This window comes from Cryptomeria japonica, chromosome 2 (genome assembly GCF_030272615.1).
Source record: "Cryptomeria japonica chromosome 2, Sugi_1.0, whole genome shotgun sequence".
NCBI lineage: Eukaryota > Viridiplantae > Streptophyta > Pinopsida > Cupressales > Cupressaceae > Cryptomeria > Cryptomeria japonica.
Window position 1 is genome coordinate 9,932,142 of NC_081406.1, and position 288,358 is coordinate 10,220,499.

The 288,358-nt window shown below is 38.1% G+C and overlaps 3 protein-coding genes across 29 annotated transcripts; 2 read left to right on the forward strand and 1 right to left on the reverse strand.

The window, feature by feature from the left end:
• The first annotated feature begins 19,225 nt into the window (after nt 1–19,225).
• On the forward strand, nt 19,226–233,862 carry LOC131053546 (uncharacterized). 27 transcript variants are annotated; one of them, XM_059213893.1, is made up of 13 exons: nt 19,228–19,729; nt 80,813–80,912; nt 84,013–84,121; nt 98,352–98,440; nt 120,682–120,738; nt 120,885–120,993; nt 121,093–121,194; nt 121,339–121,403; nt 124,621–124,724; nt 124,802–124,899; nt 135,590–135,644; nt 208,761–208,844; nt 233,623–233,862. In XM_059213893.1, exons 1-13 carry the CDS (start codon nt 19,672–19,674, stop codon nt 233,736–233,738), a joined length of 1,146 nt encoding a protein of 381 aa, XP_059069876.1. In that variant the 5' UTR covers nt 19,228–19,671; the 3' UTR covers nt 233,739–233,862. The 27 variants fall into 27 exon arrangements, 24 of the variants coding, with proteins under 24 accessions (XP_059069879.1, XP_059069876.1, XP_059069889.1 ...); XM_059213908.1 differs by lacking the exon at nt 233,623–233,862 and adding an exon at nt 232,888–232,906 and having other exon boundaries at nt 19,242–19,729; XM_059213910.1 differs by lacking the exon at nt 233,623–233,862 and adding an exon at nt 232,051–232,159 and having other exon boundaries at nt 19,242–19,729.
• LOC131053544 (uncharacterized) lies at nt 198,843–201,917 on the forward strand. Its single transcript, XM_057988156.2, has 6 exons — nt 198,843–199,546; nt 199,642–199,874; nt 199,969–200,121; nt 200,222–200,622; nt 200,776–201,181; nt 201,305–201,917. The coding sequence occupies exons 1-6, from the start codon at nt 198,951–198,953 to the stop codon at nt 201,808–201,810; spliced, it is 2,295 nt and encodes a 764-aa protein (XP_057844139.2). The 5' UTR covers nt 198,843–198,950; the 3' UTR covers nt 201,811–201,917.
• A 122-nt stretch (nt 233,863–233,984) lies between the features above and the next one.
• Nucleotides 233,985–237,132, reverse strand: LOC131053559 (protein SHOOT GRAVITROPISM 6). The gene has a single exon (XM_057988181.2). It carries the CDS (start codon nt 236,748–236,750, stop codon nt 234,321–234,323), a length of 2,430 nt encoding a protein of 809 aa, XP_057844164.2. The 5' UTR covers nt 236,751–237,132; the 3' UTR covers nt 233,985–234,320.
• Nucleotides 237,133–288,358: the final 51,226 nt, after the last annotated feature.

Below are 288,358 nucleotides of genomic sequence, written 5' to 3' on the forward strand. Positions count from 1 at the left end.
ACTAACCTTGACTCTAACTCTCAAAGTCATATCAAGCATTTAATGCTTATTCCCTCCCCTCTCAACCTATCTCACATTGACACTTGTCATCCTAGGATTGGGTTGAAAGCCCTCACATGGATTTGAAATCATTCAATCCTGACCCTTGTTGAGATTACTCAATCTCAACCATTCATTGCTCCATTTTTCCTATAAATAGAGCCCATTTCTTCATAATCCAGATCCTGAAAACTTGTATGCATTTAACCTATAGGCATTTTAGAGAGCATTTAGCATAGCAAACTAAAATCTTGTTGTTTTTGGGTTAAAATCAAACATTTTATTATCATCTAGTATTTTAGTTTTTCATTTTACATTAAGAGCAATATTTCAATCTCAAACCTCCATAAGCATCCATAGTGCAAAAAGCTGCTGAGAGCTACACTATTTTGGAACTTGGAGAGGAGAGGAACAAAGGAGAACGAGCTAAGAGCATGCTAAGAGGCATTTGGAGATGCCTCATTATCTTTGTTTCGTTTGTTAGATATATTAGCATGATTTTAGCATCTCCTTTGATATGCCTGTTTAGATTAGCTTTTGGTTAACTAACACTAACGATTTTCTGGTTTCTTGTGTTGTTGGTCATTTGCTAACCTTGTCCATTTTGCAGAGCATCATTTATATATAGTTATGTATATATATAAGTATAGTTGTATATCTGCGGAATTCTATAAGTATGAATAATTCTGGTGTTGTATAGTTATATAAATAGATATTAGACCAGGAAAAAAATGATATACATGCATATATGTATAAATTTTCTGGAAACAACATAGAGTTCAACACATTTTTAAGTAATGAGTATGAGTGCAAATAACTTATGTCAGGAGGGAAAACTTTCAAAGAGATAAGAGGTAGATGTAAGAAATGTACATATAGATATTTATAGAAGCAGCCTTGTGTTCGTAAAACGTAATTATTTGTATATCTAAAACTATTAAATATGTAAATTAGCTAATGGTATAATTGTATTGTAAATTGAAAGTTTAATAATCCGAAAAGATGCATTATAATTCCAAGCCTGTGTACTTAGGCGGCCAATTTCTGCAAGTAGTGCACGACACTCAGCTTTGAAGTCAACAAGAGCAACTTTATTGACTGTCACTTTCATCTTTGTTTTTGAATTATATGTCTCAGTGGAAACCAGCAGTGTGAATGAATAGTGACGTGACAATAGTCTCTTAATCATTGATGAAATTGTCTCTATTGTTGTTATATCATTTTGTAGTGCACAAAGTTGTTTTGCAGTTTTGTGTAGCAAGTGAATGCTACCCTCATCAAATGCAGTGGCCCATAGAGTACCTGTGGCATCTTGTAACTTTAGTGGCAAAAGGTAACTATAATTACAGTCTTGCATAGTCATTTGACATCTAGAGCAGAACTAAGAATCATCAACTTGCTGTGTACATTTTTTCTTGCCAGGCCTTCCATTAACCATTAGTGGAAAGGCTGCGTAATAGAAATTTTGGTCAATTACGTTTACAAAGTGCAGAACGACTAGCAAAGTTGTCTGAATTGTTTCTGGTTTGATGCTCATCCGTTCACGGATTGAAGAAATAGTCATTCTACTATATTTACCATCTATGTGGATAGTTTCTACAACAAAGGATACAACAAGCAAAGGGTCCTTTCCTCTTAACGTTAGAAGCTCTGCTTTTGGAAAAGTTGGGTTGATATGTAATGTGGTTGCAGTTGTTATGTTTATAAGCTTCCCATTGAAATAGCCAACACGAGCATTACGTGAAGCAAGGATAACCACACTATCATTGCTCAACATATTTTTCAATTCTAGGCCATTTTGTTCTGTCATTGGACCCCATAGGTTGATGTCAGTTGTGGAATTAGATAGATCACTAATTTTCACAACACGTTTGTGTGTTTGACTACCATATTTCCTGTGTATTGGAATGATATCTCCAACATATAGAACAAGGCCAATTATGTCAACCAACGTGTTATTTTTTAGATGAAACAATTCATTAATGGGTGTGAAATGAGGACCTTGTTGATCTACTTGTTCTTCATTGGTGCAGCGTTTCAGTATGGATGCATCAGACAAGGTGAGACTGTTTAGTTTGTTGTACCTTACATTTGCCTCCTTAATAGATCCCTTTGAAATAAGATAATGTGAACCTATGTCCACACGGTTAGAGTGTAACTTAGCTATCTCATCAAAACATGTAATTCTAATTTCAGAACCTTCACAATCAACAATGTCAAAGCTAAACACATGACCATTTTTTGTAGCTATGCTATATGCCTTAATAGGTCATTTATGAGTAACTCTTCCTTTGATTGTCCATTTATTTTGGTATGGATTCAAAGTTTTGATAGGACTTATATTTTCAGAAGTTGTTGTTTGCGGGGATGGCAATTTAGTGGCAAATTGAAGAGATCGTTTAGATGTTGATGGTCTGTCCCCAGACATCATTTCTGGTTCTTGTTCTTTGAACAGGTATACTGGTTTACCAAAGAACGGGCAATCACTTTGTTTCACTTCCAGACTAAGTATTAAAATAGTCCTGTGAAAACAAAAGAATTCTTTTTAAATTACTGTTCATTATACATAAACAAAATTAAAAAAAAATGAAACATTTTGTATTTAATAACCATAGTTGATTTCCTACTTTGTGTTCCATATGTATCGGCATGTATAACTCGATAAATGGACTATTGTGCCTATTTTTAGAATATCTGAATCTATCAGAGTAGCATATTTAGAAGGCAAAATCGCCAACTGCATGTATGTGCCATCAAATAACACTAATATATGTCTGTCAGTATCATCTGTGTTGTTCTGCATTTTCTGAAATGACAAAACTTGTAGCAATGCTGAAGGAAGGTCATCCCCAACATTGATAGATTGGATTGCAAAAGGGGTAGGGACATACTCTTGGGTTTTTGCCTACAAAAAATAATATGAATATAGAGGATTTAATTTTAACGGCAAGCAGCTTATATATTTCATTACTTGTTAATGTAAAGCTTGTGTTAGTAAAGTATGTAATCAAGCTATGTTATCTATACAGTATGCATTTACTTTTGCACTATTCTATGAAAAAAAGATGGTATGGAAAAGAGAGATGAATTGTCCCAAAAAAGAGCATAAAAACTTTGTATTTTGAAAAGCTTTGATAATTTAGCTTACTAAATTATCAATGGTGGAGTGGTCTATCGATTCAAAAGTGGCTGCTAAAGATGTCATTGTGCATATATACCTTTTGAGAATTAAAAGTAAATTATAAGCATGATGAATTGTAATTATATCAGAATTCAATCACAACATGATGTAAGCTTATCAAAGGTATATATGGACAAGTAGAGCAAAATTAACTGAGTTTAGAGTAACGTTGTTACAATTTATTTTTTGTTTCAAATGGTAATGACTTGATCATAATGTGATTGAAACATGCATTGAAAATGATAATTGGGCATATGCTGATAAGCTTAAAAAATATAAAGTATGACATCATGATTTACATATTTGAGAGCATATTAACAAAATATGAGTGCATCTCATCAAAGATCTTTGAAAATATGGGATGCTTCAGTCTGTTTTGAATCTTAACCAAAATATGAATGTAACTTTTCAAACATTGAATAATTACAACAACATGGGATCAAGCCAAGCAACCCATCCAAGCTCGTTATCAGTCCATTTAAATACTCTGTCCCCTAACGTGAAACCAATCATTGGATCATCTAATTGTTCAGTACTTGGTATTGGTAAAGGTGCTAATTCAATACTATGTATGCTTGTTACAACAATACAAGATGTAGAGAGGTCAACTGTTGTTTGGTTTGGTGATTTATGTTCGTAGTGGGCAATTATCTTTCTGAGGTTGCTCTTTAACTTGTTGCTTTCTTGCAATATGCTTTCAATTACATTGTTGATGTTCTTTGTTGTTTTCAATCTTCTATCCATTCTGAAATTTGATTGTGTTAGTGTGGCTGTTTTCTGTTGGAATGATAGAGTGGAAATGCATTACTAAAAAAAGTGAACATACAAGAATAATACAACAAATCTTTAAGTAGATCACATTTTCTTTTTTGTGAATCATAATGAATTTACTATTAACTGATTATTAAAACTTGTAATAATTAGGTTAATACTTTAAGTATTGTAAATTGACCAATGAGTCAAGTTACAAAGCTTTCACTTTGCAAGACAAGTGCTTAGTTGCATCTATTTTAGAGTATGTGTATATATATATATCCATATGTATCTATACAGCTATACATGTATATATCAATGTACATACACATATACATATAGATCTGATATATATACATCTATATCAATATAAATACATGCATATATATTTAAGTATGGGCATGAATGCTTTCACTCTGCAAGGTAACTATTCGATTTTATAGTTTAAAGGGTCTGTGACATGAATATAATAACAAAATTAAATATACTTGTAGATTTGGATGACAAGGAAAACATTAAAGAGAGCATCACTTCAAAAATGAGAATTTATTATTAGTAAACTAAAGAACGTACCTTTGTTATGTAATAAGGTGGCAACAAAAGCATAATTATAGACATCAATTGCAATATATTAATGTTCTAAATATGGAACATTTGTTAGTGGTTATTTATCGTGGCAATTAAAAGCCTTCATGTGCACAAAGTCAGTTATCTGATTTGTGTGAGTTTGGCCATATATTTTGTCAAGCAACGTTGTGTTTAATGTTTTCCTATGCGAGATGTCTATCCTGCTATGAAAACATTTTTGATTTGTGTGTATTCTGTTGTAGGTTAAAAGGGTTTTACTTTGTGCTGACATGTGCCTCGGTTGCGGTCGTCTCCGTGTGTGCGCTCTGTTTCCAAAGCGATGCTGTCTTTAATGATTTCATCCCCAAGGCTATGCACGAATGTCGACGTTCTTTATGGCTGCTTGCAACCCTAAAATCTAATTTGTTTTGTTGTTGTCAGCAATATTTCAAATTGCAATTTTTCGCTCTAGAAATTTTCGCATAAGGTTGTTAGGTTTTGTTCTCGTTGTGACAGTTTTACTGGGCTTCTTTGTGAGTTTGACAACGTGAATGGTTTCAATTTGAAAGGTAAGGTTTCATTTTATTTAAATGTGTTTGTTTGCTTGCAGGATTGTTGCTTTGTTTCTGTTGTTTAACTGTTTGTGCGGGTGGGTACTTCCAGTTTGCAAGGCATTTTCGAGGGTACTCACTCAGTTTGAAGCTGTGAATGGTTTGAATTTGCAAGGTAAATATTGGTTATATTTATATTCATTTTTCTTTTGTAATGCATTTTTTTGGAATCTGTTGTGCAAATTTTTGGAAATAGCTTTTGTTTTATTATTTTTTGTTTGTTTGTTTTGTAATGCATTTTTTTTTATATTTTGCTTATTTTCTCCTCCCGTGTGCTTGCAGAGTTGTGGCTTTGTTTATGTTGTTTAAGTGTTTGTGGGCGTGGCTACTTCCAGTTTAATTGTTGTAGGCAATATTTCCCTCTGCAAATTTTCAGATGAGGTTGTATATAGTCGCGGAGTTAGGTTTTGTTCTGGTTGCGATTGTTTTATTGGGTTTCTTTGTGAGCTTCACGCCATGAATGGTTCAAATTTGCAACGTAAACTTTGGTTTTATTTAAATTCTTTTTTGTTTTGTAATGCATTTTTTTATAGTCTGCTTATTTTCTCCTTCCGTGTCCTTGTAGGGTTGTCACTTCATTTAACTGTTTGTGCACGTATACTGTGCTTTTTTGTGTGTGTGTTGCACTTGTAGGGTTCTAAGTTTCTTATGGGCATTTGAAACTATAAAATGTAATGTCTTTTGTTGTTGTTGTAAGTATTTCGCTCTGTAAATTTTCTTGTAACATTCGATTTAGTTGTCAAGTTAGGTTTTCGTTTGGCTGTGAGTGTTTACTTGATGGGGTTTGTAAGCTGCTCATTGCAACGTAACTGTTTTCTTGTTGTTGTAAGTATTTTACTCTGCAAGGTAACTGTTTACTAATGTTCATGTTGTAGTGGTGTTAATTTACAAGGGTATATATGTGATTACTGCTGTGTGCACACGAAGGCTTTTATTCACTAAGATAAATTGATATATATATATATATATATATATATATATATATATATATGTACATCATGTTTATATATATGGACATGTATATATATAATTATATATATATATAGAAGTGTTGGCACTATAAAAATTCCTTGATGCTTGCAGGCTTGCTACTTTATTTATGTTATTTAACTATTTGTGTGTGTGACTACTTTCAGACTACAAGATAGAGTACTCCATGTATATATACATACACACATGTCTATATGTACATACATGCATATATGTGTGTGTGTGTGTGTACATAGACATATATCAACACTACAATGCATTCTAAGAAAAACTATCATATATATATGTACATCATGTGTATATATATGTACATGTGTATATGCATACATATATATGTATATAGATTTATATACATATGTCAGTAATCTAACAATTTGTTAATCTTTGCACACATAAAGAACATCGACATTCTTGCACAGCCTCGGGGAGGAAATCATTAAAGACATCGTTGTTTCAGAAACAGAGCACACACATGGAGACGACCACAAACAAGGCACATGTCACCACGCGACCAAGGTAATGAACACGGGTGTACTGGAGGGACAACAAACAGTTAAATAACATAAACAAAGTCACAACCCTGCAAGTACACCACACACAAAAAATAAACACCGTATAAAATAAAGCACTACAAATTAGAAAAACTTGAAATTCAATACTGAACATTCGGTGAAAATTTTCACAACAAAATATTCTTGAGAACAACAAAAGAAATTACATTGTAGGGTTGCAAGCGCGCATAAAGAACATTGGCATTAGTGCAGACAATAAAAATATCTGCAGAATCCAAAACCAAACTAAAATTCTTTTAACCTAGACCAGAATTTAATCGCCAACAGAATGCTCAAAACCTAAATACCTCTCAAAGTGAACAGAGACGTTGCAGACTCAAAGTAATCACGTCCACAAACAGTTAAATAACATAACCAAAGTAATAACCCTGCAACGACACCACGACCAAAAATAAGGACAGTATCAAATAATGCATTATGAATTTTGAAAACTTAAAAAATAAACTAAACAAGTACTTGGCAACGTAAAACCATTAACGACAAGAACCTCAGAAACAAGCCGAACAAAATAGTCCGCATTCGTGCACATCAGCAAGGACGAAAAGATTAAAACAAAGTAAGAAACTTAAATCAATAAATATCTGCAAACAACAAAACCCAACTAAAACCCTTTTAACCTACAACTACACCAAACCACGAAATAAGCAGACTATAAAAAAATGCATTACAAAACAAAAAAGAATCTAACTAAAACTAGAACTTACCTTGCAAATTCAAACCATTCAATCAGAGCCAGAACAAAACCTAACTCGACAACTATATCCAAAGTTATGCAAAAATGCCTTGGAAACTGGCAGTAGTCACACCCACAAATAGTTAAATAACATAGACAAAGTAACAACCCTGCAAGCAAACGGAACAAGAAAATAAGCACACTATAAAAAAAAAGCATTACAAAACCAATTTAAAAAAAACAAAAACCAGAGCTTACCTTAAAAATTCAAACCATTCACGGAGTGAAGGTCACAAAGGAGCCCAATAAAACAATCACAACTAGAACAAAACCTAACTCGACGACTATATGCAACTTTATGTGAAAATTTGTAGACCAAAATATTGCCGACAACAACAAAACAAATTAGATTTAGGGTTCTAAGTGGCTATAAAGAATCTAAATAAAACGCGAACTGATGGGATGGGGTTTGGGATAGCTAGCCTAGTCTATGCTCTTAGATCCTTTCCTTGGATCACCAGGTGTTCTAACCACACCCTAGGGTCTCTAGGACTTCCCCTGCTTGTGGAATCCCCTGACCTTGCCCAATCCACCCACCAACAACTTGAATTGCTTCTCCTAAGGTCTCACCTACTCATGAAACTTAAAGAACCCTTACTTAGGCTAATAAGGGTTTGGCTTGTACCACACCTTCTGAGGTCCTAGCAAGGATAGGACAGGTCTAAGACATGATTTTCCACCCACTCATGTTCCTCCAAGAGGTTTCCAACATCCAACTCCTTACCGATTTCACTATTTTGTCTTTTTCCTACAAAATAGGGCTACAAGGAATGTGCCCAATTAGGCCTCCTATCCGGACTTTTAGGGCTCCCTCTTGCAAACGATGCATATGCTTGTGAAACTTCCCAAAAGACCTGCTATTCATTTGGCAAGGGCTATGGTGTAGGAGCACCCTTCCAAGCTCTCCCTCCTCCTTGTTTTGTTGGTATTATGCTTCTTATGAAGCCATTGTATATAAAATAATGAGCCAAGTGCTCATAGGTCCTAGTTAGGGTCCTAGAGGAGATCTTAGGGGTCATAAGTCAAGATTGAGATTTTCTTGAAAATGGAGGGTATGTGTGTCTTTGTGGTGTCCTTAGGTTGGCCCAATGTGGGTTTAGGAGTCATGAAAAGCAACATTGAGAAAGTTGCTCAAAAGTTGCAAAAGTTGCATGACAACTTTTAAAAGTTGTCAAGCAACATTTCCACCAGGAGGTCTAAATCCTTAGTTTGGCGTGGACAACCCTAATATGGGCACACAAATCGAGGTAAATGTGGGTATTTGCAAACCCTAAGTTAATGGGTTGGATGTTAGAGATTGTACGACCCAAGCAAGAAAAGCTTGACTGTGACTGTTTGTTTGTTACCAGTCAGTTTGAATGAAGCTACCGAGCAAGTTAATGGATTGGTTTGCATGTAAGATTGTGTGGAGTGTCTTCTATGGTGTAAATATATTCATTGTGAGCAATTAGATTAGGTTTTTATTTGCAAGTTTAGTGTGTTTGTAAATAGTTTGTAAACTATCTTTTCTTTGTCCAGTTTTAGACTGTTTTGGGCAAATGAAGTCATAACTCCATTCCCCATTGTGGAATCACCATGAAACTATGGGGAATGGAAGTGAAAACCCTGTACTATAGTCCCATGCAAGCAGGGCCCTTGGAAATGCAAGGAGGCCAAACAAAGACCCACTCCTAGGCGAGACTGGATAGTGCCCGGCTAGGAGAGGTCAAGTTCCAGAGGTCTTGAAGAGCAAGGTTGGTCAGAGGAGAGTGCACCCTTTGGAGAAGGTGCAGAGGAGTGAGTGAAGCATCATTGGTGTGAAGGAGGAGCCTCCACCAATCCAAACAGGGTGGGTAAAACTCAAAACACTCACTGTGACCCTGGCAGACCCTAAAAACCCTCACAAAAAACCCTTGAAAACCTTAAAATCCACCTAGGATAGTGTACGAACACTTGGAGGCCTAAAACCTAGAAAATCCTCGAGTCCTTGCCAAATGAATGGCAGTCCATTTTGGGAGTTTGGGTTGTTTGTGCATTGTTTGTGAGAGGGAGCCCTAAAGGACCAGGTAGGAGGCCTAATTGGTCCTAATCCTTGTAGCCCTATTTGAAGGCAAAAACACAAAATAGTGAAATCGGTAAGGGGTTGGAATATTGAAACCTCTTGGGGGCACATGAGTGGGTGGAAAAACCATGAAGTTGACCTGATATAACCTTGCTAAGACCTTGGAAAGTATGGAACAAGCCTAGCCCTTATTAGCCATAGTAAGGGGTTTTGAGTCTCATGAGTAGGTGAGACCTTAGGAGTAGCATTGCAACTCATTGGTGGGTGGATTGGACAAGGTCAGGGGATTCCTCAAGCAAAGGAAGTCCTAGAGGCCCTAGGGTGTGAGGAGAACACCAGGTGATCCAAGAGAAGGATCCAAATGCATAGACTAGGCTAGTCTATCCCTAACCCCATCCCATCAAGCTCAAGGATTTTTTTGGTTTTGGGCCTCCAAGTGTCCGTACACTGCCCTAGGTGGATTTTAAGGTTTTTAAGGGTTTTAAAGAGGGTTTTTAGGCCTGCCAGTGTCACAGTGTAGGTTTGATGTTCTTGCCACCTTGTCTGGATTGGTGGAAGCTCCTCCTTCTCACCAATGGTGCTCCACACACCCTTCTACAACTCCTCCAAAGGGTACCTCCTCCTCTGACCTACCTTGCTCTCCAAGACCTCTGCAACTTAAACCTTCCTGGCCGGGCACTGTCCAGTCTCGCCTAAAAGTGGGTCTTTAGATGGCCTCCCTGCATCTTCAAGGGCACTTCTTGCTTTGAAGTATTGTACAGGGTCTGTATTCCTATTCCCCATGGTTTCATGGTGATTCCACAATGGGGAAAGGAGTTAACAACCCATTTTCTCAAAATAGTCCAAAACTAGATAATGAGAAGCAAATTTACAATGTATTTACAAACACACAACACCTGCAAATCAAAACCTAATCTAAATGCTCAAAATGGAAGTAAATACACCATATAAGACTCTCAAAATAGTTTTTCTTGAAAATCAATCCATTAACAATCTTTCCTTACTCCATTTGTGCCGACTGGTAACAAAATTGCAGTCACAGTCAAGTCACTTTTCTTGGGCCGTACAACAATTGACATCCAACCCATTATCTTAGGGTTTGCAACTACTTATACTACCCTTTCTTTGGTTTGTGTGCCCATATTAGGGTTGTCCATGCTAAACTAAAGATCTTGACCTAATAGGTGGAAAAGTTGCTTGACAACTTTGAAACGTTGTCATGCAACTTGTGCAACTTCTGAACAACTTTCTCAATGTTGCTTTTCTTGACTCCTAGACCCACATTGGGCTAACCTAAGGACACCACCATGGTAAGAAGGACCCTAAACACCTCAAAGGCACACATACCTTCTACTTTCAAGAAAAACTCAACTTTGACTGATGACCCTAGGACCTCAACTAGGACCTAAACTAGGACCAATGAGCACATGGCTCTTATTGTATATACAATGGCTTCTTAAAAGAAGCAAGAACACAATCAAAATCAAATGTTGGGAGCCCTTTGAAGGGTGCTCCTGCACCATACTCCCCCTCTGCAACAAACTAAGGAATTAGGGGAGTGAGAAGAGCTGGATCAATGCCAAGCTTCTTGAACTTGCTCTCTTCAACCCAAGTAGCTTTAGACACAGGTTGACCTGCCCACTTCACCAAGTGCTCCATGTAGACCTGGTGTCTAGTAGACTTCTTCACCCTTGACTCCAAGATTTCCTCTGCTATGGCTGCTTCACTTGAGGTAAGACGGTCACATCCAAGTCTTGTAGTACCTTGGCTTGATTCTTAGTGTGCCCTACCATCTCACCCTTGTACATGATCAGATTAGCAACATTGAAGACTGGTGAAATGGCTAAGTCTGAAGGAAGATCAACCTTGTAGGCGTTCTCACCATATTTTGACAAAATTCTACAAGGTTCTACCCTCTTCATTTGCAGTTTGGTAGGCTTGCCACTTTGCATCCTAGCTTTGCTCAAATGGACCATCACATAGTCACCCACCTTAAACTAAACCTCTCTCCTTTTCTCATCCACTTTTGCTTTCAGTTTTTGAGTAGACTCTAGGATGGCTTTCTTGACCCGTTCTTGGACTTCCTTGATGGTTTGAGTGAAGTCCTCTACTTGCCCACTCTTCATCTCCATGGAACCAAGTTCCCTGAGTTCACACACTCCCCTTGGGTGTCTGCCATAGACAACCTCAAAAGGACCTCTTCTAGTGGTCCTATTTACACTGTCATTATATGCATACTTTGCTTGTGGAATGACTAGATCCCATGTTTGTCCATACTCCTTGGTTAGACACCTCAATAAGTTGCCTAACACCTTATTGATGACTTCAGTTTGACCATCAGTTTGTGGATGGTAAGCTAAGCTAAATGATAAATTAGTTCCTAGTCTCCTCCACAAAGTTTGCCAAAAATGTTGTTGTCCCTATCTGAAACAATGCTTAATGGGAGTCCATGAATCCTTACAATCTCCTTAAAGAAGAGATGTGCAACATAGCTAGCATCATGTGTAGTTTTACATGGAATGAAATGGCTCATCTTGAAAAATCTATCTACTACCACATAGATGTTGTCCATACCTGTCTCTGTCTTGGGGAGTCCTACTACAAAGTCCATGCTTACACATTCCCAAGGCCTATTAGGGACCGGTAATGGTTGATAGAGGCCTGCATTACTTGATCCTCCTTTTGCTCTTTGACACACACCACATTGCTCCACATACCTTTTCACATCTCTTGGCAACTTGGGCCAATAGTAGTACCTCTGTACTAAATCCAAGGTTTTGTTGACTCCAAAGTGTCCACTGAGACTACTATTGTGTTTTTCATGGATGAGGTTTTCTCTCATGGATCCTCTAGGCACACATAACTGATTACCTTTGAACAAGAGACCATTTTGGAGAGTGTAATCTACATACTCACCATGAAAATGGTTCTCAAAATCCTTGCAAACCTTGTAGGCTGATGAGAAGTCTTCATCTCCTTCATAAAGGTCCTTGAAACCTTCTATTCCTATGCTTTGCAATTGTAACTCTTGAATTGTCAACAACTTCCTGCTTAAAGCATCTACCACCTTGTTGAGTTGCCCCTTTTTATGCTTGATGGTGAAGGTGAAGGATTGGAGGTATTCCATCCATTTCAAATGTCTATTGCTAAGCTTCTCTTGAGTGTTAATGTAACTCAACGCCTGGTTATCTATGAACACCACAAATTCCTTTAGGAGTAGGTAATGCCTCCATTTTTTTAGAGATTGCAATAATGCATACAACTCTAGGTCATAGGTTGAGTACTTCTTCTTTTCTTCTCTGAACTTCTCACTGAAAAATGCCACAGGTCTTTCCTCTTGACTCAATACACCCCCTACTGCAATTCCACTTGCATCACACTCCAATGTGAATAGCTTGTCAAAAGTAGGTAAGAGTAGGATGGGTTTTGTGGCTACTTCTTGCTTCAACAATTGGAATGCTTTATCAGCCTATTCAGTCCATCTGAACTTAGTTTTAAGGCCTCCTTTTATGGTGTCAAGGACTGGTGCACATATGCCATTGAAGTTCCTCACAAACTTTCTATAGAATTGGCCTACGCCATGGAAACTCCTAACTTCAGTCCCTGTTCTAGGGGCAGGCCAATTCAAGATTGCCTCCACTTTGCTTGGATCCATCTTCAAGGTTCCCTTAGACACCACAAATCCCAAGTAGACCAGCTCTTGCTTCAAGAAGTCACACTTCTCTAGGTTGATTGATAACTTCTCTTCATGCAACCTCTCTAAGACTAACCTCAAATGCTCAAGGTGCTCCTCTTTGGTTCTGCTATAGATGAGAATGTCATCTAGGTACACCACCACAAACCTGCCTATGAAGTCTTTTAACACCTCATTCATCAACCTCAGGAAGGTGCTTGGGGCATTGGTGAGTCCAAATGGCATCACAAGCCATTCATATAATCCTTCTGTGGTCTTGAAAGCGGTCTTCCACTCATCTCCCTCCTTAATTCTAATCTGGTGATAACCACTTTTAAGGTCCAACTTGGTAAAATACATAGCACCTCCTAAACAGTCCATCAAATCCTCTATTCTAGGAATAGGAAACCTATACCTTATGGTGATCCTATTGATTGCCCTTGAATCAGTGCAAAGTCTCCACTTGCCTCCCTTCTTTGATGCTAGCACTATTGGGACTGCACATGGGCTGATGCTCTTCTTGATCAATCCTTGTTCCAACAACTTCTGCACTTGCCTTGCCACCTCCTTGGTTTGGTCAGGTGTGAGCTTATATGCAGCTTTGTTAGGTAGGGATGCACTGGGAACAAAGTCTATTTGTTGGCTTATAGACCTTCTTGGTGGGAGTGTTGTAGGTGCTCCATTACTCACTATGTCCTTATACTCTTGCAACATTTGCTTCACCTCCTTGGGTACCTCTGCCTGCAACTTGTCTTCCTCCTCCTTTGGCTTCACAAAGATGGCACACCCCACTATCTCCTCCTCATGTAGCAAGTGTAAGAACTCTTTACCAGTAGCCAATAAGACACTAGGTGTTCTTGAGGTTCCCTCTTCATTCTTTGTCAAAGACTGAATCTTAAAGGTTTTGCTGTCCTTCTTGAAGGAAATGGAGTTCTCCTCTCCATCATAGATCACCTTCCTATCAAATTGCCAGGGTCTACCTAGTAATAGGTGACAGGCATCCATGGGTAACACATCACAAAGGATCTTATCCTTGTATCCTCCAATAGAGAACTCTACCCAAGTCTGTTCATTGACAAGCACACTCTGCTCTTGATTCAACCATGTCACCTTATATGGGTTAGTGTGGGGTATTCTTGTGAGTTTCAACTTCTTGGTTGCCTCCTCTGATAGTATGTTATCAGTTGACCCTGAATCAACTATCACCTTGCAAACTTTACCAAGGATCTTGCATCTTACCCTAAATAGTGCTCTCCTATGCTTAGGTTCATTCTTAACTGGTTGGCTTATCAAGACCCTATTGAACATTAGATTTTCTCCAATCTCTGATTCAATATGGTCCACCTCAGTTGTCTTGCTGCTTGAAAAGTCTTCATGTGCATAAGCAACCCTCTTTCCACTGTTTGATGAGGTAGGCTTGTTAGGGCATCTATAGGCCGGGTGTCCCAATTGTCCACAGTTGTAACATTTCATGTTTGCAAAGTAGTAGTTACCCCTGCCGGTACCTCTACCCCTACTTGGACCCCCTTGTGCACCTCTTCCTCTAGAATGGCCTCCTCTGAGATTGGTTTCACTGCTATGTTCAATCAACTTGGCTTCTCCTTGGTTCCTTTGCTCATTTGCCTTGCTTTGGTAACCACCTCGGTGATTCATTTGTTCTCTACCTCTGCCTCTACCCCTGTTATTAGAGTCTCCTTTCCTTTTGTTCCTCTCTTCCACCTTGGCAGCAAGCTGATGACATTTGGATCTAAGACAAAGCTTTTGAAATTCTTCGGTGTAGGAGGTCACATCAAGGTCTTTTTGCTTCAATCCTTGTCTCTTCTTATGAAGTTGGACTTCATAATCCTCTGGTAAGTAGTTCTCCTTGATCTTACTCACCATGGCCTTCCAATTTGCAATAGGTAGCTTCCCCATGCTAACTCTCTCTTCTTGCAGGTACTTCCACCACGTCAAAGCTGCTCCCCTTAATCTTGATTTGGCAACCTTAACCTTTTGAGCTTCTGTCACTCCCTCACACTCAAAGTGGTTCTCCATACCCTCAATCCATTCCATGATAGTGTCAATGTCCATCCTTCCACTGAAATGTGGCAATCCTTCAAAAGCTTTGGTGTTCAAAGCCTTAATAGCCTTTACAAAAGGTTCTTCATTGAACAAGGGATCTGGTTCAGGTATAATGTCATCTATATCTATAGTTTTATTGCCTTTGTCCTTGGTGTCTTCACCCCAAGGTCCACGTGTCCTCTGATCGACCACTTCCTACAGCTTATCCCTTATCTTGCTCATAGCTTCTTCAAGGAGTCTATTCTTCTCCTTTTTCTCTTCTACCTCCCTAGCTAGCTCTGCATTAGTGACCATTCTGCTCTCCCCTACTGATTCACTAGAATACAGAGACATGCACGGTCCACCAAATCTTTAACTTGCTCTGATACCAATCTGATAGGATGGGGTTTGGGATAGACTAGCCTAGTCTATGCTCCTAGATCCTTTCCTTGGATCACTAGGTGTTCTAACCACACCCTAGGGTCTCTAGGACTTCCCCTGCTTGTGGAATCCCCTGACCTTGCCCAATCCACCCACCAACAACTTGAATTGCTTCTCCTAAGGTCTCACCTACTCATGAAACTCAAAGAACCCTTACTTAGGCTAATAAGGGTTTGGCTTGTACCACACCTTCTGAGGTCCTGGCAAGGATAGGACAAGTCTAAGACATGATTTTCCACCCGCTCATGTGCCCCCAAGAGGTTTCCAACATCCAACTCCTTACTGATTTCACTATTTTGTTATTTTCCTACAAAATAGGGCTACAAGGAATGTGCCCAATTAGGCCTCCTATCCGGACTTTTAAGGCTCCCTCTTGCAAATGATGCATATGCTTGTGAAACTTCCCAAAAGACCTGCTATTCATTTGGCAAGGGCTCTAGGATTTTTCTAGTTTTGGGCCTCCAAGTGTCCGTACACTGCCCTAGGTGGATTTTAAGGTTTTTAAGGGTTTTAAAGAGGGTTTTTAGGTCTGCCAGTGTCACAGTGTAGGTTTGATGTTCTTGCCACCTTGTCTGGATTGGTGGAAGCTCCTCCTTCTCACTAGTGGTGCTCCACACACCCTTCTACAACTCCTCCAAAGGGTACCTCCTCCTCTGACCTACCTTGCTCTCCCAGACCTCTGCAACTTAACCCTTCCTAGCCGGCCACTGTCCAGTCTCACCTAGGAGTGAGTCTTTAGATGGTCTCCCTGCATCTTCAAGGGCCCTGCTTGCTTTGAAGTATTGTACAGGGTCTGTACTCCTATTCCCCATGGTTTCATGGTGATTCCACAATGGGGAAAGGAGTTAACAACCCATTTTCTCAAAACAGTCCAAAACTGGACAGTGAGAAGCAAATCTACAAAGTATTTACAAACACACGACACCTGCAAATCAAAACTTAATCCAAATGCTCAAAATGGAAGTAAATACACCATATAAGACTCTCAACACAGTTTTGCTCGAAAATCAATCCATTAACAATCTTTCCTTACTCCATTTGTGCCGACTGGTAACAAAATTGCAGTCACAGTCAAGCCACTTTTCTTGGGCCGTACAACAACTGACATCCAACCCATTATCTTAAGGTTTGTAACTACTTATACTACCCTTTTCTTGGTTTGTGTGCCCATATTACGGTTGTCTACGCTAAACTAAAGATCTTGACCTACTAGGTGGAAAAGTTGCTTGACAACTTTGAGAAGTTGTCATGCAACTTGTGCAACTTTTGAGCAACTTTCTCAATGTTGCTTTTCTTGACTCCTAGACCCACATTGGGCTAACCTAAAGACACCACCATGCTAAGAAGGACCCTAAAAACCTCAAAGGCACACATACCCTCTACTTTCAAGAAAAACTCAACTTTGACTGATGACCCTAGGACCTCAACTAGGACCAATGAGCACATGGCTCTTATTGTATATACAATGGCTTCTTAAAAGAAGCAAGAACACAATCAAATGGTGGGAGCCCTTTGAAGGGTGCTCCTGCACCACGAACTTACCTTGCAAATTCAAACAGTTAATGAACATAAACAAATAAACAACCCTGCAAGCACACAGAAGCAGAAAATAACTAGAGTATAGATTTAATCCATTACAAAAGCAAAACAAATTTAAATAAAGTTTTCACATTGCAAATTCAAACCATTCAAGTTGTGAAGCTCACAAAGGAGCCCAATAAAACAGACACAACCAGAATAAAACCTAAGTCAACGACTCTAAACTGAGAGAGCACCGTCGAAAATTCCTTGCAAACTGGAAGTAGCCACCCCCACAAACAGTTAAACAACAGAGATAAAACAACAACCCTACAAGCAGATGGAAGGAGAAAATAAGCAGACTATAAACAAAATGCATTACAAAATAAAAACACATTTAAATAAAACAAAACCTTACCTTCAAATTCAAACCATTCATGTTGTCAAACTCACAAAGAAGCCCAGTAAAACAGTCACAACGAGAACAAAACCTAACCAGTAAAACAGTGATAACGAGAACAAAACCTAACAACCTTATTGCAAAATTTTCAGAGCGAAAATTGCAGAGTGCAAAAAACGGGAACTTACCTTGCAAATTCAAACAGTTAAAGAATATAAATAAACAAACAACCCAGCAACCACACGGAAGCAGAAAATAAGTAGAGTATAGATTTAATCGATTACAAAACCCAAACAAATTTAAATAAAGTTCCTACATTGCAAATTCAAACCATTCAAGCCGTGAAGCTCACAAAGGAGCCGAATAAAACAACGACCGAACTTACCTTGCAAATTCAAAGCATGCACGACGTGAAACTCACAAAGCAGCCTCAAAAATGCCTGCCAAACTGGAAGTAGCCATGCTCACAAATAGTTAAACAACATAAACAAAGCCACAACCCTGCAAGCACATGGGAGGAGAAAATAAGCATATAAAAAAAATGCATTACAAAACAATTTAAAAAAAAACAAAAACGTAAGCTATTTCCAAAAAAATGCATTACAAAACGAGAAAGAATATACATATAACCAGAATTTACCTTGCAAATGCTAACCATTCACGGCTTGAAACTGACAAAGTACTATCGAAAATTCCTTGCAAATTGGAAGTAGCTACCCCCACAAACAGTTAAACAACAAAGACAAAGCAACAACCCTGCAAGCAGACGGAAAGAGAAAATAAGAAGACTATAAATAAAATGTATTACAAAAGAAAAACACATTTAAATAAAATGAAACCTCACCTTCAAATTCAAACCATTCACACTCTCAAACTCACAAAGAAGCCCAGTAAAACAGTCACAACGAGAACAAAACCTAACCAGAAAGTAGCCACACCCACAAACAGTTAAACAACATAAACAAAGTCACAACCCTGCAAGCACACAGGAGGAGAAAATAAGCATATAAAAAAAATGCATTACAAAACAAAACTAAATTTAAATAAAATGAAAGCTATTTCCAAAAAAATGCATTACAAAACGAGAAAGAATATACATATAACCAGAATTTGCCTTGCAAATGCTAACCATTCACGACTTGAAATTGACAAAGCACCGTCGAAAATTCCTTACAAACTGGAAGTAGCCACCTCCACAAACAGTTAAACAACAGAGACAAAGCAACAACCCTGCAAGCAGACGGAAGAAGAAAATAAGCAAACTATAAACAAAATACATTACAAAAGAAAAATAGATTTAAATAAAATGAAACTTTACCTTCAAATTCAAACCATTCACACTGTCAAACTCACAAAGAAGCCCAATAAAATAGTCACAACGAGAACAAAAACTAACCAGTAAAACAGTCACAACGAGAACAAAACCTAAGAACCTTATGCGAAAATTTCGAGAGTGAAAATTGCAGACTGAAATATTGCCCACAACAACAAAACAAATTAGATTTTAGGGTTGCAAGCAGCCATAAAGAACGTCGACATTCGTGCAGAGCCTCGGGGACAAAATCATAGACAACGTCGCTTCAGAAACAGAGCGCATGCACGGAGACGACCACCAACGGACGCACACGTCAACAAGCGGGCCGGACAATCAACACGCGCGGACCGGAGGGAGAACACCGACGACAAGGTATTCCAGCGGCCAGAGGGAGAACGCCGATTGGAATTCCGGCGGCTTGCAATTTTCCGGGCGCTTTCGCCCAGTAAAAGCCTATCGGCTTTAAAAAACATTTACTCGATGAGTGCTCAAAATACAAGAATACTGAGCCAAATAATGATTGGACGAACATACACTAAAAGTTTGAGGGAAATGATGAATGACTGTTCGAGTAAAATCGACAATCCCTTACCCTTTTCTTTAATTAACTTTCCAAATTCCTATATCCACTACTTTATATTGAGAGTAGAGTATGCGCAATTATTTTATAAATTCAAATAATCACTCGGCTACCTTCATGGCCGGACGAAAAAAAAAAGACTCGCAATTTCAATTGTAGCATTACACAGACCACTGGAATAGCGCAGTGAAGCAGGCCGTTTTCTTATCAACAGAAGATGGGCATCCCTTACTTCAGCTTGGCACCTGGACTGAATGTCTCAAAGCTTTGCCTTGGTATTCTCAATACCGTTGTTCTTTTGTTAATTCATCGCTTTTGTAACTCTTATTGTAGGTTATGGCATGAATATTGGTTAAATGGCCGCCCTCTCACTGTCCACTACAGTTATCATTTATACTGCAAATCTCTATTATGTTTCATAATTTCCTTTGTCCTGCCTTCTGTCTGACACCTTGATAAATTATGCATTTATCAAATTTCTTAAGGTGGTTATGTTGATGCTATTTATATAGACCTGTTAAGGACGCAACATAGTAACTTAGTTTTATTATACTGGGATGTTTTAGCACTAGACTATCGACCCTTGTGCTGTAGGAGAGTAGATTGTTATTCCAATTGTCAATGACCAAATTGTTGTGTAAGCGGAAGTATAAACCCAGAAAAATTAAAATATTTCAGTATAAATTAGTTGTTCATATATAACGATGAAAATAAAATAGAAAAGTAGAATAATAGACAAGACACAGATTAAGTAGTAAAACCTTGACAAATGTATGGGCAAGGTATCCGTATTCTTATTGCTCAATAAAATTAATTACAATGTTCACAATTGCTGCTATTATAATTTCTCTGTCTTTAAGGCAACAAAGATAAATAGAATATTTTCAAGATAACAGCCATCATCAAATTTAGAATAAACTAGTTTTTTTCTTTAAAGAATCTGGGAATTATTTTTTGAGGAAAAAACTATTTTTTCATACGATAAGATTTGATTTGTTTTATTCTTTAATTGTTGCCATTATCCAACAATCTCCACCTTGACAACAATTTACCTTCCACTTCAGCTTCTCTACTAGTACTAGTTCTGTAAACGTTTCTGCATAGTATTCTGGTGTATGAACTTTCTCAGGAGTTAGTCCACCTCCATCAGTAACCCATCTTACAAAATGGTATTTAATTGCAATATGCTTGGTCCTACTGTGATAAGTTGGATAAAATGAATAACACTTGGATTATCACAAAATATTTTGCACTTTTTCAAACTCACCCAAAAGAACCTTTAACCAAATTGCCTATTTACATGCATGTGAGACAGTCATATACTCTATCTTAGTTGTGGATAAAGGCTAAAGCTATTGTTTCCTGAAGTTTCAACATCCAACAAATAGGTCCTCCTACAAGAGTAAAGACATGACCCAAAGTAGATCTCGTTTTGTTCAAATCACCTGCAAAATCTGAATCAACATAACCACACACTGAATCACTACAATCATTATAGGTGATACAATAATCACTTGTGCCTCTAAGATAATGAAGCAGCCATTTCATTGTTGCCCAATGCTCTTCACTTGGATTAGCAATGTATCTACTGACAACACCAACTACATGTGAAATACATGGTCTTGTACGTATAATCGCATACATTAAACTTCCTATTGCATTAGCATATGGTACATGAGACATAATCCTTTTCTTCTTCATTACTAGGACATAAACTTGAAGAAAGCTTAAAATGGGAAGCTAAAGGGATATTTACTGTTTTCACATTTTGCATACCAAATCTTATTCTTCTTCACATATTTCTGTTGCGATAACCAAAACTTACCATGTTTTCTTCTCCGTGTATTTCTATGCCCAAAATTTGTTTTTCTGCTTCTAGATCCTTCATATCAAATGTCCTAGCCAAATGAGCCTTTAAATTGCTAATTTCAGGCTTCAGCCATGCTTTTGCTTGTTCTTGTAAAGTTTTGGTTCACCATGAAGGAATTAAACTTCTTGTCCCATTGTCTGGGGGACTGCTTCAGGCCATACAATGACTTCTTGAGTTTGTAAACAAATTTTTTGTTGCAATCTTGAACAAACCTTTTGACTATTCCATATATATGTATATCTCCTTATCCAAATCTCCATGTAAAAAAGTTGTTTTAACATCTAGAAGCTCTAACTCAAAGATCAAATAATGCAACTAATGCTGATACACCTTGAATAGAAACAAGCTTTGGGAAACTAACCCTTTGGCCACCAACATTCCGACTAGTAAGTGCTGAACATGGAATCAAGCTGTTGGGGATGCTAATGGTGCAAAAGGTGATTATTAGGACCCAATAGTTCCTCCTGAATTTTGTGGTCATCTAGTTGTAGAAGAAAGCATATGATGCATTACTTGGGAGAGGATGGCCGGTAGCAATCAAAGCCGATGACAACTGGAAAAAGAATACAATCTCCATTGCAAGCAAGGGTCAGAAGTATGTAATTGATTTAAAGAACCAAGCCCTAGTGATGAAGTGGCTTCCTCGGATTTGTCAGATCTAGACTTCGGAGAAGAATGGACAGAGAGTCAAGGTGCGATGGAACCGATCGACAAAGGAATTTTGGAGTTACAATCATGCTTAGAGGATGAAACAAATTCCCTCTGTGGCCTATTTCAGTGGCAAATGGAGGATTATGAGGTATTTTCGCCAATGTGTGATTTTTTGGAAGCTACAACGCTCAATGAAGAACAACCAATGAAAGCATGCAAAATAACAAATGATACATTCGAGAGTACAAAGAGAAAAATAATTAACTCAGAACGTACAAATACTTGTCAAGGGAAATCAACTTCATTAAAAATTTACAGAAAAAGAAAAAGAAAATTACAAAATGATTATGAAATTATGAAGAAAAAGACAAAATAATATTTAAATATCAAATGTCGAGGAAAATTATAAGAAAGCCAATCATAAAGTACAACCACTTTATTAGCAAGTGGTACGACATCATAAAATAAAGCACCACTTAGCCAAAGGGATAAGTTATACCAAGCCGTTAATCATTCCTTACACCATATGACCATCACGACTAATTGTAAACAACCTCTCTACAACATTAGGCGGCAATATATTGAAGTCGTACATCGCATATGGTCACAACACTCAAATCCTTACACCATACAACAAGTTGCCTTTGGCATCGTACGACAGTCAAAGCTATTCTTGTACAATGACATATCACTTCCAACCACATTCATTGTATTGTTTGGCAATAGATGGATTCCCTTACCACTCAATGTGTCTTTCCTTCATAGTATGGCGAAGTGGATTCTTCATGAAACACTAGTCTTTATTGTGTTGGATCCATTGGCTAAACACTCCAAAATATGTATTTTTTGGCTTTGTCAGCATTACTTTTTGCCTCTTAAAAAATCAAAAAATGATGTGCGCTATGATAATCTGTTGGGTTTTGAAGGTCTGGATTTGGGCTTGGCATTGGGGGTTCTACTCCTCAATCTCGCCTTGTATTGACCCTGTGAGGGGTGTTGCCCCTTGACCTCATTGGGGGCATTGCCCATAGAATCCTGTTGGGGACACTGCCCCTTGACCCTATTGGGGGCGTTGCCCCCAGACCCCCATCACATCATTTGATTTTTCAAGCACAATGCAAGTTTGAGTTTGCAAAGTACAAGTCATTGTCTATAGTGTACATTATTCATATTAGACTTCCCTCATGCTACTTGATGTTTAGTTGTTGTCTGGAAGATGATTTTTTCTTTTTGGGGGGATGATGTAGTTAACATACAATGTCTATTGTTATGTTCAATAACACTAGTTATCTCACTATGTATTAATTGTTCATATTTAGTGTTTGTCGGCTTTGGGAAGTTATAAGCATTGGTTGGTTGATGGTTGTATTCCTCTTGGCAATCATCGAGTTCTTTAAATATATTGTCTATTGTCAAAGAAAGTAGTATTATCTAGTCAAATCAACTCCAATCCCTAGCTGACCATCTCTAGTCTTCTTTTGTAATAATTTCATGTGTGAATAAAGATATATTTTACTTATGTATCTAGTATGCATTGTCATCTTTATTATTTATTTATGTATTTAATTTATCAAATAGAGCAGTAAACAAAGACAAGGTGTGGGAGAAACACGTGGGATTAGATGGAGGAAGTGGAGGTAGAATCAAAAGAAGTCCGGAGGTGCAAATAAGTTCACAAGGAAGAAGGGGGGAAGAATGAAGGTAATCTTCCAAAACTAGACATGGGATTTGGAGAATGAATAAAGGAAGAAATCTAGTTCCACACCAAAATTTTGCAAAGGGGAAAAGATGGGAGATTGAAGATTTGCAAGAATAGAAGGGAGGTTCGTATGTCTAGTGGAGTGCTGCACTGGAGGAAATGGGGAACATAGTAGGGTGATGAGAATGTGGGGAATGAGTGTAGAAGTGGATAAAAGGATCGAAGGTGATAGAAATGTTTGAATCCACATCAAGATCTGCAAAAGGGTGAACCGAAGGGGAATAAGGGCTTGAAGGACCATGGAAAACTTTTATGTAAGATTGGACATTGGATGACTAGGAAACATTCAGATGTCCACCAAAAAGTTGCAACTTCACAAGAATAATAGAAAATAACTAGAATGCTCCTAGGATTAGACTCTTTTAGGATTTTTACAATTTCCAACACATTGGTTATAAGTGATTTGAATAATGAAGTCAAATGCACAAAGGGTGCCTAGACCAAGCAAATTTAAACACTACAAAGTTGGGCACCAATAGGAAGGATGCTCATCATTAATGGTAACTTGTAATGTCCCCTGTCTAGGCCTAGATTTGGTGACTGCTAGCCTATCCCTCGGGTTCCCGTAGGCTAATATGGTTGGTTAGGGAATTCCATGGTTCTGGGAGCTGTTGTTGTTTTATTCCTTCAGCATTTTCATGGTTGGCTTTGAGCTCGGTTTTCAATATGTTTCACAGTGATGCTTTTTGGAAGCATTTTCAGTCACTCAACTTGAGGTCCACATTTCTTCGAGCCCATATCTATATATGGTAAGTCACCATTTTGGCCTCAATCACATTTGTTGTGGTTTTTGTAAATTAAACGTGTGATTTTAAATAAATGCTTATAACATAATTTTTTTCTAATGTTTCCACTTAAGCATTTTATTTAATATTCTATGGTGACTTTGGAGTTGGCACCCAAGGAAAAGATTAAATGAAATTTTTAATAAAATTATGTGCATGCTTGTTTTGGGCATGGTTTTTGGGAGGCATAACTTTATTAAATTAAAATTTTATTCTCCACAATGGTGCATTGGAGATTGTGAAATGTAAAAGGTTATTTTGAGCTCATTTCTCGCATGCATGAAAATTTGGAGTAGAAGGATATGCTGTTGGTTTTCTTGTAGAACTTCGTGAAAACAAAACCCTTCATGGAGAATATCATCTCCGGAGGTCAAAGATCCATCCTGGGTGACTGCTAATATATATGGTATTTTAAGGGAATGATTCTCAATTTTTGGATTGTATGCAAAATATGGTGTATTTTGGTGCTGGTTTCTTTCATTGGGTTAGGCGTAGTGTTTTCTTGTAGTAGGTTGAGGGTTAAAAAAATTGAAGGATTTTCAAAGTGGCATCTGAATGATATTTTGCTAGGTGATTTTCATACACCGAGTGTGACATTGGTTTGTGTTAGCATTTTTCTGTTGCTTGAGCCGATACTACCATTGGAGGGATAAGCACCCTTGCATCCCCTTATTTTTTTTGTTTTGCTTATTGAGTTTTGAGAATGTTTGCTAGAGAGAATAGAAGAATAGAAAGAGCTGATTTCTATTGCAACAAATATAAAGGAAATGCTTGCAATTTTTACTTAAAAATTTAAAATCAATCATAAACTGAAAGTACAATACAAAGACAAAACTGAAGATACCTAGATGGATAAATCTGATTAAAAGCATAAATACAACATACCCATTTTCTGGTAATGAAAATAAATGACTGCAGTAATAATAACCGACAAGTACAAGTTCCCAAAACCCTAGGTTCTTCACCAAAATACTCCAAATTGGTACGGTGGGTCTAGAAGTGTCAAAAAGAAGCCAAGATCTTCAGTGAATGCAGATATCAGCTCCTTAAACTCCAATGGCTGTCCTAGAATCCTCATGTTGACCCTCAAGAAGTGGTACGGCTGGCTGGAAATCATACAACCAGCAAGGGAGAAGATACAACCAGCAAAATAAAAATTTAACTCTCAGTCTTCTTCAAAATTGTTCTCTTCAAATCTGATATTCAATAAGCTATGCAAATCTGAAAATGTAAACTCCAATATGCCCAAATGTGACCTTTGAATGAAATCGCCAAATTATTCTCTGGATTGTATCTCTCAACAACATGGAGAATGTTGCCTGCAAGGGTTTTTGTCGACACAAACCAAAGATAAAGAAGCAATCTCCTCCAAATAGAAGCAATATCAACAAATCGAACTCTAACACATCCTCAAATGAGAGCCCCAATTCTCCTTTTATTTTAGTTTGCTTTTTGGTTGATTTTTTCAAAAAAGTACTTTTTTTGCCTTTTCACTATTTTTCAAAACAAAACACTTTTTTTGCTCTTTCGTTGCTTTTTTTCGAAAAAGCACTCTTTGCTATTTTTTCAGAAAAACACTTATTTGTTTTTTCATTGCTTTATTGAAAATGTGCTTTTTTGCTACTTTTTCATTTTTTCCTTTTTATTTAATAAAAGTCACTTCCTTTTTAATCTCCCAATGTAATAAAGGCCCATCCATTAAAATAAATTACCTTTAATTTAATAACTGGTCTCTATAGTCTCTTCTGTTAATGCATGATAGCCTCGGTAAGATAAATGATTGAATGAGAGATAAATGAAGTCTCTCATTCAAACATTTATTATCGTGAGGGGGCATGATCAAGTGATGTCTTGATCAGCCATGTCCAAAAGACATGGCCGGTCAAGGCATCGCTTGACCGTACCCATACCACTACATATACCAAATGAAATGTGTGAGAATGGACATTGAAATAAAAAATACTCCTCCTCTCCTGCAACATAAAAGAAGACAATCAGATTTATACAACAATTCAGTGATAGATGATACATAGAACAAGATAAATTTTAATTCTGATCCACAATATTAACATGGTATCAGAGCCAGGTTTCCTTCTATAAAGCCTAACCGCCTGAAGGAAGATCCGATTAAGATCAGATTGATATCTACTTGAAAGTCTCGAATATGGCCACATTGCAAGAACTTGTCCTCTCAAACTTAAACTACAAGTGTCCCTTGCCGAAGTCAGAAATTCAGACGTATGCTCAGAAAAATATGTTCTCTAGAAGAAACTCAAGATACCTTGTGATTGAGAGGGAGCTTACTAATCAAGATTGGGCACTTCTGAGGTAAAAATTGTAAATATTGATTATTATTATTAATACTAATAATTATTTTATGGGCCCTGTGTAAATCATAAGGAAGTGACGACTTCCAAATGATTTCCACTTGTATTGTGTTATTGGAAGGTGACGATCTTACAATAACTCAAGATTGTGGATAGAATCGCCGACTGAGGCAATCCACGTAAAAGCTTGTGGATAGAATCGCCGACTGAGGCAATCCACACAAAAGCTCATGGATAAAATCGCCGACTGAGGCAATCCACATAAGAGCTTGTGGATAGAATTGCCGACTGAGGCAATACACGTAAGAGCTTGTGGATAGAATCGCCGACTGAGGCAATCCACACAAAACCTCATGGATAGAATCGCCGACTGAGGCAATCCACGTAAGAGCTCATGGATAGAATTGCCGACTGAGGCAATCCACGTGAGAGCTCATGGATAGAATCGCCGACTGAGGTAATCCACACAAGAGCTTGTGGATAGAATCGCCGACTGAGGCAATCCACACAAGAGCTTATGGATAGAATCGTCGACAGAGGCAATCCACTCAAGAGTTTGTGAATAGAATCGCCGACAGAGGCAATTCACATCTTGAAACTATGGTCCCAAGATAAGCATCATACGATTTATGAATATTGCTCCCAATACCTTTTACATTTATCTTACCTAGCTAAGAGGGAGTGTTAATGCATGATAGCCTCGGTAAGATAAATGATTGAATGAGAGATAAATGAAGTCTCTATTCAAACATTTATTATCGTGAGGGGGCATGATCAAGTGATGTCTTGATCGGCCATGTCCAAAAGACATGGCTGGTCAAGGCATCGCTTGACCGTACCCAGCCCACTACATATACCAAATGAAATGTGTGAGAATGGACATTGAAATAAAAAATGCTCCTCCTCTCCTGCAACATAAAAGAAGACAATCAGATTTATACAACAATTCAGTGATAGATAATACATAGAACAAGATAAATTTTAATTCTGATCCATAAAATTAACATCTTCATTTAATAAATTAAAATAATGATAAATTTAAAGCTTTAATTAATTAAAAGTTTAGTTCTTTTATTTAAAACCCTTGGATTATATAAAACGCTGAAATAGTCATCAAAATTGGACCCATTGACAATACAAAATAGTAACTCTGCCAACCAGCCTAGTAGGTGTTCGAAATTGACTTACTAAAAATATAAGTATTGGAAGACTAACTCAAAATCACTCTAGAAAAAGGCATTCTGCTCGTAATCTCGATGGGAGTTTAACTAACCATGAAATATTGTCAAACTACTGGATAAACCTATGTTACTCGGGGACGCATCCCCAATATTTTTTTTAGGTGTCCTCGTCTTGGGGATGTCCCGGGGACAGGGGACTCCTAGGGGACGTCCCCATAAATTCTACATATAGACAATGAATTCTCACAATGAATTTTATTAGCAATTTGACTTTGACTCTCAATTTAACAAAATTTGCCATAAGAACAATGCTAGTTCTTATATGTTAAGGTTCTAAAATGTATATGTGCATGTTTTATCCATGTTTTCATATGAATGTTTTAAATTTCCTTATATATTTTCATTTTCCCTATTTTTATATAGCCATCCCCTTTGCTGTCCCCTAGTCGTCCCCTTTGTTGTCCCCTAGCCATTCCCAAAATTGAAAAAAAAAATCACTGTCCTAGAAACGCGTACCCCCGTCCCTTGCCGCCGTCCCTTGCCGTCCCCGTCCCAGAAACTTGGGGTAACATAGGGATAAACCCTTCCAAAGTTCCCTGACCCTATCTTAATAGCCTACAGGAACCAACTGAATAGGCTAAAGGTCTACCAATTCAACTGGTTAGGAAGGGGACATTATAATTTTTTCCTTCCCAAAATTGCTTGCCCTCAAGAAATCTCAGCTCTAGATTCTGCAAAATCTGTTTATTCTCCCACACGATATCCTCTACTAGCAAGTTCTTCCATTTGACCAAAAATTCTCTAATGATCCTCTTCTGACGAGTCTACTCTCTAGTATCAATGATGGCCTTTGGAATCAATATCAACTTCCTCTCCTCATCCAATGGTGGCAATTCAGATGAGGGAACCACGTTATGCCCGAGTGCCTTCTTGAGCCTGGATACATGAAACACATTGTGAACTCTACTGCTAGTTGCCAACTCAAGCTCATAGGCAACCTCTCCTACTCGTTGAGACACTCTAAATGGACCATAGAATTTGGGTTTGAGCTTCTTTGCTCCACTCTTCTTAATAGTAGATTGTCTGTACCGTTGCAATCTGTTGTGACGTTTTCACACATCGCCCCATTGCAAATGGGGACCCTTGCTTTTTTTTGCTTTTTAGGGTTTGTCTCTTTAGGTTTTTTAGGGTTTTGTCGGTTAGCCTTTGCATTTTGAGTGCTGTCGGGGTGATCACATGGATAGCAAGTCCGGCTTGAGTGAGGTCCTGATCCTGAAATTTGGCTAAGTCTGGAATGTCCTGATCCTGAAATTTGACTAAGTCTGGAAACTGAAAAACCTCAAAAAACTAGATTTTGCAATATAACTCTTGGAGGTCTGAAACCACTCTCAAACATCCTGAAAGTATATATGGAATATAACTTAAAGTATAAGTGACATTTCCTTCTTTCTTATACTTAAATGTTATATTCCATTAAAATTGTCCTGATAGAGAGATCGAAAAGTCAAATTTCGCTCCTGTCCTTCTCCAAGGGTCCAGAGCGAAAAGCGCTCCTGTCCCTCTCCAAGGGTCCAAGGCGAATCGCTCGTGTCCCTCACCAAGGGTCCAGAGCGAAAAAGCTTAGTGGAGTCATTCCTGACCTTGTTTGGACAAATTGAGACATCAAAGGCATGGTGAAGGACGAAATGAGCATGATAGAGCATCCAGACTTGATCAAAAACAATGAAATGATGAAGTTTTTGCCTAGAAGGTCAAATTCGCTCCTGTCCCTCAGGAAGGGACCAGAGCGATATTGAATATATTGACCAATTCATGCAAAAATCACGTTAAGTCAAGACTTTACAAGGTCGTAAAAGGCTCAAGGCGTCCTTTGAAGGTCATATACCAAGGTGTTGAACGTTAAAATGCTACCAATTTGTACAAAAGGCCTATATCGCTCCTGTCCTTTGGACAAGGACCAAAGCGATTTTCATTAAAACACTCATGCTCCTTCAAAATCAAGACAATGCAAGGATAGGCGAGGTAAAGAACACCATTTGGAAAGCAATGAATGAAGAACAAAGATCAAAAGTTTACCAATTTGAGCCAGGACATAAGGATCGCTCCTGTCCCTCACCAAGGGACCAGGGCGATATTTGCTAGAACACTTGTTATCCTTTGAAGATCACGTCAAAGCAAAGTTGCACAAAGTTTAAAACATCATTTGGAAGGCGATACAAAGGAGGAGAACGTTAAAATGTTACCAATTTGAGCTTGAAATGGAGAAAACATCAAGATCGCTCCTGTCCCTCTCCAAGGGACCAGGGCGATGAGGTTTGAATCTTCCCACTTTTCCAATTTTTGCGCTAAACAAACATTTTGAATTTATTTAAATGCTAGAAAATTCGATAATTTGAAAAAATTCAATTAAAATAGCATTTAAAATTAGCGCATGGGCCTTTATTAATTAATTTTTGCCTTTTAAAAATCGAGCTTATTTAAAATTATAGGCATTAAAGTTAATTAATTATAAAATCAAGTTGAGCGCTGGGGTTTATTTTGTCAAGGTCGGCCATTCTTATTTATTTAAAATCGTTTTAATTGCCTCATTTTATCAAAGTCGGCCTAGAGGTAATTGTGAGAGGTGAGCGCTTATAAAAGGAGGTGTTTATTTCATTTTTAAATCATTATTCAAGCATCCTCTTTCATATGCGATTTGAAGTATACAAAGGAAGTGCGGAATTATCATTCAAGAGGAGGAGCGAATTTCAAAGGGAAGGCACAAGCATTATCAAAGGAGTTCGAGTTTCAAGTTAGGCGAACTTGCCAAGGACATTGAAGATCACATCAAAGACCCCAAGGGTGACGAAGTTGATAGGAAGGACGTTCGCTTGAAGATCACGTGGAAAAGGCTTCAAACGTTAATTTTGCCTAGGCAAATTCCTCATTTTGCATTCTAGAGTTAGCTCTCAAGAGAGGTATGGCGATATTGATTTATTGTTTTGATTTTGAACGTTGATCGTCATAGCTTAAATTTTAAATTTTGAAATTTTGAATTCCAGTAGCCCAATCGTTTTTTAGGAAATGATAATTCAAAGACTTATCATGATGTTTCCTAAAATTATTCTCTAATCTAGTTATTCATTGCAAAATCATGTTACTAATTTTGAAATGTTGTGTAGGCATCAAATGGAGATCTCATCAAGGAAAATCAAGTCGGATCAAGGACGGTCTTCGCCGAGACGATCAAGCAAGGACAGGGGTGACCTTTTTCAATCCAGCGTTCCAAGGCGAGGTACATCATCATCCTGCACATCAAGGACAAAAGGAGTTAGAACAAGAGTTAATTAAAGATAGCCTCTCAACGACATCAAATTGAATATCTAGTAAGCTATAAGTGTCAGATGAGGTGGCATCCTAGTCATCATGTCTCCAATCAGTGAGGTCCACCTCAGCATGTCCGGATTCAATGTACTTAACTCATGGAAGGTGGCACAAACTCCGATGTACCTACCCCGGCTATCCATTGGTCGATTTTTCTAGAGGGGACATGTGTCCAAGCAATACAATTATTTCATTGGTCAAGCATTAAATGTTATGCAATGGTTGTAACAAACCCTAATTAGGGTTTTCATTGTAAAATCTTGGCCATTGATCTCGAATTGATCTAAGCCATCGAATTGTATTGTGGGCACTATATAAGCCCTGGCATTTCATTTGTAAAGGCTAATGAGCAATAGCTAGAGAGTTAGAAGATAGAAAGTAGTTAGAAGGTGATTAAAATAGTAATTAGAGTAGAATAGGAGGACAAGGCAAGAAATTGTTGCCATTGATTGTAAACAAACTCCATTTTCATTGAAGTAATGGTGAAGTGTGTCGTTTCTTGCAATTTGCATGGTTTCTTGTTGAGTCTTCAATCCTAGATGGTAGATGATTAGATGAATGGAGGAAATGCGATTGATTAATGGTGGAATTCGTATATCCATACTACTAGCAATTTGTTGATTGCAGACTTGCCTTGTGTAGTCAACTGGAATCGTTCAGCTTAAGCTCAATTTCAATTTGTCGCTTCTTCATTGATATGCATCAACTTGATGGTGTCTATGCTTGCAGTGATGATTTGAACATCATAAAGCTTCCCTTAGAAGATCGCACTAGCCTTGTGGAGATGGTCCATTGATGTCAAAACAAGACCTAGTTAGAGTTTCATCAAAAACTCAAATCATTGCTCCTACATTCTTAGTATTAGGATTAGATCTTCTCTTCGCCCTTATCCTTTTTCCATTTTTTCAAATCTAAGTTAGTCAGAGCCTGTGTTCCAGCAAAGCAGATCGGAAGTTCAATCATCAAATGTAAGTCCCCTTGTGATTCCAGCAAATCACATCATACCACGGCGAGCTTATCCACACGTAGAGACCCTACATCAAAGAACCTTGGAGTCATCCTGATTGATCCTTTTTCGCGATATCTTCAGCAATCAGAGGCTTTATTCAAGAGAGGATAAGGTACCCTTGGGTATTTTATTCTGTGTATGATTGTGTACAAAATACACGTCAACACAATCTCAAATAAGCCATGCCCCCAACCTCAAAACTGCACTCTATATGTTGATCAACATACAACTTCTACTGATTTTGTGTAATGTCCCACCCTAATTTGGAACGCAAAACAACTATAGAACTGATAACAACCTGCTTGTTCTTTGTATTATTATTTGTTTGATTGATTTTATCTTTCAAAACTAGATAGAAGTTCCAGAAGGGTTTTGTGTATTGTGTTTGCAATGTTTTTTGGATTGATAATAGTAAACAACAATATTCTTGCAACAAATGACAGTTCTGAAAATAACATAAAAAACTTATGGAACCTGAGAACTTAATTCTTATATTTCTTTATAGTTTCAAAGTTACAAAATTTGCTGCAAAAGAGAATGACCTAGTTTAGAAATAGGTCATACAAATCAGATTGAAGCATGCCTAATAAGGGCCTTTAGCCTTTGAAACTTGATGAAGGGAAGCTCCAAACAACTGTCTTGCTGGTTAAAATTTTAAATCACCAAGCTAGCAGTCACATAGGATACTCAGTGTTAAAGTTTGGATCAGATTAGATATGTGAGTAGTTTTAATTTATTTCTAATGCTTGGTTCACAACTGAACTATATGACAATGAACTCTATGTGCAGGTTGCTGCTTATATGAAGAGAACACAACTTAATTCATAAAGTATTTGTAGGACTGTAAATGAAGGAGATCGATGTCTAATGGCTTGCACTTTCGATTTCTGTCATTACCTATTAGAATCGAACTCCATCATAATATATATCTCACGGTATAGGCATGTCAATGAATAGACACGCCTCTACGTATGTGGAGACATGTCGATGAATAGACATGTCTCCACTCATTGAGATGCCTCTCAACATACCAAAACAATTAACCGATTTGCAAGACAACGATTCTCATAATCGTTTGTTATTGATTAACACAGTTAACGATTCTCATAATCGTTGGTTATTATTGTTATCTGCAGGTAACGATTCACGTAATCGTTTTGGTAAGGAGATCGACTATAGTCGATATACACAGTGATAAATGATATCAAACTATTTAATGTGGAGAATCGATTTATATTGATCATTCCATTTGATCAATATAATCGATACTTATGATCATATAGATACGGTGCTCATATTCAATTTGGTATAAACAATGTGATTTATATAAATCGATATTACTTATCGATTTAACATGAATCTAATCTCAATGATTTATCAACAACATGATTAATCATTTAATATTTCAATCATAAATTATGTATATATAAATATTCATATATATAATAATAATAACACTTAATGTTATTACATATATTAATATGTATATATTCATATCAATAAATCATTAATCATACTGATGATATAATCAGCATTACTTATACATATGATTTTATGAGATTACTCCGACTGAAGCTATAAATCATCAACACTCAGAAAATACCAAGTTGGCAGCCACATAGGTCACTTAGAAAATCATTTGCAGCTCTCTCAAAACTGCCCCTTCCAGAAAGATTAATGATTTCTTTCATTTCCTTCACTTCAATTCATCTTACAAGGTAAAAATACATTACTCCACCTTCAACTACGCCATAGGAATCAATGTTTTGGCTTCACACAAGGAGAAAATAGGTGGTTTGAGGAATTTCGCTCTGGACCCTTTGGAAGGGTCAGGAGCAAAATTCTTTCTTTGCTTGTTTTCTCTTACTTAGCTCCATTCTTCTCACTTTGTTCTACCTTGACTCTCCCTTTGGATCCTTCTCTCATGCTTGCAACACTTTGTTTGACCTCAAAATGGCTTGCTAGGAGAAATTCGCTAAAAATCATGGCCAGGGATAGGACCTATTTAGGTTTTTGCTCTGGACCCTTTGGAAGGGTCAGGAGTGAAATCTTTGTTCTAGCTCAAAATCTTGATCATTGGTGGCCACAAGCCATTCAAATGCATGTCTAAGGGTCTCTCCAAGTTCAATCCACCCTGATCCACACTTGGCTTGACACAAAATGTAAGGAAAAGAGAGATTTTGGGAATTTCGCTCTGGACCCTTTGGAAGGGTCAGGAGCAAAATCCATGTTCTAGGCTTGACTCTTCATTGCTTCAACTTTCCAAACCACCTCAAAAGGCAAGGACACATCATCTCACTTCCATCCACGCCATAAAAACCAAGGATTTGACCTTCTCCAAGGGAAAAATAGGTGTTTGCATGAATTTCGCTCTGGACCCTTTGGAAAGGTTAGGAGCGAAATTCAAGATTTAGGCTTGATTCTTCATTCCCTTAGCCCTCATTCACTTCCTAAGGCAAAAACATGTTGATTTACTTCCAAATACGCCCAAGGGACTAAGATCTTGGTCCAAACAAGGAAGAAATGGGTGTCTTCTTGGAATTTCGCTCGGGACCCTTTGGAAGGGTCAAGACCGAACTTCTTGACTAAGGTTGATTTCACACTCCATTGCTTCTCTTTGCCTTCAAGCTTGATCAAACTCACTTCTCCTCACAATAATCAAATCCATCTGCCATCCTTTGAGCTCAAAACAAGGTCGTTTTCATCATTTTAGGCAAGATAAGGGGTCAAACTAAGGATTTCGCTCTGGACCTAGGCCAAGGACAGGACCTATAGGGAATTTCGCTCTAGACCCTTTGGAAGGGTCAGGAGCGAAATTCTCCTTTTGGGTTGATTTCTACCACTTCATCACCTCAAACCTCTTCTCAAAGGCAAATATGCATCAAAGCCTCCTCAACCATGCCTCAAAAATCCAAAACTTGGCCATATCAAAGAGCAAAATAAAGGAAAAGTGAATTTCGCTCTGGACCCTTTGGAAGGGTTAGGAGTGAAATTCTCATTTTAGGCTCATTTTCACCCTTTTCCTCCCTTCTTTGGCTTGGATATAACTTACTAGGCCTCTCCTGATCATCCTCCAGTCCAAGTTAGCATTCACTTCAAGGTTTTGTGAAGAAAAAGGGTCTCATATGAATTTCGCTTTGGACCCTTTGGAAGGGTCAAGAGCGAAATTCCTCCTTATGCTCAAATCCTGACTTCATTTTCATATTTCTTTACTCCAAATAAGTGTTTTGCCCTCAATAATGCCTGGGAATGAGTTAGTTCTAAGTTCGGATCAAAGTAGAATGTCCTATAGAGGAATTCGCTCTGGACCCTTTGGAAGGGTCAGGAGCGAAATTTGACATTTTGGTCTCTCCGTCAGGATTCATATATGGAATATAACATTTATACTTTAAGTTATATTCCATATATACTGTCAAGATGTTTGAGAGTGGTTTCGGACCTCCAGGAGTTAGAATGCAAAATCTAGTTTTTGGAGGATTCTTCAATTTTCCAGACTTAGTCAAATTTCAGGATCAGGATGACATTCTAGACTTAGCCAAATTTCAGGACATTTGAAGATCAGGATGACATTCCAGACTTCATCACTCACCAATTTGACCTAACTCAGATCTTCAAAGATGATATTCACTCACCAAGCTTCATTGACCTCCTGAAACTCAAACAAGACACAATTAGCAACAAGAGCAAAACTTTGTCCTAAGGAAGACTTTCAAAGATGACCCTAACTCGGAGCATCCACTGACTCACCCTTTAGCTAAAACAGAGCTTGCTATCTTAGCGATCCCTCTAGCAACACTTAGCATGCAAAGGCTAATAGACAAAACCCTAAAAGACCTAGAAAAACAAACCCCAGAAAGCAAAAAGTAGGGGTCCCCATTTACAATGGGGCGATGTGTGAATATGTCACAACACAACACTAGGCTGATTTGGGTCATATTGCTGGCCAGAGGTGGTCGGCTCATTCTGCACCACTAAAGTTTGGACAAATGTTCCATTTTGGCATGCACCTTGGTTGTGTGGTTGATTGCATGGTTGACACCAATCTTGCTCCTGGGCGAGGTTGTTTTGCATTGGAACCATTGCTTTTGAGTTGCTTGCAGCTGTGGGGTTTGTTGTCCTCATTTTTGTTTTAAAAAATGATGGACCATTACATAAAATTTTTGTAATAAAATGAAAATTTTACTCTATGGCATGCTTCCCGAGGCAAAATTTCGCCTTATCCCTGGACTGGACTAATCCTTAGTCCATCCTTGAACCATGTTTCAAATTTCATCGTATTTTGGGTTCGTTTGCTATGGTTTTCCTTCAATTTCGAGTTTTTTCTCCCTGACCGTAGGTGGAAATTTTTTCTTAAGTTGCAAGTTTTATGTTTTCCTTTGTTTTAGTGTTTGTAGTGAAATTTTTAGTTAATTACAAGTGCACTTTATGAAAAATAGAACTTGGAACTTACTTTTTATTTTCCCCTTGTTGCTTTTTGGATTTTTAAGTCATTGTAGGAACTTTTTAGACATATTACAAGTGAACTTTAAATTATAAAGTTTAAATAAAACTTGTAATTCTTTTAAAAAGTTCCACTTAAGTGATTTTAAGTTATGGTAGGGGTTTTTCTCGTCCATTACAAGTTTTATAAAATCGCTTTTACTTGTAATAGGGATTTTATTTTCCTAAGTTTTTTTCTCAAGTTGTTTTTCAAGTCACTTGTAAAGGGAATTTATTTTCCCCATTACAAGTTCTTTTTTTTAAGTTAAGTTATTAAAACTTTTTGAGGGGATTTTATTTTCCTTTTACAAGTTATTATGACTTGTATTCCTCTCTCATAAACCCGATTTTGCCTTGTGCAATGAAAAGTGACATTTTAAACATGTAATATGAAGAAAGAAACCCGATTTTCACTATTACATGCAAATTCGAACTTGTTGCATTTCTCCAAGAACCCGACCAGCTTCTTAGGCGATTTTTTTGAGAGTTTCCACCAATTTTGTGGAGCTTTTTTAGGAAGAAGAAGGCGTTTTGAATTCTTATGCTATTTTCATGCATTTTGAAACTCCTTTCATGCCATTTGGAAGACGACGTTGCTGGTTTGAAGGCGTTTTAATAGCAACACGTGTTTGCCAAAATACCAAGATTTTGTCTTGCAAAATGTCACGAATCTCTTCTCTCTCATATTGTTTTGCCTTCTCAACCTTAGGCGTTGAGATTTACGGGAGATTTGACCAATTCTTTTGCCATTTTGCAAGGCGTTTTTGCTACTAAAAACGTTTTAAAAAAACGTGGCTAGGGTTTTGAAGTTCGATTGGTTGCTTATTCAAGGGTTTTAAGTCTTCATCACAAGGATTATTGCATTTCCTTGGAAGAGCATTTGGATTGAAGCAAGGTATGATTTCTTTTCTTTTTGTTTTTATTTTCTTGTCTTCTTGTTTTTATTTTCTTGCTTAATCTTTGTATATATGTTAGTTTTGCCTTAAAATCGGTTTTGTGAGAGAGATTTTCCCCTTTGCAAAGCAATTTGTGAATTGCATTGATCTTCCCCATTTTCCCTCTTTACTTGCATTCGGGATTTTAAATCCCGATTACAAGTAGGATGAAAATAATTGATCTTCCCTTATGGTTAGAATATTTTAACCATGTTTTGTTGAAATTCCAAGTTTCAAAGATGAAAAATACCCATTCTTTCAAAATTGGGTTTTTAGAACCGGATTACATGCTGAGAGTTCTTCCCATTTTCTTGAAGATGATATTCCCAAAATCTTTCCATTTTCATCCATACTTTTTGCCTTTATCCGTACATATCATTCCTGTCATTTCCCGCATGTCAAGATCTCATTTTCACCCATTTCTCTATTTTCCCTTTTTACAAGTATACTTGCATTCGGGTTTCAAAAGTCCAATTGCATGTTTGTCCTTTCCCACTTGTATACTTGTAAAACTTTCCTTAAGATCCGAAATTGGTCAAGACCAAGTTTCAAGCATTCCCATTTATTTCCCATCTTTCTCTCACAAAGTTGTGAAGTACAAAGGTGTTCTTCCCATTTGAAGAAGAAAATTTTTTAGTTGCAGCTGATTTTGATGTTGCTTTAATACTTTTAAGTCTTCATCGCAGCATACCATGTTGTTCTTCAATGTCAGATTTACCATCACCTTCCATTCCAAAGAAGATGAAGTATAAATATGACAAGTACCAGAATTAAGTTTCCCCTTCACAAGTTTCCTCTCCTTTGGATCATATCAAGGATACGAAAATAGGGCATGTTGACATTTCAGAATTCGTCAAAAGGGTAGAGGATCTGCAGGATAGTAACATGCAGCGTTTGTTGGACAACCACATTCACCATGCTTCCTCTTTTTCGGTGGTTGCCCTAGAGCCTGAATTTGTCCTTGCTTGTGCTCATCATTTTGACAAGGAGACAAGAACCATTAGAAATGATGATGGGGAGGCAATAATTCGCCTTGATAGAGATACCATTGAGAAAGTCTTCAGAATACTGTCAACACCTGCGTATATGGAGATTTCCAAGGATAGTGCAGCTGAGTACTATGTCAAAAGAGAAAAGGACTGCAAACGCCATATCAACAGGTGGATTCATGAGCCACGAGCCGCTTTCACAAGGTGGGCTAAGTTATACCGTTGTGACTTCAGGTGGGAAATTGAAGACATCGTTACTCTCCTCAGTAGAATGTTGGGTCTTGATTATTCTAATGTTTTTGAGCCTTGGATCTATCAGTTTATCATGTTCATAAGGCAATCCCATCACATTTCATGGGGAGAGATTATCAGTGATGCTTTGTGCGAACAACTTGCAACAATCCCTACCACTATGACATTTTATATGATTTCATACTTCGTGTATTTGACAACATCACTTAGACATTTCCCTGGTCTTTCTACCAAGGGTGATCTCTCGCTTATACCAGTATGGGAGTACTATGATCAGTTGCCCTTGAGACCCAACTTATTACATTTCAGGAGGGTTCAAGATGCATTTTTTGGTTATTTCATGTGCCAATTTGACAAGACTCTAAAGAATAGAAGGGTGTCAGATGAAGCAGGGGAAAGAGTGAATGAGTATGGTTGCTTGTTCCTTCAATTCCCGACTTTTACTTATATGAGAGTCGGATGCTACAGTGGTCAGCCATACATGCTTCCTAGATACTCAACTGATAGGATTATTCTTATGGAGTTGGGAAGACAAATTATGGTTGTGCATGCTCATCAATCTGTCAAACATAAGGTTGGTATGGGGATTTCTACAACTTACCCATTGAAGATTGGCCGGTATTCTCTTGTCACATCCGTGAAAGCCAAAGCCCTGGAGACTGAGATGCAAGAGATTAAACTCAAAAGGTTTAAGTCTAGGGTGGATTTTGATTACCGGGGTATGAAGGAAAAGATCAAATCCTTCGTGCACGTGCATCGTATTGAGGATATTTGGGTAGATCTCCGTATAGAAATGGAGGTTCTCAAGATGGACTACTGCAGGCTCACCCTTGAGCAGATTGTTGATTTGAACCTGGTGGACATTCCACAGGGGATGGTTGATGATGGGAATGTGCTTGATCTAGAATATATCTCACAAAGGGTTGAAGAAGCTCCACTTCCTTTGATTCAATGGTCACATAAGGAATGCACTTCCATTCTTGAGAGATTTCAGCCCATTTTAGCTAACACCAACACTTGGCTCAAAGGTAATGGTGTTAGGCTCACCAAGATCAAGGTTGGAAAAGAAGATGATTCTACGGTACCTCTTGGACGTAAGTCTGAGATTCAGATTGACAATAAGGAAGGTGCATCATCTTCAGGCACAAGGATCAAATTGCAGGTTAGTCGGACAATGGTGCTTCCTCCTAAGGAGGCGACAAGTTGTGGGAAAGAAAAGTCCCAACTTCATGTTCATGTGATTGATCCTGATGATCCAGAAGAAGGACAACAATTAGATGATGCTCCTAGGTCACTAGCTTCGAAGTCATCTCATGAGATTCCCTCCTCAGTTTCCATGGAGCTACCTCTATCTCCTCCTGACACGGTAGTGGATGAGTTTCCTTAGGATGCCGTTCCCATTTCAGCAGTTGAGCCACCTCTTGATCATCAACAAGAGAGTTTGCTGGAAATCTTCGAGGATACTCCTGCATGTATTCAGTTGTCGGAGATTGATACCTCTACTTCTGGCTTTGAGGAGTTTATGAGACAATCTTCATGCCCTTTGGTTACCGAGCAAGCCATGGTTGCCACCCAGACAGATACTTCCCCCAGGATGACCACGGTTGCTCAAACAGAAACAACTTCTCGTTTGCTTGTAGCTGCCACTGAAGGAGAGTTGATGGCTTTACCTCCATGGCTTAGTTCGTTCACTCCCAAGAGGAAGAAGCAGGAAATTTCTCCCGATGCCTTTGATTACCAGCAGCTTAAGCAATCTAGGCCCAAGGTAGCTAAAAGAGCCAAGACAATCTCAAGGGTAACAGTGGACAGTAATAAGATGAAGGTGGCTGAAATTGTTGAGCCTCTTGCAGATAAGCCACGTAAAGAGATGTCAGCTTCTGATTACAAGGTCACAAGGGTGGAATTGGGTAAGCAAACACATGAAGTAGTAAAGCATGATGCCCAGTATTCTGTAGCTTCACTAGTACGGCAGTATGATGAGCTTCTAGCCAAGAAAGACAAGCTAGAAGAAGAGAATAGGCAACTTGTTGCAGCTGTTCATAAGATCACAAACCTTGCTGGTGAAGCAAGTAATCCTTCAAGTTCTACCGAGGCACAAGAATCGATTCAGGGAGTTGAGAGAGCTTCTCAAAAGATACAAGCATTAGAATCTTGGGTTGATCAGTTTTATAATCTATGTGCACAAGTTTTGAAGGAGGTTTCCCAAATGATGGTCAAACTGAAGACCATTGAAGAACAATTGAACCAAGTTTCTGATACTTTCAAACAGAACTTGGAAAAAGTAGAAGACAACTTGACTACTTGGCTTAAAATTCCTTAGCAAAAGTTAAGTGTTCTTCTAGAACATCAGGTAATTCTTTCAAGGGTTGTGTACTTAGAATTTTAGGAGCTCTTGGAGAACAAAGCCCTTGTTCTCAAGTCACTTATTGAAGACATTGATGATTCTATGAGACTGCGAATGGAAGTTTTTGAGGATATGATTTCTCATTGTGAGAAAGCTTCTTGCAACATCATGGATCATGATGGGAAATTATTGGCAGAAAAAGGGTTCTTTCAAATCTACAATTGAAGATCTGCCATGAGTGGAAAAGTGAACCATTTTCAGCTGCATCCATTCGAGTCTTAGTAACTGTTGTGACGTTTTCACACATCGCCCCATTGCAAATGGGGACCCATGTTTTTTGCTTTTTAGGGTTTGTTTTCTAGGTCTTTTAGGGTTTTGTTAGTTAGCCTTTGCATTTTGAGTGCTGTCGGGGAGATCAATAGGATAGCAAGTCTGGCTTGAGTGATGTCCTGATCCTGAAATTTGGCTAAGTCTGGAATGTCCTGATCCTGAAATTTGACTAAGTCTGGAAACTGAAAAACCTCAAAAAACTAGATTTTGCAATATAACTCGTGGAGGTCTAAAACCACTCTCAAACATCCTGAAAGTATATATGGAATATAACTTAAAGTATAAGAAAGAAGAAACATAGAAGGAAATGTATGTTATATTCCATTAAAATTGTCCTGATAGAGAGTTCGAAAAGTCAAATTTCGCTCCTGACCTTCACTGAGGTTCCAGAGCGAAAAGCGCTCCTGTCCCTCTCCAAGGGTCCAAGGCGAATCGCTCATGTCCCTCACCAAGGGTCCAGAGCGAAAAAGCTTAGTGGAGTCATTCCTGACCTTGTTTGGACAAATTGAGACATCAAAGGCATGAAGGAGGACGTAATCAACCCATTGAAGATAGTTTTGAAAATTAACAAGGCATAAATGAGCTCATAAAGGCCAGGGCGCTCCTGTCCCTCTCCAAGGGACCAGAGCGATTTTCCCTCAAGACAAGTTTTTGGCAAAAGGAAGGCAAGTTTCGCGTTTGAGGTGGGTGAAGGAAGACGCAATCGATCCGTTGAAGATAATTTTCGAAGCTAGCGAAACACAAGTGAGCTTATAAATGCAAAATCGCTCCTGTCCCTCTCCCAGGGACCAGGGTGAAAATGGTTCTAAGGAGCATTCGTTCCAAAAATTGAATAGATCAAACTCAAGGTTTCAAGTAAAATGCCATTTTGGACGTCCAGGATGAAGTGTTGAACGTGAAAAACAAGAATTGCAAGGCTAAAGTGTAAGGGCGCTCCTGTCCCTCTCCCAGGGACCAGAGCGATCTTGTTGATGTCCATTATCTTGCCATGCCTAGGCGCCAATATCATCTATGACACATTAAATGCCAATTTCGATAAAACCTTGAAATATTTTTGAAATTAAATTGACATTTAATAAGTGCGCAAAACATTTAATAATTAATTTATGCCTTTAAAAAATCGAAATTTTAATTATTGAGGCATTTGAAATTAATTATTGTTAAATTAAAATTAAAAGATGAAGCGCTTGAGGTATTATTTTTATTCATTTTATCAAGTCGGCCTCTTCTTTTTTTTTAATTTTATTTATTTTTTTGCCTTTACTTGCAAGGTCGGCCTCATGGGTAAGTGGAAGGTGAGCGCTCTATATATTGGAGGTGTTGTTTCACAATTCAAATCATTCAATCATCCTTTCAAGTGCGATTTGGAGAAGCAAGGAAGGAGGTGCGAAATCTAGCTTGTGTGGAGCGAATTTCTACCAAGTGTGGAGGCTAAGGAAGGCGAAATTCATCTTGAAGGCTATTGGAGAGGCGTATTTCTTGCTAGATTGGAGGATAATTTCCAGATTTTTGAAGACATTTGAAGGTGAATTTCCAGATCTTGAAGAAGCTAGTGGAAGATGGAGTTCTTTTCCAAGCTAAAGGGGGCGCATTCTGCTAAAGGGAGTCTTGATCTACATTTTGCCTAGCGAATTCTCCTATTTTTGCATCATTTTTTAGAATTAATTCCCAAGTGGAGGTGTCAAGATGGCGACTCCCAAGCTCGAAAGATCTACAAATCGGAAGACTCTCCTCAAGGAAAATCAAGCCAGATCAAGGACGATCAAGCAAGGACAAGGGCGACCTCCTCCAGCCTAGCATCGACAAGGACGGCCTTCTTTGGACTAACGTCATCAAGGGCGACTTCTCCAATCCAGTATTCCAAGGCGAGGTACATCAATCATCCTGCACATCAAGGACACAAGAAGTTAGAACAAGGGTTCGTTGAAGAAGCAGATAGTTCCAGATGAATTAATTAAAGCTAGCTTCTCAACAACATCAAGTTGAATATTTACCAAGTTACAAGTGTCAGACAAGGTGGCATCCTAGTCATCACTTCTCCAGTCAGTGTGGTCCACCTCAACATGTCCAGATTCAATGTACCTAACCTATGGAAGGTGGCACAAACTCCGATGTACCTACCCCGGCTATCCATTGGTCGATTTTTCCAAAGAGGACATGTGTCCAAGCAATACAATTATTTCATTGGTCAAGCATTAAATGTTATGTAATGGTTGTAACAAACCCTAGTTAGGGTTTTCATTGTAAAATCTTGGCCATCGATCTCGAATTGATCTAAGCCATCGAATTGTATTGAGGGCACTATATAAGCCCTGGCATTTCATTTTGTAAAAGGAATTAGGAATAGTTAGAGAGTTGAAAATAGTTAGAATAGTTAGAGAATAGTTGGAAGCAATTAGAGTAGAGTAGAGAGAGAAGGCAAAGATTGTTGCCAAGATGTTGTTGTAAAAGACTTGTAACTTCATTGAAGAAATGGTGAAATTTATGGGTTGATTCGACAATTTGCATGGTCTTTATACTTCTCATATTTGATTTCATGTTATTAGATGAATGGAAGAAATGTGCTTGATTGATGGTGAAATTCGTATATCCATACTACTAGCAGTTTGTTGATTGCAGACTTGCCTTGCGTAGTCAACTGGAATCATTCAGCTTAAGCTTAACTTCAATTGTCGCTTCTTCATCGATATGCATCAACCTGATGGTGTCTATGCCTGCAGTGATGATTTGAACATCATAAAGCTTTCCTTCGAAGATCGCACTAACCTTGTGGAGATGTTCCTATGATGTCAAAACAAGACTTAGTTAGAATTTCATCAAAAATCATTCATTGCTCTTACATTCTTAGTGTTAGGATTAGATCCTTTCCTCGCCCTCATCTTTTTTCCTTTTTTCAAATCTAAGCTAGTGAAAATCCTGTGTTCCAGCAATATTCAAAGCAAATCAGAAGTTCAGGCATCAAATGTAAGTCCCCTTGTGATTCCAGCAAATCACATCATACCACAAAGAGCTTATCCACACGTAGAGACCCTACATAAAAGAACATTGGAGTCACCCTAACTGATCCTTCTTGCGATATCTTCAGCAGTTAGAGATTTTATTCAAGAGAGGATAAGGTACCCTTGGGTATTTTATTCTGTGTTTGATTGTGTACAAAATACACGTCAACAGTAACTTATCAAGTCTCCTTGTAGGAAATCCAGTCTTCCTTTGAGAAGAATAATGCCACAATCCTTTGTTGCAACGATGTTATTGTGAAAACTATGATTGTGGAAAGAAATACCAATGAACCGAATCCCGATGAACTGCAAGAGATCATCCAGAAGTTCGAAAGATTCATGTCATCTCATGATGCAACTTAAGTGTTTTTCAACACTTAGTTGCATTTTCAAAATTGTAATCTTTTTAGTTGTAGTTTCTCTTTTGACATGTTTACTTGTAAAAATAATGACATTTTTGTAAAATTGCAAGTTAAGTCATTACTTGCGTTTTTGTAATTACAAGTAGACAAGTTACAAGTCAATTTAGAATAGGACTTGTAACTTTGAATAAGTCATAGTTAGTTATTGAATAAGTCTTGGTGGTTGAGAGAATTTCTCAAGTTAGTTGGGATTCTCCCACCTTTTTCTCATGATTCTTCTCCTATAAATACTGGAGGGGGGCTATTGTAATTTGGATCTTTTGGAAAGCAAACAAACACTTTGTCAAATTTGCAACAAAGAAGTCTTTGAGCTTTTATGTGTGAATTTAAGAATTGAGAGAAATAGAAGAAGATTGCTCAAGTGTTGAGTCTTTGTGCTACATTCTTGAGTTTGTGTTCCATATTATCTTTCTTGCAAGTGTTTCATAAAGAGCTTAATCAAATTTGATTTGCAGTCTTTGAGGTGCAAGTATTGGAGGTTAATATAAATTAGAGTAAATATTCTTTTGAGAGGAGTTGTAAGACTTTGTGCTTGCGCTTGTTCGTAAGAGAGTTTAGAAGTAGATTTTGTAAGAAATAGCTGTGAGTCTTTGAGCTCTTACTGTGTTGTGTAAAAAGAATAAGGTATTTCAGCCTTTGTGGTGATATAATTTATTTTGAATATCATTAATATAGAAAAGGGTAGATAGGACCTCATATATTCAAGACTTTGAGCTTGATATTGTTGTCCCGTCCCGAAGGTAGTGATGGAAGTCTTTGAACTTTCAGGAATCTTCATTTCCTTTCTCTCATTTCATTTCAAAAAGTTGTTACTGCTGTTTTATGTTAAATTGCTATCACTTTTCTATGAAGAGAAAAGGATATTCGCTTTCTTGAAAAAAGAAGAAAGACTGTTGTTCCATCCTATTTCAGTTTTAGTTTTAGATAGATAGGGGGAGCCTACCCTTAATTAGGAGGGTTTTACTCACACACTGTGGTTGAAACCACAATTTTTTATATTTCCCCAAGTGTACAAAATTTTCAGCCAACAGGGTTCACACCATTCAAAGGCTTGGCGTTGCTCCATTGGTCTTACCCTTGAAAGGGTGGCCTATTTTGCTGATAGTTCTGATTTTGGGCTTGATAAGGTCTTCTATGCTGGGATTGTTGCCTCTTTAGTGTCACCAACTCATTGCTAAAGATTTGCAATAGAGTCTCGACTTCATGGAGCTCATTAGAGGATGTAGAGGATGTGGATGGTTGACTTGCGGGCACCATGGGGATAGGGGCCAAAGTGGGTTGTTGAGTAGGAGATTCTAAGAAGAGAGGCCTTGGAGCTATCTTCCTAGCCTGTATCAAACAATTTTTTGCCCTTATGGCTATGTCATATGCACCCGGTAGAGAGGCTCCACCCATTGACTGTATCATGACAACTATATCGCTGTTGAGAGCTCTAAGATAATACAAGAAGGCATGATTTGGAGATGGCTTCACTAGAGCAGGAATTCTATTCCATGTCTTATGGAATTTGAAATTGAAATCTCCCACGAACTCATGAGGTGCCCTCTTAATTGTAGTCAACTGCTCCACAAGTGATAGGTGATCACTTTTGTCTTCGAAATGGTTGCACAACCTCTCCCCCAATTCATCCCAATTGTGAATGGAGCTAGAGGACAATCCTCTATACCACTGCAAAGCTTTTCCTTTTAAAGATGTGACTAAGAGTCTGACAGCAACATCATCCTGAGTGACATTATGGACGGAGCAGATGTTCGCAATGTATTGAATGTGCTCAATGGGGGTAGTAGTTGTTTCACCAGTGAAGTATGGTATACTCTTTAACGCAGTCACTGGTATATCATTCCATTGGGTCAAAATAAGAGGACTCCCCCCATTGAAGGCAACAAAAACTTGATTTCTGACCTTGTGAAACAATGGTCTATTGATATGTGTGGTGGGAGCCCTAGATAGTAATGGTCTTGTAAATGGAGGGGTAGAACGAGACCTGGGAGATGGAGTTTTTACAACCTTGACCCCCCTGACTGGTGACAATGAAGGTCTACCTCTCCGCCTTCTAGAGCCTGAAGATGAGAGTTCTTCAAATTGGAAACTACCTCTAGAAGACGCCCTTGTATGAATTCTGGGCATGAAATCCGGAGTTGCAACAAGTCATGAACAAGCAGTGGTCTTGTGAGCAGACTTCAGAACCTGGGGGTTTTGGGGTTCCGGACCTGTGAACTTCGGAACCTGGGGGGTTCTGGAGTTAGGAACTTGGCATGAACAAGAACTGGACTTGTGAGTAGAGTCGCCAAGTGCTTGAGAGATGACTACCTCTAAAGGCTGAGACGCTAAGAACAACACTGAATCCTTAGCATGTGCATCGAAAGTAAGTCCCGTCGGGCGTGCCAAAAACTGTTATCACAAAAGCTTGCACCTTTGTTGAGCTATCAACTCAATAACCTCGTGAAACATGGAAGCCACCCCAAAGTGTGGGACCTTGCGCAAGGGGTTGAATCTCCGGAGAATGATGACTTCCTTCTCAATCCAGGTGCAGGTGTTGAACCAACTCAACTCTTCAAATCTTACTTCGAAACCTATCCTAACAGCTTGCAGAGGAAAAGGGAAGAGATAAATGCTTAAAATGAAAGGAGGTGACGCACCAAGATAAGAGATGCTTCTCTCCCCACCCGAATTGGCACAAAGAATCAACCGAAATACCCAAGAGATGCACAAAATTCAGTTGCTTGAATGACCCCAATGCATGTATGGAGGTTAGAATTTGCTAAATGTCAAAGGGGAGAAGATTTCCCACAAGTCACACTCATAAATAAATTAACATAGCGTATATGAGAGAAGAGCCACAAAACATACACCTATGAGAAGGTAAGGAAACATACACAACATGCATAAGTTGATGGAAGGCAAGAATGATAATTTCAACTCATTCAAAGGCCAATGGCCAAACTTATAGTTGCAGAAATGCAAAAATATATGTCTTCAAGAGAAGTGAAAGAGCATATAATAGCTCAAGCCAGCAGGGAGAGAACCCCTTGCAATAAGGCACAACAACCTTATATAGAAAAACTGGCAGCAAGAGTTATTGGAGCATTAAAAACCTTGAGTGTTGATCACACCATCTAGAAGTGTTGCAAGCTGGAAGGAAGTTAGGAAGACTTCGGAATCTCGGGCTGCCGAAGTTGGAGGGGATCGGGGTTCCGGGAAGGAGAAAGGAGAGGCAGCAAGGGACTTCGGAACCTCGGGGCTCCGGAGTTCCGGGAAAAGAAAAGGGCAAGGGAAAGGAACTTCGGAACCTCGGGGTTCTGGAGTTCCAGGGAACTGGAAAAGGGGCTAAGGAAGGAACTCCGGAACCTCAGGGTTCCGGAGTTTCGGGGGAGAGGGAAAAGGAAGCAAAGGAAGGAACTTCGGAACCTCGGGGTTTCGGAGTTCCGGGGAAGGGAAGAAAGCGAAGGCAGAGGGAAGGAACTTCGGAACCTCAAGGTTTTGGAGTTCCGGGGAGAGAAGAGAGAAGGCAAAGGGAAGGAACTTCTCCCAAAGAAGACAACACTTCACACCTCCTAATTCCACTGCTTTTCTCTTTGATCAACTGGGGCAGGGCTGGTCCATGGATCGTATCTCTGATTGGTTCTTACTGATGGACCAAGGGTGTCATGAAATGACAACAATAACCAACATAACATAACATAACAATGGCTCGAGTTGCCTTGATAGCCTCTTCTATCCTTACGCCCTAATTAGGGTTCCTTTTTCAAATGCCCATTTTATGATTTTAACTTAAGTTTTATTTAATTTCAAATGTGATTAATTTATTATTCTTTCTCCTCAAAGGGTGCCCACTTGAGTCACTTATTATTATTAATATTTCCAAGTCCACTTGGAGTGGTGTACAAGGAAATTGACTTTGTTATAAAGTCATTTTCATAACTATATAAATCTAGCTAATCTCATCATTGGTGGCAACTTGTAATGTCCCCTTAAACTCCTTGATAGTAATCACTCCAAATCTGCAACTCAAAACACATGAAAAACCTCCATATTTGCACATCAAAACTGGAACTTCAATTTCAAGCACAATGATGATCTCTATATGAAACCACTCAATTAGCTAGGGGGTTTTCATCCCCAAAACCAGTAAATCCAAGAAGTTTTTCATCCTCAAGAAGCTTTGGAAGAACTCAAGTTCATTCCAACAACATAAAAATATCATTCACAAGTCTAACTTCACAAATGAACCCACATTGTCCTTATATAGCTTTTTGGGGGAAATATTCAACCAGAATATAATAATTTCTTTTTTTTTTCCCCCCACAAAGACCTTTTAGAAGAATTAATATTATTTTTCCTGTGCAAAGTCTCCCAAGCCTAGGGATCCAACTTTAAACACATCTTAATATCTTTTCAATGATTTATTACATTAAGTTGTCCTTTTAATATTTCCAACATTAGACAACTTAAGTGAATTCATTAAATAATAAGTCAATAGCTTACCCAAGTTGTGGAAAGTGTGCAAATGACATAATTATGGAATTCTGATCACACCATAGTGATATTAGAGTCATAGGACAATGAACCAAAGCAACTAGGTGACTTACTAAAAATAACCTTCTCCTCCAAGAAGTTTGGAGAGCACCCAAAAGGTTGGAAATTGATTTTGAAAGCATCAGGAGGCTCCATATAGCCATTTGAACTCATTGCCAACCAACAACATCTTTGCAAGGCACAACTTGAGAAGTCTAAGAACTTTCAGGTTCTCCCCAACTCACCAAGTAGCTTATGGGAAAACCCAAAAATTGAGCTAAATGCTCACAAATCAATTTGGCTTAAATTTGGGACATTACAAAAGTAGAACACACAATTGAACCATTTTTCAAGTTATAAGGGGAAGCTCCCTAAGGCATAAAACCTAAAACTATAAACATGATTTAGAAGCATGCACACTATGGGATTTCAATGAAGTTTTGTATTAAATGTAAATAATTAATTAACTATGTTTTTGCCTCATAGTTCATACCATAGTTACAAGACTCGGACTCGCTTTGGACTCGGCAAGCTGATTTTTGACTCGGTCTCGGACTCAGCGCCCGGACTTGGCAAAAACTCGGCCAAGACTCGACAAATAGAAAAACCCAAGAAATTCAAAGTTTTTTAACAATTTTAAACTTGTTTCATGTATTTTTTAATAAATAAACCTCAAAGACACAATAATCTCATCAAATAGAAGCTACTTTGAACACACACAATTTTACATTCATCACATAACTATAAATGCAAATTTTAGGCTTGAGTTGAAGGAAATAAGCTAAACGAAATAACACATCAGAAATATAGAGTGTCAAATGTCTACAAAATTCATGTAATATGAAATCCATGTCATCAAAAGTTCAAAATATATATCAACATAAAAGCTAGAGCCTAGAAGTCTAAGGCTCAGAGGAGCCAATATCAGTGATCGCTTAACTCCGCAATTCGAGGCCCAATGCTCACATTCACACTACCACGGACCAATACTTCCAGATCCAGGAAATGGAGGTCGAGGATTTGAAGAACCCTCTCCACCAATGGCTGCCATTTCTTCCATTTGCTTCCTTTTTAATTTGTTTTTCTCTTTAAATTCTTGTAATTGATCTTGCACTTCACGTATAGCCTCAAGGGGTGCTTTTTTGCATAGGTTTGCATCATGGCATTCTATTTGTGCAATGCGATATTTCAACCAGTTAATATCTCCCCCATTATATTTTGTTTTGCAATAAATACATGTTACCTCTTTTTTTTGATCCATGGATGCCATGTTTCCAAGCCTTATCTTGTCTAACTTGGGCACTATTGTGAGGTATTCACACATCGCCTCATTGCAAATGGAGACCCCCACTTTTCGCTTTCTAGGATTAGTCCTCTTTGCTCAGTCCTAAGTTGTCTTAGAGTCCTTGCTAAGAATCTTTGCATTGAAGGGATAAAATTTCTTGAGTAGCTAGAGAATTCATCAATTCAGGTGGAAAGGGATTGAATAAGGAGTCTTCCCTAGGGTCACTTTTGAAGATTAATTTGACATGGACATTGAAGTGACTTAAGAATTGGAAGTTTGGATAGGCAAGGGGAGAGATTGAGCGATGTGTCTACATAGGGTCATGTCCCTTGCTGGAGCAAACTTGCCTTAGACCTGTCCTTTGCCTCAAGATTAGAGCGAATTCCTTCCTTGAGCGTTCTTGAAGGGTAAAAGTTAACACATTTCGTGAAGATTTGGGATATGATCTAGTAGAGTGAAGGAAAATGAAGGATTGAATTTAAGGTTGTTTGAGATCATGTACCTCTCTAAGGACTTAGGGCGAAATTTTGCATTTAGCTTCCGTACCTTGCCAAGGGTCAAGAGCGAATTTGGAGAGTCTTGTCCTTCTAGAGGTCCTAGAGCGAAACGTCCAAGTCTTGTCCTTACCAAGGTCCAAGAGCAATTTTTATCTTCAAGGCCATGTACCTCATCAAGGTCCCAGAGCGAAATCTTTACCTTAACCTTGTCCTCCTAGAGCGAAATTTTGATGTCTTGTCCTTGCCAAGGTCAGAGAGCGAAATTCTTTCAACAAGTCATGTACCTTACCAAGGTCATAGAGCGAATTTTCCATCTAATTCATGTCCTTGCCAAGGTCTTAGGGCGAGAATTTCACCAAGGTCATGTACTTCCCTAAGGAACAAGAGTGAAAATTTTCATCATGAGCGTACCTTGCCAAGGTACAAGGGCGAAATTTTGACTAAGGTGATGTACCTCATCAAGGTCCCAGAGCGAATTTTGTTTTTTAGTCTTGTCCTTCCAAGGGACATGGAGCAAATCTTTTAGACCCTGTCCTTGAGGAGGTCATGGAGCAAAATTCCTTATCAAGAGCCTTGTCCTTCCAATAGACCTAGAACGAACTTGACCCTGTCCTTCCAAGGGACATAGAGCGAATTCCATTTTAAGTCTTGTCCTTAGAAGGGTCTTAGAGCAAATTGCTATATAGGTCCCGTCCTTCCAAAGGACGTGGCACCAAAATTATCACCTTGCCTTAACCTTGCTAAGGGTCCAGAGGGAACTTGAATATGTATCTTGGAGAAGTCTTGAAGCGAACTTTGTTTAGAATTATGAGCATACCTTGCCATGGTCCAAGATCGATCTTTATCATTTGAAGCTGTCCTTCCAAGGGACTTTGAGCGAACAACATTATAGGTTCTGTCCTTGTCAAGGACATAGATTGAATTTTTGTCTTAGGACCCGTCCTCCCAAAGGACAAAGAGCAAACCTCATTTTGAGTCTTAGAAGGGTCTTTGAACGAAATTGTCATAGAGGGCCTTTCCTTGGAAAGGACATAGAGCGAAATGCCTACCTTGAACTTGTCCTTACAAAGGACATAAAGCGAACTGATGTGAAGATGGCGTACCTCCCAAAGGTCATCAAGCAAATTTTTTGATATAGGTCCTATTGTGACCTAATTCACACATCGCCCCATCACAGATGGGGACCCCCTTGTTTTCGCTTTTTTTAGGTTTTGTCCTAGCATTGCATTTTCATAAATCTTCATTTTGAGAGAGTTTAGAGTTAGAGTTTTGAGGTCATCCGGGCCAGATTGAGAATTTATGCTTAGAATTGAATTTGAATGTTGCCAAAGTGTTTAGAAGGTCCGAAGGATGAAAATCGCAATTGCTTTGAGTCATTTCTGACAACCTACTATTTTTAGAAATTTTTGCTTTTTTTGTTTTTTTTTTCTTTTTTGAAACTAGCATATGGGTTTTGTTCTTTGAGCTATTTTATTACTGTCTATTTTTTCGGAATTTGAAAATCTCGCTTCTAGATATAAAAAGCAAGGCTTTGAAAATTTTGCTTTTTTCCTGAGATTATGGTTTTGTTCTTTAGGTCATTCTAATCCTACCCATGTCTTTAGATTCAAAATTTTTTGCTTCTAAGTGTAAATAGAAAGGGTTTGAAAATTTTTGCTTTTTCTGAGATTAGGGTTTTGATCCTCATGCCAAATTATAGCTACCCATGTTCTCAGATTTTGAAAATTATGTCTCCAAGGGTAAAAAGCAGAATGCAAACCCTAATTAGGGTTTCGTTCTAGAATATCAGCTGTAAAATCAGTACCCATGTTCTCAGATTTCAGAAATAAGATTTCTAAGTGCAAAAAGTAGGGTAAAAACCCTAATTAGGGTTTTTGTCTAGATGAACCAGCAAGGTATGAACATGGCATGAACACTATGGAAGGGTTCAAATGTGGCACTGTTGGTGTAAATAATTATTCATCATGGATATTATTACACTTACTTAAGTTTACTTAGGATAATGCATTTCATAGTAGTTTGGATATGAGACACTTGGGTGTTTGTGCCACATTGGGATAGTGTGTGTAGGAGAAATTCCACCTCTTTTGGTGTTGATCTTGTTATTACACTATCATATCCACTTATTGTGGAGTGATAATTCCACCTTCGGTGGGTGATCCACCTCATGTGGAATATTATATTATTTCTCCTACCTACCCACACCTATTTCCTACCTACCCTTGTTTCTTATTGAGCCACATGTCATGTTTGTGTGCTCATACATATCCCTAGCCTTGCCTATATAAGCAGGCTCATCTACATTGTATGTAACAGTTATTGATCATTTTCTATTAATGAGAATACAGTTTATTCTTGTCCCATATTATGTCTCTTTCATGTACATTTCAATGACTTCTTGATCTTGGCAAAATCCAACATGGTATCAGAGCTATTGGAGCTTCATTGATTCGTCTTGAAGAGGCATTATTGTGATGTAAAGAGGCAGATCTGAGGAGCATCGTCATTTGGAGGCGTCCTAGACCAGATCCGACCTCGCCATTGCGTCCGGAAGGCCGTTTCCATGAATTTTGGTTATAAAGTTGGCCTATTTTGGTGAGGAAAATTTTTTTCCCCAATTTGGCTATATCGTACGGATTTTCGAATTTTTACATATTTTTCAAAAAAATTTTTTCATATTCTGAAAATTGTTTGAAAAAATTGAAAAAAAAAAATTCAAAAAAAAAAATTGAAAAATTGAAAAGAGAAATAAAAAAAAAATATATATATATTTGGGGGGTCCGCAGAACCCCCCCCCTTACCCCCGCGTGTTGCAGGTTGTGTGCAGAGAACGTACCTGTTTCTCCGTACTCTGTCTGCAGCTCGCAGTGTACCCCCCGCCGCCGAAGACCCTGCCGCTCCGTCCGTGCGCCGCGTGTACCCTGTCAGCGTCCCGCGCCTCGACCACCGGTTCCCGCAGACGCTGTACCTCCTCCCGGTTCCGCGTACACGACACCGCCCGAGCTCCGCGTGCCGTGTGCAGTCCGTCCACCCTCCGGCGTCCTCGCTCCGCTCGCAGCCGAAGCCCGCCGGCGGCTCCCTAGTCTCTCGCTTCCCTCGGCTCCGCTGCGCCTCCCGTGCAGCTGCTCGGCTCCTAGCACCACGTCCGCTTCCGGCAACCGCTGCGGCCTCCGGCACCGACCACCGCCTCGCCCACGCCGGCAAACAACCCTCCGGCAAGCCACGTCAGCTACACAACCCGCCACGTGGACCGTTAAATAGCTATCCGTATAGACACGCAGATATTACCGTACACACAGTCAGTAGTACGGACCGCCACATCACTCTGCACAGTCAGCATATTTCGTACAGTACGGAACGTACAGTCAGCAGGCCACGTAATCCGTCCGTACGGTACGGACGCCCAGTCAGCCAGGCAGCGAAGTTTTGGCGACGGTCATACGGCCGTCAAATTTAACCTAGTGTTTTGCTGACGTCAGCGCCACATCAGCAGGGTTTGGAAATTTTTTGACCCCCTCTCATTTGCATTTTTGATTTTGCAGTTCAACTTCAAATGGCCATAACTTGCTCATTTTTGCTCCTTTTTGGGTGCAATTTTTTTTGAAATGGGCTAGAATTTCGTGCTCTCCGCAGTGGTGAAAGAATTTTTTGATTTTGATGCACGGATTTTTCAAAAAATGCAGTTTTTGGTGACTGTCCCTGAGTAATCCCAGTTTTTGCAACTTCAGAGGCTTCGTTTGGGGTCATACGACCTCCTTTTCAGGTGCCGTTTTTTTTGAAAGTGCGTATTTTTTCATCTACTTTCACATGATGCTATCAGATTGATGTCATTGTAAGTAGAAATTGTACTTTCAGATCTTGGCCATTTTTGGCTCTCTTGGTACTTGTATATTTGCTTGAATCTCAGTTAGATTCATTGCACTATTGATTGAAGTCTCTTGTATCTCATTTGAGAAGTTGTAAAATTTGCATCATAAGTCCACTTTGCCTTGTTTTGCAAGTGGCTCATTGTAACCGCACTAAGTATAAAGTGCCAAAATCATCACTTTTGGGGGGGTACTTTGATTGATTGAATTTGGGGGGTGTCTCTTGTGCTTTTGTGCTCTTGTGTTCTTTCCTTTTTTGCTGCTATGGGTTCTTCTAGGTTTCCTCTCTTAACTCCACATAATTATGCTACTTGGAAAATTGATGCATGGAGTAAACTTATGGAAAAAGGACTCACTCATTACATTGATGGAACTATTGTTGCTCCAGCTGATCCTAAGGCTGATCCAGTTGGTCACTTAGATTGGCTCACTAAAAATATCATGGCAATTGGTACCTTAAGAAAGTATGTATCAAAGGATCTCATTTTTCATATTGAGAAATGTACTCTAATCAAGGATGCTTGGCAAAAGTTTCAAGACTTGTATGGTCAAGTTGATGAGATTAGGGGATATCAAATTGATAGTGATCTCACCATGTTAGATCCCAAGAACTTTGATACTATACAAGATTATGTCACTAAGGCAAATGAGTTAAGGGCACAACTCAAAGATTGTGGCATTGATAAGAAGGATACTCAATTGATATTCAACTTGATAGGCAAGCTTCCACAAGAATATGCAGCATTTGTTTCTAGTTTCCAAACTCATAGGATGACAATGGGTTCAAGCTACAAAATGCCTACATTTGATGCTTTCAATGAAATGTTGATGATGGAACAAACTAAGTTGATAAGCATGGGCATTCTTAAGACTTCTTCTAAGTCTCAAGCATTGGTGGCAAATCAAGGAAACAAAGGAAATCAAGGAAAGGACAACTCAAACAAGAAGAAATGGCAATCAAAGCCTAAGGAAAAAGCACAATCTTCTCCACAACAAGGAGATTCATCTTCTTCCAAGAAAGATAATTCACCAAAGAGAGAGAGACCTACTTGTGCTTATTGTAAAAAGATTGGTCATGAGGAACATCGTTGCCATACTAAGAAGATTGATGAGCTCACACATATCATCAAAAAGCATAACATTGATTTGCCTAAAGTCTACAAGAAGGATGATTCATCAACTTCCACTTCCTCACATTCAAAAGGAAAAGGGCAAGCATTCATGGCTTCTACAAGTGGAAAGACTCACTCTTTTGGAACAAGAAAAGGACAAGCTCTATGTGCTACAACAAATCATACTTCAGAGAGATGGCTTCTAGATTCAGGGGCTTCTCATCATATGGCATCTTCACAGTCTATGTTCTCTACATTTGAGCCTTGCACCATGCCACAGATTTTGATGGGCAATCATACATACATGGATGTGATTGGGAAAGGATCTATTGACATTGGGGATAACTCCTTCAATGATGTGTTGTGTGTACCCCACTTGACAAACAATCTCCTTTCTATCTATCAAATCACACATGGCGCAACTAAGAGAGTTGTGGAGTTCACACCTGACTCAGTTTTTATTAGAGACATGGAGACTAGAGCTATCATTGCAACTGGGGTGGTTGATCATGCATCTCGGTTATACTCCTTTTCAGATTTTGTTGATGATGATGATTTCACATTTGATGATTCTACACATGTTGATCACACTTATTGTGATGATTCAGATTTTGAGGAGAACTTTGGACACTTGAATTTGGGGATTCTCACATGTAACCCAGTTCTTGAGTCTTGTATTTCATCTTCTCATATTGATATCACATCACCTATTGCACCTGATGATGCAGATAGTGCGACAGTTTTGCCTACATGTGATTCAGTGCAGCAGGATATACATTGTCTTCCAGCTTCAGATTCATGGGATGATTACATGACAGATATTGCAGGTTTGTTTGTGGAATCCTACATTGCAGATTTGGGAGACATCATTGATGACATACATCTTCTCTTTGATGAAGATGATCCTTCTTCGATTGTTGCGAGGGCACACTCTGACCCTCTTGTTCATTCTCTACATGATCATTCTTTCGAGGTTGACATGATTGTGGATACTTATGTACAGCAGTTGGAGGAGGTCTCTTTATTCTTTGAGGAGACACATGAGTCTTTGAACATTGTTCTACATCCATCTCCACTAGATGTTGGAGTTCCTTTTTCAGCAGTATGGCACAGTTTACCATCTTTGGAAGGGGTATCTTTTAGCATCGACATGGGGACACTTGAGCATTTTTCAGAGATTCCTTTCATCATGAGTTTTCTTCATACATCTTCCCTTCATGATTGGGGAGACTTCATGGATACACCTTTGGTTTTGTTTCTTCCTAAGGGGAGGAATGTTGTTCGACGTTCGTGGAGCAGTTTCTTCATACATCGAGCTTCTATCATTGGTGCAGATTCTTCATTGAGGGATGATCACAGTTTGACTTCTCTTCTTCTCTCATATGGGGGGGACTTTTTCCTCACATGGGGTTTTGTTCCTCACATACTTCTTTGAGAGTTTCTTGTATAGCTTTCATCTCTCTTTTTGGGGGAGGGTTTTTTCCCATTGGGTTTTTCTCTCTTTCCCCACTTTGTGAGAGATTTCATTTCATTGGTTTGCATGCATTTGCATTTGTGCATGGGTACCTAACATGGCCTCGTAGCCGGGACCCATCTTGCATTGCTTAGTTGCATTGTAGACTTAAGTGCATTCCCCTAAGTTGCACTTAAGGGGGGTTGTTGGTGTAAATAATTATTCATCATGGATATTATTACACTTACTTAAGTTTACTTAGGATAATGCATTTCATAGTAGTTTGGATATGAGACACTTGGGTGTTTGTGCCACATTGGGATAGTGTGTGTAGGAGAAATTCCACCTCTTTTGGTGTTGATCTTGTTATTACACTATCATATCCACTTATTGTGGAGTGATAATTCCACCTTCGGTGGGTGATCCACCTCATGTGGAATATTATATTATTTCTCCTACCTACCCACACCTATTTCCTACCTACCCTTGTTTCTTATTGAGCCACATGTCATGTTTGTGTGCTCATACATATCCCTAGCCTTGCCTATATAAGCAGGCTCATCTACATTGTATGTAACAGTTATTGATCATTTTCTATTAATGAGAATACAGTTTATTCTTGTCCCATATTATGTCTCTTTCATGTACATTTCAATGACTTCTTGATCTTGGCAAAATCCAACAGGCACATTGAAAATTTCGTTCAGGTTGAAGAAATAAAAAAATGGTGGACAAATTCAAGAAGGCTCAAGGTTAAGCAAGAGGAATGGCAAACGATCAGTTAAAATTAGCTAAGGATGTCAAATGTGGAAGAAGTTTGAGCAGGATCAATTTAAAAATTGTCCAAGAAAAATTGTCCAACAAGTGTTAAACTCCTACCAAGAGTTAACTAACTCATGGCAAGGGTTACTTAACCCCTGCCTAAGGTTAAGCTTATTCATGCACCAAAAATGTCTGACAATTTTCAAAGTGCACCTCTTGTACAAGGAAGAAATTCTTTCCAAGTCAACTTTAAAAACATGGCACTAGGAAGAAATTCTTTCCAAGTCCAGTTTAAAAACATGGCATGAGGAAGATGTGCAAAATTCGCCAAAGCTTGAGAAAGAATGTAGGGCCCACTTAGGCAAAATTGAAGATGGCATAGAATAAAAATGATAGAAATTTCCTAGTTGGCAATAAAAGATGACTTGGTGATAAAAGATGACATGGCATTCCAAGAGAATTAAAGAAGGCAAGTATGATGACTCGGCATTTAAGCAATTAAAGTTAAAAAAAAAATAATTTTTTTGTTTTTGTTTTGGGCATGCCTTCCTCAAATTCGAATTTCTAGGAGATTTAAAACAAATAAAACTTTCTAAAATCACAAATTCCTTCTAGAAGGAAGAATAAAGCATTAAAACTTTTTAAATTTACTTCCTTGTGTGACAAGCAAAAGGTTTAGATAAAGCTTCTAGAAGTCTCCAAGACAACTATAAGACAAGGTTTTATTTCATTAAAGACTTAATGAAATAAAACCTATAAAAGGAAGTTTCATCTCATTAATTCATCTTTCTTCAAAACAAAGATTGAATTCTTCCTAAAATTTGCCAAAGGGAGCAGCTCCAGAGATTGATTAAGTTATCAAATTTGCAGCAGGGTAAGCAAAATTCAACTTTGGATAACAATTTGAAGGTATAGATTCAAGGGTTTGAAGGAAATAAGTTTGATATCCTCTTCAAACTTGCCATTTACAGAAGACCAAGGGTTTGCTGATTAAATTCTGAGTTCACCATTAATCATCCTTGAGTCTACCTTGGGAAAAGAATTCAAATCTGCACATAGACTCCTCAAAAAACTTTAAAATCTGCCCAAAAAAAAAATTCATTCAAGATCGTCTAAGACAGCAAATTGAAAGTGGACTTGCCTAAGGAAGAATAAAATCTTGCCATGTCAAAAAGAAAGTAATCTATATTCACATCATCCAACTGCTGCTATCATGATCAGCAAGGAAGTTTTAATCATCTCCAAACCCTCCTTGGAAGAGAAAGATTGTTCGAGTCTGATATACATGTGATAATCTTCCAAGTTTGAAATAAAGCATGAATTGAAATCTGTTCAAAGATGTGAAAAGTCTGCCTCTCCATATCCAAGGAAGAAACCTTTCCAATATTTGCGAAGGAATGAAACATGTCCAAAGAAACCAAGCACAAAATTTGTCCAATAAATTAAAGATGAAGACATACAAGCATGAAAACTTTTCCATAAAAAATTGACACCATCCAAGTTTGCCAAGGATTGGACAAATAAAGCGTCACATAAAGATGGAATAAATTTTGCCAAAAGGATGTGACAGGAAGACAAATTGTCTGATTCATCCTGAAATTTACCATGGACAGTAAACACAACAACTCCCAAAATTCACTAAGTATAAGGAAAATAGTCCAAGACAAAAGACATGTGACTATCCAAACTTTCCACCAACATGAAACATTGTCCATGATCAAAGGAATGCTTAAAATTCTTCCAAGAAAACAAGATCAAAAGACAAGAAGACATGTAATTGTCCGAACTTTTCAAATCCTAAGGTATAAAGAAATTGTCAAACACAAGTTCAAATCCATTACAATTATCCAAGCATAAATAGAATATGTGAAGATACCTAGCCAGAGACCTGAAATTTGAGGACAAATTTGCCATGCCAAGAGGATAAGATTCTGATCACAATTCACATGAAATCAGACCAGCAAGTTGGAAGATAATTTTATTCTCCAAAATTTTCAAAATTATTATTTGTAACACTTCAGAAAAATTTTCAAAATTCAAAATTTCTAGAAAGTTCTAGAAGATTTGAGAGAGGAAATAAAACTTTACATTTTGGAAAGATTAAAGCAAAAAACAAAAAAAAAATGATAATAATTATTTAAAAAAAAAAAAACTATAAAAATAAAATAAAATAAAACTTCTAAGTTTAGGAATCCAAAATTCTATTAATTCTCAACCTATTCAGTCCATAATTCATTATTCAGGCTGAGAATTTTGGAGAACTCTTCTCTCAAATTTCACGAATTTTGAAGAAGTGGAAATTTCTAAGTATTAGAGGTCAAGAAATCAAAAACTTTCTCAGATTTTAGGACAGATTTTCAGAATCAGAGGTAAATTTCAGTCACAAAGAGGATTAAAAGCCTCAATTTGACTGAATTTCCACACCCTTTTGTCTTAATTTTATCAATTTCTTGGCCAAACCCTTCACTTTTAATCAACTTTTTAAAATTTTAACCCTTTTTCAGGCTGAAAGTGAAATTTTAGGAAAGAGAATTAAAAATCAGAATTAAGTTCTGGAAATAATGTTAAGTTTCATGTGTTTTGCAGATAGCAATGAAGTCCGCCAGCAAGGGAGTGCAACAGGAATCTAAAATCAAGTCAAAATGGAACAGTATCACCGACACAGATCTCGGGCATGTTGATATGGAAGAGTTCAAGAAAAGGATGTACGGATATGATGGATACATTCCTACACTGATTGCTTGCAAGATGATGCACAATGGAATTGTCCAAGCAGCCGGATTTCCACCAACCAAGGAATGTACTGAATTGATTGTTGAATGTGCTTTGCACTATAAAGTACAACCAAGAGAAATTATTGCACCAGATGGAAGAGTTCTGGCTAATCTTTCAGAACTGTCCATCCAAGAGACCTTTGGCATACCAAAGCACAGTAAAACCACCTACAAGACTAAGGCGCGAGCCCAAAAGGTTTATGATAGTCAATCCGAACTTTGTGCTACGAATGTGAATAAGTTTTTGTTGGAAAAGAAGAGACCTTAAGGAAAAGTACCAAAATATTTGTTGCGTCCATTTTTCAAAGAATAATATGGAGATCTCATCCTATTGCTGAATCGAATAATGGGCAGCTCTAAAGGTCAATTGTTCTAAACATGGATGTATTATTTTATGGATGGGATCACTATAGGAAACAAGTTGTTCAACTGGTCACGTATAATCAGTGACAACCTTCATGAGCAGTTGATCAACTTGGAAAGCACAAAGACATTCCACATGAATTCCTACATAATTTATTTGCTGGTAGTCACCTACAGATATTCAGGACTGATTTGTAAGGGCATAATAGGGAGTGGGGAGAATGAGTTCAAGTCATGTGATTGTTATCCTCAACTGCAACTTAAGGATAAAAGTTTTCGAGCCCATGATGCATTCTTAATGTACATCACTAGAACACTGCAAGGAGGTACTCACAACAGACTTCTTCATGAATCAAAAAATTTAATCAACAAGTACGGATCCTAGTTTATCCAGTTTCCAAAGTTCACCTATATCAGAATCCAAGGTTTCACTGGCCGTCCTTACCGATTGCCAATCTACCCAACTAATAGGATGGTCTTGCTAGAAGTTCTTAGACAATTGGAGACATATCAGAGCTTCAGAAAAACAAGGCAGAAGGTAGTTGTACCATTTCCATTCTTTATTGGAAATATGGAAGAATCTTGTTCAGCACAAGCAGCTAAAAGTGCTAGGCTAGAGATGCAGTGGTACCCTTTTACCTTCTACCAATCCAGAGCTAATTTTGACCCTCACCATAACATCAGATCAACGAAGGAAGAAAAATTCAGACATGTAGTGGATATAGAAGACTATTGGGCAAATGTGGAAGATGAATTTGATACCAGAAAAAGAATGTGTTCTAGGTTGTCAGTCAATTTCATTAGGATGACTAGACCTCTCCTTGTGCCCGATCAGCTGGAAGATGACGGAGAACATACTCAACCCGACTTTGATGAGCATGTACCCCTTCCTCATATCAAATGGTCAGAGCCAGATCATGTAGACTTAACTATCCTAATGAAACCAGTCATGAAATATACTAGGTGGTGGGTTGGTCAGCAATGTCAAAGGTTGAATAAGAAAAATGTAACTTTGACTTATAATCTGATGGGAGTAGCAGAAGGATATTCTTAAAATGAAGAAGCAACATAGAGTGCCAGGCCAAGCGAGAATGCTAAAAGGAAAGGGAAGGCAATTGAAATTGAAGAACCTGTTCAGAAAAGGCAGAGAATGGAACCATCTCATTCCGCCGCATCAAAGAATGAGAAATACATATTAAATATTGATGAATCGCTGGTTGAAATAGAATTTCCTTCTCCAGTCCATAAAGAAAATGTAGAACGAGTTCATCAAGAAGATGAACAACCACCATCACCTACTGGCACATAAGTCCTAGAATCTGAGCATGATACATATATTGAAGCAGAAGGAGGGTTTCAAGAAGGAATGATTTCCGCTCTTCGAGGAATTTCACATGAACCAGAAACAAAAGAGGACCAAGAAGTGGAAGGCGTTGAACAACCTACTGTTCCTGCATGGTTGAGGGAAAGATTAAAAATGAACACACAAGTAGTGGAAGAGCCAGAAGAGGATGACATGGCTGATTTCTTAGCCAGGTTAGAGAAAACTGCTGTGAAGAAGCCGGCTAAGAGATATTCTACCATCCAGAGAGACGAAGCAGGCAATCGCACAGTGCAAATAGCAGTGCCTAAAGTAGATAAAGCAAGAGGGGACATTGGTCAACATGAGTTTGAGATCACCACTTTTGACTTGGGACCAACTACAAAGGCCCAAGCAAAGGAAGATCTAGACAATTCAGTCACATCCATAAAGGTGCAGCTCGATGAAGAAACAGAAAAGAAGCAACAATACAAGAAAGAAGTGGAACGTCTAAGAGATTATATTCGACACTTGACTACCAAGCCACTCGATCAAGCAAATCCAGAGACACTCCTACTTTTGGATTCACAACAGGTGATAAAAGGTTTTGAGGAAGATGCAGTAACAGTCAGAGAAACTAAAATTGGATAGAAAGCGTAAAAGAAGAGACAACCAAGTTCATAGAAGGGATCACATCAGCATATGATCAAACTTCTTCTTTGCTTTCGAGGATTGAGACTTTGACAAAAATATGGGCTGATTTTCAGGATGTCCAAGATAGAATCATTCCATCCCTTAGAGAGCTGAGAGGAATCTCATCTCAAGAGTTGGTCAATCAAGGGATAATTGAAGCAGGGGCTACTTATGATTTCCACAGTTGGCTCTGGACACTGATTGCACAAATTGAGGTCTTGGAAGAAGTGAAAGTTGATGCTGATAAAATAGAGAAGCAGATAAGAGCCATTCAGGATAAGACTTGTCTTATAGTTGCAGAAGTACTTGAGAAAGAAACAATCTGAGAGAGGGATATGCTGTTAGATAATTTGGAGATAAAAATACAGGACATCTGCTTTGCCATCTCAAGACCAGTCTTGAAAATCCACCTGGCTGTAATGTCCCGAGCCCATATGGAGGCTATTTGTCGTACGATGGAGTGAACCCGTATGGTGGCTGAGACGTACAGTGACTGGGGTCACCCGAAGGCTTGGTGTCGTACGGTGATTGGTCACCCGTATGGTGGCTGGGAAAGTTGTACGGTGGATGTTGTTCGGCTGTATGAGGTGTACGGTAGTGGCCGTACGGTGGGTGAATACCCGCCGGTAGATGTTGTTTGGCCGTACGGGGTGTACGGTAGGGGTTCGTACGGTGGGTGAATACCTGCCGAGTTCCACCCTCAGAGCTCTCTGGATACTTTGTTAGTTTGATGTTGCATAGAGGCTTGGAATGAATTATTGTTATGCTAGACACAAGAGACTTAGATGAAGAATCGCACATACAAGGAGAAATTATATTGATAAGATTTGCACAACAGATTTCACACTCCAAACAGAAGCAAAATAGGGTGAGGGATGAACCCCACCGAAACTGCGGATACCAAGTAGGGAGGGTCTTTCACCTCCGAAATGGTGGACAACAAAACTCCAACTGGAATTCGCATAAACAAGAAAAGATACGAAATTCACATACCTACAACAATGACTAACTCAACCATATATATGGGCTCCAGGAAGTTTCCCGAAGGGTTACAAACGGGCCGACACCAAAAAAGTTTATAGCTAAGTAATTAATAAAAGGGGCCCGAAATATATTATGAATTATGGGGCCGTACAATAAATTATTTAAATTGACTATTTAATTATATCGGGGACATTACACTGGCTAAAATATCAAATCTTCTTTCCGTCAAAGATTCCTTTTAGAAGCAATAAGTAGATTGGGAAATCACCTTTGCTTTGTGCGTTGATGATTTGGAAGGATTAGAATTCAAAGTCAACACATTGCCACATGTCTACATGGATGAGATTGACCAGATTGTGTCCAGGTTCATCAAATATCAGAAGAAAGGGGTGCAATCCTAAAAAATAGCATCTCATGCCACTTGTCTCCTTTGTAATTGATCTTTGATACTATTTTAGGAAACCCTAATTAGGGTTGTGCTGTTTAAATCTTGACCGTTGATCTTAAATCGATCTCGTCCATTTATTTCTCTTTCAAAACTCTATATAAACCCCTCTCATTCTCTCATTTCATTGTTGTGGAGAGTTTAATGAGATTATTGCATAGAGCTATTTGAGTAATAAACTACGTTACCCCAAGTTTCCAGGACGGGGGGACGAGTTTCCAGGACAGCAAATTTTTTTGCCAAATTTGGGGAGGGGGGGGGACGGCAAAGGGGACGGCTATATAAAATATAGGGAAAATTTAAAATATATAGGAAAATTCTAAATGTTCATATGAAAACATGGATAAAGCATGTGTATGATACTATGAAAATATGAAAACATGGATATAGCATGTGTATGATACTATGAAAACATTTTAGAATGCAAACATCAAACATATAGCATGTGTATGATACTATGAAAACATTTTAGAATGCAAACATCGAACATACAACATTATCAATAGACTCAATAGTCAATACTCAATATGCACTCATAATTCAGAATTTCAATTCATTCACATTGTCAATATGCATATCATAATAGATATTAAAGAAATAACATACAAATGCCCAAAGGCTACACTGCTGCCATATTGTTTCATTGTCAATTGCGATATGGAAATCAAAATAGTACTAAGTAAATACTAAAAACTAAAAAGCAAAGTATAATGCTGCCCCTAATCTGCATCTCCTAACATTGCATCAAAATTAGAGTCCTCTGAGTCTATGCCACTGCCCTGGTCAACGTCCACCTCGTCCAATGGAATCCCAACCAATCCCTGTGGTGTCTCCTCCTCATCAACCTGGGCCACATCTTCGAGATCAACATCCCATCGTAAAGCTGGAGTCTGTCGATACTCTGAAGTCTGACGATCCTGAAGTCGAAGAGCACTATGCACGGCCACTAGCTTCTCCGCTCGTCTAGAGGTAAGTCTATTCCTCTTGATAGAGTGGATAAAGCCATATGTGGACCAATTCCTCTCTGCAATAGAGGAACTAGCAACCTGTGAAAGTAAACGAGTGGCAAGCAATTTCAATTGTGGTGTATCCCTCCCATGCCATGTCCACCATCCAATAGGGTCTCTCTGGGCTAATATAGCTATGTCCAACCTCGCCTGTGGTTTACTCAATGTAGGACCACGAAGATTTGTGAAGTCAAGGAATTGTGCACGAAGTATGGATGCCTGCTCCTCTGTATATATCTTATCAATGGCTCGCGTGAACCCATCTAAAACCTCATCATCGTCACATGGAGGCAACCTTCCATCCTTTGGTGCATACCCTTTGGGATTCAATGCATAGGCTGCCATATGAAGCGGGGTGTTCATTATGTTCCACCTCCATGTCACAATGGGCCTAATATGTTGCTCATAGAACCCCAAAGTAGGATCCTTGGCCAAAATTGTTTGCTTAATCTTCCCAAGCATACTGTCAAATGTCTCATATATCTCTCCAAGACTAGGAGAGTCTGTATTAGCATATCTAATGACATCTACAATAGGTGAGATGACAGAGCAAACATATCTGCAAGTGCAAAGTTCAAAATATTAAAATTAGAATATGAAAATCAGCAATCTAAAACAATCAACAATTTGATAATAAAATCTTTAAATCAGTGATGTCTTACCTCACAGTGGACCACCAATTGTCATCGAGAATCTTTTGTTTGACAGATTTTCCTTCAGTAGAGTTTGATTCCCGCCATCTACCCCACTCAGGATTCACCACCATCAGCTGTAGAGGATCATGCACCTCAAGCATCCTCTCCAACAAGATGAAGTAAATGGCATACCTACATTCATTAAAATAATAAAAAAATTAAGTGGCATATCTATATTTTATTCAATGAGAATTAAATTAAAAAATTAGAAGTTTGATACAAAATTAAGTGGCATTAGCAATTTAGCATACCTTGTTTCAATGGGTTTAAGGAACTCTTTCTTTGAAAATGATCTAAAGAGAGCAAGTGAGGTGTGGTGGTTGCAAATGAACATTTGAATGTCTCTAGCTTCTGCCACCACTTGCTTCACCCAATCTATTTTTCTAATGTCTTTTAATGCATTGTTCAATGCATGAACATAACATGGGGTCCAAAAGATGTGTTTGTAAGCACCCTCCACCATCAAACCTGTTGATTTGCACACACGTGCTGAATCAGTGATCACCTGTACAACATTAGCAGCCCCAACCTCCTCTATGGCATCTCTCAAAATGCCAAATTGGAACTCTGCATCCTTACGCTTCCCTGAACAATCCACAACTTTCAAAAAATAAGAACCAGCAAGGCATGTGACAATGACATTGATGAGTGGCCGATGTCTAACATCAGTCCACCCATCCATCACAATAGAGCAACCTGTCCTCATCCAAGTTCGTTTCATATCCTCCATTAACACATTAACCTTGGAATACTCTCTGTCTAAGAGAGTAGTCCGTAGCTTATGATCTCCAAGGGGTGTGAATGTGGGACCGAAAGAGGCTATATCCATGACCATTTGTTTGAAGTAAGAGGAATGTGCCACATGAAATGGGATGGCATTAGCATAAAAGAATCTACCAACTGATGACTCTGTAGCTTCACGTCCTTTTATATTAAACAAAGCTTCTACCGACCTTCCCTTATCACTACTTACCTTCCTCTTTCCTCTTGTCTCAGTTTGACTACTGCCAATAGTGGATGTCATAGGCCCAGATGCTTGTGAAGATGCAAAAGAAGGTGTTAGGGCTGCCCCACTTTGTTTCCCCATTTCAGTGTCCATATGCAATCTATGACACTCTATCCTCTCCTCATCTGTTAACTTTGGACAAGCTATGACCCCATGACCTGAAACACCCAAGAAGTGAGACTTTACCCTTGTGTAGCTGCCCCTAAATTCTTTCAAACAAACATGACAACCCTACACCCTGCTCCCTCTAGATTTTTTTTTCCCTTCACCACTAGGCCTAGGTGTAGCAAATTGGAGAAGAGGCTTGTCTTTATTAAAAGGGCCCTTTGCATATGTGCTCATAATTATTGAAGGGCATTTAAATATGTTAGGTTGCTGCCCACTACTTCTCTCAGTCTCAGCACTTCCCCCTGTATTTCCACCAACCACTTCCACTTCATTGTCACTATTACTGTCAGTCCCACTGCTGCTCATTGTTTTTTATTTTGATTCTTTGAATGAACTGATAAAAAAAAATAAAATCAGACATTTATCTCATAATGATAATATATCAGATGCTAATTTGCTAAACGATTCTCAGAAATTTTTTAAGTTTACTGTTTTATTAAAAATTTAAAATAGATAATCATAAAACTTAAAAGTTAAAACTATAAATAAAAATAATAAATTTAAAATTTCAACTCTTAGTCTTTATCCACTGGGAATGACTGGTGAATAAACAAAAAACTTAAAAGTCAAAACTAAAAGCCTTAAAAAAAATTTGCATACCTTGCCAAACGTTGCCAATTTGCAGCAACCTGAAGACCAAAAAGAAAGTTGAAATCTAGAGTCCTCCTTAACCCTAGGCGATGGTTATCTCAGACTTGTTCTTTTTTTCCTGCGGAATCACGCCTGCCCCAAAGTCCGCAGCGATTAAAGTAAACTGTAATACACGATAATGAAGTCCGCAATGATTAAAGTAATACACGATATATGATTATATCGTATGATATAATCATATACGATATATGATTTTATCGTATGTGATTATATCATACGATATAATCATATATCGTATGGTATAATCAGAGTAATAAGTCTTTTAAGACTTATGAATTAAATTTATAAATTTATTAAATTATGAATATTTTATTATTTATTTATTTTTATTTTCTATTTATAATTTTAAAATTTAAAATTTATTAATTTTAATTTTTTTAATGTTTGGTATGAATTATGAAACGATAAAACATAGATATAAAAAATTCAAAATTCAAAACCATTAACATTAACAATTAATTTAACAATTTATTATTTAATATTTTATTATTTTAATAATTTATTAATTTAATTTAATTTATTTTGACTATTTTAATATTTTAATTTTATTATTTTAATAATTTAATTTAATTTTATTTAATATAGATAGTTGTATTTTGATTTTATAACTATTCAAATTTAATAATGAAAAAAAATTAAAATTAAAAATTATTAATTAATAGTCATTTTTTTAATTTTTTAATTTTTCAATATAGAGGGTCAATGTTTGAAAAATAATAAATTATAAATATAGATAGTCATATTTTCAATAATTTATTAATTTTTTATAACTATTTTGAAAAAATTGAATTTATAGAGGGGCATATTAGAAAAGTTAAAAAAAATTAAAAAAAATTGAAAATAAATATTTTTCCCTAGCCCTAGATGTGGACGTCCCCAATCTGTCCCCAGCCGTCCCCGGGACGTATAGACGTCCCCCACAACTAGGGCAGCCGTCCCCTAAAAAATCTGGCAATTTGGGGACGGGGGGGGACATCCCCTAGCCGTCCCCAAGTCCCCGAAACGTCCCTGGGACTGGGACGAGGGTTTTCAGGTAGGGGACGCGTCCCCGGGTTTCCCAGGTAATAAAATATTCATTATCAATATTGTTTTGAAATCTTTTTATTGCTAAATGGTTGCATGGATACATACTCTCTTCAACAAATATGTTAGATTTGCTTAAGTAATTTGTTTCAAGTTGTTAGATTAATGATAGATTTGATAGTTTAGATAGGTGAAATCTTGCTCATACTTTTGTTGAATGAATGATTTTCGTTTAACGTGCAAAGTTAGTCGGAGCATTTATGTGGATGTTTAACTTCTACTTAGAATAATATTGTTCAATTGTTAGTATTATTCGAAAGTGTGAAAATTATAAGCACAACCTTAGAAGATTGCACCCGCTCTGCGTAGTTGTCCAAGCATGGCGAAACAGAGTGTCATTACTAAGTTTCACCTAATCTATACCATCTCTTGAGTTCATAGGAATAGTTTAGAAGTAGTATAGAATCCCTTAGCCTTCATCCTTTTTTTATCTTTTTGAAGTCTTAAATCGAAAATCCAAAAAACATAGAGCATAAATTGTTAAATCTGCCTAAGGTCAGCCTATGAAAGATATTGGTTAAAAAACGTAAGTCCCCCTTGAGATTTTCAGCACACACTACCCAAGCAGCTATCCCACTAAAGTCGCTCGTTTGCACATATAGACCTTGGAGTCGCCTTGTGGTCTTCTTGCAATCTTGGCACAAGTAGTGATTTTGTTCAGGAGAGGATAGAGTATCCTTGTGGTATTTTATCTAAGTGTTTGGTATAAGATAAAACGTACACCAAGAGGTCCTATCCTTGGAAAGGACATAGAGTGAACTCTTTCACTTTGACCCTGTCCTTGCTAAGGACATGGAGCAAATTTCCTACCTTGGACCCTGTCCTTGCTAAGGTCCTAGAGCGAATTTCTTGTACCTTCCAAAGGGTCTAGAGCGAATTTTTGCTAAGGTCATGTATGTACCTTGCTGATGGTTCAGAGAAAAATTTGGAATATACCTTGTCAAGGACATTGAGCAAAATTATTCCTAAGGTCTTTTTGAATGCTAATTCAGCATTAACGCGACTAAAACACTTAAGGTTTGAGTAAAGTAAAGGCAAGTGTAAGAGGTTGAATGATAAGTATACACCAAACCATGTCCTTTACTCTTAATTTGAAGCGAAATTTCTATGTACCTTGCCCATGATTTAGACAAAATTCTTTGGAGATATGTATAGTGCCTCCTAATTTGACCTAATTGCACCTATAGCATGAATTTTTGATCAGATATAGAGAAGATCACATAAAATCAGAATGAGGAATTAAGTCAAAATGATAGTATGTAAGGGTTATATACCATGTATGTTTGATGCCCAATTGTTTATTTTGCAGGAGGCAAGGAGAGAGATCAAAAGGGGCTAGGTTGAAAGAAGATCGGAACAAGGATCTCAAGGAGAATATTTCAGCATCAAGAACAAGATACAAGGAAGATGCCCTCAAGAAGCTTCATCGGCAAATACAAAGACATCAAGGAGGAGAAGATCTCAAGATATTGAAATATTGTCACCACACCTTGGAGGCATGCAGAGATCAGAGGAGTGTTAAGGAGAAGTCATACAATCACTCCGAGGTAAGCAAGCAAAGGTGGAAGGACTCAACTACATCAATAATTCCCATCACCACTACTTTGAGCGAGCTAGAGAATGTTGAAGAGATCAATCAAATCAAGACTACGAAGTGCAAGTTAAAGGTGGCGTCCTAGTCATCATCCCAGTCACCATTCACCAATCAGGGAAGGTCTACCTCAGCAAGTCTTGATTCAATGTATCAGATTCACCTATGGATGCACAAACTCCGATGTACCTACCCTTGATATCTATTGGTCCACACTCTCTGAATGTAATTTTCTCATTGGCTAAGGAGAGTTTGTTGTAACAAACCCTAATCAGGGTTTTCATTGTAAAATATGGCCATTGATGGAGAATCAATCTTGGCCCTTCATTGTAAATGAGTTATCTATAAAAGCTCAAGCTCTTCATTGGTAAAGGTTAATAGTTGGAGAATAGCTAATAGCGAATAGTTAGAGAATAGAATAGCAATTAGAATAGAAGTTAGATTAGGAGGGGAAGGTAGAAATTGTTGCCTAAGTTGTAAATGGACTTTATTTTCATTGAAGTTATGGTGAAGTGTGTTGTTTCTTTACAACGTGAATGGTTTCTTGTTGGATCTTCATGTTAGATGGTAAATAATTAGATTGAATGGAGGAATTTGTTGGATGCATTTACGTGGAATCCGCCTATTCCATACCATTAGCCTCGTACTGATTGTAAGTGTGCCTTGTGTGGTCAACTGGAATTATATGAGCTTAACTTCGAATCGTTCTACATTCATTGCTTGTGCATTAACTTGAATGGTGATCAATGTTTGATGGTATTGATTCGAACATCTTTGAAACATAATTAGAAGATTGCACTAAGCTTGTGTCAAATTGTTCTATTTGATGGTGAGACCTTGCCCAGTAGGATTCCATATAGTCATTCATCTATCTTCTTCCATTTTAGGTCCTAGTGTAGATTTCTCAAACCCTATTCCTTTTGCTCTTTTTTATCTTCCAGTCAAGTAGATAGGACCTAAGTTCCAACAAATCAAGCATTCAGGCATTCGAATGTAAGTCCCCTTGTGATTCCAGCATAATCACATCAACCAATGAGCTTATCCACACGTAGTGACCCTACATTCATGAACCTTGGAGTCTTCTCAAGTGATCCTTAAGCGAATCTTCAGCATTTGAGAGATTTTGTTCAAGAGAGGATAAGATACTCTTGGGTATTTTATTTTGTGTTCGCATGTGCCTAAAAACACTTTAACATGCACCACTTCCACTACCGGTAGGCTGAGACATTATGCTGCAATATATTATAAATGGAAAAAATCAGCATAATGTCTCTTATTCTAATTAAGTTAAACTTAAAAATAAATAATAGAAAGAAAAAACAAAACTAGGGTTTCAAGTTCAACTTTCATATTTTTTCCATCAATATAAAATAAAGCAAAAACAAAACAAATGTACAAAAAAATGGAAAATATGAAAGTAAGAAAATAAAAAAATAACAAAAAATGGTACTTGTCTCTATAAATTTGCTAGAAATCTCTTCCAAATCCTTCTTTAACACCTTTAAATGCTTGAATGCAAGCTACAAACTTGCACAAACAATCAAAAATCCTTATCCTCTCTTCAATCTATCTGCTGGTCTGCTCTTCAACGCCTCTATTTTTTTGCTCAAAACCCTCTTTTTCACTCCTTGTGTTTGCAAACAACAAAAATGACTTTGTAGGGTGGGAGACAAAACATATTAACCTTTTGTTTTATTTAAAACAAAGTTATTTTATTTTATTTTTCACTTTTTACATGCTAACTGGGTGGTAGAGTCTAGCCCACGGGACTCGGTGAGTCTGCCAAAACTCGGCCAGACTCAGCCGAGTCCGAGTCCAGAGGCCACTAGCCTCGGCGAGGGCAACCCGCCTCGGGACTCGCAAAGTCTTGTAACTCTGCCTCATACGCAAGTGTTGAATTGTCAACAACAAAAACCTGTAGTGAGATTTTCAGATTTGAGGATAAACTATCAAGCATGAATGTGATGTCCCCATCCAAACCACATGGCACAAAGACCGTTGGTTATAATTTGTGGCTTAATGATGATGATAAAATGGAATAGGTCCAGACTCAAAAGAAAGACACATAATATGTATCACTATGCAGCGATCAGTAATTGTTATTAATAGTTGACAATGCAGAGTCCAAGAGAATATATTACTGTTGTTTGGGAAGAAAGACAATGCCCACATGCAGTTAAATCATAAACAATAAATGTGAAAGGAAGACAATGATTGCTAAGAAAAAATACAATCAAATGAAGGGGAGATATTAAAGTACCAACATTAACGATTTTTCTCAGCAGGTATAGGAAATTGACCTTGCGAATCAATTGATTAGTATTGCTTATAATCAGTGACCAGTCATAAGAAACATTGTGTTAATGTGATAGCTATGGTCGGATCCTTCAGGCCGACATAGCAAATGGAAATGTGTGAATGGCCTATCGGCCTCACACATTTATAAGTTCGATTTAATACTCATCCTTACCGATTTGCAATTCATATTTAATTAAAAGTGATTTAATAATAAACGGCTAATAATGATTATTATTAATCGGTTAGTTCAAACTGATTATTGTTTAATTCGCCACCCTTGGAGAAAGTCACATTAATTGAAGTAGAGCCGACTTTTAATAAGGAGACGTGTTGCTTGGAAGGGGCGGATTGGTTGGAGACACCTACATATGGGTACATATAACTTGGTTCCCTCTCTCCAAGCGAATTGAATCGTGAACATAATAAGCAGATCGAATTATACCTTCAGCAGATCGTCTAAGCAAATCAACATCATCTTCAGCAACATATTTTCAGATCGTGTCAAACCAATTTGCAGTTAGAGTATATTGCTTATCATCAATTGCTCGTGGACTATTATTTGAACAGTTCGGATCTGATTCATCCAGCAGAATAGATCGATCATATCTCATATCTCTTTGTGCAGAGATTGATTATATATTACAAAAGAATCATATTACAGTGCTGTGATTATTGGCTTCAGTTTTGAGCCTGATTGTAACTGAGATCATTCAATTGATAAGGAACTATATTGCTGGGTTTTTTCACCTTCAAGTTGGAAGGTTTTCCCAGGGCATACTCTGTGTATTTTGTGTGAATTTTCTATTTGAATAATCTGATCATTAAATTTTAACACATTGATGGTCAGCATAAACCATAATCTAAATTGCAATCTGGAATACAGCGATGTTAATTAGTTAATGAATAAAACAGTGGTGAATATCCATAAATAAGAATTAATTGTTGGAAGTATATATCAAATGAAATTAACTATTCACTGATTATTATCTTCCATGGGGAGTGATCAACATAATAAGTCAAGTAACACAAGCAGGAGATGCGACCTTTCAACGTTAAGGCCTATTAAAGTAGTGTTGATAATCATTTCAAGGGATATGGATAGGGAAGAGAAACACGCCGATTAAAAGAAATATACAGGGAGAGTATTCAGACATTTACGTAAAAGGAATAAAAAAATATCTTATTTCTTTATCCAGTAAATCACAGAACTACGGCAGTAACCCTTGGCACTAATCGGAACAATACTTATAACAGTGACAGCAACGTATCACTGCAAAGGGGGATTAGGAGGATACTAGAATATAGCGGATATGCTTTGGTCAGCAAGTAAGACAAAGCAATTCATAACATAAGTGATCATAAGCATCCATTAAAGTATCATGCTGTGATATGAGAATAGCCAAGAACTTGATCAAGGATCGTGTAATAATAGGCAGCAATAAGAAGTTGAAAAAAGGACAGTAATCGTACTAAAAGATAAGACATTATTAGTTTGACTAAGGCACAATCAATGAAAGGAATCGACCATCGATTAAGCATCTTTTGACAAGGTGGGACAAGCATCGATTAAATAAAGTCATTAACTTGTATTATTAAGTAATATCAAAGACAATGAGTTAGATGATTGGTCACTGTTGTGACGTTTTCACACATCGCCCCATTGCAAATGGGGACCCCTATTTTTTGCTTTTTAGGGTTTTTTTTTTTAGGTCTTTTAGGGTTTTGTCAGTTGGCTTTTGCATTTTTGAGTGCTGTCGGGGAGATCAATAGGATAGCAGGTCCTGCTGGAGTGAAGTCCTGATCCTGAAAATTTGGCTAAGTCTGAAAGTCCTGATCCTGAAATTTGGCTAAGTCTGGAATGTCCTGATCCTGAAATTTGACTAAGTCTGGAAACTGAAAAACCTCAAAAAACTAGATTTTGCAATATAACTCCTGGAGGTCTGAAACCACTCTCAAACATCCTGAAAGTATATATGGAATATAACTTAAAGTATAAGAAAGAAGAAAGATATTCCATAAAAATTATCCTGATAGAGAGTTCAAAAAGTCAAATTTCGCTCCTGTCCTTCACTGAGGATCCAGAGCGAATTTCGCTCCTGTCCCTCTCCAAGGGACCAAGGCAAAGCGCTCCTGTCCCTCACCAAGGGTCCAGGGCGAAAAGGCTTATTTGAGTCATTCCTGACCTTGTTTGGTCAAATTGGAACATCAAAGGCATGGTGGAGGACAAAATGATCGTGATAGAGCATCCAGATTTGATCAAAGACGATGAAATGATGGAGTTTTCGCCTAGAAGGTCAAAAGTGCTCTTGTCCCTCACTGAGGGACTAGAGCGATTTTCTTTATATGCACAATTTTAGACCTTTTTTGGACATTAACTTTTATTCATAGCATGAAGGAAGGTGAAATCTTCCCTAGCACAGGAATTTTGAGATGAAAAGTGAAAAGATTTGGCCTAGAGGGCAAAATTCGCTCCTGTCCCTCACTGAAGGACCGGAGCTTGAATTCCAAATTTGCATTATCCTTGCAAGATTTAAGTGATTTTGTGATTTGAAGAGGTCAAGGGAAGTATGTTTTGCCCGTTGAATATAACTTGAGTAGGCCACGAAGAAGAGAATCAACCCAAATGGCAATAGGCGCTCCTGTCCCTCTCCAAGGGACCAGAGCGATTTTCTCACAAGACAAATTTCTGGCAAAGGTAAAGCGAGTTTCAAGTTTGAGATGAATGAAGGAAGGCATAATCAGTCCATTGAAGATAATTGTGAAAGTTAGCAAAACATAAGTGAGCTCATAATTGCCAAGGCGCTCCTGTCCCTCACTAAGGGACCAGGGCGAAAAACATATTAACAGGCCTTCCTCCCCAAATTGGGATGAATCAAAGCCAAGGCATGAGATGGCAATGATATTTAAAAATGCCTCAAGGAAGAATGGAGTTGCAATGACCACAAAATTTGATGAAAATGGGCTAGGGCGCTCTTGTCCCTCACCTAGGGACCAGGGCGAAAATGCTTTAAGGCAAGCCCCTTCCAAAGATCACATGATTTAAACTCAAAAGTTCCCAATAAAAATGCCATTTTGAACGCCTAGGATGAAGTTTTGAACGTGGAAACAAGAGATGCAAGGCTTAAAATACAAGAGCGCTCCTGTCCCTTTCCAAGGGACCAGAGCGAAGTTATCAAAATTCATTATTTTTTGCCTTATTTTAGCAAATTGCACTAGATGTCAAGTTCGCCCAAAACTTCGAAATATTTTAAATTTTTTTTAATTAAATTGGCATTTAATGAAAAGCACATAGCATTTAATAACTAATTTTGAGCCTTGGAAAATCGTTTTTTTATTAATTGAGGCATTTCAAAATTAATTATTATTAAATTAAAATTTAAAAAGAAGAGCGCTTGAGGTATCATTTTTTATTGCTTAATTAAGTCGGCCTTCTCCTTTTATTAATCTTTGTTTATTTTTTCCACCGAGTCGGCCTATGGAGAGATGTAGAAGGTGAGCGCTCTATATATTGGAAGGTGTTTTTTCACAATTTAAATCATTCAACCATCCTTTCAAGTGCGAAATTGGAGAGCAATTTGAGGAGCGAAATCCAGAGGAGTGGAGCGAATTTCTACTAAATGTGGAGAAGCTAGTAGAGGGCGAAATTCATCTTGAAAGCTATCGGAGAGGAGAATTTCTTGCTAGATTGGAGGATAAATTCCAGATGTTTTGAAGGTATTTGAAGGCGAATTTCCAGATTTTTGAAGAGGAAGGTGGAGTTCTTTTCCAAGCTAAAGGAGGTGCATTTTATCCAAGGGAGAGCTTTGATCTACACTTTGCCTAGCAAAATTCATCTATTTTTACATCATTTCTTAGAGTTAATTCTCAAGAGGAGGTATGGCAAAATCATCTTGACACCCTTATTCAAGGTTTGATTTTTTTAGACATTTTTTAGAAAAGTCTAAGTATTGCATGGTTAATTAGGAAATGATAACTCAAGATTTATCATGAAGTTTCCTAATTAAAATCTTGAATCTTCCTTTTAAAGTTTAATTTTTAGATTTCAAGATATATTACTAATTTTTAAATGTTGTGTAGGTATCAAGATGGCGACTCCAAAACCCGGAGGATCTACAAGTCGGCAGGTTCTCATCAAGGACGATCAAGCAAGGACAAGGGCGACCTCCTCCAGCCTAGCATCGACAAGGACGGCCTTCTTTGGACTAACGTCATCAAGGGTGACTTCTCCAATCCAGTATTCCAAGGCGAGGTACATCAATCATCCTGCACATCAAGGACACAAGAAGTTAGAACAAGGGTTCGTTGAAGAAGCAGATAGTTCCAGATGAATTAACTAAAGCTAGCTTCTCAACAACATCAAGTTGAATATCTACCAAGTTACAAGTGTCAAACGAGGTGGCATCCTAGTCATCACTTCTCCAGTCAGTGTGGTCCACCTCAGCTTTTCCAGATTCAATGTACCTAACTCATGGAAGGTGGCACAAACTCCGATGTACCTACCCTAGCTATCCATTGGTGGAATTTTCTAGAGAGGACATGTGTCGAAGCAATACAATTTTATCATTGGTCAAGCATTAAATGTTATGTAATGGTTGTAAAAAACCCTAATTAGGGTTTTCATTGTTGAATCTTGGCCATTGATCTCGAATTGATCTAAGCCATCGAATTGTATTGAGGGCACTATATAAGCCCTGGCATTTCATTTGTAAAAGTAGTTAGAAAGAGTTAGAATAGAAATAGTTGGAAGCAGTTAGTAGATAGAGAGTAGTTAGAAGGTGATTAGCTAGTTGATAGAATAGCAATTAAAGTAGAGTAGAGAGAGAAGGCAAAGATTGTTGCCAAGATGTTGTTGTAAAAGACTTGTAACTTCATTGAAGAAATGGTGAAATTTATGGGTCGATTCGACAATTTGCATGGTCTCTATACTTCTCGTATTTGATTTCATGTTATTAGATGAGTGGAAGAAATGTGCTTGATTGATGGTGGAATTCGTATATCCATACTACTAGCAGTTTGTTGATTGCAGACTTACCTTGTGTAGTCAACTGGAATCATTCAGCTTAAGCTTAACTTCAATTGTCGCTTCTTCATTGATATGCATCAACCTGATGGTGTCTATGCCTGCAGTGATGATTTGAACATCATAAAGCTTTCCTTCGAAAATCGCACTAACCTTGTGGAGATGGTCCTGGGATGTCAAAACAAGACTTAGTTAGAATTTCATCAAAGATCATTCATTGCTCTTACATTCTTAGTGTTAGGATTAGATCTTTTCTTCACCCTCATCTTTTTTCCTTTTTTCAAGTCAAAGCTAGTAAGAGCCTGTGTTCCAGCAATATTCAAAGCAAATCAGAAGTTCAGGCATCAAGTGTAAGTCCCCTTGTGATTCCAGCAAATCACATCATACCACAGAGAGCTTATCCACACGTAGAGATCCTACAACGAAGAACCTTGGAGTCATCCTGATTGATCCTTTTTCGCGATATCTTCAGCAATCAGAGGCTTTATTCAAGAGAGGATAAGGTACCCTTGGGTATTTTATTCTGTGTTTGATAGTGTACAAAATACACGTCAACAGTCACCAATGATGCGTAATTAAGCAAGGAGATTGAAATATCGATTAAGCTACATGACGACAATTTATCGATTAAGGGAGGAAAAGTCTCTCTCATCTAATTTGGATAGCTCATCGTGAGCAGAGGCTTTTGGCATGTAGCACTTGCTTAGGGACACGATTATATTTTAAAGACAAATGTCCTCATTATTGATATTACCACTGCAATAATAGTTCATCGTGGAAGAGTATTAAGAGCCATGGTTGAAAGAGGATAGAGAGAAGCCACCTTCAATCATTATCGTGGGAAGGATTATCAAGATCAATCACCAATGATTATCGGCGCCTTAGGGAAGTCTAATAAAGTGATTAAGCAAGTTAGTATCAGCAACTAATAACAAATATTCTACTTAAGGCAGCGACTAAGATGTTAACAACTGTTCATGAGGAGATATGATTAAGTGAAAGTCAGCATCAGACTTAGGCAGACCGGGTTCCAAATAATTTAAGTTAGCAAACAGGAATAGCCATGAGTGATTGAGAGGAGACTTCCAACATAAATTACATGGCCACATTAGAGAATACTATTCAGATAAGTTCTATCTTCCATACTGTTCTTAAATTTCTAAGTTAAAGATTAGTAAAATGTCTTCAGTTTGGGTAAATCTTGTATTAGGGTGCTCTCCTTAAGTTGGAATTGTAGTTTCAGGATCAAATTAAGGAAAATCCCAAATGGGTCAATTACAATGAACAATAAACTCGACTTTCTATTGGCCAAAGTAGAGACCAATATTTGGTTGCAATATAGATATTTAAATGGAAAAACATGGAGGAATGCTAACTATTGGCTAAACTAGAGATCCTTAATTTACATTGATAGGAAATAATCAAACAAGTGAGACATATGATTTTATTAAGGAAATAGTAAAATTGCATTCAAACCTACAATTTAAATAGATAGACTGTGCCTATACAAAGTGATCCAAAACAATCTACTTTCAATTTTCTTTAGAAAATTACAAACATGTAATCATAGTCACACAATCACTTTTGTTGAACAATGGCTTTTGTGGCATAAGTGTGACTTTCACTAATATTCATCAACAAAATTACACTAACTCAGGTATATTGTACCATGCAATACTAACAACATGCTAAAAATCAAAACTCTCACATGAGCTTCTCCCATTTGTAAGCACAAACTAATCTTCAAGTGTAGGTAATAAGAACTTGTCCAGGGTTGTAAAATTTTGCATTAAAAAATAAGGCTTGTTGGACAAGCGCTTGGTATATTGAGGATTGATTTTTTTTCACAGGCACTAGCTCATTTGAGAGTTTTGCCTATTCTCAGTTGATTTTACTAGATCAGAGTCCTTTTTCTCTTACATTGAAGTTAAATAATTTTTAATCTAAGAGTTTGGACATATATATCTCATTTTTTATTTTTAGTGTGAGTTCCCATTTCTTGAATTTCCAGAGTTCAGTTAGGGCTTATAAATCAAAATTTTGTTTTTTAGTTTTTAAACCATAACAATATATTGATGGGAAATTATTGATGCAGGCACCATGACATTTGGGCAGCAGAATTGCTTCCAGGAATCATGTGAGCTTTTGGACAGGGCTTCAGCTGCTGGCATCAATTTCATCGATGCTGCTGAAATGTGAGTATGATTGTGCTTTAATGCTTATTTCGTGGCTATGAAAAAAGTAGAATTTAGTCTAATTCCTGCTTAGACATAAAGTATTTTGAAAGAGAACTAATAAATAGATCAAAGAGGGAGCTTAAGCATAGATTATGTGAGGCTGGTATTGGAGATGACACCCAACTAGGTAGGAGTTAGGACAAATCCTCTTTTTGGGCAAACGAAGGTGAGATTATTGTTCTCTTAGTCTTACTGTTCTTAAGGATGGGGTAAGTCCTCAAAACTAGTGTAAACTCTGGGTTACTGGGATTCTCTGGCATGCAGTATCTTCTGTGTTCCCCTTTGCCATAGGACCTCTCTGCAGCCAAGCTTTGAACTACTACATTCTAATAAGCCTGGGTTAATGTTTGAGCCAAGAGCCTCATTGGCTCCAAAAAGCAAGAAGATTGGTGAATGAATGGGAAGCACGATAGTCTATGCTCTCTGGGTGATTAAGGTTTTGGTCCTGTAACTAACCACCTGTTTTGCATTTTGTCTAGTTGAGTTGGCATACGATTGTCCACTGGGGAATAGAATAGTTCATATGTTAAGCAACAATTAGCAAATCCTTTTGCAAACCAGCAACCTAAACTTATATGGGTCAGGCACCAGGGCATGCATGATAATGGGTTCTTAGGGTAAAGTTTTTGACATCACGAAAGTTACTGAGTTATGATATATTCATAGGCCCTGATATCTGGTGCTATCCCTTCTTCATGGTAGAATGCAAGGGTTGCCCTGCCATACTTTTTAATACATATTAATTTTTTCTTAATGAGTTTAATTAAAACCTAAAAATAAAAATAAGTCATCTCTTTTTTGATGCACTGTATTTATTGTTGACTGTCTGCTTTTATATATGGGTAAATTTCATTTGTCTTCCCAGTCTGCATAGACATTACTTCAGTTCCAGCCTCATAATTATCATATAGTCATAGTTTCTTTTGTAGGCAAATCCTAGCTCCATTGCAAAGTGGTTATAAGGCCCATCAGATTATGCTCATGTTGCAATCCTGTAGAAGAGCTGCATTGATAACATTTAATGTGGCTGCACTTGCTGAAGTCACGGTTTACTTTATATTGGGGGCTTTTGTACATGCAAATCTTGTAAGTTGCAATACCTATTTCTAATTGATAGGCATTGGAAAGGATCACTGTCATGCCCCTGCTCTGTAAAACAGATCACAGTTTTAATAAATGAAATTCAGGCAATAAATTAATGGAACCTTAAAGGGGGCTGACCTTACAAATAATCCTATGCGATGAAATTAAAGGAAATTCAAAAGGCCGACCAAGACTTAAAAGAATATAGTCAAAAGCAAGGGGCCAACTGAGATTAGTTAAAAGGTATTATTAGTGGTGAATAATTAAAGAATAAGAAGCAGCGACTCATTTGTGAAGGGATGTATCCTTTGCAAAAGAAAGGATATCATTACTAAAAAAAAGTTCATAGTAAAAGAGCTGACCAAGGTTAAAAGATACAAAATCAGAAAGGGCCAACCAAGGCTAAGGGGAGTATAATAATTAAGGTCCGACCTAGGTTAAGAACATATAAATATCTACAAGACAGCACTTGAATCAAGAGGGGATGCGTCCCTTGCAAAAGAGATGTTGTTTATGAATATAAGCGACCCTTCACCCAAAAATAAAGATATACAAGGAGAAATATTTCATTGTGGCAAGGGCATGGGAAAAAGGGAAAACATGAACGAAATCATCAGAAATAAAGAATAAATAGCCATTAAGTAAAATTCAGAAAACAGAAAAAGAAATTTTGGATAATTAATTACCTGATTTCCAACAGCAATCATGTTTGGAACCAATGTTAAATGTTTTATAGGAAAATGCAGCAGTACAGGTATTCCCTCATCAAGCACGCCACTCCAAGATGGATGTATTGAAGGTCCTGCCGTACTTGTGGGCCAAGGGGCCAAATGACTTGGAGGCTCATTCCATGCCCTTGGGCTTGTTGGATGAAGACAGTCTCCTGGCATCCTATCAGGCTTTTCCATTGGATTCCTAATATGGTTGGCTATGGGAAATAAGATATGAAACAGATATGAATGATTTTAGGATACTTGATTTTAATAGAGATCATTTGTATGCATAGTTTCTTGATATAAATGCTTTGATGCTGGTTAATACTGTTTATAAGACCTAAATTAGGATTTTCTCTAAATTGGCATTACAATTATGTAATTTTATTATAAAAATTCTATTTGTAAATAAACTGCATTTGTTGAAATTGTTATTGTAGTCAACATACAATGTCTATTATTATGTTTCGATAATATTGGTTATCCAATTATGTATTAATTGTTCGTATTAAATTGTTTGTCATTCTCGGATAGTTATAAGCGTCGGTTGGTTGACTGTTGTGTTCCTGTTGGCAGCCATCGAGCCCTTCAAATATATTGTGTATTGTCATAGAATGTGGTATGATGTAGTCGGATCAACTCGGATCCTTGGCTGATCATCTCTAGTCTTCTTCTGTAATAATTTCATGTGCCAATAGAGACATAGTTTACTCCTGTATCTCGTATGCATTGTCATCTTTATTATTAATTCATGCATTTAATTTATCTGATATAGCAGTAAACAGTTATTTTTGGACAAATCAGGTATATCCCAAAAGGGGACATTACAAGCACATCTATGAACATTGAATATATATGATTTTTGATATGCTGCTTGTTCGTTTATCACTTGCAAGAGCATACGTTTTAGTTAATACTTAAAGGATATGAGTTTTACCTTGGCTAAGTTAATTCATTTATTTGTTAAACTATGCGGTGATTTCCATCTTCCTGTCTTAATTTTCTGCACACCACTTCCATTTTAGACTTGCTGTAGGAATTCACTTGTAGGCACGTTAAAAAGCATTAGTTGGTAATATTGCTAGGTATACTGGATAGCTGTCTATAGATAAATCTTAATAAGTCTGCAATAGTTAGATTGCATATGCAGATTAGAACACAAATATTTATTTAAATTTCTGACAAGATTTTTGAAGTTGTTTTCTTTCTTTATTAGTTTTATGAAACCCTTCTATTGTATCTAATCGATACATATTTTGTAGGTACCCTGTGCCACAACATCCCAATACACAGGGAAAGACTGAAGAGTATATTGGACGTTGGCTTAGGATCCGAAAGCTACCTAGGGACCATTTTGTTTTGGCAACAAAGGTGATTATGATTTTGAAACTCGAAATTTCACATAAGCAAGCTCCATTCTCTAGGAAGTACATAATGCTTAGGAGATAAGTGTCACACATATCCAGCTAGAAGGATGTAATGTCCCCAATTTTAAAAGTGACAAATAATTAAATTAATTTTTATTGTCCAAAAATAAATATTATTTTAAAGGATGACTTATTATCAATTAATTTAATTAATAAGTAAAATTAAATAGTACATGTCACTTTATTATTTAATTGCCCTAAATTCAAATTATTATTCAAGAGGGGGGGCGATTTATTCGCTTTGGCCAATTATTTGTTAATGAGCACTTTATTAGTGTTGTGGGCGCCTATCTTCCCTTGGGCAATTTATGTACAAGGTGATTTACTTTTCAGCCTAAGTAATATATTATTTATGTGGTCGATTCATTAACATTGGGTGACATTTTATAAAGGCTAAGTTAAATTGATATGACTTAAGTGGGTTAGAAGGTGGTATAAATTATTATCGTGACATTGTGAAATCTTACTAATGATGTTGTGAAATCTTATTAATGTCAACTTCTTTATTTAAAGTGAAGCGATTATATTAACTTGGACAATGTTATTATTATATGGGCAATTCGATGAATGAGAAAAGGCAAAAATATAAGACAATATCGGGGGCTTGTGGATATCATTCATTATTCACGATATTATTTTTTTCTCCCCTCTTAAGTGCCCGTAGGCAGTCTTATTTGTACCCGTGGCAGGGAGGGGTTGCGTCCCACCACGGGGTTCCTTCAGTAGGAAGGGGTGTGATGGTGGTCGCAGCCCCAGGGTTGCGACTCCCGTACCACCACTTCCCGCGGGGTGGAACATAATTGGGTTAATACATTAACATTATTCTAATTATTTCTTTATTCAATGAACTTACTAATATATCATTATTATTATTACTTCATTTAATATATTAACATCATTTAATAATTTATTTCTTCATTTAATATATTAACATTATTTAATAATTTATTTCTTCATTTAATATATTTCTAATGAACTTATTAATATATACTATTATCATTATCAATATATTCTTTTAACCTTTGCATAGATTATTTAATTATTATTAATATATTCATACATTTATTGTTGGTAATAATCTTAATAGGGTTTAACGAATGCAAAAATAAAGAGTAAATTTCTATGATACCAAGGTAAGATTTACATCATGTGATACAGTAGAGGGTTATCACAGTTTGTGAACATAAGTCGTGGAACCAAAAATTCTTAAATTCTACAAATTGGGCTTTCTACCAGACCAAGCTTCTTCAGGAGTTTTATCCTTTAAGGCTTTGGTAGGTGTTCTATTAATTAAATAAGTTGCACAAGTCATAGCTTCAGCCCAAAACTTGTAATCCATATTTTTTGCATGCAATACACATCTAGCTATTTCAACAATGGTCCTATGCTTCCGTTTTGCCACACCATTTTGTTGTGGTGTATAAGGAATGGTAAGCTCATGTTTAATTCCAAAAGATTTCAAATAAGCATTAAATACATTATTGACATATTCTCTTCCATTGTCAGTACGAAGAATCTTAATTTTAGAACTAGATTGCCTTTCTACAAACATATGAAATTCAGTAAACACATCAAGCACTTGATCCTTACTATGAAGGAAATATATCCATGTTCTCCTTGAAAAATCATCAACAAAGGTAAGAGCATACCTTGAACCTTGGATGGAGGGATTCTCCATGGGACCCAAGAGATCACTATGAACTAGATGCAATTTACTATATGCCCTCCAAGATTGACCACGAGGAAAGGGTTCCCTATGCATCTTACCACTCATGTAACCATTGCAAACAATTTGAGAAGGAACAATAGTAGGCAATCCATCAACCATCTTTGCTTTTTGCATCAATGAAATATAATAAGAATTGAGATGGCCAAGTCTTTCATGCCATATAGTAAAATCAACAGTAGTAAGCAAGGAATACTTTGTAGAAGCAAATTCATAGAACTTGAATAAGTTATCAGTATCCATTTTAGCAGTAGCAATAACATGATTAGTTTTTGGATCAATGATATAATACATGCCCTTATAAAAGTTAATCTTATAATCTTGACAAAGTTTAGGAACTGAAAGCAAATTTGATTTTAATTCAGGAACATAAAGAACATCATGTAATTTCCCATTAGGAACATTCACATCACCAATAGCTTCAACTTTGCAACTATGATTATTAGCTAATTGATTAGGAATATTGGAAGTATCAGGATGCAAAGATTCAAAACATTCTTTATGAGAAGTAACATGTTGAGATGCACCAGAATCAATAATCCACTCAAGTGGTTGAGAAACATTATAAGTACATGTAAATGCATCACGAGATGAATTACCATTATTATTACCTTTCTTATAATGAGGTTTATGTTGTTGATTATTTTGATTATTTTGGTTCATGGGCTTTTTACCGTTTTGCTTCTTAAAACAATTATTAGTAATATGTCCATCTTTCCCACAATATGTGCAATGGGGTCTTGTTTGAAAATTATTCCTTTGATTATTGTACATATTATTATGATTATTATTATGAGAATTGTTATGATAGGATTTAGAATGAGATTGATAATTAGAAGATTTGTGATTATTATTATGATTATGATTATTATTATTGGATCTAAAATTATTATTATGATTTTGATTTTTAGACATAAAAGCATGTTCACTACTTTTAAGAGTACCAAATTGAATTAATTTAGCTTCCTCTTGACGTAATAAATTACGAAAAATATCATAAGTTAATTGAGTAGCTAAACTAGGAATAGCAAGTTGAGCATGAATATTCGTAATAAATTGTTGAAATTGACGAGGAAGACATTTTTTAAGAATAAGATGAATTAAAAGTAAATCAGCTAGCGTAACTCCTGTTGTCCTCAAAATTCGATTCCCTTCAATGTCCTTAAGATAATATGGTCTAAACTGGGTGCAGAGAAAACATCAAAGATAAGGAAATTCCAGAGACAACATATGACAAGGTTTGATTTAAACCTTCTACACTTCGGGCTTCCTTAGAGCCCAGGTGGGTATACCTTTGTGAATTAACTTCACACTTTCAAACAATAAACCCACAGCAAACCAGTCCAGAAAACCAGTGGATTCATTCACCTTGAAATCAACTGAAAACAATGAATAGAAACTGTACTTAACTTCAGCATTTTTGATCAACAAAGTATGCAATAAACAACCTCGATTAACACCAGTGCCTTATCCAAGGTTACAGAGTCACTTAAATTCAAATAACGCTTCTGAAACAATATATCCTTATGCGTCCCGTCGGCTTGGTTTCCACTAATCCTGATATATGCCTGGCATATACAAGAATTCAATCATTCTAGACTAAGCTATGGTCCTCAAAATTCACAGTTCCCTCCAAAGAATTTACTGGTATGAGTGATCCCGCGTATTTAATTTCCCTTCTAAAGAGAAAAGCTAACTAACACTTATACTGAGATTGCTTTGCAATTCCTTTCAAACTAAACAACCCTGGATTATTTAGAATAAAGACAGTAAATAAATTTGTGAACAAACGTGAAGACAACACATAACTTTTACTCAAAACCGATGGCCTGTATATTGATATTCATTTCAAAGAGTATTACAATAAATTCTGATTCTCCATTAGACTTAGAAAAGCTCAGATAAATTTCTGCAGCGTTTTCTTACAAAATTTTTGTGATCCCTTTCCCTCTAGTCCTGGTATCCATTTATAACAACATGGACGCACAAAGCTTCGGACTTCTCGAGGAGAGTTTGTTACAATTATTTCCAAAATTGATGAGGTTACAATTTTTACGTGAAACAGTTATGCGCTCTTTTCAACCTCTGCAGGCTGTTCAACAGGTTGTTCAGTTGCAACCTCTTCTGGCTTTTCAGGGGTGCTCTCCAACTGCTCCGGATCATGGGTGGAATATTTAACTTCCCACTCATTATATGTCTCTTCTGTCGGCCATGAAAAATTAATCACATCATCTTTACTTTTAGTCAACCTTTTCCAAGAATTTCTCAGTTTGTTGACTTCTGAATTAAGAAAACTATAGTGTGACTTAATTTTTTCTATTTCCTGTATTGTTATAACAAAGAAAGAGGTATCATCAAGATCAATGATTCCCTTTACCCTTGCTGACAATTTGACTTCTATCTCTTTAAGCCATATTTGCTTATCTTTCAACTGATCCGGATTGACAAAAATTCCTGGGAGCAACTCACAAACTTGATCAGTGTATTCCTTCTTAAGTAATTTAACCCTTCTTTCCACATTATTCACTTCTGTTGCCAATTGCAATAAGATCTTAGCGATATCAGAAGTGGATTTGATAATGGGATTAGCTCTTGCTTCATCACAGGATACACACATGAACTCTAGATCTTGCTCCCTAGGCCTCCATCTGTCAAAAATGGGTGTCAAAATGGCCTTATCTCTCCTTAATTCATTCCATATCTCCATGACCCTTCCCACACTATTGTGAAGCAGTGAGGCATTTATAGTATCTGCAAAATTGGAGATTGTGGCTTTTATTTTCTCCTCATACTTCCCTGCATAAAAGGCCTGAGCTTGCTTTAGGTTCTCCAACTCTTGGGGAGTTATCTCAATCATTTGGGAGCTGGAAGGCGCAGGAGATGGTGGGAGCTCAATAATGGGGCTAGTAGGTGGAGGTCTTGCAGGAGAAGAGGCAATCATCAATGTTGAAGACTCACCTTGTTGGTGTTGTCCCATCAGCTGGCTCTGCAATTTGGCAATGATGCTATCCTTGCCTCTTACCTCCTCCTTGACACTGTCATAGGCCTTCAAAACTGTTTCCAATTTAATCTGGAGGGCCTCCTTTTCTTTAGCTTCCTTCTCAGCCACTGCAACACTAAATTTTGCAGTTTCTAGCACAGTGCTAGCAGCCTCTACTACCCCTGTACTCTGTACTCTTTTGACCATCAATCCACCAAGGTGACTTGACCCTGATGTGTCTTTATCTTTCCTGTCCTCATTTCTTTTGAGGGACCACATAACTAGTGCAGCATTGTCCTTACTGAATGTAACCCCTTCCATGGGTTTAGTCTCTTTTCTTACTGCATCTAGCACCAGAGCATCAACAATATTCCATTCTGGTAAAATGAGCACTCCAGCTTGTGCTACTAGATCCCTTCCCTGTTCAGGAGTGATGGTTTTGAATTCTTCCATCATCTCCTGTTTTATTTCTTCTTCCACTGAGGCTGGATCTTTGTTAGGCTGCTCTGCCTTTCTTGTTTCACATCTAGCATTATATGTATCTATATGCTACTTCCAGACAAATTGCATGAATGCTTCAGATGTGACAAAGTTATCATCAGCTAAAAGGGCACTACTGGCCTTCTTTATCTCAGGATCCCACTCCTGACCCTTAAGTTCAGTTGAGGTAATGTCCATTTGTGCTTCAGTGGGCTCTTCTGGCATCCCTTCTTCCACCTCATCATAAGTGTAGGCAATTTCCCCCAAGCTGCCCAACTGCGAGAGGTATTCAGTTGCTGCTTGTTCATCTCCTATGTGGATAGGGGATTGGAATGGGGAATACAAGGGTGTATCTGATTGCACTTCCTTCCCCACCCTTTGCTTCTTTGGGCTGTCCTGGATGTCAATGACATCTTGCACCTTCCTCTTTCCTTTGGATGAAGAGGGCTCCCCTGTTGTAGGCACCAACACACTGTAACCTGATTTCTTATGCAGGGTGTAGTCACCAGGAGGGATTGCTTTAGTGGAAGCTGACTTGCTCAAAATCATTCTAGCCTTTTCAGGGTTGCTCTTAATTACAGCTTCCCTCTTTTCCTTTAGTGTTTGCATCACATCTTCGAAGCAAACAATCAAAAATTTTATTTTTTCTTCCAATGGGAAGAAGCTAGACAATGGGTCATAGCTAGCATCAAATTGATGCACAAAATCCAAGGCTTTTTTGTAAGCCACCCATTTTTCTTTCCTCAACTCCTGTTCATCTAAATCAAATTCATTCCTGATGAGGTCTTCAGGAAAGTGGAATTGATGAGGCCTACCTCTGCATGCTACCTTCTTCCTGAACACACCATTGTAAAAGTCCTCTGGATCAGCACATCTGGACACTGCAGTGGATAAATGGTAGGGTTTGAGGAAATCCTCAAAACAATTCCAGCCTCCCTTTGTAATTACAAATTGATGGGCTATTGTAGCTGTAGGGAAAATAGTCCCTTTACCTCTGCCTGTTAGCTCTGCCTCTTGTAGGCCACCAATTTGTCTAAGGATCTCAACTATTCCCACTTTGAGAGGGACCTGGTATGGTAACAAAAATGGGGTGCCTCTAAAACCAAAAACTCTGAAAACCGTGGAGACTGGATATAAGTACATGTCACCCCAGTTATGAACAATTTTGATGTTCTCTGCGAATTCTTTTGGCCTTAGGAATTCCAGAAGAACCTTGGGGACTCTTGGGTTATCAGAGCAAAGGAGAGTCCTTATTTTGGATGCAAAATATTTATCGAACTTTAGGAAACTAGCATCCTCTCTGTCCCATGACAACACAGTGCTCCATAATTGTACTGGCATCTTCTCTCCTTCCTTCTCTTTTACCAGGTCCATTCCACTGGCAAAATAATCACCACCTTTGAAGAGGAAAAGGTGCATCAAGAGTGAGTACCATCCGAATGGCCTATCCACCTTCCCATTTTTTATTCCTATCAACCCTCCATGGATAGCATCGGCAATATAAGAAGCATAATCAAATGTAATAGCAAGAGAAGGATTCAAAATCTGAACAATCATTAACAAGTAATGATTTGGCATATTTGCTTCAGCATCCTCTCCTAGAACTTGGCAAAGTGCCCAATACATGCCTTTAGCCCTTAAGGTAAACATACTCAATGAAAAAGGCTCTTGTGTGTTGGGCCCTACAACTGCTAACCCTCCTATTTTTAGGAAAAGTTCTTTAAGAGGCCCATTCCTAAGATGACTCTTCTGTGCATTGTACACTTGGGCTAATTGTGTGAAATTTATGGGTTCCAGGAAATTTGTGAACTCATTGAGCCCAAACGCTGTTCTCAATTCCTCTGCCTTGATTTCCACAAGGGTTTTTCCATTAACATCCCGGATGCATCTCGTGACTGAATCATAGTTCACTGCCATTTGGGTTAACAAGTCTGTATCCATGAACACCCTTGGGACTACCAATTTCCCGACATCTAGTTCCCAAATGCTATTTTGAGGAGTAGGAGAATTCCTCATCCCAAATCCGATTCTGAACAGCCCCAACCCAGACAGTCCAACCTGTGGGTCTCTTAACCAATTACCTTTGTCATATAATCCTTCTCCTATCTTCAAACGGGGTGCCCTGGGCACTAACTCTTTGGCCTTTGATGCCTGGTTAGTTGACAATGTCAACTGTTCTAAAAAATCATCACATACACTTCGTTCTAAATAATTAACCTTGTCAGAAAATTCCCTTTTAGGAGCCATTGGAAAATACAAGAAAATGAATACACTCTTAAACAATCCTGCAATACGAGAATGATTTTATCTAAAAGCCACACAAGAATTGCTTCAAAACATGAGAGAACCTGATGCTTGCTTGAAGGAAATTGCTCTGCAACTGAACCGCTTGCTCTGTTTCAGAAAAGGATAACTCTACGTCTGCTCTTCTGCAAAAATCTTTTAAAAGATATCCTTCCTTGGTTGTTAGGAAATCAAATGCTTGTACTCTGGGCCTTAACTATGACATTGATTCCGCATGCTTCGGCCGTCCTTTTAAAATCGAATTCATACGAGAATTCATATTTTAGCTCCAACGGGTCGCAACCTTCCTGCAAGTGTCTCATTGTTAATTTCATTTTGAGGGCTTTGTCTTTAGTCTGGGTCCCGTTATTCTATTGGCTACATAATACCACGCGGCATCTGACCATTGGCTTAGAAAATCCCTTCACATTCTGTTTTGATACTGGCCGAATGCCTCCCTTTATACTGTGACGGGCCCACATTTTCCCTTTTGGCCATGTCATCATCATGACACATGGACGACCCTCGTTAACTCTTGCTATTTCGCGGGCTTAAAGGGGAAGCATTTTACCCTTGCGAAATAGCGCGGGCCGTTGGATCATCCTTCAAGTTGATCACTAATTAATCCTTTGAAAAGGTTCTCAGGAATGGTGGGCCCACGGACACGTCACGGACATATGGCGCCTTGTCACTTTCGGAGCTGACTTGTCAATTTCTCATTTGTCAAGCAGGAACCATAGGGACCCACAGTTTCCTTTTAGACCGCGTGTCATCAAGACACGTGGACGGTCCCTGTTCATTTTCGCTATTTCGCGGCCTTAAGAAGTGAGCACTTTACCCTTGCGAAATAGTGCGGGCCGTTAGATCATATTTCGAATTGATTAGCATTTAAACCCTTCGAAAAGGCTCTCAGACATGGTGGGCCCACGGACACGTAATGGACACCTGGCGCCTTGTCACTTTCGGATCTGACTTGTCATTCTGTCATTTGCTGGAAGGAGCCACGGGGTCTCAATAAATTGTTAAGAGCTGTCCCTGCCAGGTCATCTCCACCTGCGAGCTGACTCATCTTTGGGGCCCACTTTTGAACCTTTAATCCTGACCCGCTGACTGTGGTGACTTGTGCCACGTGTTACCTTTTAATATGCCAGAAGAAAACCACGGGGGCCCCACTTTCTTTGACAGCCACATCCTTTACTTCCTCCGTCATGACACATGGACGGCTGACATTCATTCTCGCTATTTCGCGGCTTTAAAGGGGAAGCATTTTACCCTTGCGAAATAGCGCCAACCGTCGGATCCTTTCCCAAATTGATCGACATTTACTGGGCCCGACACTTTAGAACGAAATAATATAAGGCAAAATTTTTTCAAATAATCAACGTAACCGCCTAGGTTAATAACAAGGGGGGGACACTTCCCACGACCCCGCGACCCATACTTAAGTGAAATAAAGTAACGGCAAAATAGAAACCAGAGGGTTCAAAATAAAAAGATAAGGTCTGAAACTTAAAAAACCCTTAAACCCTCTAGGTTTGAGAATAAAGCTGAAGTACTTGGGGCTACACCCTATTCGAAAATTTTCAAGGCACCACAGCCAATTATAGGGAAAGAAGAACCCAATTTTAAAATAGTGATAACAACTCCTAAACCAGTTAATTGACTATTAATAGAATCAAACTTTAATAAGAATTCATCCATGGTTTTAAAATCCGTATACCTGAGATCTTCGAGTTGATCTTGAAGCTGAATTTTTCGGGATTTATTTGAGCTATCATAAGTTGTTTTTAAAATTTCCCAAGCTTCATACGCTTTTGTACAGTTTCTAGTTAGAACATACAAACCAGGAACCATTGAAATACCAATTAGACCAAGTGCTACCTCATTTTGAGACTTCCATCTATCTTGGTCGACTTGAGGAGCAGTTGAAGCGGGCTCAGAGGTTTTATCAGTAGCAACATCCAAAAGGTGCTTGAAACGAAAAATAAAGGAAATATGTGTTTTCCATGAATGATAATTAGTGCTATTTAATTTAATTTCTGGAATTAATGTAGACATATTTGCAAAATAAATGTGAACAAATAATGGTTAAAATTGAAAATAAATAAAAATTACCCCCTTTGATTAAAAAAACCTCCTTGATTAAAAATTGAACAAAATTTTAATAATTCTTTCTTAAAAAAAAACAATTGCTTTTTAAAAAAAAATATTTATGAAAAGATACTATTTTCAAAGTTTTAATAACAAATTTGAATTTTAAAAAACTTAACTTTTAATTAAAAATATATTAAAACTTAAATCTTCAAATTAAAAACTTTATTAAAAAATTAAATCTTTATTAATAAAATAAAACAAATTATATTAAAAAGTTTAGTTAAAACTTAAAAAAAATTTATAAACTTAAAAAGTGAACATAAAGTAAACTTGTTTTAAATAAACTTTTACTTAACTTTCACTTTTATGATTAAATAAAGGAATCTATACTTTCACATGGAAGATAAATAAAAAAGACTTTTAACTTTTTAATACGTGAAAGTAAGAGGCTTTTTTGAAAACCTTTTTAAAACTTTAATATATGTGAGTGGTAAGAAATAAAGACTCTTAAAAAAACTTAAACTTACGTTGAAAGAATATTTCTAAGCATAGAGACCAATAAAAGAGCACTAACAGAGACGTAACAACAACAAAAGTTGGAAAATAATACATGCAAAAACAGTTACAGAGACGTTAGCACAGCAGACGATATGACAACAAACGTTAATAGTAGATGAAGAAAAACTAGAGGCGTTGCAAATCCTTGTTTAACAAAACTGCAGAGACGTTGAAGCTTGCAGATGTGAAAGGTTTACAAAATTATTTGCAGAAATAGAGTTATATTTTGTAATAACAAAAACTATATTTCAGATTAAAAACAAATGAATGTGAGATGAATGAAATACAATGTAGAACTGCAAACACAAAGATTTATGCCTTTTACAGAGTAGAACCTGCAGAAAATGTTAGACTCGGATATTTTTTGTAAATACACAGAGATTCAATGAAGAAACAATATAAAAATCATTTTTATCAAAAAACTTGCAAGTAAATGAGATGTTAGAACCTGCAAACAAATAGAGAATGCAATTTAATAATAAATCAGTTTTGGCGGCAAGCCGACCAAACAGATTAAGGAGGCTTAGTTTGGCAGTAAACCTTCCAAACTAGTCACAATAAAAAAACTTAAACCAAAGAAATAACTTTGGTGGCATGCCTTCCAAAGCACATTAGCAAAAAAAAATACAGATTTAAAGCAAAAAAAATCTGCACAGAAAAAAATATTAGAGAAAGAACTTCTCTTCTCAAGAATGCCTCCAAGAAGGTGAACTCCACAGAATGGTAACCTTCATCAATCTCAACTTGAAACAAGGATTAGAACCTGCTCTGATACCATGAAAGGAAATACAAGAGCAAGGAAAGAAAAACAAAATCCAAGTAAGTTTATTGATGAAGTAAATGTTACCAAGAGAAATGCAGAAACCTTGGAGCAATCACCCAAATGTGAAGAAGGAGGCACAAGAACTTTTGAAAGGGGAAAAGAAAAGAAAAACCCCATGAGTTATTATGAATGAGGCAATGCCTAAAATGAGAGAGAGAGGGAGAGAGAGAAAGAAACTCTTTACAATAACATCATCAAGGAGAAATGAAAGAGGAGACATCTCTTAAATAGAGATGAGGAGAGGAGTTATAAAGTAACTCCCAAATCTATGAATGCCACCTTTCATAAAATGTGTGTGCCATGTGTCCACATCCTCTTAAGGAGGAAATCTAAAATTCCTTAATAAAGGAAAATAAAAGAAATGACTTGTCCTCACACATGTACAAGAGGACAAATTACATGTAGGGATTCCAAAGGAATATCCCAAATTAAATACAAATAAACCTAAGCCAAGAAAAGATTAAATATTCTAACATTGACAAATATCAAATTTTAAGCGATGTCGGGCTTTATCTTGATGAAGAGGAAAGATGTTTGCATTTAAAATCTCCCTTTGCAAAATTAGGGTTTTAATGCCAGGATTTAAAAGTGTGAGTTTTTGACGTTTCTTTTTCAGCATGTGCTAAGAAGTTTGGGTCTTTTTGACGTTTTGAGAGTTTGAAATTTAAAACACCCCCCTTTTAACCATTATTGGCTATTAGACCCCTTTTGTGAGATTTTACTTCAAGTTAAAATGCCTTTAATCAAACTTCTGGCGCTTCGACCTTTTTGAGAGATTTTATTTTAAAAACTTTGCCTTCATGAATTTCGGACATTTTAAGTGAAATGAGAGATTTTAAGTTGCAATGTCTTCTTTTGGCAATTTCGGACCTTTTAACCATTTTTCGAGATTTTGGATCCACCTAGCACACTCTAAATGTCGGCTGATTTAGTGGTTTTGTGAGATTTTTATCTTTGTTTTGCATACCTTTTCAAAACTTGGGGATTCTGATTAAAACGTGAGATTTTGCTAGATGACCCCCTAAGTTCAGTTTTTTTAATTAAAATGAGCGATTTTGTCTTTACATTTAGAATGCCCCTTCCTTTTAAAATTCAGACAACTTGGGAAAATGTGCGAACTTTACTATGCTTTTAAAAAATGCCCAACCTTGGATGAAATTCGACCCTTTAAACAAAAGGCACGATTTTTAATAACTTTCGACCTCGGCTTTCTTCGGCCAATTTTGTAGTTTGTTGTTTTTGAAGGCTTAATTTGAATTTCGGCCCATTTTACACAACATGTGCGATTTGTTTTAGCCTTCCACATGTCCCTTATGAACTTCGGCCTCTTTAGCCTAAATGTGCGAAGTTTGTTTTAATGCTCCTTTCCTTTGGTTTTAAACCAAATTTCGTGTTTCTAGCACAAAATGTGTGACCTTTTATTGTTTTTGAGTTTAAGCTCTCTCTTTGAAAATTTTGGGTATTTCGCATGAGACGTGCGAATTTGATTCAAATGCATTACAAGTTAATTAAGAAATTTGGGCACTTGCCCTAAAATGCACGACCTCTAAATGGTTCCTCTCCTGCCAAGTTGAAACTTCAGCGATTTGTCTTAGAATTCATGAATTTTGTTTAGGCGTTTTTTGCACGATTTTCATTTGTTTTCTAAACTTCGGGCATTTACCCTTTTTTGTGCGATTTTTAACTTGTTCTCTAACTCGGATTTTAGGGCCAAGTGAGTGGTTGAAAATGGCGAATCTAAGGTATATGCAGAATTATCAACTTGCCCTTGCATTCGAGCTTTCAAAAGAAAATGAGTGACTTCCTTTGCTTTTGATTTTTCACGAAACAACCAACGCCGATCTTCGCATTTGGTGCGTTTTCGTTGCCTTGTATACTTCGAGTTTTTCAGAGGGAAGGAGTGATTTATATTTGGAACACCTTCAAGATTGAACCTCCTCTCTCTCGGGCAGACCAGACTAAATGTAGGATTGATGGAGAATAGGAGAAGGTGAAGTGGAAGGGATGAAAGATGGAGAGGTAGTGGGATGAAGTAGGAGTGAGATGGAAAGATGTAAGGAAATGGAAATGAGGGGAGATGGAAGGGAAGCGATTGGGCTTGGACATCCACTGATAGTGTTGGGAAAGGTAGATCAAAAGCTTTGGAGGGTTGAGGAAATGTTGTACCTCACTTCATCCTAAAGGGAGAGACTTGATCAGTTCCAGAGCAACTACAAATAAAAGGCTAATAGCAAAGACTCGACAATTACCAACGGCTAAGCTAAGACAACTAACCTAGAAAGCAAAAAAGTGGGGCAACCCATTAGCAATGGGGCGGTGTGTGAATAAGTTTGTTTTGAATTCCCTACAATTTTGTCTCCGAAGGAGACTTCACAAAATTGAAAATACTCTGCAAATAACTATGAAATATCAGAGGCGACAACTCCAACAAAATGGATAGGGTAGATAGTTGCACTACCGAAACCATTAAACCTTTAGGGTTTTCGTCCTAAGGTTTTAGCTTTGAGCTCTCCATATCAAAATGAGAAATAAACCAAGCATACCCCAATGAATTCCTAGCTTCCTCTTTTATAGCCATTGGAGATGCCCTTTGATCTTCCTTCTTCATTAACTCTTGATTTTCCCTCCATTTTTATTTAAACTTGAACTTGAGAGAATAATAATAAAGTGACTTCATTAAATTTTCACTCTAATCAACATTAGAGTCACTTTAATACATTATCAATTTAACTAAATAATATTGCCCTTATTATTCACTTTTGAGGGATAATATTAGATAATTACATTAATTAATTCCTTAAACCCTACTATAGCCTATGAGAATTATATAAGCTAATAAGTCCTCCCGGAGCGCTAACGGAAGGGGACATTACATTTTGGTACTTCTTTATTTTGGCAAATTGATAAAAGTTACTTGAGTTGTCTCTACTACTTTTTCATGCCCTTGACAAATTTTGATTCTCTCACATTTTAATTTTGATTTATGCCTTGTTTGATGCATTAAAAGGTATTTTTTATTGGATATGCAATGACAATGAATAAAACCTACAAGCATGGTATTCAAGAACGTGGGGGACAAGAATTTCATAATGACTTTTTAGAGGATAGATGACTTTGGAATGTGCCATGTATTAGAAGAAAATAATTTCATTTCTAAATACTTTTGGGGTTTTTGGATTAACTTTGTTAATCATCTCTTATCATATGGGTATCATTTTTGGTTCAAGCAGGTCACAGGACCATCTGGACAAATGACTTGGATTCGTGATGGACCTAAAAGTCTTGATGCATACAACATTGAAGAAGCTATTGATAATAGGTGAATTCTTGGTTGGATGCCTACTGTTTTTTTTATCTCTAGTTATATGTTGGGAATATGAAATCTAACACATTAAATCTTTACTTCTACTTTTAAATATTTGCTACTTAATCATATTTACGTTTTTTTCTATCACTTATATGATCATTCTTAGAGTTTTGCATTAAATATATATATATATATATATATATATATATATATGTATATGTATGTATGTATGTATATATATGTATATGTATATGTATATGTATGTATATATATATGGATTTTATTTAGTGTGTATATATATATATATTTTGATTTAATACTGATTTTATTTAGTATATATATATTGTGTATGAGATTGCATATTATCATTTTAAATGATTAATGGAACCAAGAATTACCACCTTGCTTGGAGCGCACCCTACTCCATAGGGGAAGGGCGATGGCCATTAAACCCACCACCCTTAACACCACGTGGGGAGTGGTATTAAGTAGGCGCTGACCAAGTATTAGGGAGGTGCTACCTATTGTATGCACCACACATTATGGTGAGCACGTTTTGACACCGCCACCCTTAACATGTACGCCCAAGTAAATATGCAACCTTGTCTTTGACTTAGTCGATCCCATAGGGTTTGGAAAATAATAGTACTCTCAATCCAAGCAAGGGTAAATCCGTGAGTTAAATACATGTTGATATTATTGTTTCAATCCAAGAGAGGGAATACCTTTATCTCTTTAATAGAAAAACCCTGCAAACAAGTTTAGGAAATTAACCTACAAATTATATGATAATTACAAACAACTAACTATGATGATACATAAAATAAAGAATGACTGATTATGATCCATAAAGTAAAGAAAGACTAACTATGATTCATAAAGTAAAGTAGAAAGACTATAAAGTAAAGAAGAACCAATTATTGATGAAACTTAAAGCAATTTGCAATTACATACAACTTTAAATGTATAGATCAGAATATTAGGTCATAACTAAAGGAATCCCAATCATAGCAAGCTAGGATGGGTAACTTGATAGGGTGTCTTTCCGTTCTCCCTCAATCAAGCCACACTTGATAGGGTGTCTTATCAACTGTTCTCCCTCAATCAAGTCACCCTTGATAGGGTGTCGTATCAACCCTTCTCCCTCAATCAAGCCACCTTCTTCTACTCACATGATCCCGCCTGTCACCATGTTGGAGAGGACAAGGATTTCCTCAATATGGTGTCCTAAGTCTAACCCTCTTAAGCCCAAAGGCAGAGCACCTTCACCCCCCTTTGGCCTCATGTGCACCTTGCCATACATATGAGGTGGCGTGCTTAGAGGTGACCCCAACACCGTTCTCCCTATTGCAATCCTTCATTTTCTAACCATGGCTGATTACAATAATCAGACAGAATATATATATATAGTATCATATTATGTCACATATCTGTTATGGGTTGCACACGCTCCCTGTCGCCGACAGGGTCCCCCTTCCCTTTTTTGAGCCTTTCGTCTTCACCCTGTTGAGTTTCGCGCAGAGCATCTCGCGTCCTTTCGAGTGAGTCCGTGACCGGTCCTTGAAGTGATGTCAAAAGAAAATAGCCGATGATTCCATTAGGTTAGTCTAGCCCTCGGGCACAATGCCAAGAGTTTGTTCAAAATTGTGAAATCGCCTTGGATAGGCGTAAGGTGATAGAAGTTGGCGAAGCCCGCCAAGCAAAGAGCAGCGCAACTGAAAATTGCACAAGGACCCAAAGTTATCGTTTTTTTTTCACATAAGAGTGATGAGATAGATTGCATGAGGTTCTTTACGAAGTTTACAGGATTTGAATGAAGGATGATTTTCGCCTGCTGGTGATGAAGGAGGAGCGAATTTCCAAGCGAAATGCCAAGGTTGACAAACTTGCCTAGATGCCCAAGCTCGCACTTCTCGAGGAGAAAGTTAAAATCACCAAAATCGCTCTAAGGGCGAATTTCGGACTTTCAGGCCAAATTGAGAGAAATTTCAAAACTCGTTAAATTCCCAAAATGGGCCAGGGGTCCGAAAATGCCTTAAAATTCACAAAACCTCCAAGAAATCCGAAATTGCGAAACTGGCGAAAACTGGTCCTAGGTTCGAAATTTCACTTAAGTCACCAAAATTGCCTTATGGGCCAAATTTCGGACCCTAAAATTTCAAAAGGTTAGAAAGTCGCCAAAACCGTCCAGGGGGCCGAATTTCTGACCCTGGGGTCAAATTCTCAAAAAATTCAAAAGTTAACAAAACTAGCAAAAGGTTCGAAAATGCCTTTAAGTTTGCAAAAGACCCCCAAAAGGTCCGAAATTCACTTAAGTCATCTAATTTCGGATCCTCGAGCCGAAATTTGAAAATTTGTATGAGTTTGCAAAATATGCCTTAAGGTCTGAAATTTGGATAAGTTGCTGAAATTGTGAAAAGCTCCGAAATTTGCAAAAACGTCTAAAACTCCGAAAATCTTTCAAATCGCAAAAATGCGCTTAAGGTCTGAATTTGTTTTGAAGTTGAAAAAGGGGCCTTAAGGTCCAAAAATTACCTTTCAGTTTGCAAAAACTCCCCCAAGCTCTGAAAATTGGATAAATTTGCCAAAATCGTTAAAGCTCCTAAATTCGCCAAAAGACGTTAAAATCGCGAAATTCCAAAGTGTGCCAATGGTCCGAATTTTATTTTAAGTTGCAAAAAACGATGCATGGTCCGAAGTTCTTTCAAAATCGCAAATGTTAAAGTGTCCAAACTTGTTTTAAAAACCCCGAAAATTGCCTTACGAGCCAAATTTTGGACCCTAAGGGCAAAATGGGAAAATCCATATAAACTTGCAAAAAACGGAAAGCCCTTCCAAAATCACCAAGGTCCGAAGTTTGCACAGGGTGCGTGAGTGCTGAAAATCGCGAATGGAGGGAGTATTGCGTGAGGGTGGAATTAGAGAGTGTAATGGACACCCCAGAATGCCCAAAAACCATACCAATTGCTGCTAGGAATTTTATCAAACAGTTTGCATCCAACTCCTTATTTGTCTGTTTAATGTTTTAAATTCCCTTATGGCTCCGGAAATGAAATGTTGGTTTGTTTTACATGGAATTGAAATCACAGAATATGGACAAGAATGAAACTACAATAATATGCAAACTGAAAATTGAACTACTGCCGATAAGATGTTATTTTCAGATTTTAATAAAATCAAATACATGGCAGATTATCAACTCACTAATTATTCCAGCATTATTGACATAATACTCCAGCAATCATTTTCAATCTTGCTGCTACAGTGACATGAATAGTACCTGCGTGAATAGTACACATGTGAATAGTAACCACGTGAATAGTAACCGCGTGAATAGTGCTTGCGTGAATAGTGTTGCAGCAATATTAATTTGTCTTCAACAGGTCCAATATCTTCATAAAATCATCTCCTCAAAATGGCATAAGCATCGGACGAGTAGGGAAGAAGATATGAACAAACATTAAATCTGCCTGTAGCTGGAAATGGACCCAATCTGCCTGATAATGAAGCTGATAGCAATGGATTCCAAAAGCCAAACCCCAGGGGAATGACGTCTAGAATGTCACAAGAGAGGATAGACGTCCTCTAATGCCAAGAACGGATCTGCAACTCACACATACCAATTCTTCTCATATTCAACATATCTAATGAAGCCACAATCGCTTTCTTTTATTCTTTTTCCAAGGGTCCACTCAACTCTCATGGGCAATGTGGGATAAAAGATGAGCAATATAAAACATATATTAAAATATTCACTTATGTCTCCCTTGGGTACAGATCCCCATAAAATAAATATTAGAGTAACACTTTAATATTTTACAATTAAATTAAATGTTACTCTAATAAAACTTCAGGCATTAAAATGTATTAGCAATCGGACTCCGAATAATGCGAGTGATAGCTCGTCGGAAAGCTCTCACCGAGGAGTATCAAATCCAAACACCAAAACTGGCCTCCACTATGTCCTGCTGACTTACTAAAAATAGTAAGTATGCTTGAAACTGAGTAAATCAACTTCTTTTTGGCCCAAACTGGAAATGACTGGGCCAAAACACTCCAGGATCCCCTTAAACCCTTCGTTAGCCCTCGGGACCATGTAGAACAAGGCTAACGCACACACACTTGGTCAACTGCTAAAGTGGGGACATTACAGTCCGCCCCCCTTGAAATTGCTTGTCCTCAAGCAATCTCAGTCCAGCTTGCTGAATAACCTGCTCACTCTCCCATGTAGAATCCTCCTCCGGCAGGTCTCTCCATCTGACCAAATACTCCTTCACTATCCTGTTTCTAAGCTTCCTCTCTCTGGTCTCCAGAATAGCCTCGGGTACTAACACAAGCTTCCCCTCCTCATCCAAAGGGGGTAAATCTGCAGAAGGCACTACACTCTGACCAGTGGCTTTCTTAAGCCTAGACACATGAAACACATTGTGCACCCGACTGCCCTCTGGAAGCTCAAGCTCATAGGCGACTTCGCCCACTCTGCGAATCACCCTGTAGGGACCATAAAATCTAGGCTTCAACTTTTCAGCTCCGCTCTTCTTGAGCGATGACTGTCTATATGGTTGTAGCCTCAAGTAAACCATATCCCCTACCTCGAAACTGCGCTCAATTCGGTGCTGGTCAATGTACAATTTCTGTTGATTCTGGGCCTGCTGTATATTCTCCTTGAGCACTTTCAGGATGTCCTGACTATCCTGCAATAAGTTTTTGGCTCTGGGCACTTTGCTGTCCCCCAAAACTAAATCCATGAAGCTAGGTGTGTCATAACCATAGAGTGCCATGAAAGGAGTCATCCTGATGGACATATGATAAGTGGTGTTATAACAATACTCTCCCATATGCAACTATCTGACCCAAGCCTTTTGTTGTGCAGTTACATAGTTCCTCATATATCCCTCCACCCATTTATTCACAATCTCTGTTTGCCCATCTGTCTGCGAATGATAACTAGTGCTAGGTGTAAGATCTTTACCACACAACCTAAACAACTCTTGCCAAAAAACACTCATAAACTTACTATCCCGATCACTGACAATGAATCTGGGCAACCCATGTAACCCTGAATATCTCTCTAAAGAAAAGATCTGCCACCTGTGTTGCTGTGTAAATGGACGGAATAGCAAAGAAGTGAGCGAACTTCGTCAAGTGGTCCACCACCACATAAATGCAATCCCTTCCCTACACTCGTGGTAAACCAGTGATGAAGTCCATCAAAATACTTTCCCATTTCCTATCAGGAATGGGCAAGGGCTGTAATAAACCTGCAGGAAATATGTGCTCTCCCTTATTTTGTTGACAAACCGCACACTCCCTGACATACCTCTGAACATCATCCTTGAGCCCTCTCCATGAGAACCGCTCTCGGATCTGCCTGTAGGTCTTGAAGATCCCCGGATGCCCAGCTGTGGGTGCATCATGAAATGCCTTCAATATCACCTCTCTCAAATGTGATGATGGAATCAAATAAACCCTGTCCTGAACTCTGATCAATCCATCTATCACCTCATAGCAATCATCCTGTATAGTACCTGAAATCAATCCAGAAGCCCAAGCATCTCCGACATACTCTGCTATAATCCGATCTCTCCAATCTCCTGAAATCTCTGCCAGAGCACATAAGTGAGGTCTCCGAGATAAGGCATCAGCCACCACGTTTTTCTTACCATTGACAAACTCCTTGTCAAAGTCATAAGCCTGCAATTTAGTAACCCATTTCTGTTGCCGATCATTAAGATCACGCTGGTTCATGAAGTATTTAATACTGTTGTGATCAGATCACAAAACGCCTACCTACCAAATATGATCGGAATTTGGTCAATGCATGCATTATGGCCAACATCTCCCGGTCATAGACAGAACAACTCCTCTCAACTCCCCGGAGCTTCCTACTCTCGAATGCAATGGGATGCTTCTATTGCATCAATACTGCTCCAATCCCATCACCCGATGCATCACAATGAAGCTCAAAAGGCTTCGTGAAATCTGGTAGAGCTAGAACTGGACATGAAGACATTACTTGCTTGAAATGCTCAAAACACCTCTGTGCTGCCCCTGTCCACACGAAGGCCCCCTTCTTGGTGAGATCTGTCAAAGGCACTGCCGTCTGTGAAAAACCCTTAACAAACCTTTTGTAAAATCCACAAAGACCAAAGAATCCCTTAAGCTGTGTGAGGTTCGTAGGAGTAGGCCAATCAACTATAGCTCTAATCTTTTCAGGGTCTACTTGAACTCCATCTGCACTAATAATATGCCCGAGGTATAGTAATTCTGTCATACCAAACTCACACTTAGACTCCTTGGCATACAAAGACTCTCTCTCTAGGATAGATAATACCTCCTCCAAATGCTGTGAATGTTCCTCCCAGGTCTTACTGAAGACCAAGATGTCATCAAAGAAGATCAAGACAAATCTCCTCAACTGCTTCCTGAATACCTGGTTCATACAACTCTGAAATGTAGCGGGTGCATTGGTTAGTCCAAATGGCATAACCATAAACTCAAAGTGGCCATAGTGACATCAGAAGGCAGTTTTCTCAATGTCCTCTACCCTCATCCTAATCTGATGGTATCCAGACCGTAAGTCTATTTTGGTGAAAAAGCATGCTCCATGCAATTCATCAATCAACTCATCAATCCGAGGAATGGGATATCTGTTTTTTATTGTTTTCTTATTCAATGCCCTGTAATCGATGCACATGCGCATTGTCCCATCCTTCTTCTTTACCAGAACTACAGCTGAAGCAAAGGGGCTTTTGCTAGCCCTGATGTGCCCCATTTCCAACAACTCCTTAATTGCCTTCTCTATCTCATCTTTATGTTTCTTAGGATGACGATAGGGAGTGATCATCACTGGTTTGGCTCCCTCCTCGAGCTCAATAACATGCTCTGCACCCCTGTTAGGAGGAACCCCGTGAGGAATATCACTGAATACCTTGGCATGTCTGTCAAGAATCTCCTGTATATCTGGTGGATGACTCTTCACCCGAGGCTCCGGTGAAGTTGGCATAACTAAGCACTCTGTTGCCCACTCTATGTCATTATGCCGAAAAAGTCTCTCCATTCTCCTCAAAGAGACTACCCTGCAACTCCCATCTGAAAGTCCCCTGAGAACAATAGTCCTACCCTCATGCTGAAACCTCATTTCCAACTTCGCTAGGTTGAAAGTGAACTCAACCAGCGATGCCATCCATGTCATACCGAGGATGACGTCGTAATCTCCCATGTCCACAACATAGAAATCATCCTCCAACTCATAGCCATCTCCAAATCTAATGTGAAGATTTGAAACCTTCTGAGTACATAATAGCTTTTGGCCATCAGCCACCATGACTCTAAAACCATCAAGCTCCTCTGTCTGTAAGCCTCTCCTGGCTACCAACTGTGTATCTATAAAGTTATGTGTAGCCCCAGTGTCAATGAGAGATATCACTTTCTGCCCCTGGATAGTACCCCTGACCTTAAATGTGATTGCCTTTTGGGCCCCTGTCAAGCGTGTCAACGATCTATCATCCTTAGGAATGCTGCTCTCCTCTATCGTGTTACCCTCATCTGAATCAGAGTGCTGATCCTCCCCCTCTGACTCTGACTCCTCTGCTGAAAAATACTCCATTTGATTTGCCTTAGCCTTGAGAGGGCATTTATGAGATAAATCCCAAGGCTCTCTACACTGGAAGCACAGTTTCTTCTTTCGAAGTTCATTCAAGGTTTCACTGTCTAGTCCTTTTGATCCTTCTTTGGGTTTGTTATGCTCTTTTTGAAATGGTTTTTTGTCTTTATCCTTGCAGTAGGAAGAATTTGTTGAATGGTATTTTCCTTTGTATACCGAAGGGGCTAAATCTCGTGCCTTTTTAGTTGCTTCTGCTAAGGTGAGTGGATCATGTCCCTTCACCCAACCACGTAATGGATCAGCAAGCCCATCACAAAATAACACCACCAATCTCCTAGGAGAGATATCAGTAACAAGTATAGACAAACGCTGAAACTCGGCGATGTAAGCATCCACAGAACCTAACTGTTTTAACTGTGCTAGCTCCTTGAAATGTAACTCGGGATCCCTAGTGTCAAATCTCTCAATCAATCTTTCTGTGAATTCCTCATAGGATGTAATCTGATTATGCCCTAGAGTCACCATGCCATGATGCCACCATTCATGCGCAACACCGTCCAAATGCATAGCCGCATACTTGATAGCCTCCTCCCCAGGCATAGGATTTAGTTGCAAGTATGTATCTACCTTCTCCACCCAAGCTCGTGCGGTCATCTTCCCTGAAGCATCATAATAAGGCAAGGAAAGTTTTCCAACTTTCTTTGTCAGCTCAAAATTCTGATTCCTCCCTCCTGCTCTAGGCATATGTCTCATCCTCAAGTCCATATAATCTCTGAGGGAAATATCTGCCTGAAACTCGGGTCCACTGGCCTCCCAGTCCCTCCTGAACTGACCCTATAACTCAGTAATTTGCGGTTCATTCACTGGTTGAACCGGATCCCTAGGTGGGAAGGTGGGTAGAAGAGGTCTCGAGCTCGCTGTTCGAGTTGGGCGTGCAACGTGTCTAAAGTTATCCACCTCATTCCCATTGTTGCCATGTCCATTATTACCATTAATGTTATTCTCAGGGCCATTGTTGTTGCCTCGGCCTCCATTATTATCATTGCCCCTATTGTTATTGTTTCCATTGTTGGCATCACCTGGATTAATATTGACGCCCATCTGTCTAGCCATAAGCTGCAACATCATGTCCATTCGCCTATTCTGCTCCTGCTGCATACGTTGCCCTTGCTCTAACGTACCCAGTAACTGTCTGAACATTACCTCCCCCTGATCTGGACCGGTATTCCTATCATCTCGGTCACCCATACTGCTGTCCTGATCAAAGAATATCTCCTCTATGTTTGTATGACTAGATTCTATGTCCACCTGTACGGATGAACTAGACTGCTCGCTCTGTGAGTTCAAATTTCTGTTTTGTCTTGCTTTGGTATGGCGGAAGTTATAAGGCCCCTGTTGCATGCTTAAACATACATGCTTAGCATGTTTTTTAATTCATTAATTTCTGATTTTAGTGTTTTGATATTTCGTCAAACACTTTTCCCTCTATCCGGCTGTTCCAAAGTCACTGTAAGACCTCCACAGGATGGCAGGACTTATAGCTCTGATACCACTGTAATGGACACCCCAGAATGCCCAAAAACCATACCAATTGCTGCTAGGAATTTTATCAAACAGTTTGCATCCAACTCCTTATTTCTCCGTTTAATGTTTTAAATTCCCTTATGGCTCCGGAAATGAAATGTTGGTTTGTTTTACATGGAATTGAAATCACAAAATATGGACAAGAATGAAACTACAATAATATGCAAACTGAAAATTGAACTACTGTTGATAAGATGTTATTTTCAGATTTTAATAAAATCAAATACATGGCAGATTATCAACTCACTAATTATTCCAGCATTATTGACATAATACTCCAGCAATCATTTTCAATCTTGCTGCTACAGTGACATGAATAGTACTCACGTGAATAGTACCCACGTGAATAGTAACCACGTTAATAGTAACCACGTGAATAGTACCCACATGAATAGTAACTGCGCGAATAGTGCTCGTGTGAATAGTGTTGCAGCAATATTAATTTGTCTTCAACAGGGCCAATATCTTCATAAAATCATCTCCTCAAAATGGCATAAGCATCGGACGAGTAGGGAAGAAGATATGAACAAACATTAAATCTGCCTATAGCTAGAAATGGACCCAATCTGCCTGATAATGACGCTGATAGCAATGGATTCCAAAGGCCAAACCCCAAGGGAATGACGTCTAGAATGTCACAAGAGAGGATAGACGTCCTCTAATGCCAAGAACGGATCTGCAACTCACACATACCAATTCTTCTCATATTCAACATATTTAATGAAGCCACAAATGCTTTCTTTTATTCTTTTTCCAAGGGTCCACTCAACTCTCATGGGCAATGTGGGATAAAAGATGAGCAATATAAAACATATATTAAAATATTCACTTATGTCTCCCTTGGGTACAGATCCCCATAAAATAAATATTAGAGTAACACTTTAATATTTTACAATTAAATTAAATGTTACTTTAATAAAACTTCAGGCATTAAAATGTATTAGCAATCGGACTCCGAATAATGCGAGTGATAGCTCGTCGGAAAGCTCTCACCGAGGAGTATCAAATCCAAACACCAAAACTGGCCTCCACTATGTCCTGTTGGCTTACTAAAAATAATAAGTATGCCTGAAATTGAGTAAATCAACTTCGTTTTGACCCAAACTGGAAATGACTAAGCCAAAACACACCAGGATCCCCTTAAACCCTTCGTTAGCCCTCGGGACCATGTAGAACAAGGCTAACGCACACACACTTGGTCAACTGCTAAAGTGGGGACATTATAGAGAGTTTTAAAGTTTGCAAAATCGTCCAAAAATGCCGAACTTAGGCAACAAGCCAAATGGTGCGAAAAGCGCAGTTTAAGTTTGCAAAATCCCTCCATTCCTCCGAAGATCACAGCGCCATAGCTCTGAGGTTCGCCATAAATCCTCAAAATTGCAATGCATAGGGCAAATAAGGAATTCGAAATTTGGAAAACCCCTCCATATTGCCAAATTTCGCATAAGGAAGGATCCCGTTCGATTTTGAAAGGGAAGCCAGAGAGTATAGATTGCATTCAAGGTAAAACGCTGACACAAACCATTCCAAACATTCAGGTTCAGATTACCAATTGCCCAAGGTAAAATCGCTTAGTCTAAAAATGACAAATTCTTTTCAAACAACAACCGCGAAAATTTGAATTGAAGGATAACCGTTGAAATTCCAAAATTTGTAGAACTATCCATTTGTCTTTGCGTAGCAAAGTCGGGCAATTTCTCGCCATCCATTTTCATCAGGTAAGTACGCTTTGTCTCTCTTGATCATCTGAAATGTTTTTTTTTTTTAATTGGATGCATGCCTGTGCAAAATTGATTAGAGTGCTTGAGTCTTCAAAATTCACATTTTTTCCGATTATTAAAGCGTCATTCAAAGCAGTCGAAAATTAGAATTTGCTCTTAAGATTTAACCAGAAATTGCATTTTTTTAAACTTAGGAGAACTTTTTGAGCTTTGTCCCTTCTGGAAATTAATCTAGAAAGTGCTTAAATATAACTTCGCGACCAAAAGCTTCATGAATAAATGTTTTGCTCAATCAAGCTCTCAGCTAGCAATGTCACTCTGTTTCCAATTTAAATTTCGAATTAATCCTTGAATGCTGGAGTGTTCTCTATCTAACCCGCCTTACTTCTTTTGTATCGCCTCGTAATCCGCATCCGGCTGTGCAGGATAAATGCCTAAATCGGCAGTAGAATCATCAAAGACGCCCGCTATAGCTGAGACATCGCGAGCATCCAAATCAGACATCCCACGCAAAGTTGAAAGGATGAAGTATCAGTATCAAAGAGGAGGATTGAGGGAGTCAAAAGTTCAGAGCATCTGGGACAATGTCGGTGATACCGACCTAGGCCATATTGACATCTAGGACTTCAGGAATCGGGTCTTCTCCCCTAACACATATGGCAAGCCTAGACAGATGGTGGAGAGTGGCATCGCCCAAGCGGTGGGATTTCCTCCAGCAGTACAAAACTATGAGTTAGTGGTAGAGGCTGCACGACATTATCAGCCAGGGTCGAGATTAGTGCTCCTCAAGAATATGACTCTCGCCAACTTCACTCCTGAGGCCATTGGCGACGCATTCGACATTCCCTTCCCAAACAATCCCACGACCACGACTATAGATGAAGCACAGGGGGCATATGATATGAATCTGGCCAGATGCAGAACACTGATCAACGAAGAGTGGTACAAGGAGAGAAGGCTTCCAAGCGCCAAAATTGGGAAAAAGACCCCAAGAAGTGACTTTCACAATGAGCATGGGGATATGGTCACATTACTTAGTAGGGTTATGGGACTTCCTAAATCCAACTACTTTGAAGAGTAGATGTTTTATTTCACAGAGCAAGTCTTCGCTGGGAAGTCTAAGTTCGACTGGGCCCAGATCATAAGCGACAACATCCACACTCAGCTGATAGAGCTTGAAACAAATAAATACTTCACTATGACCTCTTACTTGGTCTACATGTTCACCAAGAACCAGCCGCTGCCAGGTTTGATAATGAAAGGTGAAATCGGGAATGGGCCTGGTTAGGTAAAGGTTTATGATTGTTACCCACAGCTGCACTACCAAGATATAGCTCAGAGAGAAAAGAGCAGCCCAGCTTATGCAGTTAGCCAATATGAGCGCGTCAATGACGCCTTCACAATGCGCCTGGTCAGGCTAATGCAGGGAGGATTACACATAAGGCTCTCAAAGCAAGCTACTATTCTAGTACAGAGGTACGGGGCCTGGTCCATCCAGTTCCCAAGGTTCTATATCCGAATAGGGGGCTTTGACGGTGCCCCTCTCGAACTTCCACAGTACTGTTGTGACCATTTCACACATTGCCCCATTAGAATGGGGACCCCCTCTTTTTCTTGAGTTTTTGCTTTCCCTTAGTTAGGTTTTCTCTCTGCTTGCTAGGTTTTGGAGTGAAGTGAGTGGTCGCCTGGAACCTTAGGGTTGCCTTAGTGAAGCCTTTCCTTTCAGGAGAATGAAGATGGTTAGATTGAGGAAAATTTTGGATAGGTCTGAGGTCAGGATAGGTCTGGATTAATGGTTTTCTTGTCAAAGTCCAGTTTTCCTCCCAGTCAGAGCCTATTAAGCGGAGTCAGTGGTCAGAGAGAGATGAGAGTGACGATTTCAGAAATTGGTGAACAAATGCACTTGATGATGATTGAAGGAGTTTTGACTTTTGGGGCATAGATGAAAGGTGGATGCACGTTTGCCTTAAGGAGGAAGTTTTAGACCTTGAGAAAATGAAGATTTTAGCCCAAATGGAGATTTTCGCTCCTGACCCTTCCAAAGGGTCCAGAGCGAAATCTTCCTTTCTTACCTTCCTTTGGCCCTAAAAACCTAGTTGGACATTGCTTAGACCAAGTTGGATGAGGAATTGTCTTGATTATGAAAGGAGGAAGATGATTTGATCAAATTTGGAGGAAAATGAGATGAACAAGGTGAGAAACTAGCCAAGAATAGGGATTTCGCTCCTAACCCTTCCAAAGGGTCCAGAGCGAAAATCCCCTTAAACATCAAATTCTCACTTGTCAAGACTAGGATCATAGCTTCCTTAGGCATAGTAAGGGCAATTTGATACGTTCTAGCCCTAGGGAGTGATTGATGATGGATGAGATGAAGGATTTTGGTCAAGAAGAAGAATTTCGCTCCTGACCCTTCCAAAGGGTCCAGAGCGAAATTCTTGAAAACTCTCATTTTTCCCTTGGCTAAAGTCAGGATTTTGATGGAGACGCATGAGGAAGGATCTATATTTGCCTCCCAAAGAGAATTGGAGTTGAAAAGGTTAAGAGTCAAGCTCAAATCTTGATTTTCGCTCCTGACCCTTCCAAAGGGTCCAGAGCGAAAATCTTTGTAGCCCACATTTTCTTCCCAATTTTGGCTAAGTATTGGTTTCTAAGGCATGTTTGAGGATGAATTGGTGTGTTTTTGCCTTGAGATGGAGTTGATTGGTTTTGAAGAACAAGATTTTGGCCTAAAGGAGAATTTTGCTCCTGACCCTTCCAAAGGGTCCAGAGCGAAATTCATCATAAACTTCATTTGCTACCTTATTTGACCTTGAAACCTTCTTCCTCAGGTGGAAAATGATCTAAGTTTGCTTCTTGAAGTGGTTTGAAGTTGGAAAAGTGAGTGATCAAGCCTAGAATGAGATTTTCGCTCCTGACCCTTCCAAAGGGTGCAGAGCGAAAATCCTCTTAAAGCTCATTTCCTCCCTAGTTTGTTTAAATTTTGATTTGCAGGGTATCTTGAAAGGAAGGATGGACATCTTGTAGCCTTTGGAAATGTTTGGAAGCATTGAAATGTGAAGGATTTTGGACCAAAAGATGAATTTCGCTCCTGGCCCTTCCAAAGGGTCCAGAGCAAAATTCCTAAAAACACTTATTTTTTCATTGGAGGAGGTCAAATCCTTGGTTTCTTATGTTGTGGATGGAAGCGAGATAGCATGCCTTTGCCTCTTGAGGTTGTTTTGAATTGGAGAAATGAAGAATTTAGCCCAAATCTTGATTTTCGCTCCTGACCCTTCCAAAGGGTCCAGAGCGAAAATTTCCCTAGGATGCATTTCCTCCTTTATTTGGCAAAAATTTGATGTCCAAGGCATGATGAGAAGGAAGGATGGACATCTTGTAGCCTTTGGAAATGTTTGGAAGCATTGAAAATGAAGGATTTTAGCCAAAAAAGGAAATTTTGCTCCTGACCCTTCCAAAGGGTCCAGAGTGAAATTCCTTACAAGCCTACTTTTGGACCTTTCTTAGGCTTAAAACTTTGTTCGTAGGGCGAAGAAAGATGAGATTCCGCCTTGCAATGAAGTTTCAAGTTAAAAAAAAATGATGATTTTTGGTCAAGAATGAGATTTTCGCTCTTGACCCTTCCAAAGGGTCCAGAGCAAATTTTCTCAAAACCTCTCTTTGCTATCAACTTTGTGCTAGATCAAGTGTGGGCTAAGGTAAAATCAAGAAGGAGATGTTCCTAAGAGTGACTTCAAGTTGCTAGAAATCATTGAAACTAAAGGAATTGAACCAAAACAAGATTTTCGCTCCTAACCCTTCCAAAGGGTCCAGAGCGAAAATCTTAAAATCACCTTGTTTTCCTTACAAAATCAAGTCAACTTTGACTCTTTATGGTTTGGATGAGTGTGAGGAGAGGTGTTCTTGCCCTATTGAAGTTGATTGAGGACAAATGATGGAGTAAGCTCAAGTCAAGAAATTCGCTCCTGACCCTTCCAAAGGGTCCAGAGCGAAAATCCCAAAATCTACCTATTCCTTTCAAATTTGTGCTAAACCATGCCTAGACCAAGGTGAAAGATGCCCTTGAGATTGCCCTTGAGTTGATTGTTGTCCAGAAATGATGATTTTAGGCCAGAGGAGGAAATTCGCTCCTGACCCTTCCAAAGGATCCAGGGCGAAAATCCTTCAATCACCTATTTTTCCTTGCAAAATGAAGTCACACTTGGGTTGGATGAGAGAAGAGAAGGGTTTCCTTGCCTTGTGAAGTGATTTGAACTTGAAATGATGGAGAAGTGAGCTACAAAATTGGAATTTCGCTCCTGACCCTTCCAAAGGGTCCAGAGCGAAAAACCCTAGAACCACCTTTTTCCTCAAGATTTGAGTGAAGTTAGGCCTAAACAAGGATAAGAGATACCATTTGGATTTTCTTGGATAGACTCTTGACCATCAAAGATGCATATTTTGAGCTAAAATTGGTATTTCGCTCCTGACCCTTCCAAAGGGTCTAGAGCGAAATTCTAGATAGGTCCTGTCCCTGGCTAGGTTATTGAGCAAATTTGACCTTTTAGGCCTTGTAAGGATCAAACCAATACTGCCAAGTTGAGAAGTGGATCCAAAATGAGGGAGTCTAGATAAGTTGAAGTGAAGGAGATTGGAAATTAGGCCTAAAGGGTGAATTTCGCTCCTGACCCTTCCAAAGGGTCCAGAGCGAAATTCCCAAAATGCAATGTTTCCTTCAAGATAGTGTTGAGCCAAGTCAATGGTCAAGGTAAATGGACCTTGGAGATTGCCTTAGATAAGGTTGTTGATCAAACGAAGGTGAGTTTTGACCTAAAAAGTGAAAATCGCCCCTGACCCTTCCAAAGGGTCCAGGGCGAAATCCTTGAGAAAGCCTATCCTTCACCTTGTTTGGGATAGACAAAACACATGAAGGTATGACAAGTCAAGATTGTGAGGAGTGAGTAAGCCTAGGTGAAAATTTCAAATAAACCTTGAAATAATTTAAGCCTCCATCATTCTTTGAACATTTTGGTGCCTATGGAGAATGAGCCTTCATCAAACCTTAATCAAGCTTTAGCATCCACTAAGACTACTCTTATCTTTTCACCAAATTCGCTAAGTAAATCTCATTTGGGGGGCTAAGACAAATTCGCATGAATTAAGACACTTATTAATTGACTAATTAATTTTATAAGCCTTAAAATAAATAAAAAGATCAACCTTAGGCTTTGAAATTAATTTAAAAAAATCAAAAAATTCACATTTTGGCGCCCAAGATTTATTATTTTTACTTATTTATCAAGTCGGCCAAGCTTGTGGAGGGGTTTTTTTAATTTAGTTAAGTCTTTACAAAGTCGGCCTAGAGGCAAAATAGGGTGAGCGCCCTATAAAGGGAAGGTGTTCTTTTGAAATTTTAAATCATTCATTCACTTTCTCTCATGCGAACTTGAAGAGCAGACCTATAAGGCGAATTTCTTACTAGTTAAGGCAAATTTCCAGATCTTGAAGGTTAATTGAAAGCGAATTTCTGATTAAGAAGGCGAAATTGAGCAGATTGAAAGATAATTTCCAGATGTTGGAAGATATTTGAAGACTAGTTGAAGGCGAATTTCTGATTGAGAGGCTGATTGAAGGCGAATTTCCAGATTGAAGGCTCATTGAAGGTTAATTCATCCAAAGGAGGAGTCTAAAATTCAGATCAAACATCTTTGTCTAGCAGATTCCCATTTCCTTTATTCATTTTTCAAAAGTTGATAGCTAAAAATCAAGGAAGAGGTATGTATAATCAGATTTTTTTTGAAAGTTTATTCAAGATTTAGTTTGATTTTCCATAGCAATCTTTTGAAAGTCTAAGTGCAATCTGATTTCAATTCTTAATTAATATTAATTTGAAATTTATCACATTATTTTCAAATTAATATTTAGTTTTCCTTGAAAAGACTTGAATCCCATACCTAAAGGTATTATGCTCAAACCTAACTTTAAGCCTTTTTGTAGGTATCAAATGACGACCCCCAAGGCCAGAGGATCCACTACCCGACAGGCTCTCATCAAGGAGGATCAGAAGAATGATGAATTGGAGACCAGGATCGTGTCCAAATGGAGTAATATTGGAGACACCAATCTAGGAAACTTCAATGTGAAGAAGTTTCGAGAAGCGCCCTACATCGGCAAGCCATCACCCGTCGCGAAGAGGATAATTGAGAGTGGCATCATCAAGGCTGCGGGTTTCCCTCCTACAGTTAAGTGTCATGAGCTGATGATTGAATGTGCCCGACACTATGATTCACATTCAAGGACGATCGTAGCCGAGGATGGAACTGTCTTAGCCTACCTTTCAGAGGAAGCTATAAGTGAAGCCTTTCATCTCCCAGAGCATAGAGACATGATCTACAAGAGCTTGGAAGGAGCTAGGTCTATCTACGAGGATGATTCTGATTCCTGTCTGAACTTCATCAACAAGAATTGGTTGCTCAAAAGTCGACCTCGCTTGAACACGATTCCTAATACGCCGCACAGAATCGACTTCCAAGAAGAATTCAAGAACTTGATAACCTTGCTCAATCGGGTTACGGGTGCTTCTCAAGCTTTCTTCTTTGACAAGTGGATGTTCTTCTTCATACAAGTGATCGTCCAAGGAAAGGGAATGCTTAATTGGGCTAGAATCATTAGCAACAACCTGGACGTGCAGTTGAGAAGGCTAAATCCTACCAAGTCATTCCACATGAGTTCATATGTTATATATGCCTTGATCAGAAGTTTTGAATATGCAGGGCTACCTCACAGAGGAGTTGTTGGGAGAGGACCCGGAGAAATAAGAGTTTGTGATTCTTATGTTCAACTGCATCATCCGCCAAGGAGTGACTACAAGCTAGTCAATGACACCTTCACGATGTATATCACTAGGACATTGCAAGGAGGGATTCACAATCGACTGTCTTTGGACGCATAGGAGCTCATGAAGAAGCATGGTGCATGGTTCATTCAGTTTCCAAAATTCACATACATTAGAGTTCATGGATGTCCTTCACCTCCCTACATGTTGCCGAGATATCCTACAGACAGGATAATATTACTTGAGGTGACTAGACAGTTGGCAGCTTATGCAAAGGCATCAAGACATAAGCATGGAAATGGAATTCCCGTACCCATCCTACTAGGGAACTCAGTTGAAGTATGTCCTAATACTTAAGCCATGGAGGATGCAGAGAAAGAATTATCTCTATATTCATTCACATCCTTTGCCTCAAGGGAGAATTTCGATCCTCATGGTCATATAGAAGAAACAGTCGGGAAGAAGTACAAGCATGAGTTTCAGGTGGAGGACTTTTGGATGAATGTCCAAGATGATGTAGAGGTCAAAAGAAAGATGCATTCCAGGTTACCCTAGGATCTCATCAGGAAATGCAAAATTTACAGAGTAGCCGATGAAGCCCAAGACAGTGGTAGATGCCTCCAATCATCCTATGAGAAGGAAGATAAAGAAGTGAAGATAGATTGGAATGAGCCAGAGGTTTCAGACCTAAGAGCTTTGATGGCTCCCGTTTTATCTTGCACTCGCAGATGGGTGGATGTACAACATCAAAAGTTGAGGGAGCAGAATGTATCCATGACATTCACCTTGGAAACAAAACCAGAAGGAGAGGCAAGTGTGAGTGAGAATACTTCTCATTCCAAAGGTTCAAAGAGAAAAGAAGGACCTGAGAAGAAAGAACCTTCCAAGAAGAAGCAAAAAGTGAATCCTGATCGTCCACCAAGCACGTCTTCTAGGCATGAAAAGGAAGCAAATCAAGGAGAAGATCAGAGGTAGATAGTGTACGAAATTGATGAGTCTATGGAATCCATGGTACAGAATGATAAACAAGGAAAATGACAGACACCTCAGCATTCATCAAGTCAATCTCCCTAGGTTGGTGCTAATGAGCAACAAGAAGAAAAGAATGATGATGAAGCAACATCCCCTTTCAGGGAAGATAGACCTCTGCCTAAAGAAATACAAGTGAGGGAAAGGAAATCTACCATTCCAGATTGGCTAAAAGAGAGGTTGACAAAGGTAGTTGTGGTCGAAGAGGAAGAACAAGTATTTGACTTGGAAAGCCTCATAGGAAATTCTCATGAAGAAATAGAAAAGAAGAAGGCCACAAAGATGTCAAAGGTAATTAGAGATGAGACAGGATCCAGAAAAGTGCAGATAGCTACACTAGTGGTGGACAAGTATGAAGATGAGATTCTAGCAGAAGAATACGATCTGGAAACATTCGATCTTGGTCCACTTACCACCGTGCAAGCCATCGAAGAAGCAACTGATTCACTGAAAGTACTTAATGACAAACTCAGGGAAGAAATGGAAAAGAATAAGAAACTAGAAAAGGAAGTCAGTGCTTGGAGGAATTATTTTAGCCATCTTAATCAACCTTTGAGACGATAGGATCCAGCAATATCTCCTTTGCATGCACTTCCTCTTGAATCAATAAATGAGGCGGAAGGGTAAAGAGCTTGGTCCAACTCATGAGTTCTTGGATTGATGAATCTTACAAGGTTGCCATTGGATTTGCAACAAGGATGATGAAGACGGTCCATCGAGCTATCCAGGTTCTTGAGATCATCCATAATCTATTAGTAACTATGGATGCATTTGCTCACACTAAAGATGTTGTCATCCCGGTCTTGCAAGTGATAAGAAGGACTCCAAGACAGATTCTAGCACAGAGAAGATAATGAATGGAGAAGCCCATAGTCTTCTGCAGTGGTCAACTTTGCTCCAGATAAAGGAAGTTCTTTTCGAAGATATCAGTTCCAGGTGCAGCCAAGTTGAGGGAACTATCTACCTTATTCAAGACAAGGTATTTGAGGTATTGTGTACGATCCTTGGCAGAAGAATTGAGATCGAGACGGATGTAGGCATCCAAGAATTGGAAGACAAGATCAAGATCATCTTTTGCAAAGAGGAGAACACAGTCACCGAAGAGTAGTGAAATCAGATGCATGCTACTATGTTCTTGATTGAGAAAACAAAAGAGCTTGAGCTTGGATGGGAAGCGACCCTTCTCACAGCTTTTGATCAAGTCCTTCACTTGGAAGAATGAATGAAGAATCTTCCTGAGATTCCCATTGCTGAGATTGAGGGAATTACGTCCAGATTCATTGAATATGCAAGAAAAGAGCATAGGAAAGGGAACAAAGTTCTAGATGAAAAGTTGTTATAAAATGATGTGGCAACTTAATTCCTATTGGTCTATGTCTCCTCGTTATTTGTGCCAATTCTTATTGGCTATGGATTGATAATGTTTATCTAAATGGGGACTTTTTTGTAACAAACCCTAATTAGGGTTTAGGTGTCAAAATCTCAGCCATCGATCTTCTTTTGATCTAGGCCGTTCATTGTATTTGAGAGTGCTATATAAGCCCTCACTCATTTCATTTTAAAAAGAGAGGAAAGGTTAGAGAAAAAGTTAGAGAGTTAGAGAGAAATAAGTTTAATATCAATAGTAGAGAAATAAGGTGTGAAGAGGGAAATTTGAACAATTGTTGTTTTATTTGGCTATGAGATCAATAAAATATTGAAGTTATGGTGTTTTATTGCAATCCTTGTGGCTATTTTCATGGTTGTTTATCTTCTTGAATCATAAAATGATTACAATCCCCTCTTCAAAATCTGCCTAAACTCATTATCTTCTCATCAAATCTGAAATAATCTTCTCATATATTGCTCTCTTTAGATTTGGTGTGTATATTTGATTGTCTTTGCACCATAACACACACTTCTCCAACTCTTATACAATGGTTATTTTATACCTTCTCAGCTCCCTTCATATCAAATAGTCACTAGGGGAGAGGGCCGTTTACGTGTGCACCCTAACTTTGCGCTTTTCAATTTCTTATGTGGATATCTCAAATTTCTCTCAATTTTGTACAGCAGTTGACTTGTCAAGCCCCCTACTTAAAAAAATCATTTGAAAGTCCACATGGCCAAATATGATGCCACATCAGCATGCATTTTTGTGAACGTGCCCAAAATGGTCCCAAATTGTGATAAGGCCAGTAGGTGTGCACTAAGTCATGTTTACTTGTGTGCTGATGTGGCATTACATGATTGGTTACTTTTTGAATTTTAGAGGTACTTTTCCAGGGATAAGCATTGGCATGACATTTTGTGGGCACCACTATTTGTCCCATATTGTCCAACTACCATAACATGTATTGGTACCCCTATCACCTATTGGTCCCCCTCCCCTACCACTTTCAAAACAAATTACTTCTCTTTTAGTAATCACACCTCCTCCTTGCAATCTAAAACCTTTGCAACTAATAAATCCTTACCTTTTGACAAATATTTTCTCTGGATAACAAATCGCACCTCTTTATTGATTGTCTTTTCTTTTTAACAAATTGCATTACTTAGTAATCCCACCGTTTGATAATACTTCAATAGATCGCACCTTTTGAAGATTAAGCATGCCACCTTAATGTCTATTGATATAAACATATTAACTACTTTAGCGAATCGCTGCTTTTGTTTTTAGACTAGGACAATTTAAGTTTGTCTTAACTAACCGCTACTTCATGGAAAATAACAAACTGCTGCATACTGTTTGCCACTGTAATATTTGTTAACATATTAAGTACGTTTCCTGTTTAGTCGGTTTGCACATTATGTAGTTGGCTTTATTCTTAATTTGCCACCTTTGCTGTGAAGAGCACTTGAGATTACTGAGAGGAGGTAGTGTGTGAATCAATTTATTAACAAATTTTATCCTTTTAAATTTGATTAAATATTAGTAATGCCTTTTTAAAACTTGATCAACCCATATTGAAGCTATAGCAAATAATGACACCAAAGAACACAAAGTTTACGTGGAAACCCTAATGGCAAAAACCATGACAATAAGTATAATTGCTTAAAAACCTTTGTCAAATTCAAAGGATTGATTGAAAATCATAAAGGTAATTGCTTTAGAATCATTTCTTATACATTTAATTATCCTTATTTTTTATGAACAGTTATGCACCAAATTTTATGTTTTTTTTATGCCCAGGAACAGAAAAAATTATACTACATTTTATTTTATTTTCTCCTAAATTGTGATGGGATCCGTGAACATAATATTCTTAATTAACTGAAAATTTGAAAGTTTCACCAAATGAGAAGTGCACTTCTCATTTTATTTGTTTTCTGCAACTCTGAGCATGGCATATGATGATTTACTGATATTGCATCTCCTACTTTTTGGTTTCCTAATAATGTATGAAATCTTTATCATCCAAACTATGGATGGAGTGTCAAGAAAAGTATTAATAATTGGGTATTTAAATGTTTTGCTCAAGTTCTTTATCATGACTGAAATGTACTTCCGGACATTCTACAGTTTGTTGCGGCTAGGTACTGATTATATTGATCTTTATCAGATCCACTGGCCTGACCGGTTTGTTTTGAACTTCCCTTTTTACTTCATGTATTGGACAATTTCTTTAATTTTTCTGAATATATTTGCATTAGATATAACAAAGTTGTAATATTATAATGTTTTGAACATTTCTTTTAGCTTTCTATTGCATCCATAAATTGCAGCTATGTGCCCATGTTTGGAGAAACTGAGTATGATCCTACACAGCAATATGCGGCAGTGCCAATAGAAGAGCAACTAGAAGCTCTTGGGAGGGCTTTTAATGCTGGGAAGGTATGCATGCAACACGATCAATTTAAGCACCAGTTTACGTTGCTGTTTCAGTATAAGATTATTTTGGTTGGCTTCAATAATGACTATTATGTCTTGCAGATCAGATATGTTGGGGTTAGTAATGAGACACCTTATGGTGTAATGGAGTTTTGCAGGCTTGCTCAACTAGTTCCTCATTACCCAAGAATAGTGTCAATTCAGGTAGGTTTAAGTTGGAGATGATATTAATGTGGTAACAGTCTCCCACGAGACCATAATGTTTGAAACTGATTTTGGTTTCTTGTTAGAAACATCTTAATGATTTTTATTGACTAAATAGAAAGTTCCGTGGGTTGTTGGAAACAGAATGTATACAACTTGCTTTGCAGAAATTTCGACGCAGGTTTAGCAGAATGCTGCCACCATGAGAGGTAGTTCACTTATTTATCCAATGTATTCTTGATTGTGTGTGTAATGAAATAAAGATAATTGAATGATGGAAATATACAGCATAGATTGATATAAATATAAAACATGAGATCCGATGAGAGATGTAAAGAGTGAGTATATAATATGTGTACACAAGGGAGGAGATGTGACTGTAGGGAATCGGGATGCATCCCCTCAAAAAATAGATCTTTATATGTAATAAGTTTTATAAGGAGGTCTCCCTTCCAGAAACGTTTTCTCCTCAAAGCATAGGAAACAAAGGACAAAAAGTCATAAATAACTGGTTATCCCATGAAGCTTCTGCCTTTGGTAAAGTTTTCCATATAAAGTCTTGTTTCATGTTTCTAATATATTTTCTAGTTCTCGAATAATTCTATCATGTTGCAAAACTGGAATCTCAAATTGAATTGGAGATAATTTATTGTTTCAAGTTTCAACCACTGTTTAAATGCAATTTGCTTACAGGGTTATACATGCAGAAAAACCCAATCTCCTTCACATTCCCTCTTGGAAAAATATTGATGTGCTTTCTTCTTTCTATTCACACACTCCATATTTTCTTCAAAAGTCAAATTATTGTTTGACATTATTTTAGAAAATACATCTAGTATAGAGTTTTGCTCGAGAATATTTCCTTGTGTTCAGTGGCACATAACAAGACAGTAAATGGCATCATTTTGGCAGATGTACGATTTGTGGTATTTTACCATCATTTTCACATAACAAGACAGTAAATGGCATCATTTTGGCAGATGTACGCTTTGTAGTATTTTACCATCATTTTACTTGAGGTAACCATTTAAAACGTTGACTTCTTTTACAATATGTAAGACATTGAATATACCCCTGTAAACACTTGTTTACAGCTTCAGTTTGTCCATCTCTTTAGGAGTGATATATGTAACTCAGTCTAAGTCTCTAAGATATCCCCATTTTGGCCACATCTTTTCCTAAAAATTGCTTATGGATGAAGGACTGTGTTCCCAAATGAAAAACCATGGAGTTTGTAAATGTTTTCTACACAAGATTTCACGATACATGGTGTTGAATATGTCTTCTTCATGCCAATAAAATTTGTATATTTCATGACACTATCAAATAAATCTGATCTTTGTTTCTGATATAGGCAACCCATCAATAAATACATTCAAACTTCCTTCTGTTGCTGGTTATGAATGTGCAGTGGTTGCAACAGATCAGGGTATTTTTACGGACTCACTCTTGTTCCTTTGTTAAGGGTCACATTCAGCCACATACTTTTGTAATATTCCCTTTCATACCCTTCCAATAAATTCAATATCGAACATATTAAGGTGATTTCTCAGCTGGAGACTTGTGGCTTTCCTTTTATAACTCTTTTAATAAACTCTAAATTCCAAGGGAGATAAATAACATAACATTTTTAACTCACAATGTGTCTTCTAATAAACTCTAAACTCTAAATTTTAATATTATTCTTTATCCACGATATAACATTTTTCCTTGTAAATACTAGACATTTATTAATATTGTTTATAATATTTTTCTTTTCATCACTTCTTACATAAACAGCCTAAACATCCTTTATCAAATCTGAAATAGTCACTAATATTGTATTAATTTAAACTTCTGATGAGCACACTTATATTGAGAGGGGTGCGAGGGCGAGAGGGAGGGGGGGAAATCCATATTAGACAATCTTCTACATATTAAAATTCAACAACCATAATAAAGCAATCACATAAGATCTAACAATTAGGAAACACAAGATCTACGAGAAAACTCCTTTGGGGAAAAACTACGGAGGAGGATTGCTTGGATCTATTATTAAAATCCAGCCACAACAAAATAAAATATTTTACAAATCTTTGTAGGCACCAACCCATTGGAGACCCCAATCCCCACTACTAAGCACCGACTCAGCAACAGACACCAAACCCAACTCACAGAAGCTGCAAAAACAAAGTTTGAAGCTGCTGAAACAAAAATGGCAGTAGCAGAAGAAGAAATGTAGCAGCCCAAAATGCAATTGGCTGTTACTACTGCAGGCCATGATTAAGTGCATAAGAAACTCATGGAATCTGTTCACATCTTCAAAACCTCCCAGCAACATGAAATAATTGCCACTTGTCATTTGGAACAAAGAATTGAATAGGTTTACAAGTTTAGAACTACCTTTTAGCATACTTCGATCACAACTTTTCCCATTTTAGCAGATGCTAAAATATCACCCTCTAGGATTTCTGCTTGCCTTTCTGCCCAATGAAAACACTCATTTTGTATGAATTTGTCGGCTGGAAACCACTTTTCTTTTAAGGGGGGATGATGTAGCTCGTATAAGTTAACTTATGTTTCAGTTTTTCGGTTGTAACTGAGTTTTTGTTAATTATTTGCTAGCTTGTGGGTAGTTGCTAAGACTTAGTTGTAGGTGGTTGCCGTGTGCTTCTCAAATTTAGAGAAGATAGTTTTATTTTGATAGATGCTTCTTAGTTTTATTTTGATAGATGCTCCTTGATCCACATTTTTTACAAGCACTAACCTAGGTGAATAAAGCAATCAGTGATACTGGTCTACAATCTCTTGCTATGTTGTTTTATATTGTGTTTACATTGTAATGAGTGGTGTTGTTATTTGGTAGTAAACATGGATTTCATTTGAGACTAGCACAGATGCAAATATTAAATTCATCCAATGGACACTTGTAGAAATCCTTCTTGCCTTCCATTTGCATCTCTCATAAGAATACCTGCAAGGCCATATTCTCTTTTAAGGCTTGAATATTTCATCACAAAAAAACTAGGGATTAACTGTAATGAGGTGCATAATGTAGTCAATGCCACGTTTCCATTATTTTAATGTCAGGTTCATAAGATTCAATGAAAATTGATTCTCATAGATCGGTGAAAGTTGAAAATATGTCTTGAATTGACACACATTATCAACAAATTACTTATGAGATTTCACAAATGGAAGCTTTTTGATGTTCACTGTTGACGTGACAATACTGATGTGAGATTACAAATAATGTCTTTGTTGTTTACCCTAAAAGAAATTAGGTAATTTATCTTGATGTGTGCAATCATCAAGCTAGAATGCTTGAATAGAACTATCATAAGGAGTTTAGTGTATGGATGTCGTCAATTTGTGGGGAAGGTTTTGATCAATTGGTGGTAAGTTTGGAAAAATATAATTATTCTAATACATATTTAATTCCTGTAGAGTGAGGTTGTTGGCATACAGTCCTCTAGCAATGGGCCTGCTTTCTGGAAAGTATTTTGCTGCTGATGGAGGTCCAGTTGATGCTCGCTTTAATGTCTTCAAAGGTAAGGGGAAAATGTAAGTAGTGATTTAATCTCTTGTGTTTTGAATGGATGATTTTAAATGTTTTATTTTTTTATAGACTTTGGTATTGCCATTGGAAAAAAACAGGACGATATGCAGAAGGGGAATCACGATACAGTCTATCCAAGAACAGTGTTATTGCTGCAATCAAGGCAAGTATGAGATTTCGTTGCCTTTTGATTATAAAATTCAGTTTGGATATATGCAAAGTTTCTTTGCTGTGACATTTGGAGCAAAATATTTTGTATTCCCCTCATTTTTTTTTTCTGTCGTATGAATGCCCTATACTTTCTGTTTCTGTCTTCTAATATGTAAGGATTTTCATAATATGTCTGAAATTTTTTATTATTTGGCATTTTGAAATAATATTATGCCTATTTTCTCTTTGGTTATCCATTTTGGAACACAAGCACTATTAATGAATGGCAAGTTGCTGCTATGTATAAGCTGGCAACTTGATAATACAAACAAAAACTGTGAAACAAAATAGTAACTAGGTACTGATTTATGTGTAACAAGTTGCATATTATTATGAAAACTGTAATGTCCCTACTAGTTAGAGATCATTGTCCTGCAAAACCGATTGTTAGAACACAACAAAATATATACATAACTAATCTAATTTGCAATTAAAGTTCAATTACTTAATTAACACTAATCACAATTCTTAAAAAGGATACGAGTGCAGCACTGGGACATGTCCTTAGGTGGCTGTGAAGCTCGCCTTCTTGGAACCCATCTTGGTTCCAAGCCATACCAGGAAATCGAAGGTTAATTCGATTCCTGTCTTGGATGTAATTTCTTACACCCAAGCCATCCAGGAAATCAAAGGTTAATTCGATTCCTGTCTTGGATGTAATTTCTTACATGCAAGCCATACCAAGGAAGACCATCATATATGATCAATTCCTTGCCTTGGATGATGCATCTCATCATCCAAGTCTACCAGAGATGACCGGCCATATCCGTCTCTTCTTGGATGAACTTTGTCAACCAAGCCATAACATATATGCATATAGATATTCAGTATATACTGTCTACCAGGGATTATCATAACCCCTGCATTAGACTAAGGGAATTTCTTCCCAATAGCCTCCATCATATAGCCACATCTTTCATATTACATTCTATAATTCATTATCATTTTCATTCCATAATCTACATTTACATATTCCTATATTAACATGTATTCAGTAACATATATTTAGAAAATATTCATTAACATGTTCTCAGGAAGATTCATTAACATACAAAAATTAACATATATTCATGACTATTCATTAATGTATATTCACAAATATTCATTAACATATATCTAGAACTATTCATTAACATGTATTAAAATATTTATTACTATATATGTGTGTGTGTGGCACACACTTCCACACACATATATATATTCTGTGAACCGCAGACATCACTTACCTAGTCGCAGTCTGCAGTCCGTTGTTGAAGCTCTTAGACTGTAGTCCGCTTGCTATCCTCCCATCTCCCTTCCGGTCATATCACTTGTAATGTCCCCTACTAAGTTTTGGCTTGTTTTAACCATAATTAATCCATCTCAACATACTTGGCTTAAACTAAATTGATTAGGAGACAGAACTATCTTTAACATGAATCCAATCAGTGATAGCAAAGAACATAGGCTTCTTCCTGATATAATCTTAAACATTCTATCTGATTTATATACTAATATTTATTATTAATATACATGTAGTTTTATATATATTTATATACATTATTCTTTCTCAGATATTATCATTATATTACTGCAGATGCAGAACTTATAAAACATTATAATTATATTATTATTATTATCTAGATTTATATTACCAAAATATTATCGTTCTTCATATATGAAACATACCTATTAAGCACGTCACCGTTCATGCCACTAAGAAGGGAATACTACCAATGACTTAATGACAGTTCTAATCTGATCTGGACAATCTTGCTGACAATTATTATTTAAATAAATCTATTATCCTTGTCTGACTGGAATATAAATAAAGGAAATTAAATTATATTATCAAATCTTTATGTATTTTCTAATTACTGAAGATATAACTACTTAATATTACCGTCACTGCCTAAAAGCAAAAATTATATTTAGTAGTGTATGGGCAGACAGATCTGTCATGCATCAGATCTGGTCTGCCATTATATAAGAAGTTAAGAATGACTATCATACGTGTTGCAGTCTTGTTAAGTTCTGCATTCAAACATTAATAGACTTCCTATGTTAAGCATACATGTTTCGTCCTTTCCTGTCGTGGCATTTCTTTTTGTTCCTAGTTCCCCCACACGTATCCCCCCTTCAAATGATTATTGATGTCATTTAATATCAATGCTAAGATTGGAGGAGTGGTGACTCTACATCTCACCCTTAATATAAAACTCTTCTTCGCACTCCTTATGGTTAACTATTCAATAATTTGTTAGACGTTGATCTTAGACCTCTCTTTGGCGGCGATATTGGTATTTGCTTAGTTGAGTTGATCGACTAAGACTTAACTAATGATTTAATCATTCTTTATAACATGATATGTAACATGCTTACTTGCTGATCGCTGTAACATTTGCTTGTAGCGATTATGATTGTTTGTTGTTGATTGGTAAGTATATCACTGCAGACATTGAATCCACATCATTTTATTTCAAAAGTTGTTACTGCCGTTTCACGTTAAATTGCTATCACTTTTCTATGAAGAGAAAAGGATATTGGATTTCTTGAAAAAAGAAGAAAGACTGATGTTTCATCCTATTTTAGTTTTGGTATTAGATAGATAGGGGGAGCCTTCCCTTAATTAGGAGATTTTATACTCACACATTGTGGTTGAAGCCACAATTTTGTATATATCCCCAAGTGTACAAAATTTTCAACCAAAAACTTTCTCGATCCATCATTATTCTACAAGACTCCATTCATGGATGCTGAGATCCAACAAGGCTTCTTCAAATGCATGGACAAAATGTTTCCAAACCAGGATAAATTTAATGCAGCTATGTGTTGTGTGTTGCACACACTCCCTGTCACCGACAGGGCCCCCCTCATTTCTTTTCCAGCCTTCGTCCCACTGAGTTTTGAATTAAAATTTTTATCCGCCATTTTCGGGATCCAACAAGTAGTAGTGAAGCAATGAGCTATGTCACCATTAGGAGATGGGGCGTCTGTTAGTTTTAAGCTGCATGGCCTGTGAGTCCTGCGTAGAGAGTCTCGCAATTTGAATGCCCAAAATCAATCTAAGGAAGACTAGTTTTAGCATAAGCCTGAAAAACGGCTAAGTTGGCAAGAATGTCAGTTCCATGGGTTTGCGAAATTCCCTTTAGCCCGAGTTTGAAGAGTGAAGTAAGGCGTCAAACTTTCTAAGTTTTCAACTCCCTCTAAACGCCGAAAATTGCTAAGGCGTTGAAAATGGCGGAGTTTGCAAAAGGTCTTTTTCCCTCGAAAATGGGCAAAGCAAGTGAAAATCGCAAAAGTCAAAGATGAGGTAAAGCGTTATAAACGATAGACTTTTCAAAATGGCCTTTTTTCCTGAAAATCGCGACAACCAACCAAGTAAAAGGCTGTTAAGTTTTAAATTTTGCAAAAGGGTCATTTAGCCCGAAATTGGGCAGACACTAAAAATTTTAAACTTTAAATTTGCAAAAGGGCCTCATGGGCCGAAAATGCAAACCATGAGGCAAAGCTTTATAATCTTAAAACTTTGCAAATAGGCCATTTTGGCTGAAAAATGCAAGCAAGGTGTTCAGGCGTTAAATTGAAAACTTTTCAAAATAGGGTTTAGCCTGAAATGCGCAAGATAAGGAAAATCGCGCAACGTCAGAAACTTTTCAAAGGCCCATTCTACCCCGAAGTTCGTGAAAAGGAGGGGTAGCGATATGGATGGTGTGGTTCCTTTGCTCATCCTTAGTGATCCGGGAGTAGGTCTTGGGCTTTTTCTTACCTTTGGTTTTTATCTCTCCAATGCGAGAGAAGATATCCTCCAAGTTGATAGGCGGCTTGACGGCTGCTTTCCGCTGTGCACGAGCAATTAGCCAGTCTTGAGGGATGGTCTGTCCGGATGTTATGGCCAAATTCCCACTTTGCTCCTTGGAGGTTTCAACTGGCTCACTTCCTATCTGCAATTGATCTGTCATAGAAGGAACAGATGCAGTATCCAGTCCCTTACTCATAGCTGAGTTCTCCCCTACCTCACTGAACAATTGTCGGGTATCCCCTTGAGATGGTTGCTCTTCAGTTTTGTCGGGCTCATGGTTTTCATCCCCCTTTTGCTCTTCCTCAATGGTGGTGTCCTCCTTGCCAGCGCTATTCAATTGTAATTCATGCCGACTCCCCTGTGTGAGCTCACGCTTACTAGCCTCTTGATTAGGCGGAATTTCTCCCTCCTCTTTCTGGGTTTCTCAATCTCTTCTTTTGGTGCACTTGAGGTTCCCTCATCCTCCGAAGACTAGGAATCGAGACTGCCCATCATATGGTATGTAAATTGAATTTCTTCATGGGCTAGTTTCTCAATCTACTGGGATAACCAGTGATCGGTATACCTTCCTGGAGTCGCCATTACTGCCTCAAAATCAGTAATTGGATCCTGAGACCAATCAATGCTCGGCAGGTATTTAACTGCCTCAAACTCTTGGACTTGTAAGCAATTACCATAATCTGTTACCTGATCTGGGACCCGATGGTACTCATAAAGCCGCATTTGCTGCACACTTAGCCTTGAATAGTCACGCCGTCAGACCTCATAGTCATTGGAACAGTTGCTCCAATAATCCTCAATTGATGCCTTCGCTCTGTAGCGCCTGCCATAGGCTCTTTTTGCCAAATTGTCATGATCGAAACACTTCCTTGGGAAATGTTCCTGTAGGCCATAAGATGCTAATTCAGCAATTGACTCATTAGCTTGTACCGAATTCTTGAAATGCACATCGAGGGTACCCAAGATCATGGGGAAGGTGAATCCGGACTGTTTCTTATCTCTGAGTAAGCTGCCCGCTGGATGTGCCTGCTTTGCAACTTCCATAAGGACTATTTTGTTTGTCGGATAGCGTGGAAGTTGGAATGGAGCTCCCATTGATCAAATTAACACAACATTAGGGATTTCCTTATCTCAAGAGGATAGGATTCTTAGCATTTCTATTCTGCGTTGGCCGAATGAAGTCGTAGTTCCGTGACTTTAGACACGTCAACAAGTAGACTCTATAAAATTTTGACACTCTCTTTATTTTGCCAACATGGTCATTAAATTTGTTAAGATTTTAAGATATTCTTACAATATCATCTCCATATAATGTGTTTTTCAGCTCAATGGTGGGCTTGTTTTGGTGACAAACTACCAAATTTTAGGTGGATGGCGGCATGCATTTTGAGCCAAACATGCAGCTCATCCGCTTGTGAGCGTAATTGGAGTGTTTTTGAACACATACAGTCCAAGAAATGCAACCACCTAACACAACAACGGATGAATGAATTGGTGTTTGTTCACCACAACCTCCACTTGAAGCTAGAGAAAGCTCAAGGTAAGAATATTAATATATACTTGTAGTTTGTTGAATTTGTAGTCATTGTGTTTCTTACTTGTATGGCGAAGACTAAGTTCTACATGGGCAAAATCATGAACTATTGAGGAAGACCAGCCAATTGACCTCGATGAGATAGATCGAGAGTCTGAGTGGATTGTTGTTGCTGATGATGATGATACTTTGCTTGAGCTTGAAGATTTTGATCTCATGAGGATGGCCAACATGGATCTTGAATGGATTGCACAAGTTAGGACACACTCTCACTCGGGAGCTTCATCATTAGAGCTTCTTGCCTTCTAGCATGTCATTGGCTATAGTTAATTTTTTGGAATTTTGTACTTATTTACAGGTTGGCTTTGTACAAAGTCACAAACTATATTGTAATCGACATTTGACAACTGTCACCATCTAGATATTATTTATGTTGTATGTTTTGTGCGTTGTAATCAGCAATATGAATATAAACAACGACAATTTTCTAGAATTCATGTGTTGAAGTCTCTATTTTATTCACCTATAATATCTCAATGCTATGGAAATGCCCTTAAATATTAAAAAAATAGTTTTTGATTGTTTTTCTGCAATTTTTTACGTTTTTTTGTAAATCTGATTTTTTCAAAAAGTCTTTTGCTTTTGTTTTGCTGATTAATTCCCCGAAAGATTAATGCTTCTATGGCCTATTTGGTCAACGAGGGCTTGATGTACTTCATCAGGGAGCATTAGGTGTCTAGCTATCTCCTCTCTCTCCCTTAATATGTTCTTCTGATAAAGTCTTCCTTTGTTCTTGACTATGATTATCGCTGACACTTGAGCTTTTACTTCTTGGGAGGCTTGAACTTTGTTAGGAATTCTTCGATTTCTTCGGCAATTTTTCTTAGTTGTCTTTGTCATTCTCCTTGTTCTCTTAGCTGAAGGGATCTCATCGATCCTTTTGTCACTTCATGACTACATGGAATACGTATCCTGTCTTTATTAGGCTACATGGGCATTAATTCTTGGGGGTATGTCTCTTGTTGGTGTCACGTTCTTCCTCTTCCTATTGGTTCCTTTCATTGGACCATTGCAGTATTTGTTGCCTTTGCTACTCTTGATCCCTTTTGGCCTGAAGGTCTTGCAAGATGATAAAATGTGTAATGTCCCTACTTTGAAATAGAATTTAATAATAAATAACAATAATAAAATTAAAATATTAAAAATTAAATTATAATATAAAGAATATAATTAATTAAAATTTAATTAAGTTAATTAATGGTTAAAAGACATGGAAGGAAAAGTTGTGACTCCCTCAACAATAAGATATAAAAGGGAGAAGAGAACCTCATTTGGGAGGGGGATAACTTGGAAATCAGAAGTGCAGATCTGATTTAAATAAGAAGTGCAGGTCTGATTGTGAAAGGTTGTGTCCCTTTCAAAGGGCAGAAATAATGAAGAGTTGCACACTTTCAAAGAGTGTTAATGGTGAAAGGGTGTGTCCCTTGCCAAAGGGCATACATGATGAAGAGGTATGACCTCTCCCTCACATTGAGAGATATAAAGAAAAAGGAATCAAAGCATCCAGTTACATCACCATGGATCAGATCAGATCAGAACTGTTATTAAGTTACAGGCAGTAACATCCTTGTTCTTGGTGGTATGCATGGGATGCTTTTAATAAGTATGCTTAATATATGAAGCCCAATAATCTTCTTATGCAGAATTGATAGTAATATTAATATGGACTGCAATATGTATGACAGTCATATGCAATTTCACATATATATTCATAATACATAAGAAATATTTATATTTATAGTCTAAATCATGTTATTACTGTCCATATTTAAGAAGATGGGAATGAGATGTTCCAAAGAGGGGCAGTCTAAATCCAAGCAATAGGTTAAATCCCAAGATAGGGTGGGGATCAACGACCCATAAGCCTTGAGGGTATAGACTCAAGATAGGTAAGGGCTTGGATCTATAAACTTTGAGGGAACCTATTGTAGTTGGTCTCTAAGCGCTTTGGTAACATACGTAAATCCTTCTCTCTTAAAACTGAAGTAGTAGCAAGGTCTGATATCTATATTAAGAACTATGAATGATGAAATTAATCATCTAATGAGGAAAATAGATAAGCACTTGATAATAACTAATTGAAGAATATCAATCAATTTTAATATATTGAAATAGATCAGGTAGGGGACATTACAAAGGAGTCCAGAGAGAGATTCATAGGGAATCTCTTAGAGACAATATATATATATATATATTGTAGAGGTTAACCATATGCATATGTTAGAGATAGAGAAGCTTGAGCAGGGGTGGGATCTCTGCCAAGCTTTGAGAACATTAATGATTTCACTCATTAATAGAGATCCCAAATAGAGACCTTAGGAGGACGACATCCTGGGTTGCTCCTAATTGAGAAATATTTCTCAATAGAGGGTTGGGTCAATCCAGGTAAGGTCCAACTGAGTATTGTATCCTTTTTTATAGATAACAATAAATTAGTTAACATTATTTGTTAAATATGTAGAATAACGTATAGCATTCTTTCTTATATAATTGCACAAATAAATATATATGTTTAATTATCTTCATATTGTTTGTATAATAACGTTTGTTTGCAGGACTTGAATGCCAAATAATCCAATCCCCAACTAGGAACGTTACAAAATGGTGCGTGATAAGCCTTGGCAGTCAATGCAATAGACAATCAACCTTTTCGTTTATGGTTAGATTGTTCGAGATGGCAACTTGAGGGACTTCTCTCCTGAGAGCTTCCCTTTGAACGTGTTCCTTTAATGAGATGTCCCACAACTTTACCAGCTTTTGTATAAGTTGGTCTTCTTGTTCCTCATTGTCTTGTATTGGTTTGTCTTTGAATTGCTCCATTTCATCGCCATGGTTCTTGTTCATGAGTTATAATTTGCTAAAGTTCAAACCGACAACGAGGCCAAATGTTTACATGGTAATTTTTCTTGGATGATGAATAAAGAGTAAATGGAAAAATAGAATAACAAAAAATAACAATACAATTACTTGCAACAATGTTCCAGAAAGATGTCTTTTTATTCATCATTTATCGTATGTGCAATGGATATAGAAATTTCATGTATGCGATCCCTAACTACGATTACAATAAGAAGTATATATAGCAGATCCAATGTTGGTTGAGAACACCAACTACTAGTAAATACTAACTAACAACCAACTGTTGGCAACGAAATACTTAAATAACAAAATAACTCATTTTATTTATTGACCAACTACAATAGAGTCATAGATCCATTTGCAATGAATTTCTAGATGCAACAAGGATGAAACAAAATGTTGAGAAAGGTGTCTCAACCATGCTCCTAATGTCAAGATTACAAGTGTGATTTTTTGATTAAAAAAAGTCAATATTCATGCTACAAAGTTGTTTTTTGGCCAAAATAAGTATTTTCGGTTGTTTGGCACCATGTTTAGGTGTGTTTGTTGTGTCGATCTTGTCAAAAGTTATTGCCTCTACAAGTTTGCATAGTAAATGTAAAAAGTTGTTGGATGTATAAAATATCTATAAAGGGGAGTTACACTTGTTGAGGAACTTATGATGCATATTATGACACATCAGAAGGAATCTTTGAATAGGGATAATTTCGGGCATCATTTTTTAGATGGTTTTAACTAATTGTTTTCTAATTACCATTTGATGGTTTCATGTATTGTATCTCCTAGGTGGCGTGTGAGTTTTGTAGATATTGTTAAGTAGTCAGAATTTCTCTAGATCTTTGGTTTGTGATAGAATTATGAAGGTTTACTTTGCAAGTGTATTTGGTAGACTTGACGAGTATTAATTATTTTTGTTTGGCAAGTAACTTGCCAAAAAACTTGCAAGTTTTGTTGAGTCTTTGTCAAGTACTCACTAAGTTTTTGGCAATTTAAAAAAAAAAGCTTGATGAGTCCCTACAAAAACAAAAAAAAAGAAACATTTTTTTAAAAAATTTAATAAACAAAAATGTGCACATGAAGTTTTGTTTGGTTTCAAAGGCCTTGGTTTGGGCTTGGTGGTGGGGGCATAGGGGTATTGTCCTTGGATTTTGTGTGGGGCGTTGCCCCTCGACCCAACTAAGGGTGTTGCCTCCAGACCCCCATGAGGGACACTACCCCTCAATCCCATTGGGATCTCCACTCCTAGAACCGCACTAGTTATCAAGATGTTTTCTCATATAAAACATCTGATTACAATGAGGTGATTTGGGAGTGGAGACTAGAATTGGCAACTTAGATAGTTATGTTTAACACTATCATAATATTATTGATCAATGATGAAATATCATATTATCAATATCAAATATTCAAATGTCATTATTACTATAAAATACAATACAACCTTCAGCTTTGCACAAGAAAGCTAGACAACAAATTAGAGATCAATGATTTGGTCGAGTCAAAACTACAAATATACCTTTCAATGTTGAGCGAGGAGCTACAACAAAGTACAAGGATTACAAACTCTATAGAAGTTTTCACTAGACTAGGGAAAAGGAAGACACAAAATGTTGGAACATGCAATTTATGAACTATGATGATGATATTTGAATGCAATCATCATAAATTCATAATAGTTGCCAAGTAATTGTTGTATTGAGATTTTGCATGATGATGCAATTTTATACTCAACTTGTATTCAAATGAATCAAATTTAATAGAAAACACTTTTATACTCATTGGATTTATTTTGTCATTGAATTTTTCCAAAAAAAATACAAAAGTTGTCGATTTTTTTTGCTGAGTCACAAATTTTGGGTCTGCGAAGTCGCAAATTGTGGGCCTGTCGAGTTTTTGCCAATTCCAAGTCTGACATCTATGATTGTAACTATGGTTTATTGACTAATGCATTGAGCTACTTTCAAGTGTGGGGTTTTTTTCCCAAAAGGGTTTTCACCACCCACCTATTTTATGATATATTGTATATTTTATATTGAAATGCGTTTATGCTTTTTGTTATTATTAAAAGATTGAAATTTGCATAACACTTTCCTCAAGATATTGGTATAGGAAGCATTTTTGAGTACCTTGCTTCCTTTCACAAAATACATTTTCAGGAGATTTATTGAAGTTAAGCAACTTTTGTAAGAGTTTTAGCAACATAATTTTGGGTACATAGTTTGGAGTCTCATTTTTTTGTTCCTTAATGGATTAAGTAGAAAGTAGAGATGAGATAAATGTATGCTCTGTTTTCTTAAATTGGTTTGATAGTTTAGGATTTTGTATGATTGAAAGAACATTATGTTAAAATATTGGTATTGTTTTCACTTCCTTCAAATTCACTGAAATTATAAATGTTATTACAATATTGCAGGGATATCTGCAAATAGCCAAAAAATATGGTATTAATCCTGTGGGACTTGCAATAGGTATGGTGCTTTGTTTGCATTTCATTTTTATTGCATTTTGGTTATATCTTAATTTCAACCCTTGAAATCTTGCCTATGGAGTTAAATTTTAAAACATCCTCATGTAATTTCAAAATGATTTTTGCAACTTTTCAAGCAAAAACGTCATGTTATGGTACATGCATGCTCTAATGAGTCCACATAATGAGGAGAATTGCTTAGAGATTGATACTCATGCAAAGAAGGGTCGTTTGAATGTGCATCACAACTAAATCCTTCATCTTCACAGTTTTTAGTCTCTTAACCACAACACATTTCATTAGGTCCTAAGTCTTTTACAAGATTAGATTCTTCTTTGTTGTTAACTGCTTTCTGTGAATGGTATAATAGAGCATCATTTCTTTTCACTGATTTGGCGGCCCATCTCAAGAGACTAAAGTCTTCATTGGATGTATTATTCTTTTCTAATAGTGGTCCATTGCTATGAAGAAGAAAATGAGAAGTTATTTCATTACGAAAAAAAACCATTGTTTAAAGTGTCAGACAATGTTCCAAAGTGAAGGTTTTAAGGAGTTGGACATTCTTTTGAACCTCTTTAGATTTATCGATACTCACACTATGCTTGTCCAACTCCTCAAATTGGCTTTAAATAGTCTAGCGTATACATAAAAACTTTACACTCCGTATTGTATCATCTTTGTAGATAGATTTAATTCCATCTAAATCACTATCATCATCCATGGGGTGATTTTAAATATCATGACCATTTTGTGTAACACTTAAGATGACCAAATTCTTGCTATCTTAGGATGCAAGATTATCTCATGACTAATTTCCTTAGAAACCATTAGATCATGTTCTAGGAGTGGGATTTGATTCTTGAGTGTGAATACACAATCTTGTCTAATCTCGTTAGCTACAACTTTTGTAAGTGATTGAATGATATTTTAGATTTTAATCGAAAAATCCACTTTAGGAATTGATGAAGCAATAATGGCAAAGCCCAACCCTCTTTTTAAGAAGGTGAGAGCTAGTGTTCAATATAGACGCTGGTGTTGGGATTAGCCAAAATCACAATGCACAACAACCTTTGACAAGTGAAACCAAACTAGAACAAATAGCAATATCTATCATATTCAATAAGAGTGTAAGTAATGCAGGTAGAGAGCCTTGCATATATGGACAAGGTAGAGAAGTGAGAAGGTAGGAAACAATGACTGACTACCCCTCCATATATGGGACACTTGTGAGCTCACTTTACAAGTGTCGACAAGTGGCATGTGTGTATGCACTAGGTGTCTCACTAAGTGAGGACATGTCTCAACTAGATGAGTTGAGACAAAAGACTAAATGTTAGTGTTCCACGACTGTTGGGGATGGGGGGACAAAGGGCATAAGTTTGGAGACGACGAGGGGATGGCGGCGGGGCGCCGAGGGGGGGGGGGGGGCAGGATGGTTGTGCTGATATAGTTATACATATACTTATAGTACTTGAAAACGAGTTGTGAAAAGATGTATAACAGTTTAAGAATTATAGTTCAAATGAAACTATAGGAAATTAGTAAAATTATAAAATAGCAAAATTTGAAAATCTAAATGATATGAAGATTTCTTAAATGCTAACTGCTAAATAAAATTTGACAAATGAAATTGTCAAATTGGAGATTATTGTTGGAGATTATTGTTATATTGAAAATATGGATATCTGATATCACAAAGTCTATAGAGATGATTACATGACACATCATTACAATGAGTAGCAAATAGCAATAGCATTACAAAAGATAAAATGGCAAAATTTCAAAACTTAAAATGTAGTGAAGGGAGGCCTCTAATCATCTGCAAACTCCTCATCACTAGAACTGCTGGACTCCCCACGGTCAAGATCCCTCAAGCTAACACAAACCAACCTTGCATCTGAAGTGGTAGGATCATCCTCATCAATGTGTGATGGCTCCTTTGGCTCTACATCCCATCATGCCATTGGACTCTCTTTGTACAAAAGTGTCTTGCAGTCAATGAGACACAAAGCACTATGTACAACCACAAGCTTCTTTACTCTCTTAGAGGTAAGTCTGTTCCTCTTAAGAGAGTGGATGAAGCTATATGTAGACCAATTCCTCTCAGTTGCTGAAGAACTAGAAACCTAGGATAGGATACAGATAGCTAGAGTGGTAGTCAAAGATTTTGACCACGATAATGCCATAGTTTCTATATCCATCTTTGCCGCTTTTGAATAACCCCTAAGAGTGGCAAATTTTGTCCACTCAGTGCGAATTATGCTGGCATGTCTTTAGAATGATACATCCTCTCTATGCACCTAAAGAACCCCGCCTTCACCTCATCATCCTGAATTGGTGTAACTCTACCTGGGCTAGCCTTGTACCACTTAGGATTCAAGGCATAAGCAGCCATATGCAATGGAATGTTGAACTTGTCCCATTTGCGTTGAATGATTGGTCGAATGTTCTCTTTGTAGAATGCTAAAGTAGGGTCCTTCACTCGCACAGTAGTCCTCATCTGGTCAAGCATAGAATTGATGCACTCATACACCTCTCCAAGGTTAGGTGCATCCCAATCCCCATATCTGAGGACCTGGAAAACTAGAGCAATGATGGAGACAGTGTATTTTGTATCAGTCCAAAACACATCTTTCTTCACTATCTCCTTCACCCTTCTCTGTTTCTTAGTCTTGGCCTCGGCCCACCTATTCCACTTTGTTCTCATAACTATGAGTTGCAATGCTTCTTGCAACTCAATCATTCTCTCCAAGAGAATGACATAGGATGCATATTTGGTCTCAACTAGTTTCAAGAACTCTTTTTTCGAGAAGGTCTCGAAGAGTGCATGTGAGGTGTGGTGGTTGCAGATAAACATCAGCAAATCTCTCGCATGCTGACTCCTCCTCCAATCCAATCAATCTTCCGCATGTCCTTGAGTGCATTGTTCATGGCATGCACATAACATGGAGTCCACCAAATATGTCTATAAGCTACCTCAATAAGTTTCCCTACTGCTCTGCACGCATGGGATGCATTTGTCACTACTTAGACCACATTTTGTGGCCCAACCTCCTTAATCATGGAAGCAATAATCGTTTGGGGAATTAATCAGCAAAACAAAAGTATAAGATTTTTTGAAAAAATTGGATTTACAAAAAAAAACGTAAAAAAATTGCAGAAAAACAATCAAAAACTATTTTTTATATATATTTTAGGGCATTTCACAGCATAGAGATATTGTAGGCAAATAAAATAGACACTTCAACACATAAATTGTAGATAATAGATTTACATTGTTTATATTTATATCGCTGATTACGTTGCACAAAACATACCACAACATAAATAATATTTAGATAGTGATAGATGTCAAAATGTCGATTACAATATAGTTTGTGACTTTGTACAAAGTCAATCTGTAAAACCTGTAAATTAAGTACAAAACTCCAAAAAATCAACTGTAGGCAATGACATGCTAGAGGGCAAGAGGCCCCGATGATGAAGCTCCCGGGTGAGAGCCTGTCCTAGCTTGTTCAATCCATTCAGGATCCAAGTTGGCTTCCCTCATGAGATCAAAATCTTCAGTGTCAAGCGGAGGATCATCATGATCATTATCATCATCATCAGCAATCAACTCACACTCTGGATCTATCTCATTGAGGTCAATTGGCGAGTCTTCCTCAGTAGTTCTTGATTTTGCCCATGTAGAAATTAGTCTTTGCCTTCCAAGTGAGAAACACAATGAATAGTGAATACAATTTCAACTACCTGCAACTATATATTAATATTCTCACCTTGAGCTTTCTTTATCTTCAAACGGAGGTTGTGGTGAACAAATACCAAGTCATTTATCCGTTGTTGTGTTTCTTGGAATGTATGTGTTCAAAACACTCCAATTATGCTCACAAGTTGATGAGCTACATGGTTGGGTCAAAATGAGGACTGCGATCCACCTTAAATTTGGTATTTCATCTCCAAAAGAAGCCCACCATTGAGCTGAAAAACACATTATATGGAGATGATATTGTAAGACTAAGAATATCTTGGAATGTATGTGTTCAAAACACTCCAATTATGCTCACAAGTTGATGAGCTACATGGTTGGGTCAAAATGAGGACTGCGATCCACCTTAAATTTGGTATTTCATCTCCAACCACCATTGAGCTGAAAAGCACATTATATGGAGATGATATTGTAAGACTAAGAATATCTTAAAATCTTAACAAACTTAATGACCATGTTGGCAAAATAAAGAGATTGTTAGAAGTTTATAGTGTCTACTTGGTTGGATGGTCTTTCTGCCTTGCAAGGTAGCACTAGAAGAGAGAAAACCCTTAGTCTGCTTGTACACTTCCAACTCTATTGTAGCCGCATCATATTTTTCCATGTTAGGAAACTTTTTATCCATGCACTTGAAGAACCCTCGTTTGATCTTAGCATCAATATCCATGAATGGAGTCCTATAAAATAACAAAGGATTGAGCAAGTATCCTGTAACATGGAGAGGACTATGCATCTGTCCATTCCATCTACTATCAATTATGTCCCACAATGGCATATACCTATCCCTGTTATTTCCCAACTTACTCCTTATCACCTCCTTGGCCCTATCCATGACCTCATACACATATCCCATGCAGGGTTTTACCCCATCCACTAGTCTCAAGACTTTTACTAAAAGCTCTGAAAATTCTACAATTTGTTCAATTGATTCCTAGAAGGTGGTAGAATATATGTACTCTGCCACTGCTATGCCATTTGCTTGAGTTGTGAAGCCAGACTCCATCCATTTAGCTAAAACAAACATTCGCCACAAATTACCTTTTTGTTCACAGTTTCTGTAATGCAAGGAAATATGTTGTGAATCTTGTTACCCCTGGTTGAACTAGCTCCTTGCCTCTTGTAAAAGAGCGGATTATAGCCAAAATCCTCGTGTTATTATAAACAAATTTGGTAACCTTGCGAGCCTTCTGAAATGTCTCCTTAACCCATTCAATTTTTCCAATGTCCTCTAGGGTTAGATCAAGGCGATGTGCTGCACATGTTGTAAAAAACATAGAAGGGTATTTATCTGTCAGAAGTCTCCCAGCAGCAGCACAAGAAACAACATTTTCTATGATTAGTTGGACCACATTTTCTAGCCCGACATCTGTAACTACCGTGTCATACATCTCAAACAATGGAGCTGCAGATTTTATTACATTAAATGCATCCACAGATTTCAAAAACATAGTGCCAATCTCACAAGAGACAAGGAAGTTAATGAGAGTTCAGTTCCTTCTATCTGTCCAGCCATCTGACATAATGGTGCAACCAGTAATAGCCCACTGTAATTGATGCTCTTTAATAACATCTTTAACATCCCACACCGCATCTTAGAGCATATTAGTCCTCAACGACTCATAAGATGGGGCTTGAAACCCAAGACCTACAACTACAATAGCATCTACCATAGGTTGCCGATATGGATTTCTGGAAGCATGGAATGCCGTGTGAGAGGAGTACCAATAAAGACCAATTGCCTTCTTTGCTTGTTCAGTGATAGTTTTCCTCCATCCAGTGCTCTCCAAAGTCGTTAGTGATCCTAGTGTAGTACGAGGTTTGGAAGAAAGTATTAATATTTCCTCCCCCTATGTTTGATCCACGTGCTATAGAATTAGGTGTTGACCCAGATTCCTGAAACCCCCATCTTCACCATCCTCCTCACCCAAATAGTTCCTCATGGTATCTACAGAACTATAACCTAGTTCAACCCCAATTCTCTCCTTTTTGGCCTTATTCTCAACAATCCCTTCAAGAGATTGTTTTGCTTGATAATGAGACATCTGCAAGACATTTTTTGCATATCTCGGTGTTATTTCCTTGTTCTTTTGCCAAATGCAATTTGAAATGATAAATTCCACCACTGACGTCATTTAGACACAAATTGCACTTTACCTTTGTGCTATCGGGAACAGGTGTGCAATGTGTCCACGCAAAGTCTTTTTGACGTGTCATTGTGATTGATAATCAAATCTGCAAAAACATTACACTCAATCTTTAACTTTTGAGGGATCTAGGGTTGGGTTTGTGTACAATAGTTGCATTTGAATTTCATTGACATGGAAAATTGGATGTGTTAATGCAATTGAATATCAAGTTTACAACAAGTGAAGATATGGTAGAAACCTAGCAAAATAGAAATTTCAAAAGTATTTGTAGAACATAGAAAATTTTCAGCTATTGCTACTTATGCCAAATCTACTGCATAGAGATTCCATAGAAATCAATAGAAATATGTTGGCTTGATGATGATTGTAATATATTCATCATATGTTGTCATTGATGAAACACATACACACACATGTTTATATTGTCTACCGGTATAACTTCAAGTTGTTTATACTACAACCGGTATGCTAGAGGTTATACTAAGAGGTTTATCTCTAATCGGTACTTTGTGTCAACCGGTATATGCACAGAAGACAACCAATGAATACACATTAGTTGGCATCAAGATGAAGATCAAGAGGAGATTATAGTCAGGAGATTCAAGGACAACGGTTCATATATTTAACCCCAACCGGTATTAATTGTTCCAACCGGTATTTGTTGATTTTGTGATGAGTTACTACCACCGACTGCTTGGCGGTATTTTTGTGATGAGTTATGATCACTTGTCCAGATACATTGCACCTAGGAAATTGTGTTATGATTTCTTAATGCCGACATGAAATCATAATGTCTATATATTGACATCACAATGAATTATTTGATATAAGTGAAAGTGTTATGTTGTGTGCGAAAGTCAAAAGAGTTAAGTTGCAGAGTATGCAAAAGAGCAGTGTTGAATATGTTTAGAAGGATCTCATCAAGCAAGTATTGTGCTACTCAGACAGATCACAAAAATCCTGTTGTTTTCTAACAATTACAGCAGAATCAAATCCCCTAATCGGGTAAGCTCTAACAAGCTTCAATGTATAAATCCTCTAACAGGGTGATCCATTAGTTTGGATTCAGAAATCCTCCACCGAGGTTACTCCTAACAGCGTACTACCTTTAACAAGGTATACGCTTCTAATCAAGCTTTGGGATATCTAACAAGATTCGCTCCTAGCAGAGCACTTTGTAGACCTTAACCGGTCAGTTATCTATTACTGCAGATAGTTAACTTGTGAGTTCCATCTCACCGTGGTTTTTACCTATTTGGGTTTTCCACGTACAAACACTTGTGTTATGGTGGATGTTTTACTTTTTGTGGATGCTGTTATATCATTTTGGATTGCATGCATTGTGTTTAAAAGTTTTGTTAAGTTCATCTACCGGTTAGTGTTTGAAGTAGTTTTATTTTTGGTGTCACTAATTCACACACCCCCCCCCCCCCCCCACCCCCCCCTCTCAGTGCTTTTCAAGTCCATCAAAATCAATATCACAAAAAACCAAAACAAAGAAATTTTTGATATATGGCTGCAATACCTCCCAAGATATAAAGGAAAGGAATCAAAAGCATCCAGTGGCATCACCATTGATCAGATCAGATCAGAACTGTTATTAAGTTACAGACAGTAACATCCTTGTTCTTGGTGGTATGCATGTGGATGTGCTTAGTATGTATGCTTAATATATGAAGCTTGATAATGTTCTTATGCAGAACTTAATAGTAATACTAATATAGACTGCAATACAGTCATACTTAATCACATTTTTATTGATAATGCATTAAAAGTTAGTGTAGTCATAGCCCATTCCTTAATCATCCGCTATTGCCCCTCATGAGAATAGGTTGGTTTTGTCAAGGAGAGGCTTAGCAATACCTCACAAGATAGGTGAGCCCAAGATGGGTGTTGTCGGCATGAATTGCCTATTGTTATGTTTGATAATATTTGTTATCTGACAAGGTATTAATTAATTGTATTGAGTGAATTGTCAGTCTTGGGTGGTTATGTGTCAGTTGGTTGATGGTTGTGTACCTCTCGGCAACCGTCGGGTCCTTTAATTATGCCATGTACTGTCAAGGAAGGGGGATGGTATTGATGGATCTAGTGTAATCCTTGAGTTAGCCTTAAAAGAAATCGAGTCAGCCTTGAGTGATTCATGTCCGTAGATTCCATCAAAGGTGAGAAGAGGCCATAGGTTGTTCAAGACCAAGCGGTTAGGTGACTTGTCGACCCTCGGCCGGAGGGAGCACAAAGATGAGTCGAAGCCTGGAAGTACTCGAAGTGTTGGGACGCTGGAGGTGGACGTGTAGAGGACGTGCATGTGTCTGAGAGTGCAAGGAAAGCACTGGAACGTAGCGGTCGGAACAGTTCACTCAGGTGCGACACACCTGGAAGTACTCGAAGTGTTGGGGACGTTGAAGGTGGACGTGTAGAGGATGCGTGCGTGGCCGAGAGTGCAGGGAAAGCACCAAAGCATAGCGGTCGAAACAGTCCACCCAGGTCCGACACACAAGGCGAATACACACGCACCTTCCGAGTGAAAATAATGTTGAACACCCAAGAAAAGCAGAAATTGCTGAAGTTCACGGGAGACGGGCCAGAGGACTTGGTACGGCATTGCAAAACATGCATAACCATTTGGGAGGCAAATGGCCAAGATGACAAGGACTACTGGCTAAAGGCATTTCCCGCCACCCTTTGGGGGATCGCCATTGACTGGTACACAGACCTCGATGCCCAACACAAGACGAGATGGAGTGATCTGAAGAAGGCGTTCTAGGAGGAATTCAAACTCTTGAGGGATGATAATGAGATCGTGGCCGAAAAGTATAATACTAAGCAAGGGAAAAATGAGAGTGTACATGCTTACAACCGTAGGCTCAATGAACTGTTGAACAAGATGGAAAACCAGCCAGCCGATGGGTTGAAGAAGAGGTGGTTCACGGAGGGATTGATACCCTCACTGTGCAAGAAGATGAAAGTAGTGCCTCCGTCCTCATACGCCGATGCGTACAATCGAGCGATGGACATCGAGAGAAAAAATAAAACCTCCTCCCAAGAGAAGAGGAAGACCAATGATGATGAGAGCACCGAAGGTAGCAGTGATGAAGAATCCAAAACCGTACGAGCCCTTTGACGGGATATGTTGAGAATGATGAAAGAATTGACGGCTGAGAAAGGAACCAGCAATGAAGGTAATGAACTATGGTGTATTGAGTGCAAAAGGGAGGGGCACACGAAAGCTAATTGTCCTAGAAATATGTTTTGTGAAATTTGCCGAGTGCTGGGGCATTCAATCAAGGAGTGCCCGTACAATTTGAAGATGAGAAGTACACAAGTACTCTTCACACAGGGAGATCCAGCCCATCGAAATCACAGAATGTATCGCCAAGTGGTTATGGAAATCAACGAGGGCGAAACCAAATACAGTACAACTCCAAAGGACGTCCTATCATACAGTGCCGACAATATAGTGAATGGGGACACTTTGCGAGAGACTGCCATAACAGGAAAGACAACATACAATTATTGTGCAAATGGTGTAGACCAAGGGACCATGAAGATACCAACTGCCCGAATTAGAAGGGTATTAATATGTTGGATGTGGAGGAACAAGAGGACGTAGTTTTGGCAATCACAAGAGCACAAACAAAGAAGGCAATGTATTCAAACTCTGGTATGGAAAAGGAACAAGCCGAAGTAGAACAAGTGTTGGCGAAGGAACGAGTAACTTCCAATGGAACTACAAGTATGTCATTGCGGGAGTCAGATAAGAACATAGTCCGGCAGGTGCTACAAACAACCGTACCCATCAAGGTGGCAGACCTTCTTCAAACAATGCCGCAATTGAGAATGGCAATTGCCAACATAGTCAGTGACAACACAATTTTCTAGAACCAATGTAAGCCACACAAGGAGGAACTGACGGGAAAACCATCAGCCGAAGGGAATGAGTGCAGTGATCCAATGTTGTTTACGGTGAGCATTGAGAGGAAGCCGGCGGTCGTCGAGATGGAAATAATGGGGAAGAAGTTGACAAACACCATTGTCGATGGAGGCTCGGGAGTAAATGTACAGCCAAAAGACACATGGAAATGTCTGGGGAAGCCGAAGCTTTGCCCGCCAACCTTCCATTTGGTAGGTTCTGACCAACACGACATCCAGTCGTTGGGAACATTGATGGCACAAAAAGTAATGATTGGGACATAACAATTTTTCTTGGACTTTGTAGTTATCTGGTTACAGAAGAAGGCGTACGATGCACTTCTAGGGAGGGGATGGTTGGTTACTGCCAAGGCGAATCGTAACTGGAAGCGAAACACACTCTCGATCGAGAGTGACGGGAGGAAGCACACCATTGACTTGAGGAACCAGGCGGTGAGTGAAAAATTGGCACCCTTGGACTCTAAGTCTGAGGGTGGAGAGTTAGGTATGGATAGAGGAAGGAAAGGCAGGAAACCTAACGATGAAGGGGTGCTCAAACTAGAAGATTGCTTTGAAGATGAGACGAGCTCTCTTAATGGATTATTCCACTGGCAGATGGAGGATTATGAAGTTTTCCACCCCGACTATAACATGCTACAAATTGGCCAAATTGAGGAAGTACAAAGTCTGTCGTACGATATTCATCTGTGCACATCTGACGTTGGTGTGTCTTGGCTGTACGAATAGTTACCAAGTGAGCTTGTATCGTATGAACAAAGGCTGCCGAATGGGAATGGGGAAGTATCTAAGGTGTATGAAGAAGATTCACAGGGCGAGGATCTGAAATTGGATGTTGTAGAGCCTGGTGGAGATGCCCTGAAGAAGTTAATACTATACGCTAAACGGTTCATATCAACCAAAAGCAATTCGGTCGTACGGTTCAGAGCAGACAAGAGCAAGTTGGCTTCTGAGGGTCCAGGTTGCGTCAACGTGATGAGGTTACCACACGAAGCTAAGAGCCCCAGCTACACCGTACAAACTAGAGAAGCCGAGTGCTAGAGATCCGTACAGTCAAGGGAGAGCCGGGGAAGCAGATTTGACAGTAGGACTAAATCGAGAGAGGGAAGGAACATTCCCATCCAACCACAGGAGAAGTCGAATCCGTACGGTGCAGGTGAAGAAGCAAAAATGCCGTACGTCGTACAGCCAACCAGTATGGTCGACACACAGGTGCATAACACCATTCCGTATGGCAAGGCGAGGAGTCCATATGGCGTATGACAGAGCACCATTCCGTACGACGTAGCTCACCCGTACAGCGTACCTAGTTCAATCAGCCCGTACGACGTAGCTCATCCAACCATTCCGTACGGCACAGTCCATTCATTCGACCCATACGATGTACGACATAAACTACATAGAGAAAAGGGTACGGTGTATGGTGAAACCGTATGACGGATATGGCATAGGAGGCATCGTACGACATACATGGAAGTCGTACGAACATCGTACACGAGGCATCGTACGGTTTATAGGGATATAATCAGGGAGAGGTCGTTCGACCATGCTACAGGTACGACAACCAAAGGCGGATGCCGTACAACAACCAAGAGAAATTCGTACGGACCACAAGAGGAGTACCGTACGGTCAAGGAAGCAATATATCAAAAACTCGAAGGCATCAGCTTTGAGTTGGATGAAGGGAGTCTCAAGCCACACACCTATGCATCGTACAACCAATAGAGAAGCACAAGTCTGTACGAAAGAACAAGTCAGAAAACACAATTCCCGTACGGGAGAATGCACCTTGATCAGTTTGGCCTTGTTCCTGACGTCTTAAAAAAGCAGAAAATTGATGCATGCCATGGAGTTCCATGTGGGTTTGAAGGCTGTAATTTGGTGTCCCAAGAACCTGCGAGGGGTGCTGCCCCTCGACCCTGCAAGGGGCTCTGCCCCTCGACCTCACTGGGGGCATTGCCCCCAGATGCCCGCAAGGGGCGCTGCCCCTTGACCCCGTTGGGGGTGTTGCCCCAAACCCCCATTTGATTTGGCAGGTACACTACAAGTTGGGGTTGTCCCATCGAAGTCGCTGTTCGTCGTTAGTCTTCCCGAATATTACTCAATGTTTGCTTGTCGTCTGGAAGACGACTTTTTCTTTTGGGGGGATGATGTTGTCGGCATAAATTGCCTATTGTTATGTTTGATAATATTTGTTATCCGACAAGGTATTAATTAATTATATTGAGTGGGTTGTTAGTCTTGGGTGGTTATCTGTTAGTTGGTTGATGGTTGTGTACCTCTCGGCAACCGTCGGGTCCTTTAATTATGCCATGTACTGTCAAGGAAGGGGGATGGTATTGTCAGATCTAGTGTAATCCTTGGCCGACCATCTTTGGTCTCTTCTTTGTAATAATTGAATGTGCGAATAAAGATATATTTTCTGCTGTGTCTGGTATGCATTGTCATGTACATTATTATTTCCTGTACTTAATTTACCAGTTGTACCAACAAACAATGGGATATGGACAAAGTCTTGAAACCTTGAGGGAGCCTACTTGTAGACTGGTTTCCAAGCGCCCTATGACAAGTAATTCCCCATCCTTTGTTAGGATTGATGATTAGGAAAGAAGTAAGGATCCAGGCTTAAGTATAGTAACTGTCAAATGTATTATGAATCCTAACTGTTCCTTAATTTTAATAATCTGATTTAAGACATAATAATGCATAGTCATTGGGAATTGGCCTTTACTTATGAATTGTTTTCTATCACAAAAAACCAAAACAAGGAAATTCTTAAGTAATATGGTTGAGTAGGTAGGGTTTTAGTGGTAGGTTACCCAATTTTATAAAAAATATTAAACTCTATTTTCTGTATAATCTTTACGTAAAGTAAAAATCATATTAAACTCAATAAATTAATGCAGAAAATAGAGTTTAATATGATTTTTATTATATAGAAAACAGAGTAAAAATATCTTCTATATTTAATATATATTTGTTGTATAAATTTATACAGCAAATATATATTAAATTTATACAGTGGCTATATACAAAAAAATTCTATAGTAAATATATTAAAAATATATACAAAATCATTTCGATGTCATTCATAAATTTATAGAGATATACAATATATATTTTGTGTATAAATTTATACAACAAATTATATAAATTTTTTTTGATGCCATTCATTCATATATAGAAAATTTTCTTTAAAAAAACCTGGTAGTTGGCAATGGCGTGCGACCTAGCAGTGGCTCTTCTTCCCATCAGTGGCAATGGCGTGCGACTTGGTAGTGGCTATTCTTCCCGTCAGTGGCTCCCGTCCTCCAAATTCTGCCTCTGAAACCCTTCACGCAGCATATTTATAAAAAAATTTCACCTTTATTTTTACTTTCTGCGACGTTTAGCGTTTTCGCGGGTTTTTCTTCCACATTGGTGATTTTTTACCGATTAATCGCACGTGGGTTTTCCAAATTTTTCACAATTACACGCGATAAAATCGTTGACTGCGTTGACCGATTAAAACTCGATTTTTTCGTGGAATTGATCAGCTAGGCCCGTGATCAACGATTAATCAGGTATAATCGCGATTTTTTGCAGAGTGTTGCTTCTTTGTCCTCAATAGCCTCCATGAGGACCTCAAACTAAAAATCAGCATCTTTGCGATGCCCTGCAGAATCAATTGCTCTGAGAAAGTATGGGCCCTCTGCACTTGTGACCATGATGTTGATGAGTGGACAATGGCTAATGTCCGTCCACTCATCCATAACTATGTTGCACCCAGAGGCCACCCAAGATGCCTTCATCTTCTCATCAAAACATTGATCTTGGAATAACTCTTATCCAAGATCATGGTCCTCAATTTGGTCTCACCTGGTGGCACATATGATGGTCCTCCCTTCGTCACCATCGACATCATCTCCCTATAATAAGGAGACTGAGCTACATGAAATGGGATGGCATTGGCAAAGAAGAACCTGCCAATGGAATTATCTATATCATCCTTTAGCTGCACATTAAACAAATCAGTTATGGGATTACTTAGCATCTTGCGTTTCCTTGCCCCCTTAGCCTCTCGTGATTCGACCATGGCACTAGAAGTGGAAATTAATGAAGGTCGAGACATCACTCCTCTCATCTGCAATGTATGAGAAGAAGTATGTTGCACTTGCAGGCTTTGTTGAAGGGCCGCCTTAGCAGACAAATTAGTAGAGGTTGCAATTGCACTGCCATCTAGAATGCCCCAAAGCTTGTTGATGTCAATTCTTATTCTATGTTTTTAGCTTCTTCCAAAAAGCGACATGGATCCACACCTTTTCCTTCAAAAAAGGAAGTGTGCATTCGCTCTAGTGATGCTACCAAACCATGTAAGACCACAAATTTTGCATTGCCACTTCCTTGTTCCCCCACCTGTACTTGATGTGCCTTGTATTTTTGAAGCAAACTGTTTTAGAGGAGATTTAGGATCATAAGGACCCCTAGCTTACTTTGCCAATATGCCATGGAACTAGATTGGGCTCCAGAATAAATCCATGGTCACCCCCCTCAGCCTCAGGTTCATAATCGGAATCATTTCCACTATGAGAATGGATTTCCATCTCATCCTTACTCATGATGAGAGCTCATTGTCATAGTGACACTGCATTTCACAAAATAAAAATAAATTCAATAAGCATGTAGTTTCAGCCTAGTTTAACAAACTTCAATTTTGAAAACAAAATTAAAAATTTGATGTTGAATCTTGAGGGCATAATGATGAATGGTTCATTCATCATTTTTCCCTCAAGATCCTACATCAATTCTGATTTTGAAATGAATCAAAGAAAAATGAAGTTCAAAAAACAAAAAAATTAAGAAAATTGAAAATCAGAAAATAAAACAAACAAAAAACAAGAAATAACTTACCTTTTGCTTGAAAAATCTCTCCAAAATGTTGTAGAATCCTCTTCCTCCTCTTCTTCTTGCTCCTTTTCACTCTTACATTTGCAGTCACTCTTTTCACTCCAATCACTATTTTCTAAGTTTTTTCTCCTCTTCACCCTGCTGGTAAAAAAAAAGTAGAAATATGAGTAAAATCACTAATATTAGGGGTTTTTTAATGCATAGGGGGCATGGGTGGGGCCCACATCAATTTAGGTTAAACCTTCAACCTATAAAAATCATTCAAAAGTAATTTAAAAAAAAATTCCGACGCATTTTTGTTTGCTTGGATGGGAGACTTTTGCACCTCTCCCCGCCCCTCGAGAGACGCCTGGACGTCTCCAAGGAGTCCCTAAGTGGAGAGTTAAGTAATGTGGATAAAAATATCTCTAGATGGGCTAATAGATAACTAGTTTGATGATGAAGAGTACTCCCCAAACAAACTCAAACACAACAAAAATAGAGAAATAGAGAGATAAATGCTTAACAATGCATAGATGGATAACGGGTGAAGATGATTACAAATGTACATATGCCTTGCTTATATAGGCAAGAGATGATGAGGTAGGTACAACTACCTTTGATACAAAATTAAATGCATGATGCAATACAACAAATGCCTAATGCAAATATTAGATAATGAGATATGACCTCATATCTTCTAAAATGCCACCTAGGATAACTAGCATGATCCTATGAACTTTACTAAATGAGAAGTTACAAAGGTAACTCTATGATAACTAACTTATGCCAACTAAGCCTAAGCAAGCTTAACGTTTAAATGACAGTTACTCTTTCATGTAAATGACATTTACTCTCGCATGTAATTGACATTTATTCTAACAATATTTTTTCCTCTCTCCTTTTTTTTGAAAATTATATTTGCCATTGAACATAGGCCACAAATATTAAATAATTTTAACCCCCTATGTCCCCTTGGACACTTTCCTAGTTACATGGAGGCCTATGGATTCTTTTATTTTATTCACCTAACCTTATCATCAAGTTAAAATAACAATATTTTTGGGTGATACGGAATTGCCCTATACCCGTGGATATTCTTGCATCATTTGATAAATTCACTATTTACACCAACAATTGGAAGGTTAATGATAGTCTTATTTTCCCGATTTTCAATGATATTGGGGAACATGTAGTTGGACCTTGTGATGTCCCCATCTTAATTTTAAGCTAACACTTTCCTAGTTACATGGAGACCTATGGATTCTTTTTTTATTATTCACCTAACCTTATCATCAAATTAAAATAACAATATTTTTGGGTGATACGGGATTGCCCTATACCCGTGGATACTCTTGCATTATTTGGTAAATTCACTATTTACACCAACAATTGGAAGGTTAATGATAGTCTTATTTTCCCGATTTTCAATGATATTGGGGAACATGTAGTTGGACCTTGTGATGTCCCCATCTTAATTTTAAGCTAACACTTTCCTAGTTACATGGAGACCTATGGATTCTTTTTTTATTATTCACCTAACCTTATCATCAAATTAAAATAACAATATTTTTGGGTGATACGGGATTGCCCTATACCCGTGGATACTCTTGCATTATTTGGTAAATTCACTATTTACACCAACAATTGGAAGGTTAATGATAGTCTTATTTTCCCAATCTTCAATAATATTGGGGGACATGTAGTTGGACCTTGTGATGTCCCCATCTTAATTTTAAGCTAACCTTTAAAAGTATATGTTTAGGGGTGGTAGTCTTGAATCTCTAAGTAGTTATAGTTTAGGAATAAAGATAAGAAACCATGAAGTCTTATAAATAAGACGGTTTCCATAACATTAGTTTTCTTATTCCTTAGAATAAAATAAAGGCAAGAAGATGATAAAAAAAAAAAAACATTACCAAGGATTCATGAAAAGATAACTAGTAGTCATACCTCCAATGGGAAGATTTTCGTTGATGGACCTTCATACACCTACAATAAAATAGTTAGTATCATAGTATAAACACTTGCAAGCATCTATGGAACATAAGAGGAATCTAAAAAATACACATCCGCCAAACATGAGGACTACAATCATCTGCACACCTGCTCACAATCATGCCATTCTATACATGAATTCCGAAGGATCAGTGCATAAAAGGATAAGGTCATGAGAAAATGATCTACGGCTGGAGTGTATAACTAGGATTGACAAACATGTAATCAGATATCTGATATTCATATTTATGTATTACGAATCTGTATTACTGAATTGTGATCAGCTTGGAACGGGATGAAGAAAGAACAAATAATATAATCAATATATGAAGACATCAAACCAGATCGAAGATGTCTATCTACAGTCCCAAATATACATGAGGATGCCGATGACTATACATTGATAGAGCTGTATATTCAATATAATCAGATGAGACATCCATAATTCGATTGAGGCATACATCTTTGCTGAAGGAGGATCCGATCATAATAGTACTATTCATTGGCACCGATTTCTATTTAACAATAATATTGCTTATGTTCAAGGGAGAACCAAATGATAACCAGTTTGGATCACTCTTAAAGAGCTAACGCCACAGGCACATTATCGGGAGCACAGATTAATCGTTTCGTATGAGAGACAGCCCCTCTGTTGCAAGCATCATTTGATCATATCAGACATAGAAGCATTTTAAAATTGCATAAGTATATCAGTATATCAGACACAGCAATTATTGCTATAAGCAATAAGCAGAATTGATTGCACGGATTGGAAACAGCAACTATATCGCTATAAGTGATAATTAAGGATCAAACATTGCATGTGATGAGAGTTATACCAGAGATAGCAATTCGTATTGCTATAAGCAATACCATTATATCTCATTGCATAGTTATATTGCTATATTGGACATTCAATTTACATCCCTTATCAATATAGGTGAAAGGGAAAGTTTAAGACATACTATTCACTTAGCATTCATTTATATTGATTATAATAGAAAAAGCAAGTGACATTAATTGATTCATACCATTGATTATATAATTCATGTTATAATTTGATATTATAAAGTTTCGTAAGTTTAAGAACTTGGAGTAGTTGTCTGTTAAGGACTAATAATCCTAGAAGGGATTGTCTGTTAAGGACTAATAATCCTAGAAGGGACATTACAAGTGGTATCAGAGCTAGCATTCCTGTCAGCCTGTGAATGTTTATAAGTGATAAAGAATTAAAAACCTATCAACACAAGAAGTCAGGCCAAGACAACAAAAACAACCAAGAAGGAACAAGCATGGGTGACAAAGATATTGGTAGGAAGATGGATCAATTCTTTACCGAACAAAGAAATACTCAACAAAGAATGGCTCAGTTACTTGACATGCTCACACAAACAGTAATTAGCATCTCAGCAAATAATAATTATAATAATAATAATAATATTCCAAGGAGGGAACAAAGGACAATCAACCAATGGAAGTCCAAGCCATAGGAAACCCACAAAGAGTTCCCGACTCATGATACCAACCTTTATACCAAGGATTGAACCGCAAGAAGAAAATGGACCTTCATGAGTAGATCTCCAAGATCAATTCCGACAAGATTGGGTAGATGGAGAACTCCAAACCAAAATGTCATTAAAAGATTACAGGGATTTAAGAATGAGGCATTTACCAAGGAAAGGCAATCGAGAAAACTATTCTGATCTAAAGCATAAGGTGGGAAAACTCAACATTCAATATTATGATGGAAATACTACAGCCAGGTCATGGGTGCAAAAGTCAAACACCTACTTCCAACTAAACCCAATGGCCGACGAAGAAGCCATCAAGTATGCAGCCGTACATCTAGATGGAGTAGCACATGAATGGTGGTATCATGGAATGACCACCATGGGTCATGCAAGAATCACATCTTATATGGAGTTTACGGAAAGACTCATTGAAAGATTTGATAGCAAAGGTCCCGAACTACATTTTAAAGAATTGGCGCAACTCAAACAAAAGGGATCCATAGACAATCACATAATGGAGTTCTAGAGGCTATCAGTCCTTGTCATCGAAATCTTCGAAAGGCATCTCATAGTCCTATTCATGGATGGATTGATGGATTTTCTTAGAGGATGGGTAAAGGCCCTCAATCCTAGGACCTTATAAGAGGCAATAAAGAAATCTAGGGACATGGACCCTGGGACAAACAAAGCCAAGCCACCCTACAAGGAAATTCCAAAGCCCAAGGAGCAACTCAATACACCATTCAAACGGAGGCTCCTAGAAGAAACCAGCTAGATGAAGCAACTCGTCAAGGACTAGGAAGGAAGAAACTATGCTTCGCATGCAAGGAGGCATGGGAACCCGGTCATAGATGAATGGGGAAAGGAAAGATCCATTATATTGAAGACCAAATAGTGACGGGGAAGAAGATGATAGCCTAGATAACAGTGAATTAGAGGATGAAGCTAGACCCCCGCCTCCACCAAGGAAGAATAGTACCGTATCCATCATTATGGGAGGTTATGATCCTTCCACATTTAAAGCCCAAGGATACCTACACATACATCCCATTATCATCCTTATCAATAGTGGAGCTACACGCAACTTTATAAACTCCTCTCTCCTATGAACACACAAGATATCCACTTATGAGCAAAGAGGATTCCCTATAGTCTTGGCAAATGGATCAAATGTAAAGTGCCACACCATAGCACGAAGGCTGTAAATCACCATTGGAAATCAAATGATGTTTGGCATGTTGTCCTCATTTTTGTTTTAAAAAATAAAGGACCATTACATAAATTTTTTGTCAAAAATGAAAATTTTACTCTATGGCACGCTTCCCGAGGCATAATTTCGCTTCGCCCTTGGAATGTCTTAATCTTCAGTCCATCCTCGAACCATGTTTCAAATTTCATCACGTTCTGGGTTCGTTTGCTATGTCTTTCCTTCAATTTTGTGTTTTTTTTCCCTGACTGCAAGTGGGAAATTTTCCTTGAATTGCAAGTTTTAATGATTTTCTTTGTTTGTCTTTGTAGGGAAATTTTTGGCTAATTACAAGTGCATTTTATCGAAAAAAGAACTTGTAACTTAACTTTTTATTTCCCACTTGATGCTTTTTGACTTTTTAAGTCATAATAGGGATTTTTTGGATAAGTTACAAGTTAATTTTAAATTGCATATTTAAAAGTCACTTGTAATTCTTTTGTAAAACCCCTATTTTAGTGTCTTTTTCTTGTAATGGGGATTTTATTCCCCTATTACATGTGTTGAGTTATTAAAACTTGTAGGGATTTTATTTTCCCTTTACAAGTTATTTATAACTTGCATATCTTTCTCCAAAACCCGATTTTGCTTAGAAATGGTATAAAGTAACAATTTTAAACTTGCTATTATGCCCAAAAAACCCGATTTTCTCCATAAAGTGTAAATTGAGGAATTTTAAACTTATAATTGGATTTCCAAAACCTGATTTTGCCTTGTTGGGAATTAAAGCCCGATTTTCTCTATTGCATCTAAAATGAAACTTGCATTCCTTTTCCAAAAACCCGACCAGCTAAAGGAAGGCGATTTTGTTGGAAATTCGAAGAATTTTTTGTGGACATCTTTTGGGAGACAAAAGGCATTTGGGATTCTTCCCTATTTTCATGCATTTGTAAACACATATCACGCCATTTGGGATGTACGATTGCTGGTTTTTTGGGGTTGAATAAGCAAACACTTTTTTTGCTAAAACCGCAATTTTCTCTCCCAAGTTGCCACGTATCTCCAATCTCCTAAGTCGTTTTTGCTTGCTATGCTAAGGTGTTGGGGTTTGATGGAGGTTTGACCACTTCTTGTGCCATTAAGTTTGCTTTTGGTTCCACGTTTTGCTGCCCAAGGCATTTTGATAAAACGTGGCTAGGGTTTTGGAATGAGATTAATCTCTATTTAAGAGATTTTCTCCCTTCTTTCAAAGATTGATCATCTTTTTGAAGAGGCATTTCAGTTTGAAGCAAGGTATGATTTCTTTTCTTTTCTTGTTTCATTTTTTTGTTTTCTTGTCTTCTTGTTTTTCCTTTCTAGTTGTAAATTTTTGTATATGTTTATTTTGGCCCAAAAGTCGGTTTTGTGAGAGATTTTCCCTTTGTAAAGCAATTTTTGAATTGCATTGTTCTTCCCCATTTTCCCTCTTTACTTGTATTCAGAATTTTAAATCCCGATTACAAGTTGGATGAAAATAATTGTTCTTCCCTTATGGTTATAAGGATTTAACCATCTTCTAGTGAAATTCCAAGTTGCAAAGATGAAAAATACCCATCCTTCCAAAATCGGGATTTTAGAATCGGATTGCATGTCCAAAGTTCTTCCAATTTTCTTGAAAATGACATTCTCAAAATCTTCCCATTTTTATCCATCCATATTGCCCATACCCATACATTCCGTTCACGTCATTTCCCACAAGTCTAATTCTTATTTTTCACTCATTTCTCCATTTTCCGTTTTACAAGTATACTTGCATTTGGGTTTTAAAAATCCGATTGCATGTGCACTCTTCCCAACTTGTATACTTGTAAAATTTTCCTCAAGATCCGAAATTGGTCAAAGTCAAATTTCCACCATTCCCATTTATTTCCCATCTTTCTCTCACAAAATCATGAAGTGCAAGGGTTGAAGTTCTTCCCATTTGAAGAAGGAAAAATGTTAGTTGCAACTGATTATGATGTTGCCCTAACACTTTTAGTCTTCATCGCAGTAGACCAGGATATCCTTCAATATCAAATTCACCATCCTCTCCTATTCCAAAGAAGATGAAGTATAAATATGACAAGTGCCAAAATGAAGTTTCACCTTCACAAGTTTCCTCTCCTTTGGATCGCATAAAAGACACGGAGATAGGGCATGTGGACATCTCAAAATTTGTCAAGAGAGTGGAGGATCCACAACATAGTAATATGCAGCAGTTGTTGGACAGTCACATCCATCACGCATCCTCTTTCTCAGTGGCTGCCCTAGAACTTGAATTTGTTCTCGCTTGCGTCCATCGCTTTGACAAGGAGACAAGAACCATTGAAAATGATGATAGCGAGACAATAATCCATCTTGATGCAGATACAATTGAGAAAGTCTTCAGAATACCACCAACACCTGTTTATATGGAAATTTCAAAGGATAGTGCAGCTGAGTACTATGTCAAGAGGGAAAAGGACTGCAAGCGTCATATTAACAGGTAGATTCATGAGCCACGAGCCGCCTTCTCAAGGTGGGCTAAGTTGTACTGCTGTGACTTTAAGTGGGAAATTGGAGACATCATAACTCTCCTCAGCAGTATGATGGGTCTTGAACACGCTAATATTTTTTAACCCTGGATGTATCAGTTTACCATGTTCATAAGGCAATCCCATCATATATCATGTGGAGAGATTATCAGTGATGCTTTGTGCGAGCAACTTGCAGCAGTCCCTACAACCATGACTTTCTACATGAATTCATACTTAGTATATTTGGCAGCGTCACTCAGACATTTCCCTGGTCTTTCTACCAAGGGTGATCGCTTGCTTATACCTATGTGGGAATATTATGATCAGCTGCCTTTGAGACCCAACAGATTGCATTTCAGAAGAGTTCAAGATGCATTCTTTGGTTACTTCATGTGCCAGTTTGACAAGACTCTAAAGAACAGAAGGGTGTCAGATGAGGCATGGGAAAGAGTGAATGAATATGGGTGCTTGCTTCTTCAATTCCCGATCTTTACCTATATGAGAGTCGGAAGCTATAGTGGGTAGCCATACACGCTCCCTAGATACCCGACTGATATGATCATTCTTATGGAGTTGGGAAGACAGAACATGGCTGTGCATGCTCATCAGTTTGTCATACATAAGGTTGGAATGGAGATTTCTACAACAAACCCATTGAAGATAGGCTGGTATTCTCTTATTAGATCCGTCAAAGCCAAAGGTATGGAGACTGAGATGCAAGAGATTAAACTCAAAAGGTTTAAGTCTAGGGTGGATTTTGATTACCGGGGTATGAAGGAAAAGATCAAATCCTTCGTGCACGTGCATCGTATTGAGGATATCTGGGTAGATCTCCATACAAAAATGGAGGTTCTCAAGATGGACTACTGTAGGCTTACCGTTGAGTAGGTTATTGATCTAAACCTAGTGGACATTCCGCAAGGAATGATTGATGATGGTTATGCGCTCGATCCAGAGTACGTCTCACGAAGGGTTGAGGAAGCCCCCCTTCCTTTAATTCAATGGTCGCATAAAGAATGCACGCCCATTCTTGAAAGATTTCAGCCTATCCTGGCTAACACCAACACTTGGCTCAAAGGTAATGGTGTTAGACTCATCAAGATCAAGGTTGGGAAGAGAGATGACTCTACAGGGCCTCTTGGATGTAAGTCTGAGATTCAGATTGACAACTAGGAAGGTGCATCATCTTTAGGCACCGGGATCAAATTGTGGGTTAGTCGAGTAGTAGGGCTTCCTCCTGAGGAGGCGATAGTTCGAAGAAAGGAAAAGTCCCGGTTTCATGTTCATGTGATTGATCCTGATAACCCAGAAGAAGAACAACAATCAGAAGATGCTCCTAAGTCTCTAGCTTCGGACTCACCTCATGAGATTCCTTCCTTAGTTTCCATTGAGATGCCTCTTTCTCCTCCTGACATAATAGTGGAAGAGTCTCCTCAGAATGTCGTTCCTATTTCAGCAGTTGAGCCGCCTCCTAATCATCAACAAGAGGGTTTGCTGGAAATTCTTGAGGATACTCCTGCATGTATCCAGTTATCAAAGATTGATACCTCTACTTCTGGCTTTGAAGAATTTATGAGGCAATCTTCATGCCTATTGGTTACTGAGCAAACCATGGTCGCCATCCAAACAGATACTCCTCCCAGGCCACGGTTGTTCAAACAGAAATTGCTTCTCCTTCGCCTTCGACAGCTACTAGAGGAGAACTAGTCGTTTTGCTTCCATGGCTTAGTTCTTTTACCCCAAAGAGGAAGAAGCAGGAAATCTCTCCTGATGTCTTTGACTATCAGCAACTCAAGCAGTCTAGGCCCAACGTTGCTAAAAAGGCCAAGATAATTTCAAGAGTAACTGTTGATATCAATAAGATGAAAGTGGCTGAAATTGTTGAGCCCCTTGCGAATAAGCCATGTGAGGAAATGCAAGTTACTGATTACAAGGTTACAAGTATAGAATTGGGAAAACAGATGCATGAGGTGGTCAAACAAAATGCCCAACAATCCGTAGCCTCACTAGTGCAGCGGTATGATGAACTTCTAGAAAAGAAAGACAAGCTAGAAGAGGAGAATCGAGAACTTGTTGTAGTTGTTCACAAAATTACAAGACCTGCTGGTGAAGGGAGTAATCCTACAAGTTCTTCCGGTTCCCAAGAGTAACTTCGGGGAGTTGAAAGAGTTGCCCAGAAAGTACAAGCATTGGATTCTTGGGTGGATCAACTTCATGATCTGTGTGCACAAGTGCTGAAAGACATTTTCCGAATGATGTCTAAGTTGGAGACCATTTAAGAAAAATTGAATCATGCCTCCAACACTTTCAAACAGAATTTGGAAAGGGTTGAAGGTAATTTGACAATTTGGTGAACCATGCCCCAACAACAGTTGAGTGTTCTTCAGGAGCATGCCATTATTCCTTCCAGGGTCATGTACTTGGAATTTGAAGAACTTCTGGAGATTAAAGCCCTTGTTCTCAAATTCCTCATCGAGGAGATTGATGATGCAATGAGATTGCGGGGTGAGGTATTTCAAGGTATTTTTTCCCATTGTGAGAAAGCCTCTTGCAACATAATAAGTCAGAATGGAGAGCTGATATCGGAAGAAGAAGTTCTTGCAGATTTACAAATGAGGATTCATAATGAATGGAGGAGTGAACAATTCTCGGCTGCTTCAATTCAGGTTCTGATGAAACATCAAATCTTTTTGCACGAAATCCAGTCAATCTTGGAGAAGAACAACTCTATGCTTCTTCGATGCCATGATACCATTTTGAAGACCATGGTTGTTGCCAAGAACACCCACGAACCGAATCCTGCTGAGCTACGAATGATCATCCAGAAGTTCGAAGGATTCATGTCTTCACATGCTGCAGCTTAAGTGTTTTTCAACACTTAGTTGTATTTTTCCAGATTTGTAATCTCTAAGTTGTAATTTTGTTTTGACAAGTTACATGTAAAAACCTTTTATAAATTCTCAGTCAAGTCTTTACTTGCACTTTTGTAATTACATGTAAAGCAACTACAAGCTGTGTTCAGTTAGGATTGTAGTTGGAATAAGTCTTAGTTAGTTATTGAATAAGTCTTGGTGGTTGAGAGAATCTCTCAAGTTAGTTAGGATCCTCCCACCTTTTTCTCAAGGCTCCTCTTCTATAAATACTTGAGGGGTCTATTGTAATCTTTATCTTTTGGGAAAGCAAGCAAAAACTTTGCCAAATTTACAACAAAGAAGTCTTTGAGCTTTCATGTGTGAATTCAAGAATTGAAAGAAATAGAAGGAAATTGCTCAAGATTTGAGTATTTGTGCTACATTCTTGAGTTCGTATTCTATATTATCTTTCTTGCAAGCGTTCCTTCAAAGAATTTAATCGAATTTGATTTGCAGTCTTTGTGCTGCAAGTATTTGAGGTTAATATAAATTAGAATAAATATTCTTTTGAGAGGAGCTGCAAGTCTTTGTGCTTTCACTTGTTCTTAAGAGAATTTAGGAGCAGATTTTGTGAAAAATAGCTGAGTCTTTGAGCTTATACTACTTCCCATTGTTTTATGTAGAAAAGAATAAGATATTTCAGTCTTTGAGCTGTTATAATTTGTTCTTGATAGCGTTAGTATAGAAAATGATATTGGCTTTCTTGAAAGAAGAAGAAAGACTGCTGTCCCATCCCATTTTATTTTTAAAAAGTTGTAGTTAGATAGGGGGAGCCTTCCCTTAATTAGGAGAGTTTTACTCACACACTGTGGTTGAAACCACAATTTTGTATATTTCCCCAAGTATACAAAATTTTCAACCAACATGGTGCAAGGGAAGAAAATCACATGGAACAATGTGTATTAGGGGGGTGGGATCCTTTGTATTACCAAGGTAAATATAGTTGTGGGAGGAAGTAAACAATCGGGGATATGTTGTGACGTATTCACACATCGCCCCATTGCAAATGGGGACCCCTACTTTTTTTTGCTTTCTGGGGTTTGCTTTCTAGGTTTTTAGGGTTTGTTTGTTAGCCTTTGCATTTTGAGTGTTGCCAGAGGGATCAATGGATAGCAGGCTTTGCTCGAGCGAAGATGAGTCAGTAGATGGGTTTCTTTCCAAGTCTTCTTTAAGCTTGGTTTTGCTGGTGATGTCCAGTTTGAGTTTGAGGAAGTTAGTGAGTGGTTGAGCAAATTTAGCTAAGACAGGGAAGGAATGAATCAAGATCTAGCCTAGAACAAAGTCAAGCCAGTTTGAGGGTGAATCGAGCCAAGAATGTAAATTTCGCTCCTGACCCTTCCAAAGGGTCCAGAGCGAAATTCATATTTCCTCTATTTTGCTTCTTAGCTTGACCAAGTTAGGAACTTCTAAGGCATGGTTTGGTAGGTTTTGATACATATTTGCCTTGAAGAGGAATTTTTGGACCTCAAGATGATGAAAGCTAGCCTGAAATGAGGATTTCGCTCCTGACCCTTCCAAAGGGTCCAGAGCGAAATCCTCCCGTTTTGCCTTCCTTTGGCCTTAAAACCTAGTTTGACCTTGCCTGGACCTAGTTGAGTGATGGAATATCTTGATAGTGAAAGAAGGAAGTTGATTTGATCAAGTTTGGTGGAGAATGAAGTGAACTTAAGTGAGAAGCTAGCCAAGAGTGGGATTTTCGCTCCTGACCCTTCCAAAGGGTCCAGAGCGAAAATCCCCTTAAACATCAAATTCTCACTTGTCAAGGCTAGGACCATAGCTTCCTTAGGCATAGTAAGGGCAATTTGATACGTTCTAGCCCTAGGGAGTGATTGATGGTGGATGAGATGAAGGATTTTGGTCAAAAAGTGATTTTCGCTCTTGACCCTTCCAGAGCAAAATTCTTGAAAACTCTCATTTTTCCCTTAACTAAAGTCAGGATCTTGATGGAGATGCGTGAAGAAGGATCTATGTTTGCCTCTCAAAGAGAATTGGAGTTGAAAAGGTCAAGAATCAAGCCCAAAACATGATTTTCGCTCCTGACCCTTCCAAAGGGTCCAGAGCGAAAATCTTGGCAGCTTTCATTTCCTTCCCAGTTTTGGCTAAGTGTTGGTTTCTAGGGCATGTTGGGGGATGAATTGGTATGTTCTTGCCTTGAGATGGAGTTGATTGATTTTGAAGAACAAGATTTTGGCCTAAAGGAGAATTTTGCTCCTGACCCTTCCAAAGGGTCTAGAGCGAAATTCATCATAAACTTCATTTGCTACCTTGTTTGACCTTGAAACCTTCTTCCTTAGGTGGAAAATGATCTAAGTTTGCTTCTTGAAGTTGTTTGAAGTTTGAAAAGTAAGTAATCTAGCCTAGAATGAGATTTTTGCTCCTGACCCTTCCAAAGGGTCCAGAGTGAAAATCCTCTTAAAGCTCATTCCCTCCTAAGTTTGACCAAATTTTGATTTGCAGGGTATCTCGAAGGGAAGGATGGACATCTTGTGGCATTTGGAAATGTTTGAAAGCATTGAAATGTAAAGGATTTTGGACCAAAAGATAAATTTCGCTCCTGACCCTTCCAAAGGGTCCAGAGCGAAATTCCTAAAAACACATATTTTTCCATTGAAGGAGGCTTAGTCCTTGGTTTTTTATGGCGTGGATGGAAGTGAGATAGCATGTCTTTGCCTCTTGAGGTTGTTTTGAATTGGAGAAATGAAGGATTTAGCCCAAATCAAGATTTTCGCTCCTGACCCTTCCAAAGGGTCCAGAGCGAAAATCTCCCTAGGATGCATTTCCTCCTTTATTTGGCAAAAATTTGATGTCCAAGGCATGATGAGAAGGAGAATGAACATGATCTTGCCTTTAAGAGTGTTTGGTAGCTATGAAACTGAAGGATTTTAGTCAAGAAAGGAAATTTCGCTCCTGACCCTTCCAAAGGGTCCAGAGCGAAATTCCTTACAAGCCTACCTTTTGACCTTTCTTAGGCTTAAAACCTTGTTCCTAGGGCGAAGAAAGGTGAGATTCTACCTTGCAATGAAGTTTCAAGTTGAAAGAATGATGATTTTTGGTCAAGAATGAGATTTTCGCTCCTGACCCTTCCAAAGGGTCCAAAGCGAATTTTCTCAAAACCTCTCTTTGCTATCAATTTTGTGCTAGATGAGTGAGGGCTAAGGTAAAATCAAGAAGGAGATGCCCCTGAGAGTGACTTCAAGTTGCTAGAAATCATTGAAGTTGAAAGAATTGAGCCAAGTTAAGATTTTCGCTCCTAATCCTTCCAAAGGGTCTAGGGCGAAAATTCTTTAATCACCTTTTCTCCTTGCAAAATCAAGTCAAACTTGGGTTGGATGAGAGAAGAGAGGTGTTTCCTTGCCTTGTGAGGTGAATTCAAGATGAAATGATGGATGAACATGCTAGAAAACTTGAAAATCGCTCCTGACCCTTCCAAAGGGTCCAGGGCGAAATTGTGCAAAACCTATCTTTTCCCTCAATTTTATGCCAAATCTAGTGTGGATCAGGATCAAAGAAGGCCCTAGGAATGACTTTGACTGATCAATGATTATCAAATTTGAAGGAATTGAGCCAAAAAGTGATTTTCGCACCTGACCCTTCCAAAGGGTCCAGAGCGAAAATCTTAAAACCACCTATTTTCCTTGCAAGTCTAGTCAAACGTTAGGGTTTCATGGCTTGGATGGGTGCGAGGAGACATGTTCTTGCCTTTTGAAGTTAATTGGTGTTGAAAAATGATGGAAATTAGCCCAAACCAAGGATTTCGCTCCTGACCCTTCGAAAGGGTCTAGAGTGAAAATCTTAGGATCACCTACTTTCTTTGCAAGACAAGTCAAAATTTTGATTTTTAGGGCCTAGTTAGGAGTGAGGCAATGTGTCCTTAGTCTTGGAGGTGAATTCAAGTTGAAATGATCGAGGAATGAGCCTAAAACAAGATTTTCACTCCTGACCCTTCCAAAGGGCCGAGAGCGAAATTCCAAAATCCATCTATTCCTTTCATATTTGTGCCCAGCAAGGCCTAGACAAAGATGGTAGAAGCCCTTGAGATTGCCCTTGAATGGATTGTTGTCTCCAAAGTGATGATTTTGGGCTAGAGAAAAAAATTTCGCTCCTGACCCTTCCAAAGGATCCAAGGCAAAATCCATTATAAGTCTTGTCCCTGGCCATGATTTCTACCGAAATTCTCTTTTCTAGTCATTTTGAAGTCAAACAAAATATTGCAAACTTGGGAGAGAGATCCAAGGATGAGATTCCAAGTATAGAAAGTGAGAGAAATGGAGTTGAATGAAGGAAGGCAAGCATAGAGATAAATTCGCTCTTGACCCTTCCAAAGGGTCCAGAGCGAAAAGTACTAAAACCATCCTTTTTCCCAAATTTTGAATAAGTCAGGCCTAGACTAGGGTGAGAGAAGCTATTTGGAATGCCTTGGAAGGATTTTTGATCATTAAAAATGCAAACTTTGGTCTAAAATTAGAATTTCGCTCCTAACCCTTCCAAAGGGTCCAGAGCGAAATTCTTCAGTCTACCTATTTCCTCCTGGTGTCAAGTCAAGACTTTGAGTCCTAAGGCGTGGTTGAGGTTGAAATGATGTTTCTTCGCCCTGCAAGATGAATTGAAGTGAAGGAGATGAGGAATTAAGACCTAAAACTTGAATTTTGCTCTTGACCCTTCCAAAGGGTCCAGAGCGAAATTCCCAAGTTCACCTAAATTGCTCACAATGACGATCAAGAAATGGATTCCCAGACTTTGGTGGAGAAAAGACTAGCATATGCTCACCTTCCGGAAGATTTTGGAGTGAAGAAATGGGGTAATTGAGGCCTAATCAAGAAAATCGCTCCTAACCCTTCCAGAGGGTCCAGGGCGAAATTCTTATAGGGCCTGTCCCCGGGAAGAATCTTGAACAAACTTCATTTTAATATCTTTTGTTGATGATTTAAGGTGTAAAATACTATGTTGAAATGAATATATTATGTGTCCTTAATTATCTTATGGTTTGTCTTGCAAATGAAGGAAGACCAGGCCAGATCAAGGACGACCTCCACAAGACCAGGCCAGGGCAAGGACGACCACTTCCAATCCAACATCATCGAGGACGACCACTTCCAGCCTAGCATCATCAAGGACGACCTCTTCCAGTCCAGCATTTGAAGGAAAGGTACACCATCCATCCTGCACATCAAAGACAAAGGAGGTTGAAGCAAGGGTCCGTTGGAGAAGCAGATAGTTTCAGAAGAGTTAATTAAAATTACCTTCTCAGCATCATCAAATTGAGCATCTACCAGGTTACAAGTGTCTGACAAGGTGGCATCCTAGTCATCACTCCTCCAGTCAGATTGGTCCATCTCAGTGTATCCAGATTCAATGTACCTGACTCCTCAAAGATGACACAAACTTCGATGTACCTAGCCCGGTTATCCATTGGTCGAATATTTCAGAGAAGACGTGTCCAAATAATGCAATTATTTCATTTGCCAGAATTGAGTTTGTTGTAACAAACCCTAATTAGGGTTTTCATTGTAAAATCTTGGCCATAGATCTCAAGTTGATCTAAGCCATTGAATTGTATCAAGGGCGATATATAAGTCCTGACTCCTCATTTGTAAAGGCTAATAGTTAGTCAGTAGTTAGAAATAGTGAATAGTTAGTTGATAGAATAGCAATTAGAGTAGAATAGAAAGAGAAGGAAAAGATTGTTGCCAAGATGTTGTTGTAAAAGACTTGTAAAACTTCATTGAAGAAATGGTGAAATCTATGGGTTGATTCAACAATTTGCATGGTCTCTATCATAGATGAAAAACTCGGATTTTGCAATAACTCGGCAAGGCCAAAAAATTTTAAAAACTCGGGACTCGCCAAAACTCGGCAAAAAACTCGGCAAAACTCGGCAACTTTATCGAACATTTGAAAATACATTTTTTTTTTATATATAATTCAAAAACACACATTTACACCAAATTTGTATAACATATATGATTTCCATGATATATAAATCAAATTTTTTTGGTAATACATAGCAACAAATGCAAGTATCATAGCATAAACCAAAAACCAAGTGCAACATATGTATAAGAGTTCAATACATATCAACGTATCATAGTGACAGTCTCATAGAGTTATAGAGTCATAGACCACAAAACAAGAACCTCTGAAATTCTGATTACATATCAAGTTCAAAGTTTGGTATCAATGAAATTATGAAAATAAGAAATCATAAATTGCGTCTACGACTAAAGCTCAAAATAGATTGTGGCCGCTGGGTGGGTGGTGCTGAAGTAGTGGCAACATCCTCAACACTAACAGGTGCCTCTTCTGCATGATCAACCTCCTGCTCCTCCTCACGTGCTGCCACTTCCGCATCCCATTCCTCTCCTGCCCTCTCCAACTCACTCAGCTGCTCATTAGTAAGGAATGGATCCAAATCATTATCAACATCATCAGGAGAAGCAACCCATTCTGCTGCATATGGATCAATGTCATCCAAGTCAAGTGCTTCATGTGAATCTTGCCCTAGCACCTTCTTCTCATGTAATCGAATGTTGTACCGCACATAGACAAGATCATTCAAGCGTTGTTGAGTCAACCTATTGCGCTTTTTTGTGTGGATGTTCTCAAAAACACTCCAGTTGCGCTCACAACCAGAAGCACTACAAGGCTGTGATAATATGCGGATGGCAAGCTTTTGAAGATTAGGCGTTGTGGCACCATAATCTTCCCACCACAAATCTGCAAGGATACAAAATGTGATTTATAACTTGTAAAGATTTCAATAATCTTAAAGAGAGAAATAAATGGTAAAAATTAAACATATGTTTTTTTTTACCTGGTCGTAAGGTGGCTCTCCTACGTTTGCAATCAGGTGAAGAAAACAATTCTCCTAAGGCCTTCTTATAACTCTGCAACTCATCAAGTATCAGGTCTCGAAGGATCTCATCATCAACTAATCTCCGAATGCATGTGTCAAGGCCAATTCTAACCTCTGCATCTGCTTTGAAACTCGGAGAGTAAAAAAACTTGGGATTCAAGAAGTAGGCAGCAGCATGAATATGTTGGTGGAGTTGATGGTTCCACCTCCGATCAATTATGCGCCATATGGGTTCATACTTGGTCTTGTTTGACCCATACAAGTGTTGAATCGCCTCTTTGGTCTTATCCATGGCCTCATATAGATACCCCATGGAGTTATGATCCCCATCCACCATTCGTAGCACCCTCACCAACGGTTCCGACACCTAGATATAAAAAATCTAACAAAATCAGCAGATTGAAATATTAGAAAATTAAATAATAAATCATCAATTAAAGTTTCAAAACTTACATTGATGATCTCCTCCACCATCTTGGCAAAATTAGTATCAAAAATGGCAATCACAACCTTCTCTGCTTCAGGCTTTGTAGCATAAGGACTCCCCAACCATCTTTCACTCACGAACATCCGCTTCAGGTTGGGCAATGTAGCAAGTATGCTCTGCAAGGTGAGGAAATTGGTAGCAAAGCGTGTGACCCCCGACCGCACAAGATCCTTACCTTCAGTGTGTTCTCTCATAAGATTCAGGACCCATGTGTGATTGTAGATGTATTTGGTGATATTCCTTCCATCTTCAACCACTTTCTTTACCCAACTTAGTTTCCCTATGTCCTCAAGGAGCAAGTCAAGACAATGGGCAGCACAAGGGCTCCAAAATAATGTCGGATGTCTAGCCATTAGAAGTTTGCCGGCTGCCACATATGCAGCTGCATTATCAGTCACAACTTGGATGACATTCTGCACTCCCACATCCATCACCACTTCATCCAACATGTTGCACAAGGTCTCCGCATTCTTCACTTCATTGGAGGCATCAATTGATTTTAAAAATACTAACTGTCCTCCTGAAGCAACTAGAAAGTTGATGAGTGTCCTGTTCCTACCATCTGTCCATCCATCAGAAAGAATGGTGCAGCCATTCTTTTCCCAAATAGTCCTTTGCTCTTCCACTAATGCATGAGTGTTTTGGACCTCATCCTGCAATAACGGTCCACTTACCTCGTAACGGCTTGGGGATTTGAACCCCTTACCTGCCACAGTCAACGCGGTGACCAATTGGTTCCAAGATGGACTAGAAATAGCATTGAACGGAACATCGTTGTAGATAAAAAATCTAGCACACGCCACCTTGGCTTGTTGGTGAGCCTCTTTATTCCATGCAGTGCCAAGCAATCCAGGTTGTGCACCAGGAGTGTTACGTGGAATAAAGAAGTTTTCCATGTTGCTGTCCAAAGTTCCCTTTGCTCCTATCCGTGGCCCAAGGGAAGAACCAGATGTCCCCACATCTGTATGTGACCCCATGGAACTCAAATCTGCCCTTGGGGCTGCCATTGCCTTTGCTGTTCTCTTTTTTGTTGCCTTCCTTTGATCATATGCTTCAAGCGTTGCTATTGCATCTCTCGTAGCCTCTTCAGTACATTCCGTACAGCTTGTGGTATCTCGGCATTGAATTTTTGCAAGGTGATATTTGAACCTATTAATGCCACCTTTTACAATTTTTTTGCAATGGTTGCAAAAAACATCTCGTTTTGGACCTGGTCTCCCATGTTTCCAACAAGGGTCTCTCTTTTTGCCACCAACTTTAACTGTAGAAGCTAAATCCATTTTCTTTCAAAAAGATGTGGAAAAGAACCTAGCAAAAGAGAGGCAACATTTAGAGATAAATAACATTGTTACCAAAAAAAATCACAAACATCCAAAAATTACAATGACTGTATAACTGTATTTTATTTACAGTCAAAATAGATGACTCTCTAAAATTAAAATTTTTAATTGGTTGTGTATTTTTTTAAGTTTTTAACTTCAAATTTAAATTTAAATGAAATACTTTAATACACATTGACATTACACAGTTGACAGTCATTTCAAATGACTATGAGTATTTCACAATTGACTGTGTAATACACAGTCATTAATTACAATGTACATTAATGATTAATGTATTACACAGTCATCAGTCATTTGAAAATGACTATGTATTACACAGTCATTTCAAAATTTCAAATGACCGTGTATTACACAGTCATCAGTCATTTGAAATTTTGAAATGACTGTAATGACTGTGTATTACATAGTCATTTGAAAATGACTGTGTAATACACAGTCATTTGGAAATGACTGTGTATTACACAGTCATTTCAAATGACTGATGACTGTGTAATACACAGTCATTTGAAAATGAATGTGTATTACACAGTCATTTGAAATGACTGTGACTGTGTAATGATGACTGTGTAATACACAGTCATTTGAAATGACTGTGACTGTGTAATGATGACTGTGTAATACACAGTCATTTGAAAATTTGAAATGACTGTGTATTACACAGTCATTTGAAAATTGAAATGACTGTGACTGTGTAATACACAGTCATTTGAAATGACTGTGACTGTGTAATGATGACTGTGTAATACACAGTCATTTGAAAATTTGAAATGACTGTGTATTACACAGTCATTTGAAAATTGAAATGACTGTGATTGTGTAATGATGACTGTGTAATACACAGTCATTTGAAAATTTGAAATGACTGTGTATTACACAGTCATTTGAAATGACTGTGACTGTGTAATACACAGTCATTTTCAAATGACTGTGTATTACACAGTCATTTCAAATGACTGATGACTGTGTAATACACAGTCATTTGAAATGACTGTAAATTGTAATTACTAATTACTAATGATTGTGTATTACACAGTCATTTGAAATGACTGTGACTGTGTAATACACAGTCATTTGAAATGACTAAGACTGTGTAATACACAGTCATTTTCAAATGACTGTGTATTACACAGTCTTAGTCATTTGAAATAAAACAATACAAAAAGATACCTGGTTGTGCGTGCAAATGCAAACAATACAGTCATTTTGACTGTGTATTTGAAATAAAACAATACAAAAAGATACCTGGTCGTGCGTGCAAATGCAAACAATACAGTCATTTTGACTGTGTAATACACAGTCATTTCAAATGACTGTGTATTACACAGTCAAAATGACTGTGTATTCGAAATAAAACAATACAAAAAGATACCTGGTCGTGCGTGCAAATGCAAACAATACAGTCATTTTGACTGTGTAATACAGTCATTTCAAATGACTGTGTATTACACAGTCAAAATGACTGTGTATTCGAAATGAAACAATACAAAAAGATACCTGGTCGTGCGTGCAAATGCAAACCCTATGCAAATCGCGTGGCGTTTTTTGCCTTCCGGAGTTGCGCGAGCCGCGAAATGGAATAAAGACTTCGGTTTTTTTTTTTGCCTGCGACTTAAGTCGCGTTTTTCTCGCATTTTGTGCCGCGTTTCGGGCGGGTTTTGGCCATTAACGGCGATTATTTGTCAAAAAAATCGCGGCGAGTATATAAAAAAATCGCCCCGAGTATTTCCGCGATTAACTCGCGCGGGATTATGGATCGCGATTACTCGCGAGTTTTTGAATTGCTCGCTGAGTTTTTCATCTATGGTCTCTATACTTCTCAGATTTGATTTCATGTTATTAGATGAGTGGAAGAAATGTGTTTGATTGATGGTGAAATTCGTATATCCATACTACTAGCAATTTGTTGATTGCAGACTTGCCTTGTGTAGTCAACTGGAATCATTCAGCTTGAGCTTAACTTCAATTGTCGCTTCTTCATTGACATGCATCAGCCTGATGGTGTCTATGCCTGTAGTGATGATCTGAACATCATAAAGCTTTCCTCCGAAGATCGCACTAACCTTGTGGAGATGGTCCTGGGATGTCAAAACAAGACTTAGTTAGAATTTCATCAAAGGTTATTCATTGCTTCTACATTCTTAGTGTCAGAATTAGATCCTTCCCTCGCCCTCATTTTTTTTCTTTTTTTTCAAAATCTAGACTAGTGAAATCCTGTGTTCCAGTAATATTCAAAGCGAATCAGATGTTTAGTCATCAAGTGTAAGTCCCCTTGTGATTCCAGCAAAATCACATTATACCACAGAGAGCTTATCCATGAGTAGAGAACCTACATACAAGAACCTTGGAGTTGCCTCGACTGATCCTTCGGCGAGATCTTCAGTAGTTGGGAAACTTTGCTCAAGAGAGGATAAGGTACCTTTAGGTATTTTATTCTGTGTTTGGTCGGGTACAAAATACACATCAACAGGATAGTGTGGTGAAAACCCAATATATTTTGGTGAATAATCTAGCAAAATTTCTTTTTTGGCTACCTTCACATGAAGATTTCAAACCTTGAGCAAATACCAAATATCATAGTGTAGGGAAGCTACCACCTCTAGATGAAGTCAGAATGATCTAGTAGAGATATGATTGGTCACCGCCTTGGATGTCTGCCTTTAATAGCGAAAGACTTTCATGTTCAAAGATGTGATATGTGTGCTGGTTTTGGAGATGAAGCGAGATCTGAGCAAAGGAAGGAACAATACGATTGTCTCTATAGTGTTTTAATAGCTTAGCCTTAACTTCATGAGAGCTTAATTGCTTAATCATGCAATACTGAATTTTTATTTAGTATAATTTAACACAATTTGCTTGGAGAACTCAACGCTTAGGTTCATGAGAAGCTTTTCTTTGACAACAATTTTCATCCCATGAAGGGAAACAATGGTTGGGATGAGTTCTCCATATTCCATGAAGTTATTTAAGAGTTCTTTTGGATTCAACTATGTATATTTCTATATCATGGTTATATCTCACACCTCAATGATCCATCATCAAGAAGAGAAGAGTAATGGTTTAGATTGCAGACTTAACCTTTAAAAGGTGGGGGGAGAAGGTGATAGGAGGACTGAAATTGAATACAAGAAAGGAGGGAAAGTGGATAAAGACAAAAGGGCAAAAATTAGTAATAAATGCATAAAGAAAAATAAATTTAGGGATCAACTACTCAGGCAAGTATATGACTTAAGAAAGAAAGGTAGAATAATTCCAAATAAGAATATAATATTAAATACATAATAATGCAAATCAAGAAATATAAAAATTAAAAGCATGGGAATGAATGATTACAATCATGAAAAAAAATTATGTGATAAAATATCACACTTGTAAAACCATTTCAAATTATATATTATTATTGTGATGTAATATTATATATTTATCCATTCACCAAATTTGTAAGGATCTATAAGTAAACTTAATCTAAATGGTGATACATATTATGTATCTATATAGTGAAAAATGTTATCTAACAATTTCATATGATCTGCAATGAATAATAATGACAAAAATAAGTAATAACTACAAGAATAATAGATTTGAATAAAAAGTGAAAAGAATCAAATGCAAAAATAGGACAGAATAGGAATGTATAGAAGTAGGCAAATCAAAGTATTTAAGTAGATTGATAACAATCGATTAATAAGTAGAAATATAAAATGAAACCATCTTATATGATGATATGAAATAAGGAACTATATTGAAGTAAACAATGTGACAAAAAGTAAAAATATATTCTTAAGGAATAAGATAGAGAAAGTTACAAAAATGGTCTGGGGGGTCATATGTCATTGATGAATATAGGGGAGATGAAAGAAAATGTGTTATTGTGCGAGTAATTACATAACGAAATTCAGTAAGATTATATATATATTTATTATGTATTGATGAATCAAGATGATTAATATAGGAAAAAATGAGAAAAAGAGGAACAAAATAAAGGAGAGAAGTGGATGTTGAGAATAAGGCAACAATATAAGGTGCAAATATGAGAAAGGCATAGTGAAGAGTTAAATCAAAGATATAAGGTAAAAAGGACAATTGAGTAAATGCAAGCACAAATATAAGGGACACAAAGCATACTGATAGTGAGAAATATTATGAGAATATAAATTTACATACAAAGTTGAGCTATATTGAAAACAAAGTTGATGCAAAAAAGTCAATTCCAGAAAAAAGAGAAATGACTTTCACAAGAAGATAACAATAACAAGGAATTAGACTATTAAGAAATAAAGAATGGGAGAAAAATAGTATATAACATAGATAGAGGACATAATATAAAAAGAAGTAAAGGACATGAGTATATCTATATATGTATACATAAATGTCATGTTTTGTGTATGTGCATATATATAAAGACACACAAACACCTATTTTATGAACGCTACCATTGACACTATATCATAATTCATGTTAACCAAAGAAGCCTCATTCAAGATTGTTGTAATGTTTTCACACATCGCCCTATTGCAAATGGGGACACCCACGCAAGATTTTAGAAACCGAGTCTTCTCCCCTAATGCCTATGGCAGGCCTAGGTGGATGATGGAAAGCGGCGTCGCCCAGGCGGCAGGATTTCCCCCGGCAGTGTAGAACTATGAGTTAGTAGTAGAGGCTGCCCAACATTACCAACCAGGCTCCATATTGGTGCTCCTCGAGAACATGGTCCTCGCTAACTTCACTCCTGAGGCCATTGGCGACGCATTTGACATCCCCTTCCCGAACAACCTATTGTGACCATTTCACACATCGCCCCATTTAGAATGGGGACCCCCTCTTTTCTTTGTTTTTTTTGCTTCTCTCTGCTTGTTCTGCTCTCTGTTTTAGGGTTTTGAGTGAGGGAGTTGTCTGTCTGGACGAGGGCTAAACCTTAGGGGTTCTTTTGGATGTTATTCAAGCTGAGTCCAGTCAAATTTTGAAAATTGTTAAGTATCCTCCCGAGAATTGAGATGATGGAAATAAGGTAGGTCTTTCAGGAGAGTCAAATAGGTCTCAGGTTAGGTCTAATAAAGGTTTTTAGGGTAAAATCCAATTTTGACTAAGTGTTAGCATTTTGAAGGTAAAATTGTGTGTTCTTGCCTAGGTAAGTTTTGATCCGTTTTTTTTTTTAGCAAGATGATGCCTGAAACAGACAAATCGCTCCTGACCCTTGCTAAGGGCCCAGGGCGAAATTTTGCAATTTCTTGTTTTTGATGGGCTTGCTAACTGGTTCCTGACCTTGAAAATAACCTAACTTTGCCTAGTGAAGCAGTTTGGGACTTAAATTTGAAGCACTTTGGCCTAAAAGGGTAAAATTGCTCCTGACCCTCAGTGAAGGCCCAGGGCGAAAATGTTGTTTAAATCATATTTGTCACTGACTTTTCTAAATTTCTTTGTGCAGGGTCTCCTGGAAGGATGATTGAACGTGAATTGATGCTTTGGATGGTTTGGAGACGTGAAAGATGGTGAATTTTGGAAACTAAGGAAAAAATCACTACGGACCCTCAGAGAGGGCCCACAGCGAGATTTTGATTTCCTTCATTTTGCAATGAAAAGAGACCAAGTTTTGATCATAAATGGAAAATAAATGACTTTCTCCACTCACCTGAGGAAGTTTTGGCTAGAAATGATGAAGGACCTTGTTGAAAACAGAAAAATCGCTACGGACCCTCAGAGAGGGCCCACAGTGAGAAATCTTATAAGGATCATTGCAAGCTTTATTTGGTCGATTTGAGAGGTCAAGAACATGATGAAGGATAGAATGAACATAATGAAGTATCCAGACTTGATCAAAGATGATGAATTGAAGGAGTTTTGCCCAGGAAAGGAAAAATCGCTACGGACCCTCAGAGAGGGCCCATAGCGATTTTCTTTGTGTGCACATTTTTGGACCTTTCTTGGACATGAATTTTTATTCATAGCAAAGAACAAGACGATATCTCCTTTGGCAAAGTGATTTTTAGATGAAAAGTAAAACATTTTGGTCCAGGTAGCAAAAATCGCTACGGACCCTCAAAGAGGGTCCAAAGCGAGATTTTCAAATATACATTATTCTTGTAAGATCAAAGTGATTTTATGATTGGAAGGGATGAAGGAAAGCATGTTCTATCTGTTGAATATAACTTGGAGGATCAACACAAGGAGAAATCAACCCAAAATGAAAAAATCGCTCCTGACCCTCACTGAAGGCCCACAGCGAGAAATCGCTCCGGACCCTCAGAGAGGGCCCACAACGAGAAACCTAAAATGGGAACCTTTCATCCAAGTTTGAGGAAAGCTAAGGTTAGGCATGGGTTAGAAACGATGTTTGAAAAGCCTTGAAGTAAAAAGAAATCGTTGAGAATCAATATTTTGAAGGCAATTACAAAAATCGCTACGGACCCTCAGAGAGGGCCCATAGCGATTTTCCAGTTTTCTCTCCTTGGTTTGAAGAATTGAGATAAAATCTTGCTTGGATAGGAGGAGGACGTGATGTATTATGCCTTGGAGGTGATTTGAAGATTAAAAGATGAAGGAATTTGCCTAGAACAAAAAAATCGCTCCGGACCCTCACTGAAGGCCCACAGCGAGATTTTCAAAAAATGCATGTTTTCTTCAAAATGGTGATAAGGCAAGGTTTGGACAAGGAGAAAAGACCTCCAAGAGTAGGATGAATATTATTTTGCCTTTAAAACTTGATGATTTTGGTCAAAAAAATGAAAAATCGCTCCTGACCCTCAGTGAAGGCCCACAACGAAAAATCGCTCCGGACCCTCAGAGAGGGCCCATAGCGATATTGTTGAAAATCCTCATTTTACCTTGCAACAACAAAGCGAATTTGGTTGGAGTGGATTAAGGGAAGGCATTGCCAAATGATGAATGAAGTTTTAATAAAAAATGATGAAGAATCAAGCCTAAATTGCAAAAATCGCTCCTAACCCTCAGAGAGGGCCCACAACGAGAAACTTCAGAATCACACCTTTTCTCCAAAATTGGATTGAGCTAAGTTTGCAATTCAGTGAAAGGACCTAATTGAAATGTCTTGAAGAAATTTTGGAGGTAGAAAAGTGCTAAATTTGAGCAAAAAATGAAAAATCGCTCCTGACCCTCAGTGAAGGTCCAGGGCGAAATTGACAATTCCACCTATTTTCCTCATGAAAAATGTCGAATTTGAAGTGCAATGCATCAACCAGATATCGATTTTCCCACCAGGAGATTTTCACGTCAAAATATGAAATATTCAAGGCTAAAATTCAAAAATCGCTCTTGACCCTCAGAGAGGGTCCAGGGCGAAATCCTCATGAAACCTCATTACGCCTTGTTTTAAAAAATTAATATTCTCCAAATTGCATTAGGCCGCTAAAAATTGCTAATTTGAAGGCATGTGGAAAATTAAGATTAAATTGACATTAAATTTTGGCATTTAATAAATTAATTTTAAGCCTTAAAAAATCGAACTTCTATCTTGGAGGCATTTAAAATTAATTTTTATTAAATTAAAATTAAATATAAAGCGCACAAGGCCTTATTTTCATTTATTTTGCCAAGTCGGCCCCTCTTTTTTGGAATTTTATTTATTTTTAAACCTCTTTTTGCCAAGTCGGCCTAGAGGGAGCAAAGGGGTGAGCACTCTATATATTGGAGGTGTTTTTTTTCACAATTCAAATCATTCAATCATTGCTTCAAGTGCGAATTTGGAAGGCTAAGTGGAGGTTTGAAATCTGGTTTGCTTGGAGCGAATTTATTTCAAGTGTTGGAGACTAGAAGGAAGTGGAGTTGATTCTTGTGAAGGCTAAAGAGGTGCATTTTATCCAAGGGAGAACTTTGATCTACATTTTGCCTAGCGAAATTCATCTATTTTTGCATCATTTCTTAGAGTTTAATACTCAAGAGGAGGTATGGCGAAATCATCTTGACACCATTGTTGAAGATTTGAATTTTAAACTTTTGTTTTGAAAATTCTAAGTTTGGCATAGTTAATTAGGAAATGATAACTCAAGATTTATCATGAGGTTTCCTAATTAAAATCTTAAATCTTCCTTTCTACTCTATATTTCTACGCTTCAAGATATATTACTAATTGTGAAATGTTGTGTAGGTGTCAAGATGGCAACTCCAAAGGCAGGAGCATCTACTAGTCGCCCGGCTCTCATGAAGGAAGATCAGAAGAACGAAGAGTTGGAGACCAGGATCGTGTCCAAATGGAGCAATATCGGAGATACCAACTTGGGAAACTTCAGTGTGAAGAAGTTTCGAGAGGTCCCCTACATTGGCAAGCCATCACCCGTCGCGAAGAAGATAATTGAAAGTGGCATCATCAAGGCGGCAGGTTTCCCTCCAGTAGTCCAGTGTCATGAGCTGATGATCGAGTGTGCCTGCCATTATGACTCACAATCAAGATCGATCGTATCCAAGGAAGGAAACACTTTAGCTTACCTTTCAGAGGAGGCTATAAGTGAGGCTCTTCATCTTCCAGAGCATAAAGATATGATTTACAAAAGTTTAGAAGGAGCCAGGTCAATGTATGAAGATGATCCCGACACTTGCCTGAATCTCATCAACAAGAATTGGTTGCTCAAAAGTCGTCCTCGCCTGAACAAGATTCCTAATACACCGCATAGGATTGATTTCCAAGAGGAGTACAAAGATTTGATAACTTTGCTCAATCGAGTTACAGGGGCTCCTCAGGCCTTCTACTTCGAGAAATGGATGTTCTACTTCATTCAAGTGATTGTCCAAGGGAAAGGAACGATTCATTGGGCCAGAATTATTAGCAATAGCCTGGATGTGCAGTTGAGAAGACTAAGGCCTACCAAGTCGTTCCACATGAGCTCATGCGTCATATATGCCTTGATCAGGAGTTTCGAGTATGCAAGGCTACCTCACAGAGGAATGATCGGAAGAGGACCCGGAGAGGTGAGAGTTTGTGACTCTTATGATCATCTGCATCATCCACCTAGAAGTGACTACAAGTTAGTCAATGATACCTTCACGATGAACATCACTAGGATATTGCAAGGCAGGATTCACAATCAACTATCTCTGGATGCACAAGAACTTGTGAAGAGGTATGGTGCTTGGTTCATCCAGTTTCAAAAGTTTACATACATCAGAGTTCAGGGATGTCCTTCACCTCCTTACATGTTGCCGAGATATCCGACAGATAGAATAGTGCTACTTGAGGTAACCAGACAATCGGTAGCTTGTGCAAAGGTATCCAGACACAAGCATGGAAATGGAGTGCCCGTACCTATCATATTGGGGAATTCAGTTGAGGTATGTCCTAATACTCAAGCTTCAGAGGATGCAGAGAAGGAATTAGCCTTGTATTCATTCACCTTCTTTGCCCCACGAGAGAATTTTGATCCTTATGGTTATATGGAGGAGACAGTTGCTAGGAAGTACAGACATGAGTTTCAGGTGGAAGACTTTTGGATGAATCTCTCAAGTGATTTAGAAGTGAAAAGAAAGATGCATTCTAGATTACCTTTAGATTTCATCAGGAAATGCAAAGTTTACAGAGTAGCTAATCAAGCTCAGGACAATGGCAGACATCTCCAGTCATCCTATGACAAAGAAGATAAGAGAGTGAATATAGATTGGAGCGAGCCTGAGATTTTGGACTTGAGAGCTTTGATGGCTCCAGTTTTGTCATGTACTCGCAGATGGGTGGATGTACAACATCAGAAGTTAAGAGAACAGAACATACCAATGACTTTTACTTTGGAGGAAAGACCAGAAGAAGGAGGAGCAAGCGTAAGTGAAGACACCTCTCATCCTAGAGGCGCAAAGAGGAAAGAAAGACCTGAGAAAAGAGAACCCTCCAAGAAGAAGCAAGAGGCCAATCGAGATCGCCCATCAGGCACATCTTCTCGACATGGAAAGAAGGCAAGTCAAGCTGAAGGTCAAGAGAAGATGGTACCTGAGATTGATGAATCTATGGAATCCATGGTACAAAATGATAAACCAGAGAAGGGACAAACACCTCAACATTCATCAAGTCAACCTCTACAAATTGATAAGCTACAAGAGGATTAGGGAAATGATGATGAAGCGACATCTCCTCTCCGAGAAGATGAACCACTACTTAAAGAAATACAAGTGAGAGAGACAAGATCTGCCATTCCGGATTGGTTGAAAGAGAGACTGACAAGGGTGATTGTGATTGAAGAAGAAGAAGATGTAATTGACTTAGAGAGCCTTATAGGAAATTCTCAAGAAGTAACGGAGAAGAGGAAGGCCACGAAGATGTCCAAAGTGATAAGGGATGAGATAGGATCCAGGAAGTTGCAGATAGCTACACCAGTAGTGGACAAGTATGAAGGTGAAATTCTTGCAGATGAGTATGATGTAGAAACATTTGAGCTTGGTCCACTCACTACTGAACGGGCAATGGATGAGGCAACCGATTCATTTGAAGCACTTAAGGGCAAACTTAAAGAAGAAATGGAAAAGAATAGGAAGCTTGAGAGAGAGGTCGGTGCTTGGAGAGGCTACTTTAGTCATCTCAATCAGCCCTTAAGACGTCAGGATCCAGCTGTATCTCCTGTGCAAGCACTTCCCCTTGAATCAGTTGGCGAGGTAGAAAGAGTCAAGAGCTTGGTTCAGCTTATGAGCTCTTGGATTGACAAATCCCACACGGTAGCTGTTGAATTTACAACAAGAATGATGAAGACAATCCACTGAGCTATCCAGGTCCTTGAGATCGTCCACAATCTAATGATAACTGTAGCCGCTTTCGCTCACACTAGAGATGTTATCATTCCTGTTCTGCAAGTAATCAGGCAAACACCAAGGAAGATCCTAGCACAAGAAAAGATAATGGATGGAGGAGCTCATAACCTACTTTAGTGGTCAACTCTACTCCAGATGAAAGAGGTTCTTTTCGAAGACATCAGCACCAAATGTAGTCAAGTTGAAGGTGTCATCCATCCAATTCAGGATAAGGTGTTTGAAGTGTTGTGTACCATTCTTGGCAGGTGGATCGAAGTTGAGACGGATGTGGACCTCCAAGAGTTGGAAGAGAGAGTCAAGGTCATCTTTTGCAAAGATGAGAATGTCATCACAGATGAGCAACGGGATTTAATGTTCACTACTATGCTCCTGATTGAGAAGATCAAAGAACTCGAACCTGGATGGGAAGCGGCTCTTCTCATTGCCTTTGATCAGGTTATTCACTTGGAGGAACGAATGAAGAATCTTCCTGAGATTCCCGTTACTGAGGTTGAAGGAATTGTGTCCAGATTCGTTGCATATGCTAAGAAAGAGCATTGGAAAGGGAACAAGGTTCTAGAAGAAAGGTTGTTATAGAATGATGTGGCACCTTAATTATCATTGGTCTATGTTTCCTCGACTTTTGTGCCAATTAAATATTTGGCTATGCATTTAATAATGTTCATCTAAAAAGGGAACTTTTTGTAACAAACCCTAATTAGGGTTTAGGTGTCAGAATCTCAGCCATTGATCTTCTTTCGATCTGGGCCGTTCATTGTAATTGAGGATGCTATATATACCCTCACTCATTTTCATTTTGTCATTAGAAGATTAGATCAAATTAGATTTTAGAGAAAGAGATTAGAGAGCTTAGAAAGAAAGTTATTTTGTAGCAAGATTGAATAGTGAAGAGAGGATTTCGAACAATTGTTGTCTATTTTGGCTTTGAGATCAATAAAATATTGAAGTTATGGTGTTTTATTGCAATTCTTATGGCTATCTTCATGGTTGTTTATCTTCTTGAATCATTCTTAGTCGAAGTAGTATTTAAGTTTGAAGGGCTAAGTGTTGTGCTTGATCTTTGGTGAGATTCATGTTCCAAACCACTAGCTTCTTACTGATTGTAAGGATGCCCTGTGTGGTCAACTGGAGATATTTAGATTGCTTGAACCTTCAATCATTATTGAACTATTGATATGTATCTTTATGGTAGTATCTATAATTCTTGATGATTTGAAAATCACTAATCACCTTAGAAGATCGCATCAATTCTAGTAGAGTTGTAATTCCTTGGCAATACTGAAATTGGTAGAATCTTACCAAGTCTAGCCTACATTGAGTCATTCTTAGAATTAGATTAGAATTCATCTCTTGAAAACCCTATCTTTTGATCTTTTTTTTTTTTTTTTTAAGAATTTGTTAGTGTTAGGAAATTATTGTTCCTGCAATCAAGTAAGAGTAACACAGACCAGCTTTCAAAGTGCGTAAGACCCCTTGAAGAAACAGCATTCACAACGACCATTGGTGCTTATCCACACATAGAGATCCTACAACGAAGAACCTTGAAGTCACCCTGATTGATCCTTTTTGCGATATCTTTAGCATTCAGAGGCTTTACTCAAGAGAGGATAAGGTACCCTTGGGTATTTTATTCTGTGTTTGATAGTGTACAAAATACACGTCAACACAACCCTATAGCAACAACTATGGATGAAGCGTAGACAACGTATGATGTAAACCCTGCCAAATGCAGAACATTGATAAATGAAGAGTGGTACAAGGAGAGAAGACCTCCAAGCGTCAGGATTGGGAAAAAGACCCCTAGAAGCGACTTTCACAATGAGCATGGGGACATGGTCACATTGCTCAGTAGGATTATGGGATTTCCCCAATCCAGTTACTTTGAAGAATGGATGTTTTACTTCACAGAGCAGGTCTTCGCTGGGAAATCCAAGTTTGACTGGGCCCAGATCATAAGCGACAACATCCACACTCAGCTGATCGAACTTGAGATGAAGAAGTACTTCACTATGACCTCCTATTTGGTCTACACGTTCGCCAGGAACTAGCCGCTGTCGGGTTTGATCATGAAAGGTGAAATTGGGAATGGGCCTGATCAGGTGAAGGTATACAATTGTTATCCATAGCTACACTATCAAGACATAGCTCAAAGGGAAAAGAACAGCCCTGCCTCTGCAATTGGTCAGTATGAGCGCGTCAATGACACCTTCACAATGTGCTTGGTTCGACTGATGCAGGGAGGACTACACATAAGGCTCTCAGAGCAAGATACTATTCTAGTACAAAGATATGGTGCCTGCTTCATCCAGTTCCCAAGGTTCTCCTACATCCGGATAGCTGGCTTTGAGGGTACTCCTTTCCGACTTCCGCGGTACCCAACTGACAAGATAGTTCTCCTGGAAGTCGCAAGGCAGTCACGTTCGGTAGGCAGCTTACTCAGGGACAGGAAGCAATCTGGATTCGCTTTCCCTATGATTATAGGTAACCAGGATGTCTATCTAAAGAATCCATCCCAGGCAGAGGAATCCTTTGCAGAACTAGCCTCTTATGCCCTACAAGAGCATTTTCCAAGGAAGTGCTTTGATCATGACAATCTGGCAAAGAGGGCCTATTAAAATGGGGACCCCCTCTTTTTTGTTTGGTTTGCCTGTTCTTCTCTCTGCTTTTAGGGTTTTGAGTAAGTGAGTGAGTCGTCTGGACTAGGGTTAAGCCTTAGGGTTTCCTTTTTTGATATTTTCAAGCCGAAGTCCAGTCAAATTTTGAAGATTATTGAGCATTCTCGTATGGATTGCAATTTTGAAATAAGATGAGTTTGTCAGGATGTCAGGTGTGTCTGACTAGGTCCAGTAGGAATTTTGAAAGCAAGTTCAAATTTTACCTAAGTGTTGATGATGGAATTGTGCAATTTTGTCCGGGTGAATTTTGACCAAATTTTGGAAAGTTTGATAAGTGACCCCTGGCCTTGGAGATGACCTAATTATGCCTTGTGAAGTGACTGAAAGCCTAAATTCTTGATATTTTGGCCTATAGGGGCAAAATCGCTCCTGTCCTTCAGTCAAGGACCAGGGCGAAGTTGGTATTTTATACCTCTTGGTTATTAACTTGTTTCATTTGTCTTGTGCAGGGTCGCCAGGAGATGCAGTTGAACATAAATAGGGGGTTTTTGAAGATTTTGAGACTCAAAAATGGCAAGTTTCAAGGTTTAAGGTTAAATCGCTCCTGTCCCTCAGCCAGGGACCAGGGCAAAATGGCCTACTTAGACCATTTTTGGTCTTAGTTGATCAAAATTAAGGCATCAAGGACGCAATAAGAGATGAAATCAACCTAATGGAGCATCCAGACTTAGTCATTTGCAATGAAAGTTGAACATTTGGCCTTAAGGACAAAAATCGCTCCTGTCCCTCACTGAAGGACCGGAGCTTGTTTCTCAAAATTGCACTGTCTTTGCAGGACCAAGACGATTTTTGGATTGGAAGAGATCAAGGAGGGCATCTTTTGTCCATTGAATATAGTTTGAAGTAATTTGCAAGCAAGGAAATATGCTAAAATGACAAAATCGCTCCTGTCCCTCACTGAAGGACCGGAGCTTGAACACCAAGTTTGCCTTATCCTTGCAGGATTAAATGATTTCGCAATGTGGAAGAGATCAAGGAAGGTGCGTTTTGCCTATTGAATATAACTTGAATGGATCCCGAAAGAGAAAATTTACCCAAAAAGTCAAGTTCGCTCCTGTCCCTCTGTCAGGGACCAGGGTGAATTTTAAAGATAGCTCCTGTCCCTCTCGAAGGGACCAGAGCGATTTTCTCAAAGGACAAGTTTTGGACCAAGGAAAAGCGAATTTCAAGCTAGAGATGAATGAAGGGCGACCCAACCAATCCGTCAAAGATGAATTTTGAAAGTTGGTGAAACACAATTGAGCTAATAAATACAAAATCGCTCCTGTCCTTCAGTCAAGGACCAGGGCGAAATATACATTATCTAGCATTCCCTTCCGAATTTGGTTAAGTCCAGGCCAAAGGGCAGGATGGTAAAAATGTTTGGAATGCCTCAAAAAAAGAACGAAGTTGTAAATAACTCGAGAACTTGATGAAATTGCCCAAGGCGCTCCTGTCCCTCTCCAAGGGACCAGAGCGATTTTCTTAGAGGACAAGTTTTTGGCGAAGAGGAAGAAAGTTTTAAGTTTGAGGCAAATAAAAGAAGGCGTAGTCGTTCCATTGAAGATAATTTTGAAGGTTGCAAGACGCAAAGTGAAACATATTTTGTCCTAGGCGCTCCTGTCCCTCTCCAAGGGACCAGAGCGATTTCCTCATGAAGCAAATTTCCCACAAAGTTAGAACAAGTTTCATGTTGGAGATGAGTGAAGGGGAGCATAATGAATCTTTTGAAGATAGTTTTAAACGTTGGCAATGAATGACTTAGCCTATAGAGGTAAAATCGCTCTTGTCCCTCTGCTAGGGACCAGGGCGAAATATAGATTATCAAGTCGTCCCTTCCAAGTTTGGTCGGATCCAAGCCAAGGCACAAGGTGGCGAAGATGTTGGAGGTGCTTCGAAGGAAAGCAAGGTTACGGAGACCACGAAAAGTGATGAGAAATGACTAAGGCGCTCCTGTCCCTCTCCAAGGGACTAGAGCGAAATATGCAAGTGTGTCCAATTTTGAGGTGTCACTTCCGTTTCAAACGTTCAAGGAGGAGTAAGAGACACTATTTTACATTTTGAAAGCAATTGAAAGTTGATATGATCAAGGATTAGCACAAGGAACAAAAGTTCGCTCCTGTCCTTCACTAGAGGACCAGGCCGACATTCATTGAAACAATCATTTCCTTCCTAGACCACGTCAAGGCAAGGACATGCAAGACCGAAAATGTCTTTAGGAAGATGATGAACAAGGGGTTAACGTCGAAAGTCAACAATTTTGAGCTCAAACACAAAGTTCGCTCCTGTCCCTCTCCCAGGGACCAGAGTGATATTGTTAATATTCCAAAATCCTCCCATGATTAGGTGCCAATATTTTCGAAATGCATTAAATGCTAAAAATCGATAAAACTTGAAATATTTAATTGAATTAGCATTTAAAAATAACGCATGAGGCATTTAATGATTAATTTAGCCTTTTTAAAAATCGAAATTATTAAATACAAAGGCATTAAAATTAATTAATTATTAAATTAAATAAAAAGAGAGCGCTTGGGTTTTATTTTAATGTTTTTACAAAAGTCGGCCTCCTCTTTTTATTTAAATTTTGTTATTATTTGCCTTATTTCCAAGTCGGCCTATAGGGATTGCAAAGAGGTGAGCGCCTATATAATGAAGGTATGTGAGCATGTTTTAACCATCATTCAATCATTGTTCATATGCGATTTGGAGAGGTGAATAAGGAAGTGCGAGATCTCATCAAGAGGAGTGCGAACTTTGTTTATGGTGGAGCGAATTTGCCCTCAAGGTGGTGAAGTTAATAAAGGAGACGCATTTGCTAGAGGAAGCTCACGTTGAAGACTTCAATCTTCATTTTGCCTAGGCGAATTTCCTAATTTTGCATCCTTTTGTTAGAGTTAGCTCTCAAAGTGAGGTATGGCGAAGTTCCCTTGTTCAAATTTTGAATTTTAATCGTCCTAGTCTCAGTCTTGAATTTTGAATTTTGAAATTTTGAATTTCCAGTAGCTCAATCGTATTTAGGAAATGATAACTCAAAGACTTATCATGAAGTTTCCTAAATTCTATCTTTAATCTAGTCTATATTTCTATATTGCAAAATCTATTACTCATTATGAAATGTTGTGTAGGTGTCACGATGGCGACCCCGAAGGCAGGAGCATCTACTAGTCGTCCAGCCCTCATGAAGGAAGATCAGAAGAACGAAGAATTGGACCAAGATCGTGTCTAAGTGGAGCAACATTGGAGATACTAACTTGGGAAACTTCAGTGTGAAGAAGTTTCGAGAGGTCCCTTACATTGGCAAGCCATCACCTGTCGCAAGGAGAATAATTGAAAGTGGCATTATGAAGGCGCCCGGCTTCCCTCCAACAGTCCAGTGCCATGAGTTGATGATCGAGTGTGCTCGCCATTATGATCCACAGTCCAGATCGATAGTGTCCAAGGAGGGAGACACTTTTGCTTATCTTTCAGAGGAGGCTATCAGTGAAGCTCTTCACCTACCAGAACATAAAGATATGATTTATAAAGGCTTAGAAGGAGCCAGGTCCATGTATGAAGATGATCCAGACACTTGCTTGAGCATCATCAACAAAAATTGGTTACTTAAGAGTCGTCCTCGCCTGAGCAAGATTCTGAACACACCACATAGGATCGACTTCCAGGAGGAGTACAGAGATTTGATAACATTACTCAACCGAGTTACAGGGGCTCCTCAAGCCTTCTATTTTGAGAAGTGGATGTTCTACTTCATCCAAGTGATAGTTCAAGGAAAAGGAACAATTCATTGGGCTAGAATGATTAGCCATTGCTTGGACGTGCAGTTAAGAAGACTGAAGGCTACCAAGTCTTTCTACATGAGTTCATACATCATATATGCCTTGATCAGGAGTTTTGAATATGCAGGATTACCTCACAGAGGAGTGATCGGGAGAGGGCCCGGGGAAGTCAGAGTTTGTGATTCCTATGTTCATTTGCATCTTCCTCCAGGAAGTGACTACAAGTTGGTCAATGATACCTTCACGATGAACATCACCAGGACATTGCAAGGCGGGATTCACAATCGGCTATCTCAAGATGCACAAGAGCTTGTAAAGAGGTACGGTGCTTGGTTCATCCAATTTCAGAAGTTTACATATATTAGAGTTCATGGATGTCCTTCACCTCCCTACATGTTGCCAAGATATCCGACAGACAGAATAGTGTTACTTGAGGTAACTAGACAGTTGGCAGCGTATGCAAAGGCATTCAGACACAGGCATGGAAATGGAGTTCCTGTTCCTATCATACTAGGAAATTCAGTTGAGGTATGTCCTAATGCTCTAGCCATGGATGATGCAGAAAAAGAGTTAGCTTTATATTCATTTTCATTCTTTGCCATGAGAGAGAATTTTGATCCTTATGGGTATATAGAAGAGACAGTTGGAAGGAAATACAGACATGAACCTCAGGTAGAGGACTTTGTGATGAATCTCTCAGATGATCTTGAAGTGAAAAGAAAGATGCATTCCAGATTGCCTTTAGACTTTATCAGGAAATGCAAAATTTACAGAGTGGCCGACCAAGCTCAGGACAGTGGCAGACATCTCCAATCATCTTATGACCGAGAGAGCAAAGCAGTGAGGCTAGATTGGAATGAACCTGAAATTTTGGATCTAGATGCCTTGATGGCTCCAGTCTTGTCTTGTACTCGCAGATGGGTTGATGTGCAACATCAAAAGTTGAGAGAGCAGGGCATATCTATGACTTTTACTTTGGAGGAAAGACCAGGCGAAGGAGGAGCTAGTGTAAGTGAAGGTAATCCTAATCCCAGAAACACAAGTGAAGGCAACCTTCGAAGCGTAAGTGAAGGCAACCCCCATCCTAGAGGCTCAAAGAGAAAGGAGAGACCTGAGAAAAGAGAATCCTCCAAGAAGAAGCAAGAAGCCAACAGAGATCGTTCATCCGGCACATCTTCTCGACAGGAGAAGAGGACACTTGAAATGGAGGAATCTATGGAATCAATGGTACGGAACGATAAACAGGAAGAAGGACAGGCACCTCAACGTTCATCAAGCCAATCTCTCCAAGTCAATGAGCTACATGAAGACAAGAACGATAACGAAGTGACATCTCCTCTTAGAGAAGAAGAAACATTGCCTAATGAGATACAGGTTAGAGAAACAAGATCTGCCATTCCAGATTGGTTAAAGGAGAGGCTAACGAGGGTGATTGTGATTGAGGACGAGGATAATGTGATTGATTTAGAGAGCCTTGTTGGAAATTCTCAGGAAGTGACAGAAAAGAGGAAGGCTACTAAGATGTCCAAGATGATCAAAGATGAGACAGGGTCCAGGAAATTGCAGATAGCTACACCAGCAGTGGACAAGTATGAAGGTGAGATCCTCGCAGAGGAATATGATGTAGAGACATTTGAGCTTGGTCCACTCACAGCCGAGCAGACGTTGGATGATGCCACTGATTCATTTGAGGCACTTAAGGACAAGCTTAGAGAAGAAATGGAAAAGAATAGGAAGCTTGAGCGAGAGGTCAGTGCTTGGAGAGGCTACTTTAGTCATCTCAATCAGCCTTTGAGGCGTCAGGATCCAGTGGTATCTCCTGCACAGGTACTTCCCCTTGAATCAGTTGGCGAGGCAGAGAGAGTCAGGAGTTTGGTTCAGCTTATGAGCTCTTGGATTGACAAATCCCATACAGTTGCTATTGAATTTGCAACAAGGATGATGCAGACCATTCACCGAGCTATTCAGGTTCTTGAGGTCATCCACAACCTAATGATAACTGTAGCTGCTTTTGCTCATACTAAGGATGTTATCATTCTTGTCCTGCAAGTAATCAGACAAACATTAAGGAAGGTCTTAGCACAAGAAAAGATAATAGATGGAGGACCTCATAGTTTACTCCAATGGTCAACTTTACTCCAGATGAAGGAAGTTCTTTTTGAGGATATCAGTAACAAATGCAATCAGGTTGAAGAGATTATCCACCCGATCCAGGACAAGGTGTTTGAAGTATTATGTACTATTCTTGGTAGGAGGATTGCAGTTGAGACAGATGTGGATTTGCAAGAATTAGAAGATAGAGTCAAGGTCATCTTTTGCAAAGATGAGAATGTTATTACAGATGAGCAACGGGATCAGATGTTTGCCGCCATGCTCCTGATTGAGAAGATCAAAGAACTTGAACCTGGATGGGACACTGCTCTGCTCAAGGCTTTCGATCAGGTCATACACTTGGAGGAACGAATGAGGAATCTTCCCGAGATTCCAATTGCTGAGATCGAAGGAATCGTGTCTAGATTCATTGCATATGCTAAAAAGGAGCATTGGAAAGGGAATAAGATTCTAGAAGAAAGGTTATAGATGATGTGGCACCTTAATTGTCATTGGTCTATGTTTCCTAGATTTTTGTGCCAAATTTAATATTTGGCTATGCATTTAATATTGTTCAATAAAAAGGGGGCTATTTGTAATAAACCCTAATTAGGGTTTAGGTGTCATAATCTTGGCCATTGATCTTCTTTTGATCTGGACCGTTCATTGTAATTGAGGATGCTATTTATACCCTCATTCATTTTCATTTTGACATAGATATAGACATAGATAGGAGAAATTAGAATTAAGAGAGAGCAATAAGAAATAGTTAGAGTTTTTGAGAAGCAAGTTATTTTGTAGCAAGATTGAGCTTTGAAGAAGGAATTTCAAACAATTGTTGTTTATGATGGCTTTGAGATCAATAAAATATTGAAGTTATGGTGTTTTATTGCAATTCTTGTGGTTATCTTCATGGTTGTTTATTCTCTTGAATCATTCTCAGTCAAAGTAGTATTTAAATTTGAAGGACTAAGTGTTGGGCTTGATCTTTGGTGAGATTCATACTCCAAACCACTAGCTTCTTACTGATTGTAAGGACGCCTTGTGTGGTCGACTGGAAATATTTGGATTGCATAAACCTTCATTCATTATTGAGTCATTGATATGTACCTTCATGGTAGTGCCTATGATTCTTGATGATTTGAAAATCATTATTCACCTTAGAAGATCGCATCAGTTTCAGTAAAGTTGTAATTCCTTGGCAATACTGAAGTTGGTAGAATCTTGCCAAGTCTAGCCTACATTGAGTCATTCTTAGGATTAGATTAGAGTTTATCTCTTGCAAGCCTTACCCTTTTGATCTTTTTTGGAATTCATTAGTATTAGGAAATCTTGTTCCTGCAATTCGGATACGTAAGTCCCCTTGACGAAACAGCAATCACAATGACCACTGGTGCTTATCCACACGTAGAGACCCTACATAAAAGAACATTGGAGTCACCCTGATTGATCCTTTTTGCGACATCTTCAGCAATCAAAGACTTTATTCAAGAGAGGATAAGGTACCCTTGGGTATTTTATTCTGTGTATGATTGTGTACAAAATACACGTCAACAGAATTGGCGCTAGGAGGAGGGCACGAACATCCGAAATCCGAAGATTTAAAGAAGAATACATTTCAAGCATGATCATGAATCACGATGGTGTTGCCACATGAGGGATTGAATCAAGTAGTGCAACCTAATTTGGAGATAGGCGACATTCAAGAAGATATTGTTTCAGGATTGAATCACCTAGCGTGGAACGTAAGGAGAAGTGAAGTTGAGTATAACAGAGTGAGAATCATCTTGGAACAAGAAGAAGATAGGGCTGAAGAAACACCAAAGAATCGCAGCTAGAGAGCTTCGCAATCAAAGGAACTTGTAGTAGTCTCCGCAAGACAAATCTTCATGCTGGATCGCATTGGTTCTTTCTCGCCCGAGAAACATCAAAAGATATTGAAGTCAACACCAGGCATCAAGAATCTAAGTGAGCTTCAGTTTACTTCAAGGTCGAAGCGAGTCAAAAGAGAAGACCCTACCAAAGAATTTGAATTAAGATTGGAGGAATCTCCTGAGTCATCCCAAGCTCCGTCTCTTCAAGAACAAGTACAAGCGGCAATCCAAACAAGTATCCAGGCAATTTCTCAAACAACAAGCCAGGCTAGTTCATCAAGCCCCTTGTCAAGTTTTCAAGCCTCGAGAAACACGATGGCACACCGTGCTCCTCCTCCTCCTCCTCCTCCTCATGCACTTAACGACGCTACTTGGCTAATCAACAATCCATCACCATTGGAATTTGCAGTCTATCATGATATGCCAAAGAATCCAGAACACTTTTGTTCCAAATTCAATGTCAGCGATTTCAATCGTACAGCAGAGGATCATATCAAGATGTTCGAGGATCATCTTCGCAACAGACAAATCGAATATGGAGATGTAGCATGTAGGCTTTTTCCCTACTCATTGGGAGAAGAAGCGTACTTCTGGTTCATTCATTTGCCTATAGGGTCAATCAGGACTTGGGATGCCATGAAGGATGCATTTATTGCTAAGTTTGGTATACCAACCACGCCGGCCGAGTTGTATAGACAATTTGTTGAAATCCGAAGGAGAGAGCATGAACCAATCACCTCTTTCAACAATAGGTTCCACCGCGCATACATGATGTTACGGCATCCTTATCTCATTGCCTACAAGAGCATTTTCCAAGGAAGTGCTTTGATCACGACAATCTGGCAAAGAGGGCCTATGGCAGGCGATACTGAGCAAAAGAGTCCGTTGAAGATTATTGGAAGAACTACTCTGATGACTATGAGGTCCGAAGGCATGAATATTCAAGGCTGAGTGTGTAGCAAATGCGACTCTATGAATACCGCCGGGTCCCGGATCAACTAACAGATTCAGGAAATTGCTTGCAAGTCCGGGAATTTGAGGTAGTAAGACATCTTTTGCCAGGCATTGATTGGTCGCAGGATCCAATCACTAATTTCGAGGCGGTTATGGCAGCCCCAGGAAGATATACTGACCAATGGTTGCACCAATAGATTGAGCGACTGATACATGAGGGAGTCTAGTTCACCTACCACTTGATGGGTAACCTTGATTCTCAGTCCTCCGAAGATGAGGGAACTTCTAGTGCACCTAAGGAAGAAATCGAAAAGCCCGAGAAAAGGAAGAAGGCTAAGGCTAGTAGAGGAACTCGGACATCCAAAAGAACAAGAAGGGAAAAGATCCCTATTAGGAGACCAGAGGTCACTTCATCGTCAAAGGACCCTAGTTCGTTTGATGATGTAGTCGAACTAGATTATATACCTTCTCTGCCTTCCCAGAGTGATATTGACGCATTTGGGGCTGATAATCCTCCTGCACCCGACTTGCTGGATGCCGAGCTAAGAGCCATTGAGTCAGCCGAACCTAATAACCAAGTTGAGGAAGGAGAGATTCCATCCACTTAGGGGATTGAATTGCATGAACCCACCGAGCAGAGCCGCCATGAATTGCTGCTCCATAATACTACCAACGATGACTCCACTATTGAAGGAGAGCAAAGGGCAGATGATACCTGTGAGCCTGAAAAGACTGAAGAACAACCATCACATGAAAATACCAGGCAGTTATTCAGTAAAGTGGGAGAGAATTCGGCTGCGAGCAAGGAACTTGACACTTCCTCTACTCCTCCTATAGCGGAACAGCTACAAATTTACGATGAGCCGGCTGAAAACATCAAAGAACAGAGTGCAAATTTAACCATAGCATCAGCCCAGACTATACCTCAAGAATGGTTAATTGCTCGAGCTCAGCGAAAGGACGTGTTGTGACGTTTTCACACATCGCCCCATTGCAAATGGGGACCCATGTTTTTTTTGCTTTTTAGGGTTTTTTTTCTAGGTTTTTTAGGGTTTTGTTAGTTGGCCTTTGCATTTTTGAGTGCTGTCGGGGTGATCATAGGATAGCAAGTCCGGCTTGAGTAAGGTCCTGATCCTGAAATTTGGCTAAGTCTGGAATGTCCTGATCCTGAATTTGACTAAGTCTGGAAACTGAAAAAACCTCCAAAAACTAGAGTTTGCAATATAACTCCTAGAGGTCTGAAACCACTCTCAAACATCCTGAAAGTATATATGGAATATAACTTAAAGTATAAGATTCTTATACTTAAATGTTATATTCCATAAAAATTATCCTGATAGAGAGTGCGAAAAGTCAAATTTCGCTCGTGTCCTTCTCCAAGGGTCCAAAACATTAAAAGCGCTTCTGTCCCTCTCCAAGGAACCAAGGCGAATCGCTCGTGTCCCTCACCAAGGGACCAGAGCGAAAATGCTTAGTTGAGCCATTCCTGACCTTGTTTGGATGAATCGAGACATCAAAGGCATGGTGAAGGACGAAATGAGCATGATAGGGCATCCAGACTTGATAAAAAAACAATGAAATGATGAAGTTTTTGCCTAGGGGGTCAAATTCGCTCCTGTCCCTCACCAAGGGACCAGAGCGAAGTTCTTCACAAGACAAAATTCAGGCAAAGATCGAGTCAAGTTTACGTTTGAAGGCAAGGAAGGAGGCAAAATGAACGCGTTTAAGATAAATTGACGATTATGAAACGCCAACAAGGGACCAAAATGCTTAAGTTCGCTCCTGTCCCTCAGGGAGGGACCAGAGCGATTTTTGTCTAAGATGATTTTCTTGCCCAGTTTGAGTGGATCCCAAGGCATGGATAGGTGAAAAGGTACATTACGAAGCTGTTGAAGATAGTTTTTGAAGGTGACAAAGTGAAGTGAAGCATACAAAGCCAAGATCGCTCCTGTCCCTCTCCAAGGGACCAGGGCGATATGATGATTATATTGCCGTCCCTCCAAATTCAAGACACTCCAAGGCGAAGAACAAGGTGGCAAGGACGTCTTAAGGCATCTTCGTCAAACACAAAGCATCAAAGGTCATCAACATTGAAAGATTTGCACTAAAATATCCCAGTTCGCTCCTGTCCCTCAGGAAGGGACCAGAGCGAAATTTGCATAAAGGCATAAAATTTGAAAGTTTATCAAGCATCAAGTGATCACGAAGGATCAAGGAACTTTATTTTGCACGATGATAGCGATGACAAGTTGAACGAGGCAATGACAAGCTCAACATCATGAAGTTCGCTCCTGTCCCTCAGGAAGGGACCAGAGCGATGTTGAATATATTTGCTAATTCATGCAAAAATCACGTTGAGTCAATGTTTTGCAAGGTCATACAAGGTATAAGGTGTCATTTGAAGATGATTTACAAAGGTTCCAAACGTCAAAATGCTATCAATTAAGCTAAGGAACTCATATCGCTCCTGTCCTTTGGACAAGGACCAAGGCGATTTTTACTAAAACACTCATGTTCCGACAAAATCCAGACAATGCAAGGATAGCTAAGGTCAAGGACGTCCTTTAAGGGGCAATGAACGAGGAACCAAGGATGAAAGATGACACGTTTTGGCTAGAGCTTCAGGATCGCTCCTGTCCCTCTCCAAGGGACAAGGGCGATATTCCTCCTAACATCAAATACGCCTCGTTGAATTCAAGTGAAACGAAAGTGGAATGAAGGAATAACATTGTTTGTCCCTCACAAGGAAAATTGGAGATCGAAGATGCAAAATCAAGGAGAAAGCATGAAGTTCGCTCCTGTCCCTCTCCAAGGGACAAGGGCGATATCACCACAAAAGGACATTCAATCGCAAGGATAAATCAATCAAGTTCGAAGATCCCAAGGAAAATGGCAAATTCAACGTAGAAATGAAGACCTTGGATGTAAAAAATGCAAGGATCATGACCAAGGTAATGGATCGCTCCTGTCCCTCAGTCAGGGACCAGGGCGATGAGGTACGTATCCTTCATCTTCAAAATTTAGCGCTCAAACAAATTTGTTTGAATTTATTTTTTAAATGCTAAAATTCGATATGCTTTGAAACTCAATTTATTAGCATTTAAATATTGCATTTAAATGTTAATTAATTATTTTGCCTTGTAAAAAAAATAAAAATCGAAGTTCATTAATTAAAAAACGATGGCAAATTAATTAATTATTATGGAGCGCTTAGTATTTATTTATTTTGTCAAGGTCGGCTTTGTTATTTGTTTAAAAATCGTTTAAATTGCCTTATTAATTACCAAGTCGGCCTCAATGAATTGATGGTGTAAGCGCTTATATAAGGGGGGTGAAAGATTTCATTTTTACATCACCATTTTATCATTCAAATGCTATCAAAGAGAGAAGTGCGAAGTTGTATTCAAAGGAGCGAATTTTATTTCAAAGCAAGGTGGTGCGAACTTGAAGTTTCCATTTGAGCGAAGTTGCCTAGGACGTCAAAGACGTATCAAAGATGGCGAAATTGCTAACTTGAAGATGAGATCACATCCAAGACATCCCCAAGGGTGGCGAATTGATAAAGAGGACGTTCATTATCCTTCAAGATCAAGTCAAAGGCTTCAAATTTTGATTTTTGCCTAGGCAATCCTTGTTTTGCATTCTAGAGTTAGTTCTATAGTGAGGTATGGCGATTTGGTTTTATTGTTTTAATTTTGAATTTTGATCGTCATAGCCTTAAATTGTGAATTTTGAAATTTTGAATTTCAATAAGCTCAATCTTTTTTTAGGAAATGATAATTCAAGGGCTTATCATGAAGTTTCCTAAAATTAATTTAATCTATGCTATTCATTGCAAAATCATGTTACTAATTTTGAAATGATTGTGCAGGCATCAAATAGAGATCTCATCAAGGGAAATCAAGCCGGATCAAGGACGGTCTTCGCCAGGACATGGGCGACCTCTTTCAATCCAGCGTTCCAAGGCGAGGTACATCATCGTCTTGCACATCAAGGACAAAAGGAGTTAGAACTAGAGTTAATTAAAGATAGCCTCTCAACGACATCAAATTGAATATCTAGCAAGCTACAAGTGTCAGATGAGGTGGCATCCCAGTCATCACTCCTCCAGTCAGTGTGGTCCACCTCAGCGTGCCCAAATTCAATGTACTTAACTCATGGAAGGTGGCACAAACTCCGATGTACCTACCCCGGCTATCCATTGGTCGATTTTTCTAGAAGGGACATGTGTCCAAGCAATACAATTTTATCATTGGTCAAGCATTAAATGTTATGTAATGGTTGTAACAAACCCTAATTAGGGTTTTCATTGTAAAATCTTGGCCATTGATCTTGAATTGATCTAAGCCATCAAATTGTATTGTGGGCACTATATAAGCCCAGGCATTTCATTTGTAAAGGCTAATTAGCAATAAGTTAGAGATAGCATGTAAATAGTTGGAGGAGTTAGAATATAGTTGATAGAATAGCAATTAGAGTAGAATAGGAGGACAAGGCAAGAAATTGTTGCCATTGATTGTAAACAAACTCCGTTTTCATTGAAGTAATGGTGAAGTGTGTCGTTTCTTGCAATTTGCATGGTTTCTTGTTGAGTCTTCAATCCTAGATGGTAGATGATTAGATGAATGGAGGAAATGTGATTGATTGATGGTGGAATTCGTATATCCATACTACTAGCAGTTTGTTGATTGCAGACTTGCCTTGTGTAGTCAACTGGAATTGTTCAGCTTAAGCTCAATTTCAATTTGTTGCCTCTTCATTGATATGCATCAACTTGGATGGTATCTATGCCTGCGGTGATAATTTGAACATCATAAAGCTCCTCTTAGAAGATTGCACTAGCCTTGTGTAGATGTTCCATTGATGTCAAAACAAGATCTAGTTAGAGTTTCATCAAAAATCAAGTCATTGCTCCTACATTCTTAGTATTAGGATTAGATCCTCTCTTCGCCCTTATCCTTTTTTCATTCTTTTTTTCCAAATCTAAGTTAGTAAGAGCCTGTGTCCAGCAAAGCAGATCGGAAGTTCAATCATCATATGTAAGTCCCCTTGTGATTCCAGCAAATCACATCATACCACTGGAGCTTGTCCACACGTAGAGACCCTACTAAAAGAACCTTGGAGTCTTCCTAACTGATCCTTTATGCGAATCTTCAGCAGTTAGAGACTATTTTCTCAAGAGAGGATAAGATGCCTTTAGGTATTTTATTCTGTGTATGATGGTGTACAAAATACACGTCAACAGGACGCCACCAAGCCACCCATCGATTTGGAGGACATCTTCTCACGCATAGACCAAGCTAAGGCCAAGGGGAAGAAAAAGCCTAAGGCATATTCCAGAATAACCAAAGATGAGCAAAGGAACCGTACTCTTCACATAGCCACCCTGCCTGTAGACAAGCCAACAGATCAGATTGCACTGGCTGATTATAGCATCACGACTGTCCCCATCAGACGAGCCACTAAGGAACAAGAAAAGGAGGAATTCAAGGATTCAGTACAGAACATACTCAGGCAACTCGAAGAGATAACAACTGAAAAGAACATGTATCGAGCTCGTGCTGAGCAGGCCGAGGGGTATATTGATCAACTCTTGAGACCATTGCATAATGCTTCTGCATCCCACATTCCCCCAACAACATTGGCACAGAGGACCACAACAGAATTTGAAGGAGTACGGGATATTGCAAGGGCTGTCAAGGAATGGATGCAGGGCATTAAAGAAGAGAGAAAATCTTCAAGGATTTGCGCGAAATGGCTCTCCATAGGGAAGCCATTATTATCAAAATGTGTAAGCTGAAGAAAGAATGCTATAACACTCATGAGGCGATGGCTAAGACATTGCCCCTCATTAGGGCTCTATTTTGGACCTGTTCTCAGATCCCTGCTGTTGATACTATCCTAAATCCTTATAGTGTCAGTACCTTCAAAGATTGGTATTGGACCCTTAGCATGAAGGACGACATGAGGGATAATATCAATAAAATGCATGATAAGTGCGACGACACTTTATCAAATGTGAAGGATCTTGGTGAAAGGATCCTCAAATCCATGGTTCCTGGCTGAAAAAATAGTATGGAGGATAGTGAGGTGCAACCGCAGTGGGAGGACCAGCTCAATCCCAGGGTTGCATACTCCATAGAGGATCTAGATTTTTCTTCTGGGCTTCAAGCAGACATATCATGTTTTGAAAATCACAAGTCATATTGGAGAGAGGAGTTGGAGAATTTAGATAGCCTCCTACAAGATATCCATTACAAAATGTTCAACCCACCTATGTTGCCGATGACTGAATTATTCAAGTTATGCCTGAGATTTCAGGACTACGTTCGGGTAGAGCGTGCAGCTGATCGGGATATCTAGGGAGAATATCTGCATGATGAGGTCGAGTTCATCACCGAGGAATCTAGAGCTGGAAAAGAGAAAATGCTTTCCTAAAGTGCTTTTTTCTTTTAAATTTTGAAAAGTGCACTTTTTGGCCAAAGGGTCATGTTGACTTCCAAGTCAACTGTAAACTTAAATCTTTGTGTATATGCACTTTTTTAATTATTTTGGATAAGTTTTAGTTACCTTTTTATGTAGTTATTGCTCCCTTTGGGGTAGTTGCTGATATTTACCCTCCATTTATGGGTATGGGTACCTTTTTGTAAGGATGAATCTGGGCCACTTATTTAGATTAGATCTTGGCCATTCATCTATTTTTGAAGCCTATTTAAGGGGACTCGTTTTCCCTCATTTTGTATGAAGTTCATGGATTGTTGTTGAAGCTCAGGCGAAATTTACAGGATTTAATGCCAAGTTAAGACTGTTTCAAGTTTCCTTGTGAGTGCATGGTCTCCTTCATTAATTTGAATTTTTCAGCTATGTTTCTTTCATTTCTATAGCATTTTCTAGATAAACATCTGATAGAATCCTCTCTGTTCATACCATTAGGGAATGATTGATTGTCTTTCCTTCTGCATGGTTAATCTGAACCAGAGTCCCCAGACTCGCCGCGAGTCAGGTGAGTTCGCCGAGTTGGCGAGTCGAGCCAACCTCGGCGAGTTTTCCTGACTCGCCGCTCGAACTCGGCGAGTTTTCCAGGACTCGGCCGCGCGATAGGGACAGTTCGGATTTGAAAAAACAAAAAAAATAAGAGCTTTTTAATTTGTTTTTTTTTCCCTTTCTCTTTGGTATAACCCTAAAAGGTCTTCTAATTGTTAGTTGTGAGAAGAAGAGAGGAAAAGTGAGAGAGAGGAAGGAAAACAAGAGGCCATAGGTTTGCAACCAGCAAGGAAGAAGAGCATCAAGGAGACCACAAATCACATTGGGGAGGCCATAGGCTTGCATTGAGAGCATCAAGGAGTCCAAAGCAAGACTTCTCAACTCATTTGAAAGAGGTAAGGTAGATTTTGCTTGTTTTTTTAAGTATGTTAATGGATTTTTTTCATTTGTTTGTTAATTTTTTTTTAGTTTAACAGTTAACTTTCCAAATCTTGAATATTTTTATTTTTTTAGCTTAATTACAATGAGAGAAGTAGAATAATGGCAAAGTGCAAACCCTACATTTTTTTAGAAAAAAATTGTAAACATGTATTTACAATTTTATTTTTTTTTAAAGTAGGGTTTGCTGATTTTTTCTATTAGTTTATAACTTTATTAAATTTTCTTATTGCAGCAGCCTTCACGTTTAAAAAACATTCACTTTCACAATGCCTAAAAAGGATGAGGCTTGGAAATATACTGAAGACTTTATTGGCAGACAAAAAAATCAAACAAAATGTTTTTTTTGTAAAGAAATTAATTTTGGTGGCATCAATAGATTTAAATACCATATTGCCGGCATACCTGGCCATGATATTGAGGTATGCAAAAAACAAACTCCTGAGGCAAAACGTTTCTGTTATGTCCAATTAGAAACACATGAACAAGAAAAGTTAACTAAGAAGAGGCAATTGGAAGAGTTAAGTGCTATTGGCTCCCATGCACCCACATCCGCATCTGCATCCGCATCCGCATCCCCATCCACATCCGTAGGCTGTGTTGGAGAGGGTTCTTCCATGCCTCCCTTTCACCCTAGTGCTTCTGCTAGTGCTAGTGCTTCTACTTCTACTCCTCCTGGTGGCACTATTATCTTTGGCCCTAGAGTTCGGAAATCCAGGTTGGATAGTTATTTTGTGCCGCGTAGTACTCCTGGGGCACAACCCTCGCTTGAGGGCATGGGTTGGAACAAGGAGGTTCATGATGCTGCAAGAAAACAAATTTGCAAGTTTTGGTACTTTTGCAACATTCCATTTATTGTAGCCAGGTAATTCTTTTTGATTTGATTGCTTTAAGTTTAAAAGTAAATTTATAGTTTGAAGTTGAACTCTACTTTGTCTAATCATAATCTATTTGTGACAGGTCTCCTTATTGGCAAGGCATGGTAGATTCCATAACCATTTGTGGTGCGGGGTTTAAAGCCCCTACCGATGCTGAGTTAAGTGGCCCCCTCTTGTTACAAATGGTTGAGGATATGAAAGTTGAGCTAGAGGACCACCGACAGTCTTGGAGCCAAAAGGGTTGCACCATCATGACAGATGGTTGGACGGATAGGAGGAATAGAACACTCCTAAATTTTCTTGTTTCCTGCGGAGGTGATTGATCATGATTCATTCTAATTTGTACTTCCCTAAATGCATTGAATAAATTAAATTTTGATTTGTTGAAAGTTTGAAACTCTATTTTTAGGATCCACCATGTTCTTGAAATCTATTGATGCTTCCTCGCATGTGAAAAATGCCACATACTTATGTGAGGCTATTGAGGAAGTCATACAAGAGGTGGGGGAAGAAAATGTGGTGCAGGTGGTGACAGATAATGCAGCAAGTTATGTTGCTGCAGGTAAATTTTGAACTTTTCAAGTCTTGATGGAGAGGCATCTATGATTATTTAAAATTTTCTTAACACATCAAAATTTCTAATTAACTTAAAATTGCTGCAGGTAAACTTTTGATGGAGAGGCACCCAAAAATTTTTTGGTCTCCTTGTGCGGCCCATTGCCTTGACCTCATGTTGGAGGATATTGGTAAGCTTGAATGGGTGAAATCAATAGTTGAAAGGGCCAAAAATATCAGCAAGTTTATCTACAATCATGCATTGGTCCTTAGCATTATGAGGCAATACACGGGGCAAAAGGAGTTGGCTCGTCCTGGTATCACGAGGTTTGCCTCAAACTTCCTCACACTGAAATCCTTGATAAAATCAAAGGCGGCTTTGAGGCGTATGTTTGTTGGTGAGGAGTGGACTTCCTCATCCTATGCTACGACCACTGTAGGGATAGATGTGGTAAATTGCATTTTTGATGAGCCAGGTTTTTGGACCCCCTGTGGAGAAACCGTGCAGGTAAATTTATTACAATTTAACATTTAGTATCTACTATCTAGTATCTACTATTTAGTAATTTAATTTTAATTTATTAACAATTTAACTTTGCAATTTTTCTTTTTTTTTAATTTAATTTGTGACGTAATTGTTTTTGTTTAACATTATGTGTAGGTCACTGAGCCCCTCGTAGTTCTCCTACGAGTTGTTGATGGGGAGAAGCCCTCTATGGGCTATATATATGAGGGTATGGATAGGGCCAAGGAGGCCATTAGGTCCATATATGCAGGAGATGAGGATAAGTATGGCCCCATTTGGGAGATTATTGATAGGAGATGGCAGAACCAGCTTCACAGGCCCATCCATGCAGCAGCCTATTACCTCAATCCGGCATTTCGATTCCGTGATGACTTCAAGGCAGATGAGGAGGTTCTTAGTGGCCTGTATACAGTGGTTCAAAAGTTGTGTACTGATGGCACAGCCTCAAGTACAACGCTCCAGCTGGATAAATATAATAATCGAGAAGGGGCAATCTTCTCAAGCAGCATGTGCATAGAGGCTCGAACACAACTGCAGCCAGGTAGAAATATATGTAAACTTAAGATTCTTAAGTTTATGGCTTATGCATTTTAATTTTTGATTTTATAATCTAGCCTTAAAGTTGGAAATGAGTTTGATTTTTTTTTCTTTTTCGTTATTTCAGATAGATGGTGGCAAATGTTTGGGCCCTCAACCCCAAACCTTCAAAAAATTGCCATCCGTATTTTGAGCCAGCCATGCAGCGCTTCTGGATGTGAGCGCAATTGGTCCATGTTCGAGCACATCCACTCGAAGAGGCGTAATAGATTGTCTGTGGAGAGGTTGAATGATCTTGTTTTTGTTCATTACAACCTCCGTCTTAGGACCAGACAGATTTTGGACACTGACTCCTCTCCGATCACTTTAGTGGAGATCGATCCAGAGTCTGAGTGGATCACTGAGTCTACCGATCCCGTCTTCACTGAGGAGGACCATGAGTGGGTTGACCAGGCAGACAGAGAGGCTGAGGCTGTGGCTATGGCAGAGGAGGAGGATAGAGCACGATCCGGCACAGGCACCTCACGGGTAGAGACTATGGCTTCTCAGTCATCCAGGACCTACCTTAGACGCATTTGTAGGAGGCAGACAGGCTACTCTGAGGCTGAGGATGAGCTAGAGCCTGAGCCATAGACTTGTTTTTGTTTACAGTTATATATATGTTTGGGAACATTTGATGTCATGGATTTTATATACATTTGACAACATTTATAACTCTATATATCTATGTTTTCTATTTCCTTCAGCTACAATTTACATTTCTATGCATGTGATGGATGTATGTTTATGTATGTGATCAAATTAGCTTCTATTTGATGATGTTATAGTGTCTTTAAGCTTTATTCAATAATGGGTGCATGAAACAAGTTTTAAATCGTTAAAAATCTCTAAATTTCAAGGGTTTTTTATTTTGCCGAGTCATAGCCGAGTTGTCGCCGAGTCATAGCCGAGTCACGAGTCGAGTCGGCCTTGCCGAGTCCGAGCTGAGTCCGAGTCTGGGAACTTTGATCTGAACCCTTTCACATGCTTAGTTCGGTTATTGAATACTCATTGAATGAATGTTAAAGTTATGATGTTGTGTTTAATAGCATGAAAATTCATTTTTCCCTTGAAGATCGCACTAGATTCATACAAGTATTGTGCTTAAATGGCTGGTAATGTTTAATCTAGTTATTTGGAGGTGTTTGTCTGTTTTCTGAATATGCTATCTTAGTTAAATAATTTAGACTTTCTGTACCTTTCTTTTCCTACCCCCCTCTTTTTCCCCTTTTTTCTTACCAAGAAGAATCCGCAGTCCTACTAAAATAGTATCATGCAATTGAAACCAATCGATAACGAGACTGTCAAAGTTTTAGGGAACTCATCCAGCAATTATCCATATCACCGTAAGTCCCCTTTGTGTTTCCAACAAAACACATCAAACCACTGAGCAATCCCACCATCAAGACCTGACAATCGAAACCTTGAGGTCGTCCCCTTTGATCAACAAAACCAGCATTAGGGATTTCCTTATCTCAAGAGAGGATAGGATACTCAGCGAGTACATTCTTTTCTGCGTTGGCCAGATGAAGTCGCAAGTTCAACGATTTTAGACATGTCAACACCTACCTAGCATATGCGCTCACCACTTAAAGCAAAGAACCTAGTCAAATCCAATCTGTATGTTAACTCCTCCAATGCACTCAGCAACATGTGTCTTGTGCAGTTACACTAATCCAATGCGCTCGGCATCTTCGTCATGCAAAGATGTGTGAAATGCGCCGAGTCTTAAGAAACATAAAATCAGACCTAGGCATAAGAACCACACTTGGATGAGAGGATCAGACCGAAAACAACAAAATCAGATCTTAACAATATCAAAATCAGATTACAAATATCCTAATTCGCAGCGACAAAGATAATTTGATTCATGAGTGAGGATTTGATTAAAATAAGTGGGGGCACTTGATCTTTTATATGCACTTTCATAGGTAAAATCAAGTCAGCCGACTTGACTAAGGACAGAGCAAATAGGCTTCAGCCGACCTTGCAAACTTATGCATGCTAGCCCTCCAATTCTGCTATACAAGCTAGGGGCTGCGCTCAAGGTATTCATAGTTAAGCAAATTCAATTGGGAAAAAGGTCAGCTTGGGCAGAGATTAAAGCATCAATGTAACTGCGCTCCTTAAATGCGCTCAAGATCAAAGGAACCAGGTCGGCTAGGAGGAGGATTTTATACAAGTACTTCTTCTAAACCTGCTATACAAACCTCATGTTCAAACCCGCTCAAAGGTAAAAGGTAAACAATTTCATACCAAGTCGGCTGGAGATAAGGTTTTTGAGGTTAATTAATACGTTTTAATTGAAACTAGGTCGGCTTAATTCCCCAAAGGATGTGACCTTGCCCTTAGATGGCTGTACAAAGGGGGGTAATTCATTATCATTCAAACATCAAATCAAAGAAATTAAGGAGGAAACCTACAAATATAAGGAGCAGATCATTTTTCCTTGGCAGAATGCATTTTCTCTTGATTTGTCAATATTGTTTGCAAGTTGGAAGGGGGTCTTAGGGGTCTGAAATGTTAAGGGCTTATGGTGTTTTCATTCAAAACAAGTTGTTTGATGCAAAAAAATTTTTTTTTTTTTCAGGTACCCTCTATAATGTCCCCTTCTCCTTAGCACGTGGACATTTACGAGGTTGGCCTATACTTGACCCTTGTAGGCCAAGGAGTTGCTTAGGGGGTTGACGTGGCGGTGATTGGTGGCTTCACTTTTCATTATTACTTGATATTTTGATGTTATAAGGAGATAACATGTATCATGAGAAGTGTGTATTTTATTTAATTAATAAAATAAAGGTACATTAAAATAACATGAATAATTAAATAATATAAAGTGTACCTACCCTTATCTTCTAGAAAGTGATTATGATGAGTTATGAAATGAATAAATAGAAGAGGGGAAACACATGTTGAATCATCAGTTGTTCATGTTATCTCTTGTTGGAGTTGTAGAGCCACAGGTTGTCCGCAGAAAGATCCTTGGGAACGATACTTCCCTTTGATCAGCATAACTGAGGAGGTGAAAGACCCTTTGAAGGGTTGCGAAGAGAGTGGAGAGCATTCATCTTTTCACATTGAGCATAAGGAGACTTTCATATCAGATCATGGTAGTTGCTTCAGACTTGCAGATTTTGTGAGTCCGCCTTGTGTTGGAGAATGCATTCCTTGAGCATTACTAGATAGCAATTTCACTAAGGCATCTAGGTGATACCTATTGTTATTTGTGGAGGCAAATCGAAGATATATGGTGCTATCATTATCACAGTTGCAGAACTTGGTCCCCACGATTTTGTTTATGCCATCTTCTATGTGCATCGATTTTGACTTGTAAGGATTCTAAAATTCATAGGAGGGAGAGGCGATATCATTGGGACAGTTTGCAAGGCATTTTGGTGTCCATTTGAATTCTATCGAGAATCTGATCTGAGGCAGGTCGTGGGCTCTATGACCTTCGATTTGAGCAATTAGTGCATGTGATAGCTTGGTAATCCCTTGATTAGTAAGGCACTTTCTTTTTGTGGAGGGTTCGATCAGTTTGGAGGAGTATCAAGATATTAGACTGCAGATTGCACTTGGTTCTCAGACATTCTTTGGCAGCAGCAGGGATGGCACATAGTTGGTTTCCGTCTTGCACATTTGGAGCCATCATAATTGAGGATTTTGCTTGCATCTTCATCGCTACAACTGGACGAAGTTATACCAGGTTCCTAGCATCCCATTTCTTGTTTTCAGTTGTAAATGTGTGTCTGTTTATCAGTCCTTAGTCCTCAGAAATATGAGACTTAGTCTTTGTAATTCAGTCCATACATTGGTTCTTGACAGCCTATTGTAATGGTCTTTAATGAGGAGTGAATTAGTTTTAGGACTGCATCTTATTTGGACAGTATTCTGAGGATGTATGCCAATTATTTGATTAAATGACAGCAAGTAGATGTGTCTGATAATAAGTCCTATTTGCCCCTAATACATTGTGGTTGTTGTTCTCAATTAATCCTTCGATATTCTATCTTTGTTGTGACTCATCTTACATGAAGAAATTTCCTTAGAATGTCCTTGAAGTCAAACTGAAACCAAGATCAGCAGATAAAACTATGACAGCCAAGTGTTTGATGAAATGTCTAAGTGACTAGTATTAGGATTTTCATATCAGAAATTAGCAGGGACATTACATACTCCCCAAGGATGACAAACTTAATAGGGAGGACTAAAAGATGAAGCTCATCAAGGAATGTCTGTTCAAGTCAATACACAAGGAGGCATGATTAAGATCACTACGACCTCAATCAGAAAGACCAAGAAGGATATACATTGCTAATATCAACAAATTCATCATCATGGAGAGGAAGGCTTCACCAACGAGTTTAAGAATACAAAGGGAGGCAAATCAACATCATGAAAGAGACCTCAAAGCGTGAGGGAGAGATCACACTTGCAACATCAAGAAATTAAAGGCATAGCAACAAAATGGAGATGAATTTGACAATCTTGAATTTCCTTCGGAAATCTAAGAATGGTGGTTGTTAGTACAAAGAGGTTGAGGAGCGATACAACAAGGAGATATCATACGTCAGGGCCCGGAATTCAAGTCTAAGAGGGGATTAATGCAAGGTATTCAGGTTAAATATGAACAAAGGTCAACCATGGGCGCCACATAGTCTACATCAAACATCATCATGCTTTGAGACACCATGTAAAGGGGGATCGAGGCTTAAGCATCGTGAAGTTAGGATCAAACACTACGAAGTCACGTTCTACCTCAAGGGTGTGTTTCACATTTCCAAACCAAGGATTGTCAGGATAAAGTCAGAATGTTCAAGAACAACACAAGCATCACCAGAAGGAATGCATCATAAGGATAATATTCCCAAGTATGGAAATGGAAGAATGATTGCGATCTAGGAGAGATAGTTTTAGAAGAGTTGAGCAAAGTTAGATTCTTGATCAAGATGATACAATATGGGAATATGCTCCATCACATCACATCAAGCTTGGATAATGTTGAGCATCAAGAGATATGTCTCAATCTCGAAAACTTTGTGATGATGTAGTTGAGGTGGCATTCTATTCATCACCAACCAATCAAATTCGTCCAAGTCAACTTGTCCAATTCGTTGAACTTGACTCATCTCAAGGGGGACAATCACACAAGTGACACATGACACTTAATCAAATATTGTTTTACATACCTAGCCTATTTTCTCATTGGTTAGAACTTAGAATTCAAAGGACATGTGTCCAATTCGATGTAATTTTCTTATTGGTTTAATGAAATTTGTTGTAACAAACTTGAATTAGGGTTTTATTGTTGGATCTCAGCCATTGATCTCAAATTGATCTGAGCCATTGAATTGTAAAAAATCCTCTATATAAGGCCCAGTCTCTCATTTGAAAAAGTTAATAGTTAGTAGTTAAAGAATAGAAGACAGTTAGTAACAGTAGAATAAGAGGGAAGGAGATTGTTGCCAAGGCTTGTTATAATAAACATACTATTTTCATTGAAAATATGGTGGACTTTGTATGCTATTTCAACTTGTTGCATGGTCTCTATACTTCTCATAGTGTAAATGTTTGTTAGATTAATGGAAGATTTTGTTGTTGATGAATGTTGAACCTATGTTCATACCACTTAGAGTTTGTTGATTGCAAATTGCAGTTTGTGGTTAAACTGAACTTATTCAAAAGCTTAACTTCAATTTCTATATGCTCATTGTTCATGGTGTTGGTGTGCATTGGTGATATGAAAATCATTTGCTTGTCCCTAGGAGATTGCACCATCTTTGTGTAGTTGTTCCCACATGGCAAAGCAAAGCTTGGTTTGGTGTCATTGATTCAACAATCATTTCCTACATTCGTAGGATTAGTATAGCCTTTCTAAATCCTTGTCTCTTTTATCTTTATTGTCCAAGTCAATTAGAATCCAACAAAGTTCAAGCAAAATGTAAGTCCCCTTGTGATTCCAGCAAATCACATCATAAACATTGAGTCTATCCTAAGCATTACGTCGCATTGTTTGCATTGTAAACCTTGGAGTCATCTCATTTGATCACATTGTATAGCATATGAGTTTTCTTTGTTCAAGAGAGGATAGAATACCTTGGTATTTTATCATGTGTTCGAGGTGCTAAAAACACATCAACAAGGATAATTTACTATCATTGTTCACAAAAAGATCAATTTCTTTACAAGGGCTTTCCTCCATTTCGATCATCCCTTCAATTTTATTTAGACTCTTTTTATACTCCTAAATCTTAACATTGTCTCTAAGGACTTGGGAACCTTTCCAACTATAGGGTCTAGTCAATTTTGAAGCAAATCCTTGGGCAGTCAACTTTCCGTACCTGTTCTTCTCTACACACCTTCTTAAGCAGCGCATTTTTCTTTTTTTTTTCCCCACGCGATTTTCACCAAAAATCGGGATATGATTTCGGGCCCTCCGTCTGCAAGGCAAGCATTTCATTTTATCTTTTTTTGGCACTCCGGATTTTTTGGACGTGTTCGGAGCAGCAACGCGATCTTCCGACAGGGTTTTCCAAAATCTTGCTTCAGTTATTGGTTGTTTCTAAATAGCAACATCAATCTTTGTAATTCTATTTAATGATCTTTTTGATCATTAGTAAATACAACATAATTTACTAAATACTTCAGCGTATTAACTGAAAGGTGATGGAGAACAATGAAGACTGCTGAAATTACAGATATGTGCAATATTGATGAAAACTTACTAAATTCAAGAACCTTCTCTTCAAGGGAATCTGCTGGAAAAGGATGAAGGTTATTGAAATCAAGATCTATGAGCGACAATCATTATTTCTTGAACTCCTTTATCTGTTTTACCAATTGCATTTGAAAATTTTTGTTGTCTCTGCAAAGGTAGGGAAGAAAAATGAAGAAAGATGACGAATACTGATATCATAAAGCTTTGAAACTTAACCTTTGACTAGATGGAAAAGCATGATTTACCTTTATATTGAACATGATACAAAAAAAATCTTATGGATAATCACATTTGCAAAGAGAGTAACTCACGTTCAAATCATCACACTATATTAAGGTGATCCATAACTTGGAGAACATATTTACATTGACTAATACATCTAGGATTGGGACATGTTTCTTCTAGAACTGGTCTAGGACCATTGATGTTCGTAGTTAACCTCAAGAAAAAATAGCTTATACAATGAATTTCAATATTATCAGGGTTACCAAGGAGTGTTTGTTGTCTAAAATATTCAATTTTTACTCTAGAATGATTGGTCTAGCATCACATGAAAATGTATATAATCAGTCTAGCATTTTGTAAGAAGGTAAATACCATGTTCTAGCTGCGTTTAAGAAGTCAAAAAAGAAATCCATGTTATAAAATGCATTTATGTCTACTTCATAACTTGTTTTATGTATTTGAATCTCTACTATGTGCATGTAGTCATAATGTATGTTATAAGATTTTTGTTAGTCATTTTTAAATTTATATGCTTAAAAAGAAATATAATGTATGTCATCACAAATTACATTCAAAATTGATAAGAATCTCATTGTTTCAGCATTTGTTCTTCGACATCCTTTAGTGGGCAGTGTTATTTTCGGAGCAACAAAACCTTGGCAACTGAGAGAGGTTTTAGATGCATGTGAGTTGAATCTCACGTCTGAAATTCTGTATGATATTAATAGAGTCCATAAGATGTACCCAAATCCTTGTCCATAATGAAATAGTGAGCAGAAATGTTTTTTATATTTTTCTTGCACTGCACATAAATTATCATTTTGAATGAAATACTGGTCCATCATTGGTATATTTAAATGACTTTCATATCAGTTATCTAGTCCAGTGTTGTTATATCTAGGCGTTATGGCCTAATACCATTTAGTAAGCAATATTTAAATTGATTGCAAATTTCATGTTTTACTTTTGACATTAGGGGTATGAATTATAATTGCAAACACAATTGAATCTATACATTTAACTTGATGAAGATATTGGGTATCTACTGTATGGTTGATATAAATTACAATATTTGAGCAATTCTTTTACCTCCCCTATAGTGGGGGAATATCCAAATGTTCTATGGGAATCAATTATTGATATGGTTCCAGCCATCTTGGGCTGGAACTATTGAAATCTTTATAACCAGTTATTATTAATTAAATAAGACACACTATGTAAGCCACCTTTTTAAAAAAATCATTGACAGAAGCGCAGAAGATAATCGGTGAAAAGCAGATTCAAGTTCCAAAAGTCGTTTTGAAATCTTAATGAACAAATGACAAAAGGAATAATTTCCATTTCAGGAGGTATGGATAACAACAGAACCCTAATCATAAATTGGTAAAATTGAAGTAGAACCAGTAAACGTGCATTTGTAACCAATACCTAACGAATCACGAGCACCTATGTAACATTATGCAAAATCTAGCCTAAGTCCATGTCTCCACACTATAAATAGAGGAGTTTGGTCTGCCAATCCATTGCAAGGAAACAAACGCCCCCTAGAATCACAAATAATCAATTTAAAAGTAAATATATGCAACCTTTGAATATGATGGGAGTTTTGGACAAGATAAGATTGCATTCAATTAAATACGTGGATCATGTTTTCTTATAATTATGACAACTTGATCCAATCAATTGAACATCAATCAACAACTTTGAATATTAATAAATTGTATTGAAAAATGCAATCAACAATTTAATGGATTAATCATTAAAAGATTGAGTGTAATTCTTAGAATGTCTACAAGTTCTATATTTTTCTACTAGCTATGGATGTACTGCTGTAAAAGACTATTATTTCTGCTAGTAGTGTTCTGTTAATATATTTAGAATCCACGATAAGAACATGGACAACAACAAATAAGATGGTTAGAACACATCCATGATGAGCACACACTTATATTGAGAAGAGAGGGGGCGGGGGGCAGGGGTGAATCAGTATACGACAGAATTTTAGTTACTTAAAATTTAACAACCACAACAGTAGCAAACACACAAGATCCACACAATTACGAAAAAAAAGATATACGTAGAAACCCTTTCGGGGAAAAACCATAAGAGAACTGCTTGGATCTACTATCCAAATCCAGCCACGATGTAATGTCCCCCTTTTTTAAGTGATTCTCCAACAGGGACATCTAGTATATTTTTATTCACATTGGGCTATGATGAGAAATTATGAGGGAATAAATTAATTGTTTTAAATTTGCCCCAATTAATTAAATTATAAGGATAACATTATTTAATTAATTTAATTAAAGTGACTCAAAACAAAAAATTATTATAAAGTCACTTTATTAAATAAAGTTTTCTTCTAGAAAATTTGAGGAGGTTGATTTAGATTCTTCTAGAAGTCTCAGCTGAGTATTCTTCTAGAAGTCTCAGTTGAGTCTTTATAAGGAGTTGTTGGCAAGTTATATGCATCATGATGTCTTGACTTGTTATGTTTTCAGATTTCTCGGAGAGCTTGTATTTGTAGGTTTAGTGTGCCCTAAGAAAAAAACCCTTGGGTCTAGGTGGAATAGACGAAAACCCAACTTTATCCGTGGGTGGGTTCACTTCAGGATTCACACTTGGGCTTCATTTGCGAAATTTGAAAGTTATCTTCAAAGACAAATTTTAGAGGTATTTGGCAATTTTTGGAATAAAAGCATTTTTTTATGGAAAATGTTTGATTTTCAAAATAAAGGGGTGTTATATTTGGAAAAAAGATTAAAAGAAATATTTGGTGCTTCGACAAACTATTATTTTAATTTTTAGATTTTTTGTTGCAGCAGGGGTATCTCCGCAACTTAGTCCAGTTCCCAACCACAAACTATTATTTTATTGATGGCTTTATTTTGGAGCCGTATGGAGACTTTCATAAATTAAAGAAATAGTAACTGGGCAAATTAGAAAAAATATATGGACAAATCAAACAAGTGTTGGGACAAAAGAACAAAGTAGATGCAAATAGGGGCTTTATGGCATGCGTGGTCTTCTTTGTCATATACTATCACTTCAAAGAGTTGAATATCACCTGTAGGGAAAGACAAACGGTGGGAATTGCATCAAATAGTTGATTTGAAGTGTAGGATGTGTTTGAGCAAGGAATTTGTTGCTTAAGTGTGGGCATACATTATGGGCCGAAGATTTTGAAAGTCAAATATTGAATAAACCGTGATTTGAAGATTAATGGCCACCGACTCCATATTGAACAGGAATTGTGATTTATTGCTTTTGCTAGTGTGGCGTGAAGCCTTCCTGTTGTCTAGACGCCCCAACAAGGGAATTGATTCAACACCTTATGCTAACCATGAGGAATTGCAAGCTGTTGGGCAAAGGATTTGAGTGTAGAAAGGGTTGAGCTTCAATTCTGAGCCATATTTTCATGATTCTTGATGCGATGACTGTATCAATGCTAAGTATTCAACTTGCCATAACAGGAAGCTGGCGTACTGTGATGTCCCCATCCTTAATAGTATAAAAGCAATAAAGTACTTTTGTGGTCTGTAATATCCCTTGGTCAAATAGGAGTAGAAATGATGTATTCCAACCCAAGGAATATTGTCAAACACTTCATATGCAACCTTCCAGCTTGCTGGTCTATGATATGTCTGATAAGATTGAGTTGAAAGATGTTTTGAGTGCTGCAATTGAAAGTATGATAGCCAAGCAGACATTATGTCAAACAGTTGGCATGTGTCCTCAGAAAAGTACATACCATGAAATGTAGATTCCAAGCAAATTTCTATCTTTCTTATTCACATAGAGGGGTCTTATTACAATAGGACAATAATAACCATGACCTCAGTTATCACTCTAATTATTAACAGCAGTTCTGGGTACATTGGACAGCCATCGATTCACCTTATAACTAAGAACTAGGATATCAAAAGAAGATTTAGGAACCTGATTACAAATCGCCTTGAAGATGGATCAATAACCACATGTCTAGGCCCTTGAATGTGACAAACCGACCCTCCTTTGGTGCTGCCCCTGCTACTGCAATCTCAGTCTGAAACCATGGAGGATTGATACCCCAAATCACCAAGAAACTTCACAAAAATGATCGCTCAATACACTAGACAAGATCGCCCTACTTATTGAGTGTCTTTGGAGTCCATTGCATGCACTAGAAGCCCAAATCGAAAATGGACAGACAGCTCCGAAATTCTGATATGCATTGATTTGGTGGCCATTCTCTCCTCGAAAATGGACAGTCAGCTCCGAAATTCTGATATGCATTGATTTGGTGGCCATTCTCTCCTCAAAACTCCTCCAATTTATTGCTAAGAGGATCGCCCCTTGTTGTACTCCAGATTGCCTAACTCAAAGGTGAAGTTCGAAGCCTTTTTGGGATGATATGAGGAAAATCGTGGTTGAAGGAGCTCTGAAGTAATTTGTCTCAGATCTGAAAATGTCTGCAACTCTCTTCAAACTGACCTATAATGTGCTCCCAAGAGAATCGCCTAGCCTTCCTCAATGTGTAGATACAATCATAGATGCTTATTGGCCCAAGAGCTGAAGTCTCACTAAAAATCGTACTTCATGAAAATCTGATTTCAAACTCAATATGCTCAAATGAAAGGACTGATTTGTCCTTCCCAATCACCATAAACTCGTTACGCACAATGTGGAAAACTAAGTGTCTCCCACTCCCAAAAAGAAGAAACTAGGGTTTCGTCTAGCCCTTCTATCAATCTGCTGAAGGTTTGCATCCTCAAGATTCAACTAATGCAATGCATCAGTTCATCGATTTCCAAATCTAAATCTCAAATCTGCCTGATCATCAATCACCCTCTCCCATTTATCCTTTTCATAACCCATCATGAGATTCCTTCTAGAAGAGGGTAGGTACACTTTATTATTTATTAAGTGACTTTTTAATTATTTTAATTTTATACTTCAGTCACTTTATTAATTTAATAAAATATAAAGTCATCTCATATGTGATTTTAAATAAATATAATGAGACAACTTAAATAATAATAAATTAAATAATTTTCCCCCTTATTTCTCCTCAAACAATTCCAGGCTAAAATTGGGGACATTACGTGGTCAAGGAGTGGCAGTCCTTGAGCACTATATCTAGTAAGTAGGAAGTTAGATGTTGATGTACACAGTCAGTTGTTGGTAGAAGAATAAAGTATTCAGAAAATCGTGAAGTCTTATGTATAGACAATTTTCCTTAGAGTTATAAGGGATAAGACAAATGAAGATCACCTTTCTTCAAAGGGATAAGGTGCAACATGTTCACCATATCAAGAAAAAAGTATATCACCATAAGATTAAGTCAATCAGTCTTACATGGAAAAGAATCAAGACTGTGACAAATTATTGAGCATTGAATATAAATAATCAACTACTTCAGATCGATCAAGGTATATCAAAGATTCATCTGATGAAGGACAATAATGTTTATGAATCCTATCAAGACCAATCACATACACCGATGTAAGACAACCTGTTAAGCATTGTATTTCGATCATCATATATATGTGAAGATTCATGAATAACAATTCTATTGTAGACCACTGATTAGTAATTGGGCTGGTAAGACTTATGAAAAAAATAGGATGAGAAAAGACTAGAAACATCAATTAATCGGCCAACTGAGTCAAGTATCGATTCAGCATCAATGGTTGATAAGGGACAGTGATTATATCAAGGATGGATAGGTACGATGTAATTACAAGAAGATCGATTAATGTCAATGATGATGACAGCGACTTGTATAAGCATATCTAATCGATAAATAGACTAATTGATATTATGCAACATTAAGATTATCAATCATGAATTAAGTGATATTGTTATGAAGAGACACAATGTTAATTATATGTCGGCATGGGGATTAATTGATAGTTATGAGATAATGAAAAGGGTGATTAAGCATCAAATGTTTATCATGTACAAACGAATTATGAAAGCAGCGATTAGTAAAGTCCAATCGATAACAAATAATTGCCATGAAAGAATGCGATTAGTATAAAGGAAAAGAGGTGAAGATGAATAGATATTAGACATGTCTTTTGGAACACAAATTACCATTCCATTTACAAGATATATGAAGGCATTCATTCCCACTTCAGCAATCATCGATTTTGGAAACTTCTTAACTCTTATCCTTTTGTTGGATCTGCTCTTGTGAGCATCAGCCTACATGGCTAAAACCGGTTGCATGTTCATAATTCTATATCTGAGACAGCACCATTGATTGCAAGAAAGAATAGTATATATCAGACACAGCATCAGATCATTGTTGCAGGCTTCTACAGTCATCAGAAACAGCACCATTAATATTCATTCCAAGTATTCTTATTCAAACCTGAAACAACAACGTATTGCTTCAAGCAATATCATCATAATATTTACATTGCATATACTTAAAGATTGTAACCAGAAATAGCAAATCATTGCTATAGGCAATTGGCAGAAAAATTAGCATACTTCCCATTGTCAAATCAGAGAAGGCTAACATCACTATTATCTTTGCATAGTTATCAGTCTATATCAGATATAGAAGTGATCTATATTCAATATATATACATTATTCTTTGAATAATATTATCAGTATTTATATATAATCTTATCAATTACATAGTTTTAAACATTCATGAGTGGTATCATTAATCATAATTAATAGTAATTATAGAAGCTTGGAGGAAAGAAGTCTCTTGCAATTGATCTTTGCAAGATAAATGCCCCTATTTCTTAAGTCATTAAATAAGGGGACAGTACACATACAGCGTAAAAATCAGGCCATGGGTCACTGTGGCAGCTAAATCAGACCAGTATGGAGGCATTAAGGATTCCTTTTCTTAGGAGAAGATTGGAGAAGGGTTTTTGGGAGGTGTTGAAGCCTAAAATTGACTTGTCGCTGCCACAATTAGTATCATGTGGAATTTGCGTGATTGTATCAACTACAAAGTGCGGTGTGGGAGCTGCCGTAGGTGTTCAGCAACGCTGGGGTAGGGTCCTATACAGATCTGAGCAGTATACTTATTAGTTAGAGCGTTTTGAGATGCAAATTTGATTATCACAGTCCTTTGAGAGTCTAAAATTGTTACAGCTCACTTTGCAAAGCGAAATCTTGAAGTTGTTAAATAATAAAATCTGTTGTCATCATATTTTCAGATGCAACAAAGAGGTCAGAACTTATATTCCCTTCTATATTAGTCATTTACTGAAGCTTGAGTGCTGTGTAATCTTTGATTTCAGTCAATATATCTTCCATGTTCAGTTATGTTTGCTTATTATTTGCGAGTATTGTTTCATGAATGCATCAAATCACCAATAAGGATCAAAACATCAACATACCCTGTCGGTACTTCTTATTGAAACTTAAACTTGCATCCCAGTAAATTGTTTGACAAAATGTTAACGGAGTAGGAAAGCAAAATGTTGGTGAAAAACTTGTGGTGATTTTGGGCTAACTCATTACAGTGGTATTACAGCCATATTTCTGCCAGCCTAAAGGGTTAATAAGCACTAGTGACTGAGCTAGAAGGTATTGTAAAAGAGGGCAGTTTCAGTTTGCAGGTCTATATCTAGAAGAGGACACATTTACAACAATATTAGCAGCAAGGTAGCCACTTAAAGCTGTAACAGAGACTGAAACAATGAGTGGTTTAGGTTATGAGAGTCCACGGGACAGGATTCAGAGGAGATATGATGATTGAAGTGTGGAAAATATACTGAATGATCTTGCAAGAGGACAAAAAAAATGCTAACACAATTTATGCAGTCACAAAAGCAGTTGATTGCAGCTATTGTACAAATGTAACAAAACATGAATTCTCTCAGAGCGAATCAGAATGATGCAAGTGATGGTAGCAATCACTTTCCTAGAAGAGTGAATACAAGTGGTTCCGAATAGATCCTTCATCCCTACGAAGGCTAAATAATGGCAGTCCGGAAGTTTCACATACATGGGATATGAATGCGGTCTGTGAAACAACCTTTGGGACTTTAGAAGCTAGCTCTTCGTTTTGAGGGGGGAACGGAAAAGGAAAGGAGGAAAGGTACTGAAAGCTAAACAAAGGCGATACGCTGGATGCAAAGCTTTTACAACACTTTAAATTTTTCCTTTTATGAAATGACAAAGAAACACCAATTCCTAAAATGAGCACATCACATCACAATCCTTCATTGATGAGAGGAGAACGAGATGCACAAAGTGACTCAGACATATGACATAACTTTCAAATGCTCCCATGGAGACCATCTATCAAGGATCAGTGGGAAACGAAGTTATTCCTTATGATTTTCACAATAATTAGCCATTCTTAAAAGATTCTCTCAATTAATGGCATAATTCAAGTCCTAATTTGAGAACAATGATAGAGTAATTTCCACTGCTTAGCAGGAAATGAAGGAGTCGAAATGAGTCTACAACAATCGCTTTGAAATCAAAGCGACATAGACAATGTCAACTTAAATGAAGCAAACAAAAGACAAACATAGGCACAGTTCAATGCCTAACTTAAGAACAAACATGCTATGGTGAGATCACAAATGCTGATTACTGAACTCCAGAACAACTTTATAATTCTTCCAAGAAAACAGGATTACAAGATCCTTCTCATTAAAAAGTGTTGAACCTCGATTATAGGCATGCTTGTAGACTTTTATAGCATTCATTCCACCAAAAGGGAATGATTTTTACAATTGCCTTCTCTGCATATTTGCCACATGTTCTCGATCAATTATGATTACTATTGTAACTACACCTGCGTGAAGGATCTTCATGTTATTTTCTCTCCTCAACTTGAGGCATGTATGCCACTTGGGCCTTTTATCAGCCAAAAGAAAGAGATTTCGGCAAACGATCTTTTTTAGGATCTTTTGGCAACTGATTCTGTCTTTGGTCCATTGGGTGTCTAGATTCATTGATGGGTCTACACATTCCTCGAACACATGCCAAGTCTTCAGGGTTTTTTAGGGTGATGTCCCTTGATTTGGGCTTGGGTCTCCGTTGGGCCTCTACGTGTCTTACTTCCAAGAAACTATCATAACAAAAGGGCTCCTTCAACACGTGGCTTGATGGCACAGGTTTGTGGGACCTTCCCTTTGTTTGCATTCTTTTTCTCCATGCGGCCTACATGTGTCTTATTTCCATGGAAAGGTCACTTTCGGGATGGAAGGTCTTAGAGAGAATGCAGAGGGAGACTTTTTCTCTTTTCTTTCTTTTAGACATGCGATGCATTGTTGGAAGAAGCCTTGAGTCACTTTCCTCTCGCTTTTAGTTTTCTGCAAAGCTTACACGTGGAAAGCCTTTGAAAACAGGAACTTTTTCAAATATTTTGTATGCCACTGAAAGGTTTAAGGCCACAGGGCTCTGACTTATTTGATTGAAGCCAAGCTTGATCTAGCTAGAGTCGAAGAATCTTCACCTTTTGGCGACTTGTAGGGGTCCTTCACTTCATAGAGATTGAATCCAGAAACTTTGGTTTCGCAGATCAGTCCTGAAGTATTTGCGTCTTCTCATTGTGGATTTCTCTGTTTAGTTGTTAGTGATGAGGAAGATTATTGAATTGATCAATTTGTTGATCTTCTTAGAAAGATTGGCTTGCTTATGAACAGTCGATAGTTACGTCCTTCGCATCTAGCTTGTCTTGTATGTTGCTTTGGCCTCTTGACATCTGCAAGGAAAAATGTCAAAGATTTGGAAAACAATTAATTACTTGAGTGTGAGCCATACCCATCTCAGATCATACATTAGACACAAAAAATAACTTAACAATGAGAATGCATCTCTTGCGAATACAAAATAACATGTATCGAATTTTCACATTGTTTTAAAATATGTGCTAGCGGCATTGGGTAGATTTTCCAGTGAACCAAAAACAAGGGAAATGGACCCACGAGCGAACAAAGATCTAAGAAATTGAAGGTGTATTCAGTGATGCAGATGGTAATGTCCTAATCATAGCGATAATAGTACGTTCCTGCTTTTAAAAGTAAAATAGAGAATTGATGGATTAGGAAGTCTAATTTATAACAAAAAAACTAGATTGAGTTCCTACAAATGAAAATTTATACATAAGAAAATCTATACTACACAAAATTGACACTTCAATCGGGGAAAGTCAATTGATCGTGTGTGCATTGTGTTTTGTTAATTACCGTTTTTATAAGATGAAGTAATGAAGAAGATATATTTGCATTAAGCTACATAGTTTGGTGAGTTCCTCATCGCCAACCGGATAGAGCCTTGTTGCTAGATGAGCGTCTATAGCTCCGACAAGGATATTGATTTGGTTTTTGACGGACATTGATCTGCTGCTAGATGAGCGTCTATAGCGTCGGTAGATGCTTGCATTACTTGAACATAAAATGCCTTTGATATTTTACTTTTATCCTTTTGAGCTTGCTCATTTATTAATCTTTTAATTCCACCGGTAATAAAACCAGTTGTCAAGTTGGAAACAAAAGTGGTAGCAAGGATACCTTTAGATTTTTCACTTAAGGCATGTGCCCCTTTAATACTTCATACTGAATAAACATCAATTATATTATGATGACTGATCTTATGAACATTGCTGCCAAATGTATGACAAGACTATAGTAGTATGAGAATTTCTATCATATTAATTAAAATTTCTAGGCAAATCAAGCTAAATCTTATGCTATAAATAAGAGAAATAAATGTATCAATTCCTCACTTAACTCAAAAAAGCAAGTTGCATACTGCTATCTTTGCTGTGATCCAAAGGGATGCTAAATTAAAAGCTTATTGAATACGGAAAGTATTGGGTGTGCTGCCTTGGTACCTCGAGACTTGTTTTATGCTTGTTTATTTCACCTCGAGATGTAGAAACATAGTTGTTCACACATGCATAGAGAGCAAAGATTGTCTATAAAAGGCAATTACTCTGTTAATTAAATCATTCCAAATTCGCTGATTAAGCCTTCGTAAGAGAGAGCATTAGCATAGTCTTTAGCTTTGATAGCCATGGATACTCCCATTAGGTTGATTGCTAGTAAGGCACTGTTGTGACCATTTCACACATCGCCCCATTTAAATGGGGACCCCCTCTTTTTGCTCATTGTTGCTCGCCTTTCGCTCTGCTTTTTTAGGGTTTTGGTAGTTTGTCAGTTGTCTGGATTTAGGGTCAAGCCTTAGGGTTCCCGTTTTGACGTTTTCAGGCTAGAATCCAGTCAGTCTTGAGAGCTTTTTTGAAGCTTCCTCTCGCAGGATGCAATTTTGAGAAAAGTGAATTCGCCAGAGGCTAAGTGAGTTGATCTATTTTCAATTGGAATTTTGAATGCAGAATCTTAATTTGTCTAAGTATGAATGATGAAATTGCGAATTTTGTCCAATTGAATGATTTTGACCAAATTTTGAGTTTTTTGATATTTGATCCTGGGCATTGGAAATGACTTGCTTTTACCTTGTGAAGTGATTAAAATCCCAAAATCACGATATTTTGGCCTGTAGGAGCAAAATCGCTCCTGTCCCTCAGTGAAGGACCGGAGCTCGTTTTCAAAGATCTTACTGTCTTTGCAGGATCAAGATGATTTTGCGAGTGGAAGTGGTAAAGGGAGGCATGATCTTTCCATTGAATATAATTTGAAGAATTTCATGAGCACAGAAATGCCCCAGGAGTGGAAATCGCTTCTGTCCCTCAGTGAAGGACTGGAGCTCAAAATCAAATATTGCTTTGTCCTTGCAGGATTTTAACAACTTGACGATTTGAAGAGATCAAAGGAGATGCATTTTATCAATTGAATATAATTTGAAGGCACAAACATGAAGAAAGTGGACCAAATTGCAAAAATCGCTCCTGTCCCTCAGTCAGGGACTAGGGCGAAATCCATTGTAGCTCTCGTCCCTCTCCCAGGGACCAGAGCGAAATTTCTTATAAGGCAAAATTCAGGCAAAGATCAAGCAAGTTTTAGGTTTGAGGCAAGCAAAGACAATGAATTGAACCCGTTGAAGACAAATTGAAGATTACGAAACATCAACAAGGGACCCAGATGCCCAAGTTCGCTCCTGTCCCTCAGTCAGGGACCAGAGCGATCTTTGCCTTAGACGAATTTCTTGCCAAATTTGAATGATTTCCAAGCCAAAGGTGAATAAAACGGAGCATTACAAGACCATTGAAGATAATTTTTGAGGTTAGCAAAGTGAGATGAAGCCTACAAGCACAAATTCGCTCCTGTCCCTCAGCCAGGGACCAGGGCGATATGTTAGTTATGATGCCTTTCCTCCAAGTTCAAACCACTCCAAGTCAAGGTAAAGGGTGGCAAGGACATTTTGAAGCGTCTCAATGAAGAACGAAGTTACAAGGACCGCCAAAATGAAGGATTTGCACTTCAATACCTAGGTTTGCTCCTGTCCCTCAGGCAGGGACCAGAGCGAAATTTTCATGAGAGCCTAGATTTTGAAGGTTTATCAAGTATCAAGTGTCTAAGGGGGATCAAGAGACTTCATTTTACGCGATGAAAGCAATGGCAAGTTGATGAAAGCAAGCATGAGCACAAGACATTGAAGATCGCTCCTGTCCCTCAGGCAAGGACCAGAGCGATATTTATCATATTGGCCAAATCCTTCCAAAATCACGTTAAGTCAAGATCATGCGAGGTGATAAAGGGTCTAAGGTATCTTAAGAAGGTGATATACAAAGGTTTCAAACGTCAAACGACTATCAATTGAGCTAAGGAAGCTATATCGCTCCTGTCCTTCAGGCAAGGACCAGAGCGATTTTCATTAAATCATTCATTTTCCTTCAAAATCAAGACAAGGCAAGGATAGGCAAGATCAAAAACATCATTTAGGAAGCAATGAATGAAGAACAAAGGTTGAAAGATGACAAATTTTGGCTAGAGCTTCAAGATCGCTCCTGTCCCTCTCCAAGGGACCAGGGCGATAGTCCTCTAAACATCAAAGTGTCTTGTAGAAGCCAAGTGAAATGAGAGTAGAATGAAAGAATAACATTGTTTATCCCTCACAATGAAGATTGAAGTTTGAAGTTACAAAGGTCAAGGAGAAAACACCAGGATCGCTCCTGTCCCTCACCAAGGGACCAGGGCGATGATCTATTTAAGCATTAAAGTGCCTTGTAAAAGCCAAGTGAAGTAAAAGTGGAATGAAGAAACGACATCATTGCTTCCCTCATGATGAAGATTGAGGCTCGAAAATGCAAAGATCAAGGAGAAAGCATCAGGATCGCTCCTATCCCTCACCAAAGGACCAGGGCGATATTTGCTAAAATACTTGTTATCCTTCGGAGATCATGTCAAAGCAAAGTTACAAAGGGTTTAAAACGTCGTTTGGAAGGCAATGAACGAGGAGTTAAAATCAAGAACGAAGAATTTCAAGTAAGAACATAGGGATCGCTCCTGTTCCTCTCCAAGGGACTAGGGCGATATCACCTCAAGAGGCACTCATTTGCAAGGTCAAGTCACCCAAGTTTGAAATTCCTAGTAAAAATGCCAACTTCAACGTAGGGGATGAAGTTTCAAACGTGAAAGATGAAAGATGGAGGACCTAAATGCATAATCGCTCTTGTCCCTCTCCCAGGGACCAGAGCGATGAAGTTAATGTTCATTTTTCTTCCCATGTCTAGGCGCCAACATCATTTTTTAAATTGCATTAAATGTTAAATTTCGATCAAACTTGATATTTTTAATTAAAATTGGCATTTAATGGGTGCGCACAAGGCATTTAATAATTAATTTTGCCTTTTAAAAAACCGAAACAATTAATTACAAAGGTATTTTAATTAATTAATTAAATAAGGAGGTGAGCGCTTGGGTTTTATTTTTATATTTATACAAAAGTCGGCCTCCCTTTATTTAATTTTTGTTATTATTTGCCTTATTTCCAAGTCGGCCTAGAGGCAATTAAGGAGGTAAGCGCTTATATAAAGGGGGTGTGATATGGCATTTTAAAACATCATTCAATCATCCCTTTGCATGCGATTTGGAGAAGACAATTACAAGGTGCGAAATTCCATTCAAAGGGGGTGCGAACCTTAGTTTCCATATCGAGCGAACTTGCCAAGGACATTGAAGATCACGTCAAAGGCATCCCAAAGGTGGCGAGGACGTTCATTTGAAGGAGATCACGTTGAAGCTATCTAATTTCGATTTTTGCCTAGGCGATTTTCTTGTTTTGCATTTTAAGAGTTAAGCTCTTAATTGAGGTATGGCGATATTGATTTATTGTTTTAAATTTAGAATTGTGATCGTCATTGCTTCAAGTTTTGAATTTTGAAATTTTGAATTCCCCTGGCTTAATCGTTATTTAGGAAATGATAACTCAAAGACTTATCATGAAGTTTCCTAAAATTAATCTAATCTATGTTATGCATTGCAATATATAGTTACTTATTATGAAATGTTGTGTAGGTATGGCGACCCCGAAGACGGGAGCATCCACCAGTCGTCCAGCTCTCATGAAGGAAGATCAAAAGACCGAAGAAGTGGAGACCAAGATTGTGTCGAAGTGGAGCAACATTGGAGATACTAACTTGGGCAACTTCAGCACAAAGAAATTTCGAGATGTCCCTTATATTGGCAAGCCATCACCTGTCGCCTGGAGGATAATTGAAAGTGGCATCATTAAGGCAGCCGGCTTCCCTCCAGCAGTACAGTGCCATGAGTTGATGATCGAGTGTGCTCGTCATTATGATCCTCAATCCAGAACAATCGTGTCCAAGGAAGGAAACACTTTGGCATATCTTTCAGAGGAAGCTATAAGTGAAGCTTTCCATCTTCCAGAGCACAGAGATATGATCTACAAGAGCATAGAGGGAGCCAGGTCAATGTACGAAGATGATCCAGATGCTTACCTAAGCATCATTAACAAGAACTGGTTACTCAAGAGTCGTCCTTGCCTGAGTAAGGTACCGAACACACCATACAGGATTGATTTCCAGGAGGAGTACAGAGATTTGATTACAATGCTCAACCGAGTCACAGGTGCACCTCAAGCTTTTTACTTTGAAAAGTGGATGTTCTACTTCATCCAGGTGATAGTTCAGGGAAAAGGAACAATTCATTGGGCTAGAATGATTAGCCATTGCTTGGACGTACAGTTGAGGAGACTCAAGGCTACCAATTCCTTCCACATGAGTTCATACGTCATCTATGCCTTGATCAGAAGCTTCGAGTACGCAGGACTACCTCACAAAGGAGTGATTGGAAGAGGACCCGGCGAGGTCAGAGTGTGTGATTCCTATGTTCACTTGCATCATCCGCCAGGAAGCAACTACAAGTTAGTTAATGATACCTTCACTATGAACATCACAAGGACGTTGCAAGGTGGGATTCACAACAGATTATCTCAGGATGCACAGGAACTAGTAAAGAGGTACGGTGCTTGGTTTATCCAATTTCCGAAGTTTACTTATATCAGAGTTCATGGATGTCCTTCACCTCCATACATGTTGCCGAGATATCCGACAGACAGAATAGTGTTACTTGAGGTAACAAGACAGTTGGCAGCTTATGCGAAGGCATTCAGACACAAACATGGAAATGGAGTTCCGGTACCTATCATATTGGGCAATTCAGTTGAGGTATGTCCTAATGCTTTAGCCATGGATGACGCAGAGAAGGAGTTAGCTTTGTATTCTTTTTCATTCTTTGCTTTGAGGGAAAGCTTTGATCCACATGGATATATAGAGGAGACAGTCGGTAGGAAGTTTAAGCATGAGTTCCAGATTGAAGATTTTATGATGAATCTCTTGGATGATCTTGAAGTAAAAAGAAAGATGCATTCTAGATTGCCTTTGGATTTCATCAGGAAATGCAAGATTTACAGAGTGGCCGACCAAGCACAGGACAGTGGCAGACATCTCCAGTTATCCTATGATCGAGAAAGCAAATCAGTAAGATTAGATTGGAATGAGCCCGAGGTCGTGGATCTAGATGCTTTGATGGCTCCAGTCTTGTCTTGTACTCGCAGATGGGTTGATGTGCAGCATCAGAAGTTGAGAGAGCAAGGCATAACTATGACTTTCACTTTGGAGGAGAAGCCAGCCGAAGGTGGAGCTAGTGTGAGCGAAGGTAATCCTAATCCCAGAAATGCAAATGAAGGCAACTTTCGAAGTGCAAGTGAAGGCGATCTCCATCCAAGGGGCTTGAAGAGGAAAGAGAGACCTGGAAAGAGAGAATCTTCCAAGAAGAAACAAGAGGCCAGCCGAGATCGTTCATCCGGTACATCTTCTCGACAAGAGAAAAGGACACTTGAAGTGGAAGAGTCTATGGAGTCGATGGTTCAGAATGATAAAGAAGGACAGGTACCTCAAGGGTCACCAAGTGGATCTCTCCAAGATTATGAGTTACATGAAGACAAGAATAATGACGAAGTAACATCTCCTCACAGAGAAGAAGAAATATTGCATAAAGAAATACAAGTCAAAGAGACAAGATCAGCCATCCCAGATTGGTTGAAGGAAAGATTAACGAAGGTGATTGTGATCGAGGACGAAGACAATGTGATTGATTTAGAGAGCCTTGTTGGACATTCCCAGGAAGTGACAGAGAAGAGAAAGGCTACCAAGATGTCCAAGATGATTAGAGATGAGACTGGATCCAGAAAATTGCAGATAGCTACACCGACAGTAGACAAGTATGAAGGTGAGATCTTAGCAGAGGAATATGATATAGAGACATTTGAGCTAGGTCCATCCACAGCTGAGCAGACACTAGATGATGCCACAGATTCCTTTGAGGCATTGAAGGACAAGCTTAGAGAAGAAATGGAGAAGAGTAGAAAGCTTGAGAGGGAGGTCGGTGCATGGAGAACGTATTTCAGCCATCTCAATCAGCCTTTGGGACGTCAGGATCCAGCAAGATCACCTATACAGACACTTCCCCTTCAATCAATTGGTGAGGCAGAGAGATTCAGGAGTATGGTCCAGCGTATGAGTACTTGGATGGATAAATCTCATACAGTTGCCGTAGAATTTGCAACAAGGATGATGAAGACTATTCATAGAGCTATTCAGGTTCTTGAGATTATCCACAATTTGATGATAACGGTAGCCGCTTTTGCTCATACCAAGGATGTTATCATTCCTGTCTTGAAAGTAATTAGACAAACGTCGAGGAAGGTCTTAGCGCAGGAAAAGATTATGGATGGAGGACCTCACAGTTTACTTCAGTGGTCAACCTTACTCCAGATGAAGGAAGTTCTCTTTGAGGACATCAGTACTAGGTGCAGTCATGTTGAGGAGGTGATCAACCCGATCCAGGACAGAGTATTTGAGGTACTACGTACCATTCTTGGCAGGAGGATCGAAGTTGAGACAGATGTGGATTTGCAGGAATTGGAGGATAGGATTAAGGTCATCTTTTGCAAGGACGTCAATATCACAGATGAGCAACAGGACCAGATGTTTGCTACCATGCTCCTGATTGAAAAGACTAAGGAACTTGAACTTACATGGGACGCAGCTCTTCTAGATGCATTTGATCAGGTCATCCACTTGGAAGAAAGAATGAAGAATCTTCCCGAGATTCCAATTGCTGAGATCGAGGGAATCGTATCAAGATTCATTGCATATGCTAAAAAGGAGCATTGGAAAGGGAATAAGATTCTAGATGAGAGGTTGTTATAGATGACATGGCACCTTAATTGTCATTGGTCTATGTTTCCTAGATTTTCGTGCCAAATTTATAATTGGCTATGCATTTAATGTTGTGCAATAAAAGGGGAACTTTTGTAATAAAACCCTAATTAGGGTTTAGGTGTCATGATCTTGACCATTGATCTGCTTTTGATCTGGACCATTCATTGTAATTGAGGATGCTATTTATACCCTCATTTCATTTCATTTTTATAAGTTAGATGTGAGAAGAAGATTAGATTATTGATGTATTAGAGAGATTAGAGTTTAGAAGCAATTTACTTTTGTAGCAAGATTGAGTTTTGAAGAAAGAATTCAAACAATTGTTGTACATGATGACTTTGGAATCAATGAAATATTGAAGTTATGGTGTTTTGTTGCAATTCTCTTGGTTATCTTCATGGTTGTTCAATTTTCTTGAATCATTTCTCGATCAAAGTAGTGTGTTAATTCGAAGGACAAAGTGTTGGACTTGATTTTTGGTAGGATTCGCTTTCCAAACCACTAGCTTCTTGCTGATTGTAGGAATGCCTTGCGTGGTCGACTGGAGAATACTCGAATCACTTAACCTTCAATCGTTATTGTATCTTGGATATGTACCTTCGTGGTAGTGTCTTTGATCTTTGATGTATTGAAAAATCATTTGTTACCTTAGAAGATCGCATCAATTTCAATTGAGTTGTTATTTTATGGCAGAATTGAAGTTGGTTGAATCTTGCCAAGTCTTGTCCACATGAAGTCATTCTTAGGGTTAGACTAGATTAGACCTCTTGCAACCCTATCCTTTTGTTATTTTTTGGAAAGCTTGTTTAGTTTAGCAAAATCTTCGGCAACGTAAGGCCCCTTGAGGACACGGCAAATCATAACGACCACTGGTGCTTATCCACACGCAGAGACCCTACCAAAAAGAACATTGGAGTCATCCTAACTGATCCTTCTTGCGAAATCTTCAGCAGTTAGCGACTTTATTCAAGAGAGGATAAGATGCCTTTAGGTATTTTATTCTGTGTATGATGGTGTACAAAATACACGTCAACAGGCACAAAGGGCGTTTTGGGGGACCATAACAGATATGCGGCTAGAGCGATTGATAAATACTGACAATGACTTGGTTCTTGCCGCAGTCAAATGGATTCTGGGGAATGACTTTTTAGTTAGTGAGGATCGGTATCGGCTGAATTTTGATATTACATCTTGTTTCGTGGGTTCCTTACTTGACCTTGGGTCTCCCAAGGATATAATTGCAAGGATGACGTGGGGGTTGTTTGGAAACGAGCTTGTTGGCGGACTAGACTAGATTCTGGAGGTGGCACAATACAGGGTGGGCATAGCTATTGCGATGGACCTTAAAACATATTTTGAAAAAGATGCAGTAGTGCCTTGGTGGCCCTTCGTGGCCAATTTCAGGAGCTGTTCTCCTGAAGATCATCAAGTGCATTGTGGTCATGCCTTTGAATTCCTCAAGAAGGTGACAGGAGAGGAGTTGACATTTGATAGGGAGTGGCTAGAGAGCTTCTAGTTCCTAGTGGAAAATTGGGATACGGACAACAACGATGAAAGCGACATGCCCAACGAGAAGGAGTTGCTCCAAATGGATGAGGATGTTGATGAGGAGGATGACTGGGGAGACAACCCCTAGGCTTGATGAACTATCCTTGCTTGCTTGTGCTTAAAAGAAAGAAGTTAAATGTTTTCCTTTTTGCTTTAAAACAAAAACCTCACAATTTTGCAAGTTTTGAGAAAACCCATTTTGAAATTTTACAAAGTATTGTAAAGGGTTATGAGTGTATGTGCATAGTTGTAAAAAATTACTATATAAATGAATATACATGTAAGCTAATTTTGATACCATGATTCCTTGCAAAAATTGACTACGCATGTGTGTTACTCTTTTGTTTTGTAAAAAAGTTCTTTCAGCCTAATCTTAGTTAACTCAGATCTATAATGCATGAAAAGAGTATAATTAATAAGACGAAGAGAAAAAATTTCTTGAATAAATGTGAAAATTGACGTTTCTCCTTTTTAATTATACTTTTGGTTTTTGTAGCAAAGGACCCCAAAACACCGTATACAGAAAACGATATCGGGTAAAGAATACCTAATATTCAAAACGTTCAAAACAATAAGTTGAGCACTTACGCTCGAACATTAGCATGTTCTGTTCTTACCTTAGGGCAATTTTGAGTGCGTGGTTTTCTGTTTCTGTATTCATTGAGAAGACGTGTACTGATTCTCGTTGTTCATCAAATTTAGTTAACAATTCATAACCTTAACCAAAGTATACCAAGGATCACACACTTTTGCAAAATTTGCAAAAAGAAGAAGAAAAATCAAGACCAAACAAGGCAATCCTTGAAAGGGGACAAATGTGCAGTAACACTTCTTGGAAATGAAAAACAACTAACTAATCCTATTCTAACATAATCTACTACAAAAATTGATGTTAAACGAAACCCAAACATGGATTTTGAAACAATTTATTAAACTTGCATAGCTATTTAATTAAATTTCATTTTCTTAAGTCATGCAAAGCAACATTCAAAACCTTAAATGGAGCTACATGTCTAGGTGGTGTGTGTATGAGATCCCCTCACACCAATTACAACCAAGAAGCTAGGTCACCTCTATCTCAACTAGGTTCTTGTCTTCGACAGTACTTGGACACACTTGCACTCACATTTTCATCAATAGCTTAATCAATATTCAAAATCGAAATAAGATTACACAATCATTCTTACATCATCATAATCTGTCAAATTAACTAATTATTAATTTGAAAACGTCATTAATCAAAGTATGTCAAATCGAGATGTGACACAACCGATTGGTAATCCGATCTTCTAGTTGAATACTCTAAGAATACTTTTGCATGTGAAATAATGGATGGGAAGATTTAGGATGATTGATACAATGTAATTGATGATATTATCTATTATAAGGACATAATCTACTTGGTGCTTGAATAAAAAATGGAAAAAATTCTTGAAGTTGTTCATGATACACCTCAAGGAGGTCATCAAAGCTACTTCAAAACTTACGAACAAGTGAGGGAGAGTGTGAAGACCCTTTGTCCTCTATGCCGGTAATTCCCAAATATTGAATGCAAGTGTAATTTTTTTGTTGTTTTGGTTTTCTGATTTTTTTTGCTTTTTCAAAAGGGTTTTGACAATTGAAGAGATTGCAACAAAACTAATGCTCTTAAGACTGGAAACCAATTAAATACATCTATCTTGCTACGACTACAAAGGCTAATTCCTTAAATGCAAAAGATTGGAGGCTTTATTGAAGTTCAATACAAAAAGCAACTGCTACAGCATGATTGAACCTGGTATTTATGATCAAACTGCTGTATTATCCACTTGTTCTGCTCCAAGAATGCAGCGCTAGCCTTCCTATGATCAGCCACCACCCTTAATATTTTTTTAGGAATTTATTTAGCTCTCCTTTGCAAAATCGCCCCTCTTATAGGTTCGCCCAACTTGCTGCTGTAATGCAGTGATTCTGGAGTTGGTGTGCAGCCTGAAAATGATGAGTGATAGCTGGAACACTATCGCCAAACTTAGTTCCCACGATATGCGTTTATTAACCCTCCAAACTGATTATATTCAACCACAAACTTCACTGATTGAGCCCGAATAGATCTTCTGATTGAAGCCCTCTCTGAATGCCAAATTCACTGGTTATTTCACCAATTCAGATGGCTGCAACATTGAAGATTTCCCGTTCTTCAATGGCTGTTTGTAAGCAGAAACCCTGATCTCTTCCCACAAGCATATTCAAGAAAAAAAGAGATGCAAGGCCAATAATGAATCGAACTTCCCTTTTTAATCTTATATATCCTCCAAGGAGAAGTTCGAACTTCTTCCAAAAAGCACCTTTTATCATTAAAATGTTATAATATTTCATTGGCATCATTAATGAAATTAACTTTGGGTTATGTGCTCATAAATAATTAATAAATTCGGCCCCCTCCTCATGATGTCTAGATCCTTAAATTATAAAATTAAGTTATAACTTTATATTCACCTTATTTAATGAATAATTTGGCCACATAAACATTAATATCTCCCAAAATACTTAACATTTTGCTATGTCGTCTGAAACGGGAGTCCACCCTGCTTTTCCCCATGTGACCATATACTCCTACTAAAAATAGAAAGGGCCCTTCTCGAACATCCCAAGACTTACTATAAATGGTAAGTATAGCAAATGTAGTCTAAATGGAGCCAAACTGAAGCACACTGAATCCTGGAGAAGATGCCAATGGTAGGAGACCCTCTGTCCACACTCATTAGCCTATGAGGGTCAAAATGATATGCTAATCTACCCTGATAACTGGTGTCAACTAGAAGGGGACATCTTAGAGAGAATTGCTTGGAAAGGATTGAAGATTAGCGTAGTCAAACATTCAAGAGTATGTTGTCTACCAACTGAATAAATCAAAACACACTTTCCCAGAGGTTTATTGCAGCCCCAACCTATCCCTAATTAGAAGGGGGAGAGTATACGAATATCAATGGATTTCATCATAAGGCTGCCCAAGTTATAGGGCAAGGATTGCATTTATGTTGTATTGGACCAGTTAACTAAGTATGCTCACTTTTATGCCATATCCTTTGAATATAAAGCACCACAAGTTGCATATTTATTCTTTAAAGTGTTTAAGCTCCATGGATTGCCTCAAAATATTGTTAGTGATCGAGATAGCAAGTTCCTTAGTGTGTTTTGGTAGGAGCTCCTCAAATTAGTAGGTATAGAGTTGACACTGAGCACAAGCAATCACCCATAGACAAATGGACAAGTAGAAATAGTAAACAAGTGGGTTGAAGGGTAGTATCTAAGGAATTGTGGCCAGTCATCAGAAGGCTTGGGTCAAGTGGCTGTATTTGAGAAAACATTGCTACAACACCACTTACCACATGAGTATAGGCATGAGACCCTTCATGGCTTTGTATGGTTATGATGCCACCTTTTTTGTAGACTTGGTTATTTTGGATGGCGAAGCACCTCAAGCCAGGGATCATAGGAAAGAACATCAAAATATTATTAAGGCTCCAAAGAAGAATATTCAGCAAGTTCAAAACCAACAAAACGTGTATGTTGATAGGCACAAGATAGAGAGGACATTTGAAGTTGGGGATATGGTGTACTTTCAATTGCTTCCTTATAGAAAAATCCTCAATTAAGAGGAGTGGTGCAAAAAACGTAAAACCCAGATTTTATGGACCCAATAGGATCATACAGTGGATTGGGAAGGTTGCCTATGAGTTGGAGCTACTTGAAAATATTAAGATTCATAATGCGTTCTATGTTTCTTGCCTTAAAAGGGCATTGGGGCAGCACATTACACCTTTGGTAGAGTTACCACCGTTGGATGAAGAGTACAAGCTGATCTTAATTTCAGCAACTATCATTGATGTTAGGGAGAAGAAATTTAGAAACAAGAGTATTGCACAATACTTGGTTCATTGGAAGAATTTGCTTGTGGAAGATGCCGCATGTGAAGGAGAGTAGATTCTTCAGCACCAAAATCTATAATTGTTTGAGGACAAGCAATTTTGGGGAGGGAGGACTTTAATGCCGCCTCCTTAGACCTAGGCATTTGGGAAGTTCCATTAACCTATTTTAATCTCGTAGACTAATTCAGGGAATTGAAAGGGGAATAATTAATTAGTGAAAATAAGTTGCCTTAAATTACTGTTGGAGGCAGCTTGTATTTGATTAATTTTTATAAAGTGACTAAAGTCAGGTTCAAAAAACAAAAAATAATATAAAGTCACTCTATGTGGGTCTAAAGGATTATTATTTTAATAAATGGTGAATTTAAAATATAAATTCCAAAATTTTTATTGGAGGTTATAAAAAGAGGATGAACTTGGTCATTTTATTTCTGTTATTGTGAAGTTTGGATAGAATATTCAACGTAAAGCCTAGGACGAAAACCCCAAGGGTAATTTGGCTTCGAAGATAAAAATTTTCTTAGCCAAATCAGAGGTGGATTCAGACAGGATTTACAGTTGCATTTAATGGAGAAATAGAGATTTTGAGCTAAGTTGCCAGTTGCAGGCGTCAGACATTTACAGGTACAAATTTATTAGGATTTGCTAGCAAATAATAAATTTGTAAGTGCTGTGTGTGTGAGTGAATATATATCAAAGATTGCAGTGTTATGTTTGCCATTGAAAACAAAAATTATAATATAATTTTTTATGGTGAGCTGGATGCATATTCAGCTGTACCATTTGAGATACTTAGAAAGAGGCTGTACAATTTCAGAAAGTATCAAAGAGGCTCAAAGAATTTGTATTGGAAGCTTCAAAGCAGCATTTGGTGAGACTCTTAAGGTCAAGGCAGCCCTCCTCAAACTTTCGTACCATGTCTGTGTGGCCGTACAGCTCTTGAAGGGGAAAGATAGTATTAAGGAGGTGCTGATTGGTTTGTAGGGAATGCTGATTGGACTGTGTAACGGAGTCAGCACATGGAATTATTAACATTTTTATTTATTTGTGTTATCATTCTTGTAAGGGAATTTTGTATGTTTCCAGTTTGTAACAACAATATTCATATTTATCAATAATATTTGGTGCATAAATATTTGTCAGTACAGTTGTAAAATAAATTTGTTACAAGCATCTAGAATTTGTGAATATTAATTCTGGGCATCTATTTATGATATAATGCAAACTATTCGATGAAACGTCTGTATAACTTGTAAAACTTGTGAGTCGGGTCAAAGTTTTTTTGGTTAGTGTTTTACAATATAGAGTTTTAGAGTGAAGACTAAAAATAATGCTCGAGGAATGATAAAAAACCTAAAAATAAAAACCAATAATTAAAATAAACTAATCTAAATTAAGTCACTTAGTGACTTTATTTCAAAAGTAAGTCTTAATAATCTCTAATACTTTTTGATGAGCAATTTCCATAAGTGGCCTTTCCTTTTATGATCATTCTTTCATGTTTATTGTTAAACACAAGGCAAGGGGACATGCATTCTAAGTCGGAAGAAGGGGACATGCATTATAAGTGGGAAGATAGTGGGAACACCTTTATGTTTAATAGATAAGAAAATCCAATTTTGATGACTAACTTTTGTTGCTGGTTCCTCCTCAGAGTCAATCCTTTCCAATCTTATTTTTGGCATCTTGCAATCCTTGTAACCTAAAATTTGGTCAAAACTTATCTCAATGCAGCATCTGAGAGGGGATTAGAGGCAATAAACATCAGATCCCCTTCTTAAGGTCGTACATATTTAGTCTTTGGTTCAGAGATAGTGCTTATAAGCCAAACAAAAGAGCTACCTGCATGTTTCAGAGTCCATATGCAGTATAGAGATGACTGCAGTGAAGGACTCCAGGTCCACATTCAGACTATGACACACCTGAACTGTATTTTTAGGACTAATTTACTGACTTGTAATGCTTTTTTTACCCGTGGAGGGATTTTGATCCAAAACTGAAACACATGTTGCATAACTTGAAATCTGATCTAGAAGCCTTCGGTTTTACCACATTTTATAGATGGGATGTAGAAAGTAGAAACGCTCCCCCTTTGGCTTTTCACAAAGCCTTAACATTTATCCTATTATGTTTCTGGATGCAACATAGAATTAGAAGTATGCAAAAGCTTAGTTGATTCTAGGCCTGCCATCTCTGTATTAGTTTATACGGGATAATTTATTTTTGTTTAGATTATTGACACAGTTAATGCCAATATAACCAGGGTTTTCTTCCCCCGGGTATATACATGGAGGGAAATCTCCATGCAATGTATTTTTTGACATTTTGATAACAATCTAGTAAGAACTATTATTTGTGATCTCTAATTTGTTTTCAGCTGTATTTGCAGATAATTTTCCCCTAACTACACAAATATTTTGTATTCCTGATGTTGGATCATGGCAGGGGTTATTTCTCACCATAAATGAATTGCTTACTTTTGTAGTTGTTGGTCATGACTTGTGATTCATGAATGTATTGTTTTCTTCACTTTGGGAGCAGAGACATATATTAAAAGCAAATCAGATGAAGCTATATTTTATCTCAAATTAAAAAGCTAGTAAATTCTGTTACAATTCTATCTTAAGTACCTAGATAAAGCATAAAAATGTTAATCTTTCACAAGCTTGGTAAAAGTCACATTTACCAATTGAAAATAATTTTAAAAAGAAATAAAATTCAGAAAAAAAATCTTTTTATATGCATAGTACATTGAAATTAGAATATAACAATCTAAAGCAATGGATATTCTGAAAAAATAATCTCAGAGTACTTAATAAGATTGCATAGCCTTTGAAACCATCAGGTATAATTTTGCACAAGTAGTGGTAACATATCTAGCTGTCAATGCTATTATGATTATGACGATAATAATGATTTTTAGCATCATGTAGACGAAAGTGGTCTATAGGACCTAGCAAAGTATAGACAGGTTGGGCAAGTCTAATATCTGATCTCCCTTTTGTAGTGGAAGTGAAGCAACAATTCTAATGCCTTGATAACAGAATGCATACACAAACCAATTGTAGTAATGACTTTGTACTTTGATTATGTATTGGCACATGAAGAAGCCTTGAATGCATCTTTGTTCACAACTGCATTAATTCTGCCTTCAATCAGACTTGATGCTGAATAGTTGGCTATATAATTGTATATTAATCCTACAGTAGCTTGGATGTTATCTGCCTCAGCTTTGCTTCCTCTGTCCATGAAGATGCTCTTAATAAACCTTTGCAATTTATTATGGACTTCATTTCCTAACATATTTTTAATCTTTTCTAAGACTGCCTCAATATGTTTTGCAGCAACCAGCCCCATGCCCTTGGCAAGTCCAATCCTGTTTGCTTTATCTGCTATGTTAGCTTTGCTGCACATCAAATCTATCTTCTCACTAACATAAGCCCTGTCATCAACCTTCTGAAGTAACATGCCAAGACACCTATGTAGCAGCCCAGAATGTTCATTATCACTGATGTACAGTTCGTATTGCCTACAAAGAGCATCTCCAAGAGATAAAACCCATTTTGGTTCCCTGATTACATTCAAAGATTTTGCAAAAAAATCAACTATCATGTCATCCCATGTTTCCTGCTCCATTAATGTTTCATCCTTCGAATCTTGTCTATTACTGATGTATGCTTTCATTCTTGGAATTTCATCTTCCCAAAGTGCTCTAACATTTTTTGGGAAAAGTGGTGCCAAATAATGTAAAACAGTTAGAATGTGTACAGTAAGTTGATTCCTTGCCAGAAGGTTGTGCAAAAGCACAACCAAACGTGCAAATAGCTCCTGGATAGTTGGCAAATGATTAGGAGGCGATTTCATTTCTGTGAATAATGGAATGCCACAAACAATTCTACCTCTTGCCAACTCTGAAATACACCTGCAAATGGTAGCCATTGCTGGAGTGTAATTTGATTCAATTATAGCCTTAAACAAAAATGGCCAAAGAATTGTCTCTATCTCAGGAACAGTTATTGTAAGTAAAAGAAGCCCTTTCTCAAAAACAGCCACTGAAGCCTCATTTCTAATGTAAGTTTTGGTAAAATCAAATTTTAGAAAACCTGTTGCTTTCTTTTGCTGTTTTTGGTACCGTGTGACTTCTTTTTCTTTAATGGTACACTGTTCTACAAGGAACTCCAGAAACAACTCTCCACAACTGCGTTCCATGATATAGCCCTGGGAGGCCATTACCACAATTAACTCAGCAACACGCTTCCGAATGCTCAGATCCTGCTCATTCAGCAGTGATATCACAACTGCAATAAGATATTGTCTACTTCCATGCCAAGATTTACACAACCAGGATAACAGATGCTTCACAACACAGAGTGCCTCCACCTTGAGAGAAATAGCATTTTTCTCTTGACAAGTTATTTTGCCTATAAGGAAAGTGAATAGATCAGGGGGGTATGATAACCCTACAGTAAGAAAGCACTGCACCATCTTGTTGTAATTCTTCAGTGCTGCTCCAAATTCAGCATCATTAGTAACAGGAAAAGCAGTGACCAAAGGAAGAAGAGTATTCATAACAACAATAACATCCTTAAAATCCAGGATTGGGGGCCCGCTGGCTGACATTAGCGATGCATCAAGAAGATTATGTAGGGTGAGCGTTACCATGTATGCATTGCTCTCATTCTCGACTCTTTTGTACAATCCTAATATTACAGGAAGCAGTCTGGAAAATACCGCCTTTAAATGTGACTTGCTGATAAGCGCTGCCATCTTTCCCAAAGAATCAATTGCTGATAAGGCCACTTTAAGCTTACCAGAAGTGGCCCAAACATCAAGTAATAAATCAAATGTAGAATGCAGATGAACCTGAACATCACTGCCAAATGGTGGAGCTGACGGAAAGTCTGCATAGTACTGCAAGGCTGCTTCACACCAGCATTTGATTGCATTTGCAAAAATGGGGCGTTGAGCATCCGTTGTCTTTCTAAGAAGAGGCGAAACTTGTGAAAGAACATCTTTCAAACGTGGGGTAAATTTTGACGGCTGTGCAGATGCAAATTCTGCAAGTGTTTGCACCATGTCGACAACAGAAGTTCTAGTAGATAGGTGAAGAAAGACTTGTTGCAACATGAGATCAGGCAGGCGTGTGCCTATTGCAACAAGTAAACTACATGCAGCCTCTTGTACACCACCATCTAAATTGCCCTTATAATTAGTGGTAATTTGAGATGCTGCAAGTTTGGTTAATGCGTTCATGAGATCAGCATCGGCTTCTGTTTCATTCATCACACTAACAGTGAATGCCATAATTTGATAAACTTCTGGAACATGACTAGACGGTCTTCTTCCACCTCGGACCAGTACTTGAGTACAACAGTCGAATATGGGTATTGAATTAAAATAGGCATTTTGCTGTAAAGAAGCCATTGCAGCTTCTCTGACCTTAGCTGACTCATCTGCTAGAGCTCCAACCAGCTTCTTTATAACCTCTAGACCATCATGAGAGTGGGATGAATCCATCAATCAAAACAATTTGAATTGAATTCTTCAAAAATTGCTGTTCACAAATTTGTTTTGGAAAAACTTCTATCAAAGATCCATTTTACTGAATGCAAAGGCTTAAGGCGCTGTGCAAATCAGAGCAATTTTGGCAGAATACATACCTTCAATCTTTTCAACTAAATTGAAGATGATCCCCTGCACCCGGAAGCGATTTTTACCGAATGCAAACGCTCAAGGCCTGTTCAAATTTGAGCAATTTTAGCGGAATACAAACCCTTAGTATCTTTCCACTAAATTGAAGATGATTCCCTCCACCAAATATCAATAAGATGTTTGAAGGCTTCAGTTGGGGGGAAAAAAATATCACGGAAAGTCGTAATGCAGGCCTTGATTTTACCTCTATTTTGTCGTAACTTAGTTTTTCTTCTAATTGATTTTACCTTTATAATATTCATTTTGCTTTCCTATTGCTATAAAAAGCCTTTGGTTAGGCGGAAGCTTCGGCCGACGTAACGATAATATAACTGTATGTGGTTTTATGTGATTTGTTGTTAATGGCTGAGATATTTATATTCCCCTGCATTTGACTTCTCGAAACCATCCAGGAATTTTAACATTAATTGAATTTTATAATGATTATTTTAAGAATTTTTATCGGCAGTATTGATTTTAGAGAAATCTCAATTTACAAAGAATTTGCCATACACAAACGACACCAGTTTATGTTTTGCCTCTCCTTATCCTTATGTAGTGTTCGCTACAAGAGGTCTTGAATTCTATCCTTTTCCTGCAAAGCTTATTCTCGTTTATCTGATACCCAATTTTTACCACTTTTGGGTATTTTCTGCATTAGAAACAACAGTTTACATTTCCAACTCTTGGCTACGAGAAGCCATTTATATAATATTATTCTCAAAGTGGACATAGCCGATGAAAACAGATATAACAGTGGCAGAGATGGGTGACGATGGGGGATGGGAGGGCAGAGGATGAGGGGTGTGAAAAGGATGAATTCGGGTTTGGTAGATGTTTTCCTCTCTATATTATTGTCATCAAAAAATTGGCTCACAGGGATTTGTTTGGTTGGGTGGCAGATGTATTATATTTTTATTTCCCTTGATATCGAGGAGATATGTCGGTTAGTGTGAGATACGTTTGTATATAGATCATTCATTTAGAATGGAATAGAAGAATAGAGCTGCAACTCTGTTTTTGGAGTTGAAAAATAAAAGTAAAAATTATGGAGTTGTATTATGATGTGAAAAAGAGAATAATCAGGTTGGAAGAAAGAGCAAGATAAAGACAGATAGAAGCAAATCAAATACCAGCAAAAGGAATTGTAACAATTAGAGCTTGACTTGGAGGAGTTATGGTGTATGGTGGAAGATTATGAGGCATGCAATACGAAGAAGTCAAAGAGAAAGAAATCTACATCAAGGACAGTATAGAGTTGTGAGAAGGTAAAAAAGATTGGTGAAAATAAATATTCACTTTGTGGGCAAGAGCCATTCTCAAAGAGGAAAGCCATTGAGGCAAGAATCAAACAAGGAGTGGAACTGCTAGAGCAAGGAAAGATGGAGTCCCTTGAAGAGTTGGCAGAAATATTAGTAGATAAAAAAACCCTTGAATGAGATCATTCAAGAGTTACAAGGAGCAGAGATAGATGAATGGGGTGATGATAAAGAGGATGAGTGGGATGGAGTTGTTGAGTTGTGTTACCTCGAAGAAGGGGAAGACATTGAAGATTGCAATGTAGAACGAGAAGAGTGGGAAGACTATAATGAGAAGGAATGCAACCTAGTAGTCCACATTGAAGAGGAAGTTGCAACAGAGATGGAGATCTTTTGGAGCCTCATATGTGATGAGGTTTTATTGGTTCTAGAGGACACAACTTGCCAAAATCAGTTAGAAGAATGTCTAGAGGATTTCATTAGTAAGGAAAATGGAGTAATTAATTATCATTTCCTTGAGGAAGAAGCAAGGATGATTGAGGTAGAGAGTAAAGATATGTATATTCGTGTTTATAATACATTCGTAAGGGGTGATGGGTGGACACTAGCAGTAGTAAAGGTAGGTTGTGTAAACAATTATTCAATATTGTTTTCCCCATATGTGGATACATAGAATGAGATAATTAATGAATTAGGAAGTGGACAAATGAGTAACCTTTGAACTTCTCCAAGTGGGGGCTTGGAAGAGGCAACATGTGCCTCTTGGTATTTCATGTAATGTTTATCTTGCGAGATTGGGCAGCCAACTTGGAGGGAAAGTAGTAGAGCCAAAACTGGTGTCTTGTAAACTTTTGTGGGTGCAATCCAAGGGTTGTGGGCATGAGGAATGGAGAGCCTTCTTTGGACATCATTATTAGTGGTTTTAGAGTTCTTACCATTCTATAAATTTGACCTTTTGGATATAGAAATTATGAGAAACAATTGGATGTAGTGTTCTTTTGTAGGAACAAGGACATTTTAGATGCATAAGGAGGTTGTTCATAGGTACATAGGTGTTTCCATGTTTGAGGCAAAGAAGATAATAGAAGTGAATGTATTGTAACTACATTAATTGTTGATAATGCATACTTGACCTCTTGTCTTGGTGGAGTTTTCTCTCACAAGGGTTTCTCCATGCAAATCCTATGTTGTGGCGCTTTTATGTTGATTTATGTCTCATTTCTTCTATCTTATCGTGATGATATTCTTTACTTTATTACTCTTATAAGTTCACATAAGATAGGTTATTAAGCGTGACATGTAGGCTGATTTTTGGCACAATAAAGAAGGATCTAATCACTGTTTTGCACATTAAGGAAACTTAATTTTTTTATTTGCATATATAAGTTTCATATATTCATGTTGTAGTTGTCCAAGCCTTGTATCTCATCCTTTGATTGGTTTATTGGTAGAGATTGATCTTCACAATCTTTTGTATTGAACTTGCTTATTTCCCAACAAATATTAGAGATATGCAAACCTTAGCGTAGCTATAAGTCGAATAGGAAAATCATCTAAGAACACTAATATTTCTAGAAGGAATAATGTACACTAACTAAAATGTCATCTTTAAAAAAAAATAAAAAAATAAAAGTCAATAAATATATGTTTTCTCATTTCATATAAAAGATACCAATGTTAGATCATTTTATGAATCACCATGATACAAGTTTACAAATAAGATACAATCTAGATTTGGACTATTATCCTACAAAACTATCAAGAAGCAATGATATATAGATTTTGACTTTAAATAATACTTAAGTAGACCATAAACCATAGATATATGATCCTAGAGAAGGGAATCATGGTTCTCCAACTATTTAAGTGAGAAGAATGTCTAAATTCTATACCTCTAGTTGCATAGTACATGTTACCTCCAACTCATCTTCCCACTAAGGACATCTCAATCCTTCAATTAAGTTGATAGACACAGACATCTATAGTAGAACCAAGTGCAAATGTAAAATGTGCACACCTATCACATGCAACCTATCATGAAATTTACCTAGATCCTCTCTAGATAACACAATATCTAATTAAGATGTACCCTATGGTATAGTGAACTAATGATGTATACAACTATAACATCACTTTGGCCAAAACATTCAATTATCAACTGCATAAATGTGGACCATCTATTCATGACACTAATATATAATTTGCTGAAATCTTTCTAATGACTAATTAACTAGTCCAACACTAAGTATTTAACCCTTACTTTGTATTGGTTATTTTTATATGAATAAATTTGGTAGAAAAACAACTAGTATTTCTTGATAGCCCTTAACCTTAAGCTCATCTTGACACTTTTTTTTTCTTTTCTAAATGGTATTAAAAAAACAAATTCATTGCATATACTTCCCCTAAATTGGTATTCTTAGAGATTTTTAGAAATATAATAACAATCCGCACCCTCTTAGTTATCCTACCCTAAAGTTATATTTATCAATAACACAAGGTATAACAATAGCTATAATTTCCACAAGTGAAATACACCCACATATTAATACTTACCATAGAGAATAATATTAATGGGTTGACCTTTACATATAGCCATTGCCTATTCCAAAGGATTAGCATATGAAGAATGTATTCACAAATATCCATGCACAACTAGGTCTAAGATCAATCTAGCTTACAAATTGAAATGTTTTATTTTACGATAAGGATCATAATTATTTTTAACTAATGACACCTATAATCTATACATTTTAGATAAGAGTAAGCAATTATGGATTATGAACAACTTTGAAAATTATCTAACATAATGCATACAACTACTTGACTAAACAGTTTTTAGGAATGGTGAAAGGTATGGATAGAAGAAAGATACTCAACCAAGTAGAAGCATGATTAGGAATGTGGGTGGTTGGACCAAATTTCTAAGAAAAAGAACTAAAAGCTATGAATAATTTAGAAATTTAATTTACTTAAAATATGCATAGTACATGCATTGAAAATTAGTTAAAAATTTATTTCAAATAAAAAGTCAATTTTATTTTCCTAGTGATTTTTAGCTTCATATCAAGTTTATCTAGGGTAAAGCCTATAAAAAGTGACTGTTAAACCATTTTCAGGTCACTTGAGTGCTACAAAAAGGCTTATTGAAGTTATTTATCAAAATGATTAGTTCAATGAGAGGGTCATAGTTCTATATAAGTGCTAAATGGTGAAAATTTAAACAAAACCCTTTACAAAATGCTATCCAAAATTATGAGTATAGGTAAACAAGAACCTTTAGATCCTAAAGTTGATCCTAATCTAAAAATGGAATGGCTCATCAAAACTTCTATGACTCTTGGAACATTGAGAAAATATATATCACTTGATCTTATTTTTCATATTGAAAAGTGTAAGAAAAACAAGGAAGCTTGGGATAAACTTGCATAATTTTATAGTCAAGTTGATGAGATTTGAGGACAGACACTTGAAAGTGATCTCCTAAATTTGGATCCTAAGAATTTGATACAATCAAAGACTATGCCACTAGGGAAAATGAGCTAATAGCACAACTCAAGGATTGTTGCATTAAGAAGAAGGATGCATTTGTTGGGGAAGCTTCCTTCAAGTATGCAACTTTTGTTTTTAGTTTTCGAAGTGCCTATGTTATATGTGTGAGGTAAATATGCGTGCTAAACACAAATGATTGAAACAACAAGGAAATCAACTGAGCAAGCCATTAACTCAAACACCTCAAGATTGGAATGTTATAAAAAAAAAAAAAAAGAAGAAGCATAAAACATAAAACATAAAACATAAAACAATAGAATGGAAACTTCATTTTACTCCCTTGATTTGATGACCCCGTGGTTGGATGTGTGCTCATGACGTAGCTTGTGCTCGATATTGCTCCATGATGCGTGATTTGAGGACAAGATTCAAGATATGAAGATTGGATGAGAGGATATGAGGATGAGAATTGGCATGATGATGATATGGCTATCCTAAAAAGTAGATGGAATTCTGCATGATGACATCATGGATGATTTGCTTGAAAGAAGGGTGGATTAAATAGGAGTGGAAGGAGAGGAGGGGACTGGGAAAATGCAACACTTGTCCTCCTTAAGGACAAGTGGCAATCCCAGGAATGACATGTGGAGTGACAAGTGTCCCTAAGAGAGACACATCTCAAAAAGGGTTTGACATGAGGATACATGTCTATTTTGGGAGGGAGCCACCCAAAATAGGCTTTAATTTCCTAATATTAAGGAAATTATGGAATATGTGTGTGCACACACATGTGAGGGGAGTTTAGGATAAGGTTAAAGTTTGGGAAGATAAGGTTGGTTAGAACCCAAAGATTAAATTGGAGGTTAGGTTAGAGGAGGGTTAGTTAGGTAGTTGAAAGTTAGGAGACATGTGATCTGAAGGGAATATTTGAATTTAATTAATTCAAATAAGTGGGAGGAATAGGGGGATAAATTAATTCAAGGAATTGGAAAGGGGGAATCAATTAATTTGAGGGATTGGAAATGGGGGAATTAATTAATTAGGTTAATTAATTCAAGCGATTAGAAATGGGGAATTAATTAATTTGATTAATTAATTCAAGGATTGGAAAAGGGGAATTAATTATTTTGATAAATTAATTCAAGGGATTGGAAAGGGGGGAATTAATTAATTAGATTAATTAATTCAAAGGATTGGAAGAAAGGGGTGAGTTAATTAATTAAGATATTTAATTAATTAATTGGCTAATGGGGCCTGACTTCATTTAATTAATTTAGCCAAAAGGGATACTTGAATTTAATTGAATAACATGGATTATTCAACTAATACAAGAGACTTAGGAGATTTGATTTGATTAAATTAAACAACCAAATTTGAGTGTCTACATTACGATCCTTTAATTCATTCACTGAGATGTTGATGCTTGAACAAAAAAAATTGAGCACAATGGGTATTATCAATTCATCCAAGTCACATGCTTTGGTGGCTAATCATGAGAAAGGTTCCAACAAGAGGTAGAAGCAATCAAAGTCAACACCACATAAGGATAGAGCACAATATTCCTCTCCTCAAAAAAGAGATTATACATCTTCTCCTATAGCGTGCAATCAAAGTCAACACCACATAAGGATAGAGCACAATATTCCTCTCCTAAAAAAAGAGATTATACATCCTCTCCTGTAGCATCCTAAGTTGTACTTCCTTACAATTTTGTCCTCATTTGGGACCTCACCTTGACATTCATTTCTTGAGGCCTGATTGGAGCCCTGATTTTTCTCACACCATGCACTAAACTCAAAAGTTTTCATCATGCACACTTTCTCCCACAACTTCTTGTGTCCCTGATTGGTAAGGACCACGGTCCTCCCAATTAGGCCCATTTTGGGGCCTCTTAATAGTAATATGATTGAGCGGGAACTTGATCTCATGTCTGTTCATATCGAAAAATTAAGTTGTTTTTTGACGAACATGTATAAAAGGAGGTCTACCACTCTCATTTTTATATACATTGGAAAATTCAAGCCCTTGAGCATTCATTCGAATTCAATTGAGCAAGAAACCATTCTTCTTTCAAGCATTGGAGCAGAAGTAAGGTCAAGATTCAAGCATTGGAGTTGACATTCATGTTCTATGTTTATGAAGACTACATGAAACCCTAATTCCTTGTGGAGATAAACACAAATCCATAAAAAGGTATAACATTAGTGTTTCAGACATTATTCAACATTTCCCTCAAAAGGAAATCATTTCAATTAAATCAATTCATTTACATTTCATTTCTATTTCATGGTTATTTCCAAAATTGAGGTTTTACCTAAGGCAACCCCATATTCCGAGCCATTTTCCATTCTCTATTATGCACGGGAACAAGTACGAAGCTGCAATTCTCAAGATCGACTTTATTCATAGAGACAAACAAATTCCCCTTTGGACAGGGAGGATTGCAGAGGATCAGAGTGACGAACATTCTAGTCCAGACAATTTAGGATGACCTTCTGGAAACAGATCCAAATAATCACATATTGCTCATATCTAGGTTCATGGCTCTATCTGACGATTGTAGCTAACTATTTATACATGATAACTTTAATTTCAACATTTTCACAATTCAAGTTTAAAAGAGGGAATCGAATCCTAATCCAGTGAAACCAATAATAATTCTTAGCCCTATCCTTGCTGATTTGAGGCTAGATCTATTGGGTTCACCCCTCTTTAATGTAGTGGTCTCTAAGCAAAAAATAGTGGTCATCTCCCTTCTTGTGGTGAAAACCCTAAATTTTTCATCATTAGATTTTGGTGAACCTGACATATGGCACTTTAATTTTCTAGTTTATGTTCTTAGATCTGTGTGTTTATGCATTTCAGATTCAAATTTATATTTATAAGTATAACTTTCAATTGAATTTAAAAAATTTAGAGGTTAAATTCACAAAAACCCTAATTTTAAATTCTAAAATTGAGCTTGTGGGTTGTCTAATTTGGATTAATGATTTCATATTTGATTACTTATTCAATTTTAAATTCAAATTTGCACTCATAGATCTCATTTTCAATTGAATTACATAAATTTAGTGGTTGAATTTACAAAAAACCCTAATTTATAAAAAAATTACTTGTGGGTTGCATAATTTTTCAAATTTATTTGCATATCTGATCTTTAGATGAATTTATCTTTCAAAATCACTAATCAAATTGCTTAATTATTTGGTTAATCAATCATTTTTAATAAAATTTTGCATTGTTTAATCACATTTTTCAATTTGAAATTCAAATTTCCCTCCTTTGTGCATGAGTTTTAGTACCATTAGTCCTACCTACAATATTCTCATGAGAAGTTGTAGAATTAAGTCTTCCTAAGGTTTAATTACTAAGGATATGGAACCTAATTTGGATAGCTTATTTCACGAGAATGGTGGTGGTTTCCTTTAATCCAATAAATGATGTCATTTATCTTCATTCTTTTCATATTTCTCATGATGTGGATAAATCACTAACTAGGGTTTTCGTTGATCAATTGGAGAAGATTGACAATGAATTTGAAGATATTCAACAATGGATGAGTCAACAATAGCTACAAAGTGAGGCAATCCCATTTATTGAAGGATCAAAGAGAATGGTTTGAAGTGATAAATTTGGTGTTGATTGCTGTGTGGCCTTGCTCATATTGTTGCCCCTAATATCATGCTTATGAAAATTTGTGTTAAGTCCTTGGTTACACTCAAGATCCTAGTCAAGTTAATCATTCTATTCCTATGGCTACATCCTTGCCTAGTGTGCCTACTTTGGCATCTTCTATCATGATTACTTCCACGCAAAATGTTACCCCTGCACATGTTAGTCAAGTGGGCAACTTTGTTAATCAAAATTCTTTCATGCCTCCTTTTATGAGTCTTCCATTTGTGGCCCAATCATCTCCTATACCTACATATCATAGTGTTCCTCCTCCTTACTCTCAACCTCAACCTACATAAAATAATGTCACTCCTCCATCCCAATCTAATATGTCCAATTTCAATCAATTCATTGAAGCAACCATCAACAACTTAGCCCAAATCATGTCATCCTTACAACAACAACTAGCTTCCATTACCCAATCCAAGCTTAATGTGCCCACATTTGATGTAACAATTCCATTATCTAATGACATTGTTCATGCTATCTCTCCTGAACATATGGAAATCCCTCGATTGGAGCTTTATAATGAAAAAGATGATCCCTTGACTCGTGAAAACATTTCAAACTTTGTGTAGTTATTTTTCTCATGATCAAAGACTTTTGGCTAAATTGTTTACTCAAAATTTAAGGGATAATACTTTGCAATGGTATTGTTCTTTGCCTCCTTATTCTATTACATCATTTCAACAATTAGCTAATGCTTTCATTCAACAATTTCACAATAATATTGGTCCTAAAATTACATCGACTAATTTGATTCATTGTAAGCAAGGTGTTAAAAAAAAGTGACTAATTTTATTGGTAGATATAAACATTTCTATTCTCAAATTGCTTACCCTTTGCACGTTCAAGATATTCAATTTTTTTTTATTTCTTATTTACAAAAGGACATTAGGGATAAACTTCTATTTTCCAAGTTTACTTCCTTTATGTAGTTTTGCACAATGCTTCATAACTTTAGCTTCAAGTGAGTCAATTTGAATCATCTCTTTCAATGGCTCCGGTTGATAAGAATGAAAATGCTCAACAATCTTTTGCGAATTTTAAACCAAAAAAGGGATTCATCAATTTCAATGACAAAATTAAGACTCAAGTGGATGTCGTGACATCAGGTGTGGCTCCTTTATCCAAAAAGTAGAGAAAAACAATTACTCCTCTTTCTGAGTCTTTGCATAGTATTATGACACAATTGTTAAATAAAAATATTTTGAATTTTCTCCCATCAATCCAATTGATACATCCAAACCTTTGCCACCCTATCATGATCCCAAAGCCTTTTGCCAATATCATCATGAACCCAGTCATGACACTGAAAAGTGTTATTCCTTAAGGAGTAGAATTCAAGAATTTATTGATAACAATACCATATTCCTAGTTGGTCTGAATGATAAATGAAACAAATCTGTAGCTCCTAATCAAAACATCCAAATATTTACTAATCCTTTGCCTTCCCATTCTACTAATGTGGTTCTTGTATTGTGAATGTGATCATTGATTGATTTGATTCTGTTAAAAAAAAGTGACTAATTTTATTGGTAGATATAAACATTTCTATTCTCAAATTTCTTATCCTTTGCTTGATCAAGATGTTCAAAGAATTTTTATTTTTTATTTACAAAAAGACATTAGGGATAAACTTCTCTTTTCTAAGTTTACTTCCTTTATGCAGTTGTGCACAATGTTTCATAATTTTAGCTTCAAGTGAGTAAATTTGAATCATCTCTTTCAATGACTTCGGTTGATGAGAATGATAGTGCTCAACAATATTTTGTGAAGTTTAAACCAAAAAATAATTCATCAAGTTCAATGACAACATTAAGACTCAAGTGGCAGCCGCGACATCAGGTGTGGCTCCTTTATCCAAATTGTTTAGAAAAAAATTACTCCTCTTTCTTAGTCTTTGCATAGCATTATGACACAATTGTTAAATAAAAATATGTTGAAACTTCCTCCCATCAAGCCAATTGATACATCCAAACCTTTGCTACCCTATCATGATCCCAAAGCCTTTCGCCAATATCATCATCAACCCTGTCATGACACTGAAAAGTGTTATTCCTTAAGGAGTAGAATTCAAGAATTTATTGATAACAATACCATATTCGTAGTTGATCTAAATGATAAAGGAAACAAATTCGTAGCTCCTAATCAAAACCTTATCTTTACTAATCCTTTGCCTTCCCATTCTACTAATGTGGTTCTTGTATTGTGAATGTGATCATTGAATGATTTGATTCATTGTAAGCAAGGTGTTAAAAAAAAGTGACTAATTTTATTCGTAGATATAAACATTTCTATTCTCAAATTGCTTATCCTTTACTTGATCAAGATGTTCAAAGAATTTTTATTTTTTATTTACAAAAAGACATTAGGGATAAGCTTCTCTTTTCTAAGTTTACTTCCTTTATGCAGTTGTGCACAATGTTTCATAATTTTAGCTTCAAGTGAGTCAATTTGAATTATCTCTTTCAATGACTCTGGTTGATAAGAATGAAAGTGCTCAATAATCTTTGGCAAAGTTTAAACCAAAAAAGGGATTCATTAAGTTCAATGACAGCATTAAGACTCAAGTGGCAGCCGCGACATTAGGTGTGGCTCCTTTATCCAAATAATTTAGAAAAAAAATTACTGTTTTTTGAGTCTTTGCATAGCATTATGACACAATTGTTGAATAAAAATATGTTGAAACTTCCTCCCATCAAGCCAATTGATACATTCAAACCTTTGTGATGCAGGAGCATCCCCGGTCCACAACAATCTTGTATCAACCAAAAACATTTTCCTTTATGTTTTGTTTGCAGTTTCAGTTTTCTTTCTGTGTGTCTCAGTTTTGGCTCACCAAATCCTGTGGAGTTGGATTATACTTGAAGACTTGATCATCTTTCTTGCTTTCAGATCGCATCTCATTTGGATCACTTTCCGGTAAGATATCACCACCAGTTTCCATGACAGTTTCATGTTACCGATTGCTTGAGACCTATTCTGATGATCTACCAGAACCCATTCCGAAGCTTGCGGAGCCTTGAGCGTTGATCTTGATGTTTCTTGGCGTGTGGTTGACCTTCTACGTTTTATCCTTTGGATTTTTTAGAGGAATTTCTAGGCGGAGGCCGACCTTGTTCATTTTGCACATTAGGTCTTGTTCTTCGGGTTTTGATCCCTTTTGGGCCGACTAGATCCTTTGGATCGATATATATATATATATATATATATATATTGTTCTTCGGGTTTTGATCCCTTTTGGGCCGACTAGATCCTTTGGATCGATATATATATATATATATATATGACCTATTCTACTAGGCCTGTGTGCCGGTATGTTGTAACCCAGTTGTTACCGATTGGATGTAATCAAATTTAATGCAATAAAACTACCTGTTCTGCATTGCCTCCATCATATTTGTGTGTTTACTCTTGCTGACCCAGTCCAAACTAATCTCCTTGAGGTCCCTCCTCACTAGTGACTACTTCAAGTTGTATCAGAGCAAAGTTTCATTTCGGAGGTTGTGTGTCCTAAAATTTTGTTGTAGGGTGGTGGATTGTGGATCCGACTTGCAATTGCAGATGACTAGCGTGAATCAATGACGCGAAGAGGAACTAGGAATGGTGGAGCGCGTGGGAATGCAGACCCTATTGTGATGGAGATGTTATGAGGAATAACATCCTGGTTAGAATCCGTGGAGACAACCCAGAGAAGAGGCCGACATATTGAAGATATAAGCGTAGATGAAGGAGAAGAAGCCCCGACAGAACAAGTAAACCTACCAACAGTTGATCCGGATGAAGAAAGGTTTCTAAGGGTTTTGAGTAGGGAGAACACTAAACCTCATTTTACCCCACCAGAATATGATGGGAAGTTAGATTTGGATGAGTTGATGGATTGGATCTCAGAGATAGAGAAGTATTTTGATTTTGAAAACACTGCAGAAGAGAGGAAGGTGAAATATGCTTGTACCCAGTTGAAAGGTCATGCATCGGTTTGGTGGGAGCATTTGCAAGTTGATAGACAAAGAAGAGGCAAAGAAAAGATTAAGACATGAGATCGAATGATTGCTAAATTGAAATCAAAGTTTGTCCCGATGAATTATCAAGTGGATTTGTTCCGAAAATTGCAAAACCTGAGACGAAAGGAATCTAGTGTGAAGGAGTACATCGAAGCATTTTACAAATTGAACATCAAATCCAGACACGTTGATGAAGTTGAACAAATTGCAAGATATTTGAACGGATTGTCGATGTCTATACAAGATGAACTCAGTATGATCAAATTGGAGAGTGTTGAAGAGGCTTACCCATATGCACTAAAGGCTGAAGAGAAATTTAATAAAAGACATCAGCAGAGACAAAGAGGTAGAGGTGGAAGGTTTATCGGAGGAATATTTCAAGGAGGAAGAGGATATACCGGAGGAAGAGGAACCAATACAGATCAGAACAAGGACAAGGAAGTAAGCAAAGAAGGTAATTCATAACGGAAGGATGATAGAAATTTCTACCAAAGGAGAGAACCTGATGGTTACCGGAATGAGAACTTTGGAAGACAAGACAAGAGGACATTTAGAGGAACTTGCTTTAAGTGTGGAGGAGAAGGACATCATGCATTTGAGTGTAAGAAGATAGAGGTTAATGGAAGAGCAGTAGTGGTTGAAGAAAACCCCACCTGATCGGACAATAAACCGAAAGATGGAGAACTGTTGATGATGAGGAGATCTTTGTGTCTTACCGGAGGAGATGAAGAACCCTTGCAGAGGAATAATCTGTTCAAGACCAGATGTAAGGTATCCGGTAAGTGTTGTAAAGTTGTTATTGATAGTGGTAGTTCAGATAATCTTGTTTCAGAGGAGATGGTGAATAAGTTGAAATTGGAGAGATTGAAACACCCTAAGCCTTATTAGATAGCATGGATTCAGGATGAACATAATTTGTTAGTAAGTGAACTGCGTTTGGTAAAATTGAAAATTGGGAATTATCATGATGATGTTTTGTGTGATATTATGCTCATGGATTTTTGTCATCTTTTATTGGGAAGACCTTGGCAGTTTGATAGATAGGCAATACATGATGGGAGGAAGAATACATACACTATTGTGGCCAATGGGATGAAGCAAACCTTGTTACCTTTGGAGGAACCTTTGAAGAGTGAAGTCTGTACAAATGTCAGAATCTGTTTAGTAGATGGAAGGAAATTCATGGATGGATTGAGACATGAGAATGTGTGTTTTGCCTTAATTCCTAAGAACACTGAGAGATCAGAATCGGAAGGAGAACACCCAAAAGAGATAAGAGATTTGCTAACAGAATATGAGGACATTATTTCAAATAATGTACGTGATGGATTGCCACCTGTTAGAAGTATTAGTCATTGCATGGACTTGGTTCCCGGAGCTAGTTTGCCTAACAAAGCTACACACCGATTGACACCGACAGAGAATGAAGAACTGAATAGACAAGTGCAAGAGTTGTTGAAGAAGGGTTTGATCAAGGAGTGTCTGAGCCCTTGTGCAGTACCGGTAGTATTAGTACCCAAGAAGAATGGAGAATGGAGGATGTGTACCGATTCAAGAGCAATAAACAAGATCATAGTGAAATACCGGTTTCATTTGCCTAGGATGGATGACATAATGGATTGTTTGAGTGGAGCAAAATACTTTACAAAGATAGATTTGAAGAGTAGATATCATCAGATCAGGATCAGAGAAGGTGATGAGTGGAAGACAACATTTAAGACAAATGAAGGACTATATGAATGGTTGGTGATGCCTTTTGGTTTGACTAATGCACCAAGTAATTTCATGAGGCTAATGAATGAGGTATTGAAGAAATTCTTGGGTAAGTTTGTTATTGTGTATTTGGATGACGTTCTGATTTTTAATAAAACAAAAGAGGAGCATTTGTTGCAATTAAGACAAGTTTGGCAAAGGTTGAGAGAAGAAAAATTGCTAATCAATATCAAGAAGTGTACTTTCATGAAGGATGAGTTAGTCTATTTAGGATTTGTGATATCTGAGGATGGTTTGAAGATGGGCCTTGAGAAAGTGAAAGCCATTGTTGAGTGGCCTACACCAGAAAGCATTGGAGAGGTAAGATCATTTCATGGATTGGCTAGTTTTTACCAGAAGTTTATCAGAAATTTCAGTTCATTTTGTAACCGTATGACTGAGACCATGAGAGGAGATCGGAAGGAATTCAAGTGGACCACCAAAGAAAATAAAAGTTTTGAATTATTGAAGTAGAAAGTGACTGAGCAACCCGTGTTACCTTTACCGAATTTTAATAAGGTATTTCAATTGGATTGTGATGCAAGTGGAACAACAATAGGAGCAGTTTTGAGTCAAGAAGGGAGAGCAGTAGCTTATTTTAGTGAGAAATTGAATGATGCCCGGAAGAGATATTCAGTGTATGATCAACAAATTAATGCCATAGTTCAAGCCTTGAAGAAATGGAGACACTACTTGTTGCCTAAGGAGTTTGTGTTGTATACAAATCATCAAGATTTGCAGTATTTGAACAATCAGAGTAAGTTGAATCAAAGATATATGAGATGGGTAGAATTCTTGCAGAGTTACACCTTTGTGTTGAAGCAGAGAAGTGGAAAATCTAACAAAGTTGTTGATGCATTGAGTAGTAGAAGGAATTTGCTGACAAAGATGAGAGTGATAGTATTAGGTTTTGAAGATTTGAAGACATTGGAAAGCATGCAGAGAACCAGTTATGGTTGATAGGAGTAAATGGTTGGATTATTTCATTCAGGATGAGATTTTATTCAAGGGAGTTCAGTTGTGCATACCTAAGAGTTCCATGAGAGAAAACCTAATAAAAGAGAAGCATAGTGGAGGTTTAGCTGGACACTTTGGCATTGACAAAACAGTTGCATTGGTGAGTGAGCAGTACTTTTGGCCCCAAATTCATAAGGAAGTTAAGAGATATGTGTAGAGTTGTAGAGTTTCTGAAGTTGCAAAAGGTAGTAGTCAAACCTTTGACAGTATCAGTAATACCTTGGGAGGATATAAGCATGGATTTTGTAATTATATTGCCTAAGACATCGAGAGAGAATGATTCTATATTTGTGGTAGTGGATAGATTTTCAAAGATGGCTCATTTCATGCCTTGTAAGAAGACATCAGATTTATTGCATGTAGCAAACCTATGTTTCAAGGAAGTGGTGAGATTGCATGGATTACCTAAGAGCATATTTTCAAACAGAGAAACTAAGTTTGTTGGCTATTTTTGGAGAACACTTTGGAAGAAGATGAAGACAGATTTGAGGTTCAGTTCTACTTTTCATCCACAGACTGATGGACAAACATAAGTTGTTAACAAGAGCTTGGGAAACTTGTTGAGATGTAACATGCTCCTCCTCCACCCAGTGTCTTAGGCATGGGGTATGGTCCAAGAAGTCGGTCTCCACCGAAGAACAATTTGGAGCAACAAATCAGGGACTTACAAAAGAAATGGAGGACATAAATACACCAAAGCCAACATACATAATGAGAGACATATGTCCTTATCCATTTGACAAGAGCATTCCAATGCCTCCTTTTCCTACACACTTTGTGACACCTAAGTTTGATAAGTATAGAGGAAGAGGGGATCCTAAGGCATACATAAGACAATTTTTCACAACTTGCATTGAGGTAACAGCAAAAGAGACATATTTGGTGAGATTATTCAGACAAAGCTTAAGTGATCAAGCTATGGAATGGTTCTCTCAACTCCCACCTGGAATTAAGTCATGGGGTGACTTAGCAGAGGCATTTATCCAACATTTCTCCTACAACATAGAGACATACATATCAGTCACTACTTTGTGCAACACCAAGCAAAGGGATGGAGAGTCTTTTTCATCATTTTTACAAAGATGGAGGAATCTAGCCAGTAGATGCTCTTGTGAAATTCCACAAAAACAAATGGTAGATATGTTCACCCAAAATGTTAACAAGGACATTGGTTATGACTTGAGAAAAGCTTGCTTATCCACCTTCAAAGATGTCATTGAAAAAGGCTTAGCAATAGAGAAGGTCCTAATTGAACAAGGAGTCATTAAGATATTCAAGGAAAACAAAGATGACTTTAAAGGAAAAGACAAGCCCAGATTTTGGAATAAAAACAAGAACATAGTCAATGGTGGTGTTGTGGATGCCAATACAGTGCGACCTAAAATCATTTTTTCTGGATAGAGCAAACAATCAAGTGAATACTCAAACAACTTCAAAGTCACGAAGGAAGTACACTCCATTGGGAGAACCACTAGAGTCAATTTTCAAAAAGCTAGTGGCAAACAAAATAATAACAATTCCAGATTTTCCTCCATATGAGCCAAAGGTTAAACCAAATTGGTGGAATGATGATGAGTATTGTGAATTTCATAAGAGCAAGGGTCATAAGATAGGAAATTGCCATCGACTGAAGAACATCATACAAGATCTCATTGATAGAGGTGACATGAGATTGAAGGACACTCATCCAATCAAGAACATGAGATGTTTAAGGAGCCATTGCCAAAGCATGACAAGGGAAAAGCTAAAGCCACAGATGACCAAACCAACTATACCAAAGCATCTCATAACTATGATTCAACTATCAATCACATCTCGATGGACAATTATGTCTCTACCATTATCATCAAGGACAAAACACCTGAGAATTCTACCCAAAAACCCAAGATTGTGCTAAAAGGCATTGGATCTTCTTCCGAACCTACCTCTGAATGTAATGTTACAACTCATCGAGGTAAATTCACTTTGCAAGGTGCTCCAACTAAAAACACCACTTCCACATGAACCAAACCTGAGTATGACCTTGTAGAACAGTTAGGGAAGACACCCACACTCATCTCCATCGTTGAGCTCTTACGCATATCCCTGGCACATAAAGCCATTCTTGATAAAATCTTGAGAGACACTGTTGTCCCCACTGATCTGAACATGGACCAGTTTCAAGCCATGGTAGGATACCTTACCGTTCCACACTCCCTTACATTCACAGAAGCCGATGATGCCTCCGTAAGTCAGCCACATAATGCATCATTACACATTGAAGCCTTCCTACACAAACATCAAATAAAACGAGTCTTGATAGATGGAGGAGCAGGTCTAAACATTTGTACATTGAGTACTATTAAACAATTGGGATATTTTGAAAAAGATGTGAATGCTACAAACAAAATTACCATCAAGGCATATGATGAGGAAGAGCGCTCATCCAAAGGCACAATCACCTTACCTCTCAGAGTTGGGCCAGTTACAAAAGATGTGGTTTGTCAAGTCCTTGACCTCGATCTCACATACAACATACGCTTGGGATGCCCATGGATTCATGAAATGAGCTCAGTCCCATCTACATATCATCGATGCATCAAGTTTCCACACAATGGAGTTGAAGTGACTGTCAAAACTGAACCAAATCCATTCATATATTGCAATAATCTACGACCTAGATCAGGAATAACAATTCCAGTTAATCGAGAAGCTGCTCCATCCACAACATATGTGGATCCAGAATCATTGAAAGCTTCTACATCAAAACAAACAGAGATCAAAGAAATATTGAAGGTTAAAGACCTGGGATGTGGTGAGTATATCTTTCATGTTGATCAACTCCCACTATCTCCTAAGGTATTTAGTCAACAGGAACAATCTATAAACAATTTTCAATATCAAGGAATTGGGTGTGAACCACCTAGTGTTGTGGCTACTAAGTCCGAATGCAAATCTCCCCTAGTGGTGCAAGCAACTCTTGATATCAATAGTTCTAAGAGTGGTTCCAAGAAAAAATCTATTGAGCATATCGCCAGCCCTCTGGATAATTCACATAGCTTTACCATATCATCCACTCATTCCATTTCCACTCCACTCCAAGACTTGGATCAACAAAAATCACAAAAGCCCTTACTAATTTGGGATCAAAAATCAATCTTTGAAAAGAAAAATCTAAAAGTCAAAAATAAAGAAAAGTCTTTTAGTCCAAATCAAAATCAAAAGCTACTGGACTCTACAAAAATCAAAGTCAAGGATAAAAATCCTCTGAAAGAAAAATAACAAGAGTTGATCTCCCCTAATATCAAAATAACTAGGGGCAAAAGTTCTACAATTTTAAGTCAAAAAGCATACTTGTTGATCCTAAGTCTCCATCATGCTATCCTACTTTCACTTCTTTTCACAATCATAAACCTTCATCACTCATCCACTTGTTCCGCACATCCATCCCCTTTTGGTGATACATCATGGACCTTTAATGGAGCTTCCTCGAAGGACTTTGTTATCAGGGGTGCCCAAACTTCTTTAGGTGACATGCATACGGGCCTGTGTAGTCCACACACTAGTAATTCTATCTCAGTTCCTTTATCAAGAGAGATAGTCACTCGAGCTACACATCATTCAGTCAAGGAATGTCACATTTACAATCACAAGGTAAAGCCTCACACATTTGAGGTGGGTGACTTAGTTCTCAAGGAAAATCCTAAAAATCAGCAAGACAAAGAGAAGAAGGGCAAGTTTGAACCAAACTTGCTTGGTCCTTACATCATCACAACAACATATGGATCTGGTGCATATCAGCTCTCAACCATAGAGGGCGAACCTTTGGAGGATTCTATCAACAACATGTACCTTCGTAGGTTTTACACATAGGTCTTCGGAGTATCCCAATTCAAAAAATTAAAAAAATAAAAAATACAAAAAAAAATCATAAAAATAAAAAATCGTTACTTGGTGAAAACCTAGCAAACAGGCGCCTTGTGACACAAAAAAAAAAAAAAAAAAGAAAAGAAAAAACATTTCGTCCAATGGTGAAAACCACTTCGGTGGCGCCCTGGTCAAGTACCATGGTGAAAACTGGGTCACCGGCGCCATGTGTAGAGACATTGCTCCTCCCTCCTTCAGGATTCCATTTCATCCTTTCACTTTGCACACACTCACAACCTATTCATTCATAATAAACTTTACACATTCCCATCATGGCTTGTTATTGATCTACCTAAGATTGGTTAGCCATTCATAATAAAACTTCCTTTTCACCCCTTTCCATTCATAATAAATCATCTCCTATCTGTGGCTAAGGCAAATCCTATGTCTAGTAATGGGTGTGGAACTGAGAGCATCACACGTTCTGAGGAGTACAATTTCTTCCAGTTTTCTTCGGTCTTTCCATGCACAATCCGCAATAAAGAAACATTTGCATCACCAATCCACAATAAAGTTTTGTCTTCTTCGCAATAAAGTATCAGTTTCATGGATTCAGTCAGTTTCAGATGAGACACAACAGCAACAATGGGCTTCAACAAATCAAATCTTTCAATAGACTCAGACAACATTATGGTTCAGTGCTTTCTATCCTTTTGTGAAAGTAAACATTGTGACCACAATCAAATAGACTTATACAAGTGACAAGAGACACTAAACCTGAGGACTACAATGGATGTTGGTGTCGAGTCTTGGTTTTCTTTTGATTTTATCTTTTTGGTGATATGTCTTTTAGCTTTTCTAAGATGTCTTTGACTAGAGATTCTATCTCTAGGATGTCTTTGACTAGAAAGGCAAGGATGGGGTATCGTCACCTATTTTCTTTGTTGTCTGTGGATTGTCTCTTAGTAATGCTATGACTTGTCCAAGGATATGAGGACACTGTGAGTCTAGTATGAACTGGGGCATTCCTTGTTTGTGACTATCTTATATCCAAGCAAACAGGTACAATGACTTTCTGGGTCAAACATATGCCTCAATTGTCATAACCTATTTTGCCATAATAAAGCTTAATGATGATAACGCACAAGAAGCTCTTTCACTTTCATATCTTCTACCTTCCATCCCCCTTTCTTGATTGACCTCCATTGTCCTTCTTGAGTTTGTGTAACCTGCTATCGCACGACTGAATATAATGACACACCAAAAATATTTGCATTTCATGTAGTTGCACCTGCATTACCACATATAAACATTTCATACATACATATAGATCTCACAATTGCATCACATCCTGAACACAACACATGTTAGCACATTTTACATTTTCATCATGTAAATAGTTATTTGCATTATCATATCCATTTGCATTTCATACATTCACATTCACATTGGCATAACATTTAAAAACATAAAAGAGCAAAAATATTGCATTTCCTCATGTACATATTTGCATCACATAGATACATGCATCACATAGAAACATCACATAGGTACACATGCATATAGCTTCTGCAAAGATGAATCATCTTATATATATCTCAAAATCATAAGTGTCATGATACAATGATGTCAAAATCATATGGCTACAATCACCCGAAGGTGTCTAGATCATCATACAAAAATGGTACAAAACTGATACGTAGGGAGCCCTCTAAGACTATGATGAACTCCCTCCCTCGGAGCCGCATGGCCTCGATGGAGTCTAAGCCCTAGAAGGACCCACCCCAAGATCATCTCTCCTAGCCCCTGTGTCCTCTATAGCAACCCCTCGTGTCGCCCTATCCAGACAGAGGAACCCACTGATAACTCCTGCCAACACTACTCGTAGTGCTAATCTTGTCCGTGTCATGGTATCCCAAGCCACGTGTCCAGCCCTCATCTCCAATCTTGGATCCTAAAACACTCATCTCAGTGCATCCCTATCTCCGTCTCGATTGTAAGGTACTAACTCCCCATCGATCGGTATCCTCAGTATCCTGTAAACATCCTCTAAGGTGACTGTCATCTCACCCATCGATAAATGGAATGTGCATGTCTTAGAGTGCCACCTCTCAGCAAGTGCAGTCAGCAAACACATGTTTGCCCGAAACTCAGGCACATACAGAATAAATCGTAGACCCATAACTTCAATAACTGCTCTATCCTCAAATGTCAGCTTTGGTTGTAACCTTTGATTCGACGAGAATCTCTCTCGTGATTCCAACATAGGCAAGTACTCTTGCAGTCAAGCAAATCAACTGTGGTAGTTAAAGTGGCATTCATTGTTAATTACAAAATGCTGCTTATTATCCTAGTGCTTATATTTATCATATGGCGCTCTATCCTAGTGACACTCACTGTTCATCACAAAGTGTTGCATCTATCCTAGTGACACTCACTATTCATCACAAAGTGTTGCTATTTATCCTAGTGGTACTCCCTGTTCATCACAAAGTACTACGTGTTTTTGCACTCCCTGTTCATCACAAAGTATTGCTCATATTAGTACTCCCTATTCATCACAAAGTACTATGTCTTGGTACTCCCTGTTCATCACAAAGTGCCTCGATCTATCTTATCCTAGGGCCTCTGCTTGAGTGTATCCTCTTGAGTAGTTTCCTAATTGGCAACGTATGTTCCATCATAGAATTGTCAATCCTAGCTCGATTTGCTATCCTAGTCTTCCCTAAAGGACCTGCTTGAGTGTATCCTCTCGGCAACTTATCCAATCAACAACGTATGTTCATCACAAAACTGTCAATTTGGCCTAGAAGACGCAGACGCGCCTTGGCGTTTTTCTTGACATTTTTTGCAACATACCTAACGTGCATTTATTGTGCTACCTAGAAGGCATTAATGACAACATTTATTGCGACAAAGAAAAAGGAGGTTTTGTGGTACTTATCGACTCTCCTGCATCTGCTGGCCTCTGAAATCGACGAACGCGATTGAATCTATGCACCAATGCCATCGTTGTTGACTGTTGTTGCTCTGCACTCTGATCTCTTGTATGTGTGGATGACAATGAGGATGTATTCCCCTCGTGGTCTATCTTATAGACTTCCCTAACCCTAGCCCTAGCCCTTGTTTCCCGAGTCAGTCTTCTTTATCCCGTGACTCTGTCACTCTAACCTATTCGGTCAGTCAATTCTAGGCTTTCTTTCTTATCGAGAGATTATTTGCGATCTTTCCAGATGTTTTCATCCAATCTCTCGAGGGGGCATATCATTCCCATCTTGGGGCAACTTTGTATCAGTTCATATTATCTTCTTTGAAACAACATGACAAGCTGCATTGTCTCAAAGAGGGGCAAAATGTAGACACCTAAAATTGTCCAATCTAATTAAATAAATATCTTTATTTATTTAATTACTTTAGCCTAATTCTTCTATTAATTAAATAAATCTTTATTTATTTAATTAATTCATTTATCCTCTTCTAGCCTTATTTCTCATTTAAATAAATACATTTATTTATTTAAATTATCCTTTTCTTAAATTAAATAAATCTTTTATTTATTTAATTATCCCACTTCTTCTATTAATTAAATAAATAAAAATTTATTTAATTAATTCATTAGCCTTTTCCACCTATGACACATGTCATTCATCTCTTAATTCATACACTACCTACCCTCTCATTATTTTCTTATTTTTCCTACCTACCCTCTAATCATCGCTGACCATTTATCTTTTACACCTCTCAATCTTATCCTTCCATTTCATATAGTGTCTTCTATATAAGGAGATGCTTCCTTCATTATCAACCCTATGCACCCCGATGATTACTCGACTACACTACACTTTTGAACTTTCATATGCGATCCTACTTGCAACCACATTTCCGTTCTTTGTTGAGCTCTTGTGCACATAAAATCCGAGAGCAAATATATCAAGCAAGATCAATGGAGATAGGAAGAATGGAGATTCAAACCCTATTGGACATGTGATGGTATAATCTTTGTGATTTCATTTGATTTGCATTGTCTTAGGTAATCTTCATATGTTATGGTGGATCTTTGTTGTTGTTAGGCTAGGGTTTGGTGGTTGAATTCATTTAGTCTTTCAACATTGTTATTGTTTCCACTTTTCACCATAAACAAGATGTAATCAAATTTCATGCAATAAAACTACCTGTTCTGCATTGCCTCTATCATATCTGTGTGTTTCTGTTATGTTTACTCTTTTTGACTCGGTCCGGACTGATCTCCTTGAGGTCCCTCCTCACCGGTGACTGCTTCACTTTGTCACCCTAGCATGATCCCAAAGCCTTTCGCCAATATCATTATCAACCCAATCATGACACTGAAAAGTGTTATTCCTTAAGGAGTAGAATTCAAGAATTTATTGATAGCAATACCATATCTGTATCTAGTTTGAATGATAGAGGAAACAAATCTGTAGCTCCTAATCAAAACCTCCAAATCTTTACTAATCATTTTCCTTCCCATTCTACTAATGTGGTTCTTGTGTTGTGAATGTGATCACTGAAGAATATCTTTATACTTTACAATTGCATCAAGTAACATATGATAAATCTAATGTAGTGGTTAAGGTGTATGATAGTTTCTCTTGCCTTTCTATTGGTTCTACTACTCTTGTTGTTGAGGTTGGTACTTGTAGCGTCCTAAAATTGCGACACTTGCAATTTCGACCGCATTTGGGTCTTCACGATGGCGACGCAACACCGAACCTGAATGGAGACCCCGAAACTTGCTCATGACATCAAAAACTGCATTTTTCCAGCACCCTGGCCTGATCCTCCTTGCACCCTGCTGTCCCGGGAGGTGGGACCAGAGCGCCCAGCACCCTGGTCCTTCAGGACCAGGGCGCCCAGCGCCCTGGTCCCTGGCCCTATTTTTGGGCCCGGTCTCCTATGGGACTTCGGGTCTTTTTGTTTGCAATTTGGAAAATAACATTTCCTGGTCGGCCTAAGGTCGGGAAAATCAGTCTTTCAACCCTAATTGGCAAGTATATAAACTACATTTCCTCTCCCATTTTGAAGGAGTAAGGACATATGTGTACAAGACGCGGAAACGATATTCAAATATTCAAACATTCAAGCATTCAAGCATTCCTTCAAGCAATTGATCATTCTAAGTCTCCATTCAAGGCTAAGTGTTGCATTCAAGACAAGGATTCAACCATTGAAGAGGAGATCACTCACAACACATTATGTACAACATACAACATAGAACATACAACAACATCTATACCTTCGCATATAAGGATACAAACATCCTTACAACAAGGTATTAGTACTTGTTTTACATTACATTTACAAGCATTTCTCATTTCTTGGTTAATTCCAAAACCGGGGTTTGACCTAAGGGCAAACCCCTAATCCCTAACCCCCCAATCGTCTTCGCTTTTCTGTGTGTAGGTTGCAGGTACGCGGCTGAAATTGAAGATCTGGAATCCTTGTGCAGAGACGAACAGATCCCCCTTCGTTTCGCGGATTTTTCGGAGGACCGTGTGCACGCCGGGCGCCATCGTCCCGTCAACTTTTGCTCAAATTTGCAGGACAGCGCCGTCTCGACATTTTACTGCTAATTCCAGGTCCGCAGCTTCATATCATATTCCTATCTCTGTTTATAAGTGAATCTTTCCTACTTTGCATGCATTCCTAGTTCAATCTTTCTATCTACATTCTTTACAAAAGAGGGTATCCTTGCTATCACAACCCTTGAAACTCATATAGAATCCAATCTTGCATTGCGTGGGATTGGATCTTGTGGGTTTCAACCCCTCTTTTGAATGTAAAGTCCCTCCTAAGTGAAAACCATCAACCCTAGTGACTCTCCCTTCTCTCTCCTCGGAGTTGGGGAGGGGAGGACGATTAGGGTTCGATTTTTCCGCTTTACATTTTGGTGAACCCGACGTGAACATCCTTTCTGATTATTCATAGTTAGATCTGAAAATTGGATTCCTTGATTGCATTTCCATGTTGGATCTTTTGCAAATTTTAGAGGTTGATTGCATAAAAACACTAAATTTTCTTTTTAAGTAATTAAACTTGTGAAATGTTTAATTGTTAATGCTTGTTTCAAATCTGCCCTTCTATTACAAATTATCAATTCATATTTGTGCTTTAATTTTGAAAATTAAGTGGTTAAGTGTCAAAACCCTAATTTTTGAAACCCTCTTGATCCAACCTTTGTCCGACAATTTCACTGATCAAAACATCTCCAAATCGGCTGTAACTTTGGATTCCGCAATAAAATCACAATATCTTTCATCCCTGAAAATTTGGAAAAAAGTTGCGAGGACCGTGTGCACCCCGAGCGCCATCGTCCCCGACATTTTTTTCGAAATTTCGGGAGCTAGATCTTACTGTATTTTTCTGCTAAAATCCAGAATTTTGGCCGATTTTATGAATTTTAACACTTTCAAAATTACAGTCAAAGTTGATCTAGCGATTGCTTTGATTGAGGCTTCTAATCATTCAAAAATTGTTGAAATTGAAATTTGTGTCAGAATTGTGTTTCTTACAGTCCTAAATCTGAAAAGTGTGTTATCATTCATTCGAAATTTCAGTGATTTATTCAAATTTTTGCAATTTGTGACTTTTGAAATTAAGTGCTTAATTACAACAACTTTGATTGCCGCTTTCAAAATTGAATTTTGCGTGAAATTGAGTCAATTTTCAAATTTCAAAACTTGCATTGCTTTTGGTATTCCCTCTAAAATCATAAAATTCAAAATTTCAGTTTCCCTCTCTTTTTCAAAATTCAAATTTTGCATTTTTCGACAATCTTGGTAGGGTTCAATTTTTAGATTGCAACTTTAATTTGGCCTATCTACAGATCGTAAAATCACTCAATTTTTTCAGGTTAGCTATAAAATTATCATAACTTTCATCCCTACAAATTTCTAAAAAAGTTGCGAGGACCGTGTGCACCCCGAGCGCCATGGTCTCGGACATTTTTTCCGAAATTTCGGGAGATTGTCCTGATTGTATTTAACAGCTTAAATCTAGAAGATTGGCTGGTTTTACTGAAATTTGCTACCTCTAAAATTCAAAATCTTCTCTCTCTCTCTAGTGCATGAGTTTTACAACAATAAGCCCTACCTACACTATTCCCGTTAGACGAAGCCTTAGAATTAAGTCTTTCCAAGGTTTAATTACTGAGGAGATGGAACCTAATTTGAATAGCCTTTTTAACGAGGACATGGGTAATTCCTCTAATCCTCTTAATGATGAAGAAGCTCTCCATGAGGTTTCTGTAGAACAACTTTCAAAATTGGATAACCAATTTGATGATTTTCGACAATGGATGTCTCAAGAATACCCTGATAGTCAAGCTCTTCCTTTAATTGAGGGTCTAAAACGTATGCTTCAAAGTGATAAGAATGGAATTGATATTTTGCGTGGTATTGCACACATTGTGGATTCAAATGTGATGCCTATGAAAAGTTGTGCCGAAACCTTAGGTTATACACAACCTCCTACTCAAGACAATCATTCTATTCCTTTGACGACTTCTATTTCTAGTATACCTACTTTTACATCAAACATAATGACTACTTCAACACAAGACATTCCTCCTATGATCACCAGTCATGGGGGCAATCCTTCTTCTTCAATCAACCCTCTTCCTTCATTCAATCCAACTTCTTCATTCATTCCTTCAATGAGTGTTCCTATTATATCTCCACAAATGAACATGACGCAAGGGGGCAATTCATTTAACCCTTCCATTCCTCCTTGTAGTGTTCCTCCTGTCCAATCATCTCCTATGACTAACTATCATAGTGTCCCACCACCTTACTCTCTACCTTCTTTCAATAACATAACACCTCCATCACAATCTAACATGTCTAATATGAATTCTTCGACTTAAGCGACCATTAACAATCTTGCACAAACTGTCTCTTCTTTACAGCAACAAATTGCCTCTATGAATCAATCTAAGTTTAGTGTGCCCACATTTGACGTTGCGAGCCCACTTTCTCTTGACATTGTCCGAGCTATTCCCCCTAAACATGTTGAAATTCCACATTTGGAGCTTTATAATGGTAAGGGTGATCCTCTAACACATGTTAAGACATTTCAAACAATATGTACCGATTTTGCTTATGACCAAAGGTTGCTTGCAAAATTGTTTACTAGAACATTAAGAGACAAAGCCCTACAATGGTATTGCTCATTGCCTTCCTATTCTATTACTTCTTTCGAACAACTTGCAAATGCTTTCATTCAACAATTTCAAAACAATATAAGTCCTAAAGTTACTTTGATTGATTTAATGCATTGTAAACAAGGTGTTAAAGAAAAAGTGACTGATTTCATTGGTAGATATAAGCATTTGTATGCTCAAATTTCCTTTCCAGTGCCTGACAATGATATTCAAAGAATCTTTATTTCTAATTTACAAAGAGACATTAGAGAAAAACTCCTGTTTTCTGAGTTTACTTCTTTCCAACAGTTGTGCGCAACTCTTCACAATTATCAACTGACTGTGAGTCAAATGGAACAATCACATCCTATGGCTCCGAGTGATAAGGGTGATAGTAGTCAACAACCATTTGGGAAGTTTAAACCAAACAGAGAGTCCATTAAATTCAATGAAAACATCATCAACAACAATGTGAATGCAGCATCAGGTGTGTCTCCTATTTCTAAGTTTTTCAAGAAAGAAAGAAAGTTTACTCCTTTGAATGAATCATTGCATAGTATTATGAATAAGTTATTGGAACAAAATGTGCTTACTCTTCCTCCTATAAGGCAAATTGATCCTGCAAAAATTAATTCACCCTATTTTGATAACAAATCTTTTTGTCAATTTCATCGTCAACCTGGGCATGATACTAAAAAATGTTTTGCTGTAAAGGGGAAAATTCAAGATTTGATTGATAATAATACTATCTCTGTTTCTAGTATGAATGATAAAGGCAACACATCTGTAGCTCCTCCTAACCAAAATCTTCAGATTTTTACGGATCCATTGCCTTCTCATACCTCTAATGCGATTGATACTACTGATTCCTCTGTCTCACCTGATGATCTCGTGTCTATGACTCCGAATGTGATTAACTTTGTGGAGCAACAGAAAATCCCTAAAGAGCCTTCCATCACATTTGATTCTAGTGAAACTATCAGGGCACCTGACGGTCCTTTATATATAGTTGCAAAAGTAAAAAATACACCTTGCCGTGGAGTGCTTATTGATCCTTCTTGCATGGTTAATATCATTACTGAAGAATTTCTTTTTACTTTGCAATTGAATCAAGTGATCTATGACGAAACAAATGTGGTTGTGAAACTATTTGATGCATTTTCTTCTCCTGCAATCGGTTCTATTACATTACCTATTGAGGTCCATAACAAATCCCTTGATGTGGACTTTGCTATTATTCCATCATCTGAACAATTTCGTGTGAAGCTGGGCTATCGTTGGCTATCTTCCATGAAAGCTATTGCTTCTCCTATTCACAAGTGTTTGAAATTTCCCCATAATGGTGAAGTTGTTACTGTCAATCATAGTCTCTTTAAACCAGCTGAAAGAACTTCTAGCGTTCCTATTGATTACTTTTGGCCTAAACAATTCCAATCTCTTCCTCCGCGAAGTGATCATCTTTTCAAATCTTATCAAAAGTGGAAAAAAGATATGATGCTATCTCTAGGTGAACCTAGAACACCCAAACTTGACATTCCTATCGTTCTTGAGAAGGAAGTTCTTCCTTTGAAAGATAAAACTAATGTCTTTCCTCAAGAAGATTCCCAACCCATCCCTATGGATGTGACTATGCCTATGTCTAATAAACTTTCTAAGAGTAGACCTATACCTCCTCGTCATGATGGACTTGGTCTCCTTCCTAAACCAAATATTCCTCCCTTATATGGAGCAGTTCCTCCTCCTTCCTCTTATGGAGAGAAGAGACCTTTCTCTTCTCCTATTATTCAACCTAAGAAACCACAACCTAAACACCCAAGTGATAAGGATGAGAACATTCCTCCTCCTCAATCTTCGCAACTTCCTACTAAGACTCAACGAAATCGTTCTGCACGTGAACGCCGATGAAAGCGTCGTCTTAGAGCTCAGGCAGCTGCTTCTCAAACTTTGCAATCCCCAAAAACACCTTCAACAAGCATTATTCCATTTTCTCCTCAACCGACGATTGAGCCAAAATCTCCTAAACATAAGATGCATGATGGTCTTGACCCTGTGCGAGTTAAAGATCCTATTTGTATAAATCTTGATGATGATATAGATGAAAATGTTATTCATGATGAAAATATTACTCCTGTTCATTCTGATAGTGAATATGAACTTGTTGATATTGATAACCATTTATCTAATGAATTTTCTAAAGCACTTATCCTAGCTCCTAGACAAGAACACCGTGGCTTGGGATATGAACATAGCCCTTGTTTGGATCTTGTGATAGCTCCATCTGTTGTGTTGGATGTTCCTCCTCTAGCATGTTTCCTACCTTCTCGAAACATTGATCAGCAAGATCGGGGGGTAGATGACGTGCTAGACTAGTTTCATTAGCATAGCAGATTCTCTCCCCCTCTTTTTTGTTACTTCTTCTATGTGTTATTCTCATTCTTCTATTTGTTGTCCTTAGTGTTGTCTACTGGAGGACGATGCAAAACATTGAGATCTCTTTTGGTCTCTCTCATGTTGACTCAAAAGACACATGTGTTCCCTTCTTCTAGGTGACCTTCCTTGATTGGGGAATGAAGAAAAATTATGCATACATACATATGATACAGCATACTGACCCCGAGGAAAGCGAAGTCACCTTGTGCTTTGTGTTTTGTGTCTATTATCCTTGGGCTTATCTCACACTTGGGGGCTAAATCCTTGTGATAATGTGCTCCTCTCCTTTCTCATTTCTTATATGTATCACTACCTTAAAGCAATCACCCCTGGTGAGGCGTGTGCGATCGCTTTAACGTAGGGGGGCATACATCCCGTTCATATCTTTTCAAGATACTTGAAAATTTCTTGACAAATTTAGCTTTGCCTTGAAAATTTTTGATATCTTTCTTGCATGACTCATAGTGAGGGAACCTTACTACTGACAGTCATGGTTCTCCCTCGTGATCTTCCCTTTTACTTTGTCAATCAAAGTCGTAAGATCCTTAGTCCACTGGGGGCTTGGTGTATCTTGCCTCCTTGACGTGGTGAAAGTTTTTCAATGTTGTTTCCTTGTACTTTATTGAAAGTATGAGCGTACGCTTATACTCCCGCTAAAGTGGGGGCTAAATGTAGCGTCCTAAAATTGCAACACTTGCAATTTCGACTGCATTTGGGTCTTCACGATGGCGACGTAACACCAAACCTGAATGGAGACCCCGAAACTTGCTCATGACATCAAAAACTGCATTTTTCCAGCACCCTGGCCTGATCCTCCTTGCACCCTGCTGTCCCGGGAGGTGGGACCAGAGCGCCCAGCGCCTTGGTCCCTGGCCCTATTTTTGGGCCGGTCTCCTATGGGACTTCGGGTCTTTTTGTTTTCAATTTGGAAAATAACATTTCTTGGTCGCCTAAGGTCGGGAAAATCAGTCTTTAAACCCTAATTGGCAAGTATATAAACTACATTTCCTCTCCCATTTTGAAGGAGGAAGGACATATGTGTACAAGACGCGGAAACGATATTCAAATATTCAAACATTCAAGCATTCAAGCATTCCTTCAAGCAATTGATCATTCTAAGTCTCCATTCAAGGCTAAGTGTTGCATTCAAGACAAGGATTCAACCATTGAAGAGGAGATCACTCACAACACATTATGTACTACAACATACAACATAGAACATACAACAACATCTATACCTTCGCATATAAGGATACAAACATCCTTACAACAAGGTATTAGTACTTGTTTTACATTACATTTACAAGCATTTCTCATTTCTTGGTTAATTCCAAAACCGGGGTTTGACCTAAGGGCAAACCCCTAATCCCTAACCCCCCAATCGTCTTCGCTTTTCTGTGTGTAGGTTGCAGGTACGCGGCTGAAATTGAAGATCTGGAATCCTTGTGCAGAGACGAATAGATCCCCCTTCGTTTCGCGGATTTTTTGGAGGACCGTGTGCACGCCGGGCGCCATCGTCCTGTCAACTTTTGCTCAAATTTGCAGGACAGCGCCGTCTCGACATTTTACTGCTAATTCCAGGTCCACAGCTTCATATCATATTCCTATCTCTGTTTATAAGTGAATCTTTCCTACTTTGCATGCATTCCTAGTTCAATCGTTCTATCTACATTCTTTACAAAAGAGGGTATCCTTGCTATCACAACCCTTGAAACTCATATAGAATCCAATCTTGCGTTACGTGGGATTGGATCTTGTGGGTTTCAACCCCTCTTCTGAATGTAAAGTCCCTCCTAAGTGAAAACCATCAACCCTAGTGACTCTCCCTTCTCTCTCCTCGGAGTTGGGGAGGGGAGGACGACTAGGGTTCGATTTTTTCGCTTTACAGTACTAAGTGCTTAGATGCCATTTTTTCTATCATTCCAACATTGGATCAATTTCGTGTGAAGTTGCGAGATCCTTGACTCTCTTCCATGAAAACTATCCCTTCTACTATTCATAAATGTCTCAAATTTCCTCATAATGATAAAATCATAGCTATTAATCATAGCATGTACCGACCCACGGTGAGGTGTGGAGATGTCAACCTTGATTACTTTTGGCCTAAATAATTTGAGCCTCGTAAGCCTTGAAGTGATGCTCTCTTTCAATCTTATAAAAAGTGGAAGAATGAGATTATTTTATGTTTGAGTGAGCCTAGAGATCCTAGACCTATTCCTCCTCATAATGGATGTAGTCTCCTTCATGCACCTTCTATTCCTTTATATGTTTTACTCTCGCCTCCTACATGTTACAAAGGGAAGCATTCAACATCTCCTATTTTTCAGTATAGTAGACTTTCTCCTATTCCTTCTCCTTTGAAGGAAGAAAAGAAGCCTATGTCTATTGATCCTAAACCTTTACAACCCTCGGCTAAAACTAAAATAAACCGTTGTGCGAGAATACATTGTGTTAAGGCTTGTGAACTATTTCTTCCCTGAAGGTCCCAAATATTGACATGATTCAGCCTTCGCCTAACCCTAGGGTGGAGATTCAACCTAAGCCACCAAGATTAAGAATGCTTAAGAAATATGATGGTTCATGTTCTACTCCTATTAAAGATCCTATTTTTGTTAATCTTGAAGAAGGAATGGATGAAAGTGGTGTTCGTGATAACAATGTTGATGCTAATGATTCCAATGATGAGTATAAGCTTGTTGATGTTAATGTTGATGCAGAGCCCTCCTTGTTACCTTCCAAACGCCTCCAAATGTATGACATTGGCCCCCTAGCACATGAATGGGATCCTATCAAGGCAAGGCTCTACAACTTTAGTACAATCTTCTCATCATCTCCAAGACTCTTGCTTACTCAATCAGGGGTATCTTTCTACAACACACTCCATGATACCTCCAAGGATTACAATTCATTTTCACACCAGTTTTGAGTCATACAAGACTCCCCAAGGTCAGACAAAGCACCGGTTGCAAGAATACATGCTCAGTCCTTAAGAAACTCACCCAATTAGGCCAAGTTGCTTGTAGCCCTATTTAGCGGGTAAAGGGACCTTAAGTTCAAATTTTCCAAAACACCCTGGCAAACAAATTAGTGATTAAAATACCATTTTTGAAGTTATACAAGTCCCCAAAAGGAAGGGTCAATGTCTGTAAAATAAAGGTCTTTGCTGGTAGGAAGTTGACTGTCCTAAAAGGGCTAATTAGGCCTCTTTTGTGAAGCAAATATGGTCAGATGAATGAATCGGGCAATTACAATCCCATGGGCATGTTGGGAAACATAAATCATTAGGGATTCCAGGGTTACATGCCTGGAAGCATTGCCATTTGCACACAAGGTACTTTTGTTTGTTCAAGGTCTAGGTAGCCACATAGATATGTCTACCTAGGGTCACTCCAAACACTTCTCTCCCTTGCTCCTCCTGCAAAAAACTCTTGGAAATCTAAAATACATTGAACATACTTGCCTTTCACCAAATCCCATGAGCCTCAGATTGGTAAAGTGCAAGATATGGCCACAAAGGAGGAAAAACCCAAGGTAAACCCTGGTTTTCCGAGTACCTACAACAAAACTTGAATATCAAGAACAACACACACAATCAAGACCTCAAATCAAAACTAGAACAGAGTTAACTCTCCTCTCCAACCAATTCACATCATTGGGAATGGACCCCAATCCGTACAGAATGGTACCACGAACCAAATCTCCAGAATTGCAGGAAAACTCAGAATTTTATTAGTTTGTTTTCATCAAAACTCTTCTCTGTACAATCACCTCTTGGAAATTGGATCCACGAGGTGTATAAACCATTCCTCAACTACTCTCAACCGAAAATCAAGAGGTTAGAGCCGTTGGAGGAGTTTCAAATTATAAAATGCAAAAAGTGCATAAAAGTTGCTCATGACAACTTTTGACAACTTTTGCAAAAGTTGTCAAAATGTCATCTTTCGCCTCCTAATACCTTGGGTCAAGTTCAACCCCTCCTTAAACATATTAAAACACTTAAAACCAACACATTTGATCCCCTATTGTCCAAAAGTCCTAGTTGGCTCATAGAAATGCCAAAATAGGAGTTTGGCTCACAAGATGGGGTTCATTATTACAAACCTATAATGCATGATTGAAAACCTATATAAAACATCCTAAAGACATTGTTAATGCCTTGTCCTCCCTTATCAAATTCTGACTTGTCATCTTGAAGGGTTTGATGAGGTGCTCCTACACCATACTCCCCAGAAGAAGAAATCTCAAGTCCACTTGAGATGAGAGTCTGCAGGTCTGCACCATGATCTTTGATGTGTTGCTCTATCATCCAGACTGCTTCAGTATCAGGTTGTCCTTTCCAAGCCATCAAATACTCCATGTAAACTTTACTCCTGGTGCGCTTGGCAACCCGAGTATCTAAAACCTTATGCAACTTTGGTGGTTCATGTTTGGGAATGTCATCATCAACAATGTCCTGTATTGTGTCTTTGCCTACATCAACACTACACTTATAAAGAGTTAAGTCACAAACATTAAAAATAGGTGACAAACCAATATCAGATGGTAAGTGAAGTTCATAGGCCTTTGAACCACATCTCTTCAAGATTTGGTAGGGTCCAATCTTTCTTTGCATCAACTTTGTGTATCTTCCTTTTGGAAGTCTTTCCTTCTTCAAGTGAACCCATAGCAAGTCTCCCACATCAAACTGAACATCTCTCTTTTTTTTGTCAGCATGCGCTTTATATCTCTCTACAGATTGTTGAAGATGAGTCTTAACTTGGTCATGGATTTCTTTTATGGCAGTAGCAAAGGTGTCTCCATCTGCACTAATGGCTTCTCCTTGAGGTATCTCTCTCAACTCCAGCACACCCCTTGGGTGGATGCCATATACAATCTGGAAATGTGACTTACCGATACTCCTATTCACTATATCATTATAGGAGAATTCTGCTTGAGACAATATACTATCCCACCTTTCTCCATGTTGTCTAGTCAAACACCTTAAGAGATTCCCTAGTGATTTGTTTACAACTTCAGTTTGACCATCTATTTAGGGATGGTAGGCTGAGGAGAAGGATAAATTTGTACCAAGCTTCTTCCAAAGGATCCTCCAAAAGTGACCAATAAATTTTACATCCCTATCAGAGACTATGGTCAAAGGCAAACCATGTATTCGGACAATCTCCTTAAAGAACAAGTCTGCTACATAAGAAGCATCACAGGAGGTTTTGCATGGCAATAAATGTGCCATCTTATTGAACCTATCCACCACTACAAAAACACTATCATATCCTTTCCTTATCCTAGGCAATCCTAAAACAAAATCCATACTTATGCTTTCCCATGGTCTTGAAGGTATGGGTAAAGGCTGGTATAAGCCTGCATTGGTGGACTTTCCTTTTGCCTTTTGGCAGATCACACATGTCTACACAAATCTCCTGACATCTGCCTATAGTTTGGGCCAAAAATAGTGTCTTTTTATGAAATCTAATGTCTTGTCAAGACCAAAATGTCCTGCTATTGCTCCACAATGTTTTTCCTTAATGATATTTAGTATCATAGAGCATTTGGGTATGCATAGTTGTGCACCCTTAAACAACAATCCATTTTGAATCAAAAATTCAGAATACTCAACATGAAACCATTCATCAAATGAAGTACATACCTTGTAGGACTCTCCAAAATCTTCATCATCCTCATACATGGTTTTCAAATAATCTATTCCAACACTCTCCAACTAAATTTGATTTGCAATTAGGACTTGTTGTTGTGTATTTTGTACACAACTAAACACAGAATAAAATACCTAAAGGTGCCTTATCCTCTCTTGAGCAAAGTTTCCCAACTGTTGAAGATCTTGCCGAAGGATCAGTCGAGGCAACTCGAAGGTTCTTGTATGTAGGTTCTCTACTTGTGCATAAGATCTTTGTGGTATGATGTGATTTTGTTGGAATCACAAGGGGACTTACACTTGATGACTTGAATGTCTGATTTGTTGGAATCACAAGTCCTATTTACTAACTGGAAGACAAACAAATGGCAAAAGATGCAAGGTTCAGGAAGTCTACTCTACTACCTAGAATGCGAGAAGATGGATGATCGACTAGGTGGAGTCCTACTGGGCTAGGTCTCACCATCAGGCTTGAACAATCTGACACCAACTCAGTGCGATCTTCTAAGGGATGCTTCGAATATGTTCAAATCATACGCCATCAGACACTGATCACCATTCAAGATAATGCATGAATAATAGATGTGTACGACTTAAGATTAAGCTCATTTTATGCTAGTTGACCATGCAGGGTGTACTTACAATCAGGAAGAGGCTAGTGGTATGGACTAGACAGATTCCACACAGGTGCATTCAACAACTTCTTTCATTCAATTTAATTATCTATCATCTAAAATGAAGATTCAATAAGAGACCATGCATATTGCAACGAAACAACACACTTCACCATAACTTCAATGAAAATGGAGTTTGTTTACAATCACTGGCAACAATTTCTTGCCTTGTCCTCCTAATTTACTCTAATTGTTATTCTATTAGCTGACTACTCATTATTTCTAACTATTCACCCCACTACTCACTATTGACTTACTATTAACCTTTACAAATGAGGAGCTAGGGCTTATATAGCGCTCTCAATACAATTCAATGGCTCAGATCAATTTGAGATCAATAGCTGAGATTTTACAATGAAAACCCTAATTAGGGTTTGTTACAACAAACTCAATTCTGGCCAATGAAATAATTTCATTATTTGGACACATGTCTTCTTTGGAATATTCGACCAATGGATAACCAGGGTAGGTGCATCAAAGTTTGTGCCATCTTTGATGAGTCAGGTACATTGAATCTGGACACACTGAGGTGGACCAATCCGACTGGAGGAGTGATGACTGGGATGCCACCTTGTCTGACACTTGCAACTTGGTAGATATTCAATTTGATGACACTGAGAAGATAATTTTAATTAACTCTTCTTGAAACTATCTGCTTCTCCAACAGACCCTTGCTCCGACCTCCTTTGTCTTTGATGTGCAGGATGGATGGTGTACTTTTCCTTAGAATGTTGGACTGGAGGATGTCGTCCCTAATGATGCTAGACTAGAGAAGGTTGTCGTTGTTGATGCTGGACTGGAGAAGGTCATCCTTGTTGATGCTGGACTGGAGAAGGTCGTCCTTATTGATGTTGGTCTTGTGGAGGTCATCCTTGATCTGGCCTGGTCTTCTTTCATCTGCAAGACAAACCATAAGATGATTAAGGACACATAATATATTTATTCTAACATAGCATTTTATACCTTAAATCATCAACAAGAAGACATCAAAATGAAGTTTGTTCAAGATTCTTTCCAGGGACAGGCCCTATAAGAATTTTGCCCTAGACCCTCTGGAAGGGTCAGGAGTGAAATTTGCATTCCTGGCTCAAATTTTTCTCACTTTACAACCATACTTGCTTAGATACATTCCCAAGGACGCCCTCATTCTCAACCAACACTAATCTTGATGCAAATTTGGGGCAAAAGAGAGGTTTGAAAGAATTTCGCTCTGGACCCTTTGGAAGGGTCAAGAGCGAAATTCACTTTTTAGGACAAAATCTATCATGTTTCCTCTCCAAAATACCTTCCAAGGCGAGCACACACTAGTTTTCCTTCCTCTAGAGCCTAGGGATCCATGCCTTGACCTCTATCATGAGCAAACTAGGTGATTTTGGGAATTTCGCTTTGGACCCTCTGGAAGGGTCAGGAGCAAAATTCCTTCTTTAGGCTTCATTTTACACTTCCTTCACCTCAATTCATCTTACAAGGCTTAAATAACCTCCCTCCAGTCTTTTCATGCCTTAGGTATCAACATTTTGTCTTGACACAAAGGGGAAATAATGATTTTGATGAATTTCGCTTTGGACCCTCTGGAAGGGTCAGGAGCGAGATTCACTTTTTGCTTGCCTATTCACACCCAATTTCATTTTCCTCACCTCACTTCATTTGGACTCCCTCACATTGAATCCACTTCCCAATTTGGCAACATTGGTTTGATCTTCACAAGGCCTAAAAAGTCAAATTCGCTCAAAAACCTAGCCAGGGACAAGACCTATCCAGAATTTTGCTTTGGACCCTTTGGACGGGTCAGGAGCGAAATTCTCATTTTAGTTCAAAATTCACACTTTTGATGGTCAAACATCTTTCCAAGGCGTTCCAAATAGTTTTTCTCACCCTAGTCCAACCCCGACTTAGCACAAAATTTGGAGAAAAGGATGGTTTTAGTGTTTTTCGCTCTGGACCCTTTGGAAGGGTCAGGAGCGAATTTCTTCCTCTAGCCCAAAATCATCATTTTTTGAGACAAAAATCCATTCAAGGGCAATCTCAAGGGCCTCTATCATCTTTGTCCAGGCCTGGCTTGGTCTAAATGTGAAAGGAATAGGTGGATTTTAGAATTTCGCTCTGGACCCTTTGAAAGGGTCAGGAGTGAAATTCTTGATTTGGCTCAATTCCTTCAATTTCAATGTTTCCTAGCAACTTGAAGTGACTCCTAAAGACTTCTTCCATCCCAATTCACTTTATTTTGCAATTGTCTTGTCACAAATTTGGAAAAAAGGTGGTTTTGGTGAAATTTTGCCCTAGACCCTCTGGAAGGGTCAGGAGCAAATTTCTTAATTTAGGCTTATTCCTCCATCATTTCAAGCTGAATTCACCTCAAAAGGCTAGAAAACACTTCTCCTCTCACATCCAACCCAAGTTTGACTTGATTTTGCAAGGCAAAATAGGTGGTTGAAGAATTTTTGCCCTAGACCCTTTGGAAGGGTCAAGAGCGATTTTCATCATTTGGCTCAATTTCTTCAAACTTGATAATCATTGGCAATTTGGAGTCATTCCTAAGGCCTTCTTTGATCCTGATCCATACTAGATTTGGCATGAAACTAAGGGAAAAGATAGGTTTTGCACAATTTCACCCTGGACCCTTTGGAACGGTCAGGAGCAAATTTCCCTTTCTAGCTCAAAATCATAATTTTTTGAGACAACAATCAATTCAAGGACAAACTCAAGGGCATCCCTCACCTTGGTCTAGGCATGGCTTGGGACGAATCTTGGAGAAATGGATGGGTTTTAGGATTTTTGCTTTGGACCCTTTGGAAGGGTTAGGAGCGAATTTCCCTTTCTAGACCAAAATCATCATTCTTTCAATCCCAATCTTCATTGCAAGGTAAAATCTCATCTCTCTTCACCCTAGGAACAAGGGTTTAAGCTCAAGCAACATTAAAAAAAATAGGCTTGGAAGGAATTTTGCTCTAGACCCTTTGGAAGGGTCAGGAGTGAAATTTCCTTCCTTAGCTAAAACACTCATTCCTCAACTCTTTCAAATATCCCCAAAGGCCACAACATGTTCATTCTCCCTTGCAACATGCCTTGGACATCAAAATTTGGTCGAACAAGGAAGGAAATGAATCTTAGGTAGATTTTCGCTTTGGACCCTTTGGAAGGGTCAGGAGTGAAAATCTTGATTTAGGCTTTGATTGCTCATTTTTTATTGCTTTCCAACATTTCTCAAGGCAAGAATATGTCTATCCCTCCTCCATCATTCCTTGGACACTAAGAACTTGGCCTAACAAGGAAGACAATGAGGTCCATGAAGATTTTCGCTCTGGACCCTTTGGAAAGGTCAGGAGCGAAAATCATGTTTTGAGCTTGATTTTTCATTTCTCCAACTCCAAACCACCTCAAGAGGCAAAGACATGCTATCTGACTTCCATTCACGCCATAAAAAATCAAGGACTTGACCTCCTCCAAGGAAAAATAGGTGTTTCTAGGAATTTCGCTCTGGACCCTTTGGAAGGGTCAGGAGCGAAATTCACTATTTGGCTCAAATCTTCATCTTTCAAAATGCTTTCAAACATTTCCAATGGTAAAAGATGTCCATCCTTCCTTTCAAGATGCCCTACAAATCAAAATTTGGTCAAACTAGGGAGGAAATGAGCTTTAGGAGGATTTTCGCTCTGGACCCTTTGGAAGGGTCAAGAGCGAAAATCTCATTCTAGGCTTGATCACTCACTTGTCCAGCTTCAAACCACCTCAAGAAGCAACTTTAGATTATTTTCCACCTAAGGAACAAGGTTTCAAGCTCAAACAAGGTAGCAAATGAAGTTTATGATGAATTTTGCTCTAGACCCTTTGGAAGGGTCAGGAGTGAAATTCTCTTTTAGGCTAAAATCTTGCTCTTCAAAATCATCCAACTCCATCTCGAGGCAAGAACATACCAATTCATCCTCCAACATGCCCTAGAAACCAACACTTAGCCAAAATTGGGAAGGAAATTATAGCTACAAAGATTTTCGCTCTGGACCCTTGACCTTTTCAACTCCAATTCTCTTTGGGAGGCAAACATAGATGCTTCCTCATGCATCTCCATCAAGATCCTGACTTTAGCCAAGGAAAAAATGAGTGTTTTCAAGAATTTCACTCTAGACCCTTAGGAAGGGTCAGGAGTGAAATTCCTAATCTTGGCCAAAATCCTTCACATTTTCACATCCCATCACCTCAAAACTAGAATGTTGGTCTAAACAAGGGATAAAATGAGGTTTTCAAGAATTTCGCTCTGGACCCTTTGGAAGGGTTAGAAGCGAAATTCCTACTTTAGGCTAATTTCCATCATTTTGTCACCTCAAATCTCCTCTTAAAGACAAATGTGCATCAAAACCTTCCTATCATGCCCCAGAAGTCAACAAGCTTGGTCATGTCAAAGAGTAGAGTGGAGAAAAATGAATTTCGCTCTGGACCCTTTGGAAGGGTCAGGAGCGAAAATCATCCTTGGGCTCAAATCCCGACTTCATTTTCACATTTCCTCATTCAAACAAGCGTTTTTACCTTCATTCAAGCCTAGGAATGCGTTAGTTCTAGGTTTTGGTCAAAGTAGAATGTCTTATGGAGAATTTCACTTTGGACCCTTTGGAAGGGTCAGGAGCGAAATTCGCTTTGGACCCTTTGGAAGGGTCAGGAGTGAAATTTGACATTTTGGTCTCTCCGTCAGGATTATTTTATGGAATATAACATTTAAGTATAAGTGAATACTTTAAGTTATATTCCATATATACTATCAAGATGTTTGAGAGTGGTTTCAGACCTCCAGGAGTTATATTGCAAAATCTAGTTTTTGGAGGATTCTTTAGTTTTCCAGACTTAGTCAAATTTCAGGATTAGGACATTCCAAATAGCCAAATTTTAGGACATTTGAGGATCAGGATGACATTCCAGACTTCATCCCTCACCAACTTGACTTAACTCAGACCTTCAAGGATGATATTCACTCACCAAGCCTCATAATTAGCAACAAGAGCAAAACCAGGCTCTAAGAAAGACTCTCAAAGAAACCCTAATTCTAGGGCCCCGCAGACTCACCCTAGCTCAAGAAGAGCCTGCCATCCAGTGATCCCCCTGACAACACTCATCATGCAAAGGCTAACATAGAAAACCCTAAAAGACCCAGAAAACAAACCCTAGAAAGAAAAAAATAGGGGTCCCCATTTGCAATGGGGCGATGTGTGAATACGTCACAACAAGACTCTTCTACTCAAAGCATCTGCCACCTTATTCTTGATTCCTTTCTTGTGCTTAAGAATGAAAGTGAAAGCTTGTAGGGTCTCTACCCATTTCATGTGTTGGTCATTCAACTTTTCTTGACTGTTTATGAAGCTAAGGGCCTGATTGTCTGTGAAAACTATGAATTCTTTTGGTAGCAAGTAGTGTCTCCACTTTTTCAAGGATTGGACTATAGCATACATCTCTAGGTCATAAGATGAGTATCTCCTCTTTGCCTCATTCAACTTCTCACTGAAGAAAGCAATAGGTTTTTCTTCTTGACTGAGCACCGCTCCAATGGACATATGACTAGCATCACATTCCCCTTGAAATATCTTGTTGAAATCAGGTAGGGCAAGGACCATCTGCTCTGCAAATTTCCTTTCAATGTTTCAAAAGAGTTATCTGCTTCTTATGTCCAATTAAACTTGCAATTTTATCCTCCCTTTATTGTATCAAGCATAGGGGGACAAATATGACTAAAGCCTCTAATAAACTTCCTATAGAAATTAGCTAAGCCATGGAAACTCCTAACATCATTCATTGTCCTAGGTGTAGGCCAAGAGAATATGACACTCACCTTTCCTTGATCCATTTTCAATTCACCATATGAGATCATAAATCCCAAGTAAATGATCTCTTCCTGCATAAAGAAACACTTTTCCAAGTTGATCATTAATTGTTCTTCATACAATCTCCTTAGGACTAGGTCTACATGCTTTAGATGTTCTCCTTTGGTTTGACTAAAAACTAGAATGTCATCTAGGTAGACTATAACAAGTTTCCCTATGAAATCCCTCAAGACTTCATTCATTAACCTCATAAAGGTACTAGGTGCATTGGATAAGCCAAAGGGAATGACTTTCCACTCATGCAACCCCTCATTTGTTTTAAATACAATCTTCCATTCATCTCCCAGCCTAATCCTAATTTGATGATGGCCACTCTTTAAATCAACTTTTGTAAAATATCTAGCACCCCCCAAACAATCTAACAAATCCTCAATCCTAGGCATGGGAAACCTATACCTGATAGTAATCTTGTTTATAGCTCTTGAATCGGTGCAAAGCCTCCAAGTGCCTTCCTTTTTGGGTGCCAAGATTGCGGGGACTGCACATGGGCTCAAACTTTTTACAATCAATCCAGATTCCAACAATTCTTCAACCTGTTTTGTCATTTCAACATTGTGATCCGGTGTGAGCTTGTATGTTGCTTTATTAGAAAAGGTGGATCCAGGTATAAGGTCTATACAATGGTTCGTGTCCCTCATGGGAGGTAGTGACCTTGGCAAGCCATCAGAGATGACACCCTTGTATTTGTCTAGTAGCTGCTGCACTACAAGGTCAATCAACCTCAATCTGTCCTCTTTCTTATCCTCAGACCTCTCCACCTTTGTTACTGTTGGAATAGGGATAAGGGCATAACAAACCATGCCTTCATTTTCCATGTTCTTCATGAACTGCTTCCCTCCTAATATCAACACCTTGACTTCCTTTTGTTTGTTCTCCTCCTCACCCTCCATTAAAGGTAGCAACTCAAATCACCTTACCATCCTTGGTAATGGAATATGTATTCCTAGCACCATCATGTTGTGCCTTCAAATAAAACTGACATGGTCTCCCAAATAGGAGATGGCAAGCATCCATCTTTGCAATGTCAAACATCAACCTATCTCTATAGGTTCCAATCTGAAATTCTACCCAAGCCTTCTCTTCCACAACAACTTGTTGTCCTTATGTGAGCCATGAGACCTTGTAGGGGAAAGGGTGAGGCAGTCTCCTCAACTTTAGTTTCTCCACCATCTCTAGAGACACAAAGTTCTGAGTTGAACCAAAATCTATTAGGACCTTGCAGACCTTTCCACCTATTTTGCAAGTGGTCTTGAATAGAGATTTCCTCTGTGGGGGTTCTCTATTAGACATCTTCATAGTGGTTACTACTCTTCTGATCATCAAGGCTTCACCTCTTTTAGGGTATCCATAACTGGGTTATTGACACTTTGGTATGTGTTTGCACTTGCCACACTTTGGCAGTTTGCCTCTAAAATCAAGTTACTTCTTCTTTCTCCTATGGAACTAGTAGGTTTCTCCGGGCATCTATTAGCCATATGTCCTTCTTGATTGCAGTTATAACATCTAATTGGACCTCTACCTTGAGATCTCCTTCTAAATGGTTGCCTTCTTCCTCTGAAGTTACCTCTCGGATTGTATCCTCCATTGTTATTGGAACCGCTCTCTCCTTTGGTGCCTTCTTGACAGTTTCACTTTGATTTCCAAAGCCATTTCCTTTGCTTCTGAAAAAATTTCTTCCACCCCGCTAGGGTCTTCCTCTTCCTTTATTATTCTGCTCTTGTCTCCTTTCGATCTTCTCTTCCACCTTGATAGCAAGTTGATGACATCTACCAACGGTATCCAGGCTAAGAAGGTTCAATTGTTCTTGAATGTTGTACCTTAATCCATTAAGGTACCGGGCAACTTTCTCATTCTCTTCCTCTTTTGTTTTAGACTTCATGCATAGCCTTTGGAACTCCTTTGTATATGAGTTCACATCCATCTCCTTTTGCTTGAGATTTTGTCTCCTCTTATGGAGTTGTATTTCATAGTCTTTGGGTACATAGGCCTCTTTAATTAAGGCAACCATCCTCTTCCAAGAAACAATCTTGGGTTTATTGTCCTTCTCGCTTTCCTATTGGACATTGTTCCACCAAGTTAGGGATGCTCCCTTCAACTTGGACTTAGCAATCTTCACCTTCTGGTGTCCTGGAATGTCTTCACACAAAGAAACTAGACAGGGAGTCTATCCAATCCATCACAACATCTGGTTCCATCTTCCCAGTGAATGTTGGCAAATCAATCTTCTGCTCCATGGTTCTCCTCTCCATGGATTTGAGGGCATTAAGGAAGTACCTCTAGTCAAGAGGAATTGCCTCTTCCTCGAGCATAGGGATCTCATCCTCATCCCCTTCATCCCCACTACTAGTGCCTCCATCTTTCTTCCCATCTACTCTGCCTCTCAACTTGTCTATCTCCCTCTGCATTGCCTTGCAAGCAGTGGCCTGCTCTGTCACAATCTTTGCCAATTCCATGTTGGTGATTGGTCCTCTAGGGACCTCTTCTTCTTGTCCCTCTGACATCTCTCAATTTTCTATCTCCTTACCAAAGCCGTTACTAGCTCTGATACCACTTGATGCAGAGCCCTCCTTGTTACCTACCTAACACCTCCAAATGTATGACACTGACCCCCTAGCACATGAATGGGATCCTATCAAGGCAAGGCTCTACAACTTTAGTACAATCTTCTCACCATCTCCAAGACTCTTGCTTACTCAATCAAGGGTATCTTGCTACAACACACTCCATGATACCTCCAAGGGTTACAATTCATTTGCACACCGGTTTTGGGTCATACAAGACTCCCCAAGGTCAGACAAAGCACTGATTGCAAGAATACATGCTCATTCCTTGACAAACTCACCCAATTAGGCCTAGTTGCTTGTAGCCATATTTAGCGGGTAAAGGGACCTTAAGTTAAAATTTTCCCAAATACCTTGGAAAACAAATTATGAATTAAAATACTCTTTTGGAAGTTATACAAGTCCCCAAAAGGAAGGGTCAAGGTCTGGAAAATAAAGGTCTTTGCCAGTAGGAAGTTGACTATCCTAAAAGGGTTAATTAGGCCTCTTTTGTGAAGCAACTATGCTCAGATGAATGGACCGGTCAATTACAATCTCATGGCCACGTTGTTAAACATAAATCATTAGGGATTCTAGGGTTACATGCCTGGAAGCATCGCCATTTGCACACAAGGTACTTTTGTTTGTTCAAGGTCTAGGTAGCCACATAGAGATGTCTACCTAGGGTCACTCCAAACACTTCTCTCCCTTGCTCCTCCTACAAAACACACTTGGAAATCTAAAATACATTTAACATACTCGCCTTTCACCAAATCCCATGAGCCTCAGATTGGTAAAGTGCAAGATACGTCCATGAAGGAGGAAAAACCCAAGGTAAACCTTGGTTTTTTGGGTACCTACAACAAAACTTGAATATCAAGAACAACACACACAATAAAGACTTCAAATCAACACTAGAATAGAGTTAACTCTCCTCTCCAACCAATTCACATCATTGGGAATGGACCCCAATCCGTACAGAACCGTACCACGGACCAAAACTCCAGAATTGGAGGAAAAACTTAGAATTGTATTAGTTTGTTTTCATCAAAACTCTTCTCTGTACAATCACCTCTTGCAAATTGGATCCACTAGGTGTATAAACCATTCCTCAACTGCTCTCAACCAAAAATCAAGAGGTTAGAGCCATTGGAGGAGTTTCAAATTACAAAATGCAAAAAGTGCATAAAAGTTGCTCATGACAACTTTTGTAAAAGTTGTCAAAATGTAATCTTTTGCCTCCTAATGCCTTGAGTCAAGTTCAACTCCTCCTAAAACATCTTAAAACACTTAAAACCAACACATTTGATCCCCTATTGTCCAAAAGTCCTAGTTGGCTCATAGAAATGCTAAAATAAGAGTTTGGATCACAAGATGGGGTTCATTATTACAAACATATAATGCGTGATTGAAAACCTATATAAAACATCCTAAAGACATTGTTAATGCCTTATCCTCCCTTATTAGAGTCCGACTTGTCATCTTGAAGGGTTTGATGAGGTGCTCCTACTCCAGATGTTCATGATAACATTTTTCAAAAGTATTAATCCTACCTCCTAATAAAAGATAAACTGAGTCATCATTAGAGCATGGTCCTTGTTTGGAACTTGCAATAGCTCCATCTACCATACTTGAAGTTGCTCCTCTTGCATATTGTGCACCTTCCCAAAACAATGTTCAACAAGATTGAGAGCTAGATGATTTTCTTGATTAGCTTCATTCATGTTGTAGATTCTCTCTCTTGTCTCTTGCTTGTTTGTGACATTCTTCTATTTGTTGTCCCTTGTGTTGTCCACTTGAGGACGATGCAAAGCATTGAGATCTCTTTTGGTCTCTTCCATGTTGACTCAAAAGACACGTGTCTTTCTTCCATTGTGGTTCTACTTCCTTTGTGGGATGAGGTCAATTCAATGCAAATATATCTTATAATATAAAGTATTTATCATAAAAGCATACTGACCCTAGAGTTAGTAGAACCCTCGTGTGTTTTGTGACCATTATCCTTTAATTTTCCCTTTCTTAGAGGGATATCATTGTGATAACGTGCTTGTCTTTCGAATGCATGCTATCAGAAAGAAATTGCTCCTAATAAGGCATATGCAATTTCTTTAATGTGGGGCAGACACTCTGCTCAATGTTTTACTTTATGCACACACTATCACATGTCTTGATACTCAAGTTACTTTGCAAAATGAGCCTTTTACTTTGTAATTTGGTATGTTTATTTTCATGGCTCAATAAGAAAACCTTACTAGGATAGAAGTCATGATGCTCTTTATCTCCTTCTCTTATGATGTATCTTTTATCTTGAAATTGAAGTTGTAAGATACTAAAGTTCATTGGGGTTTTGGTGTGTTTTGTCTCTTTCATGTCTTGAGGACAATTTTCAATGCAAACCTCTATACTTTACTGAGAGTATGCTTAGTCTCATACTCCTACGAAAGTGGGGGCTAAATGTAGCATCCTAAATTATACTCCCTTACAATTTTATCCTCATTTGGGTCCTCACCTTAGTGTTTGTCTCCTGAGGTCTGATCAGAAGCTCGATTTTGCTCACACCATGCACTAAACTCAAAGTTTTCATCATGCACACTTTCTCCCCTAATTTATTGTGTTCCTGATTGGTCAAGATTAGGGTGCTAGCACCCTGGTCCTCTGGGACCAAAGCACCTAGCGCTTTGGTCCTCCTAATCAGGATCCATCAAGGGGCCTCTTAACGATAATATGATTTGAGGGAGAACCTAGACCCCATGTCAACTCGTGTCGAAAAATTAAGTTATTTTTCGATAAGCATGTATAAAAGGAGGTCTACCCCAATTGGAAAATTCAAGCCCTCAAGCATTCATTCAAATTAAAGTGAACAAGCAATTGGTCTTCTTTCAAGTATAGGAGCATAAATAAGGTCAAGATTCAAGTGGTGGAGTTGACATTCATGTTCTATGTTTATGGAGACTACATGAAACCCTAATTCCTTGTGGAGACAAAGAAAACTCCACAAAAGGGTATAACATTTATGTTTTAGACATTATTTATCATTTCTCTCGAAAGGAAATCATTTCAATTACAATAATTCATTTACATTTCATTTCTATTTCATGGTTAGTTCCAAAACCGAGGTTTGGCCTAAGGCAAACCTGTATTCCCAATCATTTTTCCTTCTCTATTGTGTGTAGGAACATGTACGAAGCTGTAATTCTTAGGTTTGGGTTTATTCACAAAGATGAACAAGTTACCCTTTGAATGACGAAGAGTGTGGAGGACTAGAGCGATAGGCATTCTAGTCCCGGCAATTTAGGACGACCTTCTGGGTACAGATTTGAACACTCACATATTTCTTAGATCTAGGTTCATGTCTTTGTTTGACGACTGTAGCTCGTTGTTTATGCATAATTACTTCAATTTCAACATATTTACCCTAATTTCAATATTTTCACAATTCAACTTAAAAGAGGGAATCAAATCCTAATCTAGTGAATCCAATAAGAATTCTCACCCCTATCCTTGCTGATTTGAGGCTAGATCTATTGGGTTCACCCCTCTTTAATGTGGTGGTCCCTAAGAAAAAATTAGTGGTCTTCTCCCTTCTTGTAGTGGAAACCCTAAATTTTTCACTATTACATCTCCTAAGGGGAAATCATCTAAGAAGGAGAATCTTACTTGTGCATATTGCAAGAATTAGGACATGAAGAGCACCATTGTTACAAGATGGATATTGATGAATTGAAGCATCTTCTTGAGAAGAATAGAATCAGTTTGCCTTCTAGAATGTCTACTTCAACTTCTTCCAAAGAAAACAAATTGATAAGAGAAAGAGTCACACTTTTGGGACAAGTAAAGGACAAGCTCTTTGTGCTACTACAAGTCATGAATCAGGGAGATGACTTCTAGATTTAGGAGCTTCTCATAATATGACATCTTCACAATTTATGTTCTCTTCATTTGAGCCTTGCAACATACCACCAATTTGGATGGAAAATCATACATATGTGAATGCAATTGGAAAGCTCAATATATTGAAATTGTGTATGACACCCTGAATGATGTGTTGTGTACCTCACTTGACAAAAAATTTTCTTTCCATCTATCAAATCACTTGTGGTTCCGCAATGACGACTGTGGAGTTCACTCAGATTGATTCAGTTATCATTAGAGACTTGGAGAGTAGAGATATCATTTCTATTAAGGTTGTGGATCATGTATCTTAGTTGTACTCCTTTTCATACGTTTTTACTATTGTCGACTTTGATTCTTCTTATGATGATCACACTTCTAGAATGGATTTTGGTATTGAGAACTTTGGTTACATGAACTAGGGTGTTCTCACATGTGATCCAATTCTTAAGCCTTGCATTTCATCTCCTCCTATTTATATCACATCCATTGTTTCTCCTGATGATGCTTGTGTTGCTACTTTTTTAACTTCTTGTGATATAGTGCAATGGGATACACATTGTCTTCCAGATATAATTTATTGGGATGATTACTTGATAGACATTACAGGCTTTTTTTGTGGAGTCCTACATTGTATATTTGGGAGACATCATTGATGATATTAATTTTCTCTTTGATGGACATGATCCTTCTTTAGTTGTTGTGAGGGAGCACTCTAACCCTCTTGTTCATTCTCTACATGATCATTCTTTCGAGTTTGACATGATTGTGGATACTTATGTACAACATTTAGAGGATGTCTCTTTATCTTTAGAGGAGACACTTGAGTGTTTAGATTTGTTAAAATCTCTGATACCAATAATGAACCGAAGGAAAACTAAGAGGGGGGTGGGGGGGGGTGAATCAGTTTTCCACAAGTTAAACAATTAATACAGATTATAAACTATTTACCGGACCATAATATAAACACCACATAGAAAGATAAACCATGAAAACAAAAATCACACAACACTAATATTTTTGATGTGGCTGGTAAAGGGAAAAACCACAATGGGAAATCCTACCTAGAGTCAGATAATACTTCTGCAGCAATATGTGAAATAATTGCAAGGGGGATTGCACTTGTAAACAGGCCAACCGCCTAGAGCTCACTACTCATCACAAAAGAATTCTCATTGAGTTGCATAAACATCGAAATACAATCCAAAGAAAATGAACTGTGAAAATAGAATCTCCTAATGCTTGATACAGTTCCGATTAAGCACAGTTTTCTTCCCTACAACTCTAAATCCTTCACACCCTTCGCTAAATGATATATCTTTGTTCGCACAATTGCCTTTCTCTTATAATGCAGACATAACCATACCATTCCATACCATCCTATCCAAATTACATGAATAAGTCATCTATAAATATAGATCATCAACCTTGATAACAAGGTCAGCTAAACCCTAAACCCATAAACCATAATTACAAAAATTACATCACACGATACCACCAGACCAAGATTATGATTTACATTACATCGCATGGACCTAATACAACTCCCAATCAATTATATCCATAAAAAATTCTATTAAGATCAATATCAACACGTTTCACCAATTGGTAGAAACCCTTAGTGTAATAAAATAGAATAACCAACCAGATCCAAATAGGATCACCAAATCATCACGCCAGCCAATGCGAAGCCACCAAACAATTAGGACACGATCAAGAACACCTTCAACACGTTAGGAACCATTTCAGTAAGTAGGACCAAAATCACTTAACCATTTCATCAAATATCACCAACCGGTAATCCAGAACATAAGGAATAGCTTCTGGAGCACCAAATCATGAACCAACTGAATATGACAAGCATATAACCATCCAAAACTGAATCCAACGATTTGATCATATCGGATCAAAATCAGGCCAAAACCAAGTCCAATCGGGATAACAACAACTAACCGGGAAAGAACCATATCCAACCGGAGTACAGTGTTGACATCAATGAAAACACACAATCACTATTACCAACAATCTCCCCCTTTGGCATTGATGGCAACACTGAATGTGAAAAAAATCCAAGTGCCAAGGAATGCCAACAATTTCCCCAAAACAATCAAGAACCAACAAAATATCTCCCCCCCTAAGATTTTCTGTTGAACACTATCTCCCCCTTTGACATCAATGATAAAGGGTTGATGCCAAACCAAACAGTTGACTACTCCCCCCGAGTAACAACATCATCCCATCAACCCGAATCAGAGGATGTTTCTGATAAGATCACCGAATTGATGCATCCCTGGTGGAGGGGTGGTGATCCCCAACTAATCCCTGAGATATTTAAAAGTATCTTTAGGCAATGGTTTTGTTAGAATATCTACAATTTGTTCCTTAGTAGGTACATAAACTAGTTTCACTTCATTTGCTTCAACCTTTACCTTCAAGAAATTATACCTTATAGAAATGTGTTTTGATTTGGAATGAAATACCAAATTCTTTGAAATATCAATAGCAACAATATTATCATAGTGAATAAAAATAGGCTCATCATAACTTACCCTTATATCCTTCAATATTTGCTTCATCCATAAGATTTGAGTACAATTTGTTGCAACAACTACATATTCAGCTTCAACAGTAGATAATGCACGACCTGCATTGCATTATGAAACCAACTTCTTCCCAACAAAGAATGCACGACCTTCAGTGCTCTTCCTATCATCAACATCTCCTACCCAATCTGAGTTTGTATAGGCACATAATCTGAAATCATCATCCTTTGGATACCATAACCCATAGTCTGTTGTTCCTGCCAAATATCTAAATATTCTTTTAACAACAATATCATGGCTTCCTCTTGAATCTAACTGAAATATGGAAGCAATGCAAACAACATTCATTATATCCTATCTGGTCTGAGTTAAGTACAACAATCCACCAATCATTGATTTGTATCCAGATGGGTTCACTCTAGGAGATTCATCTTCCTTAGACAATTTGCAACCAGTTATCATAGGAGTACCAACAGGTTTTGAGTTTTCAAGACCAAATTTATTAAGAAATTCCTTCACATACTTAGTTTGACAAATGAAAGTACCTTTATCAGTTTGAGTAATATGTAAATCTAAAAAAATATTCATCTCTCCAATCATAGACATTTCAAATTCATTCTTCATATCATCAGTAAATTC

What these genes read in the sequence shown, in the direction of transcription:
- LOC131053546 (XM_059213893.1), top strand. Translation starts at nt 19,672, where the DNA reads ATGGGCATCCCTTACTTCAGCTTGGCACCTGGACTGAATGTCTCAAAG. An exon ending in TTCATCGATGCTGCTGAAAT is followed by an intron (nt 80,913 to 84,012) that starts GTGAGTATGATT and finishes CATATTTTGTAG; the next exon opens with GTACCCTGTGCCACAACATC. An exon ending in CAAGAATAGTGTCAATTCAG is followed by an intron (nt 121,195 to 121,338) that starts GTAGGTTTAAGT and finishes TGTTGGAAACAG; the next exon opens with AATGTATACAACTTGCTTTG.
- LOC131053544 (XM_057988156.2), top strand. Translation starts at nt 198,951, where the DNA reads ATGCCTAAAAAGGATGAGGCTTGGAAATATACTGAAGACTTTATTGGC. An exon ending in AGCAAGTTATGTTGCTGCAG is followed by an intron (nt 200,122 to 200,221) that starts GTAAATTTTGAA and finishes AAATTGCTGCAG; the next exon opens with GTAAACTTTTGATGGAGAGG. An exon ending in TCGAACACAACTGCAGCCAG is followed by an intron (nt 201,182 to 201,304) that starts GTAGAAATATAT and finishes TCGTTATTTCAG; the next exon opens with ATAGATGGTGGCAAATGTTT.
- LOC131053559 (XM_057988181.2), bottom strand. Translation starts at nt 236,750, where the DNA reads ATGGATTCATCCCACTCTCATGATGGTCTAGAGGTTATAAAGAAGCTG.